Raw genomic sequence first — 288,358 nt, forward strand, 5'->3', positions numbered from 1 at the left:
CGGGGTGGGGGGAGCCGGCATTATTGATCGCTGACGATATTGCCGAGTGCCCTTCCTTGGCGTCGCAGCCACTGCAACCTATCCCTCTGGGATTAAGATCGTGTATATAAGTGATTTTTGCCCGAAAAAAATTGTTCTCCGCGAACGGCTTTTTCAAGGACACTGCCTCAGCCCTGTACTCAACGAAAAACCAAACGGGTGAGAGAAATGCTCTCTCAAACAATTAACCCACGAGTTTTGCAAATTTTCCGTATTCATTAAGAGCAAGAGCTTTCACCTCGTTTAAAAATAAGGACCAGACGACGACTTGTCGAGGTGCGAATGTAGTTCCGCGGCGGTCGACAGATCGCGCCACTTGCGCCGCTTGCTGTTCCCTTATAACACAGTGTGCAGCATCGCAGTAATGAACGCAAAGAGGCCGCATGAATTCTCATTTCATGATATTTTTCACAGGATATTTCTATGGTCTCCGTTATGGGTACTTCATAGGAGGGCCGTATATTTACTTTCTTGCTCCCCTAGGGTAGAGGAAGTATTGTCATCCCGCAAGGGGGAAAAAAGTTGAAATTTCATCATTTCTATAGACGTTTTAAGGTCACAGGAGTCAAAATAACCATACTTGAAAAAATATTTGTCCGGCGTCCGTCCGGCGTCCCCCAAATCTGTGTACAGCGATATCTCAGAATCTATCTGTTCGATTTCATTCAAAATTTACACAGAACACTATATCTATATGGTATCCTTATGCACGTCAAACGATTTTGGGGTACGCTAAAATTTGGGGAGGATAGGTTCCTAGGTCGTTTTTTAGCAAAATCACACGGAAAGCTCATTTTGAAGGACTGTATTTAAATACTGTGGAGAGGTCTTACCTGGAGTATCGGCATTTCCTGTCATCTGTTTTTTGATCGATCCAAGCCAGTTGATCTCATTTCCAGCTTCCAGAAATAAAAAAGTCCATACATTTGCATGTAATTACAACTTTTTTATTCATTTTTTTCGTTGCAAAATGCCTCTTGGAAACATTTCAACAATTTTAGCTACGCTTGATGGCCCGTACCAGGTCTTGAACTCTACTATTCATCAGGGTAACCTATTAGTGGTTCCTAAATCTATTACAAACAAGTACTCGTTTTGAGTGAGGACGATTGGTCGAATGGTTATTGGCTCTTTTAATATGATGGACGAGACCTATTTTTACCAATTTGCTGTAATCCCCACTGATTTTTCATGAGCTAGTGATTTGATTTCGGATGAAGACTGTGGTGCCATTCTTTCTCTAAACTTAGCATAAAATGGTTCCGCAAATCACCAACACCCCATTTTTCGGGTCTCTGAAAACGGGTCGCTCTGCTTCCGACACACCCACAACTTGTGGGTGTGGGCCACAAAACTGCGAAGCATGCCGTTTTAAGCACCCCTTGTCACAGTGTCTCGAAATGCGCGGCGATGAACTTGATCTCCGAGCGACATTCCGGCGTGACATAATTCTTTGAAATGGTGGAAAAAAAATTCTCAGTATTAATACGTTATTGTCAGGGAAAGAAGACGGAAGAAAAACACTCTCGTCTCAATGACCGAAACATCTGGAGTAATGAAGGTGTACGTAAATTATTACATAAATTCAGTTGCGTCATTTATTGTTATCCTTCCCTAATGCTCTTGACACTGGATCGATGCTTCTGGATGATGGTCGATGTTTCCTCTCCGCCATTTCGTCGCGAGGAATTTTATTACCACTTCTCGATAATGGTGCAATAACCCTAGAAAAAATGACGGCGGTCAGCCGCCTTTGTATAGGTTTTATCTTCAGGGAGTTGCTCGTGAACTGGACTGAAGAAGGAATATATTGGCAGACGAGTTTCGAAGGTGTGAACTGAAATGTCATCGGATTTTACTGACGTGCAGCAGGAAAAAGTCGAACAAACAGATAAACAACAAATTTCTTCCGGTAAAATTTGAAATACCTACCGGAAAAGTTGTGAATCTTCTTTTCAAAACTTTTCACAGAATTTTGATCAAATTTAAAGCACTCTTTGGGATATGTCCGCCTGGCGTATATTCAGATTTTTGATTATCTAAAGTTTCCAATGATGGGTGTAAAAAAGTAACGATTCATTTGATTTTAGAAAAAGAAACGAGTGATAACGCAATGGAACCTACATGTAACAGAAATCCACTACATTATGGTTTTATCATTCATTAAGTATCAAAGATAAGTGGCAATATTGATGACTTAAGTAGAAAGGGATGGTTCGAAACAAAAGAAAAGATAGGGGAACTAAAGTTGGTCTCATTTAGAGGACCTTAAAGTAAAGGGACGATTATGGACACTTTGAGATCCGTTTTTGCCCGGTTTGCGTATTTCCATTCCACTTATCATAATATTACAAGGAAACATATTCAAGACTTTCCTTAAAATAAACATTGCATTAGAAGAAATTTGGCGCGGTTCTAATATTCATAAGACGTTTTTCCTCATCGTGGCAATGTAATGTAAGAATGCTACGCCTGACAGCGGGAAAAATGAAAAGGAAGTATCGAGAAAAATGCACCGTCGATCGTAGCTGACGTAATGGCATTGACGCATGACGCATGGCTGTAACCGCGACTTCGGTGCTTTTACCTTGTGCATCCTGCCAGGGTAAATTAAAATTGATTCATTATTTAAGAGAATTAAGGAAAAGGAAAAAACATTCTGATTGTAATAAACAATGATAAGGCAAATTCAGCGCAATTATGGTGTCATTAGAATTAAATCAATCACCCCTCACAATTCTCATTTTACGGCGAACGCCCCTCTAGAGTTGAAGTTCAGCAAACAAACATCTCTCTCTATGTAATAACGTGAAAAATTAAGAAGCCATGGTGTCCCATGGCTTTGGGGTTGAATAGAAAATCAATTCTAAGCAAGAGGAATCCGAATTTCCTGACCCGAAACCCCCTTCCCCCAGCTTCCTTTTGTGGGGAGGAGTTAAAGGGGGGGGGGGGGTATGATCCTAAAAATAGGGGGCTTTAGACCGACTTATTAGACCATCAGACTTAAAAAGAACGGAAAATTTCTCTTTCAATTGTCACCCATTAATCCAAAATCGGTCCCTCCTAGACCCAAAATTGACACCCTAAAGACCTGAAAGAAGGGGCAGTGCTCCCTCTCCAAATTACTCTTTTGTCGCAAAATTGAAGCAGATCCTGCTGCGGAAAAAAGTGGTATCCTAAGTGCAAGGAAATCCAAATTTCATTGTCTCCGAGCTTATCTGACTTATTTCCTTTGGAAGTTCGAGGGGGAGGGGTCTGCACCAATAATTCAGGTTCTCCGTCAAAATTTTGAAATTTTATCATCAAATTAAAATATCTCGAGGACCTATTCCTGCCCATAAAGTCGATTTTCTATTCAATCCCGCGTTCCCTTAGTTGTGTGATCTAAAAAAACCAAGAAAAAAGCCTGGTACAGGCCGATTTTCAGTTTGCGGACAATCAGGGGACTCCCCGCTCATTTGAAAAGTGGCGCGTCAATTTGTATATTTTGCCGAGCGCGCCACTGAAATTGGCGGGAACCAATGGGAGTGAAGTTTCGACTTGTTTACATTCGTGTTATTTTGATAACAAGTTGTGAACAAACGTGGTGCTTCATCTTCTCAAGAGTGTTGTGAAGAAGTCCATTGAATATTTAAAGTTGTTCGAAGTTCTTAATATTTTGTACAAGTGCCAAGGAGTTTTGATTTTCGTATATAAACCTCATCTCTCCGAAGAATATTCAATTCGATGCTCCCTCGTTCAATCACCAACGCCTGAAGGTGTGCTCTCAAAGTATGTGTAAGTTCTCACTAAGTTTGTTTCTCCTATTCGCAGTTTCACTAGCACTGTACTGTGCGAAATTATTGAGGCATTCAAATTACAGGAAGCTTTAAACCTTTCATTTTGGTTAGTTCATAAATTTACCGCTTTATCCCAAGGGATTCACTTGTCACGCATGTTGTGGTCTACCAACCTACATACTCCAAATGTCTCTAAGTGTCTGCGTCTCTCCAGTTAATTCATACTCTGAGTCACCTTCAGGAGGGTTTTTATAACTGAGAGGTTACTTAAACACTTCTTGCCTAGAAATAAGATAATGCGAAGCCTCGGTCAAGCTCAGAGTCTAATCTAAGTATTGAGTTGCGTCATTAGGGGTCGGCTGAAGTTTCATTTTTCCACGATGATCATGCCTCAACAATGGTTGATTTCATGCCTCAGGTGTTGAAGATTCATGTGTACCCATCAAGGATTATTAACAGGATGGAATAAATTCTCATGAAAGCCTAGCCACTTTCTGTTAGAGAAGAAAAACAGAGGAGTTGATCTGACGACAGATTGGCAGAAAAGACTAAATGCATTACCTACCTAAGGCTGCTATGAACATCCACATAAAAGGTCAAAATTGTAAAGTATTCGACCCTTTTTGAGTTAAAATCATTTATCTCCCTCTGCTCACTGCACTACATTTAAAAGTGAATTTTCACTAGTAAAACTTACTAGGTACAGAGATGCATGATAGGTATAACAAAACGATAGCCACTTTATAGAATTATTTAACTGCATCACTCAAAAGGGAATTACTATATCTGGCTAATTTTAGAAATGACACATGTATCTGTACCATTAGTCTTTTTATGGAGATAGGTGCTTTTATTTGGTTGCGTGGAGAATAATTGTAGGGGTGGAATTGTGTTCGATGCTATATTTTACCAAACTTCTCGAGACACAACTATTAGCTTTGAACGTCCTGGTTGGATCTTTTCAAACATCCTCTTTCCTCTCTCTGTAGATTCTTTTTCTTCTTGTTTTTCTCTTCTGCTGTGTGTTATTTATTTTTTATTACTTCCCCTCATAAATGTTCATAAAATTAAATTCATTGGCTGCCTCAAAAATAATGTAAAAATCAAAGGAAAAAAAAAACCCTGAAAAACCTGAAAAACTGAAAAATGACATTAAGTGATTCGACGGTTGCCATTTTTTGTGTTAGAGCGACGTGCGATATATCGCATCACTTCGTTTCATAATTTCAGCTACTTGTCATTTTTTTCGAATTTTGAGATCGCACCTCTGTTGTCATGAGACTAAAGAATTCATTCGGCAAAGATATTCAATATATTAAAAGCAGGGGTTTTTCAGAGGAAAAATATCACGAAACTATTTTAAGGGAATTATCAATGATTTAATGTTGCCTCGATGGCTCAAAGGGATAATGAAGAAAAAGAGATTACCAAATTCACCGATTGATAAGGTTGGAAAAAATGCATAAAAATAAGACACTTGATAACACTGACAAAAATCGTGGCTAAATTTCAAAATAAACCCTATCACCTGTTGACAATCGCATGCTCGTCAGAGCTCCAGTGGAAATAGAGACACGCCCTTTTCCAGCAGATCAATGATCCGGCGCATTCGATACCATGGTCTCTGAAAATTTCGCAAGTTCACCACGTCTGCCACCCGAGTCGGTCCAGATAGGGCAACTCGCGTAGATTCTAAAGGGGGACAGCTAGGTGGGCAATCTATCCACTATGGGGGACCAGTTTTCAGACGTGCATTTAATCCTCAACCTCATGACTGTAATTTGCGACCAGGCCGGGAATGCGTTGCGAAACTCCTTCTCTCGAGGGTGATGAACCGCTAACAATCTGCCCGCGATACGCGGTTACAACGCCCCGAATTCTTAGTATTGTTTTATTTCTGATAGGAAACACAGGGGAAATTATCCGCACTCTGATGGAGGCATGGAAGATTGGAGTAGGTATATTTTGCAATGAGGAACCACTACCTGTATTTTTAGCATAATTGGACCGCAATTAACAGAAAGGAACCACCCTGGGGGAAAAAAAAAAAACACATTGGAGCTTGAGTCCAGACTCTTAAAAACATCGACAAGAAAAAATACTCTTGATTCAATCAGAATCTAGCTTAAATCAAGAACCAAGCCTCTTAATTTAAGCGGATTTCCTTTTGATTCAAGCAAAAATCCGATTGAATCAAGAGTATTTTCTCTTGTCAATGTTTTCAAGAGTCTGGACTCTAGACCTAATGTGTTTTTTTTCCAGTGCAAGCCACGTTAGCTGTCGCCGAATTTAATTGGGCAATTGAATTTTATACATGAAAACGGTTGTGCGGATTTTTGTGCAAAGGAGGGGTATCAATGAAGGACGTTTTTGGGCCCACCTTAGCTGAATTTTTTCAGTTCTACGATTTTTTGTTTATCGAGTGTCTATATTTTACGGAATGCGTGATGAATTGGTCATTATTGTTCTCTTCTCAGATCTACTAATGGGCTTAGCATGGGTTTAAAGGCTGATTTTGGCAAAAAATGCAGGTTTTGCGGATCTGCGGTACAATTCCGAGAAATCCGTATTTTTCGCCAAACTCTGCCTTCAGACCCATGTTAAGGCGATTATTAGATTTAAATAGAGAACGACGATGAACAAATCATGATGCATTCCGTGAAGTATAGACTTTTGATGAGAAAAAAATTATTGAGTTGAGAATCCTAGCTGGGCCCAAAAACGGCCTTCATCGATACCTCTCCTTTCAGTGAATTTTCTCCACAGTACGAAGCAAATTCCTCAAAATTTTGAAAGAAATCCGCACAAACGTTCTCTCGTCAACCACTGCAAACGCATAAAAACTAGAGCGCCTTCATTTCGTTGCTAGGCAACACGCACATCCCACGAACACGAATAGTTGTATCAAGGCGCTTCTAAGGTAACCACTGCACACGCACAAAAACTAGAGCGCCTTCATTTCGTAGCTAGGCAACACGCACATCCCACGAACACGAATAGTTGTATCAAGGCGCTTCTAAGGTAACCACTGCACACGCACAAAAACTAGAGCGCCTTCATTTCGTAGCTAGGCAACACGCACATCCCACGAACACGAATAGTTGTATCAAGGCGCTTCTAAGGTAGGCTTCGTCCTCACGGGAAGTTTTCATGAGATTCATCGCAAGGAAGAGTCTCACCGAAGTTGGGATAGATATTGATTGACTCAACATTAAGCTCAGTACCAAATGAAATCCGTGTGGAGATCCAAGACCAATTGAGACAGGAAAAAGAAGTGGAAGCAAATAGTGTGATATGTTGTTGTCCACTCGATTCTTCGTGTTTGTTTCATTGAAATAATGCGTTTAATTGTTAATCGTGTTCAATTATTATCTCAATCCCGGTTAAATACTCGATTTTTACTAATTTATCTTCTTGCTCTATCTTGTCGCGGAGCGTAAGAGCTCCGTCCTGTGGAGACGGTAACTGTACAGTCTGCTGTGATAAAGTAATAAGAATTTGAAATTTTGCGGGAAATTTCATGCAATTTTCCCTCGAAATTTCTATGAATCATCAAAAATTGAAAATGGCTATTTTTCATGAAATTCATGAAACCTGTGGAAACTTCATTGCAATCTACAGTGCAATTTAAACTTCGATCTCAGGTGCAAGTAATCTAGTTGGCCAAAGACTACACCAGGTTTACTTACATGGTTGCTTTCTTATAATCTCAAATGACTCACAGTTGCATCAACTGGCCGATTATTGAAATTGATCGACAAATCTATAGACAAAAAAGACGGAAAGATATGGAGGAGGATCCTATTGGGGAAGTGGGTGGTTGTATTGGACAAAGGGTGTAGGTAACAGACTAATTAACGGCAATCCACGAGAATAGTTAGTCCATCATCTACTTCCTTAGTCAATAGGGTTTATTCATTTCAACACGGAGAAAAAAAACCTCGTGCGTGGGACCCGAAGTTTAGGTCATATGGATCTCTGAAGTTTTCGGATTGAGCATCTGAACACTTTAGGTCTAGCTGTCGAGGGTCGGATCACACATCTGCACGGAGAAAAAAAACTCGTGCGTGGGACCCGAAGTTTAGGTCATATGGATCTCTGAAGTTTTCAGATTGAGCATCTGAACACTTTAGGTCTAGCTGCCGAAGTTCGGATCACACATCTGAAACTTCAGCTCTTGCATCTGAAGTACTTCGGTTCTCACGTCCGAAGTACTTCGGTTCTCACATCCGAAGTACTTCGGTTCTCACATCTGAAGTACTTCAGATGTGAAAACTGAAGTTTCAGATGTATGATCCGAACTTCGGTAGCTAGACCTAAAGTGTTCAGATGCTCAATCTGAAAACTTCAGAGATCCATATGACCTGAACTTCGGGTCCCACGCACGAGTTTTTTTTCTCCGTGTGAAACTTCAGTTCTTACATCTGAAGTACTTCAGTTGTAAGAACCGAAGTTTTTCGGATGTGAGAACCGAAGTTTTTCGGTTGTGAAAACCGAAGTACTTCAGATGTAAGAACTGAAGTTTCAGATGTGTGATCCAAACCTCAGCAGCTGGATCTAAGTGCTCAGATGCTCAATCCGAAAACTTCAGAGATCCATATGACCTGAACTTCGGGTCCCACGCACGAAGTTTTTTTCTCCGTGAACCAATAGGATTGCTCCATAAGCTCAATGTCTTCTTTGTCCATGTCCATCGCTTTGTCTATCAATTTCAATAATCAGTCCGCAGAGACGACGCGACGACGAACCGTCATATTTACGACAGCGTCTTTGACATTTTCGGGCGGCCGAAAGGACGGCATGGTCACTCGGCGTCCACGCTCAGCGCCACCGCAATGTCTCCGGCTCCGCTCGGCGGCACGTTAACCTCACTCCTCGCATACTGCCCCGCCGCCGGACGGCTCGCTGAAACCGCCTATCTCCACCCATCGGGCACTGGGCGTTGCGCGGTTCTTCGACGCGGGAGCTCGAGAGTTGGCACGGCAATTACGACCGCCGCGGACCGCACCAGCTTTTGACGCAACCGTCCGCGAAAATCGGTGGGGCGTGGAGGGGACCCGGGTGCCCCGCTCGGGGGGCGGCGGTGGGGGGGGGGGGGTCGTTGTCGGTCGGTTTCGTCGGGAATCCGAGTCGTAAAGTCAGTTGACCAACTCGTGTTGTCCCGGCGGTCGGCCTGGATTTCTCCTGCCGCTCACAAGTCGCTTTTTCTTCGCGTCGGATTCGTGTCGTTTTCGCTGAGTGCTTGTTGTGATTGTGATACGTCCTTCTACCCGCTCGACGTACGTTGACTCTGTAAGTCCTCGTTCACTACTCTGGCCGTGCTAAGGAAGAAAGCCGTATGAACATTCGCGAGTTGCCGAATTTCCTTCGATAAAATGTTTGTTTTTGAGAAAAATCATGAATTTTTTTTCCTTGAAATTTTTAGACGTTTTAGATCTAATTCGATGGTGTAAGTCGGCAACCATATAACTCGTTTGCGGTGTCTGAAAATCTCCGCCTCTATGTTATGTTTTTAAAGGAGAACAAATAAGTTTTTGCAGAATTTTCTTGGCACAGGGAAGAAAAATCATGGCAGTTTTAAAGAATTGCCGTTGAGTAGTTTTCCGTCTAAAAAATAAATTATGGCAGGAAGTCTGCAATGCCGCAAACCGAGTTATGTGATTGCTGACTTACACCGTCGAATTCCGAACAAAATTATCTGAGAAATTGGTAGACAAACAATCAAAACATTTCCTGAAAATTAGTGATTTGCCAGGGGAAATTTGGCAACGCCTGGAGGCTCATACGGCGTTTTTCCTCAGAACGGCAGTACTATCAAGCTGCGTTCGGCGAAAAATAACCAAGACCCCTCGTAAGGGTTACGCTAGACTGATGCCTCGGTGGAGTCGAAAATTGTGTGCCCGGTGTCAGGTGGAGACAAGAAAACAATCCCCAAAATAGCCCAAATTTTAAACATGAAAAAGAAGGGTGGCTACGAGGTGAAATAAAGAATATAATGCTTGGGGTGTGTCGGGTGGTTTCAACCCTCAAGTCAACCAGGGAAAGTATGAAATAATATATTAATGTACAAAATTAAAAAAATACCTAAATATTAACCAGTTACGCAGTAATTAATTTAAAATGAATTCAGAATTATTTGATCAATCAATCAGTTTCTTAATCGATTTAATAATCAGCAAAAAAACAAATCTGAACCCCAGCTATCGGCGAAAGCCGATAGGATAGGTTTCTTAGAAATCCTTGGATAACCTATTCTCTCATCTGTCATTACACATCTCGAATGAAGGTTTTGGTTTTTTGCTCATTTTATTTTATTATTCTTTTTGTTTTCCATGTTGACAGGGGGGTGTGGAGTTGAAACTGCCTCAAAATGACATATTTTTAGTCTTTACTCGATTTATTCGTCAGTCCATTCGTTCATCTGCTCGTTCGTTAGTTTGGTTGCTCGTTTCGCTGAACATTACAAAAAGGATATAAAAATTGGCCGTATTTCCTACACCCATGGCAGTATATTGATAGCATTATGCCATCATAATATTTTTATGGCATAATATCCCATGATTAAGACATCTACAGAATATGTTTAAATAACATCAATTATTAAAATGGGTCTTAACGACATCCTTATTATATTCTACCCACGATAAACCGATACAAATAAAATAAAAAGTATAAAAACACGATGGGTAAACACAAATTTAAAACAAAATATCAAATACCTTGGACATTTTGAGGTGGTCACAACCATTTTTTCGACGAAGAGGTTAAAATGAACTAAAGGTAACCAAGAAAAAAATCGAGCAACTTACTGTATGTGGCAATAATGAATGGATTATACGATCGGTTTTCTTGTCAGGGAAGGAGATCTGACCTCCCTAACAAGTTTTCGGCCAATATAAAGTGATAAAATGAACCGTACAATAGGTAATCGACTTCACCAAAAGTGTCAGCCTGGCGAAGGAAGTCTAATTCGCTTTGACCAGGGAAGCCATAGCTTCCTGATCAACAATTAGTCTGCTCATTGTCATGTCATAAACCAAATTTTTCAAAACGCGATCTCTCGAAGAATACAGAACGCAGAAAGTCGCTGTTTGAACTGATAATATCATTTTTAGCTGATCCAGAAGAATCGAGCATCAAAACACGATTCTGTGACCAGCGCAACTGACCCATTGACTTTGAACATATGAAAATTTCCCCTGTAAAAGCAACGAATAGATCTTTTGTTTCTCCCTATGTGTGAGATTAAATAAAGGAAGATAATAACTTGGTTCTTTTTTGCCGAATACGCAGCTTTTTGGGGAAAGCAATATATCAAAGCATGATAGTCGTATAAGTTGAACATGATTTGCCTATAAAAGTTCTGCCATCCCTTGCGGTTGGAGACATTGTACATGTTGTTCACCCACGAAGAACTTTCTTGCCTTCGCTTTATGAACTTTTCATTGCGGAGCAGCTCTTTCAGATTTTATTTCCAAAGGAATACGTGTTTTCTAGGCATTAGCTTGCCTGAGACAGGCAGTCCCTTAATCTCGCGCCCAACAATATCGCTCCGTGACGTCACCACTAAATGCGCCTATTGGCTCAGAGCCTTGCAGAGATGAATGGAGACCCTTCATTAGTTTTCTGACAGTGGTGGAAACTTGTGTTTTTGGGGTTTAATTATCGATGCTACCTCAGAGGTATCATCCCCTCTTACTGACTGTCGAGCTTCAGGTTAGGCCGTGCGCCAAAAACGTTTACCAAACATCGGCTCGTCTGCTAAACAAATCCCTCAATAGGTTGATCAACGTAATTCCAAAGTCTAGTCCTGATACTGTAGCAAAACTAATGTTTAAGAGTTTCGAGCTCCTTGTGTCTGCAAGCGCGTGTCGTGTGATTTAAAGGGATGGTAACTTGCTTTAAAGTTTCTACAGTTTAAACAGGACCTAGTTCGTAGATAAGAATTTAACTCTTCAATATGTTGGTATACGATCCTGCAAGAGACTAATCAAATTCGTCTTTGAGCATACCCGAATTTTATGAGATTTATTTTACCCAAATCTCCACTTCAAAAAATTTATCAGCTACACCACCGAACTGAAATTTCGGCAATGAAACTCTTTGGGTCGTGTGCAAGGGCCTGTTCCTCACTTTTCGTGCAATTCTGTGAGAATAGACATTGATTGGCTGCTGAGGTTGAGCCAGAACGCTTTGAATTGGTCATTTCTCCGAAACCGATCACATTCATGCCGCATTCCGCGAAGAGAAACTAACCTTTAATCAATTAAGCATCGAAGAAAAGAAGTTCAAGGTTTTTTGTGTATCGCTCTGGCGAGCAAAGGCCATAACTGGGCTTTCAGATAACCCCTATCGTCCATAATAAACCCACGCTTCTTAGGGCTCTGAATTTAAAGTTACGCCCTCTAGACAGTCATGGTGGCACTATGTGACATTTCATCAAATACTTGTCTTTGCTGGTGTTAGTTTTTGTTAGATGATTCATCATATCAAATCCTGCTAATGATCGATAATGTCGTTTTTCTCAAACATATAATTTAATTGTAAATATCGATGGCCTAACCAGCCACGCATCTCGGATTACAATGTTGCAGATTGCAAGTCATTTCTTTAAATTTTAAGGCGGTCTGATCATCGTATTTGCACCAAATTTTAAGTGGTTCTTCTACGCCCTCTCAAGAAAATTCTACTGAGGGCCCTGCCCAAAAATGTCAAGACGCATTTTTTAGAAACATAAAACATGAGCAGATACTTTTAAACATCGCAAGCTAATTTAATGGTGCGGATATTTCATCGATATGCATTATGTTGCGTCGTAAGTGTAAGAATCTGGGTACATTAAAAAAGGGATAGTCAATTGGACTGCATTTTGCAATTCGGAACTATTAATTCTGGCTCTCCTAGAAAAACACTTATGTGCATAGGGAAACTAATGGCATATACGTTGTTTTTAAACCGGTCTAGAATTTATAGTTCCAAATTGCAAAATGTAGTCCAATTGTTTCTAGTGTAATGAGTAATTTTTAAACGCTTTAAGAAAAAAAATTATCAGATTTTATTCGCATTAAATCCTTATAAGTTGATATCAAATTATCACTCTAAATGAAGCTAAAATGAGCGGGACTTCCTTTGGCATAATCACGCAAGCATATCACAAAACACGATCATACCGCTTGAATGTAGGAGAATAAATGAATCGAGGCCAATTATTCTTGACTGGTGCATTTTTCTTCCCCGATTAAAAAAAAAAAAAAAACAACTTTTTGTGACAACAAGACTAGAGAATTCTTGACAGCCTTTAAGAATTTTTCTAATGATACATATTCACCGTATTTCACGATCGAGCGGATCTAGAATACTTTAAACTTTTCAGCGACGATGCAATTTTGGCGAGCATGCCTCATGCTCTGCCCTTTTTTTGCCGTCAATCTTATAATGCTACTGAAAATTCTTTCTGTTATCCTCGTAGTATAATTAGTAGCCACATTAAGTAAGACTAATAATTTTGACTTTATTTAAATCAACTTTTTTTCCTTCTTACAAATCTGCGGGTGGGGTTTTATGAAAAAACGAACAATAAGATTCGCGAGTTCAAGAACTCTCGTATGTCACCCCGCCGGTACGTTTCGCGTATCGCCTCACATTAAGTAATATCTCGATATTACACAATTTCGGTTTTCCTTTCTACCCATCATTACTGGAAAGTAATTTTCTACTTTTTCCTTGTTATCGCAGACGGTCAGGCTTATTTTTATTATTACTTGCCGATCGATTTGAAGAGGGTATGGTTCAGTGCACTGTACCTATTCAATTAAAAACATCAATCAAAAGAATATGTAAAAGAGTAGGCGAGTAAAAAAAGCTGCGCTCTATAAATAAGAACACGAAAAAAAAAAAAAATTGGAGACGTTCGTGCTCTAAGTTTGTAATCGAGAAACTTTGCGAGGCCTTTGTCGTAAATTCTAGTGAAACTTTGTTAATTTACTCAATACTTTTTCCTTGCTCAAAGGGACGAAAAAATTGTGCAAAATGTTCAATGTTCGTAATGTTTGGGCCTTACGTTTTGACAGAGCCTTACTTTTTCCTCTGGCAATTTCAAATACCACGAATTTACCCGGGCGCTGTAAATCGATTCGAAGACCCGGATCAAACAGTTTACACCAGGGAGAGGGTGGGAGGAGGGTATGGAATACCCCTAGGAAGTCAGAGTCCGGGGGGGGGGGGGGTACTCCAGATTAATTTTTTAAAAATTTTAACCGCATGACGTATTTTTTTTTTCAACAAATACGTGAAAAAGTAGGGCGTCCAGAAACCTGAAAAGTCGAGAATCATCAGGGAATTTTCCAGCATCAGGGAAAACCTAGAAAAATGTCGTGGGCCCAACTTTAGCTCATTGTCAGTTTGCCGTCAGTTTTAAGTTCAGGCAACACGAACTCCCATCACTCTCAGACGTCACGATTGCTCAAGGAAGAAAGCACGAATAATTCAGCAAGGGTATGGCTTGGCGTTGAGCGATGACTACCTCACTGCCAGTTGGATTGCATTTTGCGAAAAGGAACCAAGAGCATTCTGATGTAGCTGCGATTGTGCAACCTCCATTCCTTGATATAAAATTTCTGAAATCATGCAAAAAATTAAATTTACGATACTAAATTTCGTCTTGAATTTATAGGTTATTGGGAGTAAAGATGAAACTTGTTTAGATGATCAGTTGATATTTATGCAAGGTAAACAAATTTGCACAATCTCACCGACACTGGAATGCTCTTGGTTCCTTTTTGAAAAATGCAATCCAGTTTGCCTTCATTTTTCAGTATAGGCAACACGAGCTCCCACATGATCGAATAGTGGCATCACTCTTAAAATCTTAGATAACACGATTGCCCCAAGTAGAAAGCAGTAATAAAGCACTGGAGAGAAGTATGCATTCTCAGAACTTCCAAGCGCTAATTGTCTACGAGTTACATTTGGAAATCTTCAATTTGCATTCTCATAGTATTGTCCTTGGAATAAAGAGAGGCATGTTTCTTGACTTTTGGATTCCAAGCAAAAAGCTCTTCTTTTTACTTAAGAAACAGGTTTCAATAAGCTCATCGTACATCATACATCGCAGGCCGATTGGAGGCCGGAAGAGGCATCATCGATTAGCCCCTTTACAGAGACGGATCCAGCAATTTGCCAACACTGGCTTTTCCTCTATTTGAACCTGTGTTGTACTATCGATTCTTGCCGAAGCACCTGGCGCTCCGAGAATCGATACATTTCAATAGGTTCAAATGGAGAAAAAGCAACGTTGCCACTTTGCTGGATCCGCAGTGCCTTTAAAGCCTCCAGCTCACGTTCGTTGAGAAGCGCTTGAAAAATACACATCATTTTTCAATGTTATCGATGAGGATGATCTATATCAGCTGCAACGGGCAGCTGAAATTTTCAATTTTCACAATCATTTAAACGCCGCACAGTGGATCGAGTCAATAAGAGAGGTCGGACAACATTTGGAAACTTTAAACCCTTATAACTCCGTTCATACAAAACTTTGAGGTTCTAAAAGTGGTTTCATTGGTTTCCTCGTACAATGTTCTTCCTAACGTACCCCTTGAAGTTTAAAATGTGACGAAATAAACATTAAAATTTACAGTTTTAGTCAAAAATTTCGAGTCAGACCTCTCTATTCGACTCGATCCACAGTGCGCCGTCTCGATTGAGGGCGGGCGTGCGTAGCGATTGTTTACTTTGATTTTCTTCTTTTTCCTCTTGAATATGTAAAGTCTCTGAAACTCGAACCAGCATTCCCCATTGTTATCTGCGTTGCGCATAAAGGGACTGAGGAGCTTTTGCAATATTTGGTCTCAGATAAAAATCGAGGCAACTTTTGTGTACACAATAACGCAAGAAAACTTCTAAATGTAACTCAAAAGCAGTGCGTGGTAGTATAAAATCTGGGCGCGATGACATTCTGTATTTTTCAAAATTCTATCGATAAACCCACAAATTACAGAGAAGAAAAAAGAAAAGCAAATACGCAAAAATGGGGAACAGGGCGCCCTCTTCTTTTGTGGAAAGGGAGGCAATTATTATTTACACGTTCAAGTATTGATGGAACATGGTTTCATTGGATTCTACTTGGTCTTCTGAATTTTTTTAAAATTTGAACTTTTTTAATTTTTATCGAAAAAAGTTTCCATTTAGATAAAATTTAGACCGCAAGAATTGATATTAAGAGAACCATTTTTTCTCGCCACGCGAAAGGAAGATGTCAGCCTCTTTATGTGATCAAACATTTGAGCGTACTCAGCGGGTTTGAAAGTTGGTTGGTTTTATTCAACGTTCGTCAAGTTTTTGAGAGATTCGGATTTTTATTTCCACTCATATTTTCTAATCCTGAGGATCACATTTATTTTATTTTTATTTTTTTATAATTTAGAGGCTTATCTCTTTGTGAATATCTTAATCTTGCCCTTGCCGTTTTGCTCATTTGCAATTTGCCATTGCTCATTTTTGGTATATATATTAAAAAAAAAAAAAAAAGTGATCACTCCTCACGCGTGAAACGCGTGTTAAAGTCGATGCTCATAGGCTGGCGAATTAATTAGTTTCGATGAGCAATTTGATTTCTTTTGTCGACCCCTCGGATTTCTTCTGGTCCAATCCGGTTATATAACGCAGATGCATGCCGCTTATCTAAATGAATATTACTTAATATCAAGGTTACATTATTGATTGTTTTCATGGCGGAGGCGCAGATTGGTGGTGCATATTGCATATTGCATCCAGGCCCGTGAAAAACGCGATTAGGAATCATAAATAGGCTGTTGTTTACATCAATTAACTCTCCATGACGTTCCTGTGATCGCGTCGGTAACTCTGCCGACATCTAGTTCTCTTCCGTCTCGTGACGGAGTCTTTTGTCGTGCCTCAGAGAAAATTTTGAAAAACCTAAAGGGCGCCTCACTAATAATTACGTCACGAATTTTTTTTAAGTTTTGCAATCATTTTTTGTCCTTTTGTGCAAATTCTGCGCCCGTGCCGATAATCCAAACAAGTCAGCAACATTTTTAAGATGTCGTTCAAGAGTGCCAGGACGTTGTTGATGACAATATCATTGCAAAGATGTTTTAAATTTATTTATGTCCAAATTATTTTCATGACAATGCCATTACTGTAAACTATTTTGATAATATTTTTGAAACTTTTCGAAAGTATTTCCGACGGTATTTTATACCAAAATTCGTTTAAGCACACTTGTTTTATGAATATAGAGTATTTGCCCTCTATGTAATCACTGAAGATACGCACTTTGCAACCACTAATTGTTGTTATAAGTAATTTAGACAATTTTGACTCGAGATTTCACAAATATTGTCGAGTATTAGCATGAAAAAACCCTTAACAATACTTAAAATTTTTTTTAAAAATATCCTCTGTTTTACTGGGCGACTCCTTATAAATTCTTAAACGTCGATAGGACCTTATATTCTCATTTTACCTAAGTATTACAACCCACAAGTCATTTTATTCTTATCTAGAAGGATGTTTCCCTGTCTTAGGTTTATCCAACCATTCTGAACGAGACTTCTGGAATTTCTGCTTCAGCCCAAAAAGTGACCTACTTACATTTTTTTCTCTCACTTTTTTGCAACCCCGCTCTGTCTCTTTTTCATCTCTCTTGATCTACCAATGTTTACTGCTGAAACCTCTTCAAACTATTGTCGAGAATACAGTTGTTTTCTGTCTCTTTTTCATTTTCTTATTTTGAATAGGAATCGTATGTTTTGCAATTAATATATTAATCGCGACAGACATAAGAGGAAATTATTGGATTCTCGACGATCAACGAAGCATTGAAAACTTAAAGAACCCCATGCGTGGGATAGTTCTCACCTTTAAATGACCGCGCGGGTCAAGAATTCACTATCTTTGTCCACCGCACTATCTAGCTATTTACTTCCAATCAGTTTATCTATCCACCATGGTAAAATGCTTCTATAGTCTTCTATTTTAATCTCTGAATGACCACTATTTTATTTTTATAATCGCGGAAGCATCGAGGAACCCTTGCTCACGTGAAACGCAAGAAAATTATGCATTTCACACTTCGCGTTGCGGGGATAATGAACTTTTCGCCGACCAGTTACATCATGCGCTGTTATCTCTGACCTACTGCGCGCATCCAGTTTACTTCCACACCGTATATCATCAGTAGTGACTCTTTCAGTCATTGATAGACTCATTAAGATATTCGTTTCAATTGGACAGGGAAATTTTTGAAAGTACTAGCATCGCGAATGACCCGAGGTTGGGGCCAGCCTCGAAATTCGATTTTTGGACTCCATTCGACAAAAATCGGGTTACTGAAAATGTTGCTTCGCGATTAAGATTCCATTTCCCGTGGACTGTTAAGCACACGTAACTTTAGAATTACCATAAGTTCCAGCCATGAATAGACACATTTTTCTCCAATTAATTTCTCACTTCGAAAGCTTTCCAACTCCCAAAAAACTAAACATTCCGGTTCATCGCAGTGAAGTGATTTTTTGGGTCACGCAAACCTTTTCATTCCTTTTCTTTTCATCCCCGAGGAGATTTTTTTCCTTAATTTTTTTAATAAAAACATAGACACACTTTTTGTGTATATACGTTTAAAAAAGTACAAATATACATTTCAAAAGACTAAAGTTTCAAATGTTTGGCGACAAGTCCCTGACCCGGGACTGAAAAATCTGACCTAAAACCTCCTCTACCCACACTGAAAAAAAAGTGAGGTTGATTTAACATTCTGGGTGTAAGAAAAGTTAGCGAGAACTTATAAAATGCTGAATTACCCGCTATATACAGCAGTTACTTTAGCAATGCCAAGATGTAAAACTAACTACTGTGGCGGGTAATTCTGCATTTTATAAGTTCTCGCCCACTTTTTCTACATCCCGAATGTTACATGAACTTCACATTTTTTTTTGGTGCGCCAAAATTTTCCGGCTAAATTCTGTGTTTTTTCGTTCTCTGGTTTCATGTCTTTCCTTCGTTTTGAAGTTGAATACTGTTCGAAATAAACGATTTATTTGTGCCTGCACACTTATCAGAAGTAGCACAGTTTTGTTAAAGCTCAACTCCTCTGCGCGATGCTGCGATCGCCAGCGCGTCGTAGCGTGATGAGTTTTGAAGACTTTAGCGTGACAGTGTTGTAGTGTGACAGTTCGACATCAGCCTCGAGCTTCACTTACGGACGTCGCAAGAGCTTTGGCCGCTCATTCAGTCGCGATGTCACCAAGTCGCTCCAGAAAACACATCGGGTTGAGGCAGAGACAAGGTTGAGGCTTCTAAAAATTGCCCGTAGAAATACTACGGGGGACTTTTTGACATATTCAAAAGTTTTGAACTTTTTGGAGAGGATTCTTGGAGACTAGAGCAGTTTTGCAAAATGATCAAACGACGATCAAATGATCATTCCTGACGATTCTTAAAATTACTTTCGATGAGGACAGGGTTGCCACAGTCAGGGAACACCGGAAAAACCAGGAATTTTTCAAAGTCAGGGAAAACGAGGAAACGTCAGTGAAAATGACGAAAGTATCAGGGACAATTAAGCCACCCTTGTTTGCTCTCTAGCATGAGTTTAATGTTTCGAACAACAAATTTTGCCTGTAGACTACTTAAAATTGTGTTTTTTTGATCATCTTGCATTTCCTTGAATGTTAGGGCATTTCACCAAAATGTCTCAGAGAAATCAGGGAAATGTCACAGAAATTCAGTTTCTAAATTCTGTGGCAATCCTGTCAGGAAGATTTAGATACTTTTTCATTATGTTAAATTAATCAGAAAATGTCGAATGATCGTTTATTTCAAAGTTATCAAAAGTCGTGGTAGGGTTTTATGATGAATCATGATTTAGTGCAATGATTTACTCAGTCTACAGAGTTTGCACGACGAAAACAAAATAAAGCCATTAGGTCACTCCGCGATAAATAGAGGTTGTTATTATTCATCATTCGACCGGGAATACATGATTAAAATATCGCGCTGAATTAAATCTCCGAGTCTCATCGAACCGATAACAAATTGAGGAAAAGATCTCAAGTCCGGCAACGATGGCAAGCTCAAAGCTGGACTGCTGGAGCCTGGAACTGGTTTCGACATTTTGCAACTCCGATACTGCATATCGCGTTGGTCATTCGCCACTCGTCCAGGTGACTTTTTGCTCCGATTACCCCCCCCCCCCTTCCCCTTCGTCTCCCTTCCTACCCGTCATCGTAGACCCCTCTCCCGAATTCTTGGTCAATCCACATTCATTCAAAGGCTGAAGAGTCGAAAATAGGTCCTTTTCGAAAGAATGATGATGCGTGAAAGTTTTGGCACGATTTCTCTGTTGAGTACCCTCAGAAGAAAATTTTGGACACTGGACCCATTGGAAGGTGCGTAGGGCCAATAATTCGATGGGGGTTGTTGCCAACTGTGACCGCTGTTTATGTTGCCAACTATTCCACATAAAATGGACTGCATTTTGCAATTTGGAGCTATAAATTCTGATTCATCTAAAAAAACACTTATGTACATAGGGAAACTAATGGCACATACGTTGTTTTTAAACCGGACCGAAATTTATAGTTCTTAATTGCAAAATGTAGTCCAAATATGTCTATGCAGAAAGGAGTCTCTTGTTCTTTGTTATGAGAACGCTCAAAATTGTTTTTTGTATCAAAGCTACACACAGCCCACATCTCAGGAGGGAAGGAGCAGAGCATAATGTAATTTTCGCTAACATATTTATCAGGCTTTACTGTCCTATAGAGTTCAAAAAAATTAATTTTGACTCTAATTTTAATTTTTGGAATTTCTTGGCTTTGTTTCCCCGCGAAATGGTGTGGACCCAGCACCATTTCTCCACATTGTCCTATAGTTTCGCCATTGTACTTGGGAAATCATATAGGTATATTCAAGTTTGTGGTTTTATAGATTTCCTGTCGCATCGCATTTTGTCGATGGACCAACAGTCATCGTTTTTGTTCCAAATTCCGTGCGATTCATCAGGATTGTTCTTTAAAATTCTCGTCCTTGAACGTTAAAATTAGGTTTTCCAAGGGGGAAAAATAAAAATTAATCCAAACAAATGACGACTTATCACAGTAGGTTGAAGGAAACTATACATTTCATGCCCTGACGTCGATTTTTTGCGATTTCGAGAGCTGGTATAATATTCTGATACAATTAAGTAATGCATTTATGTGAAAATTGACAATGCCGCGAAGAAAAACAGTAATGGTTAACTTCATCGGCACAATAAGCACCGCTGGAATTTTGTTAAGGTGCAAGAGAAATGATTACGGCTTCAGTTAGTGTCGCATGCAACATATACTGATCGAATTTCATGAAAAACACTATGATACAACTATTCACACACTATGGATGTCCGTGTTGCCTACGCTCAGAAGTGAAGGCGTTTGACTTCAGCACCAACGACGCTTAGTGGTGGAGCGAGTCAATGAGAGGAGTCGGACATAATGTGGAAACATTAAAAGCTTATATCGATATTATTACAGAATTAGAGGTTTAAGACATGGCTTTATTGATTTTCTCGTAAAATTTCCCTCAAGAACCACCCGATACAACTTATACTGTAAAGAGAAGATCATCAAAATTTGCTGTTACAGTCGAAAATTTCAAGTCCAACCTCACTGAAAGAAAGGCTCGTTACTTTGCGCGACGGACTTTACTGCGAGGCGTTGCTCTTAAATGACAGAGTTCCTTCAATATTTCATTCATATTTCGAAGACAACTCTTAGACGTGAATAGGTGCTCTAAAAGTCATGCTCAGCACCTATCGATATCAAAGTTGAAGTACACCGGATACTATCATAGAACCTTTATGCAACTTTTCCTGCCTAAAAGATTTCTTTGTATATAGTACATATTAACGAGGAATTGGAAGCGCTCTGCCATTTTACATCCTCTCCGTGAAGCCCGACGCGCCGCAGGTGAAGTGGTAAGAGCCTAGACAACCATAACGCCTTAATTTTTGTGCGTATGCAACATGGACATCCATGGAGCCCGAATAGTTGCATCCAGGCGTTATGATAGTATTCGCCCAGTGTTCGTCGCATTCGACACTATTTAAGGCGGATTTGTTTGTTTCTCCTTCAATGTTACTTAATTTTACCATACGTAAACGATGATGATATTGCTCACGTTTCATTAATTCATTACGTTGCTTGAATCCACAGAGCCGTAAGGAAATAATTGAAGTCATTTTAGCCTACCTTTACGTACATTGTCTTCTATTTCTGTGCTTTTAATAGTTTTATTTAGCCAATGACGGCCTAATATGTCGTCATAACGATCGCCGATGATACCATGACGCATGAATACTTTGTTGATTCGAGGTTTTTCCCAACTTTCTTTGCAATTTGCCTCGTATTGCTGGTGGTTTCCCAGATGTTTGCGGTTTTGCGATTTTTAGCTAGTGGTTGGATAGTTGATTACAGTGTGATATACTGGCATTGTCCTCGTCTTGATGAGGTGGATTGAAAAGCAAGTGTACTAACTTTTAATAAGTGAAAAAAAGGTGTGCAAAATTTAACGAAAAAAGCAAATTCTTTGATTTAGGGATCTGTGTTAACTGTTGTTCAAACTTTGCTTATAAACCTTAGTAAACCTTAGCGTAATGTTTGCGCAAAATTTTCTTTTTGACAATTTTCATAAATTGATAGGAAAACTTTCTTGACTTAATGAAACGGAAATTTTGAAACACCGCAATCAAGATATCACGTTCCCTAATTTTCTCTCATGTTTCATATTTTCCTTTTGTCTTGGAGAAAATAAAAAAAATAAAGCTCCCCGTGAATCATTTTATCATTGGCGGATCCAGCTTTGCAATATCGTCTTTTCTCCATTTAAACTTATGGAAATGTATCGATTCTTGAAGGGCCAGGTGCTCCGACAGGAATCGATTTTTTAACCATAGATTTAAAGGGAGGAGGTCCGGTGTTGCCAAATTGCTGGATCCGTCTCTGCACTTTGAGGTTAAAGACATACTAATTAAATTTCAAGTCGGATGTTCCTTAGTTTTGGTGTGAAAACTAAGGACCAAGAGGAAATCAGACAACGTCTGTTATAGGTGAGCTGATCTTGATCATACCGTCCGCTTGTGAATAAAATTATGTATCCAAACAAACAATATCTCAAACACGCGGTGAAAAACCCGAACAAATAAATTCAGCGGCAATGTCACCCGGCTCAAGAGACGAGTGTTCGAGATCGGCGGAACTTGTTGATCATTTTTCTCGGATTTTACTAAAATGCCGCCGTGTTAAGGAAGAACGCCTTATGAACCTTCAGGTGTTGCCAAATTTCCTTGGATATAACACGAATTTTCTGGTGAACTCATGAATATATTTCTTCCAATTTTTCAGATAATTTTTTCCGCACTTTATTATACATTATCTGAAAATTTCATAGACAAATATTCATAACTTTTCTCAAAAATGAACATTGTATCGGAGGAAATTTGGCAACTCTCGAAAGTTCATACCGCGCTTTTCCTTAGCACGGCAGAATGCTGCCATGCTAAGGAAAAACGCCGTATGAGCCTTCAGACGTTGCCAAGTTTCCTCCGATAAAAACCAAATTTACAGGGGAAATTGTGAATATTATTTTCCAAAATTTTCAGACGATTTAGTACGCAATTTGATCTAAAATATCTGAAAATGTCGAGGAAAAATATGCATGAATGTTGTCCAAAATACGTGTTTTATCGAGGGAAATTTGGCAACTCTCGAATGTTCATACGGCGTTTTTCCTTAGCTCGGCAGAATGAGGGACCGATTCGATGGGACGAGGAGATCGATCTGGGAGAGGTTTAAGTTTTAGACCAGTGCCGGGCGAAGGTATGCAACGAGGGGGCCTCAAAGGCGGTCCTAACTTGGACCCCGGGTAGGTTGGCGGACCCCCCCCCCCCCCCCCCCCCGATTCGGCCACCGAAAGTTCAGTGAACGGCTGACCTTGACCGTTCCGTGGATGTTCCCTCCTCGCTCCTATTTACCATTTTCCACATGCATAAAGTCGGTCCTCTCGAGTTTTTCTAATGGTCTCCGAGTTGGTATCTGGCGCGACTTAATGTCGATGTCGTTTGATCGATGGGTCACAGAGGTGAAGGACCCGGCAAGTCATGCAAATGAAAGGTCCAGTACCCCTCCCCCCCCCCCCAAACCGTTAAATCTAATCAAAGAAACTGCATATAACATGAATCTTGTTTCTCTTTTTTTAACTTTCTTCCATTTCAGTGTTTTTAAATCGTTAGCGTCCTACAGTAAAAATCATATCGATACCCCAGAGCCAAAGGGTATACCTAACTCACACTGGAAAAAAAAAAAAAAAAACATTGGATCTAGAGTCCAGACTCTTGAAAACATTGACAAGAAAAAAGACTCTTGATTCAATCAGATTTAAGCTTAAATCAAAAGGAAATCCGCTCAAATTAAGAGGCTTGGCTCTTGATTTAAGCTTACATCTGATTGAATCAAGAGTCCTTTTTCTTGTCGATCCTTTTAAGAGTCTGGACTCTAGATCCAATGTTTTTTTTCCAGTGCACGTAACGGGAAAAATCGCGTCTGTCACGTTTTGGAAATTTCCAATATCAGTTCACTGTGTGCGGAAAATGTGTTACCTCTATTCTACGCCAGATATGAGATACAGTGTTTCAAAAATTGCGATTTACGTTCATCTCTCTTCGAGCGAAGCTGATTTTCGAGGATTATTAATTAGTAACCGTGTGAGATCGCGGTCAATTTTGAAATACGCCCCGGAGATTTCATAAGTTTTGCTTCAAACACTGGAAAAAAAACACATTGGATCTAGAGTCCAGACTCTTGAAAACATTGACAAGAAAAAATACTCTTGATTCAATCGGATTTTTGCTTGAACCAAAACTAAATCCGCTTAAATTAAGAGGCTTGGTTCTTGATTTAAGCTAGATTCTGATTGAATCAAGAGTACTTTGTCTTGTCGATGTTTTTAAGAGTCTAGATTCTAGATCCAATGTGTTTTTTTCCAGTGAAGAGTGAATTCTAGACAGCTCTGAGGTGTTTGTGATTTTAATGTGATTTTACCGGTAAAAACTCCAACCAGTTGCTTGAATCACCCGCGCTCAACAGACCTGTTGATACTGAGAGCAGATTATACAGTGGCGTGGCGTGAATGATCGATTATCGATGTGTCCCCATTGAACCTATAAAAAAATCGATTATTAGGGTGTTCACTGCGAACACCCGGTTTATCGATCCTTTTCCATGAGTTTAAACGGCAGATTAATCGATATACCGCAAAGCACGCCGCGCCACCGCCGATTAAAATCACGAGTAACTAATCACAATCGCATCTGCATTTAAAAAGCGTACAATGCTCAGGCGCGAAGCTATTAGGGTCACTGTCTTGAGCTGAGGCTGCAATTACGGGTTGTTTAATCCGCGCTGTAATGGGCCCGAAAGCTTAATATCTTATTGCCAATCCTGGACTACAGAGCGGAGTGGAGGCCAGGTATCCCCTACAGTGTTTGGCGATATGTCGATCGATCTAACATTCAAACCTATGGAAAAGGATCGATAAACAGAGTGGTCGAAACTAACACCTCGATAATCGATTTTTCACCATAGCTTCAAATGGGGAAATATATCGATAATCGAGCATCACGCTTCGCCCCTGATCCCCTAAAGAAACAGTGAACACTTCTCGCGGTGGATTGCTCCAGTAGCGTGGCGTGTTTTGCGATATATCGATTGTCATACCATTTAAACCTATGGAAAATGATCGATAAACAGGGTATTCGCAGCGAACACCTTAAAAATCGATTCTTTGCCGTAGGTTTAAATCACAGAACAATCGATACATCGCAATTCACGCCACGCCACTGGATTGCTCGCATTCATGGTGTTAAATCCAGCCGGTTGGCACTGAATGCTGCCATCTTGAATAAGTCGTTATGAACGTTTCTTGAGAGTATGACCAAGTCGGAGTGAGCTCAATTGACACTGCGATACATCGTGAGGAATATCATATTTTTGGGGTCAAGGTCGGGGACGAATTCAATGCTGCATGGTTTCAGTGACGAGACGTGCTCTGCGATATATCGATTTATTTGCCATTTAAACCTATGGAAAACAATCGATAGGCTGAGTGTTCGAATTGAACACCTTAATAATCGATTCCTTGCCGTAGCTTCAAATAGGAAATATCGATAATCGATCATTCACGCCTCGCCACTTGCTAGAGGAAGGAGAGATCCAAGGTTCTAGGACTCCCCCTCCCTCCCTCAAGACTGGAAAATTTATAAAATTAAATGGAAAGTCATTTTTCTTAATTTGCAGGATATTTTATTCTTGGCCTTTCCATTCCCCGAAAAAAATTTCTTGTTACGCCGATGATAAGGAGAGTATGTGTATTGGAACTTGCACTGATAAAAATTAATGTGTTCTTACGTTACTTTTGGTCAATGTCAGTAGTGAAACACAAACTAACCCAAATTTTGTAATGGTTTTGGCACTGTTTGCGGTAAATGTATAGCGCAGAAAATAATGGAGAGACTGGGAAACCGCAAAGTCAACCGAAGGCTTAGGTGCTTAGGTTATTTCGTGTTTTAACTCCTGTATTAACCAAACTTTTGTGTTAAATTTTCTGTGTGTGTATGGATAATCTCAAGACCCAGGAAAATGGACGACAAGACATGCAGAGTACCCATTAAAGCACCACGAGACTGGTGCCATCATAAAAGTTGTGTGTAGAACGCGTCGAAACATATTGAAAATGTCCAAAATCGATTCCCAAAGGAGAAATTAGCGTTTGAAGTCCACGTAAGATTAGTTTTAAACTTTTCAATCATAGAAGAACCAATAGTAAATATAGGTAATCTCAGCCATTGAATTCTTACAAACGACGTTTCACAGATAATTAGGGTTGATTTCACGCCGACTGTCTTTCTTCTTTGTTACACGGTGCTCCTCGTTTTTTTTTTAAAAAAAAAAATTATTAGCTCAGAAGTACTTTTTTCATCTCAAAGCACTCCAAAATTAATACCCAGTTTATTCATTTCCTATCATTGCCATTGAAAAAAATCAAATAACTATTCTGTGACTTCCAGAACTGACGCATGATCCGTCCGCCCCGAAGCCACATGTTTTGCATGCTTTGGTTTCTATTGAAATATGCGCATCAGTAATATGCTTCAAGTTTTTTTTCCGCTTTGCCTCTCAAATTATGAAAAACTTTTTGCGAGAAAAAAATAAACTGTCACGTAAAGCTGGTGATGACACGGCTCTGTTTATGATTATTTCACATCCTTCAACTTGGGCAATTTAACTTTTCACCATCAATTATGAAAAACATGCATAAGGATTTTAACGTTTGATAATCGATGGTTACGATTAACGATTACAGATGATTTATTCAATCGTATCACGCGCAAGGTAATGATGGAAAAAGTACTCTCTTCCTTACCTTTCATGGTCACGTGGAATGATTTCCGTGGAAAGACTTTTTCTTAAGCCTTTTAACTTCACGTTGCTTCAAAGCAAGAAACAGAGGCGTATTGAAGGGTGAAGGACAGGTTGGACCCTTAACTTCCCGACAAATAAAAATGATAGGCATTTTGACAATACATTTTTTCCCCCGATATTATTTTCACCTGGTCCAAAGTACAACACATTTAGGATGTTTAAAAAAAACTAATAAAAATTGTCATCTTTCTCAATCTGAGTGCTATTTTATTGCTTAATCGCATCGTGAAAGTGTAATAAAAGTTTTAGGTACACAAATGTACATGCATCGCCTATCTGTAAAAATTCATGAATCATAAAAATCTGAGTGAAATTTTTTAATGGAGGTTCCAATTCGCCATGAAGAGAAGCTGCGTGAAAAATTTTGCTTAGCTTTGCTAACAACTTAAGAATTTTTGCTGCGCATCTGCCAACTGTAATAATGATAAATTAATGTGAGGGTTATTACGTGGCGTATTCGGAATAGGGATTTTCCTCCCGTGTTCCAAATTTATGCGCGGATGAGCGACGATAGTGGAACTAGTACATGTCTTATTATCACTCTCTTGGTTTGTGACGTTGCAGACTCCCGGAAGCATTTTTTTGTGTTTTTTCTCGAAGAATAATCTCTCTTCACTGTTGCTGTGTACAATTTCGTGTGACTCATACAATTTTCTTTGACTCCAAGAGAATTTTCTCTGAAAAATTCCTCACAAGTGTACCGAGTATATCAGAAAGGAACCAACCCAAATTTTCGAAAAAATTAAGTTAAGAATGTTTTTGAGTTCCACTAATCCTTTATTTTCTCCTGGCAAAATCTGAAAATCGAAAAACAGAAATTAGTTCGCAAAAATAGGGGTTTAAGTTTATTTTCTACATTGAGCCTTATGCAGGCCCTGGTAAAAATTGGCGATAAGAGCTGCGTTTCAAAATACCATAGGAATTCTTATAGCCGGCTAAAGAAGGCAACAGAAAAGCATATAGCTGACTGTAGAATGCGGAGAAAATCATACGGCCGGGCTATACGGAGCGATAAAAAATTATGCAGACGGGCTGTAGTTCCTATAGCCGGGCTTTACACTTTATCGCCTGGCTGTTGCTTTTTCGCCATCGATTATAAAAGGCTATAAGAAATTGTGTAGAAATTCGTGTGCTTTGGAAATCATTGAGTTTGATACGGAACCACCTTAATATTTACAAAACACACGTTATATTTTCCTTTAATACATATTTTTTTTTCATCAATTAAATCGAGAATAATCCATACAGAGTGTGCAATAATTTCAAAATCATGAGTTGAAAAACGCTGACTCCGTGAGATTAAATATTAGAGCCTAACACAAAGCGGAGCGGCGACGCACTGGCGCCTACAAACCTAACAGGGATACCTCACGCATTGCGCAACGCGTGAAGTATCCCTGTTAGGTTTGTAGGCGCCAATGCGCGTTTCGAGCTGGCTACCCGCCTGCCGCACCGCAGCGTGCCACGGCGCTTGAAGCAACTATTTCACACCGGAGGTATTGCACAGTATCATACGAAACTGAAGGCGCTCTAATATATTAGGAATGGCAGGCATCCATCGAGTACGGAGCTTTCCTGGCAAAATAAATCAAGATACTACGGCCCAAAAAGAGAGCAGTGGTCCAAAAACTTACTAAGTCCTAGCATCCGTAATTAGTGAAGTTTAGCATACGCTTTATCGCCTGGCTGTGAGTTGCTTAGTCGCCATCGGCTATAAAAGGCTATAAGAATTGTGTAGCCGGCTGTAGAAGCTATTGGAAATCTTACAGCCGGCCGTAGGTCTATGGTATTTTGGAACACAGATTCTACTGCCAATTTTTACCTGGGGGAGTAAAACTTCAAACCTTTTTTTCTCAGTTTTAACTTAATGTGGGTTGGTTCTGTTCTGATGAACTCGGTCCAAATATCCTGTAGTATTCACTGAAAACAATTAAATAGGAGAAAGTTTAATACGCCGCAATAGAAACAAATGCCTTTGTAGTTTCACCGTCACAATTTGATCCTTAAGAAAATTATAATATTCGGAGGTAGGTGAGGGGCCTAACGTTTACTGTCTGTCGTGCGACCGTGACCATTGTTTCTGAAATATTTACAAAGTTCATTATCAATAAGCTGCTCTGCCAAGCTAAGGAAGAACGCCAAATGAGCCTTCAGGCTCCGCCAAATTTCCGTGGACAAATCACTCATTTTCAGGAAAATTTGTGAATATTTCTCTTGCACTTTATCGGATAATTTTGTTTGTAAGTTGATATAAAGTGTCTGAAAATTTCAAGGAAAAATATTTACGACCCTCCTCAAAATTAAACATTTTATCGGAGGAAATTTGGCAAGGAGGTCTGCTTCCGTGCTGTGGAAAAGTAGTGTCAGACAAGTCAGGTACCCAGCGGTGAAAAATCGGAAACCAAATTATCGCGATTGCAAATGGAGAATGAATTAACATTGTAAATGCCTTGCGAAAGGTTATATTCATAGATAGCAAGATGTCCTTCCTCGTGGTTAGCTCTTTAAAAACATGAATCGAAATTCCGAGTCAAAATAAGCAAACTTTCCTCAAAGCCACCAACATATCAGATTCACAGCAGTTAAAAATATATCACTCTTTAAAGCAAACTTTCAGCTCCCCTCTGTGATGCTGTGTCCAATTTCAGGCGGAGTGGGTTTTGTTTTATCACTTCAGATGAGCGTGAGATTGAAAAATTGAAATGAAGAAATATTGATTTTCAGTAAAGATCCTCTATAAAAGAGTATGAACTTGTAGAGTCAATACTTTCCAAGCGACTCACGTGTTTAGATGCTCATAATGTTTCAATATGCCATTACACGAGTGTACATTTTCGAAGCACGTTGAAATGAACAACTCGTCGCCTACCTGACATAAGGGCGTAGCTACATCCTGCAATGAACCCTGTCTTCCATACATTTCAACGCTTTTCCGGGCTCATCTCAATGTGTGGTTACGCCCTTATGTTAGCCAAGCGACGAATTATGGATCCATTCAGAGTAGTTTTCGAGTATGGAGTTGCTAACCTTAAAATCGTGTAAGCAATCCTATAATTATCGCCATTCGTTATCCCGTCCATGCCGCAATCGGAAATATTCATTAGCGTTTCGACACTTAGTTCCTGTGTTTATTCAGAAGAATTAATTTTTATAACTATTCATTATAGCTTGTATCGACTATCGACGCTGAGTAATCTCTTTGCCCTCGGCGAGCAAAACCTCCAACGTCAAATCCTGCGGTTATTTGCAGTTCTTGTCAATCTCTATCATGATAAGATTGCAGGATTTATACACCTCACAAGATCGATTTTCTACGATCTTTTTCCAGCGCTGCCCTTTGTAATTTGCACAAGATGAGACTTTTTCTTCCAAGCCATGTAACTCATGTTACTACCGTATTTTTTTCTAGTTTTTTAAAGTCTAAAGTAGTCGAAATACCAAATATTTTCAGATGTTTAATATCCTGATATATCTCAAAGAAACTAACTATTAAAATGATGTATTATATTTTAGTGATGAAATTGCCGAGGATCGAATAATTTTACGAGAATTATTAGAGAATTAATTGCGATGTCTATGTTTGACGTTTTGGAACGCTTTTTGTGCCCAAAATGTTCGTGGAACACTTTCCTAAGGCTCTTGTATCAATGGTTCAAGTTTATTCCTTGCGGATTAAGGTCCCTTTTCCCTCTGACCCATTTCAAGGAACCTCAACTTGCAACATCAGTAAAGTGTACCCGCCCAAGACGCGACATCACTGCTAATTTCTGAATGCAATTATTCGTGCTCCTCGAATGCCCATGTTGCATACAGAAAAAAATGAAGGCACTTAATTAATTGGCGCTTACGGAGGGCTCCTTTGCCTCGAAGCCAGTCGATTAACAATCGTTATCGAATATCTTCGATGGACAACTAGCACTGGTCAGAAGGAGATTCATCGATTGGAGGCATTCCATGAAGAATCAACGATTGATCCGCCGGCTGCAATATTTGTCGCGCCGTGTGTCTTTCATCCTGTCGACTGTTCATCACCATCATTCTCATTGATACATTCGAACTTTCAGCAACTCGTGACAGGACCGGATGAAGGGGGTGGCCACATGGGCCGCGGCCCATGGCGGCAAATTTTGCAATTTTTTTAAATGTAGGTTAAAAAAAATCGGATTCAGAAAAAAAATTATCAATGAGATGAGGGGACAAAATCTCTCTTTCCTGAAAGTATAGTATTTTCTAATTTTGTCGTTTTTCGGTGATACAAGAGACAGCATCTTTAATTAGTCGAGTTAAGAGAGGAACTAAACACGCAATTTGGCCTGGAGCTCAGCGCAGAGAGGAATGATGACGAGGACTTGAGATGAAAAGGACAAGCCCTTGGCGGCGCCTCGGCGCGGCGGTCGGCATGTAACACATATTAGCGCCTACAAGACTGCATGAATACTTCACCCATTGTATCAAACTCAGTGCGGTCAGGAGCGGTTGGCGTGAAACGCATAGCGCCTACAAGACTGCAGGAATACTTCACGCATTGCGCCAACCACAGTGCTATCAGCGCGACAAAGCGGCGGAAGTTAAAATTATTAAACCACATTTATGTTCGTTCTTTCATAATTTTTTGGTTCATATCTTATAAATGGAGGACCTTGTCCACACAGAGTTAGGTTTACGGAACTTAACTTTCGCGTCAAGTTCCGTGAACTTTTGCTAGTAGTGTTGACAGGGCTTTCGCAAAAAATGTATCCAACACGACCACGAGTAGGTAAACGCGTCCTATACACCCCTCCCTCCCCCTCCGGCACGTTCTATTGATCTGGTTTTTATTGATGTTTCGAAACGAATGAGAAGGGGGCAGCAAAATACAGGAGGCCCACGGGCGGCAAGTAGGTAAATCCGGCCCTGACTCGTGAGAAAACAAAACATGAAAGAAAGTCCGGCAACGCGTGGTGTACTTATGCTAATTTTTGTTAAAATTTGTCGAAGTCGTGGATATTTTTGGACACATCGTTTCGTTCGATGACAGCGTCACAACAACGACCTATCGGCTGGCAATGAACTTGGTAGTGATGCGGGCGGCGCGGCGGGGCGGGTCGCATCGGCGGGCGGTGGTGCGAGATCACCGAAATATGCGCCAATAGTGGTGACGTCACCATAAGGATCTCCATTACATCGCATACAGAAATGCACATACTGCTCTCTGTGCTATCACCGCAGATTACTCAATTGACTTTTGAGGTTATGTTTACATACTGAACCAATCGATATCGATACAATAAATAGTTTTCGATACATCAAATAGGTGAGATTGTATCGATATCGATTGGTTCGATATCGATACAATAAATAGTTTTCGATACATCAAATAGGTGAGATTGTATCGATATCGATTGGTTCAACATGTAAACATAGCCTCAAAAGTCAATCGAGTAATCTGAGGAAACGGGATTTTTCTGATAGATTTTGATTTTTGTGAGCACTAAATGGCATCGCAAGGTGAAATCGTTAGGAATTTTCTCATTTTCAGCTTTTCCGACTGAAATCCTGAAAGTTTTGTTTGAAGTTATGTTCTATTGTTTTGAACCAAAGGATACATCGAACCACTATCGAAAACGATCTATCTCGCCTGTTTGATGTATCGAATATGATCCATAGCGTCTGTGGCGAATCCAACGGACGAATTGGCGACCCTGGTGGAAGCGGAAACTAACCGGACGCTGCGCTGCGGTGCTGGACCGGAAGGGAAGATAGTCCGGCGGATTTGCATGGATTTCTGCGCACCGCGAATCGGATCACCGCCGATTGATGTTGTATTGGCGCCGGCCGCGGTCGAGTCCGAGGAAAGGTGACCACCGTCGGCGACTCCGGGAGGTCGAATCTTTATCATTCTATCGCAGATTTAACCGCGGTTGCCACGTTGAAGCAGAATCTTTCGGTTTTTCCCCCTTATTTCCAGCGAACAATGAAACTAGATCAGGGGCTTTTTATACAGAACGTAGCGTTAAAAATTGGATTTTTTTAGCCACCCTAATACTGAGATACCCCTCAATCCCCCCCCCCCCCCCCCAAAAAAAAGAATAGGAAAATCACCAATTAATCCCTGTTTTTTCCTTAATTTGTTTTCTGTGTAAAAAAAAAATAAAAATAAAAAAATTACTTCAGGCAAAAATGGGAGACAAAATTGAAGGTCATAATCAGTGGTCTAAACAATTTTTAATCATACAACTGAAACTCATGAAAAAAAAAAAATTAACAAAATTAGTTAAAAATGAAAATGCAGAACTTATAAGAAATCCTCTTTCGACCGATTAAAAATACCAAAAAAAACACAATGTTAAGCGTTAATGCGGCTCTAGACCTACCTCCTTCCTTAATGCATTATTGTGAAGTTGGCTCAGAAATCCATCTCCTAGAACGTCACGCATTTTATGAATGGTCCCCAATACGACAGTGAGACGTAAACTGTTGTTTTCATCAGCAACGTGGTCAGGGCCGTATTTACCAACTTGCCGCCCATGGGTCGCCTGCATTTTGCCGCCCCCTTATCATTCGTTTTGAAACATCAATAAAAACCATTAAGTGAACGTGCCAAAGAGAGAGGGGTGCATTAGACGCGTTCACTCTTTGTTGGACACATTATTTGCGAAAACCCTGTCAACACTACTTGCAAAAGTTCACAAAACTTTGCGCAAAAGCTAAGTTCCGTATACCTATCTCTGTGTGGACGAGGCCTTCCATTTGAAGAAATGAACGAAAAAATTATGAAAGAACAAACATAAATTTGATTTAATAATTTTAACTTCCGCCGCTGCGCCGTGTTGACCGCAGTGTGTTTGACGCAATGCGTGAAGTATTCATGCAGTCTTGTAGGCGCTAAGCGTTTCACGCTGACCGCACTGTGTTTGACGCAATGCGTGAAGTATTCATGCAGTCTTGTAGGCGCTAAGCGTTTTACGCTGACCGCACTGTGTTTGACGCAATGCGTGAAGTATTCATGCAGTCTTGTAGGCGCTGATATGCGTTACATGCCGACCGCCGCGCCGAGGGTTTCTCCTGTTCATCTCAAGGTCTCGTCATCATTACTCTTTGCGCGGCGCCGTTCCAGGCCAAATTACGTGTTTGGTTTCTCTCTTAACTCGACTCTTTTAGGTGCTGTCTCTTGTATCACCGAAAGATGACAAAATTAGAAATATTATACTCCCAGGAAATGAGAGACTTTGTCACCTTTTCTCGTTTGTAATTTTTTTCTGAATCCGAATTTTTTTACACCTATATATTTAAAAAAATTGCAAAATTTACCGCCATGGGCCACGGCCCATGTGGCAATCCCTCAGATCCGGCCCTGAACGTGGTCGATGTACAGGGGTGTTTATAAAGCATCCTATTCGGAGTAAAATCTCCGTTTGGACGAACTATTAATAGGAAATTCGCATGATATTTCTAATATAGATATATAATATTTCTCTAAGATCTCCGTATTCTAGGTTTCTCAATCCCTTTTCATCCAAAAATGTTGGGCAATCTCCAACGCGGGAGTGATCGAGCAATTTTAGCTAAACTTGGCCTTAGTCTGAATACTCCCTCAAATTAAAACAGTACCAATGACTGGACAATCAGCCCATTCATAACGTCAAATACGTGTCCGTCACCGCTCAAACGGCAGCGCGTGATCAAACACAAACCTTGGTGCACACCGAACAACAACAAAAAACAGCCAGCACACCGCGCCAGAGGCTCGAAGCAATAAATATTTACATCTGCTCAGAGCCTACATTCACACTCTCCCGCAAAAAAGAAGAAGAAAAAGGACGAACTTTTGACCACAGGGTGCTAGTGAATAATCGGCTGTCTTTAAACTCTAATCTTCGCCGTGTGCTCAAGGTGATCCGAGGCTTAAAGTCCAGCCGTAGTTGAACTGACATGCCATTTATTCTATCAATTTCGTGAAAAAAAGGCAAATTTTGAAATTTCAGGCCAAAAATATATGACAGAGTTCCTCCATTTGAGTCTATGAAATCTTTTATGACAGGAATCAGGTATAAAATTCCACACTGAAAAAAATTCTCGGCGTTTTTACGAAGGTCCGTTGGTACCTTTACCATCTCACTTTTTTTTTACCAATTATTGGTAATTTTACCAAGACAGACTGGTAAGCTTACCTAAAAACCGGTATTTTTACTGTTTTCTTCCGGTAAGAATACCACTTTTACTTTTATTGGTAATCAATTCCCGGTAACTTTGCCATTTTATCTCGGTAATTCTACCACAGTCGATAAAAAATATTGGCGTTTTTACCAAGGTGCAGTAAATTTACCGAGAAAGTTCAATAATTTTCCAGAGATTTCTCGATAAAATTATCAATTCCATAAATGGTAATTTTACCAAGAAAAAACTGGGATCAAATAGAACCCTGAATTTTTGGTAATTTTACCCTTTTCTTAGTACATACAAAACATCTATCTCGACGTAGCGAACGATTTCCGAATCGAATGTATTATTTTCTGTAGAAAAATCCTGTTTTAATTTCCTCGAATTTTACTCTTTAATATTTTTTTTTAAGTATGCAAATAGATCGAGTTTAACATAGAGGAACTAATCTTTTTGGCAAACGAGAGATGATCTCGTTAGTTGTTAGGAAGACCTCCATGAGCATCAATATACATATGAATCCATTCCTCTGGATTGATTTTACAAATCAGGAATTCGAGTAAGCACCGCAACTCCACGCTTGGTTCCTCATCTCTCTCTTTCTCTCTGAATTAATTTGGCTCTATTTGCATGTAGGTAATGAGGGTCAAGTAATTGAGGATCCGAAAAGAAAAATATTTTTACAGGAAATCTGACTTCCTTGGTCAAAAATAAACAAACAAAGCTCCTGCATTTTATGAAAATTAAGATTTTTATACGCAATTTTCTTCTGAGTAATAACGGAAAAATTCTACATAAATACAACCTTTGCTCTCTCTCTCTCTCTCCAAAAAAAAAAAAAATAAAAAAAATACTCGGCTCTTTTCTAACATCCGGATTTTGGTTCGAGGCGATGGGCTAGAACTGTATGTTTGCCCAGATTTTGAGCCTAAGTGGCACGATATTACGAGTGTCTTACGGCTATTGAGACCATAACCGAACCTTGGCTAACCTTAAAAGCAACACCCCGAGCCCATGATGATTTGCGTGAAATTTCTCGCGGATTTATCCCTACCCAATTTTTTCCCAGTCCAAACTTCAATGACAACCAACTTGCGATACGACTCGAATCTGGTACGCGCAAGGCCATAAAGTCGCTGGTTTATTTTGAAACGTCATTTTGGTTTTTTTTTAAAAGGTCGCGTTGAAAGCCAGAGTTTGTGCGCGCTTTAATTTTTTGTGTAAAGTCATCGTTACTCTTTATCTTTTCTTATTTGATTTTTTCCTTATTTCTTTTTATGAAGAAAACTGTTGAGCGTATTAATTGGAAGCATGCTTAACCCTCTCGCTTTTAAAAAATAAGAAGAAAAAAAAGAAAGATAACATTCTATCTCCTTTGCTTGCAATGAAGCATACTTCAATGAGCCGCAGTTTTTTTCCTCACACTGTGCGATTGCAAAACAAAATCACCGCCAAGTACAGTTAAATAATTTTGATTCAGCTCAACCCTAGAAAATTCTATCGATTATAATTAAAGTCTCGATCAAGTCGGGTGGTTTTCGAGGACGCAGCGGTTCAAAAGCCCTCGTTTAATGTTGAATATTATAAACTAAATCCTAATGAATGCTATAAAAACGAAGGAAAAATAAATCACCAAGATTCGATAAATTAGCCCAACTGCAAAATTGAAACCATAAATTCATTAACTGAGAGACCTAAGTAGGTTCCAGTATATTATAATCACTATTCATGATTCGTAGTCAATTTGGCAACTAAGCGCCAAAATCCTCGCACCTCTTCCTTTGTGACCGCTAAAAACTAAATGTCCCTTGCGCCGGCGCCATTACTTTACGACTTTAATCGATTTTGAATATTGAGTTTCCGTCTGAAATTCCTCATACTGAGTCCTTGCTATAGTCTGGTTAAACCACTTGTGTTTTTATTTCAGCTTAGCCTGACCGGTGCGGCGTTTCTAATTCGTGCATTTATCCAAATTTTCTAGTATGGATGGGTATAAAAATATTTATCGTGCTCGGTAACTCACAATAATGACAACACTGGACTCAACCTTCGTTAAGGTGATTTACGAGTTACCAGTAATAAATAATAAGCCCTCCCATTTCATTGCCAAATACATCGCAAAATGAATTTCAAAATACGCTAAGTCAGAGTGTTACCAAAAATGCAATTTATGTGATTAAACCTAAATTGGTTAATATAGAAAATTCCATGTTTAGATAATATATTAATTAATCACCAGAGTATACGCATGTAGCTGATAAAGGAAAAAAAAAAGGTTTAATCTAATCCTTAGTCTATAGATAAATCAGCAGATATTAATTAGCCTGTAGTCAATTTTTCTTGACATTTTTTCGTTGGTGTCGTCAATTCGTCTAAACTTCTAGGGGCAGAAGTTATTTAAAGGAGGCAAACTTGACGAAGGGGATGGACCCAAACTCCAAAAGTGCCTTAAAATTGATCAAAATTAACAAATATTGATCTCAACTTCCACACGCAGTGCATGGAGAGGGGGACCCGTCATCGCGTGTGTTCCTCGCAGAATTGTTCGTACTTCTTCCAAACGGCACTATGTGCATTATGGCGTGAGCCCTGTTACGCATATATTCTTGGGGGTCTCAGGGCTCATGTCTGAATGCACATAGTTCCGTTCGGCAGAAATACGTCCAATTTATCCAAAACGAAGATCTCTCCTGAATGTCTGTCGGAAGCGAGAGTTCGAAGAAAGGGCTTTTCTGAACTATCTCATTGCATGCAAACACTTTTTTGCGCAAATGACATGAAATGATATGACACGAGAGAATTAAATGAGGAAAACCGCGATGAAGAACATTGTTTACAATCAGATTAAATATGCAAATTTTTAGTTCCATCAAAGTAACCAATGCAAGTGGAATTTTTCTACACTAATAACAAAACATGCGCATGCATAAATAGTCGTCACAGGAAGAAGGAAAATTTTATATGTATACAATTCCTGAAGGTAAATGTCATGCAGAAAGTAGGACTTTCATGACGGAAGATTTCGTATGGCTCGTATTTTTAACGAAAATGTTTCAATCCAAACAGAATGAAGTTCCTTGCCTGCAGAAAGCAGTCTAGTTAATCTCAGGAAAATGTGTCCGAAACATTTCCAAAAGCTCATTAGTTTTTCTGATATTATAACCGAATACTATATTTTATAATATACTATTATATATATACTTATATGTTTTTTATACTTATACTATATTTTATATTTCATTTTTTTTGTTTCAGGTAAGTTCCTTTCGTTGAACCTTCATAAAAATAGACGAACGTGAGTAAGTACAAATCTAAATTCTGGAATCTTAATTATTTTCCTGAGAAAACATTAATGAACATTGCAGCTAAATGTCTCAAAACATCACTAACTAAGAATTCCACATATTCCGTTGAGGTGTCTTTATTTGAACCTATAAATCATTCTATGACAGTTTTTTTTTTTTTTTACTGTTGTTTTATGGCTTTGTGTCTAAGCACCTGCAGCCAAATTCTATGACAGTTGTATTATTTAGAACTGTCGTATATCGCAGTCACTGCAACGGGTTTTCTCCGCTGTATTGCAAGCTGCACGGATTGTCCTCATTCGTGCGTTTTGTGTTACGAAAAGATGCGCGTTGCGCAATCAAATCTTTCGAACTTGATGCAAAATTCGGTCAGTCGCTGAGACATCGACCTTCCAAGTGATGTCTTTACTCTCCATCTTTTGTTTGAGTAGGACGTCGCACCCGGTGCAAGAAACTGTAAAGCTGTGCAATTTTGTTTATGAAAATTTCAAAAATACGTTTAATCCTATTCGCATGGACCGTGCAAAATCTGTGCAGTTAGTGTGGATTTCTGAGTCCTATTCTGATCTTTAATTTTATTGATTTAATTCCCCACGTGGGTTTTTTTGTACAATTTTGAAAATTTAATTTTTTGTGAATTTCCACTTCGATAATAAAAAAATTGGAGGAGAAACAGAAGAAGAAGGAAAACAGGGAGTGGAGGAGGAGATCAGGAGGTGCCAATTGCCTGATGGTCTCTGGGAGGATAGGGGGCAATGTCGATTGGGCGTCGCAGAGCGCGAGGCTGCGCTGTATAAGCGGCTTAATGTATGTATAAAAAAAATTTCAAAACTGTGACGTCAAAATTCTGAAAATCAATTCATCATAAAGTAAGACTCTTGAGTGCTTAAAGAGGTTTCCTCATACTCTTACATATTTACTCACGATATTTACAAAAAAATTGCCATTGAACCTTACTTTTGGTTTATTTTAAACGCTGGAAAAATGTCTCTTGGATCTGGAGTTCAGACTCTAAAAAAATTTGACAAGAAAAAATACTCTTCATCAAATCAGATTTTTGCTCGAACCAAAAGGAAATCCACCTAAAGTATTAGTCTTGGCTCTCGATTCAAGCAAAAATCCGATTGAATCAAGAGCATTTTTCCATCAACTTTTTCAAGAGTCTGGACTCTAGATCCAAGGGATTTTTTCCCCCGGTGAATTCTAAAAGTATTGACAAAATTTTGTTGCAAAAACTGATGAAAAATCATCGGCTCAAAAATGTTCGACTCTTCTTCGTGTGTTTACGGTCAGAGCCCTTCAATATCATTTAAACACTGTAGATCTCAATGAATTTTAACCATCAAAATTAGATTCTGTGCCCACAGTCGCCAAACCATTCAAGCATCTTTTTCCCTCTAGAGCAAATATCTCCGAGCAGATCGGGCAAAATGGACGCTTCAAGTGACGGATCCTAAATAATTTAAGGCCAAATTTAAGTTCAGTGTCTGTGGGTTTTGCTCGGTCCGCTGAGTTGGCGTTTAAGTTGTTTGTTTTATGGCCCCTAAAACACTGATTTACGGCCGTCTTGCATTGGGTAACAGTAACACCTTGCCAACCACTGTGCCTTCAAAAGAATTTCACAAATCTCCTTAGCCACTATTCCAGTCGCTTAAACTGCACCTTTTTAGGTGAACGCGATCAGAGCCTCTTTGCTTTCACGTGGGTCTCTTCACCGACCAGTTGAAGGACGCCTGCAGACCTGAATTTTGGTGTTTCAAGGAGCCTGAAAGATCATCTCAAGTTACACCAGCTGTTGAGGGGCTGACATTTGTTTAGAAGTCTTTAAGGAAAAAAAATGAAAATTAAATTGACTATTTAAACCATGTTGCTCCGAGTGAACTCTTTCTTACTTGATTCCTACTTGATTGTAGAAGCTACGGAGTTTTATCAAGATTCTTATGCCTCCGATTTAACAACCTAGTCCTGTGTAACAATTCGGGGGAAACGCGCTTGTGCTTCTGCGGACCGATTATAGAAATCCATAGACAAAGCTATACAGACAAAGAAGGATAATGAGTCCTCCCAAAAGAGAAATCCAGCAGAATGTCATCCGGGTAGTAAGATGAAGATGATAACTCCACAGCGAGCTGATTGTTGAAATTCGTAGACAAAGCGATAGACAAAGAAGATAAAACGGATATAGAAGGGTCTTAATATTGGTGGAAACGGGTGGTTGCAATGGACAAAGGAGGTAGCAATAGACTAACTAACGGCAACCCACCAGAGACCCTATAGTTAGTCTACCATTTACCCTCTTAGTCTACACGAACCACCCATTTCAACCAATAGGAGCGCTCCACACTCCCTATGTCCTCTTTGTCTGTCGCTTTGTTTATCGATTTCAACAATCAGCCCGCTAACAACCAATTATTTTCTTCGTTCTATTTTTGTGTGTGTTCGTGTGGTTGGTCCTCGTCGTCTTTTGAATTGAACCACTTTTCCGTTAAAAAGTGAACTCTGAACCAAAATAATCCTTCCTGCAAAAGACTTTTAAGTTGGTATTTTTTGCGTAAATAAGCAGATCCTGTAGTGTAGGGCAAATTGCAATATGCGCTTCATCTAAATGCTGAATGTTCAAATCAGAGACATTGCATACGATTTAGCGCACGGCGCAACACGTACAAACGGACGTTACAATGTGCTCGCAACGTGATGTCCCGACGGAAAAATGGCTGGTGCAAAGTTCAAGAGCACAGTCTGCCGGTCAAAAGGTCAAGTAACTCCCCGGAGCGTTCACGGAGTAGCAGGAGGACGCGTGCAGAATCTTAAATTCATAGCAATCGGCGTTAAACGACGGTCGCAGACCATCCGATCTATCCTATCATTCCCACTTCTCAAAAATCCGCAATGTGTACGGTTGTATCGAAGACACACACAAATTGAGGGTCTTGGAGGACAAGGCGCATAAGTACAATTTTTGAAAAAAATCGAGGCGTCAACGATTTCAAGTAACGCTAGTCTGAGTGCATATTCTGCAAAAAATTTGCTCCCGATTTTCGATTTTTAAGCATCAAATAGTCAGTTTGAACTTTCTTTGCGCCATAAGGATCCGTGTAATTTCGAAACTTTAAACACGTTTTCTCGAATTAGCAAAAACTGCTTATATGCGGTCTGTCTATTGCTTTACTGCGATTTATTCCGTAAAAAGATCAAGAATAGAGAAACCAACCCACAAATGAGTAACATCGAATAATAGTACTTTTACCAAACTGTCAGGGAAATCCCTCATTAAACATTTTGTACGAAATTTTCAAGGAATGTTTCGTCATAGCTTAGGCAAAATCATGCCCAATTTAGCAAGTTAAAAAGTGTTAATTTGTATTCAATAACAAAGAGTTTTTTTGTGACAGGTAGTTTGCAACGTTGCAAACCAAAACTACAGAACGTGTTTTTTTCCTTTTCTTCGTAGCAATTTACTCGCCAAAAGTAAAAAAGTAGGGCTGCTCACTATTTTCGCATGGCGAAAATGTCTGCAAAACCTAACATCCCCTTGCAATGAGATTTTCTTGCAGAACTTTCTATCACTCACAAAGTAAAGCATGACTAACAATAACAATTGGAAACACTCATACACCAATGATAAAGCAATAAAAGCTGACTGATTATTCATTCATGAATTCATTGACACCAGTGGCCCAAATTCATTCGCCGTTTCAATGTTGCTCGTCTGACTGCCGACTGGTTTGTGATCAGCATTAGCGGTGCCGTAAAATGGACTGCTAAAATCCAAGCTACCGCGTGTTAGGCTCCTGAGTTACCAATTTTTGGATCAACTTGACGACATTTACTAGTGTTAAATAATGATGCCACTCATGGTGCTGCCAAGTTTAGTTGATTTTTAATTCGGAAAGTGTCCAATACCCGTGCATTACTATAGTTTTTCCAAAAATGTGCATTTTTATGTGTAAAAAATAATAATAATAATAATAATAATAATAAAACTGCAGGGAGGACTGTCTATGGTCTGGGGTATTCACGCACCTCCAGTCCCGAGTCACTTTCTGAGCACTCCCTTTGTGCCAGGAAGTACTTCAATAAAAAAAAACCCAACCCGGGGTGTAAGCAAACCGTGCCCATCGGGTCTCTTGGCATCGGGTGCTTCTGAAGGTGTCTACCCACGGTGCCCTGGGATACCGGGCGACCTCCCAGAGTACGTAGCCTTACCCGGCGAAGAGGCTGCCGGGCGGACCGTCCAAATCCTCCTCTACTCGTGGGAACAACATGGATTCCAGAAAAATTACTAAACAACGCAAGAACTCTCAAATCACCCTAGCGAATAGGGACAGAGATGAAGAGTTGAACAGACCAACAAACTCGAGAACAAACCGAGCGGACCCAAGAAATGTGCCTACAAACACGCCACAAACTCTCAGCCCGACTCAAGTACAACCTTTGAGTAGCCAGCCAGACTCTCAGCCATACCATACAAGGGCGCGAACAAAATGGAGCGAGGCAGAATACAAAGAAGTCATGTGGTGCTACCTCTACATCAAAGAAAGCACAGGCAGCTGCAACATGAAGTCCATTTACAATCTCTGGAGAAAGAGAAACCCAGCTACCCGTCCTTATATTGAAGCAAATAAACTTGCAACCCAACGCAGGTACATAGAGAACCAAAAGAAACTGAATGAGATGCAACTCTCCGAAATCAAAGCAGACGTCCGTCTCCACCTTGGACAGACATCTCAGAGCCCAGAAAATGAGACAGAACGTTCGCAAAGCAGCTCAGCCAACCAAAAAGATCCAGAGGATGAGGGAATATCGTCTCAAGTAGCCCAATCCTCACAAAGAATTAAATGGACTCAAGAAGAGTACAAAGAAGTCATGTGGTGTCACTGGTATACTAAAGAAGGTACAGGCTTTTGCAACATAAAGGAGACGTACGATTTATGGAGAGCTAGGAACCCTGACACCCGATTACACATCAATGCGAATAAACTAGCCACGCAGAGAAGATACATAGAAAACAAAAGGAAACTTAGCGATGAGCTGCTTGAAGAAATTAAAGCAGATGCTATTGCCACACTAGAAGCATCAACTGAGGAACATGCCGGAGAAGCCCCCCAAGTGGCACCTGATGCACTGGATGATATCCTATCCCAAGACATCCTAGCCGAGCTAAACATCTCAAACCAAGCGTCACAAACTCATCCTGGAAACCAGCAACCTACGAGCGATGAGCTGACAGAGACCAACCCTGAGCCGCTAGCCCCAACGCCAGAACCCAAGTCATCACAAAACGAAAAGCCAGAGTCACCAATTAGGAGACTCTACCAAGAAGTACTGGAGATGACCTTAGAGGAAAGAGAACCGATCAGAAAACTGAACGGCGCAAAAAAGGAGAAGGAAATCCTTGCACGGGCCAACAGTGAGGTGAAGACTATACTAGAAACTGAACAGGAATTGGACCTCTGGAAAATAAATTGCTTACTCTACGCGGCAGCTCTAACAGTCAGTGATGAAGCAAACAACCCAAGACCAGTAAAAAAGAACAACGCGAAAGAAACGAAACCCCTGTGGCAAAAAAGGATCGATAACAGAATAAAAGAGCTGAGATGCAACCTTTCAGTGTTAACTAATTTCAAGGAGACTAGCAAGTCTAACGAGAAGCCAATGACACAGCGAGTTAAATCAATACTAGAAAAATACACTGACGAAGGAGAAGAATACAATATTGACAATGTAACCGAGCAACTTAAACAACGCATATCAGTGTTCAGCCAAAGGATCAGGAGATACAAAAAACGATCTAACCAATATAGGGAAAATAGGATGTTTGTAACTAACTGTAAGAGCTTCTACAGAAAAATCAAAGGGGACGGAGCAGAAACTGGTGCAACCCCTAAGAAACAAGAAATAGAGGAGTTCTGGAAAGGAATTTACGAAACTCCCACAGAGCATAACACCGAAGCGGACTGGATTAAGGATCTAAACGTCGAACATCAGATGGAATGGACTCCCCTAAATGAGGCAGAAGTAGCGAATGTCTTAAAGAATCTTGCGAATTGGAAAGCACCCGGCCCAGACAAGATACAGAGCTTCTGGTACAAAAAAATGCACCCCATCCACAAGTATCTAACAACAGAATACATAAAACTACTGGGGGGAGAAGAGTTCCCACCTTGGTTAGCTAAAGGGTGCACGTACCTGATACCGAAAAACAAAGAAACAGCGAACCCAAAGAACTTCCGCCCGATCACTTGTCTTAACATTATGTACAAGATATACACCGCTTTAATGGCTGGCAAAACTTACAAGTATTTAGAAAGTGCTGAACTCCTCCCAATAGAGCAGAAAGGGTGCCGAAAAGGAGCAAATGGATGCTTAGATCAACTCCTTATATCCAAGACTGCCATTGAAGACTGCAAAAGGAGGAAGAAAAATCTATCCGTAGCATGGCTAGACTACCAAAAAGCCTTCGACAGCATGCCACATAGCTGGATCATACGAGCACTGGAAATAATGGGAGTCCACCCAAATCTAGTCAACGCGTGTAAGAACATGATGAAACACTGGGCAACTGTCATCCAACTGAACGGAAACGCGGGCCAAATCGTAACTTCGGAAATCAAAATCAGGCGTGGAATCTATCAAGGAGACGCATTCTCGCCCCTTCTGTTTTGCATAGGACTAATACCCCTATCGAAGAAGCTGAACGAACAACAGAATGGATACGACCTTGAGGATGGTTACAAACAACTGACACACCTTCTTTACATGGACGACTTGAAACTCTTCAGTAGCAATGAAACAAAGCTTCAACAACAGCTTAAAACAGTAAAAGAATTTAGTGACGATATCGGAATGAAATTCGGCCTGGATAAGTGCGCCAAAGTGACTTTCAAGAAAGGAAAGTTTTTTAAAGGTGAAAATGTAACCATCGACAATGAAACCAGCATCAGACAACTAGACCCTGGTGAAACTTACAAGTACCTGGGCATGGAAGAGAATTCAGGAGTGCAAAATACAACAGTCAAAGAGAAGGTCAAGAAAGAATACATCCGAAGAGTTAGGGCAGTATTAAAGACAGAGCTGTCAGCAAAAAATAAGATTTCGGCCATCGGAGCACTTGCAGTTCCCGTGCTTCAGTACGGATTTGCAATCCTAGACTGGAAGATGACAGAAATCCGAGCTCTGGACGTCAAAACAAGAAAATACCTGACAATGTACAAAATGCACCACCCATCCGCGGATGTTCACCGACTCTACGTCAGCAGAAAACTGGGAGGAAGAGGGTTGAGACAGATAGAAGCAGCGTACAAGTCCACCATTATCAGTACGAAATACTACCTGAGAAAGAAGAGAAATGAAGATCTGTTTCTTAAATCGGTACACGAGGCGGACACCCAGCTGAACACGCTACACTCGATTACCAAAAAAGCTGACAAGTTTGAAACTGAGTTAGAACAAAACTTTGAACAAACACCAGTTAAAAGCAGGAACCAAACAATCAAGAAGAAAATAGCCGAAACCTTAAGATCAAAATGGACCGAAAAGAACATGCACGGTCAGTACCCTCGCTTACTGGAAGAAGACAGAGTCGAAAGCACTCTTTCAACCATGTGGCTGAGCAAAGGAGCATTAAAAGGAGAAACCGAAAGCCTAATTGCAGCAGCCCAAGACCAGGCTCTTAACACTAGGTACCGAGATCGGAAAATACACGGCAGAGCCCGAGACAGTAAGTGCAGAATTTGCCATCAGCACGAGGAAACTATAGATCACATAATATCGGCGTGCCCGATCCTTGCCAAAAAGGACTACATAGAACGGCATGACAGAGTGTGCACCCATCTCCATCATAACCTGTGCAAAGAGTACAATATAGCAGTCGAAACAAACTGGTACGAGCACAAGCCAAAAGCTATCACAGCAACGGATGATGGACAAACAACTATCATATGGAATGTTCCTGTCAGAACTGATAGGACGGTTCCGAACAACAGGCCTGACATCATACTGCGAAAAAGGGGGCAAACTTGCTTGCTTATCGACGTGTCAATCCCAGCGGATAGGAACATATCATTGAAGGAAGCCGAAAAAAGACTCAAGTATAAAGACTTAGAAATCGAGATAAGTAGAATGTGGAAAACGGACACGAAAGTCATACCCTTCGTAATCGGCGCGACGGGAGCAGTCTCGAAAGAATGGAAGAAATTTAAGGAAGAAATCCCTGGGAAGCACTCTCTTGTCACAGCTCAGAAAGCAGCAATCCTCGGAACTGCTAGGATACTGAGGAAAGTCTTAAGTTGAAAACCTTAACCAAAGAATCCATACTCATTTGTTCCCCCACAACCTAAACCCCTACCCCACCATCATCGACGAGAAGCAACCTCTGGGTGGGCGTCTTAGGACACAGTTCTCACCCCGGTTACTGCAAACCTTATCGTCGGCTGTAAATTGGCCATTCATAGCCAAGTTAACACCGGCCTCAACCCACTATACTCTCTCTACCAATGAGCATTGTTTGCTCACGTGAAGAGAGCCCAACTACCCAGCAAAGCTGGAGATAACTTCGCATATAAATAATAATAATAATAATAATAATAATAAAATTATAATAATGTGATTTTAAGTTTTACTTTGAAAAATTCCCTTTAAAGAACAAAATATGTAACGGAGTTAGGCAGCATGAGTGAGATTGTTTGCGTATGTTTATAATTTTTTTATCACTCAAAGATATTAATCTCGGTATTCATGTGCTCAGTTACATAAGAATTCCGGAATTTCAATCATTTTCAGATTCTTTGAGATAACTTTTTAAGATTCTTCACAGCGATATGTCTCACTAAATTTATTAATGACAGCGCTGAAAATTAAAGAAATGAAGATAATGTTTGTTTAAGGCCTTACACTCGTGCTGGCTCTGATTGGCATTAGCCTTATTACGACAGCACAGAGCACACTGACTTCTTTTATATCAAGGCATATCATAAAATTTCCATAAATTCTAGATCATATATGTGTGATATTATGCAAACCATACTTCCTCCCCTTTCACTAAAAAAAAAAAAAAAAAATTTCCACGCGATACGAATAAATGTATAAGCAACTGCGCGGCCACAATAAATCATGATTAAATATTTTCCACTTTGACAGTTTCAGTCTGTTGGTGAACAAGACGTAGTTTGACTCGCATTTATAGAAGACCATCCGCAAAGCGACTTCATCAGTCATCATTTGCAGAAAATAGGCGATGCAACATTCAATTGCGACATTAGAAATCTCTGCCGAGGGTTTACATTGTTTTTTTTTTTTTACAAAAAACTAAAAAACGGTTCCCCATGAAATTTTCCTTGCCTATTCAATGAAAAGAATTCTCAGAAAATTTTAAGGGTACATTTTGGTCTGAATACCTATTAAAATTAAATATATTCGAAAAATTTTGAAATTTGCAATGTAACAGATACGCACATGTTTCGAATTCAGTCATCGAAATCACCCACGAAATTGTGAACTTTGATTCCTTTCATGTTTGAATTAAATAAGGGGAAAATTAGGCTTCGCCGGTTTTAATTCAGCTGATTGGGCTACTTTTTGCAGCGAGAAACCACTATTTCTGACTCAATTTAGAAACAGTGTAAGTGTTCAAAATCCCCACGCGGTACTTAGGGGTTTTTTTATGAATGAGTCAAAAATAGTGGCTTCTCATTGTGAGATGAAGTCAAATTCTGGTTGAATCCGTCCTTTTGTTGATTCGAGCCAGAAGCAGATCCAGCAATTTGGCAACATCGGATTTACTCCATTTAAATCTATTCCAAATAATCGATTCTTGAGGGAGCACCTGGCCCCTCCAAGAAGCGATACATTTCCATAGACTTAAATGGAAAAAAGACAATGTTGCCAAGTTTCTGGATCCGCCAATGATCCGAGCTCGACGGTTCCGGGCGTGGACGAAAATCATAACCTGCGCAACACGCATGGAGCGAGGCAGGCACAACGGCGAAGTTGGCGTTAACGCATAATGGCGACCTTCCGACTGCCGGAGCAGAGCCGAATGCGATCGAATGGACTTCGTTTCCGATTCTGCAAACGCGGCGGCGCGCAATAGGGCGAGTCAATCGGAGAATTTGGACACGATGAAGAAACTTCAGAAGCTCATTATACGCTTTAGCACAAAACCGTAGAAGCTCAAAATTGACTCCATTGGTCTTCTCGTAAAATTTCCTCCAAGAAACACCTCTCATTATTTGAAAAGTGACGAAATAAACATAAAAATTGAAAATTTTAGCCGAAATTTCTTGTCCTCGTTCCCATGTGCGACGGCGGCGGCCCTGAGAGCAAGTTGCCTGTCCGGCTCTGGTCCCCGGTCATGGGCTTAATTCTCTCCATCGATGCTCCTATTCTGCCGTGCTAAGAGAAAACGCCGTATGAGCCACGAGGCGATGCCAAATTGTCTTTGATAAAACACGAATTCCCGGGTAAACTTATGAATTTTTTTCTTCCAATTGTTCAGAGAATTTTGTTCGTATTTTGATCTAAAGTTCCTGAAAATTTCAGGGAAAAATATTCATAATTTTCTGAAAAAATAAAAATTTTATCATTGAAAATTTGGCAACTCTCGAATGTTCGTACGGTATTTTTCCTTAGCACGGCAGTATTCTAGGATCATCCGCTACGAGTTCTCAACATCCTTCCGTCACTCATTTGGCTTCATAATGTGATTTTAATCTGCCATAATATCAAGCCCTGAGCATGAAAATATGATACAATAATATCACATTGAGGAAGAACTGGACAGATTCAACCAGAATCAATCCATTTGGAATCAGCCTCGTTTTCCAGTTAAAGCTCTAATTTCGATTTTTCAACCAGCTTGACTTATTGAAAAATTTACCACGCTAGACTACGCTGCTGTGCTGAGGAAGAACGCCGTTTGAGCCTTCAGGCGTTGCCAAAGTCCCTTCGAAAAATCACTAATTTTCAAGAAAATCTGTGAATATTTTTCTTCCATTTTCACAGGTAATTTTGTTTGTAATTTGATCTAAAAAGTCTTAAAATTTCAAGGAAAAATATTCATAACTTTTCTCAAAAATATAAACATTTTATAGAAGGAAATTTGGCAACGCTCGAATGTTCATACGACGTTTTTTACGCATTGCCGTTAAGTAGTTTTCTAATTAAGAAATCAAGTATAACAGGAAATCTGCAACGTCGCAAACCGTACGTGGTTTGGAAGTTTCCCAATGGATATACAGATAAAATCAATCTTATGTAAAATTACAGCTCCAAATCAGAGGATAAGTCCAATATTGTGTGATTATTTTTTGTCTTTGTCGAGTTTAAAACTTTGCCAGAAAATAATCATTCAGATTGATCTCCAATCCCTTGAACTTATCATTGAAAGAAGGACGAATCACTGGACAACAACGAGTGCCTGAGTTAAGTGATCAGTGGCGCGAGGCGTTAATGATTGACTGTCGATATTTCCACATTTAAAGCTGTGGTAAAGAATCGATTATTAAAGTGTTCGTTGCGAACGCCCTGTTTATCGATCATTTTCCACATGATTAAGTGGCTGATCAATCGATAAATCGCAAAGCACGCTACGCCATTGTGAGTGATTAATCGGACGTCCATGGCGTTGATTGGTGCGTCCGACCGCGAGTGGCGCAAATGAGCCTTTTTCTTGACCGCGCGTTCAAGTCACTTCGCACTTCTGGAGCTTCAACTCGTATTCCATCCTGAAAATCCCCGACGAAAGAGGTTTGCAAGGTTCCACTAATCCACCTTCGTAGCTAATCACACAGAGGAAGTTCTAATTACTTTATCGTGTATCTCTCATTAGTTTTTTCGCATCAACATCATGAGAGGTCCTCGAATTATTGCGATGGATATTTCTGACCTCAACCTCCGTACAAATAAATATGGAAATCTAAGTTCTATTCGTATTTTTTACTGAATATAACTCTGGCAAATACTGTTTAAAGATTTGCGGAAATTGCAAATTTCCATTTTTTTTAATTTTTAAAGCATTTCGGTTTATAGTAAATTTTACGATGAGATGCATCCGTTAAAGCGGTGTATGACTCGTGTTGGTATACAAAGTAACCCAAAATAAATTTCTACACCAATTTCATGGCTACATAAAATGTGAGAGACCATGATAAACCTAGAATAATGAAAAACTTGGACTAAAACTGGTTTTCCGTAGACCACAACGACAAAATAGGAATAACTAAATTCAGCAAATCTACGGTGAAGTTTCCAAAATACGCATCTCGGCTTGCGCCGTCGCTGACTTCCTGTCATTATGTACTTTACTTTTTAAGTATAAAACTACTCAACGTCGATTCCTGATGAAAACTCCCGTGATTTTTCCTCTCCGTGAGGAGGAAACTCCGTGAAATTTTCAAGGAATGATATTAATTTGGTCTCCAAAAAAAGAAAATGTCAGTGAAGATTTTTAAACATACCGCAAACGAGATACGTAGTCCCAATATCTTACTTTTCAATCTGTTATTTTCAGAGAAAATACGAGTGAGAACGTTGACCTAACTTCATTCCATGTTATAATGGAAAATTTTCTGATTTCTATCAACCAATCATCATTCAGGCGGATCTCTATTTAAAAAGCGCAAATAACGTGCGTATCTTTTACTATGTTTCCTCTTTCCCTTGTTTATTTTGCACATACTCGCTAATGGATGCGTGACTTCCCAGCAGCAGTCATGAAAATTAACAGGAACAGAAGCTATCCGTTAAGTTTATGATTAATGCCTACGTTCGAAGTGTGAAACGGGAAAATCGAAGTAGCAACTTTTACACCGGACAATATGTCATGTCTCGAGTTTTGCGAGACTAAATCGTCCGCATAAAATTAATTTCCTTGATTTGATAGCGGGAAACGAGTCCAAACCAGAACTGTTAGAGTCCAGTATACTGCCCTGTCCTAATTCTAATTAGGACGAAAAAACGCGAACGAAATAGAGCGGAGTACAGTTCCGTGAGTTGACACAGTTTCAGATCTATGACATTGTCTTTGACTGATTTTCTGGAACAATCTGAGAATCCCCGTCTAGACACACCCGGTGATTCATTCCTAATAAAGTCAACGCAAAATTATTTTTTATGATTGAAATTTTTTAATATAATGTAGCTCGCCATCATCGAAAAGATCGGAGTCCTATTCTTTTTCTTGCAGCAAAAAAAATGGAGGAACCGATTTGTTCGGTCTCTGCCCCATAGTTTTTTTACTACTAGTCAGTAGTCTCACGACGACTTCCTTATTTACTTTCCGCGGTCAGTCTCGCCGAATAGCATTAAAATCTCGCTAATTTGAGTTGCTAAATTTCAAGGGCATTTTTTAATGCGCTATTTCGCTGCATTGATTCATTTTTGTATATTTCCGTTAGTCAGTACAGCTAGTTCATCAAAAAAGCAATACTAATGTTGTTCGTGCAATTGGAACATTCGGAAACATACTAAGAAAATATATAATTGAAATGAAATTGTTCCAGTTGGTTTTAGAAAAAATCCTGGGCTTGAAATTTTGATACGACTAATGTTGACGCTAAAAATTACACCTCTTTTCAATCCATATAATACGTAACTATAAAAACCAAGGAAGAATACTTTTCAAGATTCATATAGAATATGCTTATTTCCGGTGCTACAGAACAGAATCAAAGCTATCCTCTTCTTGATCATTATTATATTTATTCTCTCTGGGAAGAAAGATCGCTGATCAAAATGTCAAGATTAGTGTTTCTAAACTGAAAACGATTTTAACGATGAACTAAAGGCACAAACATTTCGATAAAATATCTGAAATTGATTAAAAGTCAATTTGATTTTAGCTATGCTTTTTTGTTTTATGGGGAAACGATGAGCATTTATGCTGTTCCTATAAACCCAAAATGTATCTCTTCTCGACAAATGTTGCTTAATTGGAGGTATAACGTAGTTTGAAAACTTTTTTCTGATGGTTACAATTATAGTGAGTGTTTTTTTACTGACACTTGAGATTTCTGATTGCGTATATTCAGACCACAAGTCTCTTGCGCTTCAATCCCTGTATTCTTGCCAGATAATGTCCAAAAATAAGCTCTTTCTCTCCATTTAAACCCCCGTAAAATCCTACAATATATTGAATGATTTGGCAACCTTGAACTCCTCCGGCGCATTGATTCATCCTTCCACAAAATATTTTGGCACCACCGATTGCCTCCAAAATTCACTAATGGCCTCATAAATGAGTTTTATGATCCCGTCCTATTCGCAGTATTCGCAGTCTCGGTAAAGTTATGCCCATAAATTTCAGAGTAGCCAGGAAGTATGCATGTAACGAAAAGCAGGCAATCTGTCCCCAAAGACAGGTCGTCAAAGGTTTTTTGGATCAAGGGAAGCATAAAATGAAACTAGCGTCAAGTTGCGTCCTTTTTATGAATTCGGAGGAAAGGTCATCTATCGGAATGTTTTGCACCCCACTGTGATGGTTTTCCTTGCTTTTCAAAAATGTAGGTCATTCCAAATGTAAATATGAAGTTTGCTTTTCTTTAGAGGAACGTCTGATGAAAAGTACCCTATGCGCACTAAATTAAATGAAAGGCGCTTTTTTGAAGTCATGAGTTAACGATAACTAACGGGATATACTTACAAGGAAGAGTAGAGTGTTTGCGATTTAATCAACTCCCGCTCTACGCAATTTTACAAAGAAACAGGTTGGCGTCGAAAAGAACTCCTAGGATATATAATGTAAAAACTTCTCGTGGAATTTTACGTAAGAACTGCTAAAATTGGAAATCCGTCATGCTATTGGATCTTTATCATGCCTGAGGGAAGTGTAATAGGACTATCCAAAAAATAATGGGTTATAGTTCTATGGTTAACATCTGTTGGTTTATTTATAGTATAAGAATTAGGTTAAATTTGTTTCTTCTTTATTTTACATGACTAAAAAACTCTCTACTCTCTACTCTCTCTGACTCTTTTTTTTATGTTTTTTTTATATGACTAAAAAAGGGTCAGTTTTCATTATCCAGGTAAATTCTCTGAGCCCATAACGATAGTCAACATGATCGTGGATTCACCCCTATCATTGAACCGAAAATTTGGCCGACTCTGTGAAAAAGTAAGGCCAATATACTCTTGAATCATTACAGGGATAGCAATCAACCCCCCCCCCCCCACACACACACACACACTTCAGTGTCATTTTGGCTTAGCTTCATCTCGTTTAAAGGTAGATTTTCAAATACTATGATGTGTCACTTATCATGCGGCCCCAATCATTCTAAAAAGCTTTCCATGAGCTTAAAAATTGACTGGAGGCGAAAACGCACCGTCCAACTTCTCGTGGAATTTTACGTAAGAACCGCTAAAATTGGAACTCCGTCATGCTATTGGATCTCCATCATGCCTGAGGGGAGTGTCGCCCCTGCAAAGGAGCAGATATGCAACATGCAAATGAAAGGCGCGGCCCAGACCTCAACAGGTATTGCGTGCTTTTGCACCTGACTCCTGTCCTGACTCATCGCTCGCGTCGAAATCCGCATAATTCACGTTGTTGTTACCACTCCCGCGGCCGAGCTCGAAAGAATGCGCTACCGTCGGGCTGTCGCATAATCCTTTTTGAACGTTACGTGCATTGTTTGAGGTATAGCCATCCCTATCGTCAGCGACCTTGGGCCCGCTGGTGGGTGATTTTATGCGGTTTTTTCCTGAGGAGATGATGCCAATAGAGCGTTGAGTTTATTGCTTTGCCGTAAGAGCAACCTTATGTTTCACACAATTGTGGAGGTATTTTCCGCACCGGCGTGTGGACAGAAAGAAAAGGAAAAGAAAATGAAATGAAAAACGGAGAGAAGTGCTTGAAAGAGCGATTATGCAGACTATACCTTGGATTCTTCACGCGTTGCGTTAAGACCCCGCGAGCTACCAGAAATAAACCGAGAAGGATGAAAAACTAAAATGAAGATCATGGTGTCGTCCGTGCGAAAAGGGCGAACTATCTGAAAGAGAAAAGAAGTTTGAAGTGTCGATCCTCGGTATCGAAAGAACCTTGTTTGATTAATGGTCAATTTTATTATTTTGACTTTAAGTGTCGCCACTGGTCGATAATTTTTTTTTTTTTTTTTTTTTTTTTTTTTTTTTTTTTTTTTTTTATCCGTAAAATTTTGACTTATTAAAGTCAGTATTTTGAGTTAAAAAAAGGTTGTTTTGCTATAGTTTTGTAGCTTAAACTGAACGATAGCTAAACGACGCTGTTTTAACTCAAAAATTGATGTTGCGTTGAATCAGCGCGGATTTAACTCAAGAAGACCAAATTTTGTCATCAAGAATCGACGCTTCCAGTCAAAGTAAAAGTAGAATCAAGCGAAACTTTCAGTGCGTTTTTCCTGAAATTTTCTTACACATGTATCTAACATCATAACTATAAGAAAGCATCCGGCAAGGTTGGAGTTTACATTAAAATTCGTCCACTCTCGAGGTCGAGTAGACAAGTTGAATAGACTCATGTTTACAAAAAATAAACTTTTTTTGCCGGACGAATGAGCCACGCCCGCGGAATTGATATGATTTTCTTTAGAATCGAGAGACCAACGATCTTACACAACAATAATAGAGTCCAGCGTAACATCGAATGCAATTTTTTGTTCTGTCCCCAATTAAAGATGCGCATCCTCAGACATCTCATGAATATCCGAACCAAGAAAACTAGTAGAATCAAGTTAATTTTTCATATCCCCAATCGGTTTTTGCTCTTACGTTCTGCAATTTCCTATTTTTATGCGCCGTTCGCAGTTTTTTCTGAAAATCGGAAATTTTATCGCCTGTTGCCGTTGACGTCATCGATGTAATCGCCATATCTTGAATGCCTACCATCCTTAGCTTTTTCCCTATGGAGGATATCAACACCATAGACGGTGATGACCAACTCGCGACGCGGAAGAAGAAAAAACCCATACAACCTAGAGTATCTCTTTGTCTCGGATTATAGTAGCACTGTTTTCCTTGAAGGCACCGTTCTTGCAGATTTCCATACATGCCCGAGGAAACCAAGTCAATTCAGCCGCATTTTTTCAATTCGCCAGTTATCCCGTAAACGAGGCTGTACGGACATGACGTCATCGACCGTAACAGGATTGGGGCAACGGCCGATTTAACAGGGTATCATCTCATACTGATCTCGTTACCGTGCGTAAATGAGAAAATATGGGCGTGACTCATAATAATTGGCGCGCGCCACAAGCACCTAATCGAATGAGGAAAAGCAGGTGCGTTTTTTTTCCTCTGCAGCAAGCACGACTTGATCCTTGCGAGTACCGAGCAAAAAGTTGCAGCACACTCGCCTACTCGCTCGTAAACAGTCATTAAAGGGCATGCACTCACACCCATTATTAACATGGTAGCTGACAGTGCTCGTGTGCAAAGATGCTAGCATAGTAGTTGAATATGAAATCAATGCGGTTTTCTGCACTCACGTGAACGAGATGTAGACCCGAGGATTTTTGCGAAGGTATCGACCTGTTTCTGTTGTGCATGTACAATTGTACACCGTCAAAAGCAGCCACTATTAAATGTTCGCGATAGAGTTTTCCTTGGGATCCGACCTTATTACGTCTGGGAAATGAACTGTTACACAGAGTGGATCTGTACCATTACAAGGTATGTTTTACCATCCTGCCAAAAAAAGTTACGGGCTGTATAAACATACCGTCCGTTCCGGGCTCAGAAGCCGAAAGTTCCAGGACTGCGTTATTTCATGGCACAATAGAACAGAAGCTGCTGGGTTTCACACACACAAAACAAAAAAATCCTTCCTTCAAAGACGCACATCATTTCTAAAGTTAAGGTGATTCGATGGACGCCATATTTTGTGTCAGAACGACACGGGATGTATCGCATCGATTGGTTTCATTTTTTCAGCTGCTCATCATTTTTCTCACATTTTCAGATCGCAATTCTGTTGTCAGAACACTAAAGGATTCACTTACCAATTTTGACAAACTTGTTCAACGTAATAGAGACGTTGTTGTTTTTAGAGGAAGGATATCGTATTCGATACTGATATCGAAACTATTCTCGAATGCGATGTTTTTCCTCTAAGAAAACCACGCCTTTATAACGTTGAACATGTTTGTCAAAATTGGTAAGTGAATTCTTTAGTGTTCTGACAACAGAATTGCGATCTCAAAATACGAGAAAAATGATGAGTGGCTGAAAAAATGGAACTAATCGATGTGGTGTATCGCATGGCGTTCTGACATCAAAGATGGCGTCCACCGGATCACCTTAAGGACAATAAATTCATGGCACAAAGAAGTCTATTCATCGTAAGTCACACTGAAATTGGTGTAGTGCCCAGTTTGACTCGAATAGATTGGTTAATTGAGGCGACAAGTTAAGTCTATTCATCGTAAGTCACACTGAAATTGGTGTAGTGCCAGTTTGACTCGAATAGATTGGTTAATTGAGGCGACAAGTTTGATGAGGAAAACGGAAAACTCTAATTTCCCGTTGATCAAAAGTATTCGGAAATTGTCAAGGTATGCACTGTCTTCCACGTGCAATTTTGATGAGGAAACACGTCGGTAATATACTCGGGTTTATAGCCCTATCAAGTGGTCCATTGCTTAATGAAAGGCTGATCGTTCATCGGAGTTCATGAGGCAAAGCCCATTAAATACCACGACGATTTAGGTCTGATCAGCGACGCGGGCCCCGGCGTTGGATATACAAACATATTGAGGCGCACAGTGCTGAGGGTTAATGGGAAGAACCGGACATGCTTTGGAAACTTTAAAATCAGCTCATATCTTAGTTAACACAAAAGTTAGAAGTCTGAAAGTGGTTTCGTTGATTTTATTGTGAAATTTCCCTCCTTTGTCACCCCTCAAATGTAGATTGTGACGAATTAAATCTAAAAATTTGCAATTCAAGCCAAATATTTCATTTTGAACCTCTCTCGTTCCACTGAGCGAGCGGCGCGGCAAGGCGCGTCCTTGAAAAAGCGCGTTGCTGCGTCCCAATTCGCTGACGAACCCCAAATCCGATCCGATCCGCTGCATCCTGTCGATGTCGATCAGTCGAACGCACTCTGGCACTTTGCTGCCAAGTCGCAAGATTTATACGAGATACGAGGAGAAGTGTAGGAAGGTGAAAGAAAAGAAAAGGGAGGGGGGGGAGTCAGCCAAAGATTTAATGAGTCTGGCAAATTCTGCCTTACGATGAGAAACTCAAAGTGTTCAGTGCGCATGTATACATGTGCGGAACTAGGAACTTGTTTTTGGACAGGAGGGCGATCCAGTGAAGGGTTCCCCCAGCTTTAAGAGGAGGTTCGAAGGATTTCCCTAGGTCCAAAGAGGGCACGGGGGGCTCCCTCGGGAAAATTTTGAATAATTTAGCAGTCTCAGGGGCAATTTTTAGCTGTTTTTATCGCAAAATTGATCTAATTACAATTTTAAAGATCACAGATATGATGTATATGCACTTGCCAAACAAAATCTCTCACATTTTCCGGGGAGGAGGCAAGTAGATTTCTAGGGGGCCAGGTCCCTTCATTCCTGTCCACGGCAGGGAATAAACCATGTTCGGGATCACAAATTTAATTTCCAGCTTTTGCCGCTATCAAGAACATTGGGTCAACGTTTTAAGCCACAATTTGAGCCACATGCCACACGGCATGAAACATAGTAGCGCCTACAAGACTACATGAATACTCCACGCAGTGCGTCAAACATAGTGCGGCCAGCAGCGGTCGACGTGAAACGCATAGCGCCTACAAGACTGTAGGAATACTTCACGCATTGCGCCAAAGACAGTGCGGTCAGCGCGGCGGCGGCGCAGCGCCGCTGCGGAGGAAGTTGAAATTATTAAACATTTATGTTTGCTCTATCATAATTTTTTCCTTCATTTCTTATAAATTGAAGGCCTTGTCCACCCAGAGATTCGTTTACGGAATTTGCGCTCTAGCATTCCAAATATCGTTCATATTATTCATTTCAAAATGATTCGTAAATGAAACCGAAATTGATGAAACTCTCGTACTTAAAAGATCAAACGATTAAAAATTACGTCACTTAACAGTACCACACCATAGCAGTTGAAAATCTCAATTTCTTGATTGAACCAAAACGTCACTTAAAATATTCACACTCCATACTGAGGATCAAAGATTTCTCGGAAAGCAACGTTCCGCGAATAGGTATGGGAAAATTTCCGGAAGTCGTCAGAAAATTTTCCTGGAAGTCTCTTCCAAGAGAGAAGGATTACCGTGAGCGCGTTCATGTATGTGTGTTTTTCTATCAAAGTGTACTGAGAAAGTCTCGGAACAGGAAAGGTCCTTCGTAGATTCCCACTCTGGTGTCTTTTGTGTAATGTTAATCTATTTCTAGGGGGTACGCCTCCCATCGCTCGGGACCGCTTCGCAGTCCAATACCCCCGAAGCGCTTCGCGCCTAAGGCGTTATGCGTTACGTGTTACTCTTATGATCTTATGAAAATATTCATTATTTGCGTGTTATCATAGGATGTTCCCTAATGCTCTTTTTATTTCTGACTGTTTCAGGTTCTGAATTTCAAAACAACGGATCAAAATTTACGCACCACCTATTTCCCCAGCGTCCGTTACAGTGTGTTCAAAATAGATCAGTTCCTTCGCGTCAACTTAAAAAAAATCTTCCCTTGAGTTTTCCATCTCTGCAAGCACTTAGTTCCAGCAGCTCTTCGATTCAAAGTCTCACCATCCCATTTCTCGGACAGCTTCAACAAGTAGTTCCCTCCGAATTCCATTGAACCCAGTTTCAAAAATTATTCACAAAATTTGGAAATCGTTATTTCGACGCGCCGCGGTTGTCTAAATTCATTCGAGTGATCGATTTCCACGTTGCCAAGTCGGATGCGAATCTCTTGAAGTGCGGTTGTGATGTCGATCCGCGTGCGGCGGTGATGTGCCAGTGTTAGTGACGTCCGTGTGAGTGTGTGTGAATGTGAGCCCCGATATTCGTCTCCTGCCCCGAAGCCGCAGCCGCCAAGATGACGCAGACGAGAACGATCCTCATGCAGATGCCCTCGGCGATCCCTATCGACATCTCCTTCAAAGAGGTCACTTTCACCGTCAAAGATGGATTTGGAAAAGGTAAGGGCTCACCAGTCTGCCTACCGTTATTTTCTGGCTCTTTTTCACGATCCTACGTCGATTTTTCAAGATTTAAGGCCCAGCGGGCTGATTATTGAAATTAATAGACAAAGCTATAGACAAAATAGACAAAATGGATACGAAGGCATCCTATTAGTGAAGGCAGGTGGTTGAAATGGACAAAAGAAGTAAGTAATATACTAACTAACGGCAACCCACGACTCTCACGAGAGACCCATTAGTTACGTTATCATTTTCTCACTTTGTCTATAAGAACCACACATTTCAACCAATAGGACCGCTTCATATTCTTTATGTCTTCTTTGTCGATCCCCTTGTCTATCAATCAGCTCACAGATACGCCTGTGAGGTACGAGCGCTTGTTGAAAGTGAAACACCAATAGGCAAGGAGGATTTCGATAGCTCGACGACGGGCGATCGAAATCCTGGTTTTCTATTGGTGTGTCACTTTCATCAAGCGCTTGCACCTCGCAGGTCTATCTGTCGCTTGAATCTTGTGGAGTAATTCGAATTTGTACGATCCGTCCAATCTCCAAGATGCGTGATTTCGCACTTAGCCATCGATATACTCAATCGATAGCTTAATGTTGACTTTTTGCGGATAAGGCCTCTTTCCTTACAGCCAATCAAATTTTGACCGTGTGACGACGGCTTAACTTTACTGAAAATTGAGCGATCTTAATCGGCTTTGAGCGTCCTGCGTGCCTCCGGAGCTTCCGCCCGCTAAACGTTAGAACATATTCGAATCAGTTGTTTTCAAAAAGGAACAAGTCCATTTCTGCATGAGCCCTGGCTCGCATAAAAGGACACGCTAACCAAGACTCATCGAGGAATGAACCTGCCCCCATTTGAAAGCAACTTATTAATTTTCCGCGTTTTCCTGAAAACGCTCGCGTGTCGAGTCGATGGAAGCGGGGGCGACCTTGCCGAAACGAAGCGGCACCGGGCATGGCCTCTGACTCGGCGCGGACGCGACGGTTCCCACCGATGGCGGTTCGTTGTGTGTAATTTTCGAGCGAATCCGGAGAATTATCGCCGATCGGTGGGTAGCCACTCTATAATTCCGCTCATCCTTGAGTAACTCGATAGCACCACCATTAACTGATAAACGTGCGTCGCCATTAAGAGGGAGGGTCATCTAATTAGGGATCCTGTACGTGCCACTCAAGTTTCCACCCCCGATATGCCCAGAGCAGGGCCGGATTTAGGGGGTGGCCACATGGGCCGCGGCCCATGGCGTCAAATTTAGGGGGCGGCAAAATTTGCAATGGACCACTAGACAAGGTACGAATTTCAACATTCTAACATGTGCTTCCTTACCAAAATTTTACGTAGAACACGATGCGCACAACAAAAATTACCGAAATCAACTCCTTACAAAGATATTTAATGATTCGTGATGCGTGAATTCAAACCACCCGCTCATGAAAACTCAATGCTCTACGTGATTCACATCGCGCGCTAAACGTTATCATGACAGTCTCTACGATATAAAAAACTGAAAACCTCAATCTTGACGCTTTGGCTCAGCTATAGCAAATTGCTTATAGTTTGAACAACACATGGTGAGAAATGAACATTGCTCGATTGAGAAGCTCGCTGAAACCGTTGTAGTGCGCGATTTGACTCAAGTAGAGCTTTGAGTTTCTTGTGAGCGGGCAGTTCAAATTCCTCGTAACCAATGTGAAATAAAAACGTTAATATCTTCGTCAGGAGTTGGTTTCAGTAATTTTCGTTGTGCGAATCGTGTTCTACGTGAAATTCTGGTAAAGAAACATGTATCAGATTGCTTAAATTCGTACCTTGTCTAGTGGTCCATTCTTTTAAAATGCGGTATGAAAAAAAAAATCGGATTCAGAAGAAAAATTACGAACGAGAAAAGGCGACAAAATCTCTCATTTCCTGAGAGTACAGTAATTTCTCATTTTGTCGTCTTTCGGTGATATAAGGGACAGCACCATTAATTGGACTGCATTTTGCAATTTGGAACTATAAATTCTGGCCCGGTTTAAAAACAACGTATGTGCAATTAGTTTCCTTATGTACATAAGTGTTTTTTAAGATGAGCAAGAATTTATAGCTTCAAATTGCAAAATGCAGTCCAATTGGTCGAGTTAAGAGAGAAACCGAACACGCAATTTGGCCTAGAACGGCGCGGCGAAGGGCGCAATGATGACGAGGACTTGAGATGGAAAGGAGAAGCCCTCGGTGTGGCGGTCGGCATGAAACATATTAGCGCCTACAAGACTACATGAATACTCCACGCATTGCGTCAAACAGGGTGCGGCCAGCAGCGGTCGACGTGAAACGTATAGCGCCTACAAGACTGTAGGAATACTTCACGCATTGCGCCAAAGACAGTGCGGTCAGCGCGGCGGCGCAGCGCTGCTGCGGAGGAAGTTGAAATAATTAAACCACATTTATGTTTGCTCTATCATAATTTTTTCGCTCATTTCTTATAAATGGAAGGCCTTGTCCACCCAGAGATTCGTTTACGGAACTTACCTCTCGCGCAAAGTTCCGTGAACTTTTACTAGTAGTGTTGACAGGGCTTTGCAAAAAATGTGTTCAAGACGAGTAAACGCGTTTTATGAACCCCTCCCCCTCCGGCACGTTCACTTGATGGTTTTATTTATCTTTCATAACGAAAGAGAAGGGGGCGGCAAAATACAGGCGGCCCAAGGGCGGCAAGTAGGTAAATCCGGCCCTGGCTTAGAGTCCCTTTATAGACAGAATTAAGACAACGCAGCTCATGGATGTCACAAACGGGAATGAAGATTACTCAAATTGAACGTTTTTCGTAATCTTTGATCAACTCACTCTCGAATTCCTTTTTCCGTTCCTTCTCTCATTCCGTCTGTTCCTTGCCGTTCCCCGGTCCATTCCAGTTTATAATCTTTGCAGTCGGTGAAAATGAATTCTTTATTCCCGTTTGTGACACTGTGGAGGCCTAAAATACAGGAACCAATCAGAAATGGATTCGTACTGTCTTTACTCTTAGTATAAAGGGACTCAAGATATCCGGAGTACCCTCCGGATACTCCGGGTATAGTTCTGCCAAGTGAAAGTATGTGCATTATGACGTGAGCCCTGTTATGCATATATTCTTATGGGCTCAGGAATCATGTCTTAATGCACTTAGTTCCGTGAGGCAGAAATACATCTAATTATTCCAGTCCCGAAGTGACAGATCCGTGCTGCAGTGCTATCGTGATATAATGAAAAGATGCATCAAAGATAACATCGCAATCACAACTATAAAATCATTTTTGACCTGAGATTCACCACTAGCATTGTATGAGCAATCATTTTCTCTTACTCGCACGAAGGGATGGGAGAGTATAAATATTGATGAATCTTAATCTGTGGAGCAAACAAAACCAATTTTAAGAGCCAAAAACGCCGGTGAAAACTACCAAACATTCTAACTTTCGTTGCGCACCAACTGGGCTACATTTTGCGATTTGGAACTATCATTTCTGGCTCATTTGTAAAAATACGTATGTGCATAAGGAAACTGATGATACATACGTTGTTTCTAAATTGAGCCAGAAATTATAGTTCCTTATTGCAAAATGTAGTGCAACTGTAAATGACACACCCACTGGAATCAGGAATGATGAAAAATATGAGTATTTTTAAGTTTTGAAATCGAAAATGTAATGAAAATATTAGGATGAGAGCCAACACGCTACGATAATACACAATTTAAATTTATTACTAACACGAGTTATAGTAAATGCCGAGGCCTTTCGGTTACACAGAACCGTCATCAAGGCGAATGTGCAAACAAAACAATGAAAATGCAAGTAGTGTCCTTCCGGTATTTAGCCAGAAAATTAAGTAGTAAGGCTGATAGTTCCCATTTATGTGCCGTTGAACAACAAGCTCGCTGAGCTGTTTATTGCGCGACGAACGGCCTACCCGTCATCGATCACCTTAGGTCCTTGCAAGTGATTAATTTTCTCGATGATGCAGCTAAAATCCATGCACTGCGCCCCAGGCGACAATCTGCGATAATCTTCCAGTGACTGATTAAGTTTTAGCGCCTTTCAGCTCGAATTTCCTGCAAAATTTAAGCTTCATTGATTAATTACTACGAGGAAAAGCACCCTTAAAAACAATCTAATTTTTAGAAATGTATTCACACTGGTTCATTCATTCTATTGAATGTTAGTTCGACCTCCTTTAAAAAATTAAACTGCAGCGGAGCTTTTGAAACGCCACAACCGAGAAACGCATTTTCGAAGTTCCACCGCACTGACAAAAAAATATGGTAGATTTTACCATACTCTGACACAGTGATCAAAGTATGAAAATTAACACTAGAATCTTTGGTAGCATTTATCATATTATGGTAAGTATCGCACCCGAGTTCTGGCGGATACTACTATAATTATTGTTTTTTCACTAAATGGTGTCACTGTGTAAAAAATCAAGTAGACATATAGTGGATGTTACCATACTTTTTTTTCAGTGCGTCTATATAATGTGGTGCTTCAGTTGACACCATGTCCGGAAGACGCTTCTGATTGCTAATGAAGTCCGATCATTGACACAAATGAAATTCTTGTTCGATTCACGTGGATTTGACAGTGTTTCGGTCTTGTCTCAAAATTAGCGGTGGCTCAAAAGTGTAGGAAAATTCTTTACATAATCGACGGACGCTGATAAGAGAGATAACCCCCAAAACTCCACTAATTTGAGGAAATCGGCGATATCGAAAGGTGAATCAACCGAATTATGAAAACGGATTAATTATTGGCTGAGGTCCGGTCGTATCGCTGTTTTATCGTCTCTCAACGATAGGTAGGAAGTGAATAATTCGATACCGAGGTGCGAGAAAAAAATAATTCAGGTTGAAGAATACGATTGCCTCGCTTGCGATCGAGTTTTGTGTGTTTGTTTATCACTCTAAGCCATGTCATGTTTATGTCGCAGGCAAATAGTAAAATCAGGCATTTTGTCGAATGCCTAGGCAAATAGTCAAATATTCTAACTGATAATAAAATTCTAGTTCTTTTCCTAATTTTAGACAAAATACTTAATTTCTCCTGTAAGAAAAAAATTACAGTAAAAATTTGCACGACACAATAGTATTTTAAAAGATTTTAAGCTCCTGAACAGACACTTATCTTGAAATTTTCAGCATGTCATAAAATACAGAATTTTAAGAATTTCAACATTTAAAATTACGAGAAGCAATTCAAGAGGAAGAGACAAGAAGAGTTCGTAGGTTTGATGAGTTATTTTTCCCAAAATATTGAAAACTCGTGGGCTCTTCACCATAAATACACAAAATTTTATGGACCATCAAAATTCAACTGTCTGCCGAGGCATTTGACAAAATGCCTGATTTCACTACATGCCTTCGACATTTAGATATATTCGATCGAAATGTTAAGCACCCCTGACAACTGAAGCTCCGCCATCTATCTGAGAAATCAGAAGGGTATTTTTGCAAGTCTTCGATTTTCCACTTATTCACATACCTTGCTGCCAATTGTATTCAGTGACTGCGCGATGCGCGCATGTTCAGGGCCTTGAACGACGACCACAGCGCACTTTGGACAGTGTCGTTCATTACCAATACTGAATGAGATTCGTATATCCATGTCCATTTCAATGGTTTAAGTCAAAATTGGCACATTGGAGCTGCGAGATTGCAGTCGTTTGGCCATATTTTGACTGCATTTTGCAATTTGGAACTATAAATTCTGGCTCCTCTAGAAAAACACTCATGTGCATAGGGAAACTAATGGCACATACGTTGTTTTTAAACCGGGCTAGAATTTATAGTTCCAAATTGCAAAATGCAGCCCATTTTATCTCGCACGGTAATGGATATCAAGACGACTTCTCGTCGTAGGTAAATGAATTTCCATGTAATTACTAATTATCAGGAAATATCAGTCAAATGTTGAGTCGAAGTAAGATTGAACGTATTTCTGCCAAACGGAACCATGTGCATTATGACGTGAGCCCTGTTATGCACGTATTTTTATGGGTATCAGGGCTCATGTTTTAATGCACATAGTTCCGTTTGGCAGAAATACGTCCGATTTCTAGTCATCCTAAGTAAATAAATCTTGCATGTCTCATGTGAAATTGAAATTTTGGCGCATATTTGCCCTTGAAGAATAAATAAAGTTTGTGTAATAACGACCAATCTGAGAAAGAGTGGGTAGAATGAGTGAGGTCAACAGAAAGAAGTGTCTCACATTACGTTGTTGATAATAGCGCCTTGATGCAACTATTCGTGCTCTGTGGATGTCCGCATTGCATACCCAAACAGATGAAGGCGTTTTGACTTTTCTGGCCCTCGGTTACGCGCTTACACTACTTTGTAACCGGGACTGTGGACCACACAGAAGATGTTTTTTACTCATTGTTGACAAACTGAGGGCCCCCTTGGCCGCTACGCTCCCCCCCCCCCCCTTCTGACGGAGACTTCGCGCCCACTCAGGGCCACTTCGCAGCAGCAACGGATCTGCTTGCCGATCATTGAAATCGACAGACAAAGCTATAGACAAAGAAGACAAGAGGGATATGGAGGGATCCTATTGGGGAAAGCGGGTGGTTGCAGTGGACAAAGGAGGTAGATAATAGACTAACAAACGGCAACCCAAGAGAAACCCTTTATAGTTAGTCCATCATTTTCTCATTGAGTCCATAGAAACCACCCGTTTCAATCAATGGGATGCTCTATACTCCTAAAGTCTTCTTTCTCTATCGCTTTGTCTATCAGTTTCAATAATCAGCCCGCAGAGCTTTAATCGGACTACATTTTGCTGGTATGACCACAATTTTGGACTTATCTATGAAAATACGTATCTGTGCAGAGAAACTAATTGAGACAAGAGATTTTCACCAGTGTTGAGCGAAAAATCATGGTAATAGGTCCGCGGCAAAACTCGAGGGTTAACCATGACTAAAAAAGACAGTTAAGGAAGTCACAGAACGTAAATGAATAATTTTCAAGACTTATCTAAAAAGGAAGCGTTTTTACAAGTCCATGGGTATTCATTTTACACAAAGTGCAACCGAATTTTATCGGAAAAACTTTATCTACGCTCTGACAAGCAAGTTCATCCGGGCATGAACAACCAATTTTTGATATCTCTGTGCGTAATGTTGAACTTTGAAAATAAAAACACATTGGATCCAGAGTCCAGACTCTGGAAAACATTGACAAGAAAAAATACTCTTGATTCAATCGGATTTTTGCTTGAATCAAAACAAAATCCGCTTAAATTAAGAGGCTTGGTTCTTGATTTAAGCTAGATTCTGATTGAATCAAGAGAACTTTTTCTTGTCGATGTTTTTAAGAGTCTGGAATCTAGATCCAATGTGGTTTTTTTTTTTCCAGTGAATCTTATTTGGAGGCTGGGTACCTCCAGTAAAACTCTACACCCGTCTCTCAAACTAAGCCTCTGAGACACTCTTCGTTGCGTATAGCTGGACGGCCCACGACTTGTCCCCTCCTCGCCTCCACCCAAAACCGCGTGAGACGCATAAATTAAGGCCTTATAAAAAATCCACGGCTCTACGACCCGAGATCCACCCGTCGCTTCCAGAAGATTCCTCTCGTTTTTAAATCGCGACACATAGAATGACAATGGACCACTAGACAAGGTACGAATTTCAGCATTCTGATACATGTTTCTTAACCAACATTTCACGTCAAACACGATGCGCTCAACGAAAATTACCGAAATCAAATCCTTACGAAGATATTTAATGATTCTTACTGCGTGAATTCAAACCATCCGCTCATGAAAACTCAATGCTCTACGTGATTCACATCGAGCGCCAAACATTATCATGGCAGTCTCTGCGATATAAAAATCTGGCAACCTCGGTCATGACGCTTTGGCTCAGCTATAGCAAATTGCTTATAGTTTGAACAATACATGGTGGGAAATGAACATTGCGCGATTGAGAAGCTTGCTGAAACCGTTGTATGACGCGATTTGACTCACGTAGAGCTTTGAGTTTCTTGTGAGAGGGCAGTTCAAATTCCTCGTAACCAATGTGTAATAAAAACATTAATATCTTTGTTAAAAGTTGGTGTCAGTAATTTTCGTTGTAAGAATCGTGTTTTACGTAAAATTCTTGTTAAGAATCATGTATCAGATTGCTTAAATTCGTACCTTGTCTAGTGGTCCATTGGACGTATTTCTGCCAAGCGGAACGATGTGCATTAAGATATGAGCCATGAGACCCATAAAAATATATGCATAACAGGGCTCACGTCATAATGCACATAGTTCCTTTTGGTAGAAATACGTCCAATTAGAGAAAGATCGGCTGCTGTTCGAACTTGGCGCGCGAAGTGCTCGTCATCTCCCTAAGTTAGCCACCAGCAGCGCCAATCGTTTGATAGTCAAGGTTATCAATAATGGACCATTAGACAGGCTAAGAATTAAAATAGCATAAGGCATGTTTCCTTATCATTTCACGGAAAACGGGTTGAGCATGTTTTGAAAATCCAAAACCAATCTGTAAGTTAGAGATTACTGTGAAGACTTCTAATTAGCAAAAATGTAATCAACAGGTCAAATCCGTCTCAGAAATAACCGAATGCGTCCGGCTAATGATGCATTTAAAAAAAAGAGCCTATCCGGGGGATGAAAAACACACACGCGGCTGTAAAGTTTAATGCAGCTTTGAGTGGTTTCTACGACCTTTCCTCGTTTTCTCTCGACTGCCTCTCTCGGATTTTGTATGCATAGCAATTTAGTATATCGATAGTTAAAGTTGAAAAATGTGTGTCCTGGTTACAACGTTTAAATCAGTGATCCATTTTTTCGAAACAAATGTAACCAGAATATCTCCTTGAATGTTTTCGGTGAATGTTTTTTGAGGAATGAAGAAAATCCATGGTAAATCTCATTGAAAGCCGTCAGCCGCTCAGCCGATAGGGAGCGCTTTTAGATTTCAACCTGTCTCTTGAATTTTGGTATACTAGTGGTAATGTGTTCAAATGGCGCACCAGCTCAGCAACAATATGGCAGAGGAGGGGGGCGGGTCTGACATATTTAGAATTGATGAATCTGTGATATCTTTATTTAATTCTTCTGGTGTCAAAGCACGGAGGACGATATTCATTTTTCCATACTCTATTATTTTTTAGCGTTAGTGTAGTTTTCGAAAAATTTACAGTTGAAATTTTGGTGAGCGAGTTCTTTCATCTCAACGGTGCTTATTGCTCATCTTCCTCGGAGAACTTAAAAACGCGCCTACACACAGGAAACACCCTCAGGTAATACGGTAATACGGGCGCTTCTGTAATACGGATGTGTTCCATATCATCATTAATATAAACTTCGAAGGATTCAGACTTTCAGCGATTCTACCTTTTTCTATTTCACTCTAGAGGTTGCCAGATTGTGCGATAAATGTGAATATTTTTACATGGATTTGAATTGGGAAAAGTGCTAAAAAAGCAACATATCTAGCAACAATAGAGTCCGGGAGGGACGAGAGGCTGCCTTCCTGGGAAAACCCATGATTTAGCCGGAAATGTCATTAAAACAATTGATTCCGTTTGAAGCATCAATTGTATACTAGGGGAAAGCTATTTTAAAATAATAATTGTAAATGCACACAGATGCTACAGAAAGGGGAAAAGGAAAAAGGAAAGGAAAGGAAATGAGGATATGATTACTAATATACAATCAGAGAGAATAAAACAAAAACATCAGAGAAATTTACATGCGATGAAAGTATAAGAAAAAAACACGAGAGGGCTCATTGCGATTCGGAACTCGAACTATACTATCGTTGAGCAGTTTTTAGACCCTTACGCCAACGATAATCTTCTTAAGAGGTAAAGATGAACTTTTGCTACTTCAGCAAGTCAAATCGCGGAAGGAGATCCATGGATTGTCTTTTTCCGCCACCCGATGGGATGACGCCCCAGTCAAATGCGTTTTTGAAGAAATGATCGATCCATCGCTCCGATCGCTTCATCTCCACACATCTATTCATGTGCAAATGATGGCACGCTCCGGCAACAAGGTTCTGTGACGAAATCATTTTTGCTTCCAGAGTCTCCAAAATGTATACACCCTAGTGATCAAATGTCCAATCACTGAGAAAAATGGCTCGCGGAGCGAGCCGAATGTCACTCGCGGAGCGAGTGATCGGGGGTCCAGGGGGCGCAGCCCCTTGGCTGGCCGTGACGGACGCGCAAAGCGCGTCCAGAACGGCCAGTAATATATAAGTTTCCATGATAATTATGGAGCTGTTGCTGAATACAGACCTGTATCAAATTTAGAACCAACTGTCTGAAAATCTGTGTCCAGATATGCAACTTAGCCATTCATCGATTGAGTTTACGATGAACTTTTCAACGTTAAATCATTAATTGTAAAAACTCCCGTAAGATCCCATGTATTTGAGGTTATGACGAAGATAGCAATCGGCCATTTCCACTCCCCGCCCGCCTATCGAACGACCACTCCATGTGTGTCGCGTTTTTTCGTAGGCCACCACCAATCTACAGTTTCTATATCATTGGGTATGTTTGGAAAAGTCCCGATGGAGAAGTGTCGTTATTGTTTACCTCCTGTCATCAATGTTTCGAGTGGGAGTTATTTTTACGCAGCTTCTCGACGAACAGGTCGAAAAGCCGGGCAGTGGTGACTTGAGGACGATCTCGCGTCGGAAGTGAGAAGGTCAACAGCCGGAGATAAGGTCGGAAGTAAGAATTGGCACGATGCATCTGGATCCGATTAACATCGAGATCCCGGGCTTTGTCGCTCTTCAATCCCGCTCTGACCTCTCCATTTGCATAATGGCAGTCCCAAGGTCACGTGCCTTCCTCCAAAGCTTAGAAACACATTCGCCGTTGCCAATTTTTGGGTGCTCCAGTTAAAACACATCAAATAGCGCCGCGAACGCGCTTATGCTGCCGTGCTAAGGAAGGACGCCGTATGAAAATTCGAGAGTTGCCACATTTCCCTCGACGAAATGTTTAATTTTGAGGAAAGTTATGACTATTTTTCCTTGAAATTTGCAAGATTTTTAGGTAAAATTGCGAACAAAATTATCTGAAAAATTGGAAGATAAATATTTACAAATTTTTCCGAGAATTCTTGATTTACCTTAGGAAATTTGGCAACGCCTAGATGTTCCTTCGGCGTTCTTCCCTAGCACGGCAGTATGTGAGCCTGTCACAAGTTCAAAGGATCGTCTTTTGTTGACTGAATCCAAGTCGCAAAAATGAGCGTCAATTCTGCCGTGCTAAGGAAGAACGCGCCGTATGAACATTCGAGAGTTGCCAGATTTCCTTCAATAAACTGTTCATTATTGAGGAAAGTTATGAATATTTTTCCTTGGAATTTTCAGGAACTTTAGGTAAAATCGCGAACTAAATAATCTGAAAAATTAGGAGGAAAATATGCATAAATGTACAAGGAAATTCGCGTTTTATTAATAGAAATTTGTCAACGCCTGGAGGTTCATACGGCGTTTTTCCTTAGTACGGCAGTATTAGTGACCGTGTTGCTTATTTGTTTTGTAAGAATCGTCACCTTCCGGCCAAACTATCACAAGCGCCATGCGACGTTTCAAAATTTCCGCCGTCATTTTATTTCTTTACAGAGAAATTGCTCAACGGAGCTGTCTGAAAATTTCACTGAATTGTATCGGTAGCAACTAGAAAATTCAGTAAAATTTTCGGAAAGCTTCGTTGAACAATTTCTCTGTAAAAAAATAACATTTTTAAATGTCGCATGGCGCTTGCGATACTTTGGCCGGAAGGTGTCGATTTGTTTTTAAACTCATTGTGGTCTCATATCCCTTCAGTTTTGATTATAGGACATTTCGTCAACGATTTTTTGTCCGCGCACCTGCTTTTTCTAGTAGTTTACGTCCACGCATTTTTTCGGCAAATTATGCTAAACGTTATTAAATGCAGATGCTAGGACTTAGGAAGTTTTTGGACTGCCACTTTCCTTTTGTGCCACAGTATCTTGATTTATTTTGCGAGGGAAGCTAATTATTCTTTTCTTTCTAATTATTCTTAATTCATTCTTAAAGGATGCCTGTCATTCTTAATATGTTGGAGCTCCTTAAAATTCGTATGATACTGTGCAACACCTCTGTTGTGAAATTTTAGTTTGAGGCGCCGCGCGCCGTGGCACGTTGCGGCGCGGCGGGCGGCCGGCTAGCACGCGCATTGGCGCCTACAAACCTAAGGGGATACTTCTAGCATTGCGCAATGCGTGAAGTATCCCCTTAGGTTTGTAGGCGCCAATCCGCGTTTCGCGCTGGCAGCGCGCCGTTCCGCTCTGTGTTAGGCTCTAATATTTAAACTCGCGGAGTCAGCGATTTTCAACTCATGATTTTGAAATGTTTGCACACTCTGCATGGATTATTCTCATTTAAATTGATGGAAAAGGTCAGTATAAGAGGAAAATATAAACGTGTATTTCGTAAATATTAAGGTGGTTCCGTGTCGAATTTAATGATTTCCAAAGCACTTTGATTTTTTCTTTTATACTTTGTGTTTTTACTGTGCTGCAGCGTGGTGTACGCGCAACTATCCGCTCAAATTTGGACGTATTTGACTCTAAAAGATCGATGCACAAATGGGTTAAAACTAAAGATTGCGTGCTTCTTGATTTGTTCCTTTCCTCTATTCATTTTTGTGTAGTTTCTTTCAATCCAACTACGGCTCATTGAGATTGATATCGATACCATCGCTTGGAAAAAGTTTTACAAATATTTGCCACGTTTTAAAAATGTAAATGCTTTTAAAATGAAGTAATATTTTTATTTAAAAAATGTTTAAAAAAAAAAACTGTATGCACTATACAAGGTATATTGTATGTCGACAACTTTAAGGATAGAAATAAAACTAAATACTCACCAATGACCATTTTAAAAGACAAATCAAAAGAAGAAAGTAACATTTAATTTAAAAAATGAGTTACCATAACAACACCTCTTTCTTTCTCAAATTGAGAGAGAGTCAGATTGAGACTCTCAATTTTCTCATTTTGATACTGCCATTATAATATTACATGGACAAAAATATAACACTTGGACCGAGTCACTCTTGCTTATTTTACGGGTGGACGTAAACTACTGGACAAAACAAGTGTGCGGACAAAAAATCGTTGACAGAATGTCCTGAAACCACAGTTTTCGTTGTTTTTAAATGGGGGAAAGTTGAGACTTGTAAAAGCTACTGTTTTGAAAAGTTCAAGGGTAAAACTTTTAACTTCCGTCTGTATCTCCTCAATGTGTGAACCATCTTCAGTAGGAAATGATTCAGTGCAAGTTAATTTTCAATCAAACCCACGTTTTTATCAATGAGTTGAAGTGTGAGAGTTAAGTTGCCTAGCTAAAAATTGAATCTATATTCGTGCGGAATTCCTGGAGCATAAAATTATGCTCATGGATGCAGCACGCGGGAGAAACAATTCACCTCGCAAAATTCGAAGTATACACCGGGAGGAATACACTAATCGAATACCAATAATTAGAAAAAGCGTCGACGAAACTCCGATAAAATTCAGTTGCGTTTTGTGTGTAATTTTGTCTTCATATGTAATTGTTTTCATGTGTTTATTACACTGATAGGTACTTTTATGGATGAGCCAAAAATTGTGGTCCTAAAAAGGAAAATGTAGTCCGATTAAGGCTCAGGTCACTTCTGCTGCAAAGCGGCCGTCTTTGGACGCGGAGCATCCGTTGGAGGGGTAAGGGGAGGGAATGCGGCCAGGAGGGCCTCCATTTCTAAAAAAATGAGCAAAGAACATCTTCTGTGTGGTTCGCAGTCACAGTTTCAAGACGGTGTAAGGCTGTGAGCGCGTATTATCTGGTGAGGGCAAGAAAAGTCAAAACGCCTTCATCTCTTCGGGTATGCAATACGGACATCCCCACAGCCCGAATAGTCGCATCAAGGCGCTATTGTCAAACGTAACTTGAGACACTCTTCTCTTCGTTAATTTGACTCATTCTATCCATTCCTTTCTTATCGCCGAATCAATACGTAGCGTTTTTCACACAAAGTGTAAAATAACGTTGAGATTTTTTCCCGATATCTTTAGAAAATGCACTAAAAACGTATAAATATGCTCACATATACACCAGAAAATAACAATTTCTAAGAGTCACCGATAGCACGAGTAAAAAGGCCGGTAGAAGATTTTCTGAATTTCATTTTGACATGTTCTTTTTCTCCTTGCTTTTGATAAATTTTTCCATGCACCATGAACCATTTCTCGTGAATACATGAATTTTTTTTTCGTGATAATGGAGAATTAGCACGCAAATTTTTTATTGCTTCATTCGACAGTGCGTAAAAAACTGATAGCGCAGTACTTTTTTCCATTTTGCTGAAATAGTGTAAAAATAGATTTAAAAGTGAACAAATGCACCCCCTAGTGACTTTATCTGGCGGGACTTCTCATTTAAACACTTGTATTTTAGTGGATCAGGTAATTTTGTCACATCTCCTCCTATAATTGTTCAATTTATGAACCAAGGGTATCCTTGTGTCCAGTTCATTCCGTGGTTTCCACTGAAACGCGAAATTTATCTAATTTTAGAATTCTCCATTGCGGAGTTCAAATCTCGAAGACGGGAAGTGACTTTTAGAACAATCGATATTTTGATCATTTTGAGTTTCTCAAAGTATTACAAGTATCAAAATGACAGTCGTTACTCAATATTTAGTTTCGCAGGACCAGTTTAAAAGTTTGTTAGATCGTTATGCGTCCATGTTCCATTCAATTTCTCAAATTTTTATAAGCTTTTATTCCTCGAATTCATGAAATGTCACTTAACAGGCCTGTGCACCGAGCCCTTCCAACAGTGCGAAATAATTATCCACCAATCACTGATGTCATTGAGCACGCGCCCTCTTCCCTCGTCTCTGAATAAACAGTCCCGTTTTGACGGATTCACGATTTGCTGCCGAAATTTGTTCATGTTTGCCATGTACCCACATTTCCGCATCCACTTGGTCTATTGACTAAACTCTCTCTTTCAAGAGCCCTTGTTCGAAGTCGGTTCACAAAAATGTGCATGGGTCGGATTTCGCTTAATGTTGCCACATTGCGTGAAAAATACCTCAATTTATTTTCTCTATGCTCTCGTGACTCTAAAGTACCCAGTAATGCCATTAGTAAATCGTTTAGAGTGTCACGAGGGCATAGAAAAAATGAATTGTTCGGGAAAATAATAGACATAACGTCCTCGTTCTCGGTTCAGAGGCCGACATTTTTGGGTGTAGTACCCGGAGCAGTCGGAGCTACGGCCTCAGAACCCAGAACTTTTGGCCTCTGAACCCGGGAAGGACGGTTTCTCTTTATAGCCTGTGACTTTTTTTTTTCAGTGTATTTTATAAAAAAAAAAAAATTGGCAACGTCAAAAGGTTCATACGGCGTTCCTCCTTAGCGCGGCAGTATATCTCCTACACAGGAGAAGTTGCATCACCATGACTGTGTTTCCAGCAAAATTCTACGTTGATTAAGCTGGAATGATCCTGAATCTTCATACTTACGGCTCACAGTGGATCGAGTCAATCAGAGAAGTCGGACATGAAATTTTTTACTAAGACTGCAAATTTGTATGTTAAATTCGTCACATTTCAAATTTTGAGGGGTGCCTCTAGAAGAAAATTTCACGAGGAAACCAATAGAACCACTTTTAGAACCTCGAAGTTTTGTATGAACAGAGTTATAAGCTTTTAAAGTTTCCAAATTTCGTCCAACCTCTCCTATTGAATCGATCCAATGTGCGGCCTCGCGTTATAACTGAATCGGCCTACATGGAAACATACCAAGTCAACTTTCTCATGAGCCTCGAAGCCCTCAAGACGTTCAGGTTCCAGGGCGCATCGGATAACGGACACGTTCGGCTGTATCATCGATCGATTCGAGTATGCTCACGCAGCGCGATGGCAATTCGTTGATCTTCCGATATAAGGGCGGATCTCCATTTCTAAGTGAGCCTCGAAAAGCATGGAGTTATATGGACAGCAGGGCTCACGTGGGAATTGAGATATGCCCTTGCGTCAGAGGAGCGACGAATTGGCGAAGACGATTCCGCGGTGCAGCGCATTTTCCTTTCCTCCAATTTTACTCTTTTTAAGACTTTCACTTTCAGCGGCCAGCAGCGGCTGCGCCTCATTCTAAGCACGGCACGGCACGCTCCAAGGCGTCGCGTCGCTATCAACAGCGCCACATTTCCCATCAAACCCCTTTTTTTGCAAACAATATACGCTGAAAAATGCGCATTTATGAGTGACTTGGCAATGGTTCACGGAAAGCGTGTTGTCAACTCGTCACGTCGCAAACATAGTGATGGAGTACCTAGACGGATAGAATATGGGCACTGAGACGAATATATTTTAGGGACCCCGCGCTGCTATCCAATGAAAAAACAATTTAAAACGCAGGTAACAAGGCTAAATTTTACGAATAAAACCAAAACGTTTCGACCGAAAACCCAGTTTTGAAAGGTACAGCCAGGTGTACTATTTAGATTTTTACCATTTTTCTGGTCACTATTTTATCCAACTGAGGAGGGCTGGGTTCTCAGCCGAAACGTTTTGGTTTTATTCGTGAAATTAAGCCCTGTTACCAGCTTTTTAAATAGATTTTTTTATTGTATATCTTGACACGGACTGCTGATCTCACGTACTGCTATCCTTTCTATAGTTCTAAGCTTGGTTCTAGTTCCTTCTAAAGTTTTGTCGGTTTGGCTGAAAGATGACTGATGTAGGAGTCGAGCAATTGGTATAATGATCCTAACCTAGTTACAAAAACTCGCCTAGTGAAGTGCGCACCCCGATATTCATCAGTCATCATGAGGGGAATTTTACATTTTTTCTTCTTTTAGAGGGAAGGGATAAAGAAGAGACCGTTTTTTGATTATGCAACCAGCAACACGATTTGGGATCAAATGTGCCTTCGACTTTGTCTTACTGAGTCCTCGTGTCAACGGGTTACTTGTAAATTTACTGATTTTATGCGAGGGAGAGATGGAAAAGGTAGAAGAGGGAAGAAGGAAAGTCCGAAGGGAAAAAGCACCAATGGATTTTAAGTGAACTGAAATCTTTTTTGCAAAAAGGAGAATTGGTATATGGGCAAAAATTGTTGTTAAATCCAACTAAACAGCAATAAAATAATTTAAACCTTAAGATTCTCGAGGAAGAGGGCAACACACAAGAGACTTCTAGAGAAGTGGCGTGGCGTGAATTGCGATGTATCGATTGTTATGCCATTTAAACCTATGGTAAAGAATCGATTATTAAGGAGTTCGCTGCGAACACCCTGTTTTTCGATCCTTTTCCATGGGTTTAAATGGCCGAGCAATCGATGTATCGCAAAGCACGCCACGCCACTGTTCTAGAGAGTTGTGGGTTTTATGGGATTTTAGTTCAAACTGGGACTTTCCATTTTTGAATTTTTGGTTGTTTTATTTGGGATTTTGTTGACAAGTTTGACTTCTGTCGACTTCTGTTCTTCCATTCTCTTTGTCACTACGACATCTAACTGCGCGAGCAAGTAGGTGGTGCTGCATTCCACTGAGAGGCCATTTTGTTCCTCGCCAAAAAGAATGGCGTTTCCCGGGCCGTTTCCCTCACTCTCCGCCTCCCTCCACTATCTCGACAAGCGATCGGCCGATTGCCTCTTCGGGCCCCCTTTAACCGCCATTTTAATAAAATAGTGTTCAAATGTTCAATCATTATTAAGAAAACCGGTTCAAACTCACACATGCCACAGACCTACATTCTCATTTTAATCATATAGGTAACAAAAAGTTTACTCGTTTCGAATTGAGTGTATTTTCGGGGCATAAGGCTCTTATAAAATTGAAAGTATTCAAGAATACTTTTCAGAAAACAAAAGTATTACGCCGCATTTTAATTCATCTGACAACGCACATACACCTCTTAAAACAGTCGGAGAAACTAATTAATTGAATCGTTGATGGAGGTCATTGTCCTGCCGTGTCGCATCATCACCGTTGATAATGAAAGCTCATTCGATAAAAAATTACTGCACAAGCAATTTTATTACATATCTCGATCGACCTATTAAAATAGCATATTATCAAATAAATGCTCCCTATCGTGGAGGAAGCAAGTTCAGAAAAAGTACACGGATATGATTGTATATAGTAGGTGTTGCCATGAGACAAGATGATAACACCTCTCCGTATTTTTCTCGAATTGCCGCGCCTTTTCCAAGTCTCTGAGGTAGTGAGGCCAATTCGGAGTAAAATTGCATATTTTGGTAAACATGACCATGAGGATATAAAAAGTAAAGATATTGATAAGAAGTAAAAATATTATGATTTTCTTATTAATGTCGAAAACTCTGTCTTGAAATGAAGGCTTCCTGATGTATCTCGATTGATTTGTTTCAAAATATCTACTCATTTTCCATTTATTTATTTTTTTCAGGAAGGTAAATTACAATATTTTTTACCATGGAATAAAGGAAATTGTATCTTTTTCGACTGAAAAGAAAAAAATTGCATTACCCCAGGAATTAAAATGGGTTTGGTTCGATATGTCTTTAGATCCGTTTAATGGCCCGGAATAAATAGAGATTGCGGCACAGGAATCTTGTTTGATAAGAATAAAATAAAAACAAGTTGGTTTTTGCAATCGCTAGCGATAGCAATATTCGTCATGGGAACTTTTGCTTCTGGGATATGAAAATGTTAAGGTACAGTTTTGTACAGTACAGAATTTAAGGGGCTATGTAATTTTGTGTCGACATCTCTTTTTTAACATTTTTAATTTTTTTTCTTTGCATACAAGAAAGCTGTTATTTACCAATTATTTATTTTCGTTGGATTATGTATGGTTTTCGGAAGTTAACGCATTTAACTTTCAGTTTCGTTTTTTCGGCGTAAAGTATGATATTTTTACTCTACGCATATGCCCGAATACGCATCATAAGTGACCTATGTACCTATTCAAATAGATGTAACTGAAATGTTAGATGTGTACTACCTATACTACTTTCATGTCATTGCTTTATTTATTTATTTATTTACTTTTTGCGTAGGTATAAATTGTTATTTTTTGCTGAATTTTGGAGAAAATATTTCTTTAAGAACGTGGAATGTAAATTAATTTTATTGAAAAAAGAAAATACCATCATTAATTTGGGCGAACAGAGAAAATATACATCAATATTTGGGTCAACATCTCCCTGATTATATAAAGGATGAATATATTAGTATTTCTGTATCAAAAAACTTAGCTTTTGTCTTCAGAGATACAATGATTCTAGTCCCAGTCAATTTGTTTTATTGGAGAAACAAGAAAAACAAAAAAGAAATAAAAAAAAACAACTGAAATGTTAGACATACTATTTTCATGTCTTTCTATTTGTATCAATAGGTACTTTTTGCTTAACTTACGAACGTTGAATGCAAATTAACTTTATTGAAAAAAGAAAATAACGTCATTAATTTGGGGGAACATGATGTGGCTGATTATATGAAGGAGGTATATTCCAGTATTTTTGTTTAACATATTAACTCACGAGAAAATGTTCGTACATTTATCATCTAGTATTAATTATTTTTTGATGATTAGTCTAAAACATTCAATACAACCATTAAAAAGTAACACCCATCGTCGGGTATCGAACTCCCGATCGCGTATTGCCCGCACCTAATCAAAAATATGAGGCGGTTTAGTCAACTAGGCTATGACGAATCGGCGTGTGGCAGAGTAAAAATAGCATTTAAAAGACTCGGACGATGGGCGGGACTTATCACAAGAGTTGTCCTTGAGACGCTTTGTAGCTTCTGCTTCTGGGATAAGAGAGAAATGAGCTAAGCGCATTGCTGTAGGAGCCATGGTTCGCACTGTTTTAATGTGTCTCGAGGTTCATCTCAGCATGCATTCCGATCGCGGCAGTTGAGCTAAGGCAATATTTGCGTATCCATGAATTAAATCAATCAATCAAGCTCTGATTTTGACTTCTTTGTCCGTAACGAGTCCTCCAGAGCAATTTTCCACCTCGTACGATGGTTATTATGTCTTTATTTCTATTTGTCAAATTTGAGGTGGGATAATGGCGGCTTCTCAAGAGCACCGAGGTAGGCGATCTTTTGCACCAACGAACAGAAAACTGATGGCGAAAAATAACCAATCAGAACCTCCCAAAAAAAAGAATTTGCCCAAAATCGGAACTTCGTGGTTCTGCGCAGATTTACCAGTCAGACACGACATCTCAAGGTGGAAAAAAACTCGCTGAAAGCGAATTTTAGAAATCAACACAACTTGACGTAGAGACATGATTGGCTAAAAAATACAACGGTTTTTGATACATCGGAAAATCAACCAAAAATCGAAGACTGGGCGAAACGCTCAAGGTCGCAGAGGCATAGGGAATCCCATAGCGATAGCAACGGAACGATTGTAATATCATGGGGAACTCCGTTCCCATGACAATAAATGTATTCGCTGTAATTTAGCCTGAGCTATTTTCTATTTGTAATTGAATCTGCAGGTGTCCAGAATTAACATTGATAGCCGTGTTTTACAAAGATTCCACTGTTTTTTTATGGTAAGATTGTAGTTTTGATGGAAAGTTTTGCTAAAAATTTTCTACATTGAATTATAGGTATTTAAGTAGAAAGGAAGGAGAAAAAGAGAAAGGAGGCATCAAAGAGGGTAGAAAAGGGATAAAACTTGAGGGCCGAAACTCAGGCCTCCCCTGAGCGACCGTTCCCTTCGGGGGCGGTATCCGACATTTTACACCTTTGGGCACCCCCAAGCATGAAGGTCTGGAACCGCCTATGGGAATCTGGTAATGAGTCCTGAAACGTGCACATTTTTATATCTCGTACTTAAGAGCTGCAAGGAATTAGACTGGTGAGGTTTTAGCATTGACCATTCCCATACGATTTATGTTTTTTCGAATTTTTTCTTGGATATTTGTTCGCACAAGGACAATTTTGCGTGGCCCAAGTGGGGGAAACTATCCGGGAAAACCCGTTCGCGGCTTAAATGCCTCTCGACAAATCTAATTCAAGCCGCGCTAAAAATTCTTAAAGGCCTCAAGACGGGGAAAAAATGTTTTCTCCTAGCATTGACCCTCGCCTTGAACTCGATTAAAGCTTCAGCACGCCGCCGCACCGAGGACTTGAACTAGGATGAGGCGAATTATGGTTGAAAGCTATTCTGCCGTGCTAAAGAAAAACGCCGTATGAACCTTCGTCAGTTGTCAAATTTACTTCGATCAAATACGAATTTTCAAGAAAACTCGTGAATATTGCCCGTTTAAATTTTCAGAGAGTTTTCTCCGTAATTATGTCGATATCATCTGAAAATTTCAAGGGAAAATATGCATAATTTCCTTCCAAAATGAACATTTCATCGGACGAAATTTGGCAACCCTCGAAAGTTCATTCGGCGTTTTTCCTTAGCACGGCAGTATTGGGGAGTCCGCTCACCCTCACATACCGATAACGATGTATTTACCGACCCTTGCATTCGTACAAAGGCGATAGACTCTATTAGTGCAACGTCACAGAAAAGCGATATACATCGATTTTTTCGCATTGGTAGCATTGGAAGAGGTCATGCCAATGTTATTGTTTGGATCCAATTCGATATAATGGAGAATCCCTATGATGACGTCGGCACTAATAGCGTCTATAATGGAAAGTTGACAATAGCGTTCTTCCGCCGTTTCAATCCATCACAAAAAATCGATTCTGGATGAAGTAGTTTGCCTAAAAAAAAATTGATTATTTTACACACTCTGAATGGAAAACTAATGATACACGCGTTGTTTTTCAATTGAGCCAGAAACTGTAGTTCCGAATCGTAAAATGTTGTCCATCTGTGGCTCATATAATTTTGTCTTGGTGAAGCTCATCATAATGATTCCTTAAGCATTTGTGCTAGTATGTTTCTCACATTGAGGCATCTACCTATGTTGATATCATGTCGGCGGCAACATGGTACCATGTTTCACTCACCAGCATGTTTGTTTGTTGGCTCCAAAAGTTGATATCATGTTGATAACATGTTGGCACCATGTTTTCAACACCGTATTCGCACTATGCTGGTACCATTCCGGTGCCAGACTTGTCCGAAACGAACCGTGTTGGTAACAACATGATTACAATATGCTACCAATATGAAAATGTTTAGTAGTGTTGGGTTGAAAACATGAGGAAATTTGTTACTTCGGATGTCAAGAGGGTATAATTTTTGTAACCGTAAGCATGGCATTATTGCCTATATATACCCGACACAGCCCCTCCTCCGCATGGAAAATCGGACTTCCGCAAAATTTTACAGATGGGTAGCTGGTCGAATTGCAAATCCTCCACGCACGTGTATAGGAACTCATGATAAATATTAATCATGCATAGACCACTAGACTATCGGTGAGGATACGGATTAAAATAGATCAGCATATGGTTAAAAATTGAAGCATCACAAGACCTGTTCAGAATTCACACATTTGAATTTCTTGCAAAATTCGTAGAACACTTTGGAAATCTCCAAAATCGATTCCGAATTGAGAGATCGCCGTTTACTAGGGAAATAAGTACCTATTGTCAACTAAAACTCATTGAAGAAGTCTACCAAATGGGTCGCATTCAACAGAGAAGAATCAGCCCGATTACGGTACGAAGCGTTTCTAAAATTGTGCAGCTTCTTTTTTTGCTATAATGAATACGATGTAACTATCTACAGGAGTGTGTACACGATAGCAGTTTACCTTTAAAATTTATCATTTCTTGATCGGAAATCAAAACTTATTTGCTACTCTAGGAATTTTCTTAGATGAAGATAAAGGTTTAACGACGAAAGACTGTGAATTAACCAACAGAATTTCTCACTTTGCGATTCAACATTAGTCATCTGTTTCGATCAAACGAACGGCGCACAGTGAATTGAATCAATCAGAGAAGTCGGACATGAAATTTGCAAATTTTGATGTTTATTTCGTCATATTTTTTTAAATTTCAAGGGATGGTTTAGATGAAAATTTCACGAGGGAACTAATGGAGCCACTTTTAAAACTTCAAAGTTTTGTATGAATGGAGTATGAGCTTTTTAAGCTTCCAAATTTTGTCCGACTTCCCCCATTGATTCGATCCATTGTGCGGCGTCATGTCAAAAAGAAGCAACATCTCCAGCTCACCTGTAAAAGCATTTATCTGCACAGGATGAATCAATACCGCAAATGGTGCGCCATAAATAAGCCTAGAAAGTGTTCTCTTTTTTTTCTCTTTTGCATAATGTAGGTGGTCTACTGTCCTTCACTGATCGAGGCACGGATTCGAGCCAAAAAGGAAAATTATAAAAAGAAAGTAAAAAAATACTTATATATTCAAGAGCTTTTGTGGACAAGCAGCAATTATTTTTCGCTCATTTGAACATGAATATATACTAATAAATAAGGGTGTTAAATTGTAAAAAAGCAATGAACAACATTCCACACGCATGTATCCTCAACTATTTGCCTCCTTGCGAATTTGTTGGACGAGACGCACCTAAGTGTGGTGTATCTACGGCGAAACTGCGAAAACGCGAATTTTGATAGCAGTGTTTAAAATTTCCGCTCCTCTTATACTGTTGCGGTGTTTATAAGTACGGAATTTCCGGAAAGTCCGGAAATAGTACTGATATTTTAATGGCGGTCCCGAAACATTAAAAAGTGTGGAAATTCCGCAAGGGGGTCCGGAATTTTTTTAATTTTTTGTCATTTTTGTAGCAATTTGAGCAATTCAATTTTTTGGAATTTTGCGAATTTCGTCAATTGGAGACTTTGAAAATTATTGAATTTTTCTGTCGAGGATGCACTGAATTTCCTGGGACTTTAAAAGTATTGATTTTCGGCCAACCTGTCTTAGTAGACACCTTGAGTGTGTGAAAGAATATTACTCACAATTTTCGCCCGAAATCTCCGAGAGAATATTCCCAAAGGGGCAAAGAAAAATCCTTTAATATTAAGTGCATCAGCATTGGTCGGTTACTCTTAAAGAAATTGAAGTGTGACAGGAAATCTGGAACGTTGTACACTGATGAGATACGTGGTTTGGTACTTTCTTCGTCGATATTTATTTGTTTTCGACCCACAGGTTTCAGGAAATTTATGTATCCTGCCTCGGTTTCCTTATCTATGCCAAGGAGGAAAAGTGGGATTTCCTTGAGGTGGGCAAATCACTGTGTTTGTCATTGATTAAATTCTTGTCGGTAATGGCGTCTCTTTCCTGTCGCATTAAAGCTACATTAGGCTACCATTTTGGCATTTAGCTACCAATTGACATTAGGCAGTTCCTTATTCGAAAACTTACTTCTACAGATCAATTTCATTATTCTGAATTTTGTAACAACATTTTGTAAAAGTATATTTAAATAGTTCGTGACTGGATATTCTGATTCTAGCCTTAATCTGCATAATAATTAACCGAAAAACTATTTAATTCCGGTTGTGTCATTTTCATCATTTTTGGTCGAGGAAACGAGGAAATCTATACTTGATTCACTGCTATTGTTTGAAATGCTATCGATTGAACGTGGCGTGAATTGCGATGTATCGATTGTTATGCCATTTAAACCTATTATAAGGAATCGATTATTAAGGTGTTCGCTGCGAACACCCTGTTTATCGATCCTTTTCCATAGGTTTAAATGGCATAACAATCGATATATCGCAATTCTCGCCACGCCACTGATTGAAAGTATAATCTCTAAATCCACCCCCAGAGGTGCATTTTCACACATGAGATCTATTTGAAATCTGAAAATAACTTTTCCTGAAAAAGCATATAGCTTCTTCAAAAATGTTATCGTTAAATTTTCTTTTTCCAACCATAAAATCTCACGTTTACCGACGGAGGATACTTCATGATGCCTAGGCGGCAGGCAAGTATCAATTGCGGACACTGTGCAAGCGACTTACGTGTTGGTTTGACAAATCGGAACTATGCGCAATTGCATGATGAAGGTTTGATTTTAGGGTTTGAGGGGGGGGGGGGTCTACGTCAATGTGTGGCAAAATAACCAGCACTGCTGCACAATAGGAATGTATCGACCAAGCTCTTTCGGTAACGATTTTAACAATCGACCCGTTGCACTTTCTTCCTGTTCCATAATTTCTGAATTTTATGATTTTTAATAGTAGACCAATGGCTTACAAGTTTCGGGCGATTGCTAATTGTCTGCGAAATTCATACAAAAACATATAAATATCTGGACTTCGGGATTCTTTATTTTTTAATATCATCATAGATTTATTAACTGTAAGCTCGACTTAAAATCAGCAAAATGTATTTTATTGTCAATCTTCTCTCGCGAAGTTCCCACACCAAAATTATCGATTTGAAACAATTTTTGACTCGAGCAGACTTCGGTCTTAAAGTGAACGCTTAATTTGAACTTATGAACACGATACAAGTTCTTACTTGCTAATGAAATCTGATTACATTCCTTTCAACATAAATTTTACCGTAGGGAAATTAATAGCGGTGTGGAAGATCGAACCCTGTCTAGTGGTTCATTAAGTAGTCATGTGTTGGTTCACTGATCACTCGCGCCGGAGTCCAATTTCTCGTGTCATTTGGAATTTTCCTAGAGCAGCGGCGAGGATCAAAGCCATTGTGGAATAGATGAAGAGATAAATGTTTGGATAGGCGGATGATTTATTGAAACGCAATCAGTTTCGGCGAGATCGATAGTAAATGACTCTCGTGGCTCCACACAGTGATCAGAAGTCATAGTTGTGGGTCCATCGCTCGCGGGTCTCGAAACAATCATAGAGAACATATTGTAACGCAACCTAGAGTACCTTTATAGACAGAGTATGGCCATTTCTGTTCCGGTTTTTCATTGGTCGCGAGCGAATAGGCTGACACGATGCTCTTAGGGCCGTAAATAAACAAACAAGATGGCTGTTATCAGCAAGCAAGATTGAGGTTATGCACATCTTACATCCTCCTATGATAAAGGTGAAAGGCGATTTAACAATGTTTTCGTGTGTTATTCGTAGATATGCTAGTTTAAATTATTACTGCCGTATAATTGAAATTTTTGTCAAATTTAGCTTCTTATCGATGTTACGGTGAGTCGCCATCTTGTTTGTTTATTTACGGCCCTAAGAGCATAAAGACATGAAGAGCATGAAGCCTAAAAACTCGTTGACCAATCAAAAAGCGGAACAGTTTTCCTGTAGTAAAAAGATACGAATGGCCATACTCTGTCTATAAAGGTACTCTAACGCAACCAAGAAGTAGACGAATCATGAAATATGTTCCTCTCAAATGCAGGATTAACTTTGTCAAAAGATTAAGAAAAGAAGAAAAAAAAGAGAAAAAAGTATCTCGATTCATCTGCGGTATAATTGGGATCGGAGCCACCGTGGATAAGCAAAATTCGCGGATAATCCGAAAGCTATTTGACCAGTGAAATAGAATTGAATAGGCTGTATTTTAACGGAATCTATTAAACACTTCATCCAACAATAGACAGGAATGCCTTTATAAGTTAAAAAGAATACACTTTAACACAAAAAATTTTTGTAGAAATTATTTTGGAAAACGTCGTTCCTGAGAGGAATTTTTTGATAAAATTTGGCGCCATGAAATCGCAGCTTCTATGGGCCACAGCCACACTGCACAAAAAGTTACGGGCTGTATAGACGTACTGTCGTTCCGGGCTCATAGGCCGAAAGTTCCGGGTGCTGGAGCCGTAACTTCGATGCGGGTGCTGGAGCCGTAGCTTCGATTGATCCGGGTGCTACGCCCGGAATTTTTCGCCTCTGAGCCCGGAACGAGGACGATATAGCCATATAGCCCATACAGCCCTATATTCCATATAGCCCATAAGTACGGCTTCCACAGCCGGAGCTTTTTTTCAGTGCACCAAAAAAATTACGGCTAATTAAGGCTACTTTACCGAAATTTATAAACTTTGCCTGAACGGCCCATTGTTAAATTTCTCCGAGATGGTAATATTTGTCTCTGATTCTGTCTGCGGGTCCAAGTCCTCATGAAGGCTGTGCCATTGTGAGCTGAGACGCGTGGTTGAGCCGCGAGATTGATTAATTGTTGATTGTCGATGAGATGATGACGTCAGGGAAGTGCGGGATTGATGGGAGATGACGGATGTCGGAGCAGCAAACACCTCTTGTGTTACGCGTCACCCGAGTGTCGGTACCTTCCGGCTAAACTAGACAGGATGAATGACTCTTCAGACGGTAGTCGTGTGCCTTTTGTTCGGTCCTTCCCGAAGATTCGTAGGTGTTTTTGTTGATCGGGCTGAGAATTCAATTCTCAGAGTTGGAAGCTCGACAGGTCGGAAGCTTAGCTTACCGATTGACTCGGGTTCAAGCTAATTTTATTTCAACACTCAAAAAAATGTATGACTCTGAGACCCCATAAAAATGGCTCGGAGATCCTTAATTTCTAACCAAAGTGACTTACCGTCTACATTATGGCTTTCTGAGCCATACTTTATTGGTCGTGAACCTATTAGCATAGCTCCATGAACTATGTTTTATGGTTCCATGATCCATAACTCGGCCGGCAAGTCTTTCTTCCCATACTTGTTTTTTGAGTGAAGTGATTATCTTTGGAGGGTTTTTTTTTTTTCTTTTTAATCACTGTTTTGAGTTTCTGAGGACAAATTTTAGATCAGGTAAAATTTCATTAGCATGGACGTCATAATTTGAAATTATTGTATTGACGTACCGCGCACATACGTACATCTGCTAATTAAAACACGCATCTGTTGAATTGTGTGGTCGGTTTAAAGTCATAAATTTTAGTTGTATTCTCCTCTTAGATAATTTTTACTCTCAAATTTTACACATTATAGTAAAAATTCAATGTGTCCTCACAACTTTTTGGCAGATAAAATCAGGGGTTCGGAGGACAAGGCGCATAAGTGCACACTGGAAAAAAAAACACATTGGATCTAGAGTCCAGACTCTTAAAAATATCGACAAGAAAAAATACTCTTGAATCAAATGGATTTTTGCTTAATTCAAAAACCGAGATTCTTAATTTGAGCGGATTTCCTTTTGATTTGAGCAAAAATCTGATTGAATCATGAGTATTTTTTTCTTTTCAATGTTTTCAAGAGTCTGGACTCCAGACCTGATGTGTGTTTTTTTTTTTTTTTTTTTTTTTTTTTTTTTTCAGTGCAGGTTTTGTAAAAAATGAGATATTAATAATTTCAACTAAAAATATTCTTAAAAATATTTGGTGAAACATAGGCAGCACAATTTCAATTTTTAAGCATCAGGAGTCATGTAATTTCGAAACTTCAAAAATGTATTTCTCGAAATAGCAAAAACTGCACTGATGCGCCTTGTCTTCCAAGTCCCTTAACAATAGTTTACTTCATTGGTACAATAGGTAACGCCGGAATTAAGAGGATTGTAAGCAGTCGTATAAATGAAGAGTAATGTGAATGAGAGACACAGAGGGTGGCCGTTGTTCATCTTCACACCTACCTCTTCGCTCTTGCGAGCTCTGTTTTCTTCGGTAACGTTTTGTCAACGCCGGAGAACGAAGTACGAAGCGGTAGCGCCGCCGATGAAAGCCGGAACGCCTTCAATTTTTTGGTATGCAACACGCGCATCCCTCAAGTTCGAATAGTTGTATCAAGGGGCTATATCCTCGCCACGTGAAGAACCATTAGGAGAAAGGACGCATCGTGCAAAATGAGGACCTTGGAGGACAAGGCGCGTAAGTGCAGTTTTTGAAACAATAGAGATATTAATGATTCCAACTAAAAATAATCTTAAAATATATTCTGTGAAACATAGGCAACAATATTTCAATTTTTAAGCATCTAAAAGTCAGTTTGAACCATCTTCACCATCAGACTCCGTGTAATTTTGAAACTTAAAACACTTATTTCATATACAATAGCAAAAACTGCATTTGTACAATTTGTCCACCGAGCTCCTCAAATGTTCTCTGCCGCTCATTATTGAAGTTATTTTAAAAAAAACCTTAAACAAGGTTAACTGTCATTCCTTCCTCTAACCGACAACAATAATTATCCAAAAAAGATAAACGACTTTAATATTGTGTGGTTAGCAAGTGGAGAGGTTTTGAATATAAACTTCAAGCACTCTTTTAGGCTTTATATTGGCATGTGATTAGTATAATTAAATCAAGAATGCGCACCTGCTGTGTAAATAATCAGTGATGATCCATCCCAATGCTGGATTATCATCGGACCAAGTTGCCGACATTAAGACGCTGTATTTAGTGGTACCTTTCAGCAAGTATGCATATTTTATTTTATCATCGCGTAAAGAATAATTTTCTTTAAGTTACACCGACGATGATAATGTGCGTCAAAATGGCTCAATTAAAGAAGATTGATCAAGCGCGAATTCATGAATGTTGATAGTGTTAATCTCCCTGCAGCATGCTTTTTAGACTTTAACGAGACGATGTATACAATCATAACACGCCGATATTGCGCCTTGGTCGTAATATTTCTTTTATCTTCTCGCGCTATTGCATGATTCCTAATTGGTGTTTATTTTAATTGGAAACTGGCATTATGCAACGCTTACAATTCGTTTAATATGAGAGTACATGCATGATTTAATCTCCCAATTCCTACGGAAATATCGACTCACAATCAGCAAATTCATCTTACAATGTAGTTCAAATTGCTCGCTTTCTTTCATTGCGATTCCCTGAAATAATATATCGATTTTAATTTGAAACCATTTTATCCTTCTTTAATGGTTTAAAATGAGGGTCGTCCATTGTCATTCTTCAGACGTTTTTAAGGGCTTCGGTCCCACACAAGAGCTTCTTCCTCCTCGTGACCGAAAGAGACGTGTTGTGGAGAATTTTTACCAAAAATGCTCCCATTACAGTCCGCGGAAATAGAAAGTATATTTCCCAATAAATCAGAACTGTGTCATTAAAACGAAAGCAAAAATGAGTGTTCTGCGAACAATTTATGCTTCAACATTGATATTGCAATGTGCTTGGCATGATTTGTAGCTCCCAGTGTAGCCATTTATTCATGCCTAAGAGATGTTCTCGAAGCATAGCTGAAGAATTTAGGACACTCAGTCATTTTTTTTCCCTTGCAATGAAGCCCGCTGTACAATGAAAAGAGGCTTGCAGGAGGTTAGGCATGAAATTTTCGATCAGAACTGCAAATTTTGATATTAATTTCTTCACATTATAAATTGTATAGGGTTGAGGTGCTTCTTGACAGAAAAAGTTTCAGAAAAGACTCTTCAGAAAGTTTACACGAAAATCAATTGATCCCTCTGTAAAACTTGTACGTTCTATGTTAACATCGGTATGAGCTTTTAATTTTTCCTCACTTTGTCCGACTCCTCTCATTGACTCGCTCCACTGAGCGCCGCTGCGCTGGTGAGGTTGTTAGTGTCTGAAGTCAAAAACGCCCTCATTTTCGTGCGTATGCAACACGAACATCCATGGATCCAGAATAATTGCACCCAGGCGTTTTAATGAATTCATTTATTATTCGTCGCATGCGATATGAGTTTTAGCCCCCTCTTCGTCCACGGCCAAAAACTAAGCATTTTTTCGTCGTTTCATTTTCAAAATTCCCGCGCGGCGCATCTGAAATAGGCGAATTTCTTTGGCTCACAATCAAACGTTCGGGAACAATCCGGGAGCGACGCTCTTAGTAGGCGAACTCTACCGCGGCGATGTCAGAACTGACCCGGTTTCTGATTATGCAACCAGCAGCGCGGCGACCGATGACCGCCCCCCCCCCCCCCCCCGCCCCTCGCCGCAATGCGTCGCGCAGCCACCAACCAAGGTCGACCCGGCCTCCGCGCCTCTCCGTCACTCACCGACTCACCGACCGTTTTTTGCGGCACCATCGGGCTATTCCGAACCGATGAGCATCGATGAGTTCTAAAGTCCCGCTTGGATTTTACTGCTGTGATAGCGAACAGAGTACATAAAGCGAATTTTCGCGATCGAATGTCATTCATCAAACGAATTGATCAGTGCTGAGTGATGCCGATGATCGGTGATGTCAGGAGCCAATCAGAGCTCAGATTTTTTTCCTAAATGAAATTAAGAAGAAAATAAGAAAACACGAAACACTAAAACACAGAAATTGCGAAAACACCAGACTTGAATTGACAAAACACAACAACAGATAGAGATGACAGAACAAAAATTTTGGTGAGAGATGAAGTTTCTGACATCGATTGCATCAATTCAAAAATCGAATTCAAGTCCCGAGGTGAATTCGAAATTTCAAATTGATGGATTTCAACGGTCTCCGGTGAGACCAACGAAGAAGTCGAATATCATTGAAAAAAAATGCACAATCGTCGAAAATTCGCTTATAGTTAGTGCTAAAATGAAGTTTTCAGAGAAAGGTCGCAGAAGCGGCTAAGCGGCAAATTTTATTGGAAGAAACCTCCGATCTTTGTCAAATTGCCACTACCGAAAGACTCTAAAAATCGTTTGAATGATTAAAAATCGACTGATTTTGTTTTCAATTACATAAAAATAAGGGTTTCTTTCATTTTCATGTTAGGCTAGTGTTAGACGAGACAGCCGTAAATGCTGTGCTATCTTCTGCATGTTTTCGTGGTTGCGTTTTGGATACAGAACAAACACATTTTCAGGTTAGAAGTTGGTGGAGGAGGCCGGACCTATACTTGAAAACACTGTTTTCATTGACTGTCTGATGAAATGATGTTACTTACTGCTGTTTTGCCTAAAAATTCGTCATTGTTTGCGCATAATGACGGCTTTCTGATATGTCTCGTTTTCATACAATTAAGATGAATTTTGCAGTTCTAGCTACTTAAATGATTTCATCTAAAAGAGATTGGATGAATTTTAAAGGAAACTCGATTTCGAAAATTTGACACTTACTGCCGCAAACCTCTGTACAAAATATACTTTAGAAATTTCGTTTGCCAAACTAACCTCTGTTGAAGTAAAGCCTGCCGTCGGCGCTGCGCCGCTTCGCGGGTGAAGCGGTGAGTGCTTGGACAATCAAAACGCCTTCAGTCCCTGCGTATGCAACACGGACATCCTTGGAGCCCGAAAAGTTGCATCCAGGAGTCAAAATAGAATCCGTCAATGATCCGTCGCATGCGACACTAACTGAATCGGCTTTGATTGTTTCTCTCACACCGTAACTTAATTTCAGCTGTGTCTACCATGCCGATGAAGTGAACTATTGTTGATTTTTATCACATTATTGTAAAATTTTTGAATAATGATTTGATTGCTTAAATGTATAAAAACGTTGCCCTCCTGAAATGTGGGCCGTCACATTTCAGTTGATGACACCATCGGCAGTCTCCCAAACCACGTAACTTGATTTGCGACATTACAGACCTCGTGTCATACTTCATTTCCTAAATGTAGAACTACTCATAACGTCAATTCTTAAAAACCTCCTTGATTTTTCTTTTCGGTGCGAAGCAAACTCTGAAAAAACTTCAAGAAATGATGTTGATTCGTCCTTCCTTAAAGAAATAAAGTAGAAGCGATGATTTTTATACACCGTAAACGAGATTCGTGATTTGGGAGTTTCACCGTCGTCATGTAAAATCAGTTAAACCGCATCAAAAATGTTTCTTTATTAATTTTTTTGGCAATTGTTCAACTTTTATTCTTATTCGATTTAATTTAGATCATTTTTTTCTTTAAATTATTACACGGTTTCAAAAGCTACCTCTAACTTGCCATGCAGAATAACTATAACTTTCCGCTCGATCATGAAGCTTCAAAATCACGTGACCGACGGTAAAAATGGTATGACGTAGTCTCTACGTCATACCCTCAATAAAAGAAAGGAAATAAGTCTCTCATTCAGATCATGTCTCCTAGCTAAATCGTGCTCTGTGAGGGAATGTAACTCTTCAATTAAGTATTTTTTCGCGTACGCATCCCGAGCACAATTAGTTTTATTAACAATTACTCCAAGTTTTTATTATTAGCTGGTCTGGATCAAGGTCACAATTAGCGCACTCTTGTTAGTATTCCGCGAATCTCCACAGCGCATGCGTAGCTTCCACCTCGAAGTTCCTCGAAATAACAATGGAAGGGAATCCTCCTTAATTCGTGATTCAGCTTGATGATAGTGAAATAGGCTCTGACGTTGGACGGAAAATAGGGTTGATGGAACGTGACGACGTCATCTCGGAGGCTCTGACTGAATTTTAGGACTCGGCACGCATCGCCGCGCACTGGACCAAGTAAATAGGAGAAGTTGGACAAAATCTGGAAACTTAGAAAGCTTATATTTTCGGAAATATAAAACGAAAAAGTTCGAGGGTGGTTTTATTGGGTTTTTCGTGAAATTTCCTGTCAGAAACACTCCTATTGAAACTGAATTTGTGACTATACAAACATCAAAATTTGAAATGGAGATGTTGCATGTGTGAGGAATTTGCGATTTGACTGTTGAGTCTTATGCAAAAGTTTGCGGGAAACACGATGGTGCCACTGGTTGTCTCAGAAATCAACTCCCAAGCTCAAAAAAAGCTCTCAAGTTGAGGCCAAAATGGAGGGGATATCCCACGCTATCCCAAGAGTCCACTTCTACGGCAAGACAAACTCTCCATGGCAAAGATAGGGAGCAAATACATTGACAGGGCTGCCACTTTATTTGGGGACTCAAAAATTGAAAACTCGGCAACACTGCTAATGTATTTGCTCCCTATTTTTGCATGGAGAGTTTGTCTTGATGTAGAGGTGGACTCTCAGGATAGCGTGGGATATCCCGTCCATTCTGGCCTCAACTTGAGAGCTTTTTTTGAGCTTGGGAGTTAATTTCAGAGAAAACCAGTGGCCACATCGTGTTTCTCGCGAACTTTTACTTAAGAATCAACAGTCAAATCGCCCATTCCTCACACATGCAACATCTCCATTTTAGCCCAAAAATGCATGTCCGACCTCTTGTATTAGCTCGTTCTACTGTGCGGCGTCTGCGTGAATAGGATTTACGATGGAGATAAGATGTGATGGATAAGGCCGGTGGGGATCTGTTTATAGCGATATGTATTTTCAAACCAGCTTTTTCGATTGAATCGCTCAGTTCAAAAATGACATAAGTGCACGAAAAGAAGTAAATTAATCGTAAGATCCAATGGGCTACCAGACGGAGTCTGAACTTTAAAAAAGTCACGTGTTTTCTCCTCAAAATCGTACGTATAAAAAACGAATCACATGATAGGAAGTTCAAAAATCACATTTTCAACGAGATTGTACCAAGTATTTTTCACTCCGACCCAACGGGAGTCAGACTATACTAATTACGTCATTTGTATTTTTGTCTTTTAACCAACGTTAGTTGTAAAACAGAAACAACTTAAAATGGGACTAAGGCCGCAAAAAATAAATTTAAAAAACCCGGGACATTCCGCGGTGATTACACTCGTATTTTCAACCGGCAAAAAAAGAAAGAAAATAAAATTTAACAAGTTGGTTTTTGCAATCGCTAGCGATAGCAATATTCGTCATGGGAACTTTTGCTTCTGGGATATGAAAATTTTAAGGTACAGTTCGTTTGTAGTATCTTCAGAATTGAAGGGGCTATGTAATTTTGTGTCGACATCTCTTTTTTAACATTTTTAATTTTTTTTCTTTGCATACAAGAAAGCTGTTATTTACCAATTATTTATTTTCGTTGGATTATGTATGGTTTTTGGAAGTTAACGCATTTAACTTTCAGTTTCGTTTTTTCGGCGTAAAGTATGATATTTTTACTCTACGCATATGCCCGAATACGCATCATAACGACGGTGAAACTACCAAACCACGTATCTCGTTTGCGGTGTTTAAAAATCTCCGCTCACATTTTATTTTTTTGAAGTAGACCAAATCAATATCATTCCTTGAAATTTTCACAGAATTTTCTCCGCACGAAGAGGAAAAATCACGGAAATTTTCAAGACTGGACGTTAAGTAGCTTTTCATTTAAAAAATAAAGTATGACAGGAAGTCTGCGACGTCGCAAACCGAGATACGTGGTTTGGTAGTTTCACCGTCGATAAGTGACCTATGTGCTTCCTAAGTTGCCATTTTTTTCATTCAAATAGATGTAACCGAAATGTTAGATGTGTACTACCTATACTACTTTCATGTCATTGCTTTATTTATTTATTTACTTTTTGCGTAGGTATAAATTGTTATTTTTTGCTGAATTTTGGAGAAAATATTGCTTTAAGAACGTGGAATGTAAATTAATTTTATTGAAAAAAGAAAATACCATCATTAATTTGGGCGAACAGAGAAAATATACATCAATATTTGGGTCAACATCTCCCTGATTATATAAAGGATGAATATATTAGTATTTCTGTATCAAAAAACTTAGCTTTTGTCTTCAGAGATACGATGATTCTAGTCCCAGTCAATTTGTTTTATTGAAAAAACAAAAAAACAAAAAATAAATAATAAAAAAAAAACAACTGAAATGTTAGACATACTATTTTCATGTCTTTCTATTTGTATCAATAGGTACTTTTTGCTTAACTTACGAACGTTGAATGCAAATTAACTTTATTGAAAAAAGAAAATAACGTCATTAATTTGGGGGAACATGTGGCTGATTATATGAAGAAGGTATATTCCAGTATTTTTGTTTAACATATTAACTCACGAGAAAATGTTCGTACATTTATCATCTACTATTAATTATTTTTTGATGATTAGTCTAAAACATTCAATACAACCATTAAAAAGTAGTTCCCATCGTCGGGTATCGAACTCCCGATCGCCGGGTGCCCGCACCGAATCAAAAATACGAGGCGGTTTAGTCAACTAGGCTATGACGAATCCACGAGGCGAGAGTAAAAATAGCATACAAAAGACTCAGGCAATGGGCGGGACTTATCACAAGAGACTGCTTTTGGATGATTGATTGATATGAAGCGCATTGCTGTATTGCTGTAGGAGCCATGGTTCGCACTGTTTTAATGCGTCTCGAGGTCCATCCCAGCACGCATTCCGATCGCGGCAGTTGAGCTAAGGCAATATTTGCGTATCCATGAATTAAATCAATCAATCGAGCTCTGATTTTGACTTCTTTATCCGTAACGAGTCCTCCAGAACAATTTTCCACCTTGTACGATGGTTATTATTTCTTTACTTCTATTTTTCAAATTTGAGGTGGGATAATGGCGGCTTCTCAAGAACACCGAGGTAGGCGATCTTTTGCACCAACGAACAGAAAACTGATGGCGAAAAATAACCAATCAGAACCTCCCAAAAAAAAGAATTTGCCTAAAAACGGAACTTCGTGGTTCTGCGCAGATTTACCAGTCAGACACGACATCTCGAGGTGGAAAAAAACTCGCTGAAAGCGAATTTTAGCAATCAACACAACTTGACGTAGAGACATGATTGGCTAAAAAATACAACGGTTTTTGATACATCGGAAAATCAACCAAAAATCGGAGACTGGGCGAAACGCTCAAGGTCGCAGAGGTATAGGGAATCCCATAGCGAAAGCAACGGAACGATTCTAATATCATGGGGAACTCCGTTCCCATGACAAAAAAAAAAACACACTTTAAGCCTCACCACTGTTATTGTGTGACTGCAATTAAGAATCTGATGTTAATTGTGAACATTCATATCCGGTCCAGCGGGCCGATTATGGGAATTGATGGACAAAGCTAGACAAAGGAGACAACAGAGATATGAAGGGATCCTATTGGTGGAAGCGGGTGGTTGCAATGGACAAAGGAGGTAAATAAACGAACTAACGGCAACTCTCGAGAGACCCAATAGTCCATCATTTTCTCCCTTAGTCTATAGGAATCGCCCATTTCAACCAATAGAATAGCTCCATACTCCGCACTATGTCTTCTTTCTCTATCGCTTTGACTATCAGTTTCAATAATCAGCCCGCAGAAGTTTATTCCTAGAGTTCTCCTTGCGTGATTCGTTTTCCCCGTGAAATTTTAAAGAGAAAACATGTTGTCTACTGATTTAGTTCATACCGTGTCAACATTGTCTCCAATGATGTAAAAATATTTTTGGTGCATGATGAACTCATGATAAATATTAAATAAATCGTAGATAGATTAATACGCAGTGGTATCGAAGTTTTTGCTCACCAACTGTCGACTCAGCCTTCGTTTTTGTGATGGAACTTCTAACTCCTTTCCAAAATAAGAAAGGAGAGAATCAACTCGCGAAAAAAATCTCGATTGCTTCTCCACCCGTATGTAAAAAACCGAATGTTAGAGATAAATGAGTCCACTGTAAAACATACGAAACTTAACAAGGAAAAACTGTTGCATGCTCTAATTTACCGACTGGAAAGTTTTTCTACCTGGCGGTGTTGAAAATCGGTCTTCTCATTAATGAATGAGAGGGGCGACCGCAATCATGAATATTCAGCAAAATTCATTCTAAATATAACCGAGCCTCATTACTTATTTCGCTTTCTTCATTTTCTTATAAAACGCTCCGGCTACTCTGCAAAGGGCTTTACTCCAAATCAAGGTCGATAGACCTAGGTCAGTCCGTTGACAAGATGTTCTTTGGAATTTTCCGATCTGGCGACGAACTCCTCCGATTTGTTGTTTCACTACTTTCCAAATGTTCCCCAATTTGCACTGTTCCATTGCATATTTACCCCCGATCTGCATAAGACCAATGTAATCGGATCGGGGGAAAAGCAGAGTTATTTACTCGTATGCGATGAGAGAAAAAGCAAATGTCAACCTTGGTTGTATTACGGAAACCATCTGCGCGTGATTCGATAAAGATCCAATCTACGGGACATGTTCATGCTTAGTGAACGACGACATCGTCATTTACTAGCCAAAATGTGACTATGGAGCTCTGAGAAAGAAAGTTTTGGACAAACTAATTAGGGGGTTGAAACAACTTTTTATCTTGCTTTTTCGGTCCGGGGCTGGTTTGGCTAGCGTGCGGGAGAAGACCAAGCAAAGCATTTTTATTTGTTTCATTGACATTTAACTATTTTTTCCAGTGAGCGTGGTGACAAAGTCTCTAAAATAGTAAAAACTGGAATTGTCAACATTGATATTTCTATGCTCGACGTCGTGAAGACGACATCTTGAAAATTTTTGGGAGCGTTTGTTAGTTCCAAGAGGAATTCACCTCGATATTTTCGAATATAATTTTCGTTTTTATTATAATTATTGAAGAACGCAAGAAATTTGCAGGAAATGCTTGGTTTTACCCATTAAAAAAGGAAAGAATAATCAAATTACGTTAATTTTTCCGGTTTCAAAATGAATTTCGAAGGAAAAAACAACCGCTTTCGCATCTTTCAGGCACGACGTAGTGAGGCTTTCCACGCGAGTAATACGAAAATTCCACTTTGCCAAGACGATACTAAGACGTCAGGTATTTTAAAGAAAGGAAGAAAAAAACACTTCGATCCTTTTTTTTACCTTTTGTTTTTGCTTTCGTCGCCAAAAAACGTTGTGCAGTAATGCTCATTGTAAGATCATTTAAGATCTGAATAAAATTCCATGCATTTTAAAAAGGCATTACACATTTTTCCAAGTTTTCCTGAAAGTGTGTAAATCAAACACAGCGGCGAAAGTTCAATGATCAGGATAAAAAACAATAAAAAATAAATTTAAAGTTAAATATAGGTACTGATCAAGTAGCAGAACATCAACCACTAAAAAAACTCTTCTCAAATTTCCATCGTCCAGACTGTATAAAACTTATAAAGCAAGACGTTGTCGTCCTTAGGCGGTATTTGGTATCGAGCTCATAGACGAGTAAAGAGCATGGAAATCGAGAGTATTGTATTTTCGTTTCGTCATCGCTAGTGGCGCCTAATCACCGTAAATTTTGAACAACACGCCGCATTTCCCATAAAATTCAGAGTGAATTTGGAGGATTCCTTTTGCCATTTGGCACCCTCGCCAGAGTCACGGCACTTGCTATAAATCGCAATGTTGTCACAGTGCATTTCTTCTGGTGAAATGAATGCCTCGTGTCAGGTTTATTAAAGTCGTTCAATGCACATGACAAGGTCACAAGAGAGAGGTCACCTCTCAGGGATGTCCTCAAATTCACAGAGCGAAATTGAACGGCGTTGTTTTACCGAATAATTTGCATTTTTTTTTTTTTTTTGTGACAAATCGATGTTTAGCTCGAACAATTAAAGCATTCAGTTCGATAAGGAAGTTAATGCTTTTTCTTTTTTTTTGTATTTTATTTTTAGAGAAACGACTGTAAGGTTTTAAAACTATACATCGAGTCCTATAGCTCATAAAACGTTCGAAATGCTGCCGCGAAGTTAAAATTTAAATTTTCTAAATTTATCTTTAACCAGTCTTATACTTCATACAACCAATTTATATTGATAATTTTTTCCTTAATGGTTTAAAAAAAAAAACAGTTTTTCCTTAACATATTTTGGGTGTTTCGAAAAAGAAGGATGTCGTCGAATTTTCCTGCCATAATCAATTTAGGGTAATAATTTGGGTTTTAAATAACCATTCGTTTATTTACTACCTCCTTTTTTTACATCATTTGCTTTTGAGCTTAAAATCCAACTTTTCTAGGAATCTTCTTGTGCAGCAAAAAACGCACATTCTAGGAAATACGTTTAACCGCACCAAGAGCTGTAAGACCCTGCTATTTTTTACGTCTTTTGAAATTCATAGCGTTATAAGCACTGAATGTTCTTTGAATGGTTTATGGAAGAAATTTCTTTCGAAAAAATGAAGAATTTACTCTTAATTTAAAAGTATTTGAAGGAAAAATTGCACGTTTTCAGTCGCAGGCTGTCAACCATGTCATCCTTTCATATTTTCTTCGATCCATATCACCATATACCCAATCACTTTCTCCGTTGAGCGCGATACGCCTTCTCAGCTTCTCTTCACCCCTTACCTTCATCGGACACTTTACTTGCCTTCTCCTTCTTCTTCTTCTCTTCCTCTGTCTCTTTCTCAGATTATTTTCGTGCTTTTTTATCCTTCCTCTGTACATTTAGTACGTGCGTACAATTGTACATTGTTCACCATACAATACGTTTAGTACATTTTAGTTTATTATTAAAATTGAATTTTTGTCTAATTTTTTCTCTTTTTGGTTTTTTTCAGAAAAGAAAAGGATATTGAAAGGTGTTTCGGGTCGATTTCAGTCAGGAGAACTCACAGCTATCATGGGCCCATCCGGGGCCGGCAAATCTTCCCTTCTCAACGTTCTTACCGGTTTCAAGTAAGTTTATGCACCATATCAGATGTTTAAAGCCGCCATCTTACAACGTAAGGTCTTTAAAATAAAGAAATCGTTCAAATTATCTTGATAACGATGATAGCTATGATGTATTTATTAAGAAGTAGACTTGTAATAGAACTGCTGCATGCCTCAATGATTTGCAATTTACGGACTTCCTCTTATACAAAATTTTGCAAGAAACAAGATTGTGCTCCTGGTTTTCTCTTAAACAAACTCCAAACCTCGGAAATGACACTTAGTAATTGAGAAGATCCTACACGCTACACTAAGAGTCCATATCTTTACATATTCGAACTCCGTATGCATAGATATTGAGCGAATAAATAAGCAGGGTTGCCGTATTTCCAGCCTTGGAGTCTCCAAACATTTGGGCAACCGGACTAATATATATATACTCCCTCTATCTGTTCAATGAGAGTTCGATTGGATATAGGTGTGAGCTCTCAGCAGGGCGTGGGGTACTGCGGACTCCCTCCATCACAGCCTCTCCGTTAAGGGCTGATCTTGAGCTTGGTAGTTACAATGATATTTTGGCTAAAATAGTGTCGTTTCTCAATGGAAATAATCAAACTACGGAATTTAGGGCAAAAATTTTGTTCGTTTGGCTGTATCTGCAGCCGGAAAGTCGCAAACGCGCCTACAAGGCTCATTGCATTCAAGGATTCATCATGTGTGCGGCCAGCGGCGAGCCCTCGGCGCGGCGGTCGACATGTAACACATAATAGCGCCTACAGGACTGCATGAATACTTCACGCATTGCGCCAAACACAGTATGGTCAGGAGCGGTCGGCGTGAAACGCATAGCGCCTACAAGACTGCAGGAATACTTCACGCATTCCGCCAAACACAGTGCGATCAGCGCTGCGCAGTGGCGGAAGTTAAAATTATTAAACCACATCTATGTTTGCTCTTTCATAATTTTTTGGTTCATTTCTTACCCTGGTAAAAATTGGCAGTAGAATCTATATTCCAAAATACCATAGACCTACAGTCGGCTGTGAGATTTCCAATAGCTTCTATAGCCGGCAACACAATTTCTCATAGCCTTTTATAGCCGATGGCGATTAAGCAACAGCCTGGCGATAAACAGCCTGGCCTAAACGTTACTAATTACGGATGCCAGGACTTGATGAGTTTTTGGACTACCGCTCTCTTTTTGGGCCGCCGTATCTTCATTTAATTTGCGAGGAAAGCTCCGTACTTTTGAAGGATGCCTGCCATTCCTAATATATTGGAGCGCCTTCAATTTCGTATGATACTGTGCAATACCTCTGGTGTGAAATAGTTGCTTCAAGCGCCGCGGTTCGCTGCGGCGCGGCGCGGCGGGCGGGCAGCCAGCGCTGAACGCGCATTGGCGCCTACAAACCTAACGGGGATACTTCACGCATTGCGAAATGCGTGAAGTATCCCTGTTAGGTTTGTAAGCGCCAGTGCGCCGCCGCTCCGCTTTGTGTGAGGCTCTAATATTTAATCTCGCGGAATCAGCGTTTTTCAACTCATGACTTTGAAATGTTTGCACACTCTGTATGGATTATTCTCATTTTAATTGATGAAAAAAAATATATAGTAAAGGAAAGTACAATGTGCGTTTTGTAAATATTCAGATGATTCCGTACAAACTTAAGGATTTACAAAGCACAAGAATTTCTACACAATTTATTGTAGCCTTTTATAGCCGATGGCGAAAAAGCAACAGCCAGGCGATAAAGTGTAAAGCCCGGCGATAGGAACTATAGCCCGGCTGTTTCATTTTTTATCGCTTCGTGTAGCCCGGCCGTATGATTTTTTCCAGTTTTTACAGCCAGCTATATGATTTCGCCCTCTTCAGTCGGCTATAAGAACTCCTACGGTATTTTGAAACGCAGCTCCTATCGCCAATGTTTACCAGGGTATGTATGGAGGACCTTTTCCACACAGAGATAGGTTTACGGAACTTAACTTTCGCATCAAGTTCCGTGAAATTTTGCTAGTAGTGTTGACAGGGCTTTCGCAAAAAATGTATCCAACACGAGTAGGTAAACGCGTCGTATGCACCCCTCCCTCCCCTCCGGCAGTTCACTTGATGGTTTTTATTGATGTTTCAAAACGAATGAGAAGGGGGCGGCAAAATACAGGCGGCCCTTGGGCGGCAAGTAGGTAAATCCGGCCCTGTAGATTGTATCATATGTCTTTTCTGCTCTTCAGATTTAAGAAGGATGCGTTGGTTTTTCGGTGCAGTAAAAAACTGAAAACATTTTTAATGGAGTTACGGCGTTTTTGGTGAGGACTGGAGTATTTCGGAACCCGAGTCCACTACTCGACAACGGCGACGCGTCGAGCCGGGTTCATTGGAGTCATTCGGACGTCGGCGCATGCGCAGAGCGACAATTAAACGCGGCGGCCGATGTAAATGAACGGAATCGAGACGTCAATCCGGCCGGTCTCCGCTCGCCGCCGCCGCGCCGGTCGCGTCGGTTTTGCAAGCGAGGCTCCCGGTGCATTTTGAAACCGGTGGCGGCGTCGCGTAGTTGCAGCAAGCTCACCGTGCAACGGTCAACGGTGCACCGATCCGTCGCGCTAAGCAACAACCGCACAACTGCCACGGGAACCCCATCCAAATACGTGGTCCTCGCAGTGATAACGCCGAACCGGTTTCGCCAATCGTACCGTCCGTCACAATTCCGCAATTATCGGAGACGTCCGCAAAAAATACCGTCTGGACGCTCGAATAGCGCCAATAATTTAATCAAATAATTCGCCGAGTCTCTTGCAGCAAACTGGCAACGTTGTCTTTTCTCCATTGAAACCTATGGAAATGTATCGATTCTTGGAGGGGCCAGGTGCCCCCACAAGAATCGATTATTTAGTGTAGGTTTAAATGGTGTTGTCAAATTGCTGGATCCGCCTCTGATCTCTTGAGAAAAGATACCATTTTTATTTAGGAGGAGTATGGATAGGGATATTTAGCCCTCTGGAAGAAATTCGGACCCGGAAAAATGGCGGTAACTTTGCATTTCGCGGTAAAAATAGGGTTGGTGCCAACTTTTGAAGATTGTCACCTGCTGTGATGTTGCCAGCCTCGCCATAATTATTTAAGCCCACCTCATAATATTTTTTTATGGAATCCGCAAAATCTGATTGAGACTGAGTGGGCACGTTTATACATACGATTTTAGTAAAACTCACAATTCTACAAGGAAATAACACAAAAATTTTAAAAAAATTGAAATCATCGGTCTCGGGTGGGAATCATTTGAGGGCTTAACTATCATAATTCCGCGGAAATTCGCCTTTTTAACTCATGGTCACCCAAAAAATAAAAAAAATAAAAAAAAATTGGCTCGGAAACATTGCAGCCCGGCACACGACAAAACTTTAATGGGAGACCTAACGTGACCTTGTTGGCATATTGATCACCGCGCCACGAAGAAGGAATATCCTAGATTCCTAGAATAAAAGCCAAAGTAAATAGAAACCCTGCCATCAAAGGTTGATAAATTCATGATAACTAGATGACCTTTGGAATTTCCCCATCTGAGGCTGATTTTCCCGCGAATTGCTGTTCTGCTGAATGTTGCCCTTCAAACAAGTTTCCTCGATTTGACCGCTCTGTTTACACAATTCCTCCCATCAAGAGAAAAACTTTTGGTCCTTCGAACTAACATATCAATAGGCGCTCTTCGGTCCAGAAAACTGAGCTTGCATGAAGTCAAAGAAACCAACATCTTCAGTTGATAGAGCTGAGTTCAGTTAGGTGAGCTGAAGTTGCAGTTCAACAAACTGAAACTTTGGCTTTTATGGAACATTTTGTATGTCAAAATTATTGCACTATACACACAGTTGCACAGTTTTTCCATTCTGTGAACCAAGACTTCGATTCGTTGAGATGAATCACTTTCTTCACCGAACCGAATTGCGGCTCCATCTAAGAACTATATCCTGATAACCGCAAGGAGCACACTGAATTTAGCGGTCCGTAGAACGAGGTGATCCCTTTATGATAAGCAAGCTAAGCACTCTAAATTCAATACTCTAATACTGACTCATAACGTTCAATAATTTTTAGACAAAACTGGACAATTCCAGTGCCGTGAAACTCAAGAGCTCCCCAATTCTTCGCTAAGTGAGTCAATAAGTCTCAAAAGCCCATTTGGAATAATGAATGATGAAGATAAAAACTAGTCTGAAAACGTCTGTCTATCGTTGATCCCTGTTGTCATTCGGCAACCTTCCAAATTCTTTAAATAGAATCATTAAAACTTAATCCTCCAAAATAGTATTCCTGTCACCTTGAAACCTTGAAAACTGAGTCACACGTATATAAAGAAATAACAACGCCTCGATTAAGTTAGCCTGAATTTTTTTATACCAAAATATGAGTGATGTCGTTTTGACACCTGATAATGAAGTATTAATTATACGCTTTGTAAAATTTTGCCACAAAAAAATTTAGTTTAATCATAGCTGCACTAGAAAAATTTCCTCCGTAAAATCGGGAGAGCTGCGAATACTCTGAGTTCCTTGCCGCATTCCGCGAGAGCACTAGACCGAGAAGAAATACCTTGAGATGGGTCATTTTGTTGAATGAAGGTTGTCGTATATCATAGATGTCTCACGCTCGTAACCAAAGCTGATCTAAAAATATCTCCCATTTCCACTTGCTCTTGATAACCAGAAATATGTGTTATTAAATTAATAAGCAGAAACTAGTCCACACCAAACAGTAACCCCCGCCTCACAACATTAAAAAAAAGTTGCGTCCGGAGTTTTAGTAGTAAAACTAGGTTTGCCGATAACATGAAAAAAAAAATTCAGAAAAACTTGAAAAAAAGTAACCTCAATTTTCACAGTAATTTGTATTTTTATGTTACGGGAAAAATGGCAACGTCTCAGGGCTCAAACGGACTCCTTAGCACGGCAGTAGGGCCCCTTTTTCCATGCTGCCGTGCTAAGGGAGAACGTCGTATGAGCCTTCAGACCTAGCCAAATTTCCTCCGATAATAACCGAATTTACTGGGAAAATTTGTGGATATTATTTTCCAAAATTTTCAGACAATTTTGGTCGCAATTTAATTTAAAATATCCGGAAATTTCAAAGAAATGTATGCATGAATGTTGTCAAGAATATATGTTTTATCAAAGGAAATTTGGCAACTCTCGAATATTCATACGGCGTTCTTCCTTAGCATCATGAGCGGGCACAATTTAACAAGAGGGAGAACAGTCGTAGATCAGAAAAGTGCTTCGCGATGAATTTCAGCGGACGCATCTTAATCACTGCAAGGTTCATTTATGACACCAGTCACACATATATTCATAAAATTTACCAAGTCTCAGGCATTAAAAGTCTTGACTGAGTACTCAAGGATTTCGTAGGATAAACTCTTGCACCGATGTCTATTTATTAGGCAAGTTACACGTATCTGAAGACAATTATAGTACCTCTTCACCGGCGATTACCCATCTACGTCGGCGAATATAGGTCGGCTGCATTGTGGCAAAGACCTTTCACCCGCGTCTGTAAAACGGAGAGTCTCCATTCATGCTGATGCAAGATTCGCGGACGAGTAAATGAAGACGGCAACTGCGAAACTGAGACTTTTTTGCGCAATTTTACGGTAATCCATGCATCGTGCATTCATCCCGCCCACAGTATCCATTTCAAACGCCTTCAAAGCCCAATCGCGAAAAGGTGTCGCCTCCAATAAGTATGTACAGACGTTTTCGACTGAACGAAGAGAGGAAATCCGAGACCTGTCACATGCCATTGGCCATCGGCCATTGCAAAGATTTTGCGAATCGTTGGTGACATTACAAACAAACCTTATCGATGCTCCAAAACATTTACTTCTAAATTCTTCCTGAAGTCTTTCTTCTCTCCTTTGAATTTACGGTTCCATAAACCTGACCTAATTTGCGAAAATTCGCCTGGCAACAGCAAACAGCTACCCCGACATTCATCAGTAATCTTAGGGCGAATCGGTTTTTTGCTCCGTAAGTTGCGTATCAACCATTATTAGGCAAAAATAGTGTTCCCTCTCACTTCAACTTTGGTCTTAAGCGTCTAGCCTACGCACGAACCAGGGGTTTCAATGAGGCTCATCGATGGAACTGTTGACTGTTGCCTTTCCAAGATCGTCGGGCCGACGATATTTGAGGGTAACCAATGAGTTTGAGAGACATCACAGGTCAGATCTTGATATTTTCAAGGAATTTCGTGCAGGAATGGCTGATTAATTGAAGAATTAGTGCCAGTTTAAGAACCCCAGTTTGAACATGGGCTGGACGCTTTACTCGATTACATTGCTAAGATTGTGGATAGGGGTCTCTAGAGTACCTATATAGGGAGAGTATGGACATGTCGGAAAGTTTGAGGTTAGGTGATGGAGCTCTTAGGGCCCAAAAGGGCAGGCAATCTATGAATTCAAATTATTCAGAGTGATTCATTATTAGAATTGTAAGGAAATTTCGTTAGTGAAGCACGTATTTGACTTAGTTTTTTCATAAATTTAGTAATTTTTGCAGGAGAATGCTCATGTATAAGCATTCTTTTCCACTTCGGTCTGATATTGGAGATTGAAGATCGGCAGTAACTTTTTTCGTTTTCAAAAGTTACCTGCCCTTTTGGGCCCTAAGAGCTACATATTTCCACTTGTCCATACTATCCCTATATAGGTACTCCAGGGGTCTCTAAAATAATTTGTCTTCGATCAGCAAAATGGGTACCCAACCCCAATATTCACCAGTCATCTTCAGTCCTCAACAAGTTGCTCATCAAACACCATTTGACGAAAAATAGAGTTGACCTTCCAACTGAGCCTTCGCCTCACCCAACAACAGCGCTCAGATTTGGAGCGCGGGGCTCTACAAATTATTGTCCCTCATTTTATACCGGATGTTACACCATTGGAGCGAAAATATGAATTTTCGCACTTGTCCGCTTGGTATTTTTCGCGCCGCCAAAGTGGCAACACTGGCTCTGCGAGTATTAGTGAGGTGGTCGTGCAGGAGCAGGAGCAGGAGGTCAGTGTGTCAAACTTGAGGTTACGTCACCGAATACTATTGTACGAAACAGGTTTATCTAGCACGTTTTGTATCTTACTAAGTACACGGCCGATGCTGAGAGCCGCTCCAGCCTCCCTCCCCCTCACCCGTAGCCGGGACTCCGTGAAATACCTTTAACTGGACCGAAAAAAATTACCCTTTTTCTTCGCTGCGATGTACTAGCGCCTCGGTGCCCGCTAGCCCGTCATTACGGGCGCCTTCCCCGGAGCCGTGCGCGAGAGCGCGCCCTGAAAAAAAAATTTCGGTGTATTTACTAAGAAAATGGTAAAATTACCAAGAATTCAGGGTTCTATTTGATCCCAGTTTTTTCTTAGTAAAATTACCATTTATGGAATTGGTAAAATTATTGAACTTTCTCGGTAATTTTACTGGACCTTGGTATAAACGCCAATATTTTTTATCGACTGTGGTAGAATTACCGAGATAAAATGGCAAAGTTACCGGGAATTGATTACCAATAAAAGTGGTATTCTTACCTAAAAAAAAACAGTATAAATGTCGGTTTTTAGGTAAGCTTACCAGTCTGTCTTGGTAAAACTAAAAATAATTGGTAAAAAAGTGAGATGGTGAAGGTACCTACGGACTTTGGTGAAAACGCTGAGAATTTTTTTTAGTGTAAGGACGAACAAACAGTTGTGAGGAACAGTGTACTCATACATTTACTCAGTGGAAGCTTCTGTCAATCACGAAAAATCTATCACTGCGATGTTCCGCTCTGATTCCGGTGGGATGCCGGCAGAAGAGGGAGAATTCGCATTGAATACGCAGTGCTACAACGGTCATAAGCAAAAGCGGATCCAGCAATTTGGCAACACCGGATTTTTTCCATTTAAACCTTTGCTGAATTATCGATTCTTGTCGGAGCACTCGGCGACAATCGATACATTTCCAAAGGTTTAAATGCAGGAAAGATAATGTTGCCAGCTCGCTGGATCCGCCAATGGGCATAAGTAGGAGTGATTAAAATTAAGGCGACATCAACTTTATGAGCACCAGTTTCCCGTTCAGTCTATAGTTTCACACAGTAATCACCACGTGAGAAATTTTTCGCAAATCAGCGCTGAGATACGTGGAATGGAATCAGGTTCTTTAAGTTGGTAACCTCTAGATTTTTTTTTAACCGCACGCGGTGATCAACCCCTGAGACATGAGGTTTGGTAGTTTCACTGTTGTTATATTACAGATTTCAGATTCGCAATTCGAAAGAATTGATGCCTGTTCGAATGGAAAAGTTTTACAGCAATGCCAGCTCTAGAACTGTTTCTTCTCTCAGAATTTTGATATTTCTATGCCGAGCGCGGTTGCTGTTGACCGCTCATTCTGATATTGAAGTTCAGTATCGACAGCGAAACTGCAAAAACGCGTATCTCGGTTTGCAAGTTTCCTGTTATAATTTGCTCTGTAAACGTTGAAAAAAACCCAAAGTCATTTCTCGAGAACTTCCCTATTTTTCCCTCTCTGTGTGAAGAACATATTGCAAAAATTCAAGCAATAGTATATTTCCTCCTCTTTCGATGAAATACAAATGGAAGCGAAGATTTTGAAACACCTCGAAGGAGATAGGCGTTTTTACAGTTTCACCGCGATGGGTATCCTCTTCATGCTTTGCGCACGCGGAGAGTTCGCAATATCGTCGAGAATTTGCCCCTTTCTCTATTCATGAGATTGGCTAGCTTTCTATCCTGGCGTCGAAGTCTCCTCGAAACGCGGCGTGCGTCATTGCACACGGCCATCCGCGCGCGCTTCGCTCCCCTCGGCTCGGGTGAATGCACCTTCCACGGCCTTCTCACCACTCGTTTATTATGATCGTCATCTTCATATCGCATTGGCGGAACCAGCAAATGGAGATGTTGCATGAGTGAGGGATTTACGATTTGACCATTGATTCTTATGTAAAAGTTCGCGAGAAACACGATGGTGCCACTGGTTTTCTCTGAAATCATCTCCAAGCTCAAAAAAAGCTCTCAAAGTGAGGCCAAAATGGAGGGGATATCCCACCCTACCCTGAGAGTCCACCTCTACATCCAAACAAACTCTCCATGCAAAGATAGGGAGCAAATACATTAGCAGTGATGCCGTGTTTTCAGTTTTGGAGTCCCCAAATAAAGTGGCAACCCTGCCAATGTATTTGTTCCCTATCTTTGCATGGAGAGTATGTTTTGATGTAGAGGTAGACTCTCAGGTTAGGGTGGGATATCCCCTCCATTTTGGCCTCACTTTGAGAGCTTTTTTTGAGCTTGGGAGATGATTTCAGAGAAAACCAGTGGCACCATCGTGTTTCTCGCGAACTTTTACATAAGAATCAATGGTCAAATCGCAAATCCCTCACACCTGCAACATCTCCATTGGCAGCTTTGTCTTTTCTCCATTTAAACCTATGGAAATGTATCGATACTTGGAGGGGCCAAGTGCTCCGACAAGAATCGATTATTCAGCATAGGTTTAAATGGAGGAAATCCGGTGTTGCCAAATAGCTCGATCCGCCTATGAGGCCTCTGTCTTATCGCGGGTAAATTTTTCGCCGGTGCCTCTCTTTTTCGTCTTTTTGACCTGGTGTTAGAATACCGCCAGACCTCTCCCCCTACTTGGGTGACGTTAGTGATGGCCGGCCCCTTATCGATCAGCAACATTTGATAAGATCCGTAAAAACGCTAAAGTTCCTCGTCAAATATTATTCTTTTAAATTTTCTACAACTTGCACGACATCTCCTATATAGTCCGCCCCCTACGCCTTGCTGTTCTTATTGGCTCACCCATGAATGACCACTTTTGTGACGAACAAGAATAACTGTATTCTGAGTTGAATAACCCTATCGTTCGTATAACTCCATTTTTTCCAAAATTTCAAGTTAAAATGTAGTTGCGGTCCTTAGTTTGCCTCCCGTCATGCTAAAAAAACATAGCCAATTTTTCTACCCGTGCGTTTAAGTCTCTCGGAAATCCTTCGGTCCACCTCATCCAATTAACTAGATTTAACAGATCACGGACCACGAACCGACTATAAGGTATAATAGCTCAGTTGCGTTAATCATTAAACTATGTTTTGATTGCCTAAACGTAGAGATTAGCAAAATATAATAAGATCAGTTTCCGCCAAGTTTCTACGTTCAACATTAACGGAGATATCGTTCACAAAAAAAAAACCGGCGTTTGGCGTCATCTATACCACGTTAGTGCATACCATGACTTTTTCACCTCAAGTTCATCAATCTGCACTGATGCACACATGTGCAGTGGTTACTGGTTACTCGCCGTATTAGATGCATGAAATTAAAGTGTAGGAAACCATGGTATGCATTGTCGTGGAATAAACTATTTATCCTCCTTTTTTGTATTTTTTCTCTGAAAAAGTTGATAACCGACTTCTAAATGTCACTTACTCTGCTTCGCGTAAAAAAGTAGCCTGCTTGCAATCTAACCTTGTAACGTCGATTAACGATTATATGGCTGGGAGTATTCGAGTATTACATAAAACATTTTTTTGGCTGTTTCGCTCTCTACATTTTAGTATCGTGCGCATTCGTAACACAAACCCAGACCTTCTTCGCGAACGTAACTCCGAGAAAACCAGCTGCATCTTTTCTTTCATGTTCATTGATTTTTTGACAAAATACAGCAAAATAAATGTGTCCCTCCAATTTCTCCTCCTCCCCTCTTGTTTGTGAATCATAACATACCTCTGAGCATTGAGCCTTTCACGAGGATTGATTCCAACGAAATTGTTCTTTGGTGCGCTTTGTTTGATATGGATTACACTGAGAAAAAACTATGGCTTATAAACCTATTAGAGGTAAATATGGAACACCACTAATTGTAGTACCTCTACATATAATAATAGCACATATACCTTAGTTATGGTACCTGTACCTCAATTAGGTACAGAGACCTTAGTATGGTTCACAGACCGAGAATCATTAGTTTATTTACGACTATTATAGGTGTTCCATATTTACCTCTAATAGGTTTATAAACCATAGTTTTTTCTCAGTGTATGTTACGAATTATACAGTCTTGCGGGCTGATTGTTGAAATTGGCAGACAAAGCTATAAAGCTATATCGACGGTGAAATTACCAAACCACGTATCTCGTTTGCGGTGTTTAAAAATCTACGCTCACATTTTATTTTTTTGAAATAGACCAAATCAATATCATTCCTTGAAATGTTCACAGAATTTTCTTCGCACGAAGAGGAAAAATCACAGAAATTCTCAAGACTGGACATTAAGTAGTTTTTCATTTAAAAAATAAAGTATGACAGGAAGTCTGCGACGTCGCAAACCGAGATACGTGGTTTGGTAGTTTCACCATCGATATATGGAGAGATCCTATTGGTGGGAGTGGGTGGTTGCAATGGACAAAGGATTCAGGGAATAGACCAGCTAACGGCAACTCGCGTGAGACCCTATAGTTAGTCCATCATTTTCTTCTTTATAGTCTATAGGAACCAACCATCTCAACCAATAGGATCACGCCGTACTCCCAACGTCTTCTTTGTCCATCAATTTCAATAATCAGTCCGCTGGAGCCAGAGAGGTGCTTAACATAGAAAAAAGGGTCGACAAACGAAGAAAAGGCGTCACGAGACGTTCAAACGAGCACATAAAATGAGCGATCACCCTTCATGTTCACATTAAGCTTCAACGTATCATCGATCATTTGGCGTAAGGGCGTAACTCGATTTCCACAGAAGACCCGGAAAGCATGGATTTATATGTAAAACAGGGCTCACGTGCAAATTGAGATACGCCTTTACGTTAGAGGGGCGGTGATATGAACATTAAAGTTCTCTAAGTTTTACGCGGCACTTGACGCTTTGAGTTGAGTCACGATGCGTAGGTTCATCTCGAGTGCTTTCACCGTGAAGAAGCAGCATGATTTTACGACCTTTATTCGCCGAGCTGCAGCGGAGGTGCGAAAATCCACCGTCCGTTGACCGGACCTTGACAAGCCGAGGATCGCGAATAAAAAACCTCAGCACTCCTACTTTACGGCGGGCTGTAAAGCTCAAGGTTTGAGCCGGCGCAACGGCTGCGCCCAAGTTTTCGGCATTCGAATTTCGACACCTCCTCGGAATCCGTTATTTCGACATTTCGTCGCTTTTTCCTCCTAAAGGCTTGGATTTCGACCGAAACGGGCCGCTTGAATCGTTTCCCGCGTCTCTCGGAATTTTGAGCTGCGTCACTCATTCTGCCGTGCTTAGGAAAAACGCCTTATGAACATTTGAGAGTTGCCAAACTTCCCCTGATAATACATGTTTTTTGACGAAATTCATGCGTATTTTTTGTTGAAAATTTCAGATATTTTTTAGATTAAATTCCAAAAAAAATTGTATGAACAATTTGAAGAAGAATATTGGCAATTTTCCCAGTAAATTCTGTTTTTATCGAAGGAAATTTGGCAACGTCTGAAGACTTATACGGCGTTTTTTCCTAGCTCGGCAGCATTAATGATGCTAGTTCGGTTTATTTTAACAATTCTTTTTGAGAGTTGGAGATTGTAGATCCTATTAATGCAGATACTCTAGACATTTAATTTCAAAATCATCTTCGTTTTATCTATAGAAATTAAAAATAGCCATTCAAGAAAAATCCACGTAATAGTGAACAAATTTTTTGTTGTTTTATCTCTGTGACTTGATGAAACCGCGGTAGAAGAGCGGTCGAACTAGCTAGCAACTGACGAGCGGTCGAACTAGCTAGCAACCGACGAAGAAAAAGTCTCGTGAAGGAGAGAGCTGAAAGGATCTGAACTTTGGGCAGTCTGCAAAATGTCAAGGTGACTTTGAATTGAACAGACCTACATACTTTGAGATTTTTTTTCAAAAGAGACATCATGAGATCGGATTTGACAAACTGTAGTCGTATGGAGGCTCGATTTAGAGTTGACCCTTTGGCGAATCATTCACTGCCATTAAATAGCAGAGAGTGGTCTTTAGTAGATCATGCGTTTTTTTAGCGGCTTCATTTGGAAGGCAGGAAAAATCAGGACTTCCTAAAATGAAAAAAAAAAAGACAATCTGAAATTGGTTCGGGAATTTGATCGTGTACCGAGACCTATTCATTCTTACGGCCCTCAACCAACGAGCACACCCCTTTTGCCCACCTGTCTTCGGTTAGAAATTCGTCCAACTGACTCGTAGGTGGTCGAACGTGGCAACGTATGAAACTCGCCCTACGTACTGATTGAGTCGTTCTCACAAACAGTGAAAGTGGATCATTGGCCGCGGGAGGACGCGATGTCTGTTGAGTGTTGACCACCTACTGTTGACCGGAGACCGGTGGTTGATGGATGCGCGGCTGGCGGCTAGGAAGTGATTGGCCGCTGATGGACGAGCAGTCCGAGTCAGCGACGAGACGCCATGCGCCATGCGATCTCAAGATCACCGCATCCATGCACTCTTCCCCGTTCGCCCCGCTTGGCCTCGTCGCGGTCTCAAGCGGTGGCAACTATTGGAGGTTGATAACACTGTTTTCCTCCATTTAAATTCATTATAAATATTTATTCTAGATGAGGCAGTAATAAATATCGATTGTCCAGGGTGTCTGCAAGTCCGGAAATAGTACTTATATTTTAAGGGCGGTCCGGAAGTACTGAAAAAGTGCGGAAATTCCGCGAAAAGGTCTCGAATATTTTTCATTCTTGTCATTTTTGTCGCAGTTTGAGCGAGAAATTAAATGGATACTTCACGCATTGCGCAATGCGTGAAGTATCCCTGTTAGGTTTGTAGGCGCCAGTGCGCCGCCGCTCCGCTTTGTGTTAGGCTCTAATATTTAATCTCGTGGAGTCAGCGTTTTTCAAATCATGACTTTGAAATGTTTGCACACTCTGTATGGATTATTCTCATTTTAATTGATGAAAACAAATATGTAGTAAAGGAAAATATAATGTGCGTTTTGTAAGTACTAAGGTGATTCTGTACAAACTTAAGGATTTACAAAGCACACGAATTTCTACACAATTTCTTATAGCCTTTTATAGCCGATGGCGGAAAAGCAACAGCCAGGCGATAAAGTGTAAAGCCCGGCGATAGGAACTATAACCCGACTGTATAATTTTTTATCGCTTCGTGTAGCCCGGCCGTATGATTTTTTCCACTTTCTACAGCCAGCTATATGATTTTCTATCGCCTTCTTCAGTCGACTATAAGAACCCCTGCGGTATTTTGAAACGCAGCTCCTATCGCCAATTTTTACCAGGGGAGCCATAGCTTCGACTGCTCCGGGTGCTACGCCCGGAAATTTCAGCCTCTGAGCCTGGAACGCGGGCGGGATGACTGCATAGCCCGTAAGTACGGTTTCCACGGCCGGAGTTTTTTTTTTTCAGTGTGACATCGTCGCTCCTCTGACGTAAGGGCATGTCTCAATTTCCACGTGAGCCTTCTTTACGTATAAATCCATGCTTGCTGGGGCTCATGCGGAGATCGAGTTACGCCCTTACACCAGATTAGCGTCGAGATCGGTGCCATTCAAGGTAGATTTACACAGGTATGGACAGAACTAAACAACTGGCCTCTGATTGGCTCTCCAGCGGCCCCTTAACGTCAGCCATTTTGGATGTTTTGATTATTTTGATTTATTATGTTCGGTTTATCGTTTGTCAAAATTTTGTGGGATTTTTTGCACAATTTTGGTTATGCGATATTAATTTTAGCGTTTAAACGCACAAACGTTTGAATGTTAATTTGATTGTAATTTAATTAAAAAACGGGCCCCTTAACCTACGTCACGAGGTCATGTGACACGTACTGAGGCTCATGGGAAATTTTCAACTTTTCCATACCTGTGTAAATCTACCTTGGGTGCCATTAGTAGGGTGACAAACACATCCATCAGTACGGACCAATCACAGAGCTTCCCGCCTGATTCACGAAGTCCCTAGCATTTCATGGGGTACAAGGTCTCGATACACGATCAAATTCCGAACCAATTCCGATTAAAGTAGACCAGTTGCTGACTGATGATCACCATGCAACAGTCCTCTTTGATCAAAATTGGACGGGCCGTCAAATTTTGATCCGAATGGTGTGCCTTCATTCATCATTTCCTGCCACAAGAAACATTTCTGCCAAGTTTTCATTTTAAAATTAAGGAAATTAATGATTTTAAGACTGATGACTCCCGACACCTTGATGGTGATTGGTTCGGGAATTAGATCATGTATCGAGACCTTTCTACATGGGGCACAGATTGGATCCCAACGATGACCGGCAAGCACCAACCATCTTTTTGGTGAGCCTCGAAAACGAGAATCGGGTTCACGAGAAAAAACGGATGCACTGGATCGGATTCGGACGGTCCATCCGATCCAATGCAAAAATACGCTTCGACCGGCCCGAAAAGTTCTGGCCCTGTGTCATTTCCTCTTCCATTAAAAAAATGTATAGCGTATTTTTCTTCGAACATTCCATCGAAACTTTTTTTAATCTTCGCATCGGCTAGCGGCGCCAGCTCGGATTACCGACTGCCCATCTCGAAGCTGTCACACCGACCAGGCGAAGAGGACTCGGCGGAATGGTAAAATCGGCAAAAAAACTCGACTAATCGGCGGAATCTACCATCGATCGTCCGCACAAAAACAAAGGTAAATAGACGAGAGCTGGCAACGTAAGAACGGGTCACCATTTTCGCAACGATCAAGTTTATTTGGTCAACCAAGAGCCACCGCCGCGCGGTCGTGGGGCTACCTCAACGCAGCGCGCATACCAGGCTAGGTCAGCGCTAGGTCACCTGTAGGTCGCCGGTACTTGTTTCGCGGCATGACCCCCCCCCCCCCGCGCCCCCCGCTCCCCCTCAGTCCGTCCCGTGGACCCCGCCATGAGCACGGGCATCTCCTTTGAACTTTTCAGTCCCCTTTTAGTCATTGCCGGCCGCGACCATCGCGAACTCTTGCGGAATCTTCCAGCTCGGTGCTCGGCGGTCCCTGAATGGGTGGCGTTTTGCAACTTTCCGGGGCGATCTATTGGGGGGGGGGGGGAGTCTCCTCTCGCTGAATCTGGGGTCCCATGTCGAAATCTAGGAATGAAAGCTGATGCCATCTCGATGTATCAATTATTGCGATGCAGTCGTGCTTTTATGGTCGATATTTATGCAGAAATAGGAGGAGCTCCCCCCCCCCCCCCCCCCCCGGGCCATTTTGCTGCCCAGTGCTGTACTAGTGCGCTACCACAGCGAGCTGTGAAGAAAAAAATTTGGAAACTGATTTTCTTCAAAATATCACTAATGTAAGTTAAATGAGCCGAATGGATCCACTAAAACAGAAAAAAATTCGCCCTGTTAACCAAATACGAAAGTTGTTGCAGTGCAGTAATAAGTGGCGCAGATGTTAGACGTCATACTGTCAAAACAGCAGTAAGTCTACACAACTCCTTGAGAGAGCTGTGCTTACTGCTGTCTCGGTCAAAATGATACCCCTTTTCGTCAATTGTCCATAACGTAACCATGGAAGGATGTGAATGTAGCATATACTGCGCTGTCTTGCCTGACATTAAATGAATGAGGCATTTTTAGTGCGCTCGAAGATTCAAACTAGAGTGCACATCCATGTCTTTCTCGATTTGGTTTTACTGCATAAAGTGTCCAGCCCATGCAAAACTATGTGCTTCAAAGAGGCTCATCGATGGAACTGTTGACTGTTGCCTTTCAAAGATTGATGTCGGCCCGACGATCTTCGAAGGCAACTGATGTGTTCGGGACACATCACAGATCAGATTTTGAGATTTCGAAGGAATTTCGTGCAGAAATGGCTAAGAAAATTAAAAATTAGTGCCAGTTTGTGAGCGCCAGTCTGTGATGGGCTGGACGCTTAAAAATTTGGAGGAGAAACATATATTACTGTGTAAGCCACATCTTGTCTGATGGTCAATTCAAAAAAAAAAAAGGATTGTTTTGTTTTATTGCGTCAAGATAAAGTGTAGTGTTTGCACTGGGAATCCCATTAATTTTTTTTATCCTGTAAAAACTTTATGTTGTTAAATCATCTGAAGCTTTTTTTAAAGCAGATGATTGAGACATTCGGCTTAAAATGTTGTTATTACTGAAGGCTATGCTAAAGTATATGCTGAGGGAAGTTTAATCAGCAGAAGTCATACACAGAATGTTTCCAAGAAAGCATTCAGCGATAATATCACGAAGTCATACATGTAATTTTTTTGATAAATTATTCATCTTGAGCAAGTGAGGAATTTCCACTGGGATATTAATGAGAGCTATAATGTTTCCTCTTCTTCTCTTCTTCTTCTTCATCATTTTATTCTTGATTTTTTAATTCTGATGGAAACAAACAGGTGGAAGTGGGAAATGAGTCTTGTCTCTTTATGCATAACAGTCAACGTCATGAGGAACAGAAAATGAATGATAATAATATCCAAAAAAATATGCATAAAGTGAAAAATGTGTTTCCTACATCGGTTAGAGGTGTGTGCTTACAAAGAGAAAACCTGGAAGGACAGCCAGAATTGCAAGTATATGAGTATAATGTGCAATTTTAGCTTTTCATTGTGCATATGTGGTGCTCTTACTTGTTTATGCAGATGCACTCAAGAACAGAAAAACGTCTTCAATTCGAATGATTTGAAATTTGCATTATTTCTGGTAACGGAAAAAACATAAATACACAAATTCAAGCAAGGAACCAGACGGGGAAAAATTCGCAGGTTAATTTCTATACATTATCTGTTAATGACGTTGATAGTAATCAACAGAAATACAAACGCATTGACATGCGATGAACCCAATGTCACTACCAAAATTCTGAAACTCTTCGCCTCTCTTAATTTAAAAATCTAAATTTTCGTATATACACCCATTTTCAAAATTCTCTGTAAAGACGTTAATAGCCTGTGACACTGAATGTCTTAAAATATATTAACTAACTAAGTAATCACACTGCATGTTTGCTCTCCGTCCGTGACTTTTCCGCCTAAAATACATAATCTGCCTCGGGTCTCCTCTTGTGAACCTGGAATTTTGTGCGAGGAACTTCAGTTTCCTTATAAAACTTCATTATCAATTCCTAATTAATTCGACCCATCCTGCTGGTACTTCAATTTGATGACCCTGAAGCAATTGGTAACGTGAGACATTTTTTTCTACAAGCCTACGATTTTGCTCACCGTGTTCTAAATTGACCGCGCGTTTACGTCGATGATCATTTTTGACAGGACTTTTTTTTTTAACTCATCGTGGAAACAAATTTTTTGGGATGCGCGCTGAAAAAAAATTCCGTGAAGTGTCTGTGAAGCAACTCCCGCTGTTATTAGGTCAGCGAATTCAGGGGTCGCAGAACGCAGCCCACATTTCAGGCGGGAAAGAGCAGAGCATTATATGAGGACTTATCTGTAACAATACCGGATGTGAAAAATTACCTTTTCGAAACACGCACATATTAAATTTTTGTTCACACAAAAATTTAATATGTTTGGCTCTGGCATAATGTACAGATCTCGAAGATCACATCTCAAGTATTTTCTCAAAATTTTCTCGATGCCAAAACAGTTTTTTGAATGTGTTTCGAAAAGGTAATTTTTCACATTCGCTATTGTTACAGATAAGTCCTCATATACTTTTCACGCACTATCCTAAAGTTCCACCAGTGGAATTTAAAAATCATACTCGTATATCTGGGCTTGTTATGCAACAAATCCCCCATTTCATTTTTTCAAAAGACAAATGATCATCGTCTTTCCTCAAAATTTCATGCAATTTATCAGGATTCTCCTTTGAAAATCTTGCACTTAAAAGTCAAAAGTATTTTTCCTAAAGGGGGAGGTTAGAAACGTGGACAGAGGACAACTCGTTGAAATAGATGAAAGGAAACTCTACATCTCATGCTCAGATGCCTGAGTTTTGTTCAGTTTCAAGGACCGGCAACGTTGTAATACATTTAGAAAAATCAGAGAATTATCCGGAAATTTGACAATGTTTACAATAATTTACTTCATCGGTACAATACGCAGCAATGGAATCAAGTTAATGCGTAAGAGAAATAATGGTGCATACGATGAACAATGAAAGAATTTCATTACAGCGCCTGGATGCAACTATTCGAGCTCCATGGATGTCCGTGTTGCATACGCACGGGAGTGAAGGCGTTTTGACTATCTCGGCACTCAGCGCCTCACCCGCGCTGCCGCGTCGCTGGTAGGGAGTACTGCGAAGATCCGAAGGACAAAACGTCTTGAATTCTTCGTTTATACTACAAATATATCTCGTAAGAACGAATAGGTTGCTCTACATATCATTCTTTGCAAAATGAACACTGAAAAACAAGAGACACACATCCTATTTCTGTGTGCAACTATTCGTGTGCAAGAAATGTATTTGTAGTATGAACGAAGAATTAAAGGTGATATGTTGTTTGGATTCTCGCAGTACAGTGCAGCCCTCACCCACCATTGCGCCACTTCACCTGTGGCGATTGTTGAAGAGTCAGAACGCCTTCACAACACGGGTATCCATGAAGCCCGAATCGTTGCCTACGAGAATGGAGAGGCCGTAACTAGTCAGTTCTGTGACGTCAAGCTAGTAGATATTTACCGAAAACAACAAGCATCTCCGGGTCATCAGTGCATCGATGAGTGAGGCAGTCGCTGCGTGGACCAATCAGAGTGGCTCTCGATCAGCCGAAGTTGCGCGAGCGGCCCGTTTGAATCTGAGTGGAGTAACGATTTTCGGTATTACGCATTCATTTCCTCGATATTTAGACAATGTCACAAATGAACTAGTTAGTTTTCTAAAGTGAAATTTCATCCTCTTTCTAAACGGTTCTTATGAAATTTTGCGTCAGATCAACCCTGAAAGAGATATCGGCGAGAAATCATCGCGCGGCAAGCGTTCTCCCATAAGAACGCGTGTTAAACCGCGGCCGAGTTTCATCTACTAGTGTGACGTCACAGAATCGTAGTTACGGCCTCTCCATTCTCGTAGGCAACGCCCGAATATGCATTCAGGTGCTTTCAAGCGATAATAGTGAAATTCATATGGTGTTCGTCGCATGCGCCACTGAGGGGGTGTTATTTCTCTTTCTTCCTAACTTTCAATCCATCGTTGCCTATTGTACGGATGAAATCAACAATTACTGATTTTTATCACGAAATGTACAAGTGGACTGCATTTTGCAATTTGGAACTATAAATTCTGGCTCTTCTGGAAGAATACCTACGTGCATAGGGAAACAAATGGCACATACGTTGTTTTTAAACCAGGCTAGAATTTATATTTCCAAATTTCAAAATGAAGTTCAACTATCCCTCCCTCGAACCTCAAACCGTCATAACTCCGTTTTTGTTTTGATTTGTGATGGGCATCCTGTTCCGAAAAGATCGTTAGGGCACAACTTCATGCTGTTGTATCAGTAACAACATTCCGAGTTTTTTTATTTTTTTATTTTTTTATTTTTCCATACTAAGGTTTCTTTTCCCGTGGAATTGTGCGCGTATGTTTTTTTTTTCAAAACGCCTAATGTCGATAGATAACGTTTTGTTAAATGGATGCAATTATTATATTCATATTTACCTCTCGTTCTACAAAGCCCAAGAGATGGTCTGATTCTAAGGAAAGAGGAAGGCCATTAAATTTTGCGTCTTCCGGCGATCCAGTCACGCACGACATGGAGTCGAATTTACGATCCACCTTCCCATCTAGCAAGCAACGAGCTTTGTACACCGCTCTTCAGGAAGAGGAGCGTATGCGCTTTCAAATGCTGCCGAATTTCTTTCATAAAATAGGCATATTTTATAAGAATCATGAGTAAATTTTATTGCATTATTTTTAACTAGACTAAATTGCGGGTAGGAAATAGATCTATACGAAACTTTTGTTAGAGTAAGATGAGTTTGTTTGCAAGGAAATGGACTTCAGCAAATAACGATAAGCCCGCAAAAATCCTTCGTTTACAAGATGAAATTTGGCAACCTTTGAATGCCCATACGCGTTTTTTTCTTTCTGTATAATGGGCGCTCTGATTCCGAGTCGGATTCGGACGACGACTTTTCGCGTGACGAGCCGTCGTTTTGGCAGAGCCGTCTTGCGTCACGACGCCACGTGGACGTGCTCACGCATCGCCTTCATTTGCCTCGTAAACGCCGGACGTCAGTCCTTCGCTCGCGACGAAAACCGCGTATCTGCACGGAGTTTTCCGCGGGAGTTACGCGCTTCTCATTCAGCACTGCAGAGCGGCCGTTTTATTGACTCCCGGTCCGTTTTTCCCCGCTACACTTTCTCGAGCAACTTCGGCTCCCCCGTGACCCGGTGGAAGTTTCGGCGGGATTTATGTAAGATGTGGACAAGAGACCACAGCACTGCCATGCTAAAGAAGAACGCCGTATGAACCTTCTGGCGTTGCCACACTTCCTTCAATAAAGACCTAATTTACTGGGAAAATTGTGAATGTTTTTCTTCAATTTTTCAGACAATTTTGTTCGCAATTATGTCTAAAATGTCTGAAAATTTCAAGGGAAAATATGCATTATCTTCCTCAAAAATACATGTTTTATCCGGGGCAATTTGGCAACTCTCGAATGTTCATACGGCGTTTTTCCTTAGCACGACAGAGCAGTGACGGTTGTGGACGTGGCTAATTATGCCTCAAATTGCGTTGTACTTTCGTGGGTCGTTATACCGGTAGGAACATGCGCGGAGGTCTCTTCAACACTTCCTCTCAAAAAGTGATTTTAAAAAGAATATAGTAATTATGCAATTAATAACCAGAAATGGAAAAATAATGCCCTTTTAAAGAGAAGTAAGACACTGGGTTGACTAATACAGGGTTGCCACAATCAGGGAATACTAGGAAACCCGGGAAATATCAGGGATTTTTAAAAAGTCAGGGATTACCTGGAAATGTCAGGGAAAATTACGAAAATAAATGCATATCAGGGTCGTTCTCACAGCGCTCTCCGGCGCTCTGCGACGCCTAACCGCCACAAAACTCGGTCCTCCCACAGGTCATCAGGGAGTTGGCATTCCCTCATCTTATCCATAACCCCCTGTCGCCAACCTTTCACCGGGGGCCCCTTCGTCTCCTCCCAGGAGGAACCCAATCAAGCATCTTTTTTGGCAGCCTCTCTTCCGTCATCCTATTGACATGACCGCACGGGACAAGCTGTTTGGTCATGACGTCGAACACGATGTCAATTTCGACTTCCATTATCTGACGCACTCTATCATTACGGACCCGATCTCTCCTAGAAATTCCTACTGAGGTTCTCCAGAAATCCATCTCCGTTGATCTTAGCATATCCTGTGTCCGTTTCTTCAGCTAAAATTTAAAAATACGAAATTACAATAACGAAAATGTTAGGGGAAAATCGCCAAGTCACCTTGATATGCTTTCTCGAGTCGGTTTCACGTTTCGAACAACAAAGCCTGAAAATTATCTCTAACCTCTATTTCTAGAAGCGATGGGTCACTAATTCGCGTATAACATCATAAGAGTATTGAGTGATAACGCGAAACGCTTGAGGCGCAAAGCGCCTTGGGGATTGAAACGCGTAGCTGTCAGAGGGCGTGCGCGTACTCCCTGGTTAAGGTGGTTCGATGGACGCCATATTTTGTGTCAGAACGGCATGCGATATATCGCATCAATTGGTTCCATTTTGTCAGCTACTCGTCATTTTTCTCCAATTTTGAGATCGCAATTCTGTTGTCAGGAGACTAAAGGACTCACTTACCAATTTTAACAAAGAAATTCAACGTACTTAAGGCGTGGTTTTTTTTTAGAGAGAAAACATCGGATTCGATACTGATATCGAAACTGCACTCGAATGCGATATTTTCTCTCTAAAAAAACCACGCCTTCATAACGTTGAATTTCTTTGTTAAAATTGGTAAGTGAGTGCTTTAGTCTCCTGACAACAAAATTGCGATCTCAAAATTGGAGAAAAATGACGAGTAGCTGACAAAATGGAACCAATTGATGCGATATATCGCATGCCGTTCTGACACAAAATATGGCGTCACTCGAATCACCTTAAACAAATTTCTGCGTTCATGTAATGGCATAGCGAAAGCAGTAGGTTTTTACGATTGGATCGCCCGATGGCCGCTCGAAAGCAGAGCTATTCCAGTGACGCGCGTTGTTTCCTTAGTGGCGGCGTCTGGGGACCGCTGCAAGGTTGAAAGGCCGTCGCTTGCTCTTGAATCGATCGTCGGAGCCGATCCGATCGAGCGGCACCGGTAGCGACCGACCCCAGCGCCAAACTCGGCCAAGGTGCGCGTCGCGCTTCGAAACTCGATCAACGACTTTTAAATTGGATAATGAACGATCCAACGCCCAAATGCAAATAACGCGCCGTAACCCACCGTCTATATTCCCATACTCAGACAAAACACTGCACAAATTGTCGCCGGTCTGACGTAACCGCGTATCTCGATTTCCACGTGAGCCCTGTGTTACATCCAAATCCATGCATTCTGGGGCTCATTCGGAAATCGAGATACGCCTATACGCACTGAAAAAAAATTCTCGGCGTTTTTACCAAGGTCCGTTGGTACCTTTACCGTCTCACTTTTTTTTTACCAATTATTGGTATTACCAAGATAGACTGGTAAGCTTACCTAAAAACCGGTATTTTTACTGTTTTTTCAGGTAAGAATACCACTTTTATTGGTAATCAATTCCCGGTAACTTTGCCATTTCATCTCTTTAATTTTACCACAGTCGATAAATAATATTGGCGTTTTTACCAAGGTCCAGTAAAATTACCGAGAAAGTTCAATAATTTTACCAAGATTTCTCGGTAAAAGTACCAATTCCATAAATGGTAATTTTACCAAGAAAAAACTGGGATCAAATAGAACCCTGAATTCTTGGTAATTTTACCCTTTTCTTAGTAAATACTCCGAGATTTTTTTTTCGGTGTGCTTTCTGGGGCTCATTCGGAAATCGAGATACGCCCATACGCCGCTCAGTGGATCGAGTCCATTGAAAAAGTTGGATTTGAAATTTTGTATAAAACTGCAAATTTTGATGTTTATTTCGTCACATTTTAAATTTCAAGAAACGCTGCTAGAAGAAAATATTACAAGAAACCAATACAACCAATTTTGGAACCTCGAAATGTTTATAAACGGAGTTATAAGTTTTTAAAGTTTCCAAATGTCGTCCGACCTCCCATTGACTCGATCCACTGTGCGCCGGAGGAGCGACGAAATATTCGGATGCCACCAAAATTCTTCAGATACTTGCGAACTTTTTTCCTCGGAGGAATTTTATTCGCAAATTCAATCTAGTGCATCTGAAATTTCCACCGTCGAATGTTCACAATTCTTTTGAAAAATAAACGTTTTGTCAATACTGCTGAAGAAAGAACGCTGTATGAACATTTGAGAGTTATGCCAACTTTTATCCGATAAAATGTTTATTTTTGAGGAAAGTTAAGAATATTTTTTTTTTTTTTTTTTTAAATTTTCAGGCAATTTAGATTAAATTACAAACGAAATTATCCGAGAAATCGACTGAAAAATATTAAAAAATTTACCTATAAATCGGCGACTTGTCAAAGGAACTTTGGCAACGCCTGAAGGCTTATACGGCGTTTTACCTTAGCACGGCAGGATAGTAATTTGGCATCATCTAAGTGCTCATAAGGCGTTAATCATCAGCTTAGCAGTATACAGGAACACAAGGCCGTCGCGAAAAAATGCGATGAAGTGGTCGGCACATGCTCGAAATGATTTCTTCAACTGGTCAGTACTCGGTAGTTCGAAACATAATATTCCACTTGTTTCACAGAAAAATGTTCCGAGGATGTTTTGATGTTGACGAGCCTCGCACGGCTCTGCTCATCACCGTTCTCACACTAAGACCAGAGTAGTTTGTTAACTTATCTCGGGACCCTTAATTTTTTATTTTTTTTGGGGGGGGGGGGGGGGGCTGAAAGAAAGTTTATTTTTAAAATGTGACCGTCCATGCACGGGGGAAGGAGCCTTAATATACGGAAACTTCGAAATTGAGATATTGATGTCAGAGCGTAAGAGCTCTATAAAAACATTCTAGAGCAGAAAATCTTCAAAAAATTTCCAAGAAGGCCAGAGTCGTTCACAATCCAACAAACATAGTTCCTAGGTAAAGCAATTTAATATTCTACGTGTCCATGTTCTGTTTAGGGCACAAAATTTCCCGATTTTAATGCAACTTCATTCGTTCTATACTAGCGTAAAAATGAACTAAATCCCTCGCACGCCATTCTCTAAGATAGGTACTGTAAAGGGCAAAAGGTCCTATGCCAAAATCTCAAGTTTCGATTTCTCGACCCGACTCGACAAAAAACAATTTTCGTGCTGAAACCAGTGCCGCTTTGGACTAAGGTCCCTTTTCTCGTAGACGAGTCGATCACATGTTACGCTCCAAGGGAGGGAAGGAAGTCAGTGGTGTGGCGTACGCTTTGCGATGTATCGATTGATCTGCCTTTTAAACCTATGGACAAGGATCGATAAACAGGGTGTTCGCAACGAACACATTAATAATCGATTCTTTACCATGGCTTCTAGTGGAGAAATATCGATCATTCACGCCCCGCCACTGAAGGAGGTCCGATTCAGCATTACGGCTGCGTGAAGCGTGACGAGAAAGGGTGCTTAACAATGCGTGATTACGTCAGGCGAAAATCGTTGCGAAGAGCCTGAAAATTTTTTTGTGTAGTTTTGAGGAAAGTATTGGCAAAAAACGTCAATTTTTTTACGTAAGGAATGATACGTCTCGCAAAGCGTGAAATTATGTTTGAGGAAAGTAAAAGATCTGCGTCTGCGTAACCTATGCGTAATGATGGGGTAAAGATGGGTATCAAATTCAAACACCCAGCGTTCCACGAAAAACTAATGAATTCCGTCGTTTTTCCGACGAATGGACGTGACGCCATTCCGATGTCGTGAAATTTACTCGAATGACACAATTTTTTCGCGCATATACCGTGCAATTCTGTTCAAAATTGTGTTGAATTTTGCCGCTGAGTAATTCGCAGAAAAATCGGCGAAATTTTCAATCAGAAATGTTCAATAGTTTATTAATAGAAAAACACAAATTGGTGGAGAAAATTTTGCGAAGTCGAAAGAATTTTTGTTCATTATTGTAGGGAATTCCGAATTAAGATCGCACTGAAAAAAAGTAGCTTGGATCAAGCATGATAATTCTTGAATTTGCCGCCAAGAATTTTCTTTATCTTGCTTTTAGCTGACTTTTTCTTGATTCAAGAAAAGTAATGCTTGGGTTAAGCAAAAAAAGTAGCTTATATTAACCAGCAAAATTCTTGATTTAAGAAGAAATACTTCTTGGCGGCAAATTTAAGATTCTTTTTTTTTCCAGTGCGCTGAAACTGATATAATTACCTACCAATGCAGCGAAAGATTTCTAAACCTCTACTTTTAAATTTTTTTTTTTTTTAAAAAAAAAGATGTGTGTGTTGATGAAACTAACGGTGTTGCTTTTTTCTGTTTGCAGCACAGACGGAATGATCGGATCGATCTACACAAGCAGTCGAAACGCGGACAAGTGTCAGCGGCTCAACAGGAAAGAGTCGTGCTATATCATGCAGGATGATAAACTCTGTCCACTTTTCACCGTCTACGAAACCATGAAAATGGCCGCCGATCTCAAACTCGGAACTTCTCTCTCCGAGAAAGCAAAAGTCCTAGTGGTAAGCTCTTATATCAGCTTGTTTTGTGTAGAATTAGCTTAATAAATGAAAATAAATTAGCTGCGTGGGAAATAAACTTCCTTAGCATTAGACCAATAGCAATTTAAGTATCAGTAAACTCCAAATCGAAGTATGGGCACATCTCCCAGGAGGAATATGCCTCTCTACGGCTACGCCCATGAACTTCTTACAAATACTGGAATCGTGAAAAGTATGACACACTTTAAGATATGTGAGTAATTATTGCGAACGCTTTTGTCAGTTAAAAATGAAATTAATTAAACGTTGATAGTGCTGTAGATAGTGTGATAGAAGGGAGGCTATAGCGATGTGAAGTGGAATCCTCTGGGATCCGCGGATTTCTAAAGAGAACGAGAGGAGATTATACAATGTAGTTGAAAGTATACATATACTAACGTGTGGATGCGAAGTTTGGCAGCTGAACGACACTTATGCATGTATGATAGTGCTAAATATTAATGGATAAAGATTGTAGATGAATTGAAAACTTTACTACGCGGAAAAAAGTAATAATAGTTTTAACTATATTCATAGCTGGTTTTGGTGCCGACCCAGAAATATGGTTATGTCTACCACACTAATAGTATGTTAATTTTTAAGTTATTAATACCAGAAAGATAGAGAAGTCAACCAGATCTCTTTTAATTGGTGCCAAAGTCAGCGGTGACTATGGTTAAATCTTCCATTCCTATTCTTCCGCTAGTAATAGTAACAGCCAGTAATCACATGGATCCCGTATGAGATCATCAAAGACATTTTTTTAATTATTTAAGCAAATTCATAGAGTCGAATTACCACTATAAATTTACTGTTAAATTTACTGTTTGTTGCGTGTATCCTTTCAACTTGTCATACACCGCCATACGTATACTTAAACAGTATATCATACGCTTGGACTGTCATGATAAGCGTCCTGATTTTCCTTTTGTCGCGTTCGTTTTTCAGATAGAAGACGTTTTAGAAACGATAGGATTACAAATGTGTAGGCACACTAAATGCGGCAGACTTTCCGGTGGCCAAAAGAAACGTTTATCTATAGCTCTGGAGCTCATCGACAATCCCCCTGTCATGTTCTTAGACGAGCCAACAACGTAAGTCCAATCTATTTCTTCTATTTTTATCTAATTTTTTTTATAATTTTTGTGAATAGAGGATTTTTCAAAGAAAAAAGTATGATACCTGCCAGAGACTAGTAGACATTTCGATAGACCCATGAAAAGAGACCTGAACATGGATACCAAGGACACATATATTTGAGCCAGGTATCAATCTCAAAGTTCAGAATCCCAAAAAAGGCTGATTCGTAAAATCTCGCTGAGAGTCATCGGGTAATGGAGAAGTAGCGGGTGTTTGAAATCTGATGAATTTAATTCGTAAGTAAAAACTCCTTAGTGGACTGAGCATGTAAATATACTTGATTTCTATAAAAAATGAACAATTATTTGAAGAGTCATGAAAAAATATGATCCACTATACTGTAAAACATTTCAATGACTAAAGTGCGAAATCACGCAGGTATCTTTGTTTGCAACGTCGGAACGTTCTTTTGGAAAACTATAGTGAACGTAATTTCTTGAAAACTGTCTTGATTCTTCTTCTCTGCCAGCAGAATATTCTGTATGAATCTCAACTATAAAGTCAGCTTGTTTCTTTTCAAAAAAAATAAAATAGGAGCAGAAATTTTGAAACGCTGCAATAGAGATACGTGGTTTCGCACGTTGGCTATCGATATGTTTAAGTAGAAAATTTTGTCCTTTCACGTCCCAAGATTGTGAATTTTCTCCCTCTTAAAGCCCTTTGTCTCCAACTGCCCACACGAGAGAAAAAGATTATAAAAAAGAATGTGATCTCAGTTCATCAAGAGCTTTCATACGAATTAATAAAATTTTCTGATGCAAATTCTCCATTCCGTTAGGCAATTGTTGACTTCAACTCAGTGCAGGGGCGTGAATGATCGTTATCGATTTTCCCTCTTTGAAGTCATAGTAAAGATTCGATTATTAAGGTGTTCGTTTCGAACACCCTGATTATCGATCCTTTTCCACAGGTTTAAATGGCAGATCAATCGATATATCTCAAAGCACGACACGCCACTGCTTCAACAATGCGTCTTTTATCTTTTGCGTCTTTGGCTTCGATACAAAATTGACCATGCACGAATGATACCGTACAGTGATGGAGATTTGAAGCGTGAATGGTTTGTTTGTTACGGTTGCAGGGGTCTGGACAGCATCAGCGCACACCAGTGCATCTCGATGCTGCGCGGCCTGGCACGCGGTGGACGAACGATCGTGTGCACGATCCACCAGCCGAGCGCGAGCGTCTACGAGATGTTCGACCATGTCTACGTCATCGCCGACGGCCTTTGCGTCTACCAGGGCTCGGCCATCAACACCGTGCCCTACCTCAGAAACCTCGGCCTCAGTTGCCCCCAGTACCACAACCCCGCCGACTTCTGTAAGTATCTTCCACTAGACCACACTGAAAAAAAATTCTCGGCTTTTTTATCAAGGTCCGTTGGTACCTTTACCATCTCACTTTTTTTCACCAATTATTGGTAATTTTACCAAGACAGACTGGTAAGCTTACCTAAAAACCGGTATTTTTACTGTTTTTTTTTTCAGGTAAGAATACCACTTTTACTGGTAATCAATTCCCGGTAACTTTGTCATTTTATCTCGGTAATTCTACCACAGTCGATAAAAAATATTGGCGTTTTCACCAAGGCTCAGTAAAATTACCGAGAAAGTTCATTAGTTTTACCGAGATTTCTCGGTAAAATTACCAATTCCATAAATGATAATTTTACCAAGAAAAAACTGGGATCAAATAGAACCCTGAATTCTTGGTAATTTTACCCTTTTCTTAGTAAATACACCGATATTTTTTTTTTCAGTGCAGTGCTCCCATTTCCCGGAACTAGTATCGAATTTTGGAACTTTTAAAATTTTCCTGAACTTTTCTCGGAACTTTAGAAATCCCCGGAATGTTCCGGATCTTTTGCATTTTCCGGAACTTTGGAAAAAATCTAAAGAGAATCTCGAAATTTTCGACGATCATGGAGTGCTTGGAGGTATTGGAACAAAAAAGTTTCGAATCTTTGTTAGCTTCGTCAAATATGCGTGTCCTGCGGAGATACAAAAGTCAAGCTTACTCTGTAGATCATGATTTGCGACGCAAAACACGCCAAATTAGAACGAGTCATTCAGAGAGGACAGATATAAAGTGGACGTATTTATGCTGAAAGGAATTCCGTGTATGTTGCACACAAACGCTATTTACAAAGGGTGGCCGCTTTCTTTGATTTCTTCCACCTTGATTTCGTCCATGTTTTGTGTCGAGCAACCACCGCAAATGTGTGCATCACTAATTTATGAAACTAAGGTGAAAGAAAACATGGTATCCATAAGCGCGGTAGATGACGCTGAACTCCCTTTTTTTTATTTATTTATTTATTGATTGATGAGCGATATCCTTGTTAATATTGAACGCAGAAACTTGGCGTTTGAATTGATCTAAATACTCGTATATTGCGCTAATCTGTAAGTTTAAACAATCAAAACGCAGTTGTCTGACTAGCGTAAATAACCCATTGTGCCCAATGGTCGGTACAATAAATTAAGTTCGATTAACTGGCTAGAGGATCGTGGAGAGACTTAAACGCACAAATAGAAAAATAATCAACGTCGCGTCGTTTGAACATGACGTGAGGCCAACTAAAGTCCGTAAGTCCGTAAAGTCCGTAAGTACCGGATTGCCTCCTCGAAGCGGCCCGGGGAACCGCCAACATGTACCGCGGTGGTCTCCCCCCCCCCCCCATAATTTTTAGATATTAGCCATTTGCGCACCTAGATCATTTTCCAAAAATTGCCGAAGTTAGGTCAGATTGTCAGAGTTCATTTTTGTGTGGATGTGATCCCAGGAATATATCTCCCTGGAATTCTTACTACATTTATGATAAATAAATGTCCACTTTCTCTACCTAAAAGTTATAGCTAAGTTCTACATTTTCCGGACGATAGAACGTAACTGTAACGACGTAACGTAACTTGAAAAATGGCCACTCTTATAAATTATATTTTTACCGGAAATCGTACATGATTGTAAAATCTCCTCAATCCTGTGATCTCAGGATTGCAAGCTCGGGGTGTGCAGTTGTGTAGTGTGTGTACTGTTCGAAAATGGTGTACACCGGGGTAGGTTCGACACAAAGAAAATACGACTTTAGAACGACTTGAGCCCGCACCGTGGTATACGCGCAATGCATGAGGTATCCTGCAGACTTGTAAGGCGCTGTATCATGCGTGACGTGCACCGTGCTGAACGCACAATGCACGAAGTATCCTGCGGTCTTGTAAGGCGCTACTATACGTATCGTGCGCGCCAGTCGCCAGTCCCGCGCCGGCCGCACCGTGTTTGACGCGATTATTCAAACTTGCGACGTCAGCGCAGCGGTGTTCAACTTATGATTTTAAAGTTTTTGTACAGTTTGTTAGAATTATCGTCATATCAAATGATAAAACATTACATGAAACCCAACTAATTTTCTTCTCTTCGTTAAATATTTTTATAAATAATTCTAAATAGAAGCATACAAGTGAAGCGACTTTTACGTGTAGGCCTCTTCGTTGCTCAGCGATGTAATGGCGCCCAAAGAAGCTAACTATACATACATTGTTCCTAAACGAAGCCAGAAATTGTGGTTCCTAATGGGCCTGTTGCAATTTTTTGCTAGGGCAGAATGAAGAGTTGTTTCCTATAGATAATGCCTCAAAAATCACGATGAGCGCATCGGCAAAGTCTGAAATGCACTCATAAATTCACAATCTGCGTAAGAAATTTGCGTTATTTTGAGCTTCCCGCTTCAAAAACGATACTACTGCACAGGTGAACATTTTGTTAGAGGAGTCGCTCCATCGTCGGCAATATTCATCATGGCCGACGCTTGCGCAGTTCCTCGCGTAGTTCGAGGAGAGTTCAAGGTCAATTAAGGCGGGCGAGGAAAATATGAACGTAAACACGCCGATTGTTATCTGTTTTAATCCTGTTCAGGTGTTATCTCGTCCCATCACACGTGTTTTGGCAGACTGGCGTCGGCCATGATGAGTATTGCCGCCAATGGAACGACTCCTCTAACAAAATATTCACCTGTGCCGTAGTATATCGTTTTCGAAGCGGGAAGCTCAAAAAACCGCAAATTTCTTACGCAGATTGTGAAGTTATGAGTGCATTTCAGACTTTGCCGATACGCTCATCGTGATTTTTGAGGCATTATCTGTAAGAAACAACTCTTAGTTTTGCTCTAGCAAAAGTTTGCAACAGGCCCATTGCAAAATGAAGTGCATTTGATCAATGAACCCTTTCGAAACTGTGTCGATTCATTTACAATCAGCCCTACAGCGCTAGTTTCTTTCAATGAACCATTTGACCAAAGTTCATTTCTTTTCCATAGCCAAGGGAAGATTTTTACGCATTCTAATGTAAACAACAAACGTCGGTGTCTCATTTACGATTTTAACTTGAAAGTACTCAATATTATCGTTTGTGTCGGGAGTTTTTCCCTCAATGCTGGATATTTGATCTAATTTGACTGGACCATATGTTCAATCTGTTTTGTCTATGTCGATGCACACAATTCCTTTGAATACCAGCGCGCACTGACCAGGTTGTTTTTTTTGTGTGTCAGTGCTAGAATGTGTGACCGGTGAATACGGACAGTTCCAAGACGAGTTAGTTCTAGCAGCGAAAGATATGTCGTGGAGGAGTTTGCCGCCAGCGGTAGATATTAACAGCAATACGAACGGAACCAATGGACTCAAAGAAAGTATGTATCCAATACGTAAGTACCGCTCTTCTATGCATCATCATTGAGTCTTTTCATACCATTCCCACCGCCCTCACTCATTCTCCAGTTCGATATCCTCGAGTGATATCAAAGATTGCCACCGGGGATACCGTGTTCATGACGTAAGTAGTCTTTGTAGTATCATCATCGAGGTTTTCCTCGTCATTGTATGCATTGCCGCTCATTCTTCCATTCCAGTTTTGGATACCTCTCATCACTAGAAAAAATCTCGGAGGGAGAGTCAAACTCGGAGCAGTGGCGTGGCGTGAATTGCGATATATCGATTGTTATGCCATTTAAACCTATGGTAAAGAATCGATTATTAAGGTGTTCGCTGCGAACAACCTGTCTATCGATCCTTTTCCATAGGTTTAAATGGTATAACACTCGATATATCGCAATTTACGCCACACCACTGACTCGGAGCATATCAGTGACGTGGGCAAATGGTTTAACCAGGCAAATCAGGCAGATTGTGAATTATTTTCTGTTTCATTCAGATGAGGTTCAGTTTTATTCTGTTTTATCATGGAACAGGAAATCAAGAAGAGCAGACAAGACACGTTTGTCTGTATAAAATTTTCTTCAATCGCACTTTCAAGTATACTAAAAAAAGGGTTGATTTGAATTAATCCAACAACGCGACACAAAATGTGACAGTTCAACAGTGTAATTGTTTTAAACATGATGTTGTTTAAAATACAGTAAACATATGGTTGGTTCAATCAGAATCCTGGTTTATGTGAACTTAAAAGAACCCAATTTGACGACTACGTTTTACATGGTAGAGTTCCATTCAATGAGCATTTTCTATTCAATGCAGTCAATGGTAACGCACGTTCTATTCTTTCCTTATTTTATATCTGCGCAAGAAATTTATGACCGGTAGTATAAATCGATACTTTACTTCATTTTTCAAAATGCTTAAAAATCAAAATTTTCCGCCAAAAAATCTTAAAACTTTCAAAATGTGTAAAATTCCAACACCTTCTAAGGAATTTAATTGAAAATTTTCAAAATTCCAGTACCTCTCAAGGAAATTGAAAACATGCCTGATTTGACAATTTGCCTGTGCAATAGGACCGCCAATGACGCATGGACCACTTAGTTCAGGGTGTCTTGGACCTCGACTGAGATAAAGAGTGTATACGATAGCTTAAATGCTAATATTTCTCTCCAAGTTAATTTTTTGGAACTTTGAAAATATTTTACGTTGCTGCGTGAACTTGTGATGAGGTAACATGCCTGATACTTTGTTCAGTGGTGCTTGCGTCCAATGGTACATTCGGCTTTTTTAGGTGAAGTTTCTCCCGCAAAATCGAACTTTGTTCTTTAAATATATGTAATAAGTCGAAAAGAAAGGAGAAAACCTGCACTCATCGAGGTTAGCTGCCTCACCGCGAATCGATCATTTTGACTCGTGTAGATCGTATTTGATAGTGATTCGATGTATCGTTTGGTACAAAACGATAGAATATAACCTCGAACAAAAATTTTAGGATTTAAGGTGATTCGATGGACGCCATATTTTGTGTCAGAACGGCATGCGATATATCGCATCAATTAGTTCCATTTTTTCAGCTACTCGCCACTTTTCTCTAATTTTGAGATCGCAATTCTGTTGTCAGGAAACTGAAGCACTCACTTACCAATTTTAACAAAGAAATTCAACGTAATAAAGGCGTGGTTATTTTTGAGATAAAATATCGCATTCGAGTGTAGTTTCGATATCAGTATCGAATGCGATGTTTTCTCTCTAAAAAATCTACGCCTTTATTACGTTGAATTTCTTTGTTAAAATTGGTAAGTTAGTGCTTTAGTCTCCTGACAACAGAATGGCGATCTAAACATTGGAGAAAAATGACGAGAAGCTGAAAAAATGGAACCAATTGATGCGATATATCGCATCGATTGGATGCATTTTTTCAGCCACTCATCATTTCTCTCGAATTTTGAGATCGCAATTCTGTTTCCAAGATACTAAAGAATTCGCTAGCTTACCAATTTTGACAAACAAATTCAACGTAAAAAAGGCAAGTAGCTGAAAAAATGGAACCAATCGATGCGATACATCGCATGTCGTTCTGACGCAAAATATGGCGTCAATCGAATCACCTTAAGTTGAAAAAGCTGAAAATGAGGAATTTCCTAACAATTTCCCTTTTCATTGACACTTTGTACTCATAAGAATCAAAAATCCATCACAAAAAACCCGTTCCCTCAGATTTCCGAATTGACTTTCGAGGCTATGTTTACCTACATGTCGAACCAATCGACATCGATACAATCTCACCTGTTTGATGTATCGAATACGATCTATTTAAATGGAGGAAAAACACTGTTGTCAATTTAAGAGAATTACCAATGACACTGAGTGTGAGTCCCTCGGCGCGGCGCCTGGTTGCCCCACGCTCGAACTTCGAGTCTGTCCGACTCAAAGTCTTTCAAGATCCTCGTAATCTTAGTCGCTGAAGGTCCCGAGTGAGAATCACCCGGGAATCGAGTGTCTCGCACTCCAACTCCGAGTTGGCGTACCTCTCACTCGAAGAAGGACTCGGGAGATTTTTTTGCAGTGATTGGTATCAAAAAAGTTCACCTGGATTTATCGCACAAACAACGTAAGTAACGTCATCCTATGCACCACCATTGAAAGGGTCATTCTCTGTCATTCTACATTTACATCCTGCTCCAGTTTCATTTCTTTGAAATATCGAACACGTGCACCTGAAGACGCTATTTTCATGTCGTGACATTTTCCCACGCACCATCATCAGAACAACAGCATTCATCGTTTGGTATATCGCACTCTTTTCCTATTCTGTCAACAGTAATGTTCCTAAATTTGTTTTGTAGAGTGAAGCGAAATAGCGCAACACCACATAGCGGCAAAATCGATTTTCAAATTTCAAAGTTGTTTGTGCTAAAATGCCTCTTCCTCCCGTGATTTGCCTCACTAGAATGAGGAGTTAGAATTGATTTTTCAATTTTACCTAATATCTTGATGAATTGTGTACTCCGTAAACATTCTGTTTTTTTTTTTTTTTTTTCTTTGTACTTGAATTTCTTTACTTTTTGAATTTTAACTGTACAAGGTTTTATTTATCCAAAAGTTCAAGTTCCGGAGCTTATAATTTTTTTTTAATTCATTCGTTTCATAATGAAGAGCCACGCTTTTGTGTCAGACTTAAATTGCAAGCCAATGCAATCTTTTTGAGTTATTTGTAACGTTTGGATTTAAAAATACGAGGCAGGCCCTCCTTCAGTCGAAATAAAATATTGTTTTTAATTTTCAAATGTTCACTCATGGTGTATTCTAATTTCAAGCCTACTCAGGAAACCTCTTTTTGTAAATCAATAACAGAGCAATCGCAGTCATTAGTTGTCAATTTTTAATCATTAATAGAATAATTGGAAGTTTTCGTCAGTTACTTGTCCCGTCCTTCTCTACGTAATTCATGGTTTACGGGGATTTTACTCAAAAACTGTGAAGCAAGGACTAAACAATCAACAATATATAAATTCCTAGCCATCTCAGCTTTTCTTGACGTGCTTCCTTCGAATGAATAATAATCGTCTTTTTATTTTTAACAGCCAAAAAATCAAGCAAAACAATGGTTCTGATCAATCCACCCAGCGAGTGGGCCAGGTTTAATATTCTTTTCTTCCGATCCCTACTTCAACTTTATCGAGATTGGGTTAGTAATCGCTACAAATTTTAAACAGCATAGATTCTTCATAAAGGGGTAGAGACAGGATTGCACGAGTGAAATGAAAAATATGAAATATGAGAATTTCCGTGAAATGTTTTATGAAATTTCACGAAATTGTGAAAAATATGAAACATATGAAACACATTTTTAGGGGTTGGGTATGCAACAATCACAAAAAAACACTAAAAAAGCAAAAACTAGTCGCCTTACATTTAAATATGCTTTTAATCTCGAAAAATATGTTAAATTATTTTCATATTTTTCGTAAATTTCATGAAATATTTCACATGAAATTTCAATATTTTATTTTTCATGAAAAATTGCAACCTTGGGTATAGAACTTTCAACGTTGTCATCTATGTTGAAAATGCCTACATCAAGTTTCAGCCCGCCTCTGCCTCAGTGTCTACTTGTGGATACGTACATTCTCCTTCAAAAATATGTGTATGCAATCCTATGTCACTCGTGCAAGAATAGTTATGGCTCAGAATTTAGAAGTGTCCCGAGGAGCTCCTTTTCCGGGGTATCGACGTTTAGAAGATTTGATGAGGTTTAGGGGCCGCTTTTGCACTCTACTCTTTCAATATATCGTCACCTCCCGGCGAAAGTATCACAATCGCCGTACGACGCATCAAAATTTACGCCGCCATCTTATTTTTTTACGGAGAAATTGCTCAACAAAGCTGTCCAAAAATTTCACCGAATTTCCTTTGTGCTGCCGATAAAATTCAGTGAAATTGTCGAACAGATTCAACCATCAATTTTTCTGTAAAAAAATAAAATGGCAGCAGAAATTTTGAAACGTCACATGGCGCTTGTAGTACTTTGACCGGAAGGTGACGATACAATACGGCGCTTCTTCGCCGGTGACTCCAAGATTTTCGAAAAATATCATTAGCGCTCTCCTAAACGAACTCTCTTGCACAGTATTGCTTTTTAGAGATGCTTTCTTGGGAAATGAGTCTTTGAATTTTACTTTGTTCGTATCCTCACAATGGACCACTAGACAAGGTACGAATTTAAGCATTCTGATACATGTATCTTAACCAGAATTTCACGTAGAACACGATTCGCGCAACGAAAATTACTGAAACCACTCCTAACGAAGCTATTAAAATTCTTATTTCACATTGGTTACGAGAAATTTTAACTGCCCGCTCTCAAGAAACTCAAAGCTCTACGTACACGTGAGTCAAATCGCGCACTACAACGGTTTCAGCAATCTTCTCAATCGAGCAATGTTCTTTTCCCGCCACGCGTTTTTCAAACTATAAGTAATTTGCTATAGCTGAGCCAAAGTGTCAGGATTGAGGTTGCCAGATGTTTTCATCGCAGAGACTGTCATGATAACGTTTGCGAGCGATGTGAATCACGTAGAACATTGAGTTTTCATGAGCGGGTGGTTTGAATTCACGCATCAGGAATCATTAAATATCTTCGTAAGGAGTTACTTTCGGCAATTTTGATCGTGCACATCGTATTCTACGTGAAATTTTAGTCACAAAACATGTATCAGAATGCTGAAATTCGTACCTTGTCTAGTGGTCCATTTACCTACTTGCGCAAAATGATTCTAGAACGTAAGTGAAACATTCGAAAAAATCCAAGGCGAATTTAGGCATTTTCCAGGTATGCCCAGGACCAAGTTGGACGTATTTCTATCAAACAGAACTATGTTCAGGTGGAAAAGATGGGGTGTGTTCGTTAGTGATCGGCCATAAGAATGAATGGGAAATATAAAGCGCCTGTGACCGCCACCGCGCTCTTCGTACCTCGTACATAACTCATGAGCCCTGTCCACAACGCTCTAGAAACATGCCCACGGCTCATGAGTCCCGCATAGAGTTGGCTCACAGTTCCGTTTGCTGAACAGGAAAAGCGGGTTTTTACGAGCATTCTGTCAAATGGAACTATGTGCACAGTGTGTGAGCCATGGGCATGTGTCTAGAGCGTTGTGGACAGGGCTCATGAGTTGATGCCTCGGATCGTCGCCCTTCGTCTAAGTCGTCGACGCCGACGTCACTGGCGCTTTATGATTCCCATCCATTCTTACGGCCCTCAAATGACGAGCACACCCCATCTTTCCCACCTGCACAGTGCACATATTTCTGTTTGATAGGAATACGTCCAGTTTAACTCTCGTGCCTTCGATTGTTTTTGCAAAACGAATACAATTTTGAATTTAGTTTATTCCTACCGGTTTGGAATGGTGTCCTTGAAAATATCGAAACTCCCTGGCTTATTGAGTAACTGTTTTTTAGCTGTAATGGAGATGCTGCATGTGTGAGGAATTTGCGATTTGACTGTTGATTCTTTTGTAAAAGTTCGCGAGAAACACGATGGTGCCATTGGTTTTCTATGACATCAACTCCTAAGCTCTAAAAAAGCTCTCAAGTTGAGGCCAAAATGGAGGGGATACCCCACGCTATCCTGAGAGTCCACCTCTACATCAAGACGAACTCTCCATGCAAACATAGAGAGCAAATACATTAGCAGTGATGCCGTGTTTTCAGTTTTAGAGTCTCCAAAAAAAAATGGCAGCCCTGTCAATGTATTTGCTCCCAATCTTTGCATGGAGAGTTTGTCTTGATGTAGAGGTGGACTCTCAGGATAGCGTGGGATATACCGGCCATTTTGGCCTCAACTTGAGAGCTTTTTTTGAGCGTGGGAGATGATTTCAGAGAAAACCAGTGGCACCATCGTGTTTCTCGCGAACTTTAACATAAGAATCAACAGTCAAATCGCAAATTCCTCACACATGCAACATCTCCATTATTCATTACTGGTGCTTATCTCTCAATTTCATTTTCAATAGACTTCTTGTTAGCCCAAGAATTTAAGCCAAAACTACGCATCTTTAAAAATAAAACCTGACTAGCAATGTCTATTAAACATATTTTCCCCCGATTAATTGTCACGCATTTCTATCATTTTCTTTGCAGACCTCGACGCACATTAAAATCGTGCTCCATACGGCGGTCGGCATTCTCCTCGGATTGCTGTACACGAATGCGGGGATCGACGGGAGTAAAACAATAAGCAATGTCGGATTTTGTATAGTATCTCTTGTGTATTTATCTTATACGTCTATCATGCCTGCAATCTTAAAATGTAAGTTGGCGTCTTTTCCTTATTCTAGTCATCCACATCATGCGTCATCAACGATGACAACATTTGCCCATCTTCACTTCGATCGGCTTCATCTCCGCTGATTTTGCGACCGAGATTTCGACTGCGTCAAGTGAACAGGAATCGATTGCATGGACGCATTATAAAGGCACGCATTCGCACAGGAAAACTATTATAGAAATGTCGTTTTTGAAATATTCCAATTAAGTCGGTTCCTGTTAACTTCACTGGAAAAAAACACATTGGATCTAGAGTCCAGACTCTTAAAAACATCGACAAGAAAAAAAATACTCTTGATTCAATCAGATTTAAGCTTAAATCAAGAACCCAGCCTCTTAATGTGAGCGGATTTCCTTTTGATTTAAACTTAAATCTGATTGAATCAAGAGTAATTTTTCTTGTCAATGTTTTCAAGAGTCTGGACTCTAGATCCAATGTGTTTTTTCCAGTGTTCATTAATAGAGCACATCAAAAATGATTTTCCACAGAAATCGGTCGGGAGGGGAGGGCACTCATCACTCAATCAACTGAAAGATCCAAGTTTATTTGTGTTAATCTTGGACAATGTGACTTTTTTACGTTATTTTTTTTACGGCGCTCATTTATTGACTCGAAGGCCTGCCTTTACAGTCGAAATGTTTAATGTGAATGACCTTGCTCTCTTTGCAAGGAGAATCTTGGAATATATAATGTCATGTCATTATATATTCTACGTCCATGATATTCACTTTAACTGTGAATAACTTAACCAAAAAGCGTGCACCACTTAGGGTTAGAAAAAAAATCGCCAGAGGAGATGAGCCAGAAAGAATATTCTCATACATTTTTCTCGTTTTTTTTTCTTCACGCAGGAGACGGAGGGGTTAATTTTTATAAAATCGGTCTAATTAATTTCAATGAAATAGGCACGCAAAAATACTAGATGGATGTATCGAAGATCGATTTAAAGAAACGGAAAAGAGAGGAAGAGATACGGACTGAGAGGCCCCTCGATAAATCGATGTTTGACGGATCAATTTTCCTTAATCGATTGTCACATATAAAAAATCCTTCACTCCTCTTGGACGAAACGCTAATCAAAATACTATAGAGCGAAGTGACTAGTGGCGATTTACGTAAATTGACAATACCAGATTTTTTTGTTCATGGACCTACGCGTAAGAAAATCGAATTTATCGAAGCTGGTTGCCTCTTTTAAAATTTGTAATCTTAATCAATTTGAAAGGACGAAAAACAGATCTACCAACTGGTTAAAGCCACCGCCACCCTTGTACGTATATGACCAACAAGCATGCAAATTGAGAACAAAATTGGGAAATTTATCTAAAGAAATGAATAGAAAATGGCAATTTTCTTTCATTTTCTGTTTTCTTCCAATGTTTAAATAATCTCTATTCACGATTAGGCACCGATATAACTCGGCAAAGTCACCTATATAAATTGAACTGTTTCAGTATAATACACACTGTAACATAGTCCAACTGGCAGACTGCCTCTTTTTCTCTGTAAACATTTTTCCTGAAAAGCCCCCAGCAGGAGATCCGGCCCACCAAATTTTAAGGAAAATCATTGTTCTTTTTGTAGAGGGTGTCTTAGACCACCCCTACCCGTGTCAGGTTTTCCTCCGGTTATTTTAGATAGGATGAGGTCAGGGACTGCAGGAACGAATAGGGAATCGACCCCAAGGAATCCAAAATGCATGGCTGGAATAAACCCCCCCCCCCCCGGCCTCCTTTGTGGGGTGAAAGGGGGTTGTGACCTAAAAAATTGGGGTTTCCTTCAACATTTCGGAATATTCTATTTTATTTAGAAAGTACGGCGAATTTAACCTCATAAAGTCACCAAGAAATCCAAAATCGGCTCCCTTCAGTACAAGATGTTGATCCCACAGACTCATGAAATCTCGAGAATTAACTACAAGTAAGATGCAACGGCCATTTATTTTGCCTGCGTACGAGTGGAGGATCTTTGTGTGCCCCCATAAGGGAGTAGTTCGGAGACTTGAATGCTAGGGTATAAAGATAGACGAATGAAATCTCGAGAATCAACTACAAGTAAGATGCGCAACGGCCATTTATTTTGCCTGCGTACGAATGGAGGATCTTTGTGTGCCCCCATAAGGGATTAGCTCGGAGACTTGAATGCTAGGGTATAAAGATACACGAACGAAATCTCGAGAATCAACTACAAGTAAGATGCAACGGTCATTTATTTTGCCTGCGTACGAGTGGAGGATCTTTGTGTGCCCCCATAAGGGATTAGCTCGGAGACTTGAATGCTAGGATATAAAGATACACGAACGAAATCTCGAGAATCAACTACAAGTAAGATGCAACGGTCATTTATTTTGCCTGCGTACGAATGGAGGATCTTTGTGTGCCCCCATAAAGGATTAGCTCGGAGACTTGAATGCTAGGGTATAAAGATAGACGGATGAAATCTCGAGAATCAACTACAAGTAAGATGCAACGGCCATTTATTTTGCCTGCGTACGAATGGAGGATCTTTGTGTGCCCCCATAAAGGATTAGCTCGGAGACTTGAACGCTAGGGTATAAAGATAGACGAATGAAATCTCAGGAGTTTACTGCAACGGAGATGCAACATTTCGGTCGTGGCTTATGCCTGCGTACAAATGAAGGATCTCCCTGTACCTCGGCTGTAACATGAGAACGTCTGAAGGCTCATACGGAGTTTTACCTTAGCATGGCAGTTTAAGGGTTAGCACAAATATTTCGAACCAAAATAGGTCGATTTTAGATTCCATGATATCGATTTGGAGTAAAAGTTTCTGTTCTTTCTGAATTTGAAAGAATAATTTCAAAATTTTGAAGGGAATCCCAAATTTTCAAGCCACGACGCCCCTTTACCCCACGAAGGAGGAGTACCGAAGAGGGTTTCGAGCCATGAAATTCGGATTCCTGGGGGTCGAGTCCCTATTCGTCCCCGTCGTCTTCGATTTTATTTGCTCCAACATAACCAAAGAAAAGGTCTGAAACGGGAGATCTGGGACTCCCTACATGTTGGTGACAGTTAAGGACCGAAATTCATGAAAATACCACACACACACACACACACACACACACACACACACACCCCCCCCCCATAATTTTTAACGCTAATCATATCGATGCCCTCAAACATTTCGAGATTTCCAGTCAAAAGGAGATCGAGGGAGACTAAGTTGTTTATTACCCTGAAAGATCTAAGATCCCCTAAAATTCTCCTTCAATCTAAGAGCTGGATATTTTATGGGTCGTTGAAAAGTTCACGAGTTCAGCGCTGAAAATTACGGAAGATAGCCATTTTTTTTGTTAGAGTTTTGGTCCTTGACTGTCGCGCTTTTTTTTAAAGAAAAAATAAACGATGGTTTTTCCGAAAACGGGGAGGGGGGGGGGGGGGTTGCGCAATTCTGGCCGAAGGTAATTTCAGAAAAATAATTTTAGAGGGGAAATGTCTAATTTCAATCTACAGAAGACTCCCCTGAAATCTCTCGGTTCAACCTGAGGCATTCTGCATAAAATATTATTACAGTGATTTCTTCACTCATGTCGTCTTGAATGTAACAGCATGCTAATCTCAATCTGAGTCTTTCCTCCTTCCTTTTATATTCCTCGTTTGTATCAATCTCGTATCGATTAATGCGTGACAATTAACTCTTAAATCTTCATAATATTTCAGTCCCGCAAGAGCTTCATGTACTGAAGAAAGAGCAATTTAATAACTGGTATCAACTGCGGACGTACTACTTAGCTTTCCTTGCCACGAATGTTCCTGTCCAGGTAGGCAAAAATTTATAATTCATAACTGGTAATTTTGATCCCTCTCTTTTTGTCATATTTGCTAAAGTATCCAGGATGAATTACATCAATTAGTAATCACATATTGTCAAGATATCAGATTGTGAAATTAGGTTCAGCACCAAGAAATATTTGCAATTATTAGGTTCAGTGGCGTGGTGTGAACGATCGATTATCGATATTTCTCTATTTGACGCTGTATTAAAGAATCGATTATCAAGGTGTTCGCTGCGAACACCTTGGTAATCAATCCTTTTCCATGGATTTAAATGGCAGATCAATCAATATATCGCAAAGCACGCCACGCCACTGATTAGGTTAATTAAAGCTGCAGAGGTTTCGCGATTTTAATATACATTGCATGTGGCATATTCTGTAAATTTAAGGCGCAAACATGTTTGCACTTTGGAGATAAGTTTGTAACAAGTCAAATACTTGTAAGAAGCAGAGAACATCATCTCTCTTGTGTGCTGTGCGATAAAATGTGTCGATTGCTTAGTAGGCCAAATATTAACTGGGTGGTAATGGTAATATTATGGCAAACGTATTTCAATATTATTATTATTATAATAATTTTTTTTAATGTTCAATAATAATTGGATGATTTTCTCTGGAAACTGCCCAATTCTTTCGGAAATGATTTAACGTGGAGATGTTAAATTGATTCTTTCTTCACGAATAAAATACCTGAAATATCACCTGTTCCATGTTATCCTCTCTTTGGTAGCCGATGGACTGCCCAAAGATTTATTCATTAAACAAAACATTTCTTGCATCACTTAGGTTTTTTTCTGCTTTACAAATGGACTGAATTTTGCAATTTGGAACTATAAATTCTAACCCGGTTTAAAAACAACGTAAGTGCCATTAGTTTCCCCATGCATGTAAGTGTTTTTCCAGAAGAGCCAGAATTTATAGTTCAAAATTGCAAAATGCAGTCCAAATGTTTAATCCCCATTTCGGGCGGTTTTCAAGACAATTCATGCAATCTTAAAGCTCCAATATGCTGAACTCATGCCCGTGCCCATCTTATTGTTTGTTTCAGATGCTATTCTGTTTCATTTATGTGTCGATATCTTACTACATGTCATCGCAGTTAATGGTCTGGTCAAGGTTCCTCATGTATCTGGCAATTTGCGAACTAATTACGCTGCTCTCCGAGGGTTTCGGCCTCATCCTAGGAACTCTTCTGTCGCCGGTGGTGAGTGTTTCCTAACTTCCTTGTCGTTCATTGAAGACTAAAAACTTCTACAGATTACTTAGGCCTTGTCTCCACGGGACGTTTCATGAGATTTGTCCCAAGGAAAAATCTCACTTGCGAAGTTGGGAAAAATATTGAGTTAGTCAATACTAATCACAGTTCCATCTAAGAGTCATTGTGGAGTCCCAGAAACGACTTAAAAAGAAGAAGAAGAAAATTTGTTGTGTTGTTTAATTATTTTTTAATTTTTAATTACTTACGTAATTAATATTTCATTATTTTTGCGTGCAAAACTTGGGAACCAGTGAAGCACAGTGTACAATGTGTTTGAAATTGTATCATGAGTTAATTTCAGCAAATAAATCGGACGTTAGGTATATGGATGGTCCACTTTTCATACTTCGAATTCCGGATTTTGCTTGAATATCGACGCCATTTTTTACCGACCTACATCACGGGGTAAACAATCCTCAAGGTGCACACACCTCCTTTTTTTTCTCTATAGGGGGTGAAAATGAGCACTTTGCATTCCTTTTTTGAACTGATCCCTGATGTGCAAGGTCAGAAATCGTGTTTTGTTCGAAACAACAAAAAATTGTTTCTGTTTTTTTTTTTTCATGTTTATTTTACGCGATTCTGAACAACCAATGAGAGATTCAATTCGAATTTTAGGCTAGAAAACAGCGTTGTCTTTGGGCAACGACATAAAAACGACTTGCTCCCAGCTTGTTGCAGTTGTTGCTTAACAATGTTGCTTCAGTGATTCCCAAGTTTTGCGCGCGAAAATAAGCCCCGCCCCCGCAGCACAAAACAACTTCGAACAAAATGCGATTGTTGCTTGTTTTCACAACATGTTGCGAGCATATGTAGAGTACATAGAGTCGTAATGTAAGCGGGTGAGCTGGCGCCACTTTTAAGCATTTTCCAGGTCCCGAATTCCGAGACTCCTGTGTGACGCCGGGTCACTTTTTCGATACATAATCGATTGTTTGCGATACACGGGTACCCGGCCATCCGATGTAAACAAAGAAGATAGGAATCACCACGTATTCCACACCGCCATTTTGGATCGAACATGTATCGAAAAAGTGACCCGAACTCGGCGCACACCGGGCTCGGAACTCGTCGAGCTCTCCCATTTACATCACGACTCTATGTACTCTATGGTTGCGAGTGTTGCCTTCGAACAAAATAATGTGCGACTAGACCTGATGGATTGTGTTTTATTTCGGCAGAACGGAGTGTTCATCGGCTCGATCATGACTTGCGTGGCGATCCTCTTCGCCGGGTTCCTGGTGCTCTTCTCGCACATGCCGCGGGTGCTCTACTACGTCTCCTTCGTCTCGTACATGCGCTACGGGCTGGAAGGCCTCGTCAACTCCGTCTACGGCTTCGGGCGCGGCCCTCTCGAGTGCCCGGAGATGTACTGCCACTACCGACTCCCCGAGACCGCCTTCGACGAGATCGGCATGGTCGACGGACGCTATTGGCCCAACGTCGCCGCCCTCACCCTCTTCCTCCTCATGGTCACCATCGCCAGCTTCTTCTCCCTCAAGAAGAGCCTCCGCTCCCACTAGCCGACAGCCGCCCTACCCGTAATGCCCCCGTTTATTACCAGCGCTCCCATTCCATGGCCCTCAAAAGTTCCGGGATTCGGAACTTTTTGGTTCCGGTTTCTGTGAAGTTCCGGAAAATGTAGAGATCAGAGACATTTCGGGAATTTCAGAAATTTCGGGGAAAATTCCGGAAAATCTCGAAAATTCCGGATTTCAGGACTAGCCCCGGGAAATGGGGGCACTTTTTGTTAAAAACTTTGGCTCCAGCGAGAAGAAGAGTTCTTTCTTACGCAGGTCGACAAGTTAAAGGTGAATTTCAGGCCTCCCTCATGCACTCATCGTGATTTTTTAGCCACTTTTCTCTCAAACGAACTCTTGTTCTCGTTGTAGACTAAAGTGTGCGACATACTCATTGAAATAAGCTCATATATCAAACTACTTTATGAATCCGATCAGGCCCGAGGCAGTCTAACACCCGCTTTCTTGAGATAAAAACTGATGTCAGTTTGATGTCAGTATATTATCAAACCGTCGAACTGGCGTCAGTCTGACATGAATACGATAGCAATCTGACGTTAGTCTGCCATTAGTGTGATATCGTACTAACGTCAGCACGACAACTTTATGCTGTCATTTACCACATGCGGCATTGCAAGGGGCAAAATATTTCGCTTCATTTGTGGGTGACCGCATAGCCATCAAGAAAAGAAAAACCAACGAATCTACCGAAAATCTCTAGGTATCCTATGTCAAGTGCAATGTGTAAAATAGTAATTGATAGGTGTTAGCTTTTTATGGTGAATTCTGTTCGTCGTCCATTCTCTTTTTATCAAAATCAGGCCAGAGATCTGTCATCCATCAATTAAGCACGAGTCCGTGCTTCTCGCTTAACCTGTGAATGAGACTTCTTGATTTGAGGCTTCCAGTTAAATAAATCGTGCGAAAGCGTTTGAGTTTTGGCTAAAATATTGAATTTAATCAGCCAACCAACCATTATATAGGTAACCGTAATTTTTTGCTGATTCGTTTGAATAAGAGTACGGCTTTCCGGAATGCTTCTTGAAATGTTTTCAGTCTACATTCCGATTGAAACATTTCGATCATCACAAACGCTGCAGAATTGGGACCGCTTCTATGAGAGCATCTAATTTAAGCTTTCAATATTCCCCCAAGTTGTTTTAATAATTTTAGATGTTATGTCTCTAACGATCTCTAGATTTCGTAGATACATTTTTCTTACCTACCAATTTGAATGCATCCTCCCAAATTGACGATTCAGTGATGAGGAAAAAATTAAGGAATGATTTCATGTCACAATTTGAAGGGCAAGATAGGCCATGTATCTCTTTCAAATCGTATTTTTTTGTGTTTTATGCTCTACTTAAATTTCCATGAGTATAGGTTTATTAACTTCGAAATGCAGTCTTGAAATGCATTTTATCATGAAAATTTCTGGGAAATGCCCTTCAATTCTGAAATGTTAGGTATTTCATTGTATCATACTTACTTTGTCCGGACGGTAACTCAGAACATATTTCAACTGCAAAAAATATGGTTCTTTCTATACCTAGCGATCTTGACACTCCAGCGTCCTGTATCTATGATTATACCAAATTGAAATATTTTGTATAGAGATATTGAAAAATAACTGCGTTCTGGATTTGTTTATTTTCCTATTAATTCACGACTCTCAAGATTATAACCATATTTATTGATTGCCTTCTTAGAGAGATAGTGAAAAAAGATAAATTCAGATAAACTGTCATCCCTTTGCTTCAACATCGTAAGTTTAAGATAGAATTAAATAGGTTTTCAAACATATCATCCTGACTCGAAATGAAACTGAGTGAATGTTAAAAAGTTTGTACAGATGTAGATGTAAGATTTGACTCATTTATAGTTACCTACCTGCTAAAGTTACTAAGCTCATAAGACTCTGCCTTTTTTCCTGCCCCCAGTATTACCTGCAGTGTCAAAGGATTCTTGCCATTCTGAAATCATCTGCTATAATAATTAGTGTAGGTAATAATGTACAGTTTTTCTGTTGAAACCTTGCTTAGGAGTAGATATGATTCCATTTAACAGATGTACTTTGCGCATGTCGCGCACACTCGGTTGGATGCGCACATTAAAATGTGCGCATCCAACCGAACATATACTTCTATCTTTTTATATTTATTTTATCCCCCCCCCTTTCCCCCTTAAAATCAACTTTTATACATTGTTTTGAGGTTCAGCGCTATAAGAAGGCAAACTATCGCGGGAACCTCACCCAAAACTACTTATAAGCTAGGTTTCATGATTTGCATTTCTATTTTTGTACAAAAGTATCTGCACCTGCGTGTCAAAGAAAGGAGAGAAACCTTTTTCTATTTAATATTTGTAAATAAAATATTCTTCCTTGTTTTTTATGAAGAGTTTTTCTTGTTCAATTTTCCCAATACTCCTTTGAGCGAGGGTATGATGAATTCCAGCCGAAGTGTCCTTGAGGTAATTAAGAGGATGGGAAGGAAATGAGATAACTATAAACCTCAGCCTTTTACTCCTTTCCCTCCAATAAAAATTATTTCCACCCTGCACGGAATATTCAGAAAAATTACCTCACAAAATTAGAATATTTTTGAAGAAAAACATAGAAATTTGAAATTTCATGATTGATAAAAGCAACACAACGAAAACTGCCCAATCTTAGCAGCGACAAATGCACAATGCTTCCTTCAATGGTTCTTCAGGTGGCGATGATTGTATAGCCCCTTGATACAACTATTCGAACTTGAGGGATGCGCGTATTGCATACCAAAAAATTGAAGGAGTTCTAGCTCTCAACGGCGGCGCTACCGCTTCGTTCTTCGTTCTCCAGCGTTGACAATAAAAGGTTGCTGGAGAAAACAGAGCTCGCAAGAGTGAAGAGATAGGCATGAAAAACGGTCACCCTCTGTGTCACTCATTTCACATTTCTCTTCAATTATGACTGCCTCTTCTTCTGCCTGGATCCTCTTAATTCCGGCGTTGCCTATTGTACCAATGAAGTAAACTATTATTGAAGGGCTTGGAGGACAAGGCGTATGAGTGCAGTTTTTGCTATTTCGAGAAATACGTGTTTGAAGTTTCGAAATTACTACTCGTTATTTTTCACCAATTTTGAGATCGCAATTCTGTTGTCAGGAGACTAAAAGCACTCACTTGCCAATTTTGACAAAGACATTCAACGTAATAAAGGTGTGGTTTTTTTAAAGAGGAAATATCTCGTTCGAGTGCAGTTTCGATATCAGTATCGAATGCGATGTTTTCTCTCTAAAAAAACCACGCTTTTTTTACGTTGAATTTCTTTGTTAAAATTGGTAAGCGAGTCTTTATTCTTCTGACAACAGAATTGCGATCTCAAAATTCGAGAAAAATGACAAGTAGCTGAAAAAATGGAACCAATTGATGCGATATATCGCATGCCGTTCTGACACAAAATATGGCGTCCATCGAATCACCTTAAGACTAGTTTTACTTGTAATCAATAATATCTCAGTTTTTTCAAAACTGCACTTATATGCGCATTGTCCTCCAAGCCCCTCAATTGATTTTCATACTGACATTTTCAATTTTCCGAAAAAAAAATGCATTCCTCGTTAAAAAGTGTAAACTGCAACTTTGCGGATCCGCGGAATCGCGAAAGATCTAGGTATCTGAGCATGCGATTTGTAATGTTTCCTTCTAACATAATTTAACGAGCCGTCTTTTCCATGGATTCTCTTTTTCGGTTTCTTATGGACAGATACTATTAACGCGCTCTTTCGATGAACGATCTAAACAAAACGCACACAATTCGTCGTTTCCCTCACGATAGAACGTAACTATATTTCAATGTTGCCAAATTTTCCGTCAGACATTGCATTTTTACTCGGAGAATCTTGGATATTTTATACTGAAAATTTCACTGATTTTTCCTCTGATCTCATTCAAAAATCAGAACAATTTTGGACGAAAATCCCACAAGTACTTTCTTGTAAACAAATTGATTGTTTAAGTTAATTTGACAACCTTGGAATTGAGTTACGTTCTTTCGTCCGGGAGACGACGAATTTTGAACCCAACGTGACCATTCTTTTACCGAATATTGTGAATGCGATAGGAAATCTGTACATCATCCCGAGCCGAAAAAAACGTGGTTGTATAGATGGTCCAAGTGCGGAACCCTGCATCTCCTTATCGGCGTTTCAAAATCTCCACTCCTATTTTATTTTTTCCAAGAGGAACAAAACAACGTCACAGTTTGAAATATATAAAAACTATTCTTCTACGTCCAACAGAGAAGAGAAATAAAGGAAGCTTCCAAAAAATTACGTTACTAGTTTTCCAAAGAAGTGAGAGGCTTGGAGGACAAAACGCATAAGTGCAGTTTTTGAAGAAATGGAGGTAATGATTTCAAGCAAAATCAGTCTCAGTGCATATTTTGTGACAAATCCGCATCTAAATTTTAATTTTTAAGCATCAAGAAGTCAGTTTGAACTTTCTTTCTGCCGTAAGGATCTATGTAGTATGTCGAAACCGCAAACGCGATTTCTCGGAACGGCTAAAAACTGGACTTGTGAGCCTTATCCTCCAAGCCTCTCTAATGAAGTGTGCCAAAAAGTCTGCAGCATCGCAAACGGAGGTAGGTACGTGGTTTCGAATTTTGGCCATATCGTTATGATTTCCAAGTTTTACTGGAAAAACTGTAATTTAAACAAAAAAGTCTAGTAAATATGTTTGAGAAAATTCTATTATGTACTGGGTGATTTCACAATAACTGGAATAGTTTTGTCGCCGTAACAGACAACCGGTCATATTTTTAGTAGAAATGATAATCACTCGAATTTTTTCGCAAGAATCTTCAAAGGGTTACGTATTAATACGCTTTCGAATGATTTATTGCTCTACTTCTCAATTAATTTTGTGTAGGTAAATTCCGAAAATGTGCTGTCTGTTACGCGGTAAAAAGACAGCGTGCGTCTGTACTGTCTAACCACCACCGCCCCCCCCCCCCCTCAAATTTTGCAATTTTCTTAAATGTAGATATAAAAAAAATCGTATTCAGAAAAGATATTATAAACGAGAGAAGGCGACCATATCTCTCATTTCCTGATAGTATTGTAATTCCTAATTTTGTCGTCTTTCTGTGATACAAGAGACAGCACTTTTAATTATTCAAGTTAAGAGAGAAGCCAAGCACGCAACAAATTGGCGCAGAGCAGAGAGCAATGATGACCAGGACTTGAGATGAAAAGGAGAACCCCTCGACGCGGTGGTTGGCATGTAACACATATTAGCGCCTACAAGACTGCATGAATACTTCACGCATTGTGTCAAACACAGTGCGCCGAGTGCGGTCAGCAGCAGCTGCAGCGGTCGGCGGCGTGAAATGCATAGCGCCTACAACACTGCATGAATACTGCACACATTGCGTCAAACACAGTGCGTTCAGCAGCAGCCGGTCGGTGTGAAACACATAGCGCTTAGGTACTACGTGTAGTTGATTCGATCGACAGACGCGTTGGTCGGCGGTGACGGGGACTTGATGCAACTATTTAAACTTGATGGATGTCCGTATCGCACCGACTGAAGTGCGAAGACCACGTATCTCCATGGCGGTGTTTCAAAATTTCCGTTCTTATTTCATCTCTCCCATGAGAAACAATCCAAATTTACGACTTTAAATTTTGAACCAAATCTTCTGCTATCGAAGACGAAAAATCATGGAGAATTTAAGTTTTATTTTGACCAGCTTCTCGAAAGAAAAATACAATTTCTAAGGAAGTCTGCAACGTCGCAAATGGAGAAACGTCGTCTCTCACTTGGCCCAAAAATATGTATGCATAAAATTGAAGGCATTATGACTTTCCTCTCTCAACTTATATTCGTCTGTATCGATAAACAATGGGACGCGTTCGCTACGGCGCCTTGATACAACTATACAACCTCGACGGATGTCCGTATTGCGTTCAAAAAATTGAAGGCGTTTTGACTCTCGGCTCATACCTACAAGATTGTAGGAATACTTCACGCATTGCGCCAAATACAGTACGGCCAGCGCGGTGCGACGGCGGAAGTTAAAATTATTTAACCATATTTATGTTTGTTCTTTCATTTCTTATGGATGGAAGGCCTTGTCCACACAGAGATAGGTTTACGGAACTTGACTTTCGCTCCAAGTTTCGTGAACTTTTGCTTGTAGTCTTGCAGGGGCTTTCGCGACAAATGTGTCCAACACGAGTGTACGAGTCTGATGCACCCCTTCCCCTCTCCCTCCGGCTCGTTCACTTGATGGTTTTTATTGATGTTTCAGAACGAATGAGAAGGGGGCGGCAAAATACAGGCGGCCTGTGGGCGGCAAGTGGGTAAATCCGGCCCTGGAATGAATGAAAAAGTGAAAACCTTCGAAGTCTACATTAATTAAGATGATTTCAAACCCTTGTAGAATATTCACATTTATCGCTCAATCTGGCAACGCCGGAGTGGAATAAAAGGTGAAATGAATGAAAAAGTGAAATCCTTCGAAGTTTATAATAATGATGTTGATAATGACGATGGGGGTGTTAATAAATCACAAACAAAGCTTCGAATGAGCAGTAGGTATTGAGTGATGAGAAATCCACCGACCACTTTCACCATGGCCAGGTGCATGCGGGAGGAATGCTCGAGCTCTTATCATAATTGATAGCGTACTTGGAGTGCATTCCCCCCCCCCCCCCCCTCATCATTTGACGGCAGGTGGAAGATTACGAACGTTTAGTCTGTTTGTATGCAACATATTTTTGTAACAAAAATATACCCACCCAAGTAGCACAGTGCAACGAAAATATTGAAATTAAATTGCAATTTGATTTCAATACCATTGTAATTTTTTTTTACCATCAAATTGCAATATTTTTATATGATTTAGTCGATTTATGCCGATTTTAAATAATCAACAAAATGAGCTCCATGCGTCAAAAAGGTAGGCAATATGCAATGCAATGAAAAATAACAACTTATTTCAATTTTATTGCAATAAGTTTCAATAAATGGGGCCCCTTCAAATAGGAGCTAGGCAACATACACAACACTCAGTTGAATTGCAATATTTTTACTATGTAACTGCTATTTATTGCAATCTGTGCTACTTGGGTACCTGATGAGCTCAGATAGGGTAAAAACAGCATCATTCTAACAATCTGATATCATTTTTCCACGGACCGAAATACTTCATGAGTCCAGCATTTTAATGAATTCTCCGAGGGAAATACATTATAGTGTTCCATTAAGTATCATTCGTCAATATTGTAAGATAGTGTCAAATTCCGACAAGCTAGGGTGTATTTCCTGTTAGAGGATCTACGGCATGCTGATACATAAACTTCGGCTGATTGACTGGCAAAGGAGGATCTTAAAAAGGGTGATCCTTTCAACAAAGACAAGAAAAATAAAACTTCCTGCTCTAAGAGGTATGTTTGAAATACCGATATAACTTTTTTTTGACAAAATTGAATAAATATGAGCTAAGCAGTCACATTCGCATTTTCGTGTTTCAAAATCTCATCTCATATTTTAATTTTTTGGAAGGAAACAAATCAACAACCCCACTCGAAAATGGTTACAATTTTTCTTACCCGTACAAGGGTTATTTTTACAAAATTTTAAGTAAAATGATGGTTGGTTTCCTTCCAAAATATTATAATAAAAGATGAGATTTTGCAACACTACACAGTAAATGTGACTACTTTGCTTAACTCTCTTCAATTACACCTCTAATACCTACAGTTTTATGCAACAACGACTATAGTGACAATACTTCAGTTGTCCATTCAGGACTCTTTGATTTAATAATATTCATTTTCCATCACTGCGACTTGTCTGAGAGAAGATCTTCACTAAAATTGGTAACAAAAAAAAAACCATACCTCTCTTGTTTACTTTGTATTATTAAAAATTATAAAAATATAGGTATTCAATGTTTGTTTTCTCTAATCATCATTTTGCAAACTAATGTCAATTTCCAAAAGATCTTCTCGCCGCCTAAAAATTACAACTTCAGTTTTAAACAGAAAGCACTCAGAGGAAATAAACTGTTTTTCTCGGTTAGATAATGATGATGATGTTGTAAATGAGATCTGTTGTGAACTTTTACGGCATTTTTCAATTCTCATTAGGCATTTTGCAATTCTCTCAACTCAAAAGCATAATTAAAAGTACATATGTACACATACTGCTCACCATGAACCTCTAAATGAGTGCTTTCAATCAAAATTTGGTGTCATATTCATAGGATTAGGTAAATATCAAAGTAAAGGTAAAACAAATCATTGGGTCTTTGAGACAAGCTGATTTATTTTTTGATACAACTATGACTAACGGAATAGAATACTTTTTGACAAGCTTTAACGAAAATTTCCCTGTGATGTTTTTAAGCACAGATAACAAGAAATAAAAAGCTGAATATAAAAATAAATGAAAAAAGATAGTAAAAGAACATCCAACAATGATAGAACAAAATAATTGTTTTTAACAGGGCACACAATAGAAAAAGACTTATAGTCAATTGAAATAACTTTGCATATTTAGACACTAAGCACTATCTTAAAGTAGATGCTGAGTATTTTGCTCTTGTCAATTCGACTAGAGGATAATAGACAGAGATTCAACCAGTCTCGAGATGGATGATATCTTGAAATATTCGGAAAAGAGAGAAAAATTGGAAAAAACAAAAAATTAATAGCAGCTTTCAAAAGAGCACCTAATTTCTAAAATTAGATCTTATATTAAGCTTGTTCAAATAGTCTGGGCTTAATAGGAAACATGAATTTCATCAGCTTAAATTAAATCTCCTTTATTATTCACTTACTTAATTAAAACATGAGTGTCCAAAAGGACTGATAGGTGAAAAGGTTTGCTCAAGGGTAACAAGAACGGAGCAGGAAAAGTCCAAAATCATTTTCCAGGATGGGAAAAATAATATCAGACACTTCATGTTCATTACTGATCCCCAATGATTTTTTGGAATGTTCTGACACCTGAGGAAGCTAGAAACATTTTTTGAGCGAGCGGTGGCACAGAAATTTTGGAGCATAAAATATAAAAGCACTGGCAGTGACCTTAAATTATTCATAGAAGGTAGGTAGAAGAATAAAAATACTGCAATGATTAAATAGAGAATATCACTGGCATGACAACCATTTCACAACTTGAGTAAACAACTAACTGTAAAATAAATGCGGTATGAAAGGATAAAAATCATTAAATAAGGAACTGAGCCCACTTGAAATTTCATGGTGAATACAGGCTCCACTTGATCAAAATGTACCTGGTTTTCATTTGATCAAATTCTTAGAGATGAGTTTGAGTTAAAGTGGAACACAGTCACTAAGCAAATTGAATATTTAAATAATGTCTGAAGTAGTCTTAAGAAGTTTGTTAAAGTTTCAACTTTCTGGAGATGCTATCATTACCACTAATATTCACATTACATGTTTAGCAGAGGAAAAAATAATGATGTGGTTTCAGTTAAAACTCTGATGGAAACGAGCAATTACAAATTCTTTAAACAATTCAATGATTCTAAGTACCAATCTGTTCAACATCTACAATAAGTCTCACATAGATCTTGGTGAAAGATGAATAAGATTTAGGGCTTTAAGTATAAAACAGGAATAAATTCCAGAATCCTAACAATGGCAATTTTTCCCATGAGATCACTGTTCTTTATTTTCCCTTGAGCTAAAAATCCTCATGATTAAAACTTAGTAAATTGATACTTCCATGAGAATGTAAGGCCATAACTGTGAAATATAATTTAAAAATATAAATGTGCATTTGAAATTGGAAATGAATTTAGCTCGATGATGTAAGCAGACACTGAGGAAGCTGAGGCTTGGTGCAATATTTCGATAGCACTCATGTAGGTTCTGGCTTGTTTCGAGCAATTTTGGTTCAGTTATATTTTTGTTATTTTGAGACTTGGTGAACAGCATGAGCAAGGTACTCAACGTTTTTCGAGGTTACTCCAGCCATGGATATTCTACCATCTTTTGTGAGGTAGACACTAAATTCTTTGACCAATCTTTCAACCTGCAACACAAAGCAATAATTTGACAGTTGTAATCGGACTAGGCTTCAGCTTAAAAATTAGATTCCACTTTTCTCGATAGAAAAGCAAAGTTATGGACAAATGTGCTATATTCATGTAAACTTTTAGGGTTTTAAAGTCCCTATCAAATGCCGAACCAAACTTTATTAAACATTTTTACCGAAGTAATCTCTAGATGCCGTTGGTTTTTCTGCCAGTGTGCGCTGGCATTCAGTTTAAAATTGAAATTCTCTTTGTTGAGGGAAAGAACTCATGCCAGCAAAATTTCATTCAAAGAATTATGCTACATGAGTTTTTTCCCTCTGCGATGAGATTTTCGGTTTTAAACTGAATTCTAGCGCACATTGACCAAAAAACTCATAACATCTAAACAACTGGTGCGCACAAACCCTCTTGTCACAACACCGCTTTGCCTTGGCATTTTGGAGCTGTTTAGATAATTCCCTTACAAGTAAGCTGTAAATTCGCTTGCAACTGCAACCGCATGCCCAAGTTTCAGACTGGTTTTCAAGACCTCACCGAACTTGGAAGCAGAAAATCAAAGGCTCTGGACTGATGATGGGTCCAATTAGACCTGAATCGAGTCTGCAGTTTCTCTGATGGGTCAAAACTAGTGTTGCACCAAGTAGCATGATACTGTGAGGAGGATTTGCTCGCATGAATTTTTTCCCTCTTCAGTGAGAATTTCAATATATAACTGAATTCTAGCAAAAGTTGGCAAAAAAACTAAAAGTAATTAAGTGATTGTGCTCACAAAACTACTTGAAGCAAAGTAATCTTTGTCAACAAACATCTAGAATGGGCGTCAACTGAGGTTTTATCGAGGATTCTTATTACGGCTATGCTGAAGGATCCCCACACCCCTTATGGGAATGTGTGCCCTGTTTGATTTTCAATTTTTTATGATTTATACTTGTGTAAGTATGGATGCTGCTTAAAACTCATCATCGCGCCAACTTTCTACAAGGCACCGTTTTCGCACAATCTGTAATGGAAGTTGCAATAATTACTTGAATAAATGAAGGCAGTGCCACAATTTAACGGGGAACTACAACTGGTGAGCAATAAGGAAGAAAGAGGGAGAGAGGAAAGGAACTGATTTGGACGGTGAAACGTAAAAGGCTTGCGAAATCCGAGATAAGACTAATATCCCGCATAGTAGTGGTACCTAAACACGCTGAAGTTTTCCTCTTTTTCCCTCGTTTTCAGCCCGTTTTGAAAGATAGAGGGATGTTTCCCGATCTTGTTAACCGCGCTGCCTTCATTTATTTGAGTAATTTTTTAATTTTCAAACGCGAACTGTGCAAAAACAGTGCCTTGTAGGAAGTTGACGCAATGATGACTTCTGATCAGCATTTACAGACAAGTTTAAATCAATAAGAAAATCGAAAATCGAACAGGGCAAACAATCCCATATGGATTGAGCGGGGTCCTTTGATCCTTTATGTGCTATGCTTAGTAAAAAAGTAAAGCATAGGAAGTAAAAAGAAAAGACCCTTCAGATTTTCATTTCTCCTTTGCGAACATCAAAACCACAGACATAGGAGATCCAAATGCCTTTCAGTCTTGATTTACTTCATGAATATTAATTTTAAGGTGAGATAAAGAAACAGGTGAAAAGGAAAAAGACAAAGTAGAAGAGAGAGATAAAAAATTGTACCTGAGGGGCTTGTAAGCCAGTGAAACAGAACATTCCAATTTGATCAGTGATATGATTCCAATTCTTTGTGGAACCTTCCTTTTCTAGATTTGATTTCAGCTGCTGACGGACTGAGATAATACGATCTGCCATTCCCTTCACCTCTTTTAGCCTGAAAGTATTGAAACCCATTACTCAAAAGTTGAGAACAATGTCATACAGAGCTTAAAAATCTGTGATCACTGTTTTTTTTTTTTTTTTTTCATCCACTGCAACCTTTACGTCATCAAAATTAAGGCCTTGTCTCCAAGGGTCATTTCACAGGATTTGTCCCAGGGAAAAATCCCACTTATGAAGGCCAGGAAGTCCTAGTACCCAGAGAAATATTGGGCTAGTCAATATTTTTTCCGGTGCCAAGTATGGTCCTTGTACCTACCCCTAAAACCAACTGAGAGGGGAAGAAGAAGTGAAAGCGAACTGTGCGATATTTTTTTGGTCACTCTATTGTTCGTATTTGTTGGGTTAAAATAATGTGTACAATGGGCCTGTTGCAAACTTTTGCTAGAGCAGAATGAAGAGTTGTTTCCTATAGATAATGCCTCAAAAATCACGATGAGCGCATCGGCAAAGTCTGAAATGCATTCATAAGTTCACAATCTGCGTAAGAAATTTGCGTCATTTTGAGCTTCCCGCTTCAAAAACGATACTACTGCACAGGTGAACATTTTGTTAGAGGAGTCGCTCCATCGTCGGCAATATTCATCATGGCCGACGCTTGCGCAGTTCCTCGCGTAATTCGAGGAGAGTTCAAGGTCAATTAAGGCGGGCGAGGAAAATATGAACGTAAACACGCCGATTGTTATATGGTTTAATCCTGTTCAGGTGTTATCTCGTCCCATCACACGTGTTTTGGCGGACTGGCGTAGGCCATGATGAATATTGTCGCCAATGGAACGACTCCTCTAACAAAATGTTCACCTGTACCGTAGTATCGTTTTCGAAGCGGGAAGCTCAAAAAACCGCAAATTTCTTACGCAGATTGCTAAGTTATGAGTGCATTTCAGACTTTGCCGATGCGCTCATCGTGATTTTTGAGGCATTATCTGCAGGAAACAACTCTTAGTTTTGCTCTAGCAAAAGTTTGCAACAGGCCCATTGTCGATCATGTTCAATTATTATTTTAATCCCGGTTAAATACTCAATTTTTATTAAGTTATTTTCATGCACAAACTTGTCCGTGTGAGCCCCTTGGACTGTAAGAGCCCCGTCCCGTGGAGACAGTAACTGCGAAAAATCCCAGAAGTTTCATTCCTGCAATTCGAACTTGGAACAAATCCCATGAAAACGTCCCGTCAAGACAAGGCCTAGGGGTTGATTTGAGATGTTGGGACATTTGTAAAACCAAAATTCTTGTAAGAAATTCATTCAGTAGTATCATCAGCTCGATTTTGTGTTTTTCAGCACCTCTTTGTCTTGCAGACAGTTACAAATAAATATAATGCTTTCTTATAGCTGAAGGTCCGCATTATCTGAGTCCAGGTTAACACAGGATGAAATTTTTCCTATCCAAAAACAGATGTACACAATTTTATCAATGACTTCATGCTTGTGAGTGTCCTGCATGATTTACAATACTCCAGTAAAGACTGCAGTTGCACTAAAAACATAGTGACAATAAAACTCCGAACCATGTATTGCAGTTTGAAACATTGCAGACTTCCTGTCATACGTACTTCATTCTTTGGGTGTAAAATTAGTCAAAGGTATTTCTTAAAAACTACCGTAATTTTTCTTCTCTGGACAAAGAAAATTTTGTGAAAACTTCAAGGAATGATGTTGATCTTTTCTCCATTAGAAAAATAAAATAGGAGTGGATATTTTAAACACCGCAAACAAAATGCGTGGTTTGGGAGTTTCATCATAGATAGGTGCTAATTGTGAGCTTCCAGAGGTTCCCTATCAAGAAAACTTCTCCAATATCTTACCATTGGGCTTTCAGGTCAGCATTGCCAAGGATTTCTGTGACGAGGCGAGCACCATTGATGGGTGGGTTTGAATACATTGGTCGAATCAAAATTTTCACCTGAGACAATACTCTAGCTGCTTCTTCCTTTGACCCTCCAGTGAGTGTAAAAGCACCAACTCTCTCACCTGAAGGGAAAAAAGAACCAGGATTAGAGCACAAATTTAAGAGCCAGATGGAATCAGGGCTCTGAAATGAAATCTGACAACTGAGCTGACCACAGAAGGAAAGAGAAATATCAGTTCTGGAGAAAAGACTATTGATGGGAATTTTCCATCCTAGTAATGTCTGTAATTTCTGGCCAACTTGAGAGGTATTACAATGAAAATAATAATGATACTAAAAAATTCTTCAGAACACTCAATATTCACACACTCTTTTCAATGAATGAGCTAAAATGCTTGCAGACTCGTTTGTTACGTAAACTTCTGTACATTGCTCTTAAAAGTTCTGAGAATAGAAGTTAAAGTCTAAAAGATCGTAAAGCTCTGAACAGACTGAAAAAAAAATGAGGAAAGCTTATAACCCTTGAAAAATTTGTTCCCCTTTCAACATTATTCAGGTCTTTTCACAAATTCGGGGTCTTTCCGGATTTTTACAGTCCTCGGCAGGCTTGTGATGAGTATTTTTTGCATTCCTGGTTTTATCATTGAATTTTTCAAAATTTCAGCTATGGAAATATTTGAGAATGTACCTAGATATCAATAAATAATTGAAATCTGAAGAATCTCACCATAAAGACCCATATTTTTAGCGTAAGACTGGGCTAGAGCTATGTGGTGTCCTTGACTTAGAAAATACCTAACGGCAAAAGCATCACCTACCACATCACCTGCAAGAAAAACAAAATGTTAGAAGTATACCTATCAAGCCACATAGGGATTGTGGAACTAATGGTAAACAAATTATTTTATTGAGAGGGTCTAGTAAATATACCTACATCTAATATTCTGGTAAACACAAGTACATCATCTGGTGATTCCCCTGCCCCAGAGACTAACATCTCTGGATAACCAAATGAATTGATCATTGGCTCACGATCACTCAATTAAGAAATTTCAAGCAAAGATCAACCCTTGGTGCTTGGGTGTTGACGCCAAGTCAACATATTAGCTTGACAGTTTGCGCTCGAGAGTCCACCTAATTGCAGCGAAAAGTAAAGAGGAAACATAAAGTGCTGCACTCTGCCGGCATGTTAGTAACCTATCAAAGATCTTCAGTTCACTTTTTTCTGCTAGCAGAAACTGGCAGATCATTTTTGTTAGTTTGTTTTGCACTTGAGTATTGGCTTACAGTCAACAGGATCGCCAGGTGTATAAATACAAGCACAGGAGGAATAACCCTGAAAAATAATATGAGTTCACAGAGTTAAGGTTTCTTGACACCTTAGGTAGAATAATTTTACTGCCTTGAGTCAATTCTTGACAGAATACTGACACGAAAGGAGACTTACCAGAAGCAAAGCCTTGGTAAGCCATGTCAAAGAAGGGGAACAGTTTCCTCTTTTTAACAACTTCTGACAATTCTTTCCACTGCTCTGGCTTTGGATCAACGCCTGTAGGATTGTGAGCACAAGCATGCAGAAGAATTATGGAATTTTCAGGAATGGCCTGTAAAAAAGAATATTTACGATGTAAATTGTGTTCATAAACGTTTGAAAGTAATTAATTCAATTTGATTTCCCTTTCTTTTACAAAAAACTGCACTACTTCAAAGTAAAATAAAACAAAATATAAAAGGAAAGAAAAGAGACTTTCCACTCACCAGGGCTACGCCTTACATCGCTTGGACTCTGGTTTTGTGAAGATAGAAAAAAAATGGAAACTATAAAGGATAAAATACGATGAGTTAATTATACACATCGACTCCGATGAGTTACGAAAGTTTAGGGTCATTCCAAAGCAAAATAAACCAGAGTAGAAAACTGTCTTTATTTATTTTTTATTTTATTACTTTTTTTTCAGGGAATAACATTGGGAGAAGTTATGATAAGAAATTTGACACCAAGTGCCATAAGATGTGATCAAATCCTATCAAATATTCTGTAAAAACTAGAAAAAAGGTAAAATTTCAATTCTTAATGATCCACCCAGAACAAAAAAAGCTCAATTTTTGAGTCTGATGCAGGTTCAACAATTTGTTCAAACCTGTTCTAACTTGTCAGATGATTGGTTGAAATGGTTTTTTGTATGATTGCTGTAAAAACTAGGCACATTTGGTATGTTCAACTTTCCGAACAGATGATTGAAAATTGCGAAATTATAGTTATACTCTCTGTAATGTTGGATTGTAATTTTTGTAGGACATATTACTCAATATTTTCACAGTATCCTCCCAAAAGGGTTTTTTCTATACTGTCTAATTTTCCTTAGGTGCAACCTAAATTATGGAAAAGTCTTAGTGAGAATTGTAAAAGTCTTACGTTAATGTCTTCTAGTGCACCGTTAAAATCGAAACCACAAGTGCTGGGTTCATAGTAGCGGTAGCTTTTAACATTTAATCCAGAGTGTTTGAAAATAGGCGTGTGGTTCCCCCATGATGGAGTTGGGAGGTAGATGTCTTTAGCGCCAGGGAAAAACTTTGCCAGGAAGGCTCCTCCGATACGCAAAGACCCAGTTCCAGAAATTCCTTGTACCGTTGCATTCTGCAATCACACATAAAGCAAATAGTAAAAAGGAGAGCAGTTTTATACGGTCTTCCTTCATTGGCAGGATAAAAATGTTTCACTTGTAAGGAAGCTTATTTCCGAACAGATAATAGCAACCTCATTTGAGCTGTATTTAGTGGAAAAGAACCAAATTTGTTAGGAGACAAGAGGTTTGTGTCCCAAGTTGTCAGTAGGATTCTTCACAAGAGCCAATATTTATCAATGAAGAGCGACTTGATCAGTCAAAAACCACAGTAAAGTAACAACTAAATCTAGGGAAACGCTAAGGTAGAATCCGTAACACAAAGGGCAAAAAATTACACCAAAAACCAGGACGTTTAAGATACAACTAATTTTCAACCAGAAAACAAAATTAAGGGCAATAAGTCTTCGATCTACTGTTATTGCGAAACCTCGACTCTCCTCAAAATGTTTCATTTTTTTATTTGATTTTTTATCTTTTAAATTTTGTGTATCCTGCAGCAGCCTTCCCCTGGATTAAGTTGTTACTTTAATGTTAATCAATGTGCGCTCTGCACTCAAGATTTTCCCTGGATTAATTCTTCTGTTTAGAAATCTATAAGGAACCAAACATGACTTAGTTCCGTCCTGTCTTTTCATTTCATTTATTTATTTTTTCTTTTCTTTTCCAGAGAGCAATGAGTGACCATTTCACTGAGAAAGGTATATGGTAATGGTATGTTATGCAGTAAATTATAGTATACAGAAAAGATGATATCCTATCAAATTAAACTTTCTCCATCAAAAATCCACAAATACTAAAAATCTAATAATTCATTGAAATTTTAGTGATCTCTAATTTTGATCGTTTTTGTTGAGTTATCCATCAGACTATTTTCATTTCATTGTTTAAATAATATAATTTACTTAACACTATGTTAGCCTTTGTTCAAGCTCTAGCTCCATGCTTTTTCTCATTCTCGGTTGAGCTTTCGCATCCTTTGTTACTGAATTTTTGGAAAGAGTTTGCAATTGTGATGAGAAAATGAATAAACACAAGAAATAGAAATAGAAACGTTAGGTACAAAAACTGCTTGAACAGAAATTGATGTGAAATCTTACTAAAAATTCTCATTGAGCAGACCACTTTCTTATCATACAGTTGATTTTTTTCTGCATAATGCTGCCTATATTCTTTTGAAAATCAATGGAATACAGTTAAGTAAAAGAGGCAATATCATTAATGGCCGAAAAATGAGTTGACTGACAATATCACATTAAAACAGTCTGAACCAAAATAGGAATAAGAGCATCCATGGACAATACAGGCAATTGGTGACAAAGCGAGGGGGAAAAGTACAGTTGTCCCATGTGTTGCAATATTTATGAGAAATGGGGGAATATTCAGATGGATCTATCCTGCTTTCCAGGAAAATAGGTCTCTGTATAATCAGCCTGTTCCTAATACATCGACCTACTTATCAAGATTTAATGAGCACTTCCTCTCACCGATACATCCCTCCCACCTCCCCTGAGGCTGTCTCTGCCTTTTGAGATGGGAGGATCAAAGTTCACACAGCTTACGCTAGAACTTCCTTTCCAAAATTACAGAACAGTTTCATTGCAAAATACTATAAAAATAGAGCATTAAAAAGTCTGTTTTCATACGTAGATGCAACATATCTCCTAGTTGGTTTTTGGTATGAAAGTTGAATTGTTAGTTGGAGACCTAAAGAAGAAAAGGCAACAATCATACAGAAATTCCATCTTAATATATGTTTTTTTAGAAATTTATTGTATACCACAGAATCCTATCAAATCATGCAAGTCATTGTCTATGAAAGGGTCCTATGGGGAGGGGGCTTGCTAGCAGCACTGCACTGCCGTGCTAAGGAAAAACGCCGTATGAACATTCGGGAGTTGCCAAATTTCCTTCGAAAAAATGCTTATTTTTAGGGAAACTTGTGAATAATTTTCTTTGAAATTTTCAGGAGCTTTAGGTGAAATTGCAAACAAAATCGTCTGAAAAATTGGGAGACAAATATTCATAAGTTTACCAGGAAATTTGTGTTTTATCAAAGGAAATTTGGCAACACCTGAAGGTTTATATGGCGTTTTTTCTTGGCACGGCAGTACAGACCAACAGAGGGACCTGCAAAAATACAAAGGAAATGGAGACTAAACATTGGAGAGTCTTTGAAGGAAAATGTGACGAAAGGGTTTTGATTATTTTTAAGCTTAAGTCCTGAAACTGATCTAACCTATCCTGACTATATATTTTCCTATAAAATTAGTATGGAAAAAGGAAACAGTAAAAAATCTAAGATACTTACAAGGCCTTCACTAACAACAGGACTGTCATCTCCTAATGCTAATTTTATGGAGAGATCACAAAAATCAGCAGTACCTGAAATTGGACAGTATTCTTTGTCATACTTCTTTTGGATGATATTCTCTTCAGCCTGAAAATTGAGAGAGAATAAACACTATCAAAGCAATCCTGGCAGACGAAATGAAAAAAGTTGGAAAGGCTTGAATTTAAGGTTGAAAGAGAAAAATACAAAAATTTGTCTCGCAGGAGGTAAACGGTGACTTTTTGATGCATGCATCCAAGTTGATATTGCATCTAAGGTACCTCTGTCAAAGGAAAAGCCATACCGGAAAGGAGGCAACAAAAAACTGACAAATGTCTCTGGAATAAGGTTAATAAAAGAAATAAAAAATTATGATAAAATTGTATCAATTTTCACACATTATCAGGCACCAAGTAGATGTTATAAAAATCCTCCAAAAATAATCCTGCATGATAAAAATTAATCACAACAGATAATAATCAACTCATTAAATCATAATTGATTTGCTGAATACCTCCACTGATAAAAATGTGTATTGGTTGGCGAGATAACAAATATAGACAAACCATAACACGATTTTACTATTTTTTCCCTCCTCGTGATGACCTTTCAAAAATGAATGAACTTCAAAAAAATAAGGATTAAAATTGTAGATCATTTTTTTGTGTTTCCTCTTATGAGTAGCCATTTGATACATGTGAGAAAATCAAACTTCACCATAACAATTTTGTTACTAAGTATTGGTTAAAAATGCAATTAAACTACAAACGATTGCGAATACAATTTCTACCACGACTGGTCCAGCAGTAAAAATGTTGTTTCTTTCAAATAACTGACAATGAGCACCCATCCCAAAACGATTTTTTTAAATTTTAAATAGGTTACTAATAAGCAAAACAAACATTTGAGGAAAAATTTCATTTTCTCACATCAATCACATTTTACAGCTAGAAGTTGAAATGGGAAGGTCTTCAGCCCCAATTTCATCACATTCCCCTTCGGGATAGGAGGGTCTGAGCTCATTATTGAGCAGCCAAATCCATTAACGCAAGCTTACAGAGATTCATATTTTTTGCCTCAGAATATTAGATTAGGAACAGAGAAACTCCTACAAATCCCTTCAAGATTTACTACAGTAAATAGATTGAAAGACATACTTAGAAATGAAGAAATCAAGATCTAACTACCCAAATGTTTAATGAAACTTTAAACAGGGATTTTAAGTCTTCAGAGCTGTTAGTTACCTATCCTAATTATTCAGTAAAAACAATCTTATCAAAGAGATGAGTTTTATCTCGTATTTACAAGTGAAATGAAAAACAACGGAATGACAGAGGAATGGATTTAAGATGATAAAAATACAAATAAGAATTGATGACGGAAGATCCCACAGATCAAAGTACTCTTCTTTTAATATAAGATCGTGAGAGACATCCACTTAAAAGGGGAAGGGGGGTTATAAGAGCTCATACCTACCGATGATGAGATAACCATCCGATCAAGATTCTCAAAATACACTCCTATCACACTAACTTATGAACAAGAGCAAAATGAAACTAAAAAACTTGGGTCATTCCTTTAGGAAAAATTTACAATTTTTTGCAGTGATGTTAAGAAGTAGGAGTCATACATCACTGCAGGTACCTACATGATATAAAAATTAAGTTGGAAGAAATAGGAATTACTAACCCCATATTTTGCGTGTTCGCAAGAAATTACCATAATAAAAATGGTTACTTTTGGAGCCTTCTGAGAAGAATATTTTCCCTCATAAGTTGACTAAAAAATTTGAATATATGACCCTCAAAAATGATTCACAGCTTTGAAGACAAATATATACAAAATATAAAAGGTGAACTAATAAGTAAACTGACCGTGCGAACACTTGGGAGAACATATGGCTTTCCATTATCATCTCGATAAGCACCAACACCCAGGTTGATTTTTTTAGGGTTTGTATCCTTTTTGAAGGCCTCCGTAACTCCTAGAATGGCATCAGGGGGTCCCATCTCAACACCGCTCCACCATCCACTGAAAGAAAATTTTGTTATAAGAACCTCAATAAAACGGTACAGGTATTAAAAAACATGCGAGTCAAAGTGTGTGGGCAACATAAGAATGTAAGAAACGTTGATTTTTCATTCAGGTACTCCCCTTGAACATAAACATACAGCCTGGAAAAATTTCATTTAAATATTTCTAATAATGAACATTTACTTCTGTTTCTTTATTTCTTTTTGTAACAGATTATTTGCCTTTAAATGAGAGGGTGCATGCAATTTTCCTGGCCTCACCGCTGCATTGCTCATACTCAAATGCAGTACTCAGAATAGGCATTATGCACAAATATCTGGGTGACTTCATCCTTACGATTTAGTTTCCAGGTGGAAAGTACATAGGGATGTCGTCAGATAAGTTGACATTTGCTTACTTTCGGTTTGAAGGCGGTTTTGCAATACTACTATCCACATGAAAACATCAGACTTTCGCAGGAGCAAGGTATCAAACTAACTTCAGCTTGGAGAGGTTTTTCAATACTTTCAAACCGTGTAATGCTTTAATTTATAGCCACACAGAAACCACACTCACATAAAGGTCACAGATCATAACTGATGAGTAGTTTATTCACAATACACTCATGAGACGGATGTTTTCAAGGTGGATAGTAGCAAACGACGCTATGTGCAGAGTTGTAAATTTGTCGTCAGCGCCTGCAAACCAAAAGTAAAAGAATGTCAACTTATATAATGACACTTCTAACTCTGTTGCAGTATTTAAAAATTTCACCATATTGTTTATTTTACGGAAGAAAATAGAACAAAATTCTCAGAAACTTTTAGGGAAAACCATGGAGTGAATATCCTTTAAAAAACATGAAGGAAGGTTCACAATAAAGCAAATAAAGGTGGAGAATGTTCTGCCTTCCCCAGGCGACATGCAACAAATGCGCCTAAGCTTTGAAGGGCTGGGCCATCGTTCCACCTAAAAAGGTTGAGACACCTTGTCAATTCTTTCAAACTAACAATTGCAAAGCAGTAGGTAGTAGGTAGCACCCTCAGCCCAAGAACGATAGGATTCGAAAATGAGACAGAAACACAGTGCAAAGCGTGTGGAGTAGACAAAAAATAATGAGGCTCTTAAAAAGTGGGCTTTTTGGCCAAGACAGCTCCTACAATTTTAAAGGAAAGGCAGGAAGCTGGAGGTGAGCCTGAGCGCTCATTAATGTCACTCTCAATGTGAAAGTTTGAAAGATTTTTTGAGCCAGCAGCCACCGGGTGGATTAAATTCCTGAAAAAGAACCATAGCTGGCAGCCGTTTTTGCCAGCAATCATCGAGTATATAGAGTTGTAATATAAATGGGAGAGCTGGGGCCATGTTCTGCTCGATGAGTTCCGAGCCCAATGTGTGCCAAGCTTCAGTCACTTTTTCGAAACATGTTCGATACAAAATGGCAGTGTAGAATGCATGGTAATTTCTATCTTCTTTGTTTACATCGGATGGCCCGGTACCCGTGTGTCGAAAGCAATCAATCATGTATTGAAAAAGTGACCCCCGAGTCACACAGGAGTCTCAGAATTCGGGACCTGGAGAATGCTCAGAAGTGGCGCCAGCTCTCCCACTTACATTACGACTCTGTGTCAGCAATACATATATTCTCATGCCTCAAGGGAATAAAGGGTTGAAGCAGGAGCTCAGCATGGACAGAAGGACTTTTACGAAGCAAGATGGTCTTGCACCTCACGGGTGTGAATCTCGCCTACTGGGTAACGTTACCAGGGTTCACAGCTGCTCCTCAGGCGTGTGAGGGTGCGAATGATCTCAGCAACAAAGCAAGCAGGGTGCATGGGGGCATGCAATAAAGAGGAAATCTGAGGAATTCTCAACTCTACGATCCCAACTGCTTCCTGACGCGCTGTCAGGACTCAGGAGAGCATTTTGATGAGGGCTAGGCTCACCAAATTTCATCATTATAGATTCAGCAAAAAAAGTAGGGTATGAGCATTTTAAATCCAGAGAAAACTTACTTATTTCTTTGAAGAGTTACAACAGCCGGCTGCTTAGAAAGTAACTTGAAACACGCTGAGGACAGGGAGAATGATGCAGAAGCCATGATTTTGGATGAAACACTTCTATAACTGCACGTTGATAAAACACCGGCGAGAACCGCACTGCGCGGAAATCGGAATGCACTAGAAAAGAGAGAGTATGATGAGGGTTTTTTTTAAACTGATCGTTACTTATCACGCCAACGAGGAGAGGAGCTCGGTGATTTCCACTTATCACAAAAATGTCACGAAGCGCACGAAACTTATCACTTATCACTTATCAGTGAAACGGTGCGGAGGGAGGGAGAGAGCTGAAAACTGGAGGTGCATTACATGGAACATAGCTGCCAAATTGAAACTTTAAAAACCAGGAACGTATGTAAACAAACGTACTTGCAAATTTGAAAGAAGTACATTAGACAACATTGCTTTCGACGATGAAACCCAAACCTACCCAAACCAGCCACCACGTATATCTCCTTTCCTTTCCTCCACTCACTTTATCCCGGATTTTTCCCCTGAAATCTCGATTGACAAATTTCAATTTTGTAGTATTTGCATAAATAATTTATCAGGCAATAAAATGAGAATATTTTGTCGCAGAGACTTTTAGACCTTTCGCAACAGTCAAGTCAATGGGCCGATTTAGGCGTAGCCGCGTAGCTGCCTGTTAGACGTTTTATGGGTCTGGCTTTTCCACCCCGCTCGTCGAGTCTCGAGCGTCCTCTGAAATCGCGAGAAATCGGTCAGTTTATAAAATTACAGCGTGACCATTGTCTCGGACTTCGTGAAGTAGTTCCCGCGGTGAATATGCTCCTATAGTTTTCTGCCATCAGATTAATGATTTTTAATGAACCTTGTGTCGTTGCATTAGAAGCTACAAATGTATTCATTAATTTAAGACGATTCTTAAAATTTTCTCAAGTTTATTAACTAATCGATTACGTCAGCTGGCGATGTATTCCTACGCCGCGTATTTGCTTTCAAGGTAAATTTTGGCTTGAAAGCAAGTCTCCTAGTTGATAATATTCTTTTCTACTCTGTCGAAACAAAACTGGTTGATCTTTTAAGTGCTCTAAACTCGAATAACTTTGTGACGCGTTCACTCTCAATCTTAATTTTCTGTGTCCAGTGTGTGAACGTAAATTTGCCAAAATTCCGGTCCCTACTAGAAAACGAGAGGGCGCCTACTCCGGCAGATTCGAGGAGGGCAAAATGAATAACACGAAAAAGAAAAACCGTGCTAACGCAGGGAGGTATGTATAATGTCTTCATCCATTGACATTTTCTCAAAATTTTACCTCTCTTTAACGTCTGACGGACCATGTGAATTGTGTTTATCCGCTCAATGAATTAGGTTATTGACCTTTATTGCAGAAATGGTTGGTCAAGGTCCTTTGTCATGTTTAATTTTAATTCCTGTCGCAATTTTACTCATTTCAGTCTTTCAATCACTTGCCATACTCTCTTCCCAGCTATACCCATCGGATCATTTCACCCTGTCATTTTTCTAGTGGCCTAATGCTTTTCCCACCATTCAAGTTTTGGTCTGCTCTGAGGCCAATGAATTCCTACCAATGCATTTCCCTGCACTTGGAAACTTTCATGCCCTTTTGCATCAAATCCTTGGTTCACAGACTACTTGTCTTTTACCATGTCACGTATATCTGATGAATGCCTCTCTGTCAGCAGAAGGGAATGTCAATCATATATTTTCTGGTTAGATCCTCTCTTTCACTATTTCATTTCCTTGTGTTAGACATGTGAATCAGACTGAGCCTATTTTTATGCTGCAGTGTATTGTCTCCCAACCTCAGTGAGGGAGTGTTCTCATTTGTTGAGACTCAAGGCTAGGACTATTTTTGTAGTCTCCTGTAAGGCTACCCTATCTTCCTGGATGAAGTCTGGAAGTCTCAAGGAATAGCATCATGAGATTGCCATTGTAATCACATCATTGAATCACAATTTTTTTTTATCTTGAGCTCCATTAGGAATGAGGAACTATGATGAAACACAGAGTTGATCCCAGCAGTTCTAGGACTGTGTCGAATCTCAAAACTTTGCACCTCTTGTTCTGTTCTAATAATTCTAAGGTCTAAAGCTTGACATTTTAATTAAACCCTCACTTATTTCTTCACAAGCGTCTTCCAAGGGCACTTTACCGTCCGCTGATCGTTAGTCAACTACTACCGCAAGTAACATGACGCCTCAAAGATTTTCTTTTAGATAAAAGTTCATGTAAAGTTACTGTTATCGTCAAATTGAAATCATCTGGTCATTGATTTGAAATATTTCCAATTCAGTTTTCTTTATCTTCATCTCCGTTCTCATCAGGACATTTTTAGATCATTATTCAGAACAACAACTGAATTGATCTAAAATATAAGTATTTAGAAGGTATGCTCTTAAGGCTTTAAAAGTTATTGTAACTTGAAGATGCACCACCATGCATGAAGATGCATTTCATCAAATACATTTCGGTTGAGCGCCTCTGAGAGAATAGGGAATGGCATAAATTGATGAATCAAGGGGACTGCCAGTCCATAATGTCGCTTTTTGTGCCCATCTAGACTGTAAAGACAAACAGGGGATCTAGTTCAACACCAAATAAATCAGTAGCAGAATTCAGATAATTTATGATTTACAACATAAATGCAGGGACAATGAAAGTGTCTTGAGCACCTTCCATTGCTTAGTAAGTAAGGAAGAAAATTTGTTAAACAATCAGAAATGTAAAGTTGTACTCGTTCAAGGAGCAATCATGTACTTAGTGTAAATCAAAAAAGGTACAGGACTTTCATCAAGAAATCAAGGCTGAGTCTTCAATGCTAAAACTTGTCTGTAAATTGAAATTCTGATCATTTGAAACTTCAAACTTCGAATTGTATTTTTTTTCTTTTTTTTTTCAAAATATCCGTCATAAGGTTTGGTTCTACGTATATATATCCATTTTTCATCAGGAAGGATTGCAACCTATGCTGTCACGAAGATACTAAGCAATTTCAATTTGCTCTAAGGTCTTCATCATGAAACATGTACTTATCTCTCTCCTTTTGTCAAAGTGCACCTGAGAAGCAATGGATCTTAAATGATTAGTATAAGTTAACAGCATTCAATTAATTAATTCTCTTGGCTGAAAGCTGGACTTATATTCAACCTGTAAAATTAATCAATCACCATCCTTTGTTTACTAGTCCTTTAGGATTTCTCTCAGATGTGGTTCAAACAGAATCTTAAGTAATTATCACCGATATTTCTTAAGAACATAAACCAGTAGTCTAGAGGAAAATAGCGATCAGTCTAGCAGCACCTGTTGTGTGTCGTCTTCTTTCTCTTCCTTCTTCGTTTCCCTCTGTTTCTCTCAGCCAGCCCAAGTTCGGAGCTAGAGTCAGAGGTAGCAAATTCTAGTCAAAAATATTCCATCAACCAAGTACTTTTCAATTTCCATCTTTGCCTTTCAGTAAGTTTTTTTAACTGTATATGTACAGAGCCATACTTTGCGACTCCTCACCTCCCTATAGCACTGTAAATTTACCCTCTCATCATAATAATGCTGTTTGTTTTCTGTTTTATTCCAGATCTCCAAGATCTTTTGGCTCTGAGAAGCCTCTTGCAGTCGAAGGGATCTACAATAATGCACTTTTCATGCATGCCCTAGCTAACCAGATCGGAAATACAATTCGAGTGAGAATGTTTTTCTATTTTTACCGCTCATTACTCTAGACGACTTTTATTTAACACATAACTTATGAATTTTTTTTTTGCCCATATCATTCACCTGAAGGATTTACGTTAGTGTCTTTGTGTGGCTTAATTTATTTAAAATATTCCTAAATTTCATGTAATGACATTAAATACTAAAATAAATCAGCTGTACTAAGTAGTTCAATTTCAAGGTATACTGATTTACTTCAAGATGTGCAACAATCTCAAGTTGGACGAATGCATACCCAGAACAAAATGTAATAATAAAAATGGAACCCTGCCATATTGCGCTGTGATAGCTATTGGTAGATGTACCATTCCAGTTTCCTTCTTCAAATGGTAAAAAGACAGTTTTTTGCTCTTTGAGGAGATCTTGGGAGTAGAACTGAAGTTGTACTGTCTTGCAGGTGACAATATTTCACTTTAACTTTTTATTGCTTCTTGTTACTTAAATTGTTGACTATTTCTCAAATTACTTGTGCTTTAACTAGATTGTGTGTTTGACATTGCAGGTAGAGACACAAAACGGAGCTACGTTTGAAGGAATTTTCAAAGCTTATTCTCATAATTTCGAAGTTGCATTAGGTATGACTCACAAAGTGGATCCAGAGAATCCAACTCAAATTAATGTGGACGAAGTCAAAGACGTATTAATTTTTAAGCCGCAAGAAATTGTGTGCATTACAGCTACAGATGTAGATCTTGAATATGCAACCCGAGGTAAGCTATTTGTGTGTCTCTTTGCCTTTAACGTTTTCCTGGCTCTATCTTATGTAACTCCTAAAAACACAGGGTATCTGAAGTGTAAAACCCCACTCCTTCTCTGTACATTTTACTATTGGATCTTGCAAGCGTTTTTAATGTACTATAGATTTGTCATGCCTCTATTCATAGCCCTCTCAATGTGGTTCAATTTTTCTCTCCTTCACAACCCTCTGTGCCCTGGCTATGTTAGATTTTTTAACTTTTTAGGGAAAAAAAGGTCTTAGAAGTCCGAATTCAGTCGCTGAAACATAGCGCCTTAAATCACACCTTTAATAATCCAAAAACTTATTAAAGTTATTTTTAATTTCACATATTAATGTTTTCATAAACTATTTAGATTTAAATAATTAGAAAATCTGGATCAATTGAAGTTAATATTATTGGGATGATGTGTAACTTCAATTTCTGTCGTGTCCTTGCTTCAATACTTTGCCTTCCTCCTAAACTTTTCAGAGTACCCTCGGTAAAAAATCCCAGAATTTAGGAGCCATCTACAATTTTTAAGGAGCCTCGTCAACTTTTTTCATACTCTATGCCGTTTGGCTCCTTGTCTCTGTTCCGTTCACCAGTCCTCTCACCCTGCTCCACAAAAGGTGCTTAAGAGCACTACCACTGCTTTGCGATTGCAGGTTCGACGAGATGCGACAACTTTTTAAGGTGCCACAATGTTCGGGCTGACCTGAGGATGAAGAGAAACCTAACAAAATACTGGATTTTTCTGGTATGTAGATAATTGCAGCGCAATTGATGATTGACCTGCTAACCATGACCAAGTGGTCAAATTTACAGGAAGCAGGGATGAGTAGGTACTCCACACATTGACCCACATGCAGCATTTTCCATTTCTTTAAGCTTTGTTTGTTTAACACAACCATCTCTTCTCACTTCATGACTATAATATTTTTATACCGTGTATTTATTTTGTGTTTTCCAGACACATTTCAGACTGATACTGCAATTAGTAAATTCAATGGCCAACTCCTGGGTGAAAGAGAACTTGAACCGTGGGTAGGAGGTTGTAATGGAGATGACATTGAATTAGATGTAAATGATTCCAATGCTGTAAGTATAAATCGCATTCATCGGAGTAATCTCTCTTTGACGAATACCTGCATCAAATTCAAACTCATCAATATCAGATTCTTCCTAAGTGTAAGCTGTATGAGGAGTGCAGAAAGTTTTAGCATTCCTTAATTTCATACGCTTGCAGTGAAGTTTTTCATTTTTTTCCGTCCATACTCCCACATAATGTCTCCTCAATGTAAAAATGGTTCACAAAATTTCCCTTCGATGTGAAATATTATGACCATTTCTTTATTGATTTGTCAGGCACTTATAAGATTTAATTTGATACATCACTCAATTTTATGCGAATTGGAATGCCCTGATTGCCAACAAAACGTTTTTCCAGTAAATTTCTACCCAATGTAAGAGTTGAAAACATGGAAAACTTGTAACCCTCAGAAAGATTTCCTCCTCCTTTTTTCACGCACCTGTCTGAATGCAAAATGGAGCATTTTTTGCGACTCTGCGCTTATTTATTATCAACAGAGGGGATTTGAATCGCTACTTATGATGGCTTGTTAGTTGCAAAGGCACCAAAACTTACATTTTTGTACAATGGCAAAGTTCTAAAGTCAGGATGAAGCTGATCAAATTTTATTCTCATCTTCGGAAGTTATCCTCATAATTTTTTAAATTTTACATCTATTAGTTGCAGAAGTTCTGTATACTAACTTAACAACTGGGGAGAAATTAATCTAAATGTATACATTATTTGAGATTTTATGATTCTTTATATCATTGTATTTTGTAATCCACTCAGTGGAATTCAAATTTTAAGAGGGTGATGATTTTGCTGCCATCCATTGAAACCGTCCCATTTCATGCTCAAAGATGAACACAACTCATATTTTTGAAATTTTACAACTTTTTAAGTACATTTCCACAATCTTCCTTTGAACCAAAGAAGACAGATTTTTCACTGCTTCTATTTTAGTCTTGTCCACTCTCTTAAATTGGTCCAAATTATTTATTTACACTTTTGCTCCACTTTGTTTAACTACTTCCTTATACAAAGACTTGAACTTTTTAGTCACTTTGTGTAATTTTAATTTCTTTTTCCAGAATGGTTGGGACGTAAATGACATGTTTCGTAAAAATGAACAAATGTACGGTATTCAGTCCACATTTGATCATAATTTGTCGGAGTATACTGTCCAATTGCAGAAAAAAGATACCAAAGACTATAAGTAAGTTAATTTAAATCAGCTTATCTTCTTCTTTGTCCTATCCTACCTATGTCCAGCACCCCATACTTTTTAATGCTTATAGTATTAATGATAAGTAAAGCATTAAAGCATTGATCAAGTGGATCGCATTTAGGAAAAAAGAGCCAGTGCAATTTCCTGCAGTGTTTTAAAAATGTTGCTTCCTCACAATTGTCTACAAAATTTCCCACAATGGCAAATATTATTTGCTTCCCACTAAAAATTGTTAATTTTAAAGGAAAATTATTGTGTAAATTTTAATACTGTACATACTTATGTTAAGTATTTTCAAAGGAAAAGAAGAAGTTGGTTGTTTTTAAAAACACTGTATTCTCGTTTGCTGATTCCTTTTTGCTAAATGCGATCCAAGTATTTGAAGGAGGCTTCTCAAAGAGGCTGTCCCATTTGCCATAGGAAATGGCCGCAAGAGATTTTACCTCCATACTTTCAGGAATCATAACGGATCATTGGAGAGGTCTAAATCCGGTGTCCTTTCCCGTCTAGCCCTCCTAGGGGGGAGGGGCTCAAAGGTCAAACGCCCACACCGCCATAACTTTTGAACGAAACAACGGATCAACTTGCGTCTCTTCCACAGAAAAACGCGAAAAACTGCATTTTTTGGGCTTGAAAGATCAAACAATCATTTTTTCCACCTTGAAAAATTACCAAAAACAGACATTATTTAACATAAAACGAAGGTCTTGTTGAGAGCTTTCATTTGAGCCCAAGATCAAGGTGATCCGTTGTCTCGTTCAAAAGTAATGTTAAGCCTGTGCCTTTGACCCTTCGACCCCCTCGCCCCTCACCCCTTGGAGGGCTAGATGGAAAAGGACACCGGATTTAGCCTTCCCCGATGATCCATTATGATTCCTGAAAGTAAGGATGTAAAATCTCTTACGGCCATTTCCTACGGAAAATGGGACAGCCTCTTTCTATTTTCTTCTATCTCAACTAAAGCTCGTACTGAAACCATTTTAACCCAATAATTTTTTTTCATGCATTCAATCTACCTGTTGTGCGTAAGAGGTACAGCTAAGTGAATATACTTGTTATGGGTAAAATTGCAATGAAATCATGATTGGCACTTGTAAATGTTAGCTAGTTAATTTGAAGTCAATGTAAGTCCTTGATTTCATTATTGAAAACTCTGTGTAAAGCATATGATTTTGATTTTGTAAAGCTGTCATAAACCATATGTGACGAGTCTGCTAATATGAAGAACCATTCATTATAATAATTCTGAATTCTTTCAAAATATCCATCAATCTTTTTCAATATTCCTAATGACTGATGACATATTCCAATTCTCACCATGAGAATAGTAGGCCCAGAGATTTTGCTGAGAATCTGACTAAAGTTTTTCAATGTTTGTTTACTTTCTCTAGGGATGCTGAAGCTAAAGCAGCAAAAATTGCAAACGAAATAGAAAGTAACCCATCTCATAGAGCGAGAGTAGATGTCGAAAATGGCGATGAAGAAGAAAAGTATGCAGCTGTTGTTCGGCCAGACAAAGACTCGGAAAAATCTAGCAGCAGCAATTCAAGTGTAAATAGAAGTAGCAACAGCAGTAACAATAGCATCACTAGTTCTAGCTCAATTAGCTCAAGTAATAACACAGCTGTGAGCAGCAGTAGTAGTGAAAGCGGAAAATATGTCCCTCCTGCTAAACGGAAATCACAAGCAACTGGCAAAATAGGTATGGTCAAACGATTTTAACTTAAATAACTAGCAGTTTTGCTAACTTGCACAGCTCATACTAGATGATCAAAACAAGATAGAATTATTCTTGCTCATTTTTGGAATAACTTTCCATCTCAGAATGAATTCCTAAACTTAATCCAGAATTTTTTCACTGCATGATTGTCTTATCATATGTTATTTATAAAGGTACTTCTTACATGCTCAAGATATTCTCAATTTTCACAGTTTTTTACTTTGCTATAAGTCACCTCTAGATTATCTTAACTGTCTTGACAGCCTCATAAGTTGGAATACTGTGAGGTCTTGTTTATGAAAAAATGTCTCTTTGGATGGCTGTAAGAATAATATTATCTTTGATTAGCCATTCGTTCACTTCTCCAAAGATAGATAAGAACCCTTTTGGTGGATTCAAATCAAATCGAACCAACAACGAAAGGTTTATTAGATTTCTACGGCTTAGTAATCACCTAAGCTTCTCACACCTAGATTTGGAGTAATCAGTATTATGGACAGTGTATCAAACAATATTTTCATGTGAATTTTACAGGTACAAAATCAAGCGGAAGCAATTCAAGCAATAACCAACACATTGCATCAACTGCACCTCAGACCCATCAAATGCCGCCAGAGAGGCCACCATCGTCGGTTTCCCCCGTTCAAACGCCGCACCAGCTGCCCCAGCCTCCGGTGCCACCACAGCCCCAGTCACAACCACAGCCGCCGCCGGCAGTGGCTCAAGCACCCCCTGCACCCGCTGTGGCCCCTGCACCCACCCCCGCTCCCATGCCCACTCAGCAAGTCAAGAAACAGTCGCCGCCCAGCAGCATACAATACCACCATCAGCCGCCTCACCAGCCGCACCAGTCGCATCCACCTCACCAGCCGCATCAGCCTCACCAGGCTCATCAGATGCCAATACCTTACACAGGACCCCCAGCCATGGTGAGCCAGCCTCCCCCACCGCAGCCTCAGCCCTACCCGCTCACACAGTCGCTGCCTCCGCGGGAAAGGCAGGACCAGCGAGTCAACGGACAAATCGATCAGCTACCGCCAGCGCAACCCAAAGGTCCCAGACCACCTACCTCTTCCTATCAAATGAGATCAGGTTTGCTCCTTTTACTTTTTGTTTTTAACAATTTTTCCAGAATCCTCAATGTTTTGAATATTGAAAATAGAGTGTTTTAAACTAGCTGTGAAACCCAGAACTTTTTGAGAGGTTACTCTTCTCAAGTAATGGATGCTTTTTACAAACCAATGGAAGGAAGAAAATCTCAGCCAAAGTGTTCTTAAACAAGCAGTAGAAATGAAAACAAAACTTGCTCAGTCCTATTATTTTTCTTTGTACACATTAATCCAAACAAATTCCAATAATAATTTTAATTTGTAAAAAAGAGGCATATTTGTGTTAAATTGATCGGTTTTTTTTTAGTTTATTTTTATTCAGGATGCCTACTGTACAGAAAAAGTATGGATTCACTGAAAAATCACGGATTTTAAAAGGTTGGTACGGAAGTACCAAAAAGGTACGGATTTTCTGTGAAAAGGTATGAAAAGTCGAGATTTTCACGATAAACTCTTAAAAGTACCTGGGGGGGGGGGGGGGTGGGTTATGTGATTTCCTAATTAGTTCCCAGTTCAAATTCAGTTCAATTCCCTCTGTTTTTTCAGTTTATTCCTTTGTCATTCCACTTTCCCAATCTGACTACAGTTAAAAATACGTGCAAGGTACGGAAAAAGCAAGGAATTTGAACGATAGGGTACCAGTAGACACCCTATCATTTTCTCTATTAAAAATCAAGAAAGTGACATCATTGTTTGAGTATTGGAGTGACTAAAAATGACGAGAAAAGGAGTAATTTCCGGTTGTTTTTCCATATCACTCCCTTCAAGTCCCTAAATTTCCATGGAATTTCCCTCTCAACTTTTGTTCAATTTGTTTTTTAAAATTTCCCCTCTTTTTTATGATTGTTTCCTCTGTTTTCAGCTGGGAATCACTACACTGGCCCCCCGAGAGGTCCATATCAATCGGAGTTCATGTCCGGCAATAGGTATCAGCCGGTTGACATGTCGCAGCCACGGGTGCCTCCGCCGCCTCAGGCGACTGGTGCGCCATCTCACCACCATTTAGGTCCCCCGCAGCGTAATGCCCCGGCTCCACCACCTCCACATATGCATCACCCACAGCACGTTCCCCACTCAGCACCGTCACCCATGGGCCAGGTATGTCATTTTCCTCTCCTACTCGCCCTCTCTCTCCTGGAAAAAAATAATGGCACAAAAAAGAGTTTTAAGTGTGGAAAACCGTATTAAATTGAAAAGATAACCCTAAAATTCCTTATAAGGAAATTACTACAGAAAAAAGAGAGAAGAGTGTGAAAAATAGTATTAAATTGAAAAGAACTACCGTAGATTTGAAAGGGAAGATTAATATTTTTCTAAGTTGAATGCCAAATAAAAGAAATTAAAACATAAAATGGCGATGCAATAACCAACTTGAACAACTGTCAGCTAAAATTCTGGCTACAACTGATCTAGATCCTTCATTGATCTGTAACTTGCCAAGAAAAGCCTAACAAACAGATGCTCAAACTTTCTTAAAATTTCAGAGCAGATAATCTATCAAACCAACCTTTAATATGAAGAGCTTAAACCTAAGTAAAATTCACAATTACCACTATCAGTGAGATGAAGATGTTAAGCCGGAGTAACTAGCATACAAGCGGCAATCCATCTCATTAGCTCTTATACAGGAAGATTCAAACCACTTGTACCTGGCTTTTTAGTGTATTTTCCCAAGCAAATACACTATTGCATTCTCCCATGATGTCGGACCCAGACCCGAGACCTTGTGGAGAGCACCGATCACGGGTCGTAGATCATGAAAATATATGCCATTCAAATTCATGTGTATATATATGTGTCTGTATGTATATATTTCCGCCTTTTTAAGATTTTTCGATTTTTGAGTAGTTATATCTTTCTTACGTTGAAACATATTTGAACCAATTTTTTTGCATTTAGTAGAGACTCATTAGAACTACTATTCTGCAAAAAAAAAATTCAAATTTGAGGCAATTGATTTTGAGGGGTGGGGCTCAAAAGTGGGGGAGGTCAAATCTTGTCCACTCCATAACTCGAGCGAAAATGAATATTTTGAGCTGAAATTTTTATGGGTAGTATTTCTCCCCTAGGACTGGTTTGGTATTGAATTTTTGAATTTACGAGTTTAGTATTTCCCTAGACCCTACAATTAAATCTCCCAGAAGCTCAAAAACTGTTTTATCAGGATTATAAGGGGCCAATTATGCTAGAAAATAATTTTTTTCTAATTCTCCATATCAATATAGCGACTATGTATTTTAAGGGGGGGGGGGGACTCGGTCCCTTTCATTTTAAAGAGGTCAATTTTTCAGACAGGGATAGAATAGTTATGGACTTTTTGGTGTCGAGTTGGGTTTAAATTTTCCATACTCACTGATTTTGATCAAATAATTTTGAACTAGTGCTAGGAACCTTGACTCATATGTATAGACTCCCTTTTCACCTCTTCAAGGAAGCCAAGTGGGTCTCAGCGCGATGAAATTCAAAATCCTTGGTGTCAATCTCCTATTCGCTCTTGAGGTCCATGACCTCGTCAGACCTGAAATAACCAAAGATTAAGCTCCGCATGGGTGGTCTGGATCATCCTGTGTACTGAAAAAGTAGAATATTACAGTAAAGTCCTGTAATAAATTATTAAATTACTTCACAGAATATTTAAATTTAAATTTCATAATGTAAGAATTTTTTTTCTTTTTGTTTTTTGCACTTTAAGGTTCGTTTGAATTTTCAGGGAGGTCAAATGATGCCCTCGCCGTATCCTAATTCCGTTCCTTCAATGCCACCGGTCGTTCACCCTGTGATGCAGCAACAGCCGCCACAACATATTCCACCTGTCGATCTGCACAGGAAGTCCCCAGCAACGAACATTGTCCCCGAGCAACACACCACTCCATCTCTACCCCCTCGCAAACAGAATCAAAGTAAGACTTTGAGAGGACCCAAAACTTATTCTGACCTCTAATTCCCTCTAGCGCAGAAACTAAGTGAAACCTCAAGATTTGTATTGCAGTTGGACAGTTCCCCAAAATCCATTCTTGTAATGTCAAGGGGGGTTGGTAACACTGAGGATAGACAGCTTAGAAAGCTTCTTTCATCAATAAATGTGAAATAGTGCTAGTAACAAAACTGTCTACCTATGTCGAATCAATTTGACATTATTCCTGGAACCAAGTCACTTAACATGACTGGAAAGCGAGTGTAGATTTGATTTCAAGAACCCATTGAACAGTCATGTTGAAGATTTGCCTCGTAAAAGGAGCAAACCGGAAAGACACCATGTTAACATTTTTATGTGCAACAGCGAACTGTAACTGTCTCTTCTCAATGAAGACTGGTATCAAGATTAGACCCCATTGTTTATCTGAAGTAGTTCTCAAGTGTTGACCAGCTTTGTATTCCTTCCATAACATTTCAAAGTAGCTTCGTCAGGAAATTGGGGCTTTAAGAATATTATTTTCTTAATCTAAGGTAAGCTTAACGTCTATTTTTGACATCTCGTTCGTTAGTCAAGGTAAATTTGGGAAAGGTTTAGTTTGCTTTTTTCCTTCAAACAATGGATATAGAGGACTAATGAAAATACTATTGATAGGGAATGAACAAAAACATACCAAAATTCATTGTCTCCGTTAAATTAATCTTGAGTTCAATAAACTAATCGTCACTTACTTTTAAAGGAAAAAGATGAAAACTGTATTATCTTTTTCTAAAGCTCACTCATTTGGCTTAATCAATAGTAGGGTTTTACAACAGCAACTTTTCACAAATTCATAAACTGTTTGGTGCTGATTCTATGAATGGCTAGTGTAAGAAATAACCGTTGAAAAATATTTATCTTAGAGCTGTGTCTGACGTACGCATTTTTACTTAGGTAGCTAATACTTAAGTTACCTGACTCCGTCTCCAAGGTATTCTTCACAGCTTCACAAGTTTTAATTGTCAGTCCTCAAAGGAAGCTCTAAGTAGTCTTTTGTTTGAGTTTTGAAAAGCAATTATAATTCCTAACCAACAGTAAATTTTTTTTATTGCAGGACGAGACACAGAACTCTCAGAGCTGAAGAAATTCGGTAGCGAGTTTAAACTAGGTGAATCAAACGTCAATGTGACAAGCCCGGCGCCAATGCCAATGGCAAATCACACAGAACACGACATGCGGAAGTCACACCCACCGCAGCACCAGTCAGTGAAACCTCAGCCTCAGCCGTCACCACCCACAACCCATTCACACTCGCAAGCGCCCGTCCCGTCGCCACAGCGCCACCACCAACACCAGCAACCTCCGCCGCCTCACCAACATCAGCATCCCTCACAAGAGAGGCATGCTCAAGACCGAACGATGCAGAATAAAGACAAAGCATCCCCAGCCCCGTCGGATGATAAATCGGGCGGTGATGCCCAAGAGAATTCCAACGATGGTTCTTCCGTAGATAAAGTCTCATCGACGCTAAAGAAATCAACTCTCAACCCTAATGCGAAAGAATTTGTATATAATCCCAGCGCTAAGCCCTTCACTCCAGTGAGCAATGTCAGCAATGTAAGTTTTTTCTCTTTGCACTAATTCTTAGCCTTTGTCGTCTTTGTTTACATGGGTGTCAGACGGTGTTTAGGACTTGTAAAAAAAAGAGATATTGGGATTTACCAGAGAACAAAGAAGCTCTAAGAATATCAAAAAAGTTGATAAGAAAGTTGTGTCAAAAAACCAGGAAGTTTTTCTCTTCCTGCTGTAAGACAACTTCGTTCTGAATGCGACATCAGATCCTGACTTAGCTAAGAGGCATAAAAATTGATATTTTTGATCTGAACTTACGAGGCAAATTTAGTTTCTTCTGAGATTATTTTTGAGAAAGAGGGAAAACAATTTGGGGGTTTGTTTGGGGGGGGGGGATTTGTGAAAAATCATGTGAAAAACAAGGGATGAAGTAATTCAAAATAGGTTTCTTTTTACGCTTAAGGCTGCCCAAACTATGCTACAACAGAGAAAATCATGTACAATTTTGTGTTTTTAATTGTTGCAATTGATTGTTGGTAGTTCGATAGAAAGACAAGTTGGTAGTATGAGGAAATCTTTTAAGTCACAAATGTAGATTGATTGATAGATTGATTTATCTATTTGTATTCATTTAGAGTATATTGATACAATGAATAATAATCATCGCAATGGCTCAAGTCAGAAGGTCTACAATTTTTAGCAATAACAAGTTTACTATTGAAATCTCATCTTCAGTTTAACATAGATACTCCACTTCGTACCTTCACTGGTTATTTAAGGATCAGTGAATATCTGATATAATGTAAATATTGGTGTAGGTTTCTTTGTAAAGTTTGTCCTGTGTCTGCACCCCTCATTATTTCATTTGTGGATCTTGATGAATGATTTTTTGTCACAGCGATCACCGAGCACACCGGTGGCATCTCGGCCTCACACTCCTCAAACCCCGAACTACACGCCCATGCCCATGGTAATGCCAGCATATGTTGTGGCCGCTCAGCCTACATATCCACCCACCCAGCAGGCAGCAGGCAATAGGTATAGAAAAGGTAAGTCATGCATGTAGGTCTTCATGAATAAAGACTTGATGACCATCTTCATAGAGACCTTCTTGATTAAGTTCATCGTTCAGCTTTACAATTCAAAGGATTTGTTGCTCACAAGAGATACAGCCAACTGAATATACTCTTTAGTGGTAAAGTTGCTTGAAAATCACGTTGGGCACATCAAAACAGTCTGAAATCCACTCATTAGTGCGCGATCTGTGTAATTTGTAACACGCTTTTTCAAATTTACCTCATGTGCAGGCAGTTTTTTGTGGTAGCCGTCAGTTAGATTTGCCTGGAAAGAGACCGTTACCTAAATAAACAAAAAATCTTGCGAACTGTTTAAAACTCTCCTTGTGTAAGATTTTAATTTATTCAAAGCTTTTTTTACAAAATAAGGAAATACACAGAGAAAGAAACGCTTGAAAACGATTGAAATCATGCAATAGAAGAAGTTAGTGAAATCGTTTATTTACTAAGGTCTGTTTTTCTTACTCCTCTACCTGTCCTGTGCAAACCTGGTTGGTGGTTACAGGGAAAAACTGCTCGCAGATGCGGGAAACTTGAAAAGGTGTGTTATTACAAACTAAGCAGATAGCGCGCCTAGGAATGAATTTCAGACTTTTTTGAAGTGCTCAATTTGATTTTCTTGCGATTCTACCCGTGAAAGTGTATACTTATTTGGCTGTATTGCTTGCGTGAAACAAACCCATTGTGTCAAAATCGGTATGGATTTACACTTCAAGATGTGCAAATAATTAAGAAAAGTAGGCAGTGGAAACTTCAATTAAGGCACTGATGCATCAATCTCAAAATAAAATTACAACAAAATTGATTTAAAAACTTTGAGTTGTTCACTCGTCACCATGATGCTCGAATTAGGACCTCAGTGACAAAAATCTGAAAATTTCAAGATTGATACCACTTATTCTAAAAGGTGACTCATGAACTTTTCGGCATAAAAATTGACTTAAATATCGAATCAGAGTCAAAATGATTTGAAGTTTGCAGTTGAATGGATGCACATTTAAGTAAAGGCGTTTATAGGTTTAGTCTGTCATGTTCAGGACTCAAAATTGCAAGATGATAGTGAAACTTAATGCCCTCTGGCAGTACAAAAATAGACTACGGTGCTTGGATCATAATAGAGGATATCATATGTGAATTTCTAAATTCCGATGCCTCGGGAAAACTTGACTAAAATTGTCCTCTTGAAAAATCAAGCTCTATGCATTTAGATCCCTTCTCCTGTGAATAGCTTCATCTATTACTGTTATGGTCACAGAACCAGCGGAAACTTAGAAAAATATTAATTTTGTCAAGTTCTTCGGGACTTCATAGTCAAATTATTGTAGTAGAGAAGAAATTTACAGTATGAAAAGGTGTCAACGTCTACTCTCTAGATATTACTGTCAAGGTTAACAAGTTGTGCAATATGACAGTAAATAATTTACAAAATGAAAACTTTGATGCTAGGGGGATAATGATTAATGTGAATGAAGTTTTTTTAGGAGCAACCCATCTTACTACTTATTTAATTCTTGATGATAAATTTTTTTTTTTTTTTTCAGTTATTGTGCCTCATAGGTCAGACATAACGTCTCAGATGACAGCTGCAGCAGTGACTGGTCAGCCCCTCCTAGCTCCAGCACCCATCCATGCGGCTCCTTTCACCGTTCCTTACACAGGCCCGCATATTCCTCCACAGCCGTACCAACAGGTAAGATCAGGAAACAGAGACTGCAGGATTTCGAACCCTTTCAAAAGTCCTCAAGTGTACTTTTTTTCTAGATATTAAGTCCTCAGAATTTATATTATGTAAAGGAATTTTTTTGTGACTGTCAAAAAGATTATTCTCTTTTCTTTTGTCAAGGAACTGTCTATCTTTCCAAGCCTCCTTTCAAATTCAACGAACTGTACGAAAAATCATGATTGGTTCCCTCACAAAGAAAAAAAAAGATACGTAAAATATTGACCTCTTTCTACAAAAAATTTAGATTTACCGTTTAAACATTGTAAAAATAATAAATCAGAAAGCATGCTGAATGTTGTTAAGCGGTATTCATTGGCAAAAGAGCATCTGGTAAGTTTTATTGGCACATTTTAGATGGAGTAAATTGTTTAAAAAAATCTGTAGGCAGTTACCATTCACCTCTCATTAAAACTGCCATAATTTGCCCAGTTTTTGTTCGAATATGCTAATCTTTGTCTCGATAGGTTATTTGATTTCTTAATTCCAAGGCAAGCGTGGATCATTTTGGAAGACCCGGTGTATTTTTTTGTTGGGACCACAGTTTTAGAAGGAGTCCAACTGACTGTATGTTGTCATGATTCTGAACATCACCAAATGATGCTATGTTGCATTGTTGGCTACAAGGAAAAGACTTAATTTCTTGCACGTAGATTTGTCTTACACTTTTGCCACCCTCATATTTGCTTTGTCTTGACTAAATTTGAATTATTTTTTTCCTTAGATGGTGCGAATGGTTCCGCAAGTCCCCTTAGTACCAACATCTATCAGCTACCATGAACCGCCCACGCCCCAGCAAGCGCCCACCATCCAATTCATGCCACCCCATCATCCCACAACCCCCTCACCAGCGCACAATGGTAAGCACAATTTACGTTTGTTTATTCCATTAAATGGTACAATTTTTTTCTTGTTAATGTAATTAACGCTTCCTTTATTTAAATTTTTTTCTAAACAGAAATAGAAGACAAACTCCAAGAGAATAAGAGACAATGATAAACATTAATAAGAGTAAATGAACAGAAAATATTCACCTCATTACAGTTACGCAATTCATAATACAGGTATTGGTTGTCATTAAAATTTCCTCCTATGTAATGGACCCTATTTGCGTAGATGGATAGCTGTGCCCATTCTGAATCAGATAACATTGGGTAAGACTTCAATTAATTGAATTGCAATCTAACGTATTCCGCATTTTAACGGTATTAATCCTCCGGTCCCTTCAAGGGCTTCAAGCTAATTTGAATGAGCAGATTCCGCAATTTAATCGATCAATTCATCAGTCCCGCCAAATCCAATCAGTCGAGGTCTTACTGTTATGAGACTATATTTCATACAAGGAATATCTAAATTAAGATTAGCTCTCATACCTCCCTTGACCATTTATTTTACATACTCTCAACCCTACTTATTTTTCAAGTCTCCTCAGCCTTCAGCATTTTGTTTCTCAATAACTTGCATTCTCCAACGTTTCAGTCTTTCAGAAATCGATTTTTTTCTTTCTTTCTTTTTGCAAGTTTTCTCACATCTACATGATTTATTCCAGGGCCCGGGAATCAAACGCCACAGAACGGCGCTCATCCCCCTCCACCGCCATCGTACGGGCAGTCGGCAGCGGCTTCTCAGGGTGGTGGTCAGCACTCATCGAGTGGTGTTGGGAACTATTCAAGTGGACCGTCGGGACACCCACCACCTTACCACCCTATCATGTGTCCGATCATTCCAACAGGGCCACCGACTGGACCTCCGAACGCGCACCATGCAGCCGCCATGGCAGCAGCCACGCAACAGCAGTTCATTCACCACCATCAACACCCTCAAAGTAATAATTTCTTCTGCTCCTGTAGTCTGTAATTTTAGAGGCTGTTCTAGAACTTAGGATAAATACAGTGAAACCTGGTTAGATCAGACTTTTGTCAAAACCAGAAGCCAAGCAAGTCCAAATTGTCTTTGGTTTATAGACATTCTCACTATTTTAAAATGTCAGAGACCAGACTGTAATTTTTTTGCCACAGAATGCAGCTTTGCTCTAAAAAGAATTTTGAAATTTTGATCTGCGAAGTATCAAGAGACAAGAGTAATAATGAAAAAGGCACTTGTCAGTCAGCTGTGCTTGCTCTATTTATTGTTGCGAACTGTATCTACACTCAAGGCAACCTCTCCTAAGCCTTCCCTAGTCAGTTTATTGAAATAGTTTGGTCAAAGTTAAATGGAAGTTGGTGCAAAGATGCATCGCCTTAGTGATGCATGCCTACTATTACAAGCCATCTGTTTCTTCTCATCACTTCTTAAATTAAATGTGTCACATTATACCTTGTCTTTCGGTGGTCCCTTCCTTCCCCAAGACAACGTGTTTTTGTGAAGAAATAATTTGTTATTAAGTCTTAAAAAATTGTCCATTTGATACTCCTTTTGTTGGAATTAGACCTGTGGTGAAATATTTCTTTTGCTGTATCTTGGTGCGACTAAGTTTAGACCCCAGAGGTGGGAGCTAGCAAGGATTTCTGTTACGTAGATTCAAAGTTTTTTGAATCCTCTCTAACCCAACCCCCAACAAATTCAGATTTCGCATTATTTTGTCTGCCAAAAAGTTGTATAATTCATTTCCTAACTGCCAGGGTTCCACCTTTCTCGGGCCCTATGCCCAAATGCGTAGACTTTGGCTCCTAAAAATTGGGGAGGCTGGGCCATGGCGGCATCTAAAAAAGTTGATGCACCCTGTCAATCTTTTAAACTTGCTTGCAATTGCGCTCTCAACGTACCGTTTTGCAGTGTGGCTCAAGAGTGAGTAGTTTTGAAACAGGACAGAGTCACAGAGAAACAGCACAGCGTTTGCAAAAAGTTAATTTGATTCTTCAAAAATTGTAGATAGCTCCTAAAAATTGGGCTTCCCAGCCAAGGTGGCTCCTAAAATTTCAAGATGGCAGAACATTGCTAACTGCATTTTCCTGATAGCTCTCCTCAGTAGTTCAGTATATCATGGTCGTATCAGATGACCAGTTGGTACCTTTTTCTTAAAAATAGTTTCAGGAATAATGTTCAAATATTAAGATAACATAATTGCAACAGACAATTTTAATCACACGTAAACTGGATCCAGAGCTTCACTAAGTATTTTATGTTGTTTGATGTAAGGTTCTGACAAAAAAGTACTCACATACAATGAAGGGTCAAATTTTCCAAGCAAGAAAATGATGCAGTTGTTTATCTGGCCCAACCGTCTTTAATTTGCCTCAGCATGATTCATTTTTTATTTATTAATTTTTTGTTTTCATCATAATTCATTCTTGCATGAACGTAGTTCTTTCGTATGATCAGTGATGGTTGTTGATATCAGGCAACCATCTCTGGTTCTGAAGTTATTGTTTATTTAAACATATTTTTTTTCCCTTTTTTTCTTTACCAGTTCAGATGTTCCAATTGAAATACTAGAATACTGAAACAGAGGCAAGGCGACTGGATTTAGGTACTGTCCATCATTCTTTTTTTTTTTTTTATTTCAAGAAAAAAGGGACCTTCTTCCATAATCTTGTTTTAACAAGTTTAGAGGGTCACCTACAATATTGCTCCTCAGAGTTCACGTAATGCATGACGGCGTCCGGTGTGTCTGAGCCGAATGAGAAATTCAATGAAAAGAAACAAATTTTTCCCAATGATCAGTTCCTTTAACTTAATGAATTGAGCTTTCTGATTGAAGCTGAGATTTCAGCAACAAGCCTTTGCTTTTCTTATCAAACCTCACGTGTAAGCTCTAACAGTAACCGATTCTAGGGTATCTACAGTGCTGGGAAACAAGCAAAAGTTGAGGCATAATTTTTTAGCTCTTAATGATAGAGAATTTGTCAAGAAAGATTGAAATTTTTTTCCCCCTTGTATTTTCCTGCATTGTACAAATCCTCACCTCAGTCGGCATAAGATTATGAAAAATAATAACTTTAAAAAGAGCTCTAGATCAATTGTAGCCGTCATGCGTCATTAAAAAGAAGACCTCAATGAAGAACACTCCTCAATGAACACCTCAAAGTTTTGAAGTTCTTATCCTCAAAACCATACTTCTGAGGAAAAGTTCAGAGTTTTCATCTGCCTTTTTCAGAGCTCTAAATTGTTAAATTTGACAGGGTTTAAAGCAACTTTGTATCCTCTGTCAGCACCACCATAATAAGCTGAGCCACTTGTTAATTCTTCTTCGAGGTACTAGTGAGCATTTTTTTTTGTCAGATACACACTCCAATCCCAACTTCTGCACTCAACTTGATAAATATTATTTTACGAAAAATCTACCTTCTCGCTTGACGGTCCCATCTCCCGTGGATAGTCATACTCTTAAATTGAATAATCCAATTTTATAGGTGTAAAGGTAGATCGGGGGGGGGGGGGGGGGGTTGATAAGTTGAAAGTCCTTATACTTTTGGTAATTCTAAAGCTGGGAAAGTTTGGAATTTTTCCTGGTAGTCTGTAGATACCCTGAACCCAACTTTTCCATTGAAGCCAGTCATTGCAGCCCAGTGATTTTATCTTAAATCATTGGCTGGCATGAAATTATGGCGACAGGACCTTGATGTCTCTCAGTAGCAATTCTGGCCAAGGCTTTGAGTCATACCTTTCTCATCATTTTATCAGTCCTAATATCATGGTGTTTGGTTTTCTATTAAACATCTGATAACCTTCTAAAAGCCATGTGTCGGTTTCCTGATTTTATTCGGAGGTTTGAAGGATCCAACCTTGTGATCCTACCATTTTTCATGCATGAACTAGTGAATACATCCACACAGACGTCTTTGTGTCTCCAAGAGTATCTAGTCATGAGTTGCTTGAGCTCTGAAGAAATATTTTCAATCCAAGACTGCAATTTTGTTTGAAATTGTTGGTACAATATTTCACTAATTCTTGATTTTTTTTCTTTTTTTTCAGTCGCTGGTCAACATCCGCAACATATACAAGTTATATTGCCACAGAATCAGTGATAAGCTGTGATATTATCGTTTTTGTTAGTTCATCGTTATTAATACTAATTTAATCGTTATTATTAATATTATCTGGGCTTCTCGCCGTCTTCTGCCCGCACAAAAAGACGTAACGACCCTCTGTTTCTCATTTTGTTGAATATTTGATCATTTTACACTGGGTTCCTTTTCATGAGGATAACCCCACATTTTATATCTTAATTTTCGTGTTCAATGATTTTATGTTTCGTTTGAGAAAACTTTAACTTGAAACATGCGAATTTAAAACCAGGTTGGAAACAAAAGAAAAATGAGGAAACTCTCATAAAAGGCCATTGTTTCCCTCCTTTATTTTTTGTCGGATCTATTCCACAATTTTGGCCTGTGTTCGTTATTATCATGCCCTATTGTTGTGGCTCTTTAATGAGACCGTCTTCAGGACAGAATGAAAGTCAGTGTTTTGATTTGAGCCTAAAATCACCTATTTACTTGGTTTTTGGTATCAAACAATCTTTAAATATCAGTTAATGCTGCATGACCATGCGCATCATCCTGAAACTGTTGTTTGAATCTGCGGAAATTCTTTTCCCAGCAAGAGTGGTTTTCCACAGACTGGATAGTGAAGAGAAAAATGAAAAATTCTAGTGAGGTAATATTTAAATTTAGATTTTTTACTTTTGTTCATAACCAGTTTTGAAGAAGAAGCTGAAGCGGGAAAGACAACTGAAAATTTGAACTTGCAAAAAGTACTTGCTGAAAGAGCAGTATATTTTTACTCTAAGCTACGTGCTGCTGTTTATTTTTTCCTTTTTTTTATTTTACATTAGTCCTCGTTTTTGACTGCCAGAATCTGAATTGTGCTACTGAATATTGATTTCTTTGAATGTGCTCAATCGTCTCCAGATTGCCTCATGTAGTCATCATCAGAGCTTTAACAGAGGTGAATGTTTTAAGAAATAGAACAATTCAGTTCCCTTTGTCATGATAACTCAATCATGTGACCACGCGCTGAATCAGATGCGTTCAGCGTTCGTGAAAGTTATACCTCTTTGTAAAACACGCTCTCCTCATTTCCTCTGATCCAAGTTTTTTTTCCTCATCTCCGCCCAAGAGAAGTGAGGGTGCAAAGAGATGAGGATTTTTATTTAAGTGTTATGAAGTCTGATCAGAATTTAAGAATCTAGTTTGTGAGTCGAAGCTTTCTGTTTCAATCTACATAAACTACACCTCAACAAATCCTTATTTATTATCTTTTCTCCCCGTTTAAATTTTCTCTCCTTTGTTTTCTTTTGGGTTTGAACACTTCCAAGCTCATCTTTCCTCATTTCAAACCATTTTCTCCCAGTCCATCATAATATTCAACATTTCTTAGGGTCCTTTTTTTTTATTTTCTCCCATGGGAACAGTCGAGATTCTCCCTCGATTTTTTCTGTTCTTTGTGCCTGATGTCTCCATTTTAAAGATACTTCTCCATTTTCCTTCCTTTGTTTCTTTTTTGTTTTTTCACTTCTCTAAGTGTTTCCAAAGCAATAAAACCAAGCAAAAAAGGTATGGTGTAATGAGTCGGTTTGACTGCTTTGAATTTACCCTTGATTTTGAATTAACAAATGCACTTTTATGAAACAACGGGTAACAACGTGTCTTCTGATGTTTAAAAGCTAATTTTTCTTCAGCCCTTTTCATATTTTACATGTCCTTGCATACTTGAAAGACAGATGAAGTTGATTACATTTGGTACAATTGGGGACATCCTTTTGATTTGAGTCAAAGGTAAATGAAACATATCATTTTGCTCAGAAAATCATCTAAGTTCATTGGAGATTTCTACAGTCTTGGAACATACCAAATGTCAGTTAAAGGACCAGAAGTCAAGTTAAATGCAAGTAAAAACAAGTTGTTTGAAGTGAATTGATTAAAATTTACTTCAACGATTTAATATTTCACTCTGTTGTGCATCCGATGCGGTTGTGATAGACAACAGGCCTCACTGGTGATAACCCGGTTGTAAGTATGACAAGCTGTTTCTCAAACAACGCTCTTTACCTTGGTGATTGTCATGGCGGTTCAACCTTCACTGCAACAACGCAGCACTTTTGTAGGTAGTAAATGAAGCATTGAGGCGGGAAAGAAGTAAACAATGAACATAATCAACAAGACAGTATTCTGGCTTCAATTAGACATCAGACAATTCATTGGGCAATTTCAGCAATGAATCTCTCTGTTCTCTATCACAAACGCACCCATCATCCAGTAGGCTATTTAGCTTGTTAAGTTTTTTCTCTGTCTGTGGAATGTTAAAAGATGTAGCTGAAATTCGGAGGTGTTTTTGATCACTTGGCTCACTTGCTTTCTATTGGGAGGTTTTGCAGAATCTTTAACCATCGAAAGCAGGATTTAAAGTTTACTCAGTGAATTGTGCTGAAAACAAGGATGAGAATTTCCAAAAAAAAAAAGCTTAAACTTTCCCACAAATTGGAGACATTTACACAATAGCAGTCTCTCCAATCAAAGAATCCATTGCAAATGGACGTATCTTTCACAAATATGTCTAAGTGTGTGTATTTCTTGATTAACATTTTCCTGAGGAACACCTCAGCTGGGAGCCCCCCAAGAGAGTCTCTACTTCAATCCTCAATGCTGAGGGCTACCCAACAAATGCATGATATAAAAATAACTTTGTATAACTGACCAAGAACACCTCTAAATTTTCATCGTTTCCCATCGACTAAGAAAAAAATATCAATGGTTGAACAGCAGAGCAGAGGAGCCTTTCTATTACTTGGCTTATCAAATAAATGATGATATTTATAACTATCATCTGTCCAATCTGTTCTTGAACTTGTTTTTCATTTTCAAAGCCCTTTATATTTCGAATGTTAGATTCAGTCATCTGTGGAATCTTAACAAGGGTCAGTATGTCTAGATGGTTTCCTACCAAAATGTGTCCTTTCCAACTACCCTTCTCAAATCAATCGAATGCAATAATGGTTCTTTCAACTTTTATCCTAATTAAAGAATTCCCCCAAACTGAAAGGCTAATAATTGAATATCACAAAAATGACTCTCGGAAAATAAATTCAAACGTACACCTTCAGTCAAAGCTGAGCCTCCTTAGCATGGAGGTTCATCAAGTTTTTTGTTGCCTTTTCCCCTTTTTATAGTCATCAATTTTTGGCATTATTATCCCACCAATTCATTTTTATACAATTGAATAGCCTATTCTTCTAGCTCGAACTACATCAATAAAAATTTTGGTTTGACCCAAATCATTCTGAATTGTTTTCCTTGTTTCAGGAAAAATATTTAAGATGTAAGTTCCATACAGACATGGTCTTTACCATCTTTCAGAGATATTAGTTCGGTCCGTTCAATGCATAGCTCAAGATTTTCTCTGGACAGATCTAGTCTCAGAGCTCACAGCTTTTTATCCTAATTAACCACCTTCCAATGAGACCTGTGAATATCGTAACAAAGAAGCAAGATGCATAAACTTTAAAGAGATAAGATTCATTTAATTTATTTTCAAAGTTCCTTTTTTAACTCTTAACTTCATTTCCCTCCAAGAGCGTAACTATTGAATGAGCGTTCTCCTCAAAACTGTTTCATCATTCACTCTCATCAATCCTCAGCACTGACAATGTGCAACAAAGCAGTTCTTCCTTTTTTTACCTGTTTTTGTAGTTCTTTTCATTCTCATTTTGTCAAGGGATATCGATCAATCTTCATTTTTCTGAGTCGTCTCATTTTACAGAATCTCGCTTGGTTTTTCCACTGAAAAACTTGTAAAATGAGAACAGACAAGCAGTTCGTATCATTCTAATTCGATCATTTCGAAATAGGATAGTAACTAGCTTCCAGCAATTTTGTTGGTTTGAGCTTAATGATGGCCACTTAGATGCTCCTTCCTTTACAATGCATTAAAGGCTTCTAATTCTGTACTGAATAAATGGATGGAGTATCAAAAAATAGCCGTGAAAGTTGAAGGATCCAAACTTTGAAAATGATGATCTTGAATCACATTCCACTTAAATAGGAAGCAAGGGAACAGCTCTCTTCCCCAGGGGATCAGCTGATCCATGTTGATTAACCAGTACCTTTAAGGACGAAAATTCATCGGTTGTGCGACAGGCTAATTATCTGTGACGCAACATTTTCTGAGTAAACTCCTTTTGGCGTATTTCAAAATTTTTTCTCAGTGTCACTTCAAAATATCCTCATTTCAAGCTTAATGCAAATATGGGGGAATCAAACCTGTTTGCTCAGCAATTATTGTGGTTTTACATTATTTGCAGGAATGTTGTGAAGATTCACAGTATTTTCCTGTCGCACATTGATTATCTGTTACCCAAAATATTTTTCTCTGCCTCCAATTCGCTTTAAGAATGCCAAACTCGAATGAAGTTTGAACCAGTTTTCCCCTCCCCTTTCCAGTTAAAATTAATGCTCCCCTGATTTCAAGTGAACAGATTTTTTCTGTGCTTCCTCTCAAAACGTTTTATATTGTCCCCTAGTTTTAATTTTACACCTCTATCTGATTTAATTCAAGCAACCTTGATGCTGCTTTTCAAAAAATTTCTTGGTAACCACTGTCCTCCTTCATCACATTTTGTGACAAGCTTTTTTTCTCTTTTTCAAACGAGAAAACATTTTCAATGCGATCTTCCAATTAAAAATCATAGCCCCCTAAGAAAAAGACTAAATTTAGCAAGGGGTGGCAACTTTGAAATGGGCATTATTGATGGGTCAACTCGGACCATTTCAGACTCAAAGTCATTCCTCTCCCACTAAGTTTTTGGAGATAGTATTTTTGTTTACAGCATGTTTGAAATGCAGATGTATGTTGAAATCATTTTGTCTTATCTTTTTGCCTACCTAAAATGATGAATTTCGAAATTTCCTACTTGTAATATTTCTGTCATTGTTTTCTATAGAAAGGGGGAAAAAGGCAAAAATACTCGACTCTTCTACCCTCTGTCAACTTTCTTTTCCATTGCTCCCCACACATGCTGTATTTGACTATTCAAAATATATGATAGTTTGAATTTTCAAATCAATTTTTGTGTCAGTTGTCTGTTATTTGAAGCCTCCGGTGACTGAAGGAGATCATAAGACATTTTTGAAAGTAACTGAAATTTTTATAATTTTTGAGCAACACTTGTTTCAAACCTTTGAAAGAAATATCTCTAATTAATTTGCAGCCCCTCTTTATCAGTCAAAACTTTTTATGATGCACAAGACTCGATTTAAATTTGAAACTTGAGGCTCATTTTTCTCAAAATTGTTTTTTCCCTCTTCATTCTCCGGAGGCACCATTCCTCATCTTTCCTCTTAATTTAACCTAAAAAAATGAATGATTCAAGTTATTCTATTTTAATTGGTCACAAAGATGAGCAATGATTTTCCCTAAGCCTACAAGTATAGTGAGAGTTCACTCACCTGTTCTCTATATTCCTTAGGTTGTATTCATAATCGTTCCCGTAGCGCTCAGGCCATAAGAATTACATTGGTTAAGGAGGCCTCACATGACTATGAATACAGCACCTATATCCAGTTAAACTCTCCTTACAGGGATAGGAAACATATGCATGCTGTGGCTGCAACTTTTGAGTCCTCTGACAAAGTAGCAATCCTGCTAATGTATTTGCTCCTTATTTATGTATGAAGAGTTAGGATATATAAATGGACTTTCCATAATGTAAGCAATCCTCTCCATTGCAGCCTTGATTGAGAAAGCTTGGAAGTTTGTTTCAAAGGCACCTAGAGGCACTATCATAATTCTTGGAAGATTCTATGAAAGAAAAGTAACCTTAAAACGCATATCCCTATGGCCTGAAAGAGCTTCATTGTTGATGCATTGTATCAACAGCGTAAGTCCGCAACTTTGTATCTTGGATTGCGATGCTGCAGACTACTAACCTATCATACTTTCTTCTTCAAATAGAAAACTACTGAACAGAAATTCCTATCACTGCCGTGATTTTCCCTCTCTGTGCGAAGAAAACTTCATAGAATTATGTCGGTTTGTTTTTCTTAAGAAAAATGAAGTAGGAGCTAAGATTATCAAACTTGGCAGACGAGATACGTGGTTGCAGACTTACACTGTTGATATGCCTAGAGTATACCTTATGAAACACTTCTGCCAGGCAAGTTAATGGGTTAACCCCTCAACTGGCGCCCCCACAACTAGGAAATGGTGAATTGCACCCAGAAAAAACAGCCATTTGACTTTTTACGTACATTTTATTAGAACTATATAAAGAAAATTTAGACAATTTGTGTACATAAATATAAAAAGACTTCTTATAATATTATAAACTAAACTTCACTATAACAAGAAATGTCAATCAGCCTTTGAGGGCCTTGACAAATAATTTCAATGATAAAAAAAATGAACATAAAAATCAATCAAATAATCTAATAAAGTTTCAATTTTTCAACAATCAAACTGCTGTTAAAAATTCGCATTTGATCTTAACTAGAGGGTTCCTGAAAATTTAAAACCCTGAACACAAATATGCAGCAAAATAAAAAAAAAATGAAGAAAAAAAAGGAGAACACAGAAACGCAAAATACAGGAAAATGATCTCCTACAAAAAAAAAATGAAATATTTTCAACAGCAGAAAAATTCGACGAACAGGAGATTTAAGTAGGCATGTAGATGAGGTCAAGAATTATGTAATTCTAATAATCAAAAGGTAATATTTAATGCATTGCAATTAGATGAATCTTGAACAAAAAATGAAGACTTGAATCGATCTTTGAATCATGGTGATCATTGAGAAAGCAGCTGACTTGTTCACGAAAATTTGAACTCATTTTTTGGTTCATACAGTAGAAAAATCTTACTAGGTAATCTTATAAACTGGCCTGATAAATTTTAATAGGTTTGTACAGAAAAGAGAAGAGTTTTTGAAAAAACGAAAATAGGTGAAGGCAATTCAATTTGAGGAGAACAAGATAGAGAGGGCAAAAAAACGCTCAGAGTTACATACTTGATGAAGGAAGGCTGCTTTTCATTGCAGACTATTAATTCTGTGGTAAATATGTAGCTATTTCTTTGAAAATCACAAACGTATGGGCTTCATTCCAAAATAGTATGTTACTTCTGAAGTACATTCCCTCCTTTCTTTAAAGCTAAAGCACTTTTACAGGTTCAATTTTTCCTAAATTGAAGAAAAAATCCCACTTGAGCGGTTCAATTCAAAAAAGAAATAATTGTTCACATTTCAGGGAGAAACAGTAGGAACGAATAGAACATCGTTCAGGCCCCTGCAAGAGATCTGTTCTTTTACTGATACTCATACTATGACTTAGAAACCAACTTGACAAATTTTCCATTCCAACGTTAGGATGGAAAAGACAGCCTTCAGAGAAGTGGTCAGGATAGTAAGAAATTACCCTATCACCTACGTTTCTCGAATAGATCGTAGCTTATCTTGTCAATCATTTTTTTGGCTATATTAATACTTGAACCCTTTGATCATAGACAGCATAGTAAATCTATAAAAAATTCATAAAAATTAAAAATTGAAAAGGGCAGTATGGCCGATCAATCCTACTCAATATTGGGTTCATTGAGATAAACCAAACCGGGAATTCTTTGGAAATCAGTCTTTTGTCACTGAAATGAGAGAACCTTACCTCAAAATTAGAGTTGTCAAATGAGTTAAAGACTTAGGAACAAAAATGAAAACAAGCTAGATGGATTATTGCAATGAAACGTCAAGGCAAACAAGCACTTGAATGAGATTTATAATTCTGGTTAAACGGAAACTAGTGCAATAAATTATGGCGATGGGACACAGTAATGATTGGCATGGACGTGATTCTCAAAATTGTATTTAAAATATGTTAATTCTTGCTTCAGGGTTGCCGCAGGATAGAGAAAATAAAATTTCCTAACCCGAAAATTTTCCCTGATAAATTAGGGTGAAATTCCTTGACATTTGACTTTGCGCGACGGTTAGAAATTGTTACTTCCAAACCCACACACTCAAAATTTGTTGTTCAAAACATCAGATACATTCTAGAAAGGTGATTCAAGGATTTTTCCCGACACTTCTGTCATCATCTCTGACAATTACTGGTTATCATTGACTTTCTAGAATTCCCTGACATTTCCCTCGTTGTGGCAACCCTGTGGAATAAAATAGGAAAAGGAAGGAACAAGCTGAAAACAAATATTCACAGAGGCATAATTTTACGTCAGTCTTCCTTTAGAAAGCATTGTTATTGAAGTTATAATGGCTGATAAATTAAAACTCGAAACATGATGGTAATTAGGCTGGAGGTAGAGCAGATAGTCTTTTCTTGAACTCTTAAAATTTCACCACCAGCAGACTCTTTTTTTTAACTTCCATTAATTTTAAAATCATATAAAAGTAAAAAGAGAAAACAGTTTTTTAAATAAAATTAACGCGTAAGATGAATTTTGATTGGATTTTTAAAAAATTACATTCACAGCAAAACTTTACGTCTCAACTCAAAGTGAGTGCCTCAATCTATTCTCTACGCATGAAAAAAAGCGAAGCAGTTATATGCTACAAGGAGTAAAAAAGTAGAAAAGTAGAAAATTGAAAAAGCTACAGGTGGCAAAGCAACTTTGTTCTAGAGGTGACGGTGTGCTTAAAAAACTCACGATAGTGAAGAAAACTGAAATTACTGGTTATCTGGAACTACGAGACCTCACCCTTTTCGAAGCCTTGTTTTCCTAGACCCTATACATGACAAAAAATCAGCTTAGCAAACTGCAAAGCGTACCTCATTCAAGTTACTAGAGGTAATTTCTAGAAATATGACTTCATCTGTAAGCGCTACAACTGTTTTCAACCACTATGAGGTTGTTGCAAACTTTTTCTCAAGCTGGACGAATCCATCATGTCTGATGATAAGCTCACTGACCTGTTTTAGAATTCAAGCTTCATTTTACACTGTGCTGGGGACCTTTTCAAAATGCATATTACAGCTGAGAAAAGACGAGGTACAAAAGAGTTATCCTAGTCACTTATCTTAGCGCAAAATTCAAAATGGACTACAACGTTTAAGGCAGATCTTCAAAAGAAAGACAAAGATGTGTTCTTTCTCTTCTGAGACATTGTTGTATATGTTTGATACCTAAGTTCATGCTTTGTGGTTGATCTTCATAAGGAATTTTGCCACTTGACTGTGGTCGTATAGGTCTCATTGAATGATCGAACTGAGCTGACTTCTCTTTTGTTAATTAAATCTTTACTAGAGACAAACGATTGGAAGCTGAAAGCTAAAAAAGACGTACAACACATTAAAAAGTGGCTTGGCCTTAGTGATTCTTAATCGATTTTCAACTTAAAATAAATCGTCTTTTGGCTGTAACAAAAGTTGGCAATAGCCCCAAATTTATCTCAACCACTGCAAGGGCAATTAAGCCAAATTTATTCTCAAGCGCCCAAGTGCCAAAATTCAGGTTTCGAGAAAATCAGAAAAAAGGATACCACCTGAATCAATCTTTTGAGCCCCTTTCCAGTAGATATTCTTCAGCCGCACATACTTTTTGGGCTTAAAAGATTGAGCACACGCCGCATGACATGGTTTTTTCTGCTTTTCTCGAAACTTGGATTTTGGCACTCAGACCCTTAAGAAAAAGATCGGTTTAATTGTAACACTTCAGTGAAGACTGCTTCCTTCAGTATTCAGGTCTAGGAAAACACACCTTAGGCAGAAGAGAGAGGCACTAGGTGTCCATCATAAAATACAAGACTAGAATTTTTGGGGACAGAATTTGTCTGAATCCATGAAATTGGGAAACATTGAGAGATGGAGCTAAAATTTTGACAGTTAAAAATATTGTTCTAAATGGTGGTGAAGGCCACAGATATATATACACATACATATGATTATGGAATAATTTAAAAAAGTCTCAACATTTTTGGGAAGCTGTTCAGTTTCGATGGTAAAGCCATTCATATAATAATCCAAATAATGACTGAGCGAAATTTCAGACTTCACCCTGATTGATGAGTTTGTCAACATTGGAAGACTACTGGTTTTAAATTTAATACAATTAAAATTCAAAACAAAATTGCACCAAAAACCATTGTCTTTTCTTGAATAATTCTAATTATTTTTCCACTTTAGGTTAGAAAATTTGAGCACCAAGCATGAGGCCCCCTTAGAGAAATTCCACGCAATCTTGGATGTGGTAATAGACAAAGAACTGCTTGTAAGCTCATTGCGATAGTTTTACACATCGAAGAATAAAAAGGTGAAAGCAATACGGCAATGTTTAAAAGAAAAGAGCTTTTACATTACATCCCGATTCTTCATTCTCCTCACATATCTATTAGATGCGCTGAATAAGCTGAAATTGCGGCAATGTTTCAAAAGTTTCTAGTCACTTTATGATTGTGGAGAAATATGAATAAGAGTAACTGAACTCTTTCAGACATCATGAATGAACAGCTTCTAGAAAATAGATTGTATTCTGCTTGATGCACCTTCGTAATACATCCTCATAAAAAGCTTAGGGTCAAAAGTTTTCGATACTTACAAATTTACTTTTAAAATTCTATTAAATTCAGACAACAAAGCTAGCACCTGCAAATGAGTTCACTTCTGCTGGTTGCGCACAATACAAAAAACGGGAAGCAATAATGCTTTTTGTATTCCTATCAGTTTCTGACACGATAAAAATATATAAACAGAGACCATAGCAGTCCGCTATTTTGTTTACAATATGATAGGACAGAAGAGACAATGTGAAACAGATGTATCACCAATTAGCCATTCCTGGTTTGTTCAGTGTCATGAAGTAGATTTGACACGATGAATTCCGTTTTGCTGATGAGAAGAACACCTGTAACAAAGTGATTCAGGGAGAAAATTTTATTGCAGTTTGTTGTTTTCAATAAAGCTAATTGTGACTGAAGGGAAGAAACGAATTTTGATCCGTTCCTTTAAACCAATCTATCAACAAATATTTCATTTTTTTTTGGCATTAATCAAATCACGATAGCATGAACGGTAAGAAACTGGTTGAGTTTGATACTACAAAATGTATTAAAAGTTAAGGAGACTTGCACTTTTCTTATAATTATTTATTCAAGTCATCCCTGAAAAGATAACTTTCAGAAACCCTGAAAAATTAAATTTTCATCAAACAGAAAAATGATACATCAATAGATTTCAAAACTTGAGTTGTTCAAAGGACCTTCTCCAATGTTTCTTTCAGGGTTACACTTGCATTTTGGTTTCATAAAATTCCAATTACAGCAAAAATTTAAAGTTGCTTGGTGAACTTAAGATGTGGTGTTCAAGATTAACAACTTTTCCCCAAATGGATCATGTTAAGATGGTTAGTTACACTGATACATTTAAAGTAATGAATTATGCATTTTTATTTGAATAAGTCTGTTGACAGCAAGAGATACAGCCAAATATATATACTCGTAACAGGTAAAATAGCACAAAATCAATAAAACATTAAGAAAATTTGAGATGAAAAGGGACGTTTGCTGCCATAGTGTTTTTGAGAAAATTTCCACTGTTACTATGCTTTTTCTGGAGACGTTTCCCTCTCACTACTAGAGCAGAGTATACTTGCAACAACAAAACCATTCTCAGAAGCCCATAAATACCAACGTAAAGTTGTGGTGTAAATTAGTGTTGTAGGTATTTTCTAAACAAGTCTCCAATGTTGCCATGCTTTTACTGGAAATTCTCTCTTCTGCTTGTATGCTCAATAATTCTTGCATTTGGATGTATTTATGTTGCAAGGGCACCAGCGAGATCAAAATAAAGTATGCGCAGCTATGCATGCATGGATTTGAATGCAACATTCTTCTTTTTTTATTTGATTCATTTTCACATAGTTCTTTTCAGCATAAAGTTGTCCACTGGTAACTTTCATTGAATTTCCTGCAAGGCAGTACAGCAGGAAAATTATTTTGAGGTCTGTATTTGTCGTCAAATTCCCAGAAATTTTTTCTCTATTGCAGGAGTCTTGGGAAACACTAATCCTGCATTCCTAACCTTACAGACAGGAACATAATTAGGACAAAAAGCCTCCTCTGACATTTCTTTCCATAATTTTTAATGATCAACCCATTATTACGTTATTTAATATATTATCACCCGGAAAATATCAAAGCTATAGTTAGCAAATTTTTGAGGAGCGTTCCTCTGAACCTCAATAGCATACCTGAGCGATCTGAGGTTTGGAGAGAATATTTAAACACCCTAAAAAACTATGCAAAAGTTAGAGACTGAAAACATACCTTGTCGTTTCTCTCGCAAAGGAATTTAAGACGTTGAGCTTTCTTGTGCATGAAGACACCATCTAAATGCCCTGTCTCAACACTTCGAATTTCTATTGCTTTGTTGCCCCAGCCCATGATTTGACCAGTTCCAATGTATGCTACCGATGTAGGCATTTCTCCCCATTGTAGAACAATATTTTTGGAGACCTGATAGAAAAGATCAAGACACATGAAAAATAAAACCCTTAATTTTATGACATATTGTACAGCATGCTGAGCTGTACCAAATTTATATTCAACAATGAATCATGAAAAAAGGATGCGGCAAGGATAAGGAAAAACGATTGTTGAAATCTGATTTTTAGCAATCGGATAAGACAAGACTAAGATAAAATGGAATTAAGCAATTAATTGGTTGCAACTCTCTCGAATGTCTCATTTGCTTTGTCATGCTTTTGATGAGTCTTAAAATCGATAAAGATAGTGAGACGCCCAAGATCAATGCAACTGACTGATTGCGTTACTTTATTTTACCCCATGTTATTTTGTCACTAACCATTGTCTCGTCCGATCAACAAACATAAAATTTAAACAATCCCCCTCCTACAATAGATTCATGAGTCAAAATAAGACTTTTCGGAGGTAAGACTTTTATCCCACACCCACCTCCTCTTAAAGGTTCGACTTCCAAGATTTGAGATACAAATGATTTCATCAATCATGATTAATCAACGATTTGATCATTTTAGCAACATTTGAGGGTCGAATTGCATGAAAATCAGAGAGGCAGGAACAGGAAGGAATTTTAAACTGTATTATAATTTTTACCTCAAAAGAGGGCAAGGGTTTGGTGGGGGGGGGGGGAGAGGGGGGTGTCAATTACACAGATATTGATTTGGCCACTTGGATTCTTAGTGGCCTACAAAACTTCTGAAAAATGTCTGGATCCACCATGATAAAAAAAACAAATTTGTCTGAAAGTTTGAATAAGTGTATTTATCAAGGACAAAGCTACTGACCTTTCCGTATGTATTCACATAAACACCTTCATTATCATAACACAAAAGTAGTTGCATTCCATTGGAATTTGGAAGCGCTACGATACAGTGTGGTGTGATTGGACCTTGCGTCTAAAAAAAAAATACAAAGAACCCAAATTTAGTGCAAATGAACAAGAAAAGAGGCTGATATCAACTCTACAGATTTAAAACTTTTATATTCCTGTCCTTGAGCTTAGCATTAAAGAGGCAAATCAGACTCTCTCTTAATTATATACCAAAATAGCAATACACAATTTTGAATTAAGATTGATTGAGTATTGCTCAGCAGAAGGGATCCGCCAGTAAGAAGATGTAAGAATTTAGGAAAAAAACCAATACATCCGTTCCGGCACAATCGTACGTTGCCGTTTTTGACTCCAATTGGTCCGTCGCAAATTTCAAGTAGTGCGAAAACAAGATAAGTATCCTGCAGAAAATTGATCAAAAATAAAAATGGGCACATTGGCAAAGGGAGAAATTCACTCCATGTCTTGATATCAGCGCATATTTCAGCTTCCAGCTTCTATACACTTCAGCAAAAACATCATTTGATGCAGATAAGTCACACTAGTTTCACAACTCCTTGCAAAACTCAAAATGGCCACCATTACACTGTATAGTGGTATAGAAGTGTGTTATAACACAGTTACTCAAATGAAAACAAACAACAAAAGCACTTACACTTATTGAACTTGACTTGAAAAGCAGGAAAGAGAAAATTTGGGAAAATGGGGTTCAGTATGTTTGTTTTCAATAGAAAATCTAAGACACATGATGCCCATGACACTTGACACGTAAGGGCTAATTGAGTTTCTTGTGGAATAGTGAAAATAGAAAATGGGCTGACACATCTGCATCAAATTATTAATCTGATGTATGTAGTAAATTTCTTTTGATGCATGAATCTCAGAAATGCAAAAATTTCTTGTGCAGGTTGTAAGGTAAGGAGTGAGTTTTAGACTGTGCTAATGTGCTCGTTATGATTTTAGAATAATTTTCTATAAGTCACGACTGTTTAACTTGGTAAGATCTTTGAAATGACAATGAAGCTACAGTGCTTCCTGAGTGAGCATCCACAAATGCACAGATGATAGCTCTCCCTTTTAACTGTGCATAAATATGTCGGTACATAATTAGAATGTATTTTCCACTTTCTTGAAAGATATCTGATTGAAAAATGCTCTGAGAGAAGAGTAAAACTATGCATGAGTTTGTCGTTGAGCATGGCTTATTGGCTTGTGTCGCTCTTTCTGGTAGTGTTGATTCTTTTGAGATTAGAGGGAGCTCGGTTGATTTAAAGGTACTTTCACAATTATTTGGAAAGTGACTTACATGTTTAGGAAGATAAATATCATAAACAGATGCAGAGTCCAAATCGACGGCGTGAAATCCATCGGCAGAGCCATAGATGACTTTTAGTCTAGTGCCTTCTTCTACGGTCAGATCAACTAATAGTGGCCTGTGAGCTAGTTCTCCAAATGACTAGAAAAAAGAAAAAATTTAATAGCATGAATAGATTAAAAAGAAAAGTGTGTATTTTCAGCCAAAAATTCTTCTCTCATGGCTTCATTCTCATATTGCACACTATATAAGGGGATGGTTCAGCATCTTCAATGTGTCGCATTCTCTCACAAAATTACAAGGAAGTACAATACAAAGGATTCAAGGGTTGTCAAAAAATACCAATTCTGCATTGCCTGATTTAAAACTCTTTATCTTCATTCTCTAAATTGAAGAGAAACTTTACGCCTCTATTCTTCGCGGCAGAAATTGTGATGAATCTTGAAAACGTCCCTCTTTCTGGTACCTTGCATTGAAGAACCAAAGAAAATGTACAGACCACAGAAAAGAGAAGAACACATGAATTAAATTTTAAATAAAACTATTATGCAAAAGGTTAAAATTAACTCATTTGAAAAAATGTGATGGCTGCCGAAAATGAGACGATGAAGTGTTTTTACTCTTTATTAATTTGAAGTAATGGCATTGAGCTATTTCAAAAGGGCTATCCAAAAAGTGAGCTCCCCGATTTTATATTTTCTAAGCTATGTAAGGTAAATCAAATTAATAAGAATAATTGCAGCAAGCATATTTTCAGCCTTAAGACAAGCCCAAGATTATCAAAATCCATTGGGAGATTTGTGAGAGAACTTTAATTTACTGAGATCATCTAACATTGCCACTTCCCCATCTCCTGGCGTCCTATTGGATTGCACCGAAGTTTCCCAATCTTGACCTTACAAACGACGAGTGCTAAAATAGTGGCGTGACATCTGTGTAAGCAAGGGGAGCATTGTATCCCTTACTTTACTCGGCAAAGTGAATGAAAGATATATATGATTCATTATTGAAAACTTTAAACTTTCAGATTACCAAAATGGGAGAAAGAATGAATAGAGTACAATCTTCCTTCCCTACACATCTTCCCTCAAGGTTAGCACTGATGTTTCACTGTGTGTAATATCCTTCCTCACAGCCTTACAGCCTTCAGTCCAAAGCAAACTGAAGATGTAGTGAAGATGTAGTTGGGGAGTAACTCACAAGCTTAGAAAAAGCGAGAATTGCCTTAGAAAATTTGAGGGCAAAGAAAATTTTGCACCCTTAGTAAGAGAGACAAAAATTGTCTGCCCGTGCTGAGAGAAGCATATGAATTTGATGAAACTACAAAACTTCAGTCACATGAGTGGTTGCATTGTATAAACCAAGATCAGGTTGCCGCTAATTTTTTTATTGGCTCAAGTTTTCATTCACTACATAATCTTGACCTGAGGCGACTTTAATTGTCTCATTTAAATTACAATTTGATTGAAAAAAAGGAGTTATTTTACTATTGTTTGCTAGGCTATTGTATTTCTAGGTATACTTGCACTGTAATTTTTTAGTTTGTTAAAGGTTGGGTCTTATTATCAAGTTACCTCATAAGTTACCGCACATGTCTTCATACTTATTTTTCTCCTTTGTAGATTATGGTTGTGAAGGCTCATGTCCGTTAATTTCTTAATAGATATAAGTAAAAAGGTGCTTACCTTGAAGGCCATAAATTTGTGATACGGTTTGGGCGCCCATGCATAAATTTCAATACTATCCTTGAGAGCAATGACCAGAAATTTGATCCTTTCATACTTGACTATTTTAAAATGCACAGCACCTTGAAGATCACCAACATTTATCCACCCATTTCTACGCTCCACTTGCTGTAACAGATGAAGCAAGAAAGTTTAGCAGAACATTCCGATTAAGAAATCAAGGCTGCTCATTATTGCAAAATAACTATGAGCCTTCTTTTTTGATAGACCGGAAACTTATACAGGATTGAAATGATGAGAGAAAGAAGATATTACTTCCTTTCTGTTGATTATCAAAACATAATGATAAAAAATAATAAATTTTTCGCCAATTTGAGGTGTCCGAGAAAAAGCATACATAGAATTCAGCACTTGAAATTCAATTCATCATTTTCAAAAAGATGTGTTTTATTCTAGACTTTAGATAAGGCTCTCATGAAATTTCAGGGTCAATCTATAGCGACAACAATCTTCCACTTTTGTCTGTGCTTTTAGATACTGTATCATACACATGATACTACATGGGCCACATTAACCCTTTATTGCATAGCGTTGCATGAAAGCAACAAATGGTTTTCAGCTTTATTTCTGTGCTGAAGTATTAAATTGAATCGAAGCAAGAAATGAGTTTTGAGGAACATTTTAAGTCAGATCTCTTTACTTTAAAAAAACCCATAAAAATCGATTCTAACCGACTCTAGTGTCGAAAACATACTGTACAATGTGGATTTTCCCTCCAAAATCAACGAGTAGCTCATGCAACAAAGGGTTAAATAGAAGAACTAGGATGGTCCTTACTTTAGACTATTCTGAAATTTAAAAAAGACACTAGTTCAACGGGCAATTTTTGGTAAATCATAAACAGGAAAAAAATTCTTTTTGAAAAAAAAAAAAATAAAGATTGTGCTATCCGCCCTTCCTTGGAAGTTCAGGCATCACCCGAGCGAAATTGGGCAGAAAGTTTCGTTTGAGCCAAAGCTTGGGCATGAACTAAAGGTCACCGTAGCTTTGAAAATTCGACATTGGTGCACATATTTATAAGTATTTCCTATTAGTGTTGGTGCTTTTCCTATCTGGCGCTCGGAAGCGTTGCATTATTTTATTCTTGTTACTTCTTAACTACAGTATTTTCAGTGATACCTTCCTGTTGTCCGAGGTGCTGACTAGCCTTCAGGCAAGTAACATCTTCTTCCTCAGCCCCTCCCTCCCCCCCAATTCAAAATGTCTGTCTATATTCTCTGACAACTTGCAGAATAAACCGTTTTTACTCAATATTTTTGCTTGAGGTACTGATGTCTTCCTCTGATAATAATTAATGCCATTAATTTGATTAATTTTTATTCTGTTAATTTCATGATAATTTTATGCTTCTTTATCAATTTTCTCACCAAGTTAAGTGTATTAAGAACATACATTATTACAACAACACATACAGCTAACCTAACTTCAAACATAAAGTCAACAATTCCAACAGCAGCGGTCTGGTGACTATTGAGTAGATGCTGCTGCTATCACTTTTCCTTTATGACAAGATCATGGTCACAAACGATTAACAGTTCCTTTCTATCACACTTTCTGGTTCCTTTCCCTGTAGATGGCTTCAAATGTACTTAGAAAAAGAGAAAAACTTACGCCTTCTGTGCGAAGAATTTTTGACTTCAACCAAGAGAGATAGTAGACACGGACTCTATTTTTATTGCCTGAAACAGTGACAAGAATGTTCTGTCCTTCAAGAACTTCCATTTGCTGGAAGCGGCGTCGAGAGATGAGCTGATACACTTTGCCTTGACCACTACGATCTAGTAACACTAATCCATTTTCAGTGCCTATTAGAAGGTTCACGCCTGAAAGATGAGAGATGCTTTATTAATTACCTAAGAGCACAATTGGTGCTCCAATTGGAGCACAACCTTCAATGAGGTTTTTTTTTTTTTTATTATTTTGGGATTGATTTTATAAAAAGAGAACTAACGAAAATGTTCTCGAACAGATTAATAAGATTCACAAAGGATTTCAACAAGGACTTTTGGCTGGATTTTTTGAGATTTTTCTGAGAAAATTAGAGCATGAGTGAAGGTATGCAATACAGCAATTAGATTAAACATATTTCGACTTTGACTATCAATATGAAAATACATAAAATAAAATTTCTTGAATATGATATACTTGGCGAAAGAAAGGAAAGGGGTCTTGAGGATTTCAAGTCAGAACTCACCCCAGAGTGCAGCGCATAGAATCTCACTATTAAAACGCTTCTTATATTTCCGGATTTCAGGTGTGTCTGAGCTTATGTCGTGTGAGGTAGGCGTTACATTGACGTTGACGTGGGACTCGCGCCGGCTGGCGGCACTTGCCCCTGAGCCGGCTCCAAAGCCGAAAGTAAGGAATGAACGTTGCTTCTGTTGGAAAAGAAGAGCGGAGGGGATCGATGACACAGCCGCACGATACTGCAAACAAATTGATTTATAAAAATTAGCTTCTTTTCAAAACTTCAGCAATTGTTTCATAAGTCAATGAATTTTAACCAAGATGCGAATTAGTTGTAAATTAAGTGCAAGAAATTTGCTGTTTACATCAATTCTTTTGTACTGATAAGTTCAATTTAGAGGGGAAAAGTAAGTCAACAATGACACTGGCACAATGTACTGAGGCAGATCCTGCATTTATGAGTCTTGTTCATTAAAAGTTAAGGAATTTATCATTTTTAATATTACTCTGCTACCAGCACTGCAAAAGCTTATCTACAATGAGACATTCTAATCGAAGATACATTTCTCATTCTCTCTTTTTCCCTCCTTCCCTTCTCCACTGTTCCCAAGTTGAAAAATTTTTAAACTCTTCGAACACAACAACCAACACCACCGATCGTTGCTGGAATTAATAAATTTCACATTCTGACAGGATTACCAAACCTACACTCTTCTGACACTGCAAGTAGCTCTATCTACAGGCCTACACCAACACCAGCTGCTAAGGTTTATACTGTTTTCAGACTAAGAAAACCATTTAGCAGTTGATTAGGAATGTGAGGAGCTTAATGATTTTTTCGAGGAACTAACATCACCAAGAAGTCAATGATTTTGAATGAATAGCATCAAATGACATATTACATCTTACTATCACTGGCTGATATTTTAAGGAGCTAGACTTGCAGTTAAAGCATGAATAAAAGCAACTTTTCGCAATGAATATGCAATTTTCAAAAATTGTTCAGTGGAATTCACCAGCAATCGGTCTATGAACCAAAATCAGTGATGAGAGTTGAAGGTAGGTTATTGCTGTTACCTAGGTGTTACTCAACAACTAGATTGGTTTTACACTGACTTCACTGTGGGAGTTAAATTAAAAAAAAAATGGAAACTGCTACCACCAAAATAAATTAATGGCTGTGACTGTGAATTTGAATAAAGGGATTCTGTTTTAGTGATACAGGTAGGTAAAATCGATTGCACTTAATTAGGAAAATTTGCTTTCAGACTGATGAAACACAAAGGGTGGAAACAAAATTAGGGTCCGATACTTACAAGAATGCGTTGGTAAGTGTAAGAAATGCATCAACAAAAAGCATTGGAACGATGTAATATTTACAGATGGTGGGTGAAACAGAAATGTTTATCAAGCAACACAAACATGGAACAAATGCAAACAAAAACGTGTAAGTAAAGTGTGATTTCATTGAAAATACTTTGATTTTAAAGGGGTTGTGTACTACAAAGATATCCATCAATTAGGTGGAGCGTACAATATAATTTGCCCAGGAATAAACGGACAAGGTGCCTTTTTCAGAATTTTCACATTTGCAATCTCTGATCAACTGTACATACTAACATTCTGAAAGGAGCAATTAGACCTACACTTTCAGGGACCAATTTTCAATGAATTTTTAATGCGTGTGCATATAGAGTTATGTTTTGGAGAGTTCTTTTTTCTTCAGCAAGACAAACTTAGGTCAGATCTCATAATCCTTTGAATGGTTTAGGCACAGGATACTGGAAGGAATAAACTTCCATACTGACACAGGATAAAACCAGCTAGCTCCGTTTGAAGGTGTTTCATGCTCCATCTAACTGTAGAATATTTTTGGTGTAAGGTTATGACATTATCGATTTGCTTAAATATATAGCTGCGTTCACATGTATTAAGCCTGCGGTAAATCACTTGTTTCTTTGCAAGGGGTGGGATCACCCTTCACACATTCTTCCAAAAGAGAAATGGTGTATCAAACCTTTCATGGGCTCTCTGTGACAAGTGAGGAGTTAGAGTAAGATTTCTAAGATATGCCTTTGAACAGTTGAAATATTTAATTTGAAATTTTCAGAGTTTCTAATTCCTAACTTATTTGAAAGAAGGAAAAAGTGCCCTGGAGGACATAGTATTTAAATTGCTGTCCAATTTTGAATTACTTGTGATATTGCATTGAATGTTAGTGCTTTGAAATAAATCTGGTGATTTAGCTGATGGCAAGGCGTCTTCGTAAAGCAAAAATTATGGGTTTATTTGTCTATCCATTGGCAAAAATAAGTTTCCAAACAATTTTCGATGCTATTGATGCACCTTAAAAAACCTTCAAATTTCCTTCCTACTAAAAATTCAACATTCTTTTTTCCTCGTTTGGTGATAGATTTGATACTCCAGTTTCATGAGGAAAACAAAAAAAATTGAAGTTGACAGCAATGCTGCAAAGAAAAGATAGTGCTGCTTACTGTGCAGCAAAAGCACCCAAAAATTAAAATAACAGACAAAAGATGAGCAGTTCAATCTTTAGAGGTAAAAGAGGGACAATTTTCAAAAAGCGCCAACCCACAGAATTTCATCCTTGCACATAATAAAGCCCAAGACCACATATTCCCTTGTTCCTGGATGACAGTCAGGTATATTAATGAAAAAGAAATCAATCAATGCCGGATTTTTAAACAGACTGAGTTCTTTCAAAGAAATTGGTTCACTTGTGAACTACATCAAATTTTTCAATCATATTACAGACATTGGATGATTTTGTAATAATAATGTAGACAGAACCGATTTTGGAATTTTCTATTTTTTGGAGAGATTGATCTTTCAAGCTTACCATGGTTAAAGAGCATTCAATTTATTGTTAAAGAAAGGAAAAAAAAACTTTGAGCTCATGAGGACAACCTTGTCCCTTGAGTTACTAGTTAATGAACCATTTAAACCGATTAACCATTCCACCAGTACGGCACACGGCACAGCCTCCACCTATCTTGTGACAAGCTAAAACTATGAAATTACTTGTCAATAATGGATAATTTCCAAAAAATCTAATGACTGAATGAGTGACTTCTTTCTTGATTCATTGATATTTAATATCGCTTATTTCGTCACAGGTTTAATTCTTCTGTTTTGATACTGTATAATGAAAATTTTACCAACATAAAATTGTATCTTTGAAATTGGAGATGAAAAGATAATTGAGTTTTCCTTTCATTAAGAGCTATGATGATTGATCAAGCTTTCATATTATTATTCTCACCAAAATGTCTTAAAATACTACTAATAATTGGTTTAGCACTAAGCTTACAGATCATTCAAAACATACAAAAGATGGCAAAGAAGTAATTGAGCTGAGAGAAAGATTTTGGCCAAATTAAGAAGAATCTTGAGGTTAACACCTTTACAAAGGCTTTATCAGGAAGTTTACATAAAGTTTCCAAAGAAGAAGCCTACAAAAAGGTGCTAACTTCAAGGTTCTTTTTAACAGTACTTTTTGGTGGCCTTTGATATTTTAGACTCAAATTGTCATTGTGAGGAAAAAGAACAGTAAAACATGATCTAGTAATCAAATTACTGGATAGACAACGCAATGACGGAAAAGAGATCTAAAAGTAAGGGTGTTCAATTACAGATAGACTTCTTGCCCAAAAATATTTGTAGTCGATAATTACTGACACATGAAAACAAGGAATTTTGCAGAGGCAACAGGTCAGAGACTCCGCATTTCGTTCAATACAAAGGCATCCGCAGACATGAATAGCTGGTCAATTTACTGTAAGTAAACGATGGCTAAGGAACAATACCACTTAACTGAAATTTTGGCGAAAATGACTTAGTGACTTTGCTGCACTCTAGTACAAAATATGCGAGCTAACATTTTTAGTTTTTTCCAATTCCGCATACGAGCGCTGTAATGATGCTGTAATTTATAAGATATTGCAAACATAACCTCAAAATTACTAAAGTGGCGAAGCTTTTCCTATGTCCTGTAAAATAATCAGTCTTATGCAGATAGGCGGTTTTGTTCCGTAGCCATTGTAAAATAGGTTTTAACTTTTGGAAACCCATGTGTTATCAATTATAGAAGATGAGAGAACTTTGAGGAATTCATAAAAAAGGACAGTCACTTGGATCATGCGGTTGGATTCATCCTTGTCAGGATAGGAATAGGAAGGATTTTGGCAAACTAAAGTCCTCCTCTCTTTTCAATGAAGGCATAGAAAATATTTGAAATGAGGATACAAAAACCATCACATTTACGAAACTAGCAGAAGACCATGAGAAAAGGAATCTTGACTTCTGTAGGAAATTTTTTCAGATTTATTTTTTTTTTCAGGGCAAAAATTGGAGTTAGAGCTACAAACATCAAATTCCAGTTTAAGACAACAAGTAAAACGTTTACTCAATATTCTCTTGTAAAATGCTCAACATTTTAAGCAGAAATTTGCCCTGGAAATGACACTGAAAGCATTTGACTAATGATGCGTGAAAAAGCTAATTTCTCTGATTGGCACTGTAAGTATAGGGTTTATCAATACAAGACTTCAAAATTTCCCCCGGAATATCAACGTTATGAATTTCTGGATAATTTTGAACTTTGAAACAGAGGCATTATTGACTTTTGGCAGTCATACTATCATCTCAATTTTCATGTTTTAAAAGTTAGAGAGACTCTGTTCTCATGGTTGGTTAAAGTTTTAATGACCCTTCATAATGGCACGAGGAAAAAATTGTTAGAATGAAAGACAATTTATAAAAAATTACCTCTTCACTAGTTGACTTGTCTTGACGCGATCCAGCTCCAGGACTTGAAGTCTGTAGAAGAAAGAAAGAAAAGTGAGTAAAATAAAATTGAGAAGAGAAGCGGAATACAAGAAAAAAGAAACTTATTAGTTAGTTAGCCTCATAAAATATTCAACTCTTCCTAGGAAAAAAATTCAAAGTTCTTGAAGTCAGGCAGTGTAGGAACCATTCTAATTTTGCCTTGAGTTGTTTCCTCGTAGGATTCCAATCTGCTAATGCTAATAATTCTGTCAGAGGTAAACAAAAATCACAGTATTTCTTCGTTATTTTTGAAGGTGTCCGCACTTTTTAATTCATAATTGCAGGTATTTTACGGACTGACAGTAAGTAATTGCTGTACTAAAACATTAAAAATGTTTCCTTGATATTTGCATGTATGAGCAGAGAAAAAGGGTGGTCATTACTTTTAGGTGGGTTTTTACTGAAATTATTGAGTCTTCTCATGATGCCATGAAAATACTGACTTTTGAGAACTGTTCACCTCCTCACTTGCCACAACTTCAGTCGCAAGGGGTTCACAAAATGCCTGACGCTCTAGAGCGGAAGGGGTTGAGGAGAGCGTTATGCCATTTTATTTATACATGTCAAAGGATAGGGGCCTAGTTCCAAAAGTGTTACAAAGGGAGAGGGGACTCAAAAAATCCAAAATTTAGCATTGCGTGATACGTATATGAACGGCTCTAAACTGTCACTCTCTCAGAGAGGCCCCTGTTAAACTGAACGACTTGCAAGATATCAGGATGAACTTGTTTCAACTTAAGATCTTAAAAGGAGACAAAAGCATTGTGACAAGTTAGCTTAATATCAGTCGCTTCAAATTAAAACCAAATTAACACTAGCCATCTACCGATAACAAAGGCAAATGTAGAGAAGAGTTGTAGTGAATTATCTGTAAACATTCCAAAACTGAAATGAAAAAGATGCAAAAAAATTATGATGAATAGTACCTGAGTTAAAAGATCGGGTAAAACAGAGCTCGTGCGAGAGGAGTTGCCACCAGAAAAGTCGTGACTGAAGTCGTTCCGCCGGTCTTCACGATTCTATAAAATTTTAACAGAAAAATTTTAAGATACTTTTTAAGCAAGGATACAGAGTAAAATTGAAGACTCAATGCTGGGATTTGGATGATCCGTGGGGAAAATTCAGATCTTTCTTTCGATTTGTTACCTGCATCTCTAATCTTGCAGAGAAAAATGACAGTTTCTACCGTTTTCCAACAGAAACCAGGGTGAGGCATTTTATCTAGTATCATCAAAGAGGTGCTTTTATCAGATTACATGAGTAAAATTGTGAAGATTGAAAATCCCAGACCCTGCAGTTTTGTCAATTTCCATGTCACTGATTAAGGTGCTCTACATGATTGAATGGCAATTCCAAATTGGCCCTTGAATCAAAGAGATGATCTAAATAAAAATACCAAAAAAAAAAATCCTCGCTCTCATTCTCCTTTGTTTTTTCAACCCATAATTTCCCAGAAAAGATCCATTTTCCAGTAGTAATCAAGTAAAAAATAAATAATGCAGATGATCAACGATGTTGTAAAATTTTAAAATTTAAGGAACAAAATGCTTACAGAGCATTTCAAATTTGTATACGGCTCATGTGTTGACACGCAGATGAATTTGAATTCTCTGATATTGAATAAAGCGGTGCTGACTACACTGGTCAACACGGATTGATTTACCGTAAAATTCATAATTAATTTTCAGCAGATTTTAGTGCTGATTCCGGAAATGACCTCCGTTTTTCTAATTCACTTCGGTTTTCGCTGGCAAAATCGGTAGTTCTTGTAAAAATCGAGCTATACCAGAGAAAATTCCATTTTCCGGGATATCCGTGTATAATTGAGAAAAATCAAGGTCATTTTCGAATCCAGCAGCCAAAGATACACGGCAAATAAAGTATTACTTCCCTATCAAGCATTCGCCTCTGTTTCTAATATCAAGGTTTTTCCGGCAAAATGCCCTGCTCTGCCCATTCAAAAGTCATTCAATTGTTTGGTGTCAGAAAAGAGGGAGAAAACTTTTTTCTGGTGTCTAAAGGGATTATTCCCACTTAATGTTCGCCGCTGAAGCTGAAAGGAACCTTAATTTTTTTCCAAAACCCTCGGAAAGTCAAGTTTCAAAAAGTGGGGATTTTCTCTAGCTGAAAAAATGCAATTTAAAGGAAATTCAATAAACCGAAAAAGATGCTAGAAAAAAAAAGCTAAGGTCATTTTCGGTTTCAGCGGCAAAAATTGGGTCGGAGAGATTCCACTGGACACCTGAAGGAAATTTCTTCTCCTCCTTTCTGATGCAAAACCTATATGGTTGGTAGGAGATACTCAACCAAAAAAATCTAACTCCTGAAGACAGATTGATTTGATAGGCATGCAGTCTATTAGGCCTCAAGTATTTTTTGTTGTTGAATCAGAAGATGACATTTATTTTTCTCTATCAAGCACAAATACCCCGAAAAATTCGGTTTACTCTAGAGAAGCTAGATTTTTCCAGAAAATTCCAATTTCGAGAAACCCGAACTGATCCAGGACAACAGAGGTCATTTATGGAATCAGCGCTATAATCCACGCAAGATCAATAACCAAATTCTTGAAAAATCTACGAAAGGTAACTGTTGCTTTTAAAATTATACTTGGTAATTACTCTTGCTTGGTAAAAGTATTCTTTGAGAGAGGGAGAAAAACAGAGTACAATTTTCTGAGGCCTGTGGTTGGAGGTTCTCTTTTTGATACCCAATACAACTTGTATTTGCAGATGATCCTAGTAAAGAATTTTCACTTAACGCTGGTAGCTCATTGGGTTTGTGGTACATTGAATTAATCAAATTAATATGTTAAATAACTCCAAAATTCTCTGTTTCTCCATCGAAATCTAATTGCAATAAAAAAAAATTCTAGAAATGCAAATTTGAGTTGATCGACAAGATTTGAATAGTATTAAAAAAGTTCAGGTAAGAATCAAGAGAGCACGATTCAATCGAGAAAAGCTGACTCCTATCAAACTTAAAATAAAATTAATAATGAAGACAACAAAAAAACACTAAAGCTGCAAAATTAGGTCAGACAAAATTGAAAAAGTTACAAAAACTTTAAGATAAAATCAGAGGAGCCCGATTCAGCTGAAAGGAACCGACCATGCCTTAAACTTTGCAGCAAACTGAAGAAGAAATTTAATCCAACTATTTCAACTTGCACTTGTAATTCAATGGATTTGATGTTATATTCTATTGCATTAAGTGGGAATTAATTCCACCAGAGAATTAATTATTCAATTGTCGATAAAGGTCTAGGTCGGTTCCTATCTGATGAACTGTAAAGTTAGCACTGCTTCAAAATAGAAAGCTTCACAAATATTATGCAACACAAGCTTTTGGGGGAGAACATGAATGCACACAAAATGCAACAGATCAAGTACAAAAAACATTTAACTATAAGCACACACATAAGAGAAAGAAAGCTCATAAAACAAAGGAATGACGGACAATTACTTTAACAAGCAAGTTACTGACTTAGAAAAATGGTACTAGAAGAAACGTAATTCAGCTAATGTTTCAAACAACTCTTCATAGTATATTGTGGACTGAGAGTTTTATATAAATATATCAAAATTGACCTTTCCTTTAGATTAACACCAATGACACGTACTAAGACGCCTTACTTTGCAAATAATGAAACGAAATATAAAAATCTACGTTAGGCAGATGAAAGTGCAAAAAAAAAGATTCATTGTTGTGTAGGAGACCGAAGAGAGACATTAATAGGTAATCTTGGTGCTCGGGAATTTAATAGAAGGAAAAAAGACCCTATTCTTTACATTTTTGACCTGAATTTCTCAAACTAGATACATCACTATTTTGGAGCTGAATTTATTTTCCATTTGTTAACAAGTGAAATTTTCAATAAAAATCTTACAGATTGGAGAAAAGAAATGTTGTCTGACCTTCAGAGAGGTAATGCCTTCCAGTTCGAGATGAAATGTTTTACTCCAAATCTAAAATGTCTACGGGGAAAACCCTCCAAGGGTGCCATTGGTTACAAGAACAAAGCAGTATCGGGAAGTTTTTTTTAAAAAAAATATTTCTTTTCAAACTTCTATTAGTTTTCCAGTAGACATACCACAAGGTACTGCCAAGACACTTCTAATGGATTGAAAAATATACTAATTGTAAGTTGTCATACGTTTAGAGACAGTTACCCACAAGTCATTACAGCATGATACAAAGTTCAAAGTTAATGAATCAATTGCCAAAAACTACGAGAAACAGAAAACTTTAATGTGTTGGATATGTTATAGTCGTATGAATTCTTGTCGTACATTACCTTAACTTCTATGTTTTAGGCTCAAGTTGCTTCGTCAAAATATTTGTTATTTGTAAATATCCAATACATTAAGCTTTTTCTGTACAAAACACAATATACTCTTGATAGCACTTGAAAGGTCATATAGATACTTAAAATGTAAACCTAAACTGCTACTAAAATCAATGCAACTAATAGATGAAAACTAATCCATGCAACAACTTGATTTGTTCAACTGATAAAAGTGTTCACCCCTCAAAATTGTCATGCAGAATCTGTTTTCTATTGAAAACTGAAAAATGCATAACAGCGTAATTTGCAAATGGAGTCCAAAAGCCTCCAAACAATCTAAAAGGGAGAGATAATGATGGGTAACAAGTCAACTCATCTATGAGAATCTACAATAACGATCTAAAATGTACCTATAGCTACACATAGCATACTTTATTGATCATCTTGAATGTAAATGTATCTGCGGCACCTCATCCGAAACTGGCTGGAGTAACATGAATCTTGCTGAGATGGACTGTATCCTTAAAAGTATCAAAGAAAAGGTGCTTTCGACCTGAGACCATATCTGAGGTAAAAGCTTCTTTGGACAAAGGTAAATAATTAAATATTTGCTGTTAGTGTCTTATGGTACACCTAAGTTACATCATTTAATGCTTGTTTGCAGCAATTCTGACCAGGAGCAGTTTTTGCAAATACAGGAATTAAGACTGTAATGGAACTAGGACGCCTCATTGAGTCGTTGAACATTCAAATGGTTAAAGTACAGGCAAAACAAAATCTGTCATCGAGTAGTGACCCTGTAACTTTGTCCAACAATCCTTCAAGTTATGTTAAGTCCTGCTTTCTCGACAAAAAGAATGGCTAGCCGCAAATCAAAACGCTATGGAGGAAGCATTCATATAACAAATAGAGGCATGCAAGTTGAGTAATTATTCTTGCAACACTAAACATTGGAATTCACTGCCATGCTCTCATCACAACACATCAGAAAATAGAAAACAAAAGCTCTGAAACTTAAAGCCATTTCTATAGACAGATTCCGAGGCAATTTGATTCATGCAAAGAATAGTACATATTTGCAAAGCAATTGGAACTATATTCAACTGGTTTTATACAGTTGAAATTTTTGATCACTCCCAAACCACAGATCCCCGCGGTCAACTCCTGCGAAAAATGATGAATGAGGGGCCGAGTCAAGCAAATAACTCATGGACAACTAAACACAGTAAGAATTAAACCATCATGCGTGTCTCCTCATCAAAATTTTGAGATATACGAGATATTTTCTAGTAAGCGTGATGATTGAATCTAAACTTAAGAAATAACTCTAACGCCTCACTTTCAAGTTAAAATTGGAATTTTTTAATCTTTCCACCATGTTCTCCGATACATTTTAAGGAAGCTATAATGCTAGATGTCTATCCTTCTTTAGTTGTCCATTGATTAAGGTTTAACCTTTAAGTATATTGGCTCATTTAGACAACCTCGCCTTGGCATATCACTGTGCAAAAAGCCTGAGCGAAACGATCCTTAGACAATGAATAGAGAAAGGCAATTGCCTCTCCTCTTTAACCATCACTTTTCATAGTGTGAATTTAAAAAAAAAGCGACTCAACCAAAAATAGCATGTGAGGATTTCGCTCTACACATAAAAAGATCTATGGCAGAGAAAATGGTTCCAGAGGTCCTAGTGTAGCAATGAAACATCACCTTGGACTTAAAACATGCATCAAATCTGCAACCATTTGGCTTTTCTTGTGTTTTCAGCTGTATATGAGCTCTGGTATGGATTTCATTAAGTCGAATCAAAAAACAGGATAAAGAAACGAAGATAGCAGGTGGACAAATGGCAGCAAAAATTAGAAGTTTGATGATTTACAAAAATATTAAAAATTTATTGGATCTGAGATTGTTTAGACTGTCGAACCACTTTTCTCATTGAGAGACATCTACTAATGAGGAACAGTCAGTCAATGATAGATTTTCAGATACTCACACTTGGTATCAATCAGTTAATGAAAGATACAGACAACAACGAAGGATGATAAGAGAGACTTTCAAGAAAAAGCAGTACAGCGGGAAAATGTACAATTGGAAGATTAACTCCACTGAACTTTGACTGAAGGCGTTTACAAAAAGATTTCCTGTTTTCAGGACCACCATGAGTAGAAGGAAAACTAACTTTATCTGAGATCCTTGCTTGTTACCGAGCAAAAGTAGGTGTATCATACCAAGTCACCATCCCAACTTTATTTATTGGTTCGTTATAGTGACTTAAAACGAGTTTAGAACAAAAAATGTGCAAAAATCAAGACTACAAGTTCAAATCAAATTTACGTTTGCTGCCATGGATTCCCGCGCTTATTTACACACTCACACAAACGCAGAGCGCCAGGGCTGCATCACTTCTCCCCCGTGTAAGTAGATACGAGTGCTCCGTCTTCATGTCTTTGGTTTAAGCAGATGTGACGAATTTAAGTGATGGCTTTTTAAAATTTTGTATCGAAGACTACATACAAATTGAAAAGTCCAAAAATCAACATGTACCCAAAACTAATGTCTATTGTTTTTTTTTTCAAAAATGCTAACACCCTGTATTCTAGCTTCTACCTTCAAGCTCACATTTTTTTAGGTTAGTAAAAGGCAAACCTTTATTAGAGATCAAGTTTTGCAGCAAAAAAAGCAAAGATTAGAGATGAACCACATGAAGGAAAAGTACTACCAATCTTGTGGTTGTTTTCTGTAAACATTGAGCCAATATGGTAAATGCCATTATCTTCAGCAAAAGCTCTTCAAGCAAATACTGATGAAAGTTCTTAAAAAAGTGCTAATAAATTTCTCGTTCAGACATTTTACTTAGGTTCAAACAGAAAGATGCTTGACATCTCCCATAGTGAAGTAGCTTCCAGAATAAGATCTTAAAAACTGCGAGTCACACAAATTTTTACTGTCCTGATTTTATGGGGGGGGGGGGGGATTATTGTATCACAAATACTCAAAAAACGTTGAACTTTGCTCATTGGCCAATTACTTGATTGCGTGTAAATCAAGTGAGTGGTGGCATTGAATGCAATTATGTTTTGACTTTCATGGTCAAATTACACTTCACTTTTTGCACACAGATGAGGCCTACTGTGTTTAGTAAATATTATTTAGAGAAGTAGAAGTTAGTTGAGGTAAGCAACATGATAACACCGTAATGAGATAGGAAAGAGCAAAGGATTTTGAACAAAATAAACAAAGATAAATGGAGGATAGAAAAACCAAAATGAGAAAAAACCAAGGACGGAAAAGAAATAATGAGAAAGTGTGAAAGTCTAACCTGGGAAATATTTAGAGTGGAGGCAGAAGAGAGGGACAGTGAGTCGTTTCGGGACAATGACACTGCGTTTGCTTGGTTGCGCATACGCTCTGCCTCCCGATTGAACCTTGACTCAAAGTCTAACTGCCGCTCAGTCAAATTATTCCTCAACTCTTGCCGACTGCGTTGCACGACTATTGCACCGTCCGTCCTTTCACGGCGCGGACGCATCGGCTTCCATTCAATCGAGTCATTCTTCGGGAAGTTACTTGCACTAGCGTTTGAAAATGAGGATGCTTCATTCCTACTTCTAAAACTAGCCGTGCTAGAGCCCCTCGCATTTTCATCTATGTGCGGTGAAAGTACATTTTTGGTTTCTAAGAAGACAGCCGAGTGACGTACAGACGGCACAAAGAAGTCGGAACGTTCTCGGCGAATTCTATGAGCGGTAACATCTGAGCCATTTCTTTTGTGACTAACTGCTTGGCGCTCCTCTCCTCTTTTCTGCAGCTCTCTGTCCAGGATTCCCTTCAGGTCTCTTTGTCTACTAGCAACTAACAATTCCTTCTTCTTCTTGTCATCCGTGGAAGTTTTCTTCTTTTTCAACTCAGAACTTTGGAGGAATGATGATCCATTTAAAATTTTTGCCATTCCATACTCTTCCAGCAGCTCTAGGTCGGAATCAGAGGTGTTCTTTTTGGCATGTTCCTGCATCTATCCATTTAGTTATTCATGATTGAAGGGGAATTAAGATCCGATTAAAATTGTTGAGGAAATAAACCAAAGTAAACAGAAAACAGAAAAAAAAAGTAAAAATAAAATGGTGAAAAGAAGAAAATAATAATATAATTGAGGCCAGTGAATCGATATTTATTGAGGCAAGATGAATAAGAGAGTGGTGCAAGAGAATAGCGTTTTGTATGTATTGATCGCAACAAATGGGAAGAGAGCTGAAATAATTTGGAAAATCAAACAGGTAGATAAATTGAATACTGCTGTATCTGTATGCTTTTAATGCATATTTTTCAGAAAATAGACTCTGAAAATTTTTGAAATAATATTACAGTTCTTTTATTCCAAAATTTTGATAACTAACTTGATGAGTCACTGGCCATACGGATACTTTTGTCACTAGTTCCTTCATTTTTATTTCATTATTCCTAAATAAGCTAAAGAAGATCATTCTAAATCGGCAATTTCCTTCGACTCTCTTCTTTATAGACGTTGTCCCCTACCGTTCCCACTAAAGGGAAGCGAAAGACCTCCCCCCTTTTGCATGGCAGGATTGTTATGTTGAAAACTTCAAAATTGCACAGCAGGCTCAGAAATTGAGGTATCAAGTTGCAATTGGGGCTGAAATAATGCCACAAAATCGTTCTATGATAACCTACTCAGTTTTTGGGTGCTCTATAAATTCTTAATTTGCCTTTTTGCTATTTCCCCAATTTTCCAATTTCTAAAATTTTGTAAACACAGAAATCTTGCAGAATTCAAAACATAAAGTCCTCTTACTTCCACTCCTTAAAATTATTAAGCCCACAATTTTTCAACTGAGCCTCAACTATATTGTTAAATTACAAAGCAAAATTAAAATGGGTAAAACTCTTATACAGTTACGATGGTATAGAGACTAATGTAATTTCTGTTGGAATATAAAAGGCTTTCTCTGAAAAGCCTTTTGACCGCATGAAGTGATGTCACAATTTTAAACCATATCCATGCTACTCATGTAAAGACAGCACGATATTGAAAATTGTGTTTTGAATTTAGTGCTTTCAAATCCATTATATCTTCCTTGATCGAATTTAAAATTAATTAGGAGGCATACTTTTATTAATGATAAATAAAGTGATGAATTTGCACTTTTCATCCAACCGCATAAACTGTCTTGAAATTATTCACCACAAATTTATAGGCTTCGCCCGAGGAAAAATACTTTTCCATCCAAAATAAATGTAAGGACACTTAAAAATCAAAGCTAAAGAGAAGAGTCAGGAACCTCCTGCAAGCTTGGAATGATCAAAATAAATTTCCAACACTATTTTTGCACCGAGAAATCGTTTCACCATGAAGATGTTTTGAGCCGAGATCAACGGATTCGAAGAGAAATTTGTGACCGAAAACCTTTGAAATAAAAACAGGGTTGACTTACAATAAGCACTTGCAGTACAAAACCAATTGTATGAAAGGGAAAGGAAGAAAAAACGCAATCAGTTAGTAGTCACAAATCTAAAAAGCTATTTACAATGGGAACATTAAACTGACTAATGAAAAACAAGCTTTTTTTGCTCCTATCCAATTCTCTCCTCTACTTTATGTAGAAAAGATTCAACATAAAATTCCTGTCATCAAAAATGAAAAGAGCAACTTGTAAGCATTTGAAATCCAATTTTTTGGATAATGTCTCTTCTTAAAAAGATTCTTAAACTTCTGGATGTTCTTCCAGAAAATGGGTGCCAACTCAGATATCTTTGCTGGTTCACCGAGAGCCATTTAATTTCTCTGAGAAAATGCTACATGCTGTATTTTTATTGACAAGATGATTCTGACTTAAGGGGATACTTGGATGATTATTCTGTTCATCAAAGGAAGCAACCGCCATGTAAAAATTGTCTTTCAGATAGGTTAAGTTACTGAAATATGTTACTCTCCACGTTATCCTGAATAACAGTCGCTAGACGTTAGGATTCCAAGTGCCGTTTTTGAGATATTTGCCTCTTTAAGTGAGTATTAGCAACAATTAGACACTGCCGATCGAGGCAAAACCACTGGAATACCTAATATTCCTTCGTACTATTTCTTCCTATCTCACTAGATAGATGGAGCCTGTTACCTCTTTTTGTGCAATAAATACACTCCTTTGAGGACTAGCTCTGCCTGTTTCATGTGAAACACTTGGAGGAATTGGTCTATTATTCACTAATAATGACATGCTAAGGTTCGAATCCACCTCTACCATCCATCTACCTTTTTTTTTTTTTTGTAATAATTTTGGGCATTATGTCACCTGATTAGTTCTACGATTAATTCAGAGTTGAATACTTAAAAAACCGCGAGAATCTCAGAACGCCTTGCAGACAGTACATTCAAGATGATACGAGGAGAGGCGTGATTAAAAATCGAATTCGAGAGTTTAATTATCCAAATTAAGGGAGATCTACCACCTCTTTTTTATCTGACAGACCTGTCAGCTTTGTTTTGTTTCAAAATGTTGAGAAGCCAAGACAAAAGTCAATAAATTCGTTTATGGCCGAATTTTTAGTTGCTGAAAAGAAGGGAGGGCAAAGGAGAATTTGTGTTTCGCTTGCTTTACATTAGTCACTGAAGATGTGGAAATGAAAAATTATGGTTGGTTATATAAGGGCTCTTAGTTTGATTGGCGAATATCAACACATGCGAGCACTTGCACACCGTAACCAAATATTAATGGTAGACTGTAACTTAATATCTGATAGCCAGATTTGGATAGCATTACATTTTACTGGCCAATCACCCATCACAGTTTTGCTACTGCCCTTTCGAGTTCATTCTAATGTTCGAATGTTGCACTTCCACAGTTGAATAAATACAACAAAGGGATTCAAAAGTATATTCTTGTTATTTCACAAGGCTTATAGGAGAGTAAATGATATGTGACCAACCTTGGGAGGGAGATCTAGGTGCCGACAAATTCCTAAGTTAGATAGTTATAACCACTTCAGAAGAGGGCTTTTTTCAAATAGAGGCATAAAAATGGCAAAAATGTCAAAAAACACCGAAAACAAGATGATTAGAGGTTTGGAGTCCAAGACATGTGATTTTTTTTCAAACAGTTAATTTAAGTTTGAATCTCTTATTTTCCAGGCTCAAAATTTTCAGATTTTTTTAAAATATTACATTCCCTTGTGGCACAAAAATAGACTTAACTACTGATAACTCACTTTTTAGGATACCAGAGATGGATTTATATAAAAAAACTTGACAATAAACCTAACTTGGCATAACTTCCTCTCTAGAAAAATTTTACCCTGTACACCAGGGTCTCTTTTCCCGTGAATGTTCACAGATCACTAGGTACGCACATTCAATCATTGGGAAAGCTGCCGCGACAATCAAAGATCGAAGAGAAAAGAGATTGAATTTAAATTCAGTGTAACTATGGATAAAGTTGCTGAAATTTTCAGTCAGCGCGTCTTTCACAAATCGATGAACAATTAATGACTAAAGATTCTCAGGCTTGCCTTCATCTCATTCACAAAAAGAGATTATCACGCACTAGGCAGGAGAAGGTTTGCCACTACATTCTGACCTTAATCGGCAAAAGGATGAGAACAGAGGACTTATCAATGGAGGTAAAAAAACATAAGCATGTGCTCGACAGCTAAGTGAAACTGTGGTTCGTGCATTGTTTTGGAAATGGGACAATAATCACCAGTTACATCCTGGTTTAAAAACCTTGGTACAAGGCTGAGCTCTTTCTGCCAGAGCGGCTGACGTAAAAAGCTAAGCGAGACAAAGCTATTGATGTGATAAACTGACAACTTTGCTTAGATTCAAGAGCAAAGTAATAGTGCTGCGTGACTTTTACAAATGGTTGCAACTGAGACAAAATCAAAAGTGTAAAATGTATGGAAAAAACCTACATTTGCTCAAGTCATGGATGGTTCAACAGACTCACTGCAGAATAGGAAGCAGACAAACAATAATATGTATAAGTTGCTAGTAATAGAATCATGTATTGATGGCTAAATTCTACAAGATTGGCCAACAGCATTAAGATACGTTAAAGTGCTAAGTTTCTGTGTTCAATACTGAGGGGGTTTTGTTTTGGGGCGACTTCAGGAATGCTTTCACAGTTGATCAAACAGTTGAAAATCAATGGGTTTTTCGAAAATTTGAAATAATAAATTCTTAAGAATAAAATCAGACTGGACTGCTCTGAGTATAAATGTACACAATTTGATAAAAAATATTTCGAATATGAAAACTCAATTTTGGGTTGAGTGTCATTGTACTTTGTTGGCACCTGGATTCAACCATCTCTACACGAGTCAACGACTAGCAGGACCAATCGTTCTCTCATTTAAAAAAGAAGTTAGTTAATAACAGGGGTGCAGAATCTTCCAAGCTTCCACTTTTTCATGCGCCCGCCCGCCTACCACATGTTTCTGGTCAACTTTCCACATTTTCCTCCAATTTGGAAAGTAAGGACCTTTTTCTCTTTGTGTTCTTTGATTTTTAACTTTTGAGCCTTAAAAATAATCCCTCTTTCCGCATGTTTTTGTGCCCAGGCAGGCTCGTGATGGAGTATCTTCTGCACCCCTTGTCATTAATGCTCGATAAAAAGTAACCTTCCAAATTTCAGAGTGTCTGTAAGCAATCCATGGAGCTTGATGCAAAATTGAAAATTGCAGTGGGCCTGTTGCAAACTTTTGCGAAAGCGAAAATAAGAGTTGTTTCTTTTGGTAAATATTTCAAAAATAACGATGAGTGCATTGGCAAAGTTTGAAATGCACTCCTAACTTCTAACTAATCTGCGAAAGAAATTTGCATTTTTTTGAGCTTCCTGCTTTGGAACGATACGTCGGCATAGGTGAACATTTCATTAGAGCTGACGCTTCTGCATGGAAATCGCAATCAGGAGCACAAGGTTAACCAAAGCGGATTTTTATCTATGTGAAGAAATGGTGAATGTAAAAAATCTGGGTTGTTAACAAATAGTTAGAATCTTGTCCAGGCACATGTCGTCACCTTCCCGGCAAAGTATCACAAGCGCCACTTTGCCAACTTTTCAAGAGACACAAAAAACTGAATTGCGACCGTAAAAGACGGATGTTTGGCTTGAAACTTGAAATATAGATCCAGCACACCTCCCTGCTTCGAATTTTAATAAAATTTCTTTAAAAAAACGGGTTTTTCTTTGAAAATTGGCGCTTGTGATATCGGCTTCTCGGGGCACTCTGAGAATCTATTGGCGCTTGTGATACGAAAGCCCATCAAATTTAACGGAGTTTTTTCCATATTTCTTCATTTTTAATCTAAAAAAAAATATTATTTTCGTATGTAAATGCATCTTATTAATTCAAAACTACCCATAACTCAACTTTAATAAAAATAGCGCTTGTGATACTTTGGCCGAAAAGTGACGAATCGCTCCAAGTCAGTTTTGGCGGACTGGTGTTGGCCATGTTGATTATTGTGTGGTATCCTAGTGCACGGGGGTTGGATAGAACGACACCTCTAACAAAATGTCCACCTGTGCCATAGGATCGATTTCGAAGCAAAAAGCTCAAAAAGACCCAAATTTCTTACGCAGATTGTGAAGTTAGAAGTGCATTTCAAACTTTGCCAATGCGCTCATTGAGATTTTTGAGACATTTACTGATAGAAAAATCTCTTGTTCTTGCTCCAGCAAAAGTTTGCAACAGGCTCATTGTGATCAAGTTCCTTCTGATGTGAAAATTTAGGATCAAAAGACACACAAAATAAAACAAAACAAACTACAGGATAGGACACTACCTAGGCAATTTTCGTACTGCTAAGAGTCATTCACTAGAAATCAAATCACTAAAATCAACTTAACATCAACGACTAAAAGGACAGGGCTATAGGTTGAAACCCTCTCTCTACACATCAAATTCACAAAACAAAACTTGGAATAGACTATAGTGATGTAATATATAGATTAAAAAAGAAATTTAAAAAGCAAAAAACAAATTATTCAAAACAATTTCTGTTTTAAGTAAGTGTAGGGCAAACCATAATCTGTTCTTACTGGTTTCATTTCTTTCTTCATCCATCTCAACTTTTCCAAAAATATGAAAATCCAACCATAATTTTAAGTCCAAGTTCTGACCCTGTTTTTTCCCTCATCTAAGATATTTTGAGCAACTTTCATTCTACTTATTTGGTCTCCTGTCAAAACCTGCAAGAAAAGGGTTAAACACAGCCAAAATCTAAAAAAATACACATCGGGAACAAAGGAAGAGAAAAAAGACTTACCCTTCGCATGACTAATGTTCGATCACTAACACTTCCCTCTTCATCGGGTGTTGGTGGTAGAGGCCGGTTTGGAGCATGACCTCCACTCACAGCCGAGGAGGAAGGAGCACCACCTGTAAATTGAAAGAGTCGAGTGAGCGATCATTGGTGATAAATGAAATTTCCTAGTCATTGTTAGTCACAACTTTGAAACCTTGAAAAATACAAGTAGGTAGATTCCTAACAGGCAATTTAAAAATCTGCCTTTAGGAAAAGGACATGGGGACTGAAATGCTCTAAACTTGATACATTTTTTAATTAACTATGAACAGATGGTGGCTTAACAAACGAGTCCTATAAAAGAGTTAGTGATATTGTCATGTTGTGTTTTTTGATTGAAAAAGTGAAGTGAGTAAAGTAAGGGCCGGGCTTACTGGCACTCAAGGCGCTCAAAGGGCCTAAGCAACTGGCTACTGCCGTCGTGCACGCTGAAGTTGGACCATGCTCCTTAACTTCGTACTATTGACACATTCCATATTCCCACACGGCTTGGCGGCCATATGATAAGCCAATCGAAGGTTGTATCAACGACATCGGCAAACGCCACAGAGCGCGGACTTTTGGAGGACGGCTAGGCCTCCACCAAGTTGGGTTGTGTTGTTTCAATCTCCACTGATAGGTAACGCTGGCAGTTGCGCACACTACAAGCGATCACTGATTTTTTCACAACCCAATTGAACAATCAGATAGATTACTTACTGGGTGACTATGTCCCTCCAATACCCAGTTACCTTGAAGGGTGACAGTGTGTTGGAGTGGCATAGTCATCCACGGTCACGATGACCTGACTGTATTAGAGTGTCCTCTGATATCAGTCATCTCTGGGGAGTGAACCTGGGACCTCAGTGTTGGCAGCAAACTGCCTTGACCACTACACCACTGAGACTGACTTATAATTGAATTCTGTAGAGGAGTTTGAATTTATTGTATCAAATTCACTGTGCATTTTTCTCTGTTTCATACTCACGGTTTTTATTTCTTGATTTTTTGTTTTTTAGTTTCTGGTGGTTGAAACTGTTCACCTGCAGCACAAGTATTTCAAGTACCTCAGCACATGCACTCGTTATTTGGAGCAGTACTTTTGCCTCATTGAAATGAGCAGAAATGAAAAGTCGAAAATAAAAAACTTGGTTGCTACAAAATAAAACCGGTTTAAATTATAAAGTAGCCTACTTCACAGTGGTGAAGCTGAACCAGTGGAACTGTTTTCAAACATGGAAAGTGGTGGGAGAGGGGTTGAAAGTTGAAAAAATGTCTTACCTTCCATGTGGAGTAGTAATGTATCAGATGGCCTGTAAGAAAATTCCATGCTGCATTAATGAAAAATCAAATGTTTGATGAGAAAAATAATACTTAAAACCAAAAAGAAACATGAAATTTTTAAAAAAAAAAAGAAATCTGTGATAAAAGCATGATGAAAAATCCTTTTCATCTTTAATTGAATTGCATCGTTTGAAAACCACTTGAGTCCATTTTCCTGGTCTTGAGTTTTTTGGGTTGATAATACTTTCTGCGGTTAGAAAGAACCATAAAAGTGCCGTATAGACTCGTTTCGGGATTATCTTAATCCCAAAACGAGTCTCCAGACCACTTTTAGGTTGTATTGACTCTTGAAAAGAATCACTAAAAAAAAACCTCAAAGCTGGAAAAATGGACATTAGCCGCTTTCGCTTGACGTGATTCAATTGATATTTCAAAATTTTGATTATTGTGATGTTGTGTTTTTGAGTTTTTCTTTTTTTATTTACAAAAACATGAGAAAGATTTGACAGAGATCCAGATACACAAGATGAAAAAAACCCTGACTGTTAGAAGATCTCATTCTTAAGCACTTTGATGAGCCTTCGGATTGTTTTTTTTTTTTTTTTTGTGGTACAGAATGTACATTAATAGACACCGTTTATCTCCTACAGTCTACCGTACAAATGTTTATGATTAGTTTTGCAGTTGGACAAATCTGAAGGATAAAATGCAAGCAATAAAGGAGGAGTAATATAATTTGTGGACAGATTGCACAAAGGAAGATGACTAGAGGAGCAAATCGGATGTTGCGTTAGATATGACTTTATACCAAAGAGACAAAAACCTAAGCATGGAGACGCAAATGAGTTTATTGAGACTAGTTATATACTCTAATTACGACACAGAAATTCAGTCCCTTTAAGTAGGTGCGACAAGATAAACGGCTGATTAAGTGCCGTTCAAAAATCAGTTAAAAAAAAAAAAAATGCAGTCAGAGGTATTACCAATTTTGAAAAGCATCTGTTGTTTGGTACTTATGTTTAAAAAAATGTCACTTACAAAGGTTTTGGCGGATCACTAGCCAAAAGGGTTCCATCGTTGGGCCTTCGAAGGTCACTCACACCGACGCTTTCCCCGATCTCATCGTCATCATCATCATCATCGGATTCTGAGTCAAGAATATTGGCACTTGGTTGCTGTTTGCTCGAGGCTCCATCTGCTCCATGCTTACTTTGTCCGTTCTGCGCAGGTTTTCCTTGATTGACTTGCCGGACCCCAAGCTCATTCAGCTGAGCAGCGATCATGTCCAAATCCTAAACACATTAAAAAAGTCCTTCAAAAATTTGACACTCATAAGACAAGCAGAAAATCAGAAATACCTAAGGATAAGGGACGCATTGACGCTCGAATGTACAGAAAATTCATATTGAAGCTCCAAAGCATGCATTCTGAGAATTCTTGAGAATGATTGTGAGATGTAATAGAGCATTTATCCGTGAAACTTTCGACAGTAAAACTTAAATGCAACTGACAGTAGCAGATTAAAGGAAAATATTCATTATAATCAGAAAACCAAAATTTTAGGAGATAAATATTTCACAGACAAAAACTCCTTTATGATTCAAGAAAGTCTCAGAGGATCCAAAATCAGTTAATATATTAGACTCCAAAGATTCCTACTGATGAGCATGATAAACTGATTATTAATGGTACCTTACATGTATCACCAAAAATAAGGCTCTTTTAACTCTTCTCCTGTAGTTATTTTTATCTCTTATACCTTGAGACTGTTTCTGACACTTAATGAGTGAAAACAAGCAAATAAATTTGGTAGTACACCCCAGCCAAGCAGAAATTTAAATAAAAAATTAATGAATGCATTAAAAAATATATTATGCTAGCCAAAAAGCAACTTTCAACATTTTTGGAAACATAATAAGTAATAACGAATAAAAGTCAATGGTAGAGCTAACAATTATTTTACAAAAGGAGAGAGACAAAACAAAAATTTCTCAAGATGAGAGAGGTCCTCAAAGGTAAATGATTCCTGAATACCGCATCAAATAATTTTTTATTGTGGAAGGAGAAGGATTTCGAATCTCCCCTCTTTCTTGCACATATCTACAAAAAATACCACACTGAATAATAAATCTAAAACATATCTAATAATGATGATTAAACCAACAGATCAAAATGATTAACTTTTCAATCAAATTATTAGATGCTTGACAATTTGATGTGCCCATTGAACTATAATCTGAAGCAAATTCTGCTATTAGAGGACTCTTTATAGAAATTTGCAATCCCAAGTTTGGGATCTATATTACAAAATTACCCTAAAAAACTCGTACAGTTGACTCTAAAAACCTCTAACAGCATGATAATGTATTTAAAAAGAGATCTTATTTCCAGAGGAGACATTTTTCTCTAAAAATCGCTTTTGAGGTGAGGAAAATCAGAAGAAAAAAACTTAATTAAAAAGAAACCAACTTCCTAGAGAAAGGCAAGATGGAAAGAAGCAATTAAGCAACTAAAAATAAAGAAAAAAGAAAAAGGAGAACCGTACCTCTGGTCTACTCGGAGGCAGCTGATTGAGGAAAATAATAAGAAGCAACATGAAAATAAATAAAATAATAAGAGAAATTAATAAGTGTATTTTCAAGAGGGTCAATTTGGCTCTGAAATTATAGTGAACGTAGTAAACACAGTGAACATAGATAGAATAGAGAACAAAGTGAATACCATAAATGTAACAAATATACCATAGGATTTGAACAAGCTTTGAAGGCAAATTCTTGCTGAGGACTACATCTTTTATGGTGTGAATTTTCAATCTGATTCTTCAGAAAAAGTGATAGTTGGATTGCATTTTAGAAAAGTAACCAAGAACTTAGGGATGCAACTAAAATTGTTCAATTTGTCATATTTCGCTTCAAAAAGTAAAAATTTAAGCAGTTCCAATGTATACACTCATGAAACTGTTCATTTAGTTGAAACATCTTTTAGCCTGTTTTCATTTTTTTCAATGTATAAAAGGAAGTTTAATAGCCCCAGCAACTTTGCATGGCTCTTGATTCCTTTTTAAAAAATGCAGTCCAACTAAGATTGCTCTAAAGAAAAATACCAGAATGGTTGGAAGCATGGCTGCAGCTGTTACCCTTTTTGTTGTGAATATTCTTCTTCAAACCCCCTCAAACCATTTGGTGCTCAGCCAATTTTCCTCTTTGACAACCAATGAAAAATTAAAATAAGTTAATTGTTGCATGTGTTACATTCTCATTGACTATCATCAGTTACCTATCTTCCCCCTGCAAGTAACTTCATGATTCTTACATTGAATTAAAATAATGATTGCTTGGTTGAGACAAAAAGACGACAGTTCACATTTCTTCAGTTGTGAAATAGGCATCCAAATGATCAGTGAAAATTCTATCATAATGGTGAAGAGTTGGCTGAATGTGGCAAATTTCCAGAGAAGCAAAGAAAAATGAAAAAATAATAGTGAAACCTGGCAATATGGGAGTAAAATCCAAGAAAAGGTTGCCGTGGAAATGACAGATCACTTTAGAAAGTAAAATCCCAAAATTTCCAAGCAGTTTTAAATTGAAGCGTTGAAATATTCAGTTCCACAACCCCAATTACATAACTAAATATCCATGAAAAATGGATATTCTCTGGTGGCTGGTGATTGGAATATTTGTCATAGTTTTCTGTACTAGCGGCTTTTATGTTTCATGCAGATAAAGTTCCAGATGTTGAAAGAAAGGTTAAGGGGTTAATCAAATTGAGACTCCGCACTCATGTAAGCAAAACATCCCCTCCACTGTATTTACTCCCTTAATGATGTCCAATTACTACCGCTGCTTAAAACAACGGATCATGATCATTCAACAAAGAACATTTACAACTGAGAATAAAATTAATGCCTTCTCTGACATACTTCACACGGCAAAAAATCGTATCCATTGAGGGAAAGACGAAGGGCGGAACCAAGAATGTGACAATAGATGGCTGGAGAAATGCTGACGCAGCGTTTGAATAACTCCCTCAGCTGTAATTTTTAATTTGTAAACGTTGTCCAGAAACTTGAGATGACTTCAATATCATCATTTGAAGAAAATTTGAGATGGTTTTTCTTTTTCCTCGAGGACATTAGATGATAATGGAAAGCAAAAGACTAGAGTGATAACAAGAATATCACATGAAGTGCACATTATTACATTATTGATAAAATGCTGGTGCCTTAATGTCAAAAATTGATTGCCCCCAGTTATACAAGATGATCCAAAAATCCCGCATCATCCGCACTAGGCATAATCCCTCTAACTTTTGAGCGAAATGAGAGAGAGAGAACGGAAAGAAACGATTTTTGGGAAACCCTGAAATTTTAAGGGGACAACCCTGAAAAAAGACAAGATCTAGAGGTTATAAGTGTGATGAGAGACTTATGGATTACCTTGTAGGAGATACGTATTCATTTGGGCAAAAGTACACCACCAATATATCACTAGACAGGATAAAAAATTCAGCACCACAGTACATATTTTCACATCAAAATTTCATGCAGAACACAAGAAATATCGAAAACTTTTAAAAACAACGCGTATGTGAGAAATAAACGTTCCTAGTTTACATTATAGACGGTGAATATGAACTTCCTGCTCCCGAGAAAACTAAGATGAACATTAGCTAAATTATGCATAGAAATCAACCTATTCATTGGAAAAACAAGTGGGTATTGGTTTCACCACACATTTCCTTCCTATTTTAATAGAAAATATCTTAATTTTGTCAATAAAAAGATAGTACACTAGAAAAGTCTTCCATCGTAAAATACATCAAAATTAATTCAATGCTAGATTCAAGTCTACCAAACTATGGTTTTTCTATGAGCAGGATTTATACAAATTGACATGAACAGAAACCAATAATTGCCAACTTATGAGTTGAATTTGGACATATTTAATGAGTCCATTGAATTGTGCATAAAATTTCAACTAGGCAACATTATATTGTGGTTCTTAATTTGGTATCCTGTCCAGTGGCCCATGAAGATGATCTATGCATGAGAGAACAGTTAAACTGATGTTGTATTGGCTCAAATCAGTCCTATGTGTAGAGCAGTTGAGTAAAATAAGTTTAGCTAAACTGCATTGCCAAAGGTTACCCCAATTTTGTTTGCTTCTTCTTCCTGTTTCCTCAATCTGATTACATTGAACTTAAGGCAATGGAGAGCTGTGCAAACAGAGCAATCCTGTTAAAGGAAACATTTGGAAAGCAGCAGAGATGTAAATTGCAGAGAATCAGCCCCACATGGGAGATTGCGAAGACTGATCTGAGTATATCAACCTTTAACTGAACGGAGTCATGGAATATTGCAGTGAAACTGCGATAACTCGATTTGCTTCGGGACCGGGGATGTCTGAGTTTTGAAGGTTGTCAACTCAATCGGGTTTCTTTATTCTCCAATGTGCATTTCGGAATTTTGCTTACTTTTACAAGTAATTAAGTATGTATCCCAAACACATAAATATTGTGGGTTTTAGATATTTGATTAAGCATAGTTGCAGTTGCATTTTCATTTAAAGCGCTTGAAATTGCGAAATTATACGTAGAGATTTGTAGAGGCATCATTAAGAGGGTTGGCTCTATTTACCCAAGCCAAGAAAAAACCAGTAAGTTTTTTTTTGAAGAAATCCCTAAGAAAAACCATATGAACGCGGTTGCCCCTCTAACTGGCTGCTTCCACGTGAGTTCTCTTATCTGTCATGAAAGAGATAAGGAACTGATGTTCACTCTTGCTCTCACCTCATAGCAAGGCAGAGGGCAGGCACTAATTTACAGCGGTAAGATACGCACCACTTCTCACCTTAGTTGATCACAAAAAAGGTTCAGAAAAATGGAATCCCAACAAGTTAAAATCTTTTTTTTTGTCAGAATAGAATAATTGTACAGAGTAAAGCAAATCCCAAGTTTGGCGATACCGAGAAATCCTGACTTTCCAAACATTGTGTTATATGGATGATAAACAGGACCGAGCAATTTTATCAACTCATCTGGGTACCAAGTTATCGTGGTTTCACTGTAATAGGCCTAAAAGTAACCGGGTATAATACGTATTCTGTGGATGGCTGCATTTACTAATCTTGCGCAGTTTTCATCAGTCTCTTGCATTTTGCAGCATAATATGCAAAAAGACTTTCTCATGCTTGGACAGAAAGAGAAGTTCCGTAGGATGTAGAACTGAACTTACCATAGGTTTGAACACGTGAGAATTTCTCTGTTGTGGTTGAGGAGCTTGTTTCGGCCTATCCTCCCGCGGAGGGGGAGGTAATGGTCGACTTGGCGGATGAGGATCTGGCACAACTGTGATTAACAGAAAAGTCATGTTAGAGGGCTCTTGCTGACGATATAATCTGCGTTGGAGCTTAAAGTTTAAATGACTTAAAGTGATTCAGAGACAGACAATGCTACAAAGTTGCTGTGCTACTAAGGCCAGTGTCTTTGAGGAGAGATAATTAATGTGGTTCAACACTTCATATGAAAAACTGGATCATAACAAGTGTCAGAAAACATGCTATGTAATAAAATACCAAATTTCTAATTATTTATTGGATAGTCAATAGTCATATTAAAAATTAGAGAATTGGATATTGTTTATTCACACGGTTAATTCGGGAGATAGCTGAGCGATTCTTGCTTCAGTGCTTATATTCAGCTCTCATTCCGAGTGGAGTCTCTGCAGCCATCTATAGACTGCTTGAAACTTTAAGGATTGATTTAACGGACTTCCAGTTGCTGGAAGGCTTTAAAAGTCAAAGCATTACAGCTTCTCTTATTTTATCTTGGTACACGCTTGAGAAATTCAAAATGTTACTTCTGAATCCGAAATATTTTCCTCATGTTCCCCGCCTGAAAATATTAAGAAAAATACCCAGAAACTTTCTTGATTATATTTATTCCCAATTCAGATTGAAAAATAGGTGAAAAACAGGGTTCTACTTAAAATGAAGAAAAACTAAATACAGTAGAGCTTTAATTATCTGAATTCCCATCATCCAGTTCATTCATTTTTTGGTCTGATCTGGGAAGTATTTTAAGTCAAAATCTCGTGCAATGTTGTTACTCAATATCCATAAAATGGTGCAAAGGTCAAAAGACAGGTCAAGGTCCACTCAATACAGTGCTACAGGAACTCATCTGTTGCTCCTGATGATTATTGGGAAGACTAGAGAGCCATGGGCATTTGAGAGGAAAAATGATAAGGATCAGGATTTAAAAGAATCGTGTGTAGTTCGAATAAATCTTTACAGTATGGTTTCAGCGGGACTTTGGGCCAGTAGTCACATCAACTATGCTCTGTGACATCCACCAAAGCTTGAAAATGAAGACATTAAGGTCACATTTCTTTCTACACTACAACTTCCATAAGTCAGTCCATGAACCCGGGTGTGCCTGCACTACATGGATACAATTTTCACTGGTCTTGGTAATTGGTTCTTAATTTTTTAAGTATCCTGCCTTTGGTTCATCCAGACCAGCTTGAGTTCCAGTTAATCTGGATAATTGAGACTCTGCTGTTATAATAGTGATAAAAAAGTGTAATTCTTAACCAGCTATTACTAAAGGTTGGTTAAAATTTGATGCAAAAGCGAACAAATCAACCCAAAAAAAATCTTATATATAAAGTAAAGGTCGGTTTTTACGGTTTTCACGAAATGGGGGTCGTAACATTTGTCCGATCTTCCCTAAAATTTGTGTACGGGTCCTCTCCAGTTTGGTGGGTGACACTCGCTACTTCAATTTTATCTCCGTCGTGATTATGGGATTTTATCGTCAAAAAATGGGAAAATTGGGGAGAGGAACGGGCTCACGGTTGCTAAGCAACCGCCGCCGCAGCATCGCTGTACACGCGATTATCGATACATGTGATAATCCATGTGTATCGGAGTTCGATGTGTTAGATGTGTTGTTTGTGTTTGATGTGTTTATTGTATTTGATGTGTTATACATATCGATATCGAAATATTCCTGTATCGATAATCGATACGCATCGATGCAAAACACAGAATATAATCGGAATAAATACAGATATATATCACAGAAAACACATCAAATACACACAGAATATACATTTTACCATATAAACACGGATAGGAACTGTAGATGACACTGTCCGTGCGAAGCACGGGTTGAACTACTAGTTAATAATAAAAGTAGCTTTGAAATTACTCATTTTTTTCTTACTTCACCAAGCCAGCACCAAACATTTACTCCCAAACTCACAAACAAAGTATTTCTCACCTATCAGTCTCTGAGGTATTGGCGGTCTTGCCGGAGGTCCAGGCTCTGGGATTTCCTCTCTATCCCGTCGCTCTTTTCCATGATGTTTCGACTCTTTCATATTGTTCTCTACTTGCGACAGTGTTCTGCCTTCTTGGATTTGCAAGAAGTTGCGTCGTAAAGTGTTGTCACCAGGAGCTTGAACAATTGAGGAGGGTTCTCCTGCTAAAGCGTTGTCTTCCTCCTCATTCTCTGAACCACTGTATCGATAATCTTCCCGTTCTGGATGAAAAAAAAAAAAGAATTTAAAGTGGGTAAAACATATAAGTATTACATTCATATGAACCTGAATTCGAGTATACCAGCCAGTTAAGTGATTCTACACTTCAGTTTTCTTTCTGATATTCATAAAATCTTAAGTAATCCACTATCAACTTGTGAGGGGCTAATAGCCATTGAAAATTGTTTTAGTGTTAGTTCAACTACAGATAACTATTGGAATATTGTAGAACTAAGGTTGGGTCCTGATCTTGATAAAATTTTAATTATGAAGATTACTCCTGAGGTAGAAAAAAAAGAAATCAAGTATGGTAAAAAGTCATTTCAACAAATCTTTAGAGCCTCATCAAAAAATAGGATGAAAAAAAAAAAGAATAAATGAAAGAATGAATTGAAAACTTGATTACCAGGATCTTGAAGAAAATCTGGTCATGACAAAAAGGTCCTTGTTTCAATTATTAGCAAAATAGTAATGGGAAAAAATTACTCTACAAGTTTTTTTCATATTCGCTGTGCTCGATGAAACATAGACAGCTGCTGTCAAAAGTGTACAATTTGAAAATATTTACAGAATTTAAATCACCTTCAGAAAATAGATTTATTCTGAAGCACCATAAAAAAAATTGTGTTAATTTGGAAAATTTATCATTAAAGTTAGTTCAGAACCATCACAAAGGAGCAATTTCTGTTCCAAAAATGCATGCGCTTACCTTTCTCCTGTTTACGCTTTTTACAGCGATCTATATGGTCTTTCAGCTGAATTCTAACTTGTCGTTCTGTGGGCTGGTCTTTGATAAATGGATGTTTTAACAGTTGTTCTGTGTAAGGTCTTTGATGGTAGTCTTTGACTAAGACTGTTTCAATAAACCCTGCAGCAAAGAAAATGATGCAATAGAAGAAAGAGGATCATGACAAAATGAGACAAGGGCCCAAAAAATTATGGAGGATTGCAGATATAAGACGAATGCAATTTGATGACCTTAGAGAAAATTGATCGGCCATGTAGATATTTAAGTATTTTTAAAATATTCATTTAGATGGAATTTCATTTCAGTAAATTATGAGGTACAAGGCTGAAGAGATCAAAAATTACACTATGTTCCTTTAGGGTAGGTGTAAAATCTCAAATTTGTCATAATTAAGCATGTTCAAAGGGTGAAACAGGCTATTTTAAGTACTTTGGATAATTTGCTTCAAAAAAGAAAACTTTAATTGCAACCGAAATTTACACATTTAATAATTGTTTCCATTATATTTTTTAAAGTCCGGGAGTTAAGGTGTCTACCTAATATGTGCATTGTTGCAATCAATCCGTACTTGACAATTTTCCTTTCTTTTCGTCCTTGATTCAGGTCTGAGAACAACATAATTCAGAACTCAGGAGATCAGCTCTGAGTTTCTTAAAAACAATGCCCTGCCTAATAAGTTTGTTATGATAATTAGCAATGTAGAACTCAACTTTAGATGTCAACAATGAAACTTGCTGATGAACCTGCAGAATTTCAAAATACGATAAAAACTTGGGAAATACCTTGAAACTTTTTGGACCATTTCCTTGACTTTAATCTTGGTGGAGTGTTTCTTGGGATGAGAAACAGCGCTCTCATTGGATGAAGATCACACAGAGGGGGTTGAGATTCTGCCATCTCCAGAGCAGTGATACCAAGACTCCAAAGATCGCTGCGGTTATCGTAGGTGGCATCTGGATTTTCATCACAGGCAATGACTTCAGGAGCCATCCAATACGGTGTACCAATGAATGTGTTACGACGCCCAATTGTTCTATCTAGCTGAGCACTCACACCAAAATCGACTGGAACCAAGACAAATTAGTGATAACCCCATGTTAGAACTCTCTCTTGCAAAAGATGAAGAATTACTTAAGGTACCAAACTTCTTTAAGACGCTGAACACTGATACATAATTCAGAATCTAGGAACCTGAGCTATTTTGAGGTGAGGCTCTAGATTCATAGGTTTACTATAATAAAATGAACAATGCAGAGCAATTACTTGGAATGCCAACAATGAAACCTGGAAATGAATCCACAGAATTTCAGAATGCACTACAAACTTGGGATATACCTTTCCTCTTGAATAAAAATGTGCGCCTGATATTTAATATTTGATCGAAAAATATTGAACTTTTTTCAACTTGCTTGGGTAAAACATAAGTTTGTGCCATTCAAGAGCCCAACGTCCTCCTAACTGCTCTTCAAAATGAATGCTCACTTTTTCCTGGGCTAGCAATTACCTCTCTTTTTAACCCAGAAACAACCAAAAACATTTGTTAGTTCGCCAAAGTCACTGCACAAAATATGCTGTAATGTTGAATCTCAGGAGACTTCATGATTCAGGAAACTTGGGATTAATATCTCACAATATATTATTGAGGCAAAAAATACTAAAATATGGCCCAAATAATGTAAGTAAAAAACGGTAGGTAGTACAGGTAGGACCCACACTATCTTAAAAGACAGTTAAAGCCAGAAAAAACCCAAAAATGGAATTAAAACCAGTAACAATAAACTTTAAAGTCTCAGTGCAAAACCAGGTATTGGGTACACGAGAAGAGAAACTTTGAATAAAAACCCAGTCAAGTTGAAAATTAAATTTAGAAAGGTAAATGATTTGTGTTGCAATAAAGAGACTTCTTATCGTTGCAGCTGGTACTTAAATGGCACTTTGACTTGCATTGGCAGCCAATTTTTTAGAATTTATCAACCTTAATCCATCTGCATTTAACCTTCTGTTGCTTCCACGTTCAAACATATTTGCACACCCACAGATAAAAACTTTATTACCTTCCAACTGTAATAAGCCCATTTAACATAACGTACACTCTACTTCGAAAAAGTCAGCAGTATAACAAAGCTGAGTAGTAAAGCGACTTTAACAGTAAAAAAAAAAAAAAAAAGCTAAGCGATAAAGTCATATTAGAGGTTGAAAAAAGAGTGCAGTTTGCCTGAACTTTTGAGACCAACTTATGTTTGCCAATGACCCTTTGATCAAACTTAGGTTTAACAATGACCCCTTTGGCAAACTTAGGTTTGTCACAAAATCTGAGTTAGCTGGTTATATATCCATGATACTTACCTAATTTGACTTCAGCATTGTCAGTTAACAAGACATTTTGACCTTTGATATCACGGTGGATGACTTTGTTGCTGTGCAAGTAACTTAAGCCTCGCAAGATTTCTCTTGAAATATATGCAATCCATTCCTCTTTAAGTGATTGACCTTTTGTGGATTTGACAAGATCAGTGACCGATCCAGCACCGCAATACTCCATGACCAACCACAACTGGTCATCTTTGCCAGCATTACTTTTCTTTTTGATGAACGCACCATAATATGTGGCAATGTTGCGGTGATTTGAGTACTGTGGAATATTAAACAGATATTATTTGAATTAGATGGAGCATTTGAATTAAAAGCATAATTTATAAAGTTCTACCAAGGTTCCATCCTTGGACTGAGAGGTTCTAGGCTTTCATTTCACTTATACACCTTGAAAAAAATTAATTAAGATGATTTGATATTCTTACAAGTAAAATTTAACTTCAGTATACATCATCTGAGGTCTCTTCTAGAAAACATGAAACAAGATTTTTGCGTAGAAAGAAATTGGACCATTGTTTAAAACTTTGAGAAAAAAAGAAAGTTAAGTAGGAAGTTTATAAAATTATTAATGAAGAACCTGAAGAGAATTTCGAATTGATGTTTTTTTGCTAGGTAAAACGCCAAAAGCCATCTTTGAATTACTGACCTTCATTCTTGCTAAAGCTCGCGCATCGTATATTGAGACAAACGTCAAAGTATTGTTTAAGTCACCACTCATCAGGGTGCCATCTGACTGCATGTAATAACCTGTTGAGTGGTGCTGATTCAGAGCTAATCAGAGATTGACATTTGTCTCAACATACAATGCGTGAGCTCTACCTTAATAACTATCAGGTAAGCAGTAGTACAATTTTAAACCCTGACTGCAGCCATAAATATGAAACAAAATAAGAATGCCACTTAGATTGAAAAACAAAGTTTGAAGCATTTATCAATGTGCAAAGTCATGAAAAAATTCACAATGCAGATTCCAAGATTACTTAGTCATACCAGGGTAAACATCAGAGAAGAAAAAGCAAACATTCTTCACTGGGGTGGAGAAGGTTCCATGCCTTCCGCCATTTTTTTATTTAAAATCCCTGTTGAATTTTCTCTGAAGGCTACAACAAAAACTTATCACTAAAGCTTCAGATAACTTGGGCTTTTGTATTGCTAAAAATGCTATAAAAATGGAAATAACATACAAATCTGACTAAGTTCTCCCATTTCACAAGACCGACCTAGTCACATGGTCAGGAAGTTGCTTCGCCCTTGATTTTTCGTTTCTGTATTGGTAAAATTGTGTTAGACCCCTAAAAATGGGCCTGTTGCCAACTTTTGCTGAAGCAAAGATAAAGCTGTTCCTTACAGATAATGTCTCAAAAATCTTGATGAGTGCATCCGAAAACCCTGAAATGCACTCCTAACTTCACAATCTGCGAAAGAAATTTGTGTTTTTTTAAGCTTCCCGCTTCAAAAAGGATACTATCACATGTGTGAACATTTCGTTAGAGGAGTCATTCCATTCAATCCCTGCTCAACATGGTTGACGCTTCCGTGCGCAAGTTGAGGAGAGCACAAGGTCAATCAAGGCAGATATCTATCAACGCGAGAAAAATGTGAATGTAAACACGCCGATTGTTATCAAGTGGTTAGAATCATTGTCCTGTCACATGTGTTTTGGCGGATTGGCGTTGGCTATGTTGAATATTGTGTAATATCTTTGTGAGCTGGGGTTGGATGGAATGACTCCTCTAGCGAAATGTTCACCTGTGCCCTGGTATCGTTTTTGAAGCGGGAAGCTCGAAAAAATGCAAATTTCTAACGCAAATTGTGAAGTAACGAGTGCATTTCAGACTTTGCCAATGCGCTCATCGGGAATTTTGAGACACTTTCTACGAGTAACATTTCTTATTTTTGCTCTGGCAGAAGTTTGCAACAGGCCCATAAAATCATTAAGTCAAAAAATGGGCTTCCTTAGAAGAATGGTTCAATTTTAATGAGCATACCTTTTTTAACACGTTAATCTCCAACTTTATTTCTTCCTCCTCTTCCTGTAAATGAAACAATAAAATAGTTAACACTGATAAATTTACAGTATGAACAGAAGAACACATCTAGTAATTTTAAAATCTTTCCAACTTTTGACATAATTGTAGAAGGGGAAAAAAGGAAATCAAGCAGGGTACAGTAGCTGCATCTTTCACATTCGTAGTTGATGACAGACCTCACAATATAGTCTGATCTAAAAAAGGAATTTCTAAATTTTATGGATAGAATGTTTGTAGGTAGAATGTTATTTCAGTTTTTCAGTAAAGTAGAGTACTTCACAGTAAAGTGAGACAGAAACTAAAATTAAAAACTCTAGGACCTTGTAAACATGCACAGAGTTCCAAAAACTTGGGCAGAATAAATTGTAGATGAGTAATAACTTATTTCATCTGCGCACAGAGAGAGGAAAAAAAGTTCTACAAACCATTGCATGTGTAGGCAAAGCCTAACATATAATCATTATGATAGAAAACTTTTTAATTTTTAAGGATGCAAGGAAGCTCCATTTACACAGTAAAGCCACTTGTTTTAGGAGTTTTAAACGCTAATTCTGAAATAATATGCTTGCCATGATGAACTCCTTGAGACTTAAATGCTAGAAAATTTGACAAGATTGCCTTGTTTCTTCTAGTTTGAGTACGATAGTTAGAGAATATTATTTTGTTTACCTCCGTGACATCCATGACTTTGATGGCAGCAAGCTGGCCTGTCTTCGTGTGACGTCCTTTGTATACTTGGCCATAGGTACCATTTCCTACTACTTCTATTAATTCGAATATACCTGCTGGCTCCTAAAAATATTACATCAAAATCACTTAAATAAATTCGGCACTATGGGAAAGTTGCAAGAAAAGTCGGTTAAGTTCACCTACGAGGTTGAGAATAACGAGAAACTTTCCTTTCTCGATTTAATGGTACATAGGCAGAAGGGAATGTTAAATTTTGACATTTTCAGAAAAGGAACGCATACTGACATTTACATTAGTAACGACTCTTACAACCCTCCTAGCCAAAAATTGAGCATTTTCAATAGTTTGATCCACCGGATGCTCAGTGTTCCTTTGTCGCCTATGGATCGTAGTAAAGAAGAGCAGAGAATTTTGGAAATTGCAGTGAAAAATGGTTTTCAAGTTGAAACTGTAAGGAATTTAATTCGTAAAAAAGAATTTCGCAAAAGGGTTCAGGAAGTGACCACTCTTAAAAGTATAAGAGAGGATGAAGGCGCCTTTGTGAAGATCTGCTACCATCCAAACCATTTTTCAAAGTTTAAAAAAGTGTTTCTGAAGTATCACCTAAAAGCAGTTCCAGTTAATAGGCACAATTTGAAATCAGTGTTCCATGGTGATCTTAAGGACCAAGTTAGAGAAGAAGACAGGGCTGGCATCTACAGTTTGAAATGTAAAGACTGTGACAAGCAATACATTGGGCAGACAAGAAGGAAGATGAAAGTAAGAATAAAAGAACATCAAAGATGTATTAAGAACAGAGAAATTGACAAGTCAGCAGTAGCTTTGCATAATCTTGAGACAGGACATCGGTTCGAAGAGGAAGGGAAACTGTTAATTGGATGCAACGATAGAAGGAAGCTGAACATCTTGGAAGCTATGGAAATGCACAAAAAGAGAGACAAGTTGGTAAATTTAGATTTGGAATGCCTGGAAAACTGTTTGCTCAAAGTGATTGGCAGCACTGATAGATTCCACACCAAGCAGGATGTAAACAACAACAGGCAGTCGGAATTTAGCCTTGAAGAAGGGACCGAGGTGTCCCGAAACGCGTCGGCTTTTTAATTTTATTTTGTGAGTTTGAGTTTTTTAATTTTCCGATTCTTCTCTGTTTTCTCATTTAATTAGCTCACAGTTTGTTACCTCGGTTTTTTTCCGTTAGTTTCGTTTGTTTTCGACTCTTTCGGTTCGTACTATGGGAATAGGTCTAAAGATGCATCAATCTTGATATTTTTTAACATTGAAACTAAATTACAAAAATAATGACAAAAATAGTATGCATTTCAAAAGTCAATGGTAACCTTGCTTATCTTGTAGATTCTTTTGCGAGGATGCTTCTTATCCTAAAGAGTTTTAAATTGTTGAGGAATGACTTTTCTTTTTCCTTCCAAGATTATTCCCTTAGAATTTTGTAAAAAATGCACAATAGTATCATTTTTAAACAATGTGGGAATGAAAAAATGTAAAGACTACAATCGAGATCTGTGTTTCTATGATTGCACGCTTCAAATGTTTATTCCATTGTTGTAAGGAATTTTGAGGGTTGCCGCAGAATTTAGAAAATGAAATTCCCCGACATTTCCACAAACACATTTTAGTGAAATTCCCTGACAAGTTAAGATAAGACAGGTGATTAAGAAAACATCATTAAAAATAGTTTTCGGGCTTAGCTTGTTGTTCGAAACCTGAAACTCACTCTAGAAAGAAAATAAAGATGATAAACAAATTTTCCCTGACATTTCCCGGGTTTCCCTGACTTCCTCACCTTCTCCAGGTTTTCCTGACTGTGGCAACCCTGATATACATGGCCCTTGCAGAATGCATCAGACAAACACTGATCGCAGGTCAATTGAAAATAATTAACACTCATTATTTGTTTGGTGATTGAAACTTCAGAAAAATTTGTAGCCACATGGCAAAAGGGGGAAGACCACTTATAAAACCTCAGATAGTAATTACTGAGACCAGGAACTTAATAATTTATACCAAAGTTCATCGACTTGGAAAACCCTGAAAATTTAACAAAAGGGAGTAGGTTTTAGCTATTTGCTGCATCAGCTTTCAATCTCAATTGGACCGCGGTAAACAGAGAGGAACCAAGCCACATCAGCTATTGCCAAATTTAACAGGGGAATTTGATTCTTTACGAGAGAACATTTGTGCGGATTCCTTTGAAAATTTTAAGGAATTTGCTTTGTATTATGGAGAAAATTCATAGAAATTTTCACGAAAATCTGCATAACCGTTTTCATGTAAAAAATTAAATTGCCCGATTAAATTTGGCAATAGCTGATGTGGCTTGGTTCCTTTCTGTTTAACGCGGTCCAATTAATCAATGCCCTGAGCTTAGAATGGAAAAAGAAAATCTGAAAATAGAGGAGACCCGGAGGAGCTGCATTGGTACATTCAGAAGCTTGATCTGACAACGTATTCCTTTCGACATTGACAGGTGTAAGTTTTGTGTTGAAAATTTCAGTAAATTTTGGTCAGGTCAAGGAGAAAATTCATATTCATATTCAATAAAACTGAAACTAAAATTTCAAACTACTCGCAATTTAACAGATGCATCGACAAGTGAAATTCAGCAAGGTTGTAACCCAATTTAGCCCTTCCGACTCTCATGCTTTCAAATAAAAAATTTCCAGGTTCAGGAAAACCCTCAGTCAATAACTAAGCCAATAACTTAGACCCTGAGTCAATAACTTATATCATTTTTCTTGCTCCAAAGCCTGGAATGAAGGGGTGAGAGCCAAAGTGGCTATCTCGCATTGCGCAGTTTCGAAGTTTTACATGATAAATTATTCTTTCATTCATCGACAACTATATATTTCTCATGAGAAGGTTTAGGAAAATTTTGTCGACTCACAAAAAATTTTGAAACTAAATTTGTGACTGTAAAACTGTAAATTAAAAAATTTTCGGACAATACTTTCGAACATTGCAAGGCAGTTAATTCTCATGAACTTTTACACTTTTGACGATTCAAAACAAGCTTGCAAGAAATTGTGAGAGATCACCAGACGCACTTAACACAGCGTAGGTGATAGGAGATATTCGTTGAATAGTGATTCTAGCTTATGTGAAACACCAGCTAAGTATGTGGTACAGAAACTTTCAAGAGCAAGAGTAAAAATGTTTATGTTTATTCAGGAACAAGTCTGCAACAAAGGTTTAGAGGAACGAAGATGTTGTTGGCTGTTGTGAGCCTAACTTGAAAGGAGCGTTTAAACTTTTGACTGGACATCCACTTTCAAATATATGTTATTGGGGTCTTGGGGAATGATGAAATTCTACTGATAGCATAAAACCTCATTTCTTGATGTGACTCACTGCTTGTCAGGAATGGGATCATGGGGAGAATGCGAGGTGCTGACTAAGGTGAGGTATCTTAAAGCGCTTGCACTGAAATATTTGTGACGACTGGGAAAGTTAGTGCAGGGAGGGTTCAAAGGATAGGTGGAATCGGAGGCAAAATAGGGCAGAAAAGGGAGTTCAAAAGAGATAACAGCCTTGAAAAATAGAAGTGATGTGAGAATCTAATGGGGCTATTGTGGTTACCATGCCAAGCATATACAGGAATAATGAAAGGAAGACAGACAGGCCAAGTGGGCAATGGACATTCCAGCGGCCTGCAGATTAGTGGAAAATGATGTAAATTTACCTTCAGAGCATTCAGATCAATGTCGTCTAATCCACAATTTACGCTGGGTGCTAAGTTATGCGCCATTTTACACGAAAGTCTCAAAACAAACACACCAGCATTACTTTAGGAATCTGAAAATCAGGGTTAAAACACATGTTTAGAAATGTAAAAATGTACCCCGATAGCCATTAGACTCAGCTACACTATCTTAGAGATAAATAAAGCATCGTAATTCATATTTTAGATTAAAAATTCACGATAAAAAGTCCACACCTACAAAGTAAGATACACAACGGAGCAGAGTACAATTCTGATGACGTCATGGGACCACCGCAGTGTCTCCGAGTTCTCACTTGTCAGATCGACGATCTACTGATAAAATATGAAAATTGAATTTCGCTCGGGAGAACTTTGAGAAAATTATTTTTCGAAGCACGGAAAATTGAAAACACGATGAATTTTGAATGATGTAAAAGCATGTAATACAATTCAGTTTGGTTCACGGCTTTCATTTGTTGTGAACACAGGTTGTAAATAATGTACATGCAATGTTGTCGGATTTTATTGATTTGCATTCCTTATCATATCGGTAACGACGAAAAAAATGTATACACCTCCTCACAGAAATCAACATGTCAAAAGCCTGCCAGGTTGCGTGGTTAAGTTACATCTACGTCAAATGAAAAGCACAATTTTAATTGATTGTATTCAGCATTCAGCTATTGTTTGTGAGCTTGCTGACTGCAGGCTGATTTTATTCTTAGCACAGTGTGGCATCTCTGTAATTTACCAGGCTTACCTTTTCAGAGACCGGGATTTTCAAATTTGCGGGTTAATTTAATTCGCCGAAGTAGAATTTATGAGGTTTTTCTTGTTTGTTTTTAATTTCAAATACCCTGCGAGGCCTACTCCCATTTAGTCCCTAGAAACACCTGTCCATATTCTCCTTTCTCTACTTAACCGTCCTGACTTCCCTGCCTACCTGCACCATCCTCTCCATCTCCTCTATAAACCAAATTCTTTCCACCTTACGGCACACTTAAGGAGTACTGAACCTCTTCTAAATTTACCGTTAAAGTTCGGATGGAATTCGTCCAAGAATGTCAATGTATCCAATGGAAATTTTTCCTACCTATTAAATCTACACAGTGGAAATTTTCATGCAATAAAGAAAAAGTTGAACCTTGTAAATTGGGCTTAGGTCTCTTAGCATACTTACATGCAGCACAGCCCAGCAAATACTTGAAACCGCTCATTATCAACTTTTACTCTCATTCGATTCTTCAACAGGAGATTGCAATTTGAATTTTTCCATTTAAAATAAGTTAATTGATTCAAAATATTGCTTAATGTTCCTTCGTCTAAATAATAATTTATTGGTGAGAGAGACTAGAAATTTTTATTCTTTTGATTTTACTTAAATCCTGCCCCAGTAGTAGGTATAAGGAAACAGTTTATCATGAGCTAATATACTGAAGGCACAAGAGTTTCAATTACATCTATGAAGAAACTGTTTGCACTCTCACTGTTAGCTTGAGAATATTATGTTCGGACTAGACCTTAATTAAGATAAATCCCATTTGCATTTTCCAGCAGATTATCACCTCAGCAGAAGTCCTTGCTGTCTTTTAAAGAATCGTCCAATTTAAATGTTCAGAAGTACAATAAGAACCATCATCAGCCGATCCTGCTTTGGGCAAATCTAATTTACTGAACTAGGAGACTCTGAAATACACAGCCTGTAGTTGCTGATTTTATAAGGCAAAACAATTTTAACAATTAATCATAAATTTAGTACGGTTCCAATGGAGTATTCATTTTCCCAATGGTGCCTAAGTAAATTCTGAAACACAGTATATCAAGGGTGAAACTGCAAGATCGTGTATCTTGCTTGTGGTGTTCCAAAATCTCCCCTCTTATTTCATTTCATCAAAGGCAAAAAAACCAATATTATAGCTTGAAAAAAAAGAATATTCACACAGAAACTAATCATGTTGCCATCAATTTTGAAACAGAGCTTCAGACTTGCAATTCTTTGCAAGAATTCAACTCAAGTATACTTTGGGTAAAAGTAAACAAGACTGTGTAAAAAAGAACACTTAATGCTTCTTTTTTGGCTTACATTAAATTATCTTTTACTTTAAAACAAGATAACAAAATACAGTTGTTAACATTGAAGTATAAATTTTCAGATGTTTGTTTCCATAAAAATAAATATGATAAAATTAAAAATTTACAACAGGCTGATAAAATTAGGACATATTCTCTGGAATGGCTCTAGGTCTTGTTTTATAATAGATGAAAAGAATGAGTAAACTACCAAGTGCACAGAGAGTTGGTACAACAACAGACATTATGTTTTTTTTGTTCTCCAAAAATTCCTTCTTCCTTTCTCGCTTTTGGCGACCAGTCTCTTTGGGTTTGCCCTTCAGAGTGCGCATGTTGAATCAGGTCCTTTGATAGAGGAATTAGACCTATGAAATGAAAAAAACCAGCTGCAGATTAAATTGTAAGAATTAAGAACTATGACAAAAACGTTGGCTGCCCAGCATAAATCTGAACACATGAAAAATGGCCAGCTCAATTTCTCAAAACAGCATTCCAAGACATACAAAAAAAATTTGATATCCTGAGCACAAAACCACAAACCTCCATTGCGATGATTCAAAATTTCTTCACGTATTTTATTTTATCGAAGAGAAACAAACCAACTTTAGAGCTTGAAATTTATATAAAACTAGGGGGCTGTGCCCCCTGGTCGCTCCACGGTTCAACCCCCCAGAGGCGCTTCGCGCCTCTAATGTGCAGATATCGTCAGATCGTTAAGATCATTAAGAGTTAGGGAAAACTCGGTTTGGAGACAGCAGGAAGCATGTGAGCGTGCAAGGTGGGAGGGGCGCGGGGAGTGGAAAAGAAATCGGTTTGTGACATGTTTAACATGACACCCTCAGCGTGACACAGCAACCTTATGATTTTGTACTATAGAGTAAGATATTGTGCTAACAAAGGAGACAATCAAGGAAATTTTCAAGAAAAAATATTGACTAAAGATAGACAGATCTGTGTATCACTAGTCAACATTCTTTCTAGATACTTAAAATCATCACAACTTTGAATGCAACTGCCATCCGCCAACTCAATACTTTATCATGCTAAGCAGCTCCTACAACCAGCTGCTCCATCTTATTTAGAGGACCAAGCATCGTTCTTTTGACCATCGATAAGAAAATTCTTTTTAGCCATCTCTCTAAACTACGGGCCCAAAAGTAGCATAATGCAGTTGACAGAACTTTTGATTCATCCATCACAGAAAAGGCAGTAAAGTAAGAAGAGCATTGAAAGAGTATGATGCCAAGCTACTCCAGGTGCAGTTATGGATTTTGATGTCGTACCTTCATCACTAACAAGCAGATTGAGTGATCTAGCAGATGACCGAAGCGTCAAGATGCATATCGACAGTGGAACTACCAGATCACGTATCTCGTTTGCGGTGTTTAAAAGTCTCAGTTCCCATTTTATTTTTGTGAAGGAAAATAAACCAATGTCATTCCTTGAAATTTTCACAGATTACTCTTCACTCAAAGAGGAAAAATCACTGAAATGTTCAAGAAGTATTGTTGAGTACCTAATCTTTCATAAAGTATGGCAGGAAGTGTGCGACATTGCAAACCGATATATGTGGTCTGGTAGTTTTACCATTGATATGCATTCTGATACAGATTACCTTAGGATGATCAGATTTTCTAACTTGGCAACAAACGGAAACAATTCCTTTGCTAATTATCACAATTCTACCTCAACATTACCCGCGCCCAATCCAGCAATGCTTTGAGGAATTACGGAGGTGATGACACAAGTAAGGTTAGTTCAGACATAGAATATAGAGAATGGTTCAGTTCAGACCTTGATGTAATTTAAGAGAAGCGGTGTAGCATATTCATGACGACAAGTACAGACATCTGCTGCACAGCAATGAAGGGTGCCTAAGTAACTCGTGAAGCAATCATGACATCTTCAGAAAATTTTGATGAATAAATAATTATAAAAATATCTGAATGAGAAGAAGAGATTGGTAAGCATCTAGTGAAATGGAAAATGAGACCTCAGAGATCAACGAAATGAGTAACTGAATTGAAGTTGAAGGTTATTATGCAGATTACCGGCCCCTGGGCATATCGAGTTTCTGATCTTCCTGTCGGCAGGAGTTGGTTTCTAACTTCACAGAGAGGTAAAATACGGTGGCGGAAACGTCTCAAAACACATGAAATGTGGTTTTCAACGAAAACACATGAACGAAAACACATGAAACGAGGTTTTCAACGACAATTTGTAGGTTAAAATTCGCGATATCGTCGGGTACGCGGACGGGTCATAACACGCTGCCATGCGGAGCAACAGGGAACTAGTGGCGAAGTGAATCATACTGCCAACCTAACACAATTTTTACTACCCCTATGAAGAGTTCGCCGAATGGTGCGGAGCGGGTTCATTCACCCCGTAAGGGCGGGAGGGGTCCACAATCCTGAGTATAGCCTAACCTAACGTAACTTACCTGACGTAACGTAACGTAACCTAACCTACAGGTCCACAGGTTAGGTCGCGAAGCGACCTAACTTGCGGGCCTGTAGGTTAGGTTACGTTACGTTACGTCAGGTAAGTTACGTTAGGTTAGGCTATACGTAAGGCAATGCTCGGAGGTTAGGTTAGGTTAGGTTAGGTTAGGTTAGGTTAGGTTAGGTTACATTAGGTTAGGGATGATTTTTTTAGAAATTTGTAAATTTTGTCTAAATTATAATCTAATTTTATAAACCCACCGCCAGTACTCGATGAAATTGTTACTGTTTTTGCATTATTTTTACCTTGTACTTTCCTGTTTTCTGAATAAAAGTGTATTTTCGCCTTTGCGTACTCCCGAATCAGTGTTTCTTTCATTTCTTAGGTTGGCATCACAATAAGTATCCCCACAACAACAACAAAAATGGCGGAAATCGTGTTTCGTGAGCCCTTTAATTTTGGTGTTATTTCACTACATTGTGATCATTAAACAGCGTTTTTCATGGTTTCCGCCACTTAATTTCGATTTTACTTACCTTACTTTACCTCCCTGTGAAGTTTTCATCAATTTTCCGGTAGGAGTTCGTGGGGCCCGTAATGTGCATTTTTACCAAGTTGAAGATGAACTTACAAATTTTTCGAAAAAAGACTGGATAGAAAACTGTGTCCTCAGTGAGCTGGCTTTGATAAAAGTCTTCAGAACTTGCGCGGCTACAGGGAAGGGATGTGCTTCAGTTCCGGCGCACTGAAGCCACGTTGATTTTTAGAACTGTCTGATCAAATTTCGATCTGCGGCAATGTTCGTGCCTCCATCTAATACACAATCACATACATGCAATCACATACATGAAACTTGTTGTTTATTTACCTAAAAAGTTGCGAAACGATGACGTGTTCCGAGTTTAAAAGTTGCACGTGCAACAACGTGTCATGAAATTACCAGGTAAGATCACATACCTTAAAATTACTGGAATCGTATCTTCTTCGGCACTCAATAATCGCTGACTCTAAAATTACAGAACTAGACAAATTTCTAATTTTTGAAAAGTAAAATGACAAATTAGGGATCAGATTTGATGCGAGCATGTAAGTTTCTACCATACGAATTTCTTCGGAGCAGTGCAGAATACAGTTGTTATTTTACGGCAGCTTGCACCCTTAAGAACCGCGAAAATTTAAATCCCGGGATCATGGTAGGCAGCGGCGGCGCAAGAAGAAACCGGCACTTTGAACTAAGACTCAACAGTATATCAATGACACATGGAAAAGAAAAAAATTTAACGAGTGAAGAGAAGGTGGCACTTCTTATTACGGTTAAGTAGCCGTCAAAGTTCGAGACGGCGGCGAGCAAGTGAAAAATTTTCCAGTTCTTGTGCGGTGTCTTTTTTCTTTTTATACAGTGACAGTTCGAGCGTGTTGGTTCCGCTTCGAATTAAGTGTCGAAAACCAAACCTCCTTTCGGCTCCGTGACGTCAGGAGCTCCCTTCTGTGGACTATTAAATACTATTAATTGATTACGGTAAGGCGATCCGGAAAAAGAAGTGCGGGGGCCTGTTTTCAATGTTATCTTGGTGGCGCGGGGGAGCGAAATAACTGGAAATAGGTAGTATACCTAAACCGGAAGTGGGAGGTGGAAACTGTAAGCTAAAGGTGAAAATCGGAAGAGAAAAATGGAGATTAAAGGTGAAAAAAGGAAGTGGAGAGTATGTAACCGAGACAAAGGAAGTGAAAACCCGAAATGGAAGATAGGAGCGGAATTGGAGAGTAGAACACCAGAAACAGAATTTGAAAATAGGACACAGCTGATGCCTCATTAAAAAAGAGAAACGAAGTAGCATTTTCAATTTCATGAAGATGGCATGAACTTACTTTCAGCGAAGGTTACGACCTTAACAGTCATTGCAGGGTTCATCACAATTAGAGAGCGAAAGACCGGTCAAAATGGAGGTACTTTTCACAATTTTTCTGTATCTGGAGACACCGTGCGACAAACAAGAAAAAAATCTATGAGCCTTTTGAAATTTGCCCTTCCATACTGGTGGTATGGACTTGCTTTTTCGGTGGTTCGAACTTCCAGTGGCATTACAGGATGTCAAATAGATTTTGCAATTGAAAAAATGGCCGAGTTGAGGTATTTTTGACGTTTTCGATGTGATTGCGGGAACAACGAGGAATGTAATAGGAACCAAGTAGAATCTTTTATTCCATACAGACGGTATGAACTTACTTTCCACAAATTTTCAGACCTTCATTGTCATTGTAGGATGTCCAATGAATTTTCGAAACCGAAAAAACTGTCAAAATAGAGCCATTTTTGACCGGTTTTCCAGCATAGCTTAACAGAAAATAAAAGACCTGGGAGTATTTTAAAATGTTCCCTTCCATACTGATATCAGTACCATACCAACCATATGGTACAGACTTGCTTTCCACAAATTTTCGGATTTTTACTACCATTAGAGGCTGCTCAAAAAGATTATTATGTGTTGAAAAACTGTGAATTTTCAAGTTTTATAGCTGCCAAGCAGCATGTTTGGGCGTTACCAAGCGAATAAGTGAGTGACCCAGGAGAAAAACAAAAAAATTTCCTTAATCTACAAGCTATGTGCTAGGTTTGTGCAAATTTTTGAATATATAACGTCAAATCCTTGCCACTAACTAAAATATAAAAAGATATTTTTAATTTGAAAACAAAGAAGAAAAGTTTAAGGGTGCTTCATAAAAGTTATTACTCACTCGCTTAAAATGAAGTAAATAACAAAAAAAAAGATTAATTTAGTAATTTTTTTTATTTAGGGGTTCAGTTTTGTTATAAAAGAAAGAGGAAAATATATACAAGAACACAACATTTTTGCAGAAATATTATTACTACTTAATAAACAACAAATGAGACAGGATACTGAAGGATTGATCCACTAATGTAGACGGTTCACAGTTATACCTGCTCTAATCACTGGATACATTGAAGAAATCAGGAAAGGACATAGAAAAACTGACAATTCTTCCTAACAAAATCTTTATTGACTTGACTGGGATGGCTACTCCTACGCATAAAAATATTTTATACTTTCATATAAAAAAATTAAAAACATTCAATAAAAAGAAAACTTTAAATTGACGAGTTTTGACCTGTCATCTCGCAAACTGTGAAACTTAAAGACATCACTTGCAAGTGGTTTCTTTTATTTTATCTTAGATTAAGAGGAGAAATTGTTGTCAAGTGCAGCTACACTGTGTTTCTTTCTCGGAAAAAGTTTTTTTTTCTTCTTTCTTAAAAAACTTACCTAGAGAACCATGTGTTTTATTTGAAGCTGTCCTTTGTTCTTACTTTCAGCAATAAGTTAAACATGACTTTGACTGAAAATTTGCATAAGCTAAGGAAAATTATGCTTTCTTCAAAATTGAGAATACAGACTGTGCATTATATATCTTAGCAGCAAACATCTTTTTGATTCATAGAACTTCCTACGTCACATGGGTTCATCAGTCATTCAGTGAAACTTTATAGGAGAGAAATCACAAAAGATATTTATACAGTTTACATGAAATTATTTGAAGGTGAATCTCCACTTTCAGCCTTACTTTCTAATGAAAAAGGTGGAATTCGACAGTCGAATGTGTAGCCATCCTCCCTTTCCATCCTAAAAGTACCCCTGAAAATAAAAGTAAAAAATTAACTAATTGTCACACTTAACTAGAATATGCATACCATTATTCAGTCATAATTTGTTCAACTAAAAATTTAATATTCTTCTATGATGCATTTTAAGACAAATTAGAGGCCTGTGAAAATTACCAGCAAAATTTGGGGGATTAAAAAATATTTTCAAAACAAAAACTGGTCTCTAACTGTGGATGGTAGTTTCAGATAGAAAACACAGAAAAATCCGAAGAAAATGTTTAAAGAAAGGTAAAGGTAGCTTGCTTGATTAAAATCTGGCTGCAATCTCGGAACAATGGACCACAAGATGAAGTACAAATACAAGCAACTTGATAAATGTTTCTTCACCAACATTTCATGTACAACACAATTCACCCGACGAAAATCACTGAAATCAATTCCTAACTAAGATATTAACATTTCTTGTTTACTTGTTGCGGGAAAGTCAAACTCCCCACTCACAAGAAAAACAATAGTCTGCTTGAATCTATTCATGCACTACAATGGTTTTGGCGGGCTTCTTGATCGAACAATGTTCCTTCTCCATCTTGTACTGTTGAAAGAGTAAACAACATGAAATAGCTAGGCCGAAGTATCAAGATGAGGTTAATCATGAATACTTACCGCAGAGGCTGTTGCAGTAACGTTTAATGCATTATTCGACTCGTGTAAACTGTTGTTTTTTCACAACCAGGAGGTTTGAATTAACGCATCAAAAAACGTTAAATATCTCAATCAGGAATGAATGCCAGTAAGTTTCGTTGCACAAATAGTTTTTTACATGAAATTTTTATTTAGAAACATGTATCAGATTGCTTAAATTCACACCTTGTCTAGTGGTCCATTGCTGAGTGACAACTGAAATTCAACATTGCTTGTGTTCACTATAAAACAAGCATTGTGATTCAAAACTTTTGAGAAGAGTGGGAATATCATAACTACTGGCTCCTACTTGTTTTCTTGGTCTTCTTTCCAAAAAAAGAGAGAATAGAATTCTGGAATGAATGACTAATATCAGTGAGGTATTGATTATAACTTACCACATGTGACCAGATGGAGCTTGAAGACTAACATGACTACTGTATTGAAAAGCTGGTAACATTTTACTTAAAATGGGCTCCTGGCCAACGACGCCTCTTCCACGTACAGTTTCTAATGTTCCTGAGAGATTAAATATCCTCCAATGCCTCTCTCTTAATTGTACTGTTAAGTCACCTAAATTTTCCAAACGAATACAATACCGCCACTGAAAGTAAATTTTGAAAATAAAGTATTAATTGAGATATGTTCTGATAGGAAGTTAAAGTTATTTAAAATTTTCATGATACCCAAATTGTTTTGACTCATAAAGGGGCTTGTATTTGATAAAAAATTAAAAATGTTTCACTCTGCATGACATGTAGAACACATTTCATGATTTATAATGATGTGGCAATGCAGTGGTCTCTTTCAGAGGACAGGAATTTTTTACCATTCCAAGAGGGCAGAGAGTTCTTTGCTTTCACATTTTTTGAAGCAGCCTTCACACTGCTGTCCACAAAAGAATGCGTACTTAGCAATTTTCTTTGCATAAAAGAGCGCATTACACAGTTTCCTTAACCACATACAATGCGCTTATTGTTAGTTCTTTTTCTCTGAGAAAAAAAATATAACATTTAATGATTTCCTCCACAATAATATCTCCTCCCTTCACATTTTCCCCCTTTTCAGGTGCCCTTCAAATTCCCTTTGAGATTGGTCGATCCAGCAATTTCTGCACTCCTGTAGCACCCTCTTGACTTTCATAAAAAAGTTTGAAGGTATCGTTCATTTGAATGGCTCCTGACTAAGATCAGCCCGACTGTGATACGAGTCTCATTTCTCTTATGTTTTATTTTTCATTCTAAAATTGGACAGAATTCTCCCTTTAAATCTAGTGAGTATATTCTTGAAGCTCCACAGAAAATTCAAAGAAAATCTCAAAGCTTTATAGTGTTTAGCTTTTCAATTCATGTTTGCTATTTAACACAGAAATTCTAGACTGCCTAGACGTAATAGGCCAACAATTTACCTTGAAACAAACCTTGTTGTCCGTACTGAAAGAATGATAAGGGCTTCTGTACTTCTTGATAATTCTACTATGACTTGAAAGTAATTATTCTTTAGCCATCACAAAATTTTGTGTGAAATAGATTTTTTCCCTTGCACAATTTACCTGGAAATATTCTTAAGATTTCCGAAAAATCCCCTGACATCTAAAAATCTTGAGGTGTGGGTATATGTCCCTTAAAATCAAATTCTGACATCATTCACAAACTATTGATGACATTAATGGGACACCTAATTTTGGCCATTAGAGATTGATATTTGTGTTTCATAAATACCGGGTGTTCCAGATCACTCGTCCACTATCTCTTGCGCAGAAACGACCGAAAAATTGAGTATTAAGACAAAAACTTACTGGGGGTAAGTCAACTCCAAAGAATTTAATACAAATATTTTCAGCCTCCCTTTTCAGTTTTATTTAATTTTAGTTTTATTAGTTAATTTAAGTTTTAATTTTATTTTCAGTTTTTATTTAATTTTTCAGTTTTCATTTAATTTTTCAGTTTTAAGAGGGGTGCCGGTGCCCCCCGTTTCTCGCATATATCAAAAAAGGAAGGGTACGTTTTGACTTCAAATTTGGATTCTACGCGAAAAGTTACCAAGAATTCATATGGTGTATGGCCTATTTGCTCCAAATTACTTAACAACCCTATTTTCCCATAAGAAACCGTGTATTTTTGGAGGAAAAAAAAGGACACAAAAATTTGGGGCAAATAGGTCGTACGCCACAACAATTCCACGTAACTTTTCACTTAGAATCCAAAACTGAACCTTGCTTCTTGAAATTTTCGACTTACAGCCTTCCAGAGCCTCAAAATTTTTGGGAGGTCATGGCCCCCATAATTTTGGATTAACAGGGGTCATGTGGCACAGCAATAAGAAGGTATTGACTTCTCCTCTCAGCAAACTTTGAGATTTTGAAAATTGGATAACTTTAATGCCTACAGTATCCAATGGAAATTTGCCCAAAAAATGCTCCAAAATCCTCCGTAACTCCTTAAAATGGGGGTTTAGGGGAAAAATGCATAGAACAAAAATTTCTTATTTTTCACAACCTGATTGCGGTAGATGAATGGGTCGTAAGACAGTAAGTTTCCAGCCGATGTGCATTAAAAATCAGCATAAAGCTGAAAATCTCAATACAGAGGGAAAAAGCTCATGTGAGCTAGTATGATTGCATAATAAGCACATTTGATTGCTACCGCAATCAGTTTGTGTAAAACTGCCTTGCCAAGGCTTATGCAGAACTGTTCAGATAATCACTCACTAGATGGCGCAAGTTTACTTGTGCCAGAGACCGCTTGCCCAAGTCTCGGGCTGGTTTTCACAACCTCTTCAAGCTTGGTAGCAGGAAAATCAGGAGGCTGCGCTTCACTGAGGATTGGCCAAATACAGCAAAAACGCATCTGTAGTTGCCTTCCTGAATGATCATTACCAGTGTTGCACCAAACAGCGTATCTCTTTGTCGGAAAATTGTGCTCATATGAGCCTTTTCCCTCTGTTTTGAGATTTTCGGCATTATGCTGATTTTTAATGCACATCAGCTAAAAAATTTTGACTTACTTTCTTATTTTTAACTATAGAATTTTATTCCAAAGTCAAAACATACCCTTCCTATTTGAAATATTCAAGAAACGAGGGCACCCCCTTAAGATCCCCCCAAAATGGGATTTTAGGGAGCTGAAACTATTTGCATTGAATTCTTTTGAGTTGATTTACCCCACTATAAACTCGTCCTAGCGCTGAATTTTTGGCCATTTCCGTGAAAAAGATAGTGGACAGGTGCTCTGGAACACCGGGTATATGCTTCAGCAAGTAAGTTTTTAACTTGCTTTTTTTTAAGGTCTCTCTCTCTCTTTCTCTCTCCCCCTCTCTCTCGCTTCCTTTATATGAAGTGTGACAATTTTGGAAAAGACATGTAATTTACTTGCAAATACAAGCCCGCTTTCCTATTTTCAAGGCCTCTTTTCACGGCTTTCACATTTTTGCTCGGAACGAATCACAACCATCAGGACCGGCCAACAAAAAGTTTCCCTTTAGAGTATATCATTCTCACCCAGTAAACAGATGATGCTTGAGAATCTCTACACCCCATGTAGAAAGGTATTACTGTGACTCGAATACTTTCAGTAGTTTCTTTGTGCACATCAGATAGCTCAAGCCAAGGGTGATTCTTTTTCTGCCACGCTTTCAAAGTTTCCAAGGCCGCAAAAGGAGGATCTGAAAGATTTCAGAAATCAGTATTGAAAAATGACAGATAATGAAGATACTTAACTTTCAAGAAAACTTATGAATGTAAAAAGCTTGCCTTGCTGTTAAGCAGCGGCTCATTTATGTGTAAATTTTAACTTTTGTTTTTTGTTTTTTTCCGCGGTTGAAAAAGGGAACGTGAAACCCGAAACGTCCCGTCAAATTACTTTTATTTACAGCCTGTACCCCGTGTTCCTCTCATGGCATTTACATATTTTGGGCTGATTAAATTGTTACCTACATTTACTTTATGTCATGACTAATTTTTTGATGGCTAGTAACTGGTTCATACAAAACTATTTTAAGACCCGAATCCTTCATTCATGTCGGCAGGAATTTCTAAAAACAATCAGGTCCGCAATATAACACTTATAAAAAACTTATCTTCAGTCAAATATTTTACATTTGCAGTGATAACTAGCTTTTGCGACTCCATATGGTGGTTGGGGTAGTTGGATAATGAAAATATCAGATGACCAAGAGTTTTGCTAATCCTGGAGATTTTGACTAAGCGTTACACAGTGATCTCCAATTAACTATCACCTTTTTTAAACTTTGTGCATTAAAAGAAAAAACTGAGAAAGAATATTCAGAGAAAGATTAAATTATGAAAATACGTGGGTTCATCAAATTGAAAATGTTAAGAATTTTTGCGCATTCAAAAAAAGTAATTTAAATCAATAAATTAAATTATTATTTTTTTATTTCCAGATCCTTTCCTCTATGACTGACTGAGAATTCACTACCTTTTCTCCAAAAATTTTTTGATTCAAAAAGAGAAAATTCGGTTGAATTTCAAAGGTGTTGGATAAAAGAAGGTGAAATTATTGAGATTCTCCTGGGTTTAAAGTGAGAGCTTATGATTCTTTAAAAAATTAAAGTAAAAGTATAATTTCTTGGGAAAATACAGTGAAAAACTTGAGAGGAAAGAGGAATCACCTTTTTCAGGAACATAAAGTAAAAATTTGTCAAATAGCTCATGCTGAAGTGGTTGTTTCTCGAGGGAAGTATACGGTAAAATATCTTCATGGGCAACGTAATCAAGCCCCGGAATAGCGTACAGGCTGCGACTACTGTCTTGATTGCCTAAAAATGTGACTGCTTCTGTTTGTGCCCTCTGAAACAAAGAGAAAATTATTGCTGTAGATTTGGCAAAGTTTGATTTTCCTCATCCATGTTTTACTCGAAAGGTTCTACCATCCTGATCACCTCTAATGCTTGCAAGTATAGGGAATGAAAAGCTAAACATATAAGCTTAGCTTACATACAGCTAGATACATTGTTATCAGTACAGCCGGTTCTTGACAGATAGCCATAGCCAAGAGTGTTCATATCATCAGGGCTTAGCAATTGGGCAAAGCCTCAGAGCTTAAAATTTGAAATGCATGAGACATGGATTCCCAAAAATCATTTTATCCTCCATCATGACACGTGTCATTATCAGTGTTCACCGTTGTCAAATCTATGTTTTTCAATTTAACTTCAGAGGTACCAATCTACATTGATTGGTCTTTCAATGGATTCTTGTTGGTTTGGTTCTACTTTTTTGATAATAACTATAACCATATTTTTCAGTATATTCACCCGAGTAAAAGTGAATCAGCCTGACTCACTTTTACTCGGGCAGTGTATTTTCCAAAGATAAATATACTGTTGCAATATCCACTAATGGTAGACTTAAGCTGGGAGCCCTCAGAAGAGTTACCATTCAAGGCAATAAATTAAGAATATGACAGCTTTTCAAAAAGTACTTCCAATGATATATTAATACATACGTACAAAATTAATGGCATAATGATTTGGAGATGCATAATAAATTTTTGAAAAGCCAATTTCCAGCCCAGAAATAATATCCAGAATCAATTTTTCATTTTGGATAGCACACAGCAAATTCTTTATCATCGACAACCCACTTATGATGAGAGATGTTCCAATTTGCTCTACCCAGGTTGAGAACCTTAAAAAGGTCAAAACACAGGGCCTGCCAAGCAAGACTACACAAAAGATAAAGAAAAAAAATTGTTCAAGTCTCTCTTCATACATAGGTTGTCCCAAAAGTACTGCACGTCTTTTCTTTTTGGACGAACGGTAGTAGATATCAAAATGCGGTTTGTGTAGTCTTAAGGACCGGCCAATCACCGATAAAACAAGACAAATCCGAGCTCTTTAAGTCAAAAAATGACCAAGTTACAGTGTTTTGAAAATGACTTGTAGAAGGGACCCCTACAGGATTTTCAGCTTCTTTCCTGGAAAAAAAACAAAGAATTAAGGATTCAAGTGGTTTCATTAAATCAATTTTGCAGAATCTTACCAAGATTACTAGCATTTACTCTTCTTCACTGGACCACTGGACACTAGTTTCCTTCTCAAAATACCTTCTATCACTTGCCACACAGCGCCGCAACCGTTATTCCCACTTCTTCAAACATGTTTTTTCAAATTCCTCTTGCCTGGTGTTCTTTAAGAAAGTTTCAACAGCTCTTTTTATCTCGTTGATGGAGTTAAACTTCCTGCCTCTTAAGCCTTTTTTCAACGTAGGGAATAAACAAAAATCGCAGGGTGCAAGGTCCGGGCTGATACCATGTTGCCAACTTCATTCGATCGCGACGATTTCTCTGTAGAATTTTTGATTAATCAAATCTTTGTTTTTTCCAGAAAAGAAGCTAAAAATCCTGGAGGGGTCACCTCTACAAGTCATTTTCAAAACACTGTAACTTGGTCATTCTTTGACTTAGAGAGCTTGGATTTGTCTTGTTTTATCGGTGATTGGCCGGTCTTTAAGACTACACAAATCGCATTTTGATATCTGCTACCGTTCGTCTAAAAAAAAAAAACAATCAACTCTTTGTTTTTTTCCCGGAAAAGAAGCTAAAATTTCCGTAGGGGTCCCCTCTGGAAGCCATTTTCCAAACCCTGTAACTTGGTCATTTTTTGAATTAAAGAGCTCGGATTTGTCTTGTTTTATCGGTAATTGGCCGGTCCTTAAGACTACACAAACCGCATTTTGATATCTACTACCGTTCGTCCAAAAAGAAAAAACGTGCAGTACTTTTGGGACAACCTATGTATTTATAGTAGATAATTCTTTTTATTTTCCCTACTGTTAAATTTTGCAATTGTCTACAAGACAAAAGACAATGATACAAAATACTGAAGTTCAGTACTGACGAATAACATGTTATTGTTCAGTATAGTACCAAAAAAAAAATTCAGCTATTGTTTCTGTACCAACTAATTTTGCCAAGCTAAAGATAAATTTCAGGTATTGATTAAAATCAACTGACTCTATCCCTTCCTTTTGTTATGGTTTCCTCATCACGATTTTTGAAACAAGCAAAAACGAAGAGAAAAAGGTGGCTTACGATATACTTACAATGTACGGTCCATCCCTGGAGTCTATGAGCACTTGATAAAAAGTATGTGTTCGTCCTTTGACTTCTTTACCTACACTTCCAGAGTCGACATTTTCAGACAAACTGTAAACAAAAATAAGCTCTAATTACTCATCCATTTGTTAACTCTTTTGTCAGATTTTTTTTCAAAATGGAATATTTTATGATCTTGTTAATTTACTCTCAAAAAGTTAGCAAGAACTAGTATAAACCAAAAAGAAGTTGAAAAAGAGGATAAAAATTAAATATCCCAGTTGGAATCCATCAAAAGAAATCAGTCCACTGGCCCCATTTCAGATTTTTGAAGGGTCAGGTATGGATAGATTTCTTTTTTTACTGACCTAGGGACCTCCCAAAGAAGGAGCCAGTAGCGTACTCTAGTCAATTAGTCAGGATTTTCCTGCCTCCTTCTCTTGCGTCCTGCCAAGCGGTTTTCCCGGGTCAAACTCTAAAGCGCAGGGTCAGGCAAATGCTCAGCCTGCCCCCCCCCCTCCTCCCTCAAGTGGAGCACCTGAATCAGTCAGACTTGGTGAGTGACCCGATTCACTCAGCCCATTGATGTATAATACAATCTAGACCGCGCATTAGGAAATTTTGGCGAGACAATAGGCAACCCGGATTGCAATATGTAGCGGGACAATGGAAATGCTAGTCTTGCCTGTGCCGTTACCTGGTACGCTTCGTACATCCGGCTGTATCAACTAAGCTGAAGGCGCGTCTTTACCCCTCTAGCTGTCTTACCTCCCCCTCCTAAAGTCGGGCCTAGTGCGCAGTCTAGATTGTATTATAAGTCAATGACTCAGCCACTGCTTGGCAATAACGTTGTCGGCATACACTTGGCTGGACAGCATAAGCAGCTTGCTCACTGAAAATTTGCAATTCTTTTTAAAATTTACCTTAGCTCTCTTTGGGCCTAGTAGAGGAAAGGCTGTGCCATGTGTTTTACTTCTTTCATGACTACACAGTGTTCCTAGATCTCCGGCATTTGCCGAAGATATTCGAAAAATCTCCGGCAGTCTCCAGCTTTTTTGAAAAATCTCCGGCGAAATTTTTTCTTCAGAATCTCCAGCATTCTATCGTAAATCTCCAGCATTTTCATGAAGTTTCCGGCATTTTGATAAAAAACCCCGGCAATTTTTTCAATTGGAGCTAAAAATATATCTGCAGATTGTTTACCCCGTGACGTAGGTCGGTACAACATGGCGTCGATATTCCAGCAAAATCCGAAATTCATAATATTAAAAACGGACCATAACCGTCCAATTTTTTTTGCTTAAATGAACTCTTGAAATAATTTCAAACACTTTATATGGACAGACTTTTTCCATAAATCACACCATTTCCAAGAAAATCAATGATAAAAATCGTCCGTGACTACCTACGTCATCAAAGAAATTACTTTCTTCATCTCTATAGCCGGTAACAGACGATCGAAGTGGAGCCCTCAAAGTGGAGTCACGTGACCCTCAAAGATTCTTGGCTCAAGAATCTTTTTTGTGCTGGTTACACGCTTAAATTTCCATCAATTTCCGATCAAATGGTGACTGGTGCGCACCATCTACCATCAAATTTCTGCGGCCTGCAAAAATTTGGTGGTAGATGATGGAACTGTGAGGCTCATCCTTCATCTGATTTCCACACAACTGTGCTTATTTCATACTTATTTCAATCAACATGCTGTTTTAATTAATTTTACTCATCAACCAAGATAACTCTCAACCGCCATCTTGGTCATCATTTTGATCGGAATTGGACGGAAATTTGAGCGTATAACCAGGCCACAAGAGGGGAATGAAAGGTCACATGACCCCACGTGACGCCATTTTGAGAGCTCTACTTTGATCATCTGATACGGGCTTGTGATCGATACCACCATTTGATTCGTTACACTATCAATAGGTTTTTACGATTAGAGGCGCTGCAGTCAGCAAAAACATCTATTTTCAGTGGTATTTTTTAGAATCTCCGGCATTTTTAAAAAGTTTCCGGCATTTCGTTAAAAAACTTCGGCCTTCTTCAAAGGGTATCCGGCATTTCGTTAAAAAACTTCGGCTTTTTTTCAAAGGGTATCCGGCATTTCATCTGGGAACACTGTGACTACATGTTCCTCCTTACATCAAAATCGGAGACAGAGGTTAGGAGTCCTCTCCTAGAAAGATTGATTTTGTATAAATTTAGAAATTAATTTTCAATACCTGTCTCGTTTATTTGGAATATCACGATCATAAACTCTTGCTAACCATGGAAACAAGATAACACCCCTATAACCAAAGACGCGGTGTAAAAACAGTTGTCCAGTATCATATTTTCCTTGAATTTTGGGTGAATCTAGGCGTCCAACTTCTGCAAGCCTGTGATGACTGAGCATAGGTAAAAAACACTGAGTTAAAAATTACATAAAAGGAGGAAGAGAAAGTTGCATAAAAATTTTGGGAGACAAAAGTGACGAAGATACAAATTGATGTTGCTAAAGAGTGATTGTATTGAAATGATTTCCAATGATACAAAGACCTACTCCTCTATTTGAAGTTGACCCAATGTGCAGCGAGTTACAGTGATGATATTGAACTAAGCATGAAAAAGAAAATATATTGTTCACTCATATGAATTATAACTCCCTCACAGTTGCTAATGCATCATATCATATATGTAGTAGGGGGCACTGGTGAGCAGCTTCTATGAACTGGATCGTGATCTAAAATGATTTCCTCCCAAGTAGTTGTATATTAACCATGCTTCATACAATAAAAAATGGACAAGACTAGGCCAGTAAGGAAAATTCAGGGGCTTTCAATGTGACGCATTCCATTTGATATGTACCCAAGACATCATTAACAAACAGGGTTAAGATTCAACCTACTGCCTAAATGTTGACGGCAGTATGAATATATACCCATTGGGTTTAAAAACAGAGGTGTACTGACTTCGGGATGAAACAATTACTGAAAAATTAATGATTGATGCGGCTTGAAAAATTAATAATAATACTGACAAAAATATACCTGGAGTATTTAGCACTTTGTTGAGAGTTCAAGCGTACAAAAAAACTAGGAATTTTGGTGCTCAGACACTTTGCAGCTCCAAGCATGAATTCTGAATTTTTTAAATTCATTGAAAACTTTCACCAGAAATTTTAATGGAAAAGAAAGGACTTATATGAGATTCAGAGTTCCTGTTTCCCACTCACATTTTCCTCGAATAACCTAAAAATGATAAGCTACAAAGTTGATGTCCGATGTCCGATGTTTTTGGATGTTTTCGGAACAGATAGTATCTGAGATGGAAAATTTCATGAAAAATTAAGCTTTTGAAATTTCACTTGAAATTTCACTTGAAATTGCATGAAATTTCAGTGAGACCGTGAAAAATTAAAATCTAAGCTTGATTTTCAGTAATTTTTTGATTCTAGTAATTTTTTCTGCCCAACTTCTTGCCACAACAAGCAGAGATGGAAAGTGAAATTTCACGTTTTGAAATTTCATGAAATTTCACGTGAAATTTCATGAAATTTCACAAGGCCCGAATAAATTTCAAAAAAATTGAAATTTGTTGATTTTTCAAAGAAATATTGTTACTAAGCCTCGGAAACGGTTCAGATGATCCTCCTGCTGATGCAGCAGAATATGGCCCACTAATGAGATGCTACACCCAAAGGAGGGGGCACAAGGGGGGTTTTAGAGAAAGTTAGCCCTAACCTAACCTCCAAACCAAATGTAAACAGACATGTACCCAGCAAATCGCGTGGCCGTGGACAAGATTATAAGAACATCACACCCTTTTAGAAACGTTTTACTTTAGTACTTATCCATTTTTGAAACTGAGATTTCCGACTCTAAAATATATATGTTGGCAGTTTGGCACTGCTGAGAATAATCTTTATAGTATAATTGTTAAATATGTAGGACATTAAGTTGGTTCAGAAATATACCACTAAAAGTGCCGTTTTTTAGCATTACAATTTTTAGCATCAATTTCTCCAACGTTTCTCAAATAAAAGTCCCCCCCCCCCCTCATAAAAAAACTAGTATTTTCATGCCGATGCGTGGAGGAAATTGTTCTTGTGGTGGAGCGGAGGCACTCAAGTGTCAATGATGCATTACTTACGAAAATTAAGGACCCATGACTTACATAAGTGACATCTGACATGACACCGAAATCTTCGTGATAAAAAACTGAGCTGCTGGAAGAGTGGGTGGTGAGGTTAGGTTAGGTCAGGGGGGGCTGAAAAATCTCAATATCGAGAATCACCGTTTCTAGGCGTTTCTTGGCCTCTTGAATGTATCCTCAAAAGTTTCAATAAATTTCATGAAATTTCGTGAAATTTCACTCGAATAAATTTCATGAAATTTTCCATCTCTGACAACAAGACGAATATGCATGGGGAGTATTAGGGAGTCGTATCTCGTGCCCTCTTGCCGTCACGCAACAAAATGGCGGCTAAAATCGAAATGATTCAACCGTCGTTGTTTGTTTTGTCCGCATTCGTGCCATAGATTTTTGGTAATGTAGATTTTTGCCGGGCAACTGAGACAAAATGATCATAAAATTCCTACCTTTACTTTTCGTTGTTCGTATTCTTTTGGCTCTAAACTTCATGTATTCACTGCGAAGAAAATGATTTTCAGTAAAAAAAAATAAAAAAAAAAAATAAAATAAAAAAACGGTAGAAAAAACCAAAAAAATAAAAAACAGCAGAAATATGTACTCCAACGTTACATACAATGCACTGAGTACTGGGCTCTTCATCTATAATTCTTGAAATTTATCATTTAAATGCAAATAAAGTTTAGAGCAATAGAAAAGAAAGGTACTTAGGTACATACTATTTATTCTAATCTTAGAGAAGAATTTTACCTACTGAAATGAATAGCACAATCATGACTATTTTTCGAGGGACACAATTGTTTTACGATGCCATATTATTTATAGGAGAGTAACAAGACTAGCTATGTAATCGGAAAGAAAGAAAAAACAGGCGTGAGGAACAACAAGAAAATGTATTATTATTAAATTTAGGAGCATGAGTGAAAAAAAGGAATTAACGGGCAAACAAATCAATTTTTCAAAAAAATTGAAATTTATGAGGCCTTTTGAAATTTCACTGAAATTTCACTTGAAATTTCACGTGAAATTTCACATGAAATTTCAAGGGCGAACTCAGGATAGTATGTATTCTGAGAGATCCGGAACATTCATAAACCAGCGGAATTCGTTCCCCACGCCGGGGGGGTCTGGGGGGTATGGAATACCCCCCAGGAAGGCGGGGGGTCCGGGGGCCCTCCCCGGAAAATTTTTGAAAATTACAGTGTACCAGACGGCCGTTTTCCGTAGTTTTTGGCGAAAAATTGATATTTTCAAGTTTGATTTATGAGGTCTCAAAGAGCGGTGTACACGCATGTAAAAATACTTGAAGTCGCATTCCTCCACTCACCACATTCTTTATGTGTGCTTTCTATAAAGCACTGACAGATACGTACTTTTACACTTCACATTTTATGAATGAATATTGGGTGTACCAAAGGGTAGGTTGAATAGCTCCAACGAATGAAGGAGGTAAGTATAAGTAACATTTTTGTGATTTTTAGAAAGACGATTTTAATGTTGAAAAGTTACGTGGGGTCCTGCAGCAAAAAAAATTATTTAAAATGGTATTTTGAGATGAGATTTGTTCAAAATCACCGCTACACGTATTTTAATTTTTCAGTAATCTCACTTACTCCCTTCATTCACTGGAAGCTTTTTCAACTGTGAAATTGTATCGCGTAGGGAAAGGCTTTTTTGAGGGTTAGTCAAACATGCTCCTTAGAAGATATATGAAAACTGACAAATTTCGCCCCTCTTTTCTATCATGTTATTCCTGTTTCGGAACCTACCTCTTTTCTTCAATCTTTTCTTCCCCTCCCTCCCGCCCCCTTCTCTCCCTCCCTCCCGCCCCCTTCTCTCCCTCCCTCCCGCCTCCTTCTCTCCCTCCCTCCCCTCCCCCTCTCACTCTCTCTAAAAAAAGTCATTGCCATTTTGGCGCCCCCACCCCCCTAATAAAGTGGCGCCTCGTCTTCTTTCATAGCGGAAGTTTACAGTCATCACTACTCATTGTTATTTTAATTTCGTTCTTTCCTTAAATCTAGCGCCTTTTTCACCCCCGAGTTAGCCTCGTTGACCCATCGGAATTCATTTAACGATTCCGTGTGCATTAAAAATATTGGAATTTTCAATCCATACCTTTAATCTTGACGCCTTATGCTCAGTGCTGACTTTGACTTCAGCTTTCAGGTGCTCTTCAGAAGATATGAAAACTGACAAATTTTGCCCCTTTTTTCTGACGTTATTCCTGTCCCAAAATTCTCTGAAAAGGGAATTAAACTTACTTTCGTCCCTCAGCGAAGTAACTAAGAGATAATACCTCGGTTTCGTTTCTTGCACGAGCGGCAGAATTAAACACCGGTAAAAAAATGAAAACGCAATAAAAAAATAAGGAAAAAACTTACGTCAACATTTGGACTTCACAATCGATTCCATAAGCGCTCACAACTCACAACTCATATCTCAACGAACACGCCACACCACAATAATTCAAAAAAACAACTTGGTCGAAAGACGGGCGCGTATCTGAACTCCTGCATTTCTCCGCAGCTTCAAACGCGCTACACATGCGGCTATAGGTCTCGCTGGGACTCGTTCCCCGACTCATTTCCGTTTCCGTTCAACCGCTACAGGACAAAGGATGATCACCGCGAAAAGCGCGTATCAACTCAACCTCCAAATTCCAATCTGCCGCTAATCCAAGTAAGTGACGGAGCTCAATCTTGCTAACTGGGATCCGGTCGTGATCGGGTGATACTCATTATTGTATATTCAAGTGCTGAATCCGAATATGACCTCCGTCTTGTCAATCACCCTTCAATTTTCCGGATAATGGGCATTGTTGGTGTTTTTGCGACTGTTGACCCTCGCAGCATGTAAGTAAAATTTTTCTCAGGTACAAATTTAAACCTAATTTAAACTGTTCTGATGTGTTTTGAGCCGCTGAGTTCGAAAATGACCTTCGTTTTTTCCCATCATCCTTCACTTTTCCGAAAAAGTGACTTTTTCCCAAAATGAGCAAATTTGACCTATTTTTGTCAATGCATGACAAAAATACGTCAAATTTGCTTATTTCGGCCTATTTGGAAATTTGTTGGTTTTTTTTTTTTTAGAGGATCTAACTATAAATTTGTTTTTCTCCTATCAAAATACTCCTATATAGATATCGATTTCCGCGCAAATCCATTGACAAACAATCGGTGTCGGTTTGATATTGACTTCGGGTTTACTCGAAAAAGTTTCCTTTTTCTATGCTCTTTTGAACGAGGTCTAACAAAGGGGGTCTTCCCAATTGAAAAAAATAATTGGTTTCCGTCCCCCCTCCTCTCCCCAAGGGATCTCCCGGAAAATTGGAAAATTTTTGAGGGCCAAAGTATAGCTCCTTATGACCTAGGTACATCCCCCAAGTTTCAAATCTTTGCCTCAATTAGGTAAAAATTTACTTTAGAGGGGATGAAAAGGACTTATGGATCACCTTGTATTTCGCGCGAATATCGCCATATATATTTTGAAGTCGATTTTCTATATATTGACACATTTCTTACATATTGCACGATTTTCGCCGTATATTTTGAAGTCGCTTTCCTAAATATTGGCACATTTCTCATATATTGCGACAGTCTCGTACGTATATTTCAACATTTCCTATATATTATCTTGAATATTTCTTATATTACTTACATAATTTCTTATATATTGCCAACATGTATCTTTAGTTACAAAACGGCCCTTCATATCCATACTCAAACACCCAAAAATCATCAGTTCCATCGCAACTTTTATAACGGTGCATTGCATTTGCGAAGACAATTGTGCGCCGAGCAGTCGCGATCGGCCTACACAGGATCGCGGCTCCTCGCGACGGTTTTCCGTTCCACTCAAGCGATACATCGAAAGCAACAAGGAACGCGCAAGATCAACGTGAAATAATCGATTCGATCCTATCGATCTTTTGGTCGGAGAATCGATCTTTCGGAAGATCGATCCAAGAAGCGCCATTACTGTCTGCCAACTCACCAATATCCTTTTCTCACCTGATTAGTTCGTCAAAGTTGATTATTGAAACCACTAGTTTTCGTCAATTACCCTCCACTTCAAATCAAACTAAAAAACTGAGGTAGTTTTACATTTCAAAGGCAAAATTTGTCGTGGATGAGTAAAAATCAGTGGAAATAGTAAATATGCAATCGGGCGATGCAAGCCGCGCGTTGCAAATTTTGACGTTCTCCACGAAGGCAGTACTGTTCACTGAAACTTTAGAAGCATGAACTCATGAAGGGCGGAGCCAACTGATTTCATTTCATTCCATCGTGGCATGACTTTGAATTCTTGAGGAACATGTAAGTAAGTATATTTTTAGTGTTTTCCAAGTTCGGCCCATCCATATCAGTCATTTTCCATTTCTCAGTCGTTTATCAAAACTATCAAAGTTATCATGGAAGTTCGAATTTTTTAATAAGCCTGCAAAGCAATGACAAACGTGAGAGACAGTGATACGTTTCTGTGGCTCCACAAATAAGCTTGGAACCTGAAACTACTCGTCTTTTTTTCACGTTCTTCGAAGGAACTTAGCGGAAGTAAGTCATTTAATTCACTCCAAAACTCACTGTTTATTCTATCCTTCACAGCGCCATGAAGCTGGGCTGAAAACATGTGTTATTTTATGTAAATTATGGGCAAACGCATCTCAGTTATCCTGAAAAGTTTTGGTGGAAGAATTTTACCCCCAGTCTTTGATAAGACCTACCATTGGCTATCCGATTGCCGCTGAGCCTTGCAGGAATATAGAGTAACCAGTATATACCTATCAATAGCACAAAGTTAGGGAGCATGGTCCAGCTTCGGGGTGCACGACGGCAGTTCCCGCCAATTGCCCTGGCCCCTTGAGGGCGCCTCGCCGGTCAGCCAGCCCTTACCTAGAGTCTGTCATCAAAAGATTTTATATAATTTTTCCAATTCATGCCAAGGACCCAAAGACAGAGCGTTAGAAGCTAAAAATGAAACTGGGCCCCTCATCGGTTGAATGTAGGTATTACTGCAAAACCAGGACTACCTACTTTCAAATCTGAAAATAAGCAGGAGGTTTCCACCTAAGTTGACCCAAGAAACTCTTGACTGTCAACTTTTTGTATTTCCATGTGTTTTTTCACAATCTTCAACTGTCCCTGAAAATAATATGTATGCAAAAAATATATTTGTAATGTAAAATACTTAACAACTTTCATCACATTCACATGTTCACCTGCGCAGTGAACTTTGAATAGGTACTATTGGGAAATTTTCTAATTCAATTTAGTCTAAATTTGATTTTGGACTACTAAAGACAATTTCTGAATATTTACTTAAATCACTTTCACAGTACAGGCATTTTTTCTAGCCACTATGGATTATTTTAACTCGAGAATGTAATGGTCACTTCAGAAGCACTGTGATGAAGCATTTTTCCCGCGCTTCTATAACCATTATACGGGGAACTCCAGCTTCCATGTTTCTTGCCATAATCGCAATTTCTGCAAAAAAATAAGCTAAACTTGATATTTAATGAAATATTACCCTCATACCGTTCATGATATGTCCAAATCAGGTATTTTAATTGAGGTAGGTATGGGAAAGAAATAAGCTAAAATTGCTTGACCATTTCAAATCAAATTTCAGCTTGCTGCGCATGAAATCCCATGCTCATTTGCACACACATACAAGCGCGCAACGCCAGGCTGACTTTACTTCTTCCCTGCGCTTTTCGATACGAGTACTCCGTCTTTATGTCTTTGATTCATGCAGTGTTTGCAGTTGACGACTGTAAGCTGTCCAAGTGAATTTAATTTCATTGGTCAAGGATAAATTCTAAGTTAAAATTTTTGCCTCTATTTTCTTTTCCAAGATAATTTTGAAATCTTTAAGTAGATTATTAACTCTTGTTTCATTATGTTTTCAGTGGAAATCTGAATTAGAAGAAATACTGGCGGTTGCCCTAATTGATCCTGAGCAATGGGTTTTAATGCTTGCTGAAATGATGAAGACATACCCAGCCACTGGAACCCTCAACACCGACATTTGCAAACTGAAAGAAAATAAATGAATGTTCTCCGATCTGGCCAGGGATTTAAAAAAATTGGGTATTCATTTATTCTGAGTCTCCCTTTCCTTAATGATTGCAATGCACTTGTATAGCCTCTAGTATGAACTAATTTTTATGTAATTCCGAAATCGTACTGTTCAAAGGATGTTTCAATGTTCAGTGCTAAAATATAACAGGTAACTATACCTATCAGAATACTGCTGCACTAACTGCTGCAGTATGAACCTTGAGGTCTTGCCAAATTTCACCTGACAATATACGCATTTTCAATGAAACTTGAGAATATTTTTCCTCAAATTTCTCAGAGAATTTTATGCACAATATTATTTAAATTATTTGAAATTTTCAAAGAAAAATAGTCACAAATACTCCGCAAAAAGAATTTTTAATGAGAAGAAATTTTGCATTATCCGCTTGTTCCTACGGCGTTTTTCCCTACCATGGTAGAATAGTTCCTCAATTTAAAATGTTTTTAAGGAAGTGCAGGTTTGGAGGCCTTTCCAGAAAGTTCTTCGGAACAAATATTAGACAGAAGTTTCCTCAATCTCGGTAAATTTTTCTTACTCCTTATAAAAGTCAAAAGTATGTAACTGGGCTGAAAAACTTCATAAATTATCAGGGCCTCCTGTTTTTTTTTTTTTGATTTTTAGTTATTTGTCAGAGGAAAAGAAAGAAAGCAATTTTCATCAAAAAATTCTCTTATGCCCTGTGGAAGGATGAATGCAGGAGAAAAGAATTATAGGAAGACATATCTAGGAGAAATTGAATGATGTAGGCTGTTTCCTTGTTGATATCTTCCTAGTACCAAAAGTTCAGTAATGATGAATATCTCGTCCATTAATTTTACTTACAGTTTATTTCCCTTCAATAGCTTAAGTACTATATTTTAATAAATTTCTAGTGCGCAAACATAATGATCTGTTGATGTTGCTGTTGGAATGCCATTATCTAAAAAAATCTGCACTTGTGAGCAGTTTTGGCCAACAGGTAACCTTATTACCACGGCGTATCTGGGTGTATTTTGGGCCAATTTAACTGGCGGATCCCCTTGCGGTCCTTTTCGCCCGCGCCGCGTCCCCATAGTGAACCTCAATAATAATAATAATAATAGTAAAAAAAAAAACTTTGCAAATATTTGTAAGTCCTAAGTCTCTTTCCAGAATCAATCAAAATTTTTACCTGCTTACTTTTTTGAAACACCAATTATGATTATCTCTTTTTAATTAGCCACTATGTTCTAACTAGAAATAAACGTCACCTGAATTTGCTTCAAAATTTTACGTAGAAAACGACATACCCAATAGGACTTTTAGAAATTAACTTCTGAACGAGATATCAACAAGTATTTTAACACAGGTCAAGTGTTAGTGAATTTACACTAATGACGTCTTTTGTATTTCTTCCATTTATTCAATTCAATGTTTCTTGTAAATACATCTCATAACATCTTGTTTAAGAGTTGATTTCCAGATTTTCTCTTTTTTGATTAATTTTCCTTGTGAAATTTTGAAGAGAGTATGGCGTGTGGTGCTATACGTAATTGGATTACACTTTGCAATAAGAAACCATTATTTCTGGCCTATTTTAGAAACAACATACATGCTATTGGTTTCCTCATGCAGATATGTGCTTTTAAGGGAGAGTCAGAGATAGTGGTTCCTTATTGCAAAATGTAATCCAATTCATACCTTGTCTAGATGCCCACTCCTGTAAGAGTTGCAGGGAAAATATGTGAATGAAGTTAGGTTTATGGAAGCAATAAAATTATTATTGTGGTCTCAGCTTGGCAAAGGAAAGGGTACGTCGTTCTGAAAATATCATGGCTCCCAACGCCAAGTGCTTGAAAGTAAAGTAAACAACCAGCAAAAACACAAAAACCATGATCCTTAACTGCAAACATGAAATATTATTTAACAAATAAAAATGTAATCTTAACATTTGTGTGCTGTAGAACGTGTTAAAAATCATGGTATTGATGAGGAAATGCTAAGCCTCTGTGACACACTTGATTTTTTGTTGGCAACTCATTTTTATATTCCTTCTGATTTTTTGTTTCAGTCTGGACCACCGAAACATTTTACATTAAAATGTAAACCTAGATCAGCTGCGCTGCGAGCCGAACTCATGCAAAAATTGGCAGATGCAGCTAGTAACTTAAAGAAAAGTGCCGCAACCAACGTACCCGTTTGATCAAGAGGGATGCCGAGGAAAATGACTGATACAAGTATGTTTCAATCAAATTATTATAGCATCTTTCAGGGTGGTCACTGTCAGGGAATACAAGGAAAACCAGAAAGTGTCAAGAAATTTTAAAAGGTCAGGGAATACCAGAAAAACTGGAAAATGTCAGGGAATCTTGCAAGGTCAGAGAATACCAGGAACACCGGTAAATGTTGGGGAATTTTAAAAGGTCAGTAAAAACCCATAAAAGTCAGGGAAAATGACGATAGTGTCTCAGAAAAATTGTTCAGTCACCTTTGTTTTTTCTCAAGAAGGGGTTTGACGTTTTGGACAATAAATGTTGTGTGAAAACTATTTCAAACTATGTCCTTTTAACCATCTAAAATTTCCTTAATCGTCATAGAATTGTACCCAGATGTGTCAAGAAAATCAGGGACTCTATATTTTCCAATTCTGTGGCAACCCAGTTTCCATCTTTAATGATTATCTCTTATCCATGTGGTGGATTATTTATTAAGCGCTTTGCCGGATGAGATTTAGCCGAACTTGTTTTTAAGGTTGCCATCCCCTTTAAGTATTTTTCAGTCTCCTCTAGAATGTACCAGTCTACAACTTGTTGTCTACTACTTTGTTCAACATGATTTTTGAGCAATTTAAAGATCAATTCCTCCTTTTGCTCAGCAACTATTTGCAGCAGACTCACCGAGCAAGTTATCAAAAGCTTTAACCTCTCTATTTGCTTCAGCTGCTACTCAAGACAGGCCAATTACTGAACTGTGTAGGTTGATGAAACCAACAATATGTTGATCTTCAGTCATCAATAGTTTTATTTAACATGTATGGAAGTAGACTAAAATAGTTATCTACCTAATTCATTCATACGTTTGCTCCTTTGGTTCATTTTCACTCAGTGGCAAAGAATTTTTACAGGGTGGTAGTATAGTTTTTCTCACATAAAATTTTGCGGAAAAACCAAAAAATTCATTTAAAGTTCAAAATGTCATTCTTAAGGGGGAAAAAAACTAATTAAAATCCAACCATAGTCAAAAGCGGGCAGTCGAGTTGATGTAGCAAAGCAATGCCTGAAGATAAGTTCAGCCAATTAGCAAGTGCTGCTTTCCCTGCCTGACTACATCATAAGAGCCCACCAAAAATATCATGTCAAATAGGTTCCATTTTTGACATTTTCAAAACAGAGTTCCTTTGTCATTTTAGGTCAAATAAAAGTCTGAAGAAATTTCTAGAAGCTTAGTTCACTGTGTACTTTCAGAAAATGTACTAAAAAATAAAAGGTACCACTGACCCATTGTGTCTCTTCTCTGCCCAATCTAACTTTTTTTGTCTGGGTTTAGCTCCGTTGAAAGGAATTCCAAGTCGAGTGCCAGATGGCGGCGGTTTCAGATCTTTGCCAACAGCTTCTCCAGTTTTACTGAGAGGTCCTTCGATTCGGGAAGATGGTGTTATCAAAATTGTTAGATATAATAGAGCAGCCTATAGGATATGCCTAAGCTAAGAAGCGGTCAAGGATGCAAGGTATAGTTTCTCACTCTTCATTTTAGCTTATGCTATTTAAGTTTTTATTTAAAAGCAACATTATTCCATCAACTTCAAGCCGTCTTTTTGCAAAAGGACCTTGGTGCCGAAGCTTTTAAAATTCACATCATTTCATCAGGTGTTTTACAAACATTTTGACCCATAAAGTGTTCAAAATGTTCAATCAAAATTGAATGATGAACCTTGAAACTTTCTGTCTCTTTTTGGCCTGACCTGAAAATGTTATGACTGAATGTTTTGAAATATGACCGTTTGAAGTTTATAGCTGAAGAATCTAGTGCGGAGGGAAAGGAAGTAAAATTTAAGTAGCTGCCCAGGTCAAGGTGCCGAAATGTTGGGTTAAAATGCAATATTACTGACATGTTAGACAAATATTAAATTACCTCAGTAAACAAATATTGTTTTCATGTAACTAGAGCCAAGAAAATGGCAACTGTATTTTTTCATGATAAACTGTACCTACTCAGGGGTGACATCCTCAATCTTAAACATTAGAATGTCATCTTTAGCCGTAGAGACAGGGCTCTGCCAACTCTATTACCAGGTTGTATGTACTCAATGGAGATAATTTAGAAGGGGGAGCGGAGTGGAATTTTTTCCTGAAAAATGAATTAGACGGCTCCTAACTCATTCTTTTTGGTAACAAAGTGGTAGTATAGTGCTAAACTACTCTGCTGCCAAATCAAGGCCATTAATTTTTATTAGATTCAAAAAATATTTTCAAATTCAAATTTTTTGAATATTTTGGACTTTATTTTCTTGCGAAATAGTGTAGACACAGCACTACTCTACCACCTTGTTACTGTTTGGGCCACATTTTTAGTATTTTTCTCCTCCCTCATTTTTTAATGTACCAGGAACCATTTTCTTTTTTAAAACTCAAACGTTGATTTTCGAACCTAGTTTGACCAAAGTACCTCATCTAAAAAACATTCCTCAGAAAAGTAAACAAAAATCAGAGTCAATGTAACAACTGTAGTCATTCCCTAAATTTCTCTGGTGTTTTATTTTTCGAGTAGAAAACTTACCAACACTGATACCTAAAATTTTCTTTATAATAGAGGGTAATTTCAAAAAACGCCTAAAGGCACAAAGTAGTTGAGTTCTCTGTTAAAAAAAAGAAATTAGTTTGTAGTATTAAAATGGTTTATTCTCAAACTTTGTCTTTTCACGTCACATTGATTAGTCTATTTACTTGTGTGTTCAATTAATCTTGTTTCATTCATATAAATTCAGTTTTTCTTCTGTAGAGTCTTTACTTACACGTTCTTTTTTTTGGAAATCCCCACAGAATTGGAAGATGCGAAGCGTGCAGCTGAATTGGCGCAAGCAGCTCAGCCTGTGACTCAGGTCACAGCAGCACTTGCCATGCCTGCAACACCTGATTACACAGCAGGGTTGACATTGCTCAATCCTCCAACACCCCTGCAACCCCTGGTGTCTATGCTTTCATCGACACCTTCTAATCCAATGACAGTCACGACACCAATTAAAGAACGTGAGTTTCCTCTCCAGTTTCGTGAAATTTATCTCTCAGGATCGATGGCATATTTTATTTCCTGAAGTAATCAAATAAATTCAAGGTACACTTAAGGCGGTCCATGATGTCAAATCAAGCAGCAGTGAAGAATCACACCATCCATTTCATTTGTTCTTTCTCTTTGAAGTGTTCAGCAGAACCGAGTCCATTGCGGTATTTTCACAATCATGCAACTTTTTCTTTACTGTAAAGAAAACTTAATCCATGTACAATAATTGGACGGAGTTAAACAGAAAGGAACCAAGCCACATCGGGATCGAACCGAGATAAAGAGGTTTAAAGTTTGGCTCCTGCATAAGACTCAATGTAAAAGATAAACTTCAAGTTCAATTTCTGCAAAATTTGCTCCAACAAAAACTTTGAATTTTCGGCGATAACTAGTAGAGCAGTGGTTAAGTTCAAAACCACTCATAACTCAATTTTTTCCAAAATGTGGGTTGGTTCCTTTCTGCTTAACTCAGTCCAATTTAACTTACAGGATTTGATTTACTTATCAATAGCAATCTTTTGGTGGTAAAATAAAAACTGCTCAAACTTTGGGGCGCTTTCCAATGAAAAGTTGCACGGATATGAAATCATCATAATGGACTTGATCCCTTGGTGCTGAACGTAAGCTGAACAAAAAGAGGAGGTTTTTGCTTGAATAATAATGATTAAGCAAAAACTTCCTTTGATGATTGTTAGCATTATGTGTCAGTGTTTAAACAGGAATGTTTAAAGACGGAATACATTTTTTCTACCCTACCACAAGTTTGGAAAAGAGATGCCTTGTTTTATTTTCACATTCTTTGCCAATGTAAACCAACTATGAGTCTCCAAAACTCATTTAGAATGCGAATTTCTATTCAGCATATTTCACTGAATCTCTGATCTTTCTTATTTTTCTTCTAATAGCAACTACAAAGTTAGTGCAACCCTCACCGGTGTCATTCAAAACAGAAGTTATAATGACTTCCCTGCAAACTCCAAACTCTGTGGCTTCCACTATTGTTCAACCACAGTCGCATCTAGTTGTGCATGAACAATTATCACAACAGCAACAACAATCGCAGATATACCAACTGCAACCTCAACCACAGTTGACTCAAGTCTCTCCCGCGCAAATCTCACAGCTACAAGCATCAACACCTCAACAAACTCAGCCAACTTTTCAGAACGTCATCCTCAGATTACTCACATTACTCAGCTCACCGTTGCGCCTCTCAGCATCTCGCAACAGACCAATTTGGCACTTACAGTGAGTTGACTTTATTTCAAGCCTGAAAAATGTTCACCGAAACTTCATGAAAGAAATTAAAGTTAAAGTATCTTTAATGCAAGTGTCAGAGTGCAAATTGTTAATAACTGGACGTTTTCTCCTCAGTTTTCTGACATTGACCCTACAGTTATTACAAGACAAAGTGACGCAATAACAGAAGCTGCTTTCTTCTCATAAAAAGTATGAAAATTAAAACAAAGAGTTCAAATGTTACTCTGTGACATTAGAGGAGATGTTTTGTAGCATTGTCCTAGTTCACTGGATTTCCCTCCGCAAGAAATCCTCAACTAATGTAAACTCCTTCCAGAAAGTGTCTCTTATTGTTTGTTAAAAATCCTTCTCCTTTTAACCTCCAGTTCAATATTTTTCAGAGGGAGCAAATGATAGAAGTGCAAGAGACGTTCCAGACAGCGAACAAGGTCACAAGACCGGAAAAAAGCTCTAATTCTTGGTTTCATGACTGGTTCAAGAGGTATATCATTCAATTCCTATCATTACAGAATAAATCTTAATACTTTAAAATTTCATTGATTTCTCTAACTGAAAGTTTTTAATCTATATCATAAAGTAGGGCTGTGCGAATATTCGCAATTCCGACTATTCGCGCCGCGAATATTCACTTCGTCTGCCTGGCGCACTATTCGCAAATTACGAATAATCGCGCCGTCACGAATAGTGAATTTTTGAACTGACATTTTCAAATATTCGCGCCCGTCACGAGGAACGAATTTTCAAATATTCGCGCCATCAAAAATAACGAATTTCCGAGTGGCCGTCAAGAAACGTCGCGAGGACCTGCGCAAGACTTCCGCTTCCACCCGAGAAATCGCAAACGGCGGATTTCCTATGATTTTTACCGACTTTGCTGAGTTTACGAGCAGCAAGCGTGATTGCGATTGAAGGAATTAGCAAAGAGCCCAAATTAAGGATTGAAAGACACAGTAATGTCTAATATAGAAAAAAAAAGTTCATAAACACATTTTCATTTACACCAAAAAAAATAGAATGCTAAAATGTGTTTGGTGATCCCTCGATACTAGCTTGACTGCCCGCGCAGTTACCTTCAAATCCTGGGAATGCATATGCAATTGCAGGGACAGTCAAGCCAGCATCCAGGGATCTTCAAACACATTCTTAACAGCCTAGGCTACTATCATAGCGTTTCATTGTTTTCTGTGCAGGTGTATGAGCAAATGGAAAATTTTTAAAAAAATTTATCACGTTTATTTTTGTCGACTTTTGTAATATTCCCGAATTTTCACACTTAAAAAAGTCATTTCAAATTATTCGTTTTACTATTCGTAGCTGTGAATAATTGACTTAAATTATTCGCTATTCTCTTCGCTATTCTCTTCTCTAGTCGCGAATAGTTGCCGAAATTATTCGCTATTCGCTTCGTTTGGAAAATTTACTATTCGCACAGCCCTATCACAAAGCGATCCTTATTTTATTTTATTCTCACTCCCAAAATAAGTCTCTGAGATGAATTGTTAATCCAGTGAATTTTTGATCCCCTGAGGCGACAAAGACTTCAGTGCGTAGGAACACATTTTTCGATTTCATTTTCAATTTATTTCAAGTTTTGTAGGTAAGAATTTCAGCTTTTAGCAAATATCTTCTTTTATCCTGAGGATAAAATTGTGAGCTTGTTAGTTGGTTTTTGTATCATTGGAATGCATATAGGTACATTTTAATCCTTAAGTTTGAACCCGTAACTTGACACATCGATGGCTTGATGCAGAAAATATGTATCTCAATTCAAATTGTCAAAAAATATACAACCATATCTTATATTATTTCAAAGCCCTGGTATAAGTGAGTCAGCCTAATGTGAGGCTGATTCACTTTTACTGGGGAGGAAAGCTAATCAAAGCATTTCCTTGCAACTATGAGTGGTTCCATAGGAAAAGAAGAAAATTTAAAGAAAATTTCAATTGAAACTGTCGGTTGATTTTTCTTTAAAAAAATAAAATATGTGCGGAGACTTACAATGCAGCAAACTGATTTTTGCATTTTTCAACTTAAGCCATGGGTATTAAGAGTGTGAATGGCTTATTTTCAGGACTACGATTTTGGAACTATGAACTCAATATTATAACTGTGTTTTAATATTAGTCGCAGGTCTTACAAGACCTGCTGATCATATGATTAATACACCAACTTTTTGTCATCTCTTGATCTTTTTAAAAACGTTGCCATGTTGTAATATTTTGAAACGGTTTTTGGTACTTTCTGTAGATGTAACACTTTAACACCTTATCAAGACATAAATCAATCAACTTTATCATGTGCTCATTTGATTCCAGAGAACCCATGTCCGCAGTTGTGTAACATTGTGACAATTAAATTAAGTGAAAAGTTGGAAAATGTCCTTCAGCAAGACAAGACTTACTTGACGATGTTGGTGGAAACCTACTTCCAAATGAATTACAGCTCTGGTGAATGGAAACATATAAAAAAATTTCGCAACATCGATGCCAACCAACTGGTGCAGCAAAGAGCAGCGACTGCAGCAGCAGCTGCCGCTCAAGCTGCAGCCCAGGCTAACCATCCCCATTAACGAATGTAAGTCCTGAGTTACATCTGAAAAATGGTTTTTTTTCCTTCTTTGCTCACTCTACAAAATAGGTTAAATGATAAGCAATCATTCATACATCATTATATACCAACAGTGAAACTACAGGAAAATGTTTCCGCTGTTTTCCACATTTCATTTTTCTATTGAAAAAATACACAAGGTCATAGTTTTAAAATTTACCTGATTCTCCTTCCCTTTATGAAGAACTAGCAAAATGCCTGTGACTGGAGTCACGGGTCTAGAGGCTGCTAAAATATCTACAACCGTTTATAAGTAAACGGTAAGTGCGATTCAACCAAAAATCTATACAGTTCTTTATAAGACCAAAATGGACAAAATAACAAAATTTAAATAGGCTAACGTAAATCTAACGATAGTTGTCATGAACGAAAGAATTGACAACACAGGTCGGGCAACTATTATAGGTGGGATAATCTATAAAGCTTTCAAGCAATCATGTTGCTTAAAAATTTGATATACTTAAGAAAATGGGAGCTGGGCTTTTGAATATTGCAAACGAGATATTTGTTCCTGTAACTTCACCATTGATACATGCATTGGTGGATGTTGAAACTTGACTTGGCAAAAAACTTGGGGAATGAGTGTTCAGCAGAAAAGTTATCTTTGAGATTTTCTTCATCCGTATGAAGAATATCCAAAAATTGGGTGCATTTTTTTTTTAGTCTGGTTTTTTTTTCTTTCTTTAGGAAAAACCAGTTATTCCAACAGCAAAGATGTAACCTCTCCAAAACCGAAGTTGCTCCTTAATGGAAACTAAGTAGGATTGTCAAAATTGGTCATGCCTCACTCCAATCACTCTATATTAACTGAATGGCCAATCAACGTTTTTTGAGACTTAGTTTTTGTATTTATTTTTTTTTTTTTTTTTTTTCTGCATGCAATTAATGCTGTTCGAACTAAATCTGAACTCGAAGTTTCCTACTCTTTTTCTTTGAACATTTCACTAAATTCATTATGAAGAAAAACATGTAACATTACCAACAGGCGATTTTGTACTCTTTAGGCATGCAGGTTTTTAACTTCTATCAACTATATTTTTTCTGGATGATGCTTGAAAACATAACCTCACTTGGGGCCATCTGGCCATCTGGACCATCATTTTGGGACTATCTGAACCATGCATTAGTATGCACTAGTGTTAATCTTATACACAGTCGTTTAATCAGGAAGATGTTACCCAATAAATCTTTCTAGCTAGATTGGTACAAAAATTCTCTGGAAACAAATAGATCTTCGGTAAATTTTGGTGATGATGGAGGGGTATCGATAAGAGACTTTTTAGCCCCCCCCCCCCAGCTATTCCTTGAGGAGTTCTGTTTTTTGATTTTCACCTGCTTTGCCTCATATTTCACCACCATTTTAAATACACCAATCATGAATTGAATCGAAGTATGCGAAAACGTCCGATGTCCAAAAAATCAACTCTTGGTAAACCGCAAAAACTGTGGAGGCCTTTAGAATCGGCGTTTTGAAGAAAATCAAGGCATGTGTTTCTTAGTAAAGGGTTATAGAAAAGGCACACAACTGTGTCCCATTCCAACTCCCATTCAGTGCTGAGTAATTGTAAAAAAAGGGCTTTGGACATCGGACGTTTTCGCATACTTTGCAAAAATCTGCCCAAAAACCATTATTTTTGACCCCTCTAAAAACCTTTAAACTAGAGTAAAACATAATGTCAGACCTCCAGTAACACAAAAAAAAATATTTCTCTTTTCTTCGAGGCTTCAGTAAAAGTTACGTGACGGCGGAAGAAGAAAAATAATGGACATCGGACGTTTTCGCATACTTTGAGATTGCCCCTCAAGATATGTGTTCAGGATTGCCTAGAATGCATGAAATCGATTAGAATTATATAAAGTAGGGTGAAATTATTCATCTTCAGAGGGTCCTGAACGAGAATCCAAATTTGCCCCCTCGACAAATCTTGGGAACCCCCCCGAAAACCCCCAACATCAAAAAAACAGTCAGAAATTCGTTATTTTCTTTCGTTGTTCTGCTACTAGCGCACGTTTTGAGAGCAGAAATTTTTTTCTCATATAATTTCTCATCTATAGGGAGTTCTTAACGAGAATCCAAATTTGCCCCCTCGAACAATCATGGGGACCCCCCCGAAAACCCCTCCATAATCGAAACAACTGTCAAAAATCGGTTATTTTCTCTCGTTTTTCGGCTACCATCGCATGCTTTGGGAGCAGAACTTTTTTTCTCATTTAATTTCTCATCTATAGGGGGACCTTAACGAGAATCCAAAACTGTCCCCTCGAACAATCATGGGGACCCCTCCAAGCCCCCCCCCCCCCCCCCCGATAAAAAAACGGTCAAAAATAGGTTATTCTCTCGTTTTACGGCTATTATCGTCAAAGCCGTTGATTTGAAGACAGAGTTTGTGGATATGTTCTCCTTTATTTCAATAAATAAAATAACAGCGGAAATTTTGAGACATCGCAAACGAGATAAATGGTTACGCACTTACACCGTCGATATGTTGTATTTAGGTAGGTGTAAGTATTTATGCATGCAGTGGCGGTTATGAATTTAAGGGCCCGCGCAGCCGCGACACGTAAGAGGCGATGGAATATCCGTGTGAGGGGGTGTGTGTGTCTGTGTTGGGGGGGGGGGGGGAGGTATGGAATCCCCAGGGACTAGGTGAGTCCGACGGATCTCTCTTGGAAACTTTTGGAAAATTAAGACACTTCAGATCCCAATTTTGTCGATTTCGAGGGGGGAGGGAGGGTTGGAAGTAAAAATAATGGAGTGGAAAAAAGTACGAGGGTCATCCAATGAGGTTCCTTACCTCTTATCTTCCAAACGGAAAGAGATAAATCAAATCGGTAAAAAAGTTCTTATAAGGCATACTCTAAGCTTTAAAAGAAGCTCAAGTTTTTGAAAATTGGTCGAGGGGTTCGCGAGGAAACTTAATTTTACTAGGCTACTATCATAGCGTTTCATTGTTTTCTGTGCAGGTGTATGAGCAAATGGAAAATTTTTAAAAAAATTTATCACGTTTATTTTTGTCGACTTTTGTAATATTCCCGAATTTTCACACTTAAAAAAGTCATTTCAAATTATTCGTTTTACTATTCGTAGCTGTGAATAATTGACTTAAATTATTCGCTATTCTCTTCGCTATTCTCTTCTCTAGTCGCGAATAGTTGCCGAAATTATTCGCTATTCGCTTCGTTTGGAAAATTTACTATTCGCACAGCCCTATCACAAAGCGATCCTTATTTTATTTTATTCTCACTCCCAAAATAAGTCTCTGAGATGAATTGTTAATCCAGTGAATTTTTGATCCCCTGAGGCGACAAAGACTTCAGTGCGTAGGAACACATTTTTCGATTTCATTTTCAATTTATTTCAAGTTTTGTAGGTAAGAATTTCAGCTTTTAGCAAATATCTTCTTTTATCCTGAGGATAAAATTGTGAGCTTGTTAGTTGGTTTTTGTATCATTGGAATGCATATAGGTACATTTTAATCCTTAAGTTTGAACCCGTAACTTGACACATCGATGGCTTGATGCAGAAAATATGTATCTCAATTCAAATTGTCAAAAAATATACAACCATATCTTATATTATTTCAAAGCCCTGGTATAAGTGAGTCAGCCTAATGTGAGGCTGATTCACTTTTACTGGGGAGGAAAGCTAATCAAAGCATTTCCTTGCAACTATGAGTGGTTCCATAGGAAAAGAAGAAAATTTAAAGAAAATTTCAATTGAAACTGTCGGTTGATTTTTCTTTAAAAAAATAAAATATGTGCGGAGACTTACAATGCAGCAAACTGATTTTTGCATTTTTCAACTTAAGCCATGGGTATTAAGAGTGTGAATGGCTTATTTTCAGGACTACGATTTTGGAACTATGAACTCAATATTATAACTGTGTTTTAATATTAGTCGCAGGTCTTACAAGACCTGCTGATCATATGATTAATACACCAACTTTTTGTCATCTCTTGATCTTTTTAAAAACGTTGCCATGTTGTAATATTTTGAAACGGTTTTTGGTACTTTCTGTAGATGTAACACTTTAACACCTTATCAAGACATAAATCAATCAACTTTATCATGTGCTCATTTGATTCCAGAGAACCCATGTCCGCAGTTGTGTAACATTGTGACAATTAAATTAAGTGAAAAGTTGGAAAATGTCCTTCAGCAAGACAAGACTTACTTGACGATGTTGGTGGAAACCTACTTCCAAATGAATTACAGCTCTGGTGAATGGAAACATATAAAAAAATTTCGCAACATCGATGCCAACCAACTGGTGCAGCAAAGAGCAGCGACTGCAGCAGCAGCTGCCGCTCAAGCTGCAGCCCAGGCTAACCATCCCCATTAACGAATGTAAGTCCTGAGTTACATCTGAAAAATGGTTTTTTTCCTTCTTTGCTCACTCTACAAAATAGGTTAAATGATAAGCAATCATTCATACATCATTATATACCAACAGTGAAACTACAGGAAAATGTTTCCGCTGTTTTCCACATTTCATTTTTCTATTGAAAAAATACACAAGGTCATAGTTTTAAAATTTACCTGATTCTCCTTCCCTTTATGAAGAACTAGCAAAATGCCTGTGACTGGAGTCACGGGTCTAGAGGCTGCTAAAATATCTACAACCGTTTATAAGTAAACGGTAAGTGCGATTCAACCAAAAATCTATACAGTTCTTTATAAGACCAAAATGGACAAAATAACAAAATTTAAATAGGCTAACGTAAATCTAACGATAGTTGTCATGAACGAAAGAATTGACAACACAGGTCGGGCAACTATTATAGGTGGGATAATCTATAAAGCTTTCAAGCAATCATGTTGCTTAAAAATTTGATATACTTAAGAAAATGGGAGCTGGGCTTTTGAATATTGCAAACGAGATATTTGTTCCTGTAACTTCACCATTGATACATGCATTGGTGGATGTTGAAACTTGACTTGGCAAAAAACTTGGGGAATGAGTGTTCAGCAGAAAAGTTATCTTTGAGATTTTCTTCATCCGTATGAAGAATATCCAAAAATTGGGTGCATTTTTTTTTTAGTCTGGTTTTTTTTTCTTTCTTTAGGAAAAACCAGTTATTCCAACAGCAAAGATGTAACCTCTCCAAAACCGAAGTTGCTCCTTAATGGAAACTAAGTAGGATTGTCAAAATTGGTCATGCCTCACTCCAATCACTCTATATTAAC

General features: G+C 38.4%; 6 protein-coding genes and 1 pseudogene across 19 annotated transcripts; 3 read left to right on the forward strand and 4 right to left on the reverse strand.

The window, feature by feature from the left end:
* Positions 1-8,938: 8,938 nt before the first annotated feature.
* Positions 8,939-148,485, forward strand: LOC109033434 (ATP-binding cassette sub-family G member 1). Of its 4 annotated transcripts, XM_072299356.1 has the most exons (13): positions 8,939-9,110; positions 38,750-38,789; positions 59,350-59,919; positions 100,002-100,119; positions 126,620-126,815; positions 127,782-127,927; positions 129,055-129,293; positions 132,523-132,675; positions 136,273-136,376; positions 139,334-139,502; positions 143,201-143,301; positions 144,365-144,520; positions 145,756-148,485. In XM_072299356.1, the coding sequence occupies exons 3-13, from the start codon at positions 59,817-59,819 to the stop codon at positions 146,095-146,097; spliced, it is 1,827 nt and encodes a 608-aa protein (XP_072155457.1). In that variant the 5' UTR covers positions 8,939-9,110; positions 38,750-38,789; positions 59,350-59,816; the 3' UTR covers positions 146,098-148,485. The 4 variants fall into 4 exon arrangements, with proteins under 4 accessions (XP_072155457.1, XP_072155456.1, XP_072155459.1 ...); XM_072299355.1 differs by lacking the exon at positions 38,750-38,789; XM_072299358.1 differs by lacking the exon at positions 38,750-38,789 and having other exon boundaries at positions 132,523-132,660.
* A 5,903-nt stretch (positions 148,486-154,388) lies between these two features.
* Got2 (glutamate oxaloacetate transaminase 2) lies at positions 154,389-169,128 on the reverse strand. The gene is made up of 9 exons (XM_019046052.2): positions 168,819-169,128; positions 166,668-166,824; positions 164,773-164,901; positions 162,254-162,475; positions 161,285-161,441; positions 160,565-160,663; positions 159,794-159,959; positions 157,830-157,980; positions 154,389-156,150 (listed from the first exon to the last, which is right to left on the reverse strand). Exons 1-9 carry the CDS (start codon positions 168,902-168,904, stop codon positions 156,028-156,030), a joined length of 1,290 nt encoding a protein of 429 aa, XP_018901597.2. The 5' UTR covers positions 168,905-169,128; the 3' UTR covers positions 154,389-156,027.
* A 428-nt stretch (positions 169,129-169,556) lies between these two features.
* LOC109033437 (uncharacterized) lies at positions 169,557-195,663 on the forward strand. Of its 3 annotated transcripts, XM_019046050.2 has the most exons (16): positions 169,558-170,095; positions 172,418-172,523; positions 173,057-173,264; positions 174,244-174,371; positions 175,437-175,561; positions 176,965-177,275; positions 177,828-178,385; positions 179,265-179,500; positions 181,095-181,302; positions 182,410-182,912; positions 183,766-183,916; positions 185,485-185,633; positions 186,388-186,523; positions 187,213-187,488; positions 189,073-189,132; positions 190,578-195,663. In XM_019046050.2, exons 1-15 carry the CDS (start codon positions 170,055-170,057, stop codon positions 189,096-189,098), a joined length of 3,162 nt encoding a protein of 1,053 aa, XP_018901595.2. In that variant the 5' UTR covers positions 169,558-170,054; the 3' UTR covers positions 189,099-189,132; positions 190,578-195,663. The 3 variants fall into 3 exon arrangements, with proteins under 3 accessions (XP_018901593.2, XP_018901594.2, XP_018901595.2); XM_019046048.2 differs by lacking the exon at positions 189,073-189,132 and having other exon boundaries at positions 169,557-170,095; XM_019046049.2 differs by lacking the exon at positions 189,073-189,132 and having other exon boundaries at positions 169,557-170,095; positions 181,113-181,302.
* A 1,166-nt stretch (positions 195,664-196,829) lies between these two features.
* Positions 196,830-248,421, reverse strand: msn (serine/threonine-protein kinase msn). Of its 9 annotated transcripts, none has more exons than XM_072299359.1 (22): positions 247,957-248,421; positions 244,239-244,361; positions 243,528-243,572; positions 241,513-241,798; positions 239,949-240,230; positions 239,128-239,286; positions 238,160-238,420; positions 236,109-236,221; positions 232,422-232,442; positions 230,915-231,168; positions 229,874-229,923; positions 228,575-228,687; positions 221,615-222,301; positions 214,931-215,023; positions 213,945-213,995; positions 209,164-209,395; positions 208,581-208,792; positions 206,910-207,077; positions 205,216-205,365; positions 203,863-203,973; positions 202,862-203,050; positions 196,830-201,441 (listed from the first exon to the last, which is right to left on the reverse strand). In XM_072299359.1, the coding sequence occupies exons 1-22, from the start codon at positions 248,020-248,022 to the stop codon at positions 201,358-201,360; spliced, it is 3,750 nt and encodes a 1,249-aa protein (XP_072155460.1). In that variant the 5' UTR covers positions 248,023-248,421; the 3' UTR covers positions 196,830-201,357. The 9 variants fall into 9 exon arrangements, with proteins under 9 accessions (XP_072155460.1, XP_018901590.2, XP_018901589.2 ...); XM_019046045.2 differs by having other exon boundaries at positions 209,164-209,344; positions 221,615-222,307; positions 247,957-248,420; XM_019046044.2 differs by having other exon boundaries at positions 209,164-209,347; positions 221,615-222,307; positions 247,957-248,419.
* A 1,623-nt stretch (positions 248,422-250,044) lies between these two features.
* Positions 250,045-250,411, reverse strand: LOC109033415 (single-pass membrane and coiled-coil domain-containing protein 4 homolog). The gene has a single exon (XM_019046017.2). It carries the CDS (start codon positions 250,377-250,379, stop codon positions 250,191-250,193), a length of 189 nt encoding a protein of 62 aa, XP_018901562.1. The 5' UTR covers positions 250,380-250,411; the 3' UTR covers positions 250,045-250,190.
* Positions 250,412-255,262: 4,851 nt separating this feature from the next.
* On the reverse strand, positions 255,263-267,097 carry POLDIP2 (DNA polymerase delta interacting protein 2). The gene is made up of 7 exons (XM_019046079.2): positions 266,883-267,097; positions 266,076-266,240; positions 263,862-263,964; positions 261,428-261,605; positions 260,295-260,458; positions 257,194-257,399; positions 255,263-256,145 (listed from the first exon to the last, which is right to left on the reverse strand). The coding sequence occupies exons 1-7, from the start codon at positions 266,990-266,992 to the stop codon at positions 256,031-256,033; spliced, it is 1,041 nt and encodes a 346-aa protein (XP_018901624.2). The 5' UTR covers positions 266,993-267,097; the 3' UTR covers positions 255,263-256,030.
* Positions 267,098-272,242: 5,145 nt separating this feature from the next.
* LOC140224429 (negative elongation factor A-like) lies at positions 272,243-283,016 on the forward strand (annotated as a pseudogene).
* Positions 283,017-288,358: the final 5,342 nt, after the last annotated feature.

Source organism: Bemisia tabaci, chromosome 4 (assembly GCF_918797505.1).
Source record: "Bemisia tabaci chromosome 4, PGI_BMITA_v3".
Lineage (NCBI taxonomy): Eukaryota > Metazoa > Arthropoda > Insecta > Hemiptera > Aleyrodidae > Bemisia > Bemisia tabaci.

Coding starts and splice junctions, on each gene's coding strand:
- LOC109033437 (XM_019046048.2), top strand. CDS start 170,055: ATGAATAACACGAAAAAGAAAAACCGTGCTAACGCAGGGAG. Junction 172,524..173,056: donor AGATCGGAAATACAATTCGA/GTGAGAATGTTT, acceptor TTGACATTGCAG/GTAGAGACACAAAACGGAGC. Junction 175,562..176,964: donor AAAGATACCAAAGACTATAA/GTAAGTTAATTT, acceptor TACTTTCTCTAG/GGATGCTGAAGCTAAAGCAG.
- msn (XM_019046041.2), bottom strand. CDS start 248,022: ATGGCGCATAACTTAGCACCCAGCGTAAATTGTGGATTAGACGACATT. Junction 215,024..221,614: donor CCACTCTAAATATTTCCCAG/GTTAGACTTTCA, acceptor AAAATTTTATAG/AATCGTGAAGACCGGCGGAA. Junction 203,051..203,862: donor ATGTGAATACATACGGAAAG/GTCAGTAGCTTT, acceptor CTTTTCTATCAG/GTCTCCAAAAATATTGTTCT.
- POLDIP2 (XM_019046079.2), bottom strand. CDS start 266,992: ATGAATTTAAAAAATTCAGAATTCATGCTTGGAGCTGCAAAGTGTCTG. Junction 263,965..266,075: donor ATTCCAAATAAACGAGACAG/GTATTGAAAATT, acceptor TTTTGTTTACAG/TTTGTCTGAAAATGTCGACT. Junction 260,459..261,427: donor ACTTTATGTTCCTGAAAAAG/GTGATTCCTCTT, acceptor GAAATCTTTCAG/ATCCTCCTTTTGCGGCCTTG.
- LOC109033434 (XM_072299356.1), top strand. CDS start 59,817: ATGACGCAGACGAGAACGATCCTCATGCAGATGCCCTCGGCGATCCCT. Junction 127,928..129,054: donor TTCTTAGACGAGCCAACAAC/GTAAGTCCAATC, acceptor TTACGGTTGCAG/GGGTCTGGACAGCATCAGCG. Junction 136,377..139,333: donor TTCAACTTTATCGAGATTGG/GTTAGTAATCGC, acceptor TTTTCTTTGCAG/ACCTCGACGCACATTAAAAT.
- Got2 (XM_019046052.2), bottom strand. CDS start 168,904: ATGGCTTCTGCATCATTCTCCCTGTCCTCAGCGTGTTTCAAGTTACTT. Junction 162,476..164,772: donor CTGTTGTTAGTGAAGGCCTT/GTAAGTATCTTA, acceptor GTGTGATTGCAG/AATGCAACGGTACAAGGAAT. Junction 159,960..160,564: donor TAAAAATATGGGTCTTTATG/GTGAGATTCTTC, acceptor TTTTCCCTTCAG/GTGAGAGAGTTGGTGCTTTT.
- LOC109033415 (XM_019046017.2), bottom strand. CDS start 250,379: ATGCGCACTCTGAAGGGCAAACCCAAAGAGACTGGTCGCCAAAAGCGA.